The sequence below is a fragment of the Poecile atricapillus genome, chromosome 2 (genome assembly GCF_030490865.1).
Source record: "Poecile atricapillus isolate bPoeAtr1 chromosome 2, bPoeAtr1.hap1, whole genome shotgun sequence".
Lineage (NCBI taxonomy): Eukaryota > Metazoa > Chordata > Aves > Passeriformes > Paridae > Poecile > Poecile atricapillus.
Genome location: NC_081250.1, coordinates 69,673,812 through 69,925,114, shown reverse-complemented (window position 1 = coordinate 69,925,114; position 251,303 = coordinate 69,673,812). Strand labels below are relative to the sequence as shown.

The 251,303-nt window shown below is 41.9% G+C and overlaps 6 protein-coding genes and 1 long non-coding RNA gene across 11 annotated transcripts; 3 read left to right on the top strand and 4 right to left on the bottom strand.

Moving 5' to 3' along the window:
• Positions 1-5,066: 5,066 nt before the first annotated feature.
• LOC131575235 (MARVEL domain-containing protein 3-like) lies at positions 5,067-25,867 on the bottom strand. Its single transcript, XM_058830384.1, has 4 exons — positions 25,754-25,867; positions 24,511-24,666; positions 20,972-21,132; positions 5,067-7,570 (listed from the first exon to the last, which is right to left on the bottom strand). The coding sequence occupies exons 2-4, from the start codon at positions 24,624-24,626 to the stop codon at positions 6,870-6,872; spliced, it is 978 nt and encodes a 325-aa protein (XP_058686367.1). The 5' UTR covers positions 24,627-24,666; positions 25,754-25,867; the 3' UTR covers positions 5,067-6,869.
• Positions 25,868-46,293: 20,426 nt separating this feature from the next.
• Positions 46,294-142,089, bottom strand: BCL2 (BCL2 apoptosis regulator). The gene is made up of 3 exons (XM_058830386.1): positions 141,402-142,089; positions 140,272-141,046; positions 46,294-50,988 (listed from the first exon to the last, which is right to left on the bottom strand). The coding sequence occupies exons 2-3, from the start codon at positions 140,839-140,841 to the stop codon at positions 50,854-50,856; spliced, it is 705 nt and encodes a 234-aa protein (XP_058686369.1). The 5' UTR covers positions 140,842-141,046; positions 141,402-142,089; the 3' UTR covers positions 46,294-50,853.
• Positions 111,072-114,669, top strand: LOC131575237 (uncharacterized). The gene is made up of 2 exons (XR_009276741.1): positions 111,072-111,326; positions 113,228-114,669. It is a non-coding gene; the product is annotated as an uncharacterized LOC131575237 (long non-coding RNA).
• A 10,363-nt stretch (positions 142,090-152,452) lies between the features above and the next one.
• KDSR (3-ketodihydrosphingosine reductase) lies at positions 152,453-174,725 on the bottom strand. The gene is made up of 10 exons (XM_058832751.1): positions 174,477-174,725; positions 167,340-167,429; positions 166,157-166,213; positions 161,508-161,573; positions 161,268-161,363; positions 160,109-160,300; positions 158,328-158,411; positions 155,230-155,313; positions 153,340-153,441; positions 152,453-152,970 (listed from the first exon to the last, which is right to left on the bottom strand). The coding sequence occupies exons 1-10, from the start codon at positions 174,582-174,584 to the stop codon at positions 152,851-152,853; spliced, it is 999 nt and encodes a 332-aa protein (XP_058688734.1). The 5' UTR covers positions 174,585-174,725; the 3' UTR covers positions 152,453-152,850.
• An 11,125-nt stretch (positions 174,726-185,850) lies between these two features.
• On the bottom strand, positions 185,851-205,354 carry VPS4B (vacuolar protein sorting 4 homolog B). Its single transcript, XM_058830213.1, has 11 exons — positions 205,221-205,354; positions 202,355-202,466; positions 200,814-200,964; positions 199,452-199,519; positions 197,654-197,773; positions 197,281-197,437; positions 195,657-195,805; positions 195,399-195,480; positions 193,178-193,397; positions 190,403-190,540; positions 185,851-188,532 (listed from the first exon to the last, which is right to left on the bottom strand). The coding sequence occupies exons 1-11, from the start codon at positions 205,245-205,247 to the stop codon at positions 188,431-188,433; spliced, it is 1,326 nt and encodes a 441-aa protein (XP_058686196.1). The 5' UTR covers positions 205,248-205,354; the 3' UTR covers positions 185,851-188,430.
• On the top strand, positions 205,246-231,876 carry SERPINB5 (serpin family B member 5). Of its 5 annotated transcripts, none has more exons than XM_058830209.1 (8): positions 205,419-205,662; positions 207,446-207,590; positions 222,355-222,529; positions 225,103-225,240; positions 226,180-226,297; positions 227,475-227,617; positions 229,008-229,175; positions 230,366-231,876. In XM_058830209.1, exons 2-8 carry the CDS (start codon positions 207,517-207,519, stop codon positions 230,756-230,758), a joined length of 1,209 nt encoding a protein of 402 aa, XP_058686192.1. In that variant the 5' UTR covers positions 205,419-205,662; positions 207,446-207,516; the 3' UTR covers positions 230,759-231,876. The 5 variants fall into 5 exon arrangements, with proteins under 5 accessions (XP_058686191.1, XP_058686192.1, XP_058686194.1 ...); XM_058830210.1 differs by having other exon boundaries at positions 205,427-205,559; XM_058830208.1 differs by lacking the exon at positions 207,446-207,590 and having other exon boundaries at positions 205,246-205,559.
• A 3,652-nt stretch (positions 231,877-235,528) lies between these two features.
• On the top strand, positions 235,529-245,261 carry SERPINB12 (serpin family B member 12). Its single transcript, XM_058831113.1, has 8 exons — positions 235,529-235,610; positions 240,549-240,729; positions 242,117-242,230; positions 242,582-242,713; positions 243,562-243,679; positions 244,223-244,365; positions 244,566-244,736; positions 244,857-245,261. The coding sequence occupies exons 2-8, from the start codon at positions 240,562-240,564 to the stop codon at positions 245,259-245,261; spliced, it is 1,251 nt and encodes a 416-aa protein (XP_058687096.1). The 5' UTR covers positions 235,529-235,610; positions 240,549-240,561.
• Positions 245,262-251,303: the final 6,042 nt, after the last annotated feature.

Sequence of the window (251,303 nt, the reverse complement as noted above, 5' to 3'; positions counted from 1 at the left end):
CCACTCCCAGGGGTCTGTGGCTTGCACTTGTTTGAACCAGGAACAATGTCCTTGTGAAGATGATCAGAGATAGCTTTCAGGCCTCCTGTTTTTTTTTTTTTCTGATGAGGAACTGAGCATTTCTATGTGGGGTGAGGAAAGGCGTAGTCCTGCTGTGCGTATTGATTGAGAGCTGCAAGGGCTCCCCCTCGTGTTACCTCGGGACAGGACCAGCATTGCTGCATCTTCCTCCTTGGCTGCTACCAGCTGCACCGGCTGCATCCCGCACCCTTGTGCTCCCGCCCCATCGTGCGAGCCATGCAAGAGCACCAGAGGCCCGGGAAAACCTTTCTTCAGATGAGCGAGGAAGGCAGGAAGGCAGCAACACTGACACAGTGGGAGTCTGCTTTGCACAGGCTGAGGGTTCTCAGAAGCCTCCTCCTGGGTGTTTCAAGTATTTGCTCTGAGTCCGAACAAAGGCTGAAGGAGCCAGGGAAGCCACACCTGCTACTGCTCAGGAGAGCACCTGCAGTGCTGCCAGGTAAAACAGGGTCTTAGCAAGATCTCACGTAGTCTTAGCAAACTATGTGCAATGAGATCTTGATCCAAGCATGTTTTTCTTATTTGGACCAATAAACTGCCAAATCATCACTGTCAGAGCTCATTCACAACAGTCTAAAAATCTGAATTCCCTTCAAGTTGCACAAGTGCTGAAGTATGTCCAGAGAAGGGCAGTGGAGCAGCTGAAGGTCTGGAGCACAAGTCTGATGGGGAGCAGTTGAGAGTTGCTTTGTTTTGGTTGTTTAGGAGAAAAGGAGGCTTGGGAGATGTTATCTCTCTTTACAACTGCATAAAAGGAGGGTGTAGCTAGGTGGGGATTGGCCTCTCCTCCTGAGTAACAAAATGAGAGGTAATGGCCTTAGGTTGGACCAAGGCAGGTTTAGAAAAATTTCTTCACGGTAAGGGTGTTCAGGCACTGAAACAGGCTGCCCAGGGAACTGGTGGCATCACTATCCCTGGAAGTGTTCAAAGGATGTGCTGTGGGCACTTGAGGATATGGTTTAGAGAGGAACACAGCAGTGCTGGGTTAACAGCTGGACTTGATGCTCTTAGAAGTCTTTTCCAACCTTAATAACTATGTGATACGGCCATCTTGTTGGGGAATTATTTTTGCCCTCTGAAGCACCCTGTTTGCACCTGTGTGCATCTGTCTCATGAGCCTTTCTACATACTTCTGAAAAACTAATTACCTGTAAGACACATGCAGGCATTTCCCAGACTTGAGCCCTTCAGCACGGCCTGAGAGTTTTGGGGAGCCCAGTAGTAGGTGCAGGTCTGTGTGCAAAAGGCATCCCTGGAAATCAATAGACCGTTTGTAGTAATGAAGGGCATCCTGTGACTTGCCCATTTTGCACTGTCACACGCTCAAACCAATTACATCAAATGCCTTGACAACTGGTGGACCTTGCGAGGGGTCTCATGTTTTATTTATGACGGGTGATGCTAAGCATCTGTGACAGTTTTTATGCTGTGCTGGCATTAAGCTGCTGCAATACACTGAGCACCACCGTTTCTGGGAGATGGATGATTTGAAGAAGAGTAATGACGAATGTCACAGCTGTCATAAACAATGCACTCATGGTGCCCTTCAATAACTCACCTGAGTCTTGAAAAAGAAAAGGAGAGTCCAAGTTCGGCAAATGTGATTGAGGGATCTGAGTTACTGAAGGTCTGATTTGTATCTGTAGCTTTGCTTAACTCGATGGTGAATGTAAGTTGTGGTGGAAAACTACCAGAACAGTAACTTTAATGAAGGCAAGTTGGGAGTAAAATACATGGATTATGAAAGGAAAATTCCATTCAAACTGTTCTTTAGTGCTCTAATCCCTGTATGTATTCTCATCAATTTAAAGCAGTTTCCTATGTAAACTGAGATCCTGACTTTTCTTAACACTAAGCCTTGAATTCAGTTTCTGCGGTTGCACAACTGGTTTGTGTCCCTAGTTGTTTCTGCACATTGGAAACACTCAAACTCTTCTCTGGAGGACTCACAGAGAAAGCTTAAATTGGGATAAAATGTATTATAGTCTGGGAATGTTTTCTTTTAATTTTCTTTTGTCATTAACAAAATAGGAGAGCTTCTTGTTTCTACTTACCTGAAAATTTCCTTTCTGTGGATGGGTACAAAGGTCCTTCCCCCTTACAGCTGCTCTGCAGCAGGATGGCAATGCCCTAATACATGCAGATCTTCCAGAAGCACCAGATTTCAGTTACAGACAGATGAATTATTTGGGAAATGTTAAAAGTTATGTTAAGCTTATTTGGAAGAGTAAACATCCTCTCTCCTCTTTGTTCTCCATCCCCCTAATTTTGCCTTTTACATTGAAACAAGAGACCTGTGTCCTTGGATGTTGATCTGCTCTCTTTTGGACAAGATTTACCCCAGACTGAACTATTTTATCAATTTGTTTGAATAAAAAGAAAAAATATCTAGGGAAAATGGGTGCTCAAAGGTGCCTACCCCAGCATGAGGAAATTTTCATGGCAGTTTACTCAAGTGTTGGGATGCACGATCAGGAGGGAGGATTCCCTTCCCTCCTTCTTCCACTCTACTTTCTTTCTTTTCTTCTATCTTTCTCAGCCAAAATATCTTATGCCCTTTGTTTCCTCCTCAAGATAAGGGTATGGAGACATATTTTTTTTTAAAGACAGATTGTTTTTCTCTGAGAATCTTCTGTGGGGAGAGGATCCCTCTGTGGGTAGCTAATGCTGGGGGGCTCAGCTGGAGGCTTTTCTCACTGGCTGACTAAAGCTGTTTGCTCACACACTGAAGCAGACTGGTGCAAATTGATGGCTTAAATCCAAAGGGGCTGGCCAGGAGTCTCACAGGTAACTGAGATGAATGAGCTACTCAGCCCAGCTCCTTTTACTAGTGACCTGTCATGTGCAGTGGGGCTTTCTTTTCTCCTGTCAGGCAGCTCCAGTTCACCCTGCAACCTGCATCCATTTCCTCACATCTCCAGGGACGGTGGCCATTTTAATCTTCTTTGTGAAGGTTCAGAAAAGGCTTGGTGTGCCAGAAGGCTTCTTGCTGTACCTAAGGCTTTGAGGTTGAGAGATGATGTGCTGTTTACCCACAGGACAGCCTCTTGGAGAAGGGCAGGTTGGCCTTTGCTATCCCTGTTTCCTTCACAGCAGGTGAGGAGCTGTGGTGGTCACAGAGGGCAAGCTGGATACACCCTGAGGATCCCCCTACCAAAGAGCGACTGAGGGTGATGTCTGGATGCAGTCCTTTGGCTTCAGGTGAATTAGGCTGTCAGGGACTGTGTGAGAGAAACAGCTGAGCTTGTTTTCAGTGCTGACCTTGAAGGCTGCACACAGGCAATGCACACACATGTATGCACAGGGCAACCAGCAGAGAAAGGCTGAAAGAAATGCTAATGCTGACAGAAGCCATTTGCCCTGCCTTTGCTTACTGGCCCAAATGTGGATTATTGTCCCATACTAACTGGCAGTCACTGCTCAGAGGTAATGGTCAGGCACAGCCACCTCCAGCAGAAAGTGGGAAGGCTAATCTGCCCTGGAAAAAGGACCACCTGCCATTCAATGGCAGCTGGGGATGATAGCCTGTTGCAGCGTTAGTCACACATGTCTGCCAGGAAATCTCTGCTCTTGTATTACAATTTCCTAGCTCACACAGTCAAGACTTCCATGTCTTCTAGAGGACATCAAGCATGGTGTTGTTACAGCTGGAAAGCAGGGGTGGTTTGGATTGTTCTGATAGTATTTGGCTTGTCCTTCGCCCCAACAGGTAGGAAAGCTGATTCTTTTCCTGACAGTCCTGTGAGAAGTATTTCTGGGATTTTCCCCTCCCGTCTGTGAAGTGAGTGGGGAAAACAACACTGTTCATTACTTTTTCACAATTACTCCCTAATCTTCATGGTGTCAGGGAAGGAAACAAATTCAAGGCACAAAACTTGCAAGAAACTGTCAATCTCTGGGCTGTGGCTTTCTTTGGGGTCCCTCTGCTTGCAGGACCTTGGCATGTTTGTTGATTGACATCAAGATGACAGCTGGAATGCTTGAGGGAAGGGATGCCATCCACAGCCACCTGTCAGGGTCTCCAGGCCTAAGGAGTGGGCTCATGTGAACCTCATGAAGTTCAAACAAGGCCAAGTGCAAGGTCCTGCACGTGGGTTGGGACAATCAGCAGTATCAGTACAGACTGGATGGTGAAGGGATCAAGAGCAGCCCTGTGGAGAATGATGGGGGGATAAAAAATGGTGCCTAAAAAAATTGATTTCAACTGGAAGTGTGTTCTTGCAGCCCAGAAAGCAAATCATATCCTGGGCTGCATCAAAAGCAGCATGGCCAGGAGGGTGAAGGGAGGGGGGATTCTCCCCCTCTGCTCAGACCCCACCCAAAGTGCTGCATCCAGCTCCAGGGTCCCCAGCACAGAAGGGACATTGACCTGTTGGGGTGAGTCCATAGGAGGGTCAGAACAATGGTCAGAAGCCTGGCTATGAAAACATACTGAGAGCTGGGGTTGTTGAGCCTGAAGAAAAGGCTCTGGGAAGACCCTTTTGTTTTCCAATGTATACAAGAGGGCTGATAAATGTGGAGAGAGACTTTTTACTAGAGCCTGTAGTGACAGGACAAGGAGGGAACCATTTTAAATTAAAAGAAAGTAGAATTAATTTTGTTATATGGAATAAACTTGAGGCTGTATAAGTTAGAAATATGTGGGGATGATGAGTGCAGGGAAGCCACTGGGTGAGGAGCTGAGAGAATGTGACTGGGACTGACCTGTATTCAGCACCTACTTTTTGACTCTCCACATAAAACACATAAAATTGCTCCAGCTAACAGGAAAGGTACCCAAAATGGATGGACTTTGAGGGATCCAGGTGTCCAAAGGAGGAACACTACAGCAGCAGTCCACAGTGAAGCTCTGTGCACCGTTTTCTAAAGACTGAATTACCTTGCAGCAAATGAGGCCTTTACCACAGACACAAGGCAAAAAGAGACAAGCAAAAAAAAAAATAAAAAATCCATGCTCCCAAGAAGACTGTTGCTTTTACACAGTGCTGGCAGGCAAGCATCCAAAAATGAATGGGACAGAGTAATAAGCCCCGAGATTAAAATTCATATTGTGCATGTATTTAAGGACCAATTTAAATTTATGCATTCTTACATTCAACATTTTCTAATATTTTGAATTTGTCCCTTCAAGCTGCTGCTTTTTGTTGTTTGTAGAAGTTAATAAGAGTGTGTCATTGTGTACCTAAGCCTGCTTTCAAACTGTGCAAGGTGTAGAAGTAGCGCAGAACAGGAGTGCAGGCAGAGATGCCCAACAAATGGTCAGCTGCAGCTTTAGCTGCATGCCAGACATCCCTGGGACAGACTTTTCAGCTGATTACAGCATACCAGAGAAGGTCTGGGCTTTGGCAAAGAGCTAGAAATCAAAGTCCTAATTTCCTGACCCTATGACGACTGTGAGTCATATCAAATTTGAAAAAACTCTATTCCTGTCTCTCCATAAGCATAACAATGCTATGAAGCTTGCTGGTGTTCAAAGTGTTAAAGAGATATTTCAGGAATTATATAAATTATACTTTTTATGAAGGCTCATGTAATCCTTTCTAATCAGAACCATAATGTTTTCTTGTTTGGCCTCAAACACAATCCTTTGAGATCTCTGTGTGTATGTGTGCGTACATATGTGTATATGTGAAATATGCAGTACATAAGCTGTAGTATAGTTCAAAAATGCCTCATCTGGGCAATGACTGTGAGCCAGACAAAACTGAAAAGAATGAAAATGGCCAGAGCTTTCCCTCCTCTCAAGCTGACAGATCTTATGCACTTCAAGAATAGCCTTTTCTTTTTCTCACTCCCTCATCTTTGAAGACCAGTGATCTATTTCATCTGCCTCAAACAAAGGACTCTTGAAAGATGTTCTCTTAAATTTATTTTCTCAACCCTGGGGCATACAATTACTGCTGTTCACTCATGCTTTGCCTGTTTAGATATTGGAAGGATACATGTACTTTCTGTCATTGTTACAGCATTCCGGGGCAGGCAGCACATTCCTGATTCAGGCTCTGCCCACCACTGGCTGTGGACTCAGCAAGCCAAACCTTGTTTAGGTGCTTGCAGAAACAAACGGTATCTTTACTAAGCTGATACCTGACTAGTGTGATGTCCCCCCGGTTCTGACCTGTGCTCAGTGAGATGGGAAAATGTTGTAGGGAACTGGGTGAGGACCCTGAATGCTGCCTTTGACACTGCAGCTAGTTCCCCCCAGCGGCATTCCTCAGGGAGCACATGATCGGCATGTGTCAGCCCCCGTGACTCAAAAGATAAAACGCTTCACTAGCCCAGGCAAAAAAGGTCACAAGCGTAACTTCGGACACGATTCAGAGAAGTGCTCGGGTGTCCTTTGCTTTGTAAGCACTGTAGGATGAAGGAACAGGATGCACAACAGGCACAGGATCTGTTGAAAGCTGCCCATCCTAGCTGCGTATTCAATTCCCTATGTCACGGGTGTGGAAAAGAAGTGCTTGTTAGCACAAGTTCGGCAGCAACGCAGCTGTAACCTGTTAGAAGGCCACTGCTGTTTGGATTTGCTCTGTGCAGGATGAAAACATTATAATCAAATGCATTTTAAATGCAGGGGTCCAGCCTGAGAGACCGGTGCAAAAATCCTTGTTAAAACAGTCACTCAATGTCGATTTTATTACGTCATGTTGTAGCAGCGTGGTTATAGTTGGTGATTCAATACACGCTTCAGCACCCTGTAGGAAAATATACTGTGGGCTGGCTGCCTGTTTGCGAGCGTCCATCCTTTGCTGAAGCCTCAGTTCTCTGGCACAGTCCCAGAGCTGATTTCACACTAATGTGGCGAGAGCCTGGACGCTGTGGGAGCTTTCAGAGGTCCTGCGCATGGTGTGGTGTTTTCTGACACTTCTGTCTCTAACGCTGCCCTTGGGGCTGTGCTGAGCCTTGGCCGTGTGGCTCTGGAAGGCCCGGACGGTGCGGATGGCAAGGATGCAGACCACAAAGCTGGCGAAGTACAGGCAGGAAGCGATGACCCCAAAGAGGCCGACGGCCGCGTCGCCGCCCTGGACGGCGCAGTTCATGGAGGTGTAGCCACGGCGGGCGTAGAGCCGCTCGCGCCTCCTGCACACCTCGGTGGCGTTCACCTGCCTGACAAAGTGCAGGTAGAGCCCCACGGCCACCAGGTACGCCAGGCCAGCCAGCAGGCTGAAGGCACATTCGCCTACCAGCAGCCTTGTCCGGAGCTGCTGGATGGGTTTTGCCCCCACGACGAGGAAGACGAGGGTGAGCGTGGCCGCTGTTAAGCTGAAGGCCACTCCGCCATACACACAAGGGGCTCTCATCTGGGTGAACTGCATGTCCAGCTCCCTCACCTCCCGCAGCTCCGTGCCCTCGAAGGGGCTGTAGGCCGAATTCAGGTTAAAGGATCCCAAACCTCCAAGGGACGTGAAGCCCGCAACGGAGGCTTGGGAAGCGCCCACGCAAATCAGCACCAGGAGGTTAACCGTGATTTCCACGAACTTCAAAATGCCTGGAAGGAGCAGAAAGATGGGAATGGGTGTCAAAACCACATCTTGTGCAAACTGTGGGGGACAGAAATGCACCAAAACCATAGACAGAGAGTACTAATACTGAGATATTCCTCTTGGCTACAGCTACAGAAAAACACTTGGAAAAAAAAAAGAGAAGCCTGAACTCTTGTGGGTACATTTTGGAGGTTGGGCAAATTACTTTTTTTAATTTGTCAGTGTGCTTGATAGATGGATCTTCCTGCAGTGAAAAAAAATCCATAAAAATTTTACAGTGCTTGTGTTACTGCCAAGGCAAGCGCACAGTGATTATATTTTGGCCTGTAACTACTTGGCATAAACACACTGAGCAAGAAATATCCAGTATGAACAAAATGCTGAGGTTGAAGTTGATGAAAACCTAGAAGCTTCTAACGGCTTGAAAAATTGTGCAAGTTATTTAGGTCCTTCAAAAACTGCTTTAACTTACACCTTTCTTTTTCTGTGAAGGTATTTGTTAATTTAAACTTACTGTCTAACCAGATGCACTTTAACTCCTTCAGAGACAGAAATCCCTCAAACTCTCAAGAAGCAGTTTCTGATTGCACAAAAAAAAAAAAACAAAAAAGGAGGAGAAAGATGCAAAACCCACCTTATATTCAGAAATAAATTAAGTGAATTTGATACTAAGTAATGTGTGCTCTTTTACACCCTGACCTTCAGAAGAAAACCTTACAACTTCTGAGTTGACTCTTCACTTTTTCTTATGTTAACCATACAAAACCCACAAAACTCAGAACCAAAATGGGGAGAAATTACCTATTTTTGTGGTAGCTGCTTCTCAGGAAGCTGCCTCATGTTTGATAAATCTGATTATTCTGTGACAGCTCACTAGGGGTCAGACTAAGATTAGTAAACATGACGGATGTTGAAGTGTAGCACAGCTAGGGTTGCCTGTTGGGGAAATAAAAACCCTTAGCGTGTCAGGCGTGTTGCTCCAAAGTTCTGAAGTTAATTACAGAATTGTAAATCTTATTATTCCATTGCTGTCTGACAGCCAAGAATGTAAGATGCTTGACACAGTGGTCCTATATTTATCTTTAAAGTGGGGCAGGATCTGTAGTTTGCACACAGACTTACTTTATGCTGCTAGCGCTGATCCACATGGCATTTCCCTCTTGAGCAATGGCTCAGTTGTTGTCAAGGCTGTATGGGCTTGAAATGGAAGGGCTGAAGCAGGAACACAAGGGAATTAAACAAATTCCTCTCTTGTGTTGCCAGATGCTTCTAACCAAAGAAAGCCAGTGACAGCCACAATGCAGGATTATTATCAGATATTCCCATTCTGCTCCATCTTACTCCCTTCACAGAAGGCTAAGGTAATGAGTCCTTTCCTGCTGCCACTTGCTCTTCACAGGAAGATAAGTGTTAGAGCAGACAGAATTGTTCCCCTTTTTCAAGAGGAACCAAGTGAGCAGTTCTGTGTATGTGTTCTTTAGAGGTGATGCTGATTTCTGTGTGACAGCGTGCCTTTTCTTTGACCCTTCTGCACAACCGTTTCTGTGAAGCACAACAATAACCATGCTGGTTACCAAATCTCTTCAGGAGGCTTCAAATATGTCAAAGGAGGTATTTGTGGAGCTAAACATAAAGAGAAATTTAATTTTTGGCCCTGGAGTTAGGATTTGGAACTCCTTGTACCAAATTCAAACAATTCAGCCAAAAGACTCATGATTTTTAATAGGTAAAGAGTCATCACTTTACTAGGGCTGTTCATAGCATTTTGAAAGAGTAGTAGCTGTGCACGATATTAATTGGAACTCAATCCGGTGTTTGTTTTTTTTTTGTCTGCTCAGTTGAGTTGTACATTATGCCTTCCAAATACAGGGAGTCAACTTAGATCCTCAGGGCCCTTAGTGTGACAGTTTTGGCTGCAGAAGGACACTTCCCTTTTTAAAGGCTGACTATTGATTTCATAGATGCTCCAGCAGGAAACAGTTCTTACAAGTCTACATGGAGGAAAGACCATTTGATTAAGGGAAACATAAATTTTAAGTATGTTTGGCTACTTGGTAGCTGGGAATTCAGGATCAGTCAGTTGCTGACTTCAGAGTTTCCTCTTCATCTATGTGTACTGGGGCCCTCTGACCTGCTGAGCATCAACTTTTCCTCTACATCACCTTGCTGAGCTCTGGAAAAGGCAATTTTCTGTTCTCAAAGTAGTCACCGCCTGCTGCTAACCTCCCCACATTTATAAATGACCCCAGCCCTCAATGATGCTGCTCCAAAACTTTCTACACATTCATACACATTTTGTATGCCACCCCTTAACTTTGCTGAGCTGACTGATAATGGGATGACAAATGTGATCAGTGCAGGTTTACTGTATTTTTAACCGCAGCAGTAGATGCTTTAAAGGCATGCCTGAAAAATTTCCTTAGACAGGGCATTCAGGTTGGACAGGTTTTGTATGTACCTGCACAGTTGTAACACATGCCTGCTGTAGAATTGATGAGAGTGACTAAACAGTGGAGAGAGGTTCAGCAGCAGCTACTCCACCAGTCACTTGTATAATTTGGATTAACTTGTTTTTTAAAAGAAAGCACAAGAACAAAGCCTCCTGTATTCAAGAAAATTCTAAAATGATAAGCAGTACGTAGAATGAATTACAGGTCTATGATGACAGCCAGCTGGGTTTATGAACAAAGCAGACAATTAGTGGAAATGCCTGAGACCTTGTATAATCATCAGGGCTTTGATGGAAATATTAAGCCAGTATGTTCCAACCCAGGAACCCCAAAAGCCTTGTGCAGCCTTAATCTGTGATAGATACAAGCTGATACCAAATCCTACTAGTATAAACAGGATAGAGGCAGATTTGAGAAGTAAGGAATAAAAGGACAGTTAAGTTTTGAATCTTAACTCTGCCCAGGTATGGTCACACACATCCCAGCGGTGACCTGTGTCAAGCAGTGTGCTGCTGGTGGAACGGATTGAGTTACAAGCCACGCTTCCGAGTCTGCACTGCCACTTCTGCTTTCACAGGCCAGTTAGCCATGTCATCTTGGAGTTATACCTGCCAAAACCAAAGGGTCTTCCTATGGGGAAATTGCTTATCTCTACAGTAATTCCCTAATCCCGTGCAACAATGAATGCATTGCAAGATTTAAGTGTAAAATGACCTGAGGTCTGAACAGCTCTAAATTCTATTGGTTTAGTTATTATTTTCCTTTCTCAGGTTCAACATCTTTGGATTTACCTAGAATGTTACTCATTTGTATTAAAATTAGCACATTTGTATTTGTATTAAAATCAGCACAGTCAACAGCTGGCTTTAGGAACTAACCCTCTCCTTACTGAACAAGTTATAGGATTCCTGTCAGGGCTCCTGGATTGCCATTTCCTTTCCCATGCTTCTTTCCTGCACTGCTTTTCAGCACTGAAGGTGAGGAGAATGGCTGCAATGGTGTTGCCAGAGCTTTCCAGAGAATTGTTTCATTTGTTCCATAAAATCTAAATCTGCAGTGGATAGTAACTTCAATGTATTATACTTGTTAATTTTGCTTGAATGCATTTGTCTTTTGCTGTGAGTATGCTTTTTGCTGTAACCAAAAATATAGCAAATTTATACTATTTATCTACTATTCACTTTTTTTTTTTCCTTTTCCTTGCTGGGCTATTTCCATGGTATCAACACACTGAAAAATGGTTTTATCTTCTGTCAAATGGGGGGCTTGACCATCCAGAAGAGCTGACAGGTGGGTTGGTTAAGGGCACAGACCCACGGGCAGCTGACTCCAACAACTCCCACCCCTGGCTGGGCAGTCACTACTTATCTCCCTTACCTCCACATTAGGCCCTTCTAAAAATTGTTAAAATAAATTGAAACAGCAGGGAACTATCTAACTCTTTCCTTTTGTGCTGCTGGTTTTGTTCTGTAATTTAGCAACCTGAGGTGACTCACAGCGTATCTGATGAGCAGTCATGTTGGCATGAGTTTAGCAGGGCAGTAACAGCCAGGACCAGAGAAGGACAAGAAACTCCCCTCCTCAGATGAGGTGAGCTGTTAGATCTGCGTGCTCTGCCTCATAAAACTACATTGTGGCTGAATGTGTGGTACCCAGTAACTCAGCTGCACACTCAAGTCTTGCATCAGAAGCCATAAAGAGGAATTTCCATCCAGGCACTGGACAGCAGAACAACTCTGATGTTCAGGTGTGGGGGGTCATGGTGTGTGCATACATGTGTACATAAAAGGTTTAATTATTTTTTGTTCCTTTGTTTCTGCAGCTGCCATAAATGAATTTGCAGGACAGACAGGCTCTTTCTGTTGAACTCCCCTGATCCCATGAGGGCCATACTAATGGAAAAGGCCTTCAAAGTGTCTCCCTCCACTGTATCTGGGATGGGAGTCACCTTCTTCTTCTGTTGAATGCACATGGACTCTTTGTCCTGCCTTTTGGTATCATTCCCTCCTCTTCAGTAAACATCACAGTGTATTTCCAGAATATTCTATGTCTACCATTCTCCACTTTGGCTTGCCTTCTCCCTCTGCTTCCTTTGCAGACCACACACCACTGGGACCAGCAGGACCCAGGGGCAGCCCTTGGGGGTGTGTGGCTGCCACTCTTGGACACCTGGACCCCAGTGTCAGGTCTGGTGACACACAGGTCAGTGGTGCCCATGTCACATCCCATTAGGGGTCGCTCCAGGAGAAGGGAAGAGAGGAGTTAGAAGTTATGACACACATGAAAAATCACTCTCCAAACCTTTTTCACTGCAAGTTGTCATTTGGTTCTTTTTTTTTTTCTGAAAAGATTTGGTTCTTCTTTTCCCCCTTTCTAGTTTGTACCAAACTAGAAAGTTTGGGTACCTTTCTGCTTTTCAGAGGTAATCTTTTTATTTACTTTTTTACCCCCCAAAAAGGAGCAGATGAGTATTTTGACTATATATAGTGGCTTACAAAAGCAGCAGTCATTTCTGAAAAGGGTCTCAAATGGAGAACATCTCTTGCCAGTGCAGGTTTGGCATTCCCCAGAGACTGAAGGCACAGCTCAATGCAGCTTTGATCACCTCTCTGCTAAACTGAGTCAGTGGCAGGAGGAAAAAGATAAGGAGAAGGGGAGAAAATGTCAAAGTAAAGCAGGGTTTGGCTTTGCTTTTGGAAGGGGACAAAATGTGACAGAAATGGGAAGAAACCAAAGCAGAGGAGGCGAACTGAACAAGGGGAAAATATTAAGACAGCAGTTGGAAGAGATCAAAAATACAAAATCTGGATGCAAAGATATTTTAATACCTTTCTAACAGTATTATTCCCTTTATGTAGAAAGCAAGATCTTACTGAAACCAGTAACAAGAATTCAACCAGCTTCACTAAAGCAGAATAACGGCAATACACAGCTTTGTAATAAACAAAGAAATGCCCCCCAAGCCCCCACACCACTATTATTTTTGTAGGTCTCTGTGTTCTTCAGCCAGTGGTGGGATTTTGCTTTCACTTAGTCATGCTAAAATCAAAGGCAGAAAAAAAACAACCCAACCCTAAAACACAAGAATTAAGCAATGTAACACCAACAAAATCTTGGCTTTTCAGAGGACCCAAGGGATGCACATACTCAGAGCCAACTGCATTTAAATTGCATGGATGTGCCCAGCACACTTATGCTCATTTGAGATATCCATCTTACTGGAAATCACTGAGAAAATAGTTTAAAACTGGGAAAATGAAATTATTTTTGTGCTCTAGAAAAAAACTTTATTATTACCTTTTAATAAGTTGTCTCTCTTTAGTCAAGATAATGACTCTGTTAGGAAATCTCAAAGGATGACCAGCCTTGGTTTTAATGACTCAGAGAAATCTTGCATTCACAGAGTGCTCAGATCCAAATGTATTATCCTGGGTTTATTTTGTGTATCCTCTTCCCTTAAAGAACAACTATCCCACCTGCTCTATTCATTCTGCTGAATACCCTCCCATCCTCTAAACAGTGCTGTCCAATTTTCACAGGAAAGGGTGGACTTAAATTGTAGAATTACTGCATCATCCTCTATCCCCATATTTTCCCACCACTGTAAGACAGTTTCAGTACAACCCAGCCCTTGCCTGGGAACAACAGCAATGGTTTACTTGTACGTAGTAGTTCTTTAAAGCATCACTTCTAGAATGTTCTTGATTTCTCTCCTGCTAATTGAGCATGAGTCATCTTTCCTAATTTTGGAGAGGGTGGGAAGCAAAAGATCTTGCATTAAACAATAGCATTTGACAGTACTGCTTAAATATAACAACTGTAAAAGGCTGTATTCTATTTGTAGCACTGGTAGGTCTCTGTATGGTCACCTTACATTCTACATTTCAGGAAATGGCCATTTTTCTCCTTTTTTTCTTGATGTACCAATAGTTCTTTCAAGTAGTAAACAAGTGTCTTGGTATTGAAACCAGCTTGCAGGAGTTTTTTTAAAAAGAGTTGAGAAAACAATGAAACGCTCTTGTTCTGTATGCCAACTTTCCATGGCCACTCCCTCTGTTTGAACTGAAACTGGGCCACCTTTAGAAAGTACAAAGATTAGGATGTTATTGCTCTTTAAGTAATCATAGTCTGGCTGAAGGTGGGTCAGGTTGGAGGCACCTGTGAACCCAAGCTTCTCATTCACTTTACCAATTGTGGGTTGTCACACTTGGTGAGCAACATTCCTGTCTGGGTGGACTTTTCTCCTTTAAGAGAGCTAGGATCACCTGCTCAAGAAATAGAGCTACATTCAATAGAGAGTCTGTTTGCTGTATCAATTGGCTTTGAGAGACACTTTTTAAAGAGAAGAGTTTCCCTTTGTTCCCATAATTTGGGTCAGATGTGGGGAAGACAAACCTGGTTCTCTTACAGGAAAGATGGTGTAACTCTTGTAATGGCAGCAAGCAAACCTAAATAAGTTTTGCCAGTATGGGAAACATGGACTGGAGTCTAACACACACCTAACAGCTAATAGCAACTTTGCTATTAGCCAGTATATTCCCCTGCCAACTTTACTGAGTCTTCTCTGTTGCAGTTCTCCCTTCTCTAAAAACAATCATGTGCATGTTAGCACAATGCCAAAAGGTGGATGAAAATAATTTCATTTGAAAACGTGGGCAGAGTGAAGTCCCGTGTGTTGGCAAGGCAACAGTTTGCTAAAGGTAGGATTTGGCATCTCCAAGTAGTGTAGCTCCCCTGCGTGTTTTTATAGAGCCAAATGCTCAAGGCTGTTTGTATTTTTACAGCAACGAGGACTGAGCTCCAAATGAAGTACTTTTAACATCAGAACAGGAAGGAGGGTTACCTGCAGGTCTCCCGCTGTATCTTGTTACTCTGCTACTTTAATTAAGCATTTTGAATAACTGGGATTATTTTAATCTGCACAGCTCCATCCAATTCCCACTACTAATATTGTCTGTCTTCACAATTACAAGATTAAAAAACTTGACGGCAATTTCAGTCTGTTAGTCACACTGTACTTAAAATATACTTTGTAACAGATAGAAGGGGAAGTCATCTAATTACAATGAGACTGTAAGGGACCCTAGTGCTCCCTTCCTAGGCAGAAATACACGGAAATTAACTGCCACAGGCACAGTGTACAGCAGCTTTGGGCACAATTTAAAGGAACTAAGCACAGCACACTGTGGGGGCAAAATGTGAAGATGGTGACTACAGAACACAACAGTTTCTAATCCTGTTGTGTGCCCCCACAGGAATGTAGGTGTCCTGCATTGCCAAAAAGATGCAATGCGCTGCTGAATGTATTTGTCAAATGCTTCTTTTCATACGCACAGTTACCTGCACTAAGCACATTTAATGATCCTTCAGTGTTTTTGAATGTGCATACCTGAAGCTACAGGAGATTTTTTTTACTCTAGTCCAATGCCTCTTGGAGACACTATTCTCCCCCAGCATCTCTGCAGCACTGAGAAGGATATGAGTGCTCTGCAAAATATTCTTCCCCTCCTGTTCCAGTGTCTGACTCCTAGAGGAACAGTATCACAACATAACACAGCAAAGAAACAACAGCAGTATTATAGCTGAGAACAATGGCATAACTCAAAGCTAGTCTCTTAGTGTGAACCCTGTGTCTTGGCTAACTTTTGATCTCAGTATTTTTTCCTAGACTGTAAGTATTTCTCAGCATGCATAGCTATAGGGGGAAAAAAAATTACTGCATTTTGTAAAAACAAAAGCTTATAGATATTTACATTTGAATTAATGCTGGCTTGTAAGTGCATGAATGTATCTTGGAGAAAGTCATTGTTACTCCTTAATTCTATTTCCTCCTCCAAATAAATTCAGTTTGATATTTCCTCCTGGCTATGCTTGAAATTGGAGACTTTTCATGTTGTTACAAACCATAATGCTGTCTTTTTCTGAGAGGAAATTGGTCTGAAGGTTTTAACAATTGTGGATGTTAGAATGTAGGCTAAAGGCATGATTGTTTGGAAGTGTCCACAATATGCTTAAGAAATCTGACACTATTCAAGGCGCAAAGCTGTATTCATAGCAGCAAGGAACAGGGATTCAATTATACTTGCTCCCCCACAAACTGTTTTGTAACCTTTTCAGTGTTGTCTCCCTTAAATGCCAAATGGGTTGAAAAATTAAAAAAAAAAATGTTATTTGATCAGGAATCATGACCATCAAGTACAATTCTATAGAAGGCAAAAAGCACAGGTAATTTTCTGAGTTACGTACTGACCAAAAATGGGAGAAAATCGGTTTACCTTCGCTGTTTAAGCAAAACTACAGGAGGCATTATCCAAGAATTGCATTGCTTCACCTCTTTCACACCAATATACTAATAAAAGGCAAATTAAAAGTTTTTAAGGTCAAGTCCCCAAATAGCTGAGACCAATTTATGATAAGCAATTCACTCTTGAGTTCAACTCAGATTTTCCTCTCGCTGAGGTGAAGGATGGCAGCCAGCCTTTTTCATTCTGTCTGCTAAACAAAAGCACTGAATCTGGTTATATTTTTTAAAAATCTAGGGGGGGGGTTATTTGAAAGGCAAAATGATTACTAATTTAGGTTTTCTACACAGAAGAGAGAACTGCAGAAATTTTGCCTGCACTCTGAAAAGCAAATTGAATGCTTCCGTCTGAATTTCAGCTGTAAGAAATCCCCAGGTCAAAAAGCTCTTGTTGTTTTCAACATGTGCTGCTTTAAATGGCATGTGTAATATATTGTGTGTAAGTGGTAAGAAATGACTATTTCAGTCAGCAGTTCCTTAGTTAATGGAAGGTTTATCTTTATCACAAACAGTTTATTTCAAATTCCCATAAATTTTATAGTGCATCTAGGCAGTTTGACACCAGTCTATAAGCTGTTCCCTAAATCTCCTTCACTACTGTAGAAACAGAAGGTGGCAGACTTGTTTCTACTGCCTTTTGATCTGTAATCTGCAGGTCCACAAGTGCAGCTTTCCTATGGAAAATAACCCAACACAGAGAAACTAGACATAAAGAGAGCGTAGCAGGGAATAGTCAAGAGTTTGTTATAGGGAAGTCACTTAAAAGAATCAGTAGATATATGAAGAAAGGTAGTGCTCTTAAATGACACAAGCTCCTGTGAGATAAACAATCCTCTCACTGGTTACCAGTGCTTAAAGGATAATAAAAAGGAAACAGCTAGATTTCAGGCAAGTGGAGTTAAGGGAGTAATCTCTAGTTTGTGTTGCCTGTCACCAGTATGTCCATGATGGCAGTGCAGTGGGAGGGGGTCTAGCTGCAGAGTCAAACAGGTGGAGCTGAAAACACAAGGGCTACAGGACAGGCATTTTCTGGGCAGAGAGAAGTTTTGGCTCATTTGGCTCATTTTGGCCGTAGTTTGGTCCAAAGGGCAGAATGCCTGCTAGTAGCTACAGCTCACCCTCTCATTTAGTTTTATCCAAAGAAAATATAATTTGTGCTCCCTGGGTCTGCTCTGCAATATAGCCTAAAGAGCTGTAAGTGGAGGTTGCAAACAGGCTCAGTTCAAAACTACATACCAAAATACTGTGGTAGATGCACAGACTAATGAATTGAAAAGATTGAAAAGTGAGATGGTGAAGTCTGCTATATTATTATTATTACTATTATTATTATTATTAATAGTAGTAATAATAATAAATAATTTCTTCATGCTTGCCAACAGTAAAATTGGTAGAGTTCAAGCTCTTGAATGAGAAACAGTGTTTAATAAGCAACCTTCACTTCATAGTTGTACAGAAATACCCACAAACACCAATCCCCCTGTCAACAGAGCACACAGAAGGGCTCTAAGCAAAACATTTCCATTTTAGGTAGCTTTCTTTGAAGACATCAACACAGTGTTCTGATATTGATAGTCAAACACCACAAAAAGGTAGGAAGCATTAGAATAGGATTACAGAACCAGAGCCTATAGCCAGATGTCTGATTCTTTCAGGAATTTATCTGGAATTTTTACTGCATTTCTGGTCAGCCTATCTCAAAAAAGTGTGCTGGATCTGGATAAGGTATAAGACTGGAAAACTGACCAAAACTGGCTATTGTTCAATCTGTGAAGAAGCAATAGGGGCACAGGGAAAAAGGGAAGGCTTCACTCTAAAACCATAAATCTCCTGGAGAAGCTGAATGTATAAGATTATCACTACATATTTAGAATACCATCAGAATAAGAAACACCTTCTTTAAAACATTTTAAGGAACGAAACAGTAGTACTTCATGTGAAACTCTGGAACTCTTTATCTTAAGGTAATGTGAAGGTCAAACACTTAAAAAAAAAGCAGATTCAGCAGAGAATTAAACAAATTTCATAGGTCAGTAAAGAGGTATTAAACACAACAGATGTGAGTGCAGTCTTCCAATTCAGAAATTGCACCAATCCAAAGTCTGGAGTAGATTCCAGAAGACAGCTTACTCTCTACTAGTCCAAACTTTGATGGTACTTCTAAGTTTGTACTTTAGTCCATTGTTTGGGAGGAAGAGTGATGAAGTGCCTCATATGAACCAGCACTGTTATCCATGTGATCTCACCTGAACGGCTTTGAATAGGTATCCCTCATATAATGTTTTAACAGTCTTTTTTTCCCCTTCTGTTTTGAAAATGAATAGATTAAAAAAAGAGCAGAATGTTTTGAAGTTTCTTAGATGGTATCAAATGTTCCTACCAGCAAAAAGGGTCAGTATCAGTTGTTTCTTCCATTATATTTGGGCTGGGTTTATTGTCCTAATGTGGTTTTAGGGGGTAGAAAATGGGGACAGGGAATAGGGAGGGAAGGGGGGAATAAGAGACAGGAGAATGAGGTCCTAAAGTGTCCTAAGGTTAGGACCTCTAAAAAAACCAGCTGCTTATTTCTCAAATTCCTCTAGTTTTTTGGGATATAGGTGGTAAAAAACATGGATGAAGGGGGCACTATTTGGTGAAGGAAATACTTTTCAGAGCTCTAGTTGTACAGAATTCCTCTCTAGTTTGCTAACTGCTCAAAATGTATAAAGAACATAATCTAGGTGTTCCAGGCATAAGGAAAAAAATCCCAAAACTCAACTACTCAATGGACCGTCAGAAACTAAGGTTCACATTTCAGTTGTTGCTTTGGAAAAGATTGTGTCTCATCACTTGATTTCCCAGCCTTGTTTGAGTGTAGTTTATTTTTAAATTATGGTGATTGGGAAGGGGGAATTTCACCAGAGTGCTGATAAATCATTGGCAAAATAAAGAGATGGTTAAGAAGTATTTACAGAAACTTTTCATGCTCTAAAGTGTTGCAGCTCCCATGTACTGATTTCTTAGTAAACAATTCATGTAGTTCATTTACAGCATCTACCATAACTGAAGGGAATACAGAATTCTGCAAAACAGTTCTAGTGAAGTCTGCTAAATCTTGGCACTTCCAAAAATTAAACAGGGGAGTAACATTCTCTTCAATATATTTTCATTTTTTGAAATAAATTTGCTAATAAAAGGGTTTCTTTTCTGCATGATCTCTATTCCCTCCTCCACTGCAAGCTCAGACATTACATTTTTGGAAAACACTGAGCAATACCTGGGGGAGGGGTGGGAGTAAAATCATCATTGTCAACTGATGAGTCCAAAACTAGGACATTTAAAAAAATCTTAATAATGTTTAATGCATTAAAATAATGAAAAGCAAATGCAGGGAAAAAAAAAACCAACCAGAAATTCACATTAAGCTATCCATAGGTCTAAACAACCAGTGAAACTGAAAACTAAAACAAATTTGCCACTTCATTTTTCTAAAGCTCTGATAAAACAGTGCATGGACTTTTCTGCAGCTTTTCAGACAAGTTAAAATAATTCAGTACGGTTGAAGAAGAAACTGATGATGCAGTTTTATCTTGGATAAAGTATCAGTATGCCTCCATGTCATTAAACCTTTACTAATGGTTGCAGTTACAACTGAATATGAAAAACAAACTGCATACTAATTCACAGAATATATTTGTAAGACAAAATAGTTCATCTCACTCTTAAAATTGTTCACATATTCACACACAGAAGTATTAAGAGCAAACTGATTGTGTCACTTAACTTTCTTACATGGACTGAAGAAATAATCTAACATTATGTGATTTAGTTTACTTCCAACAGCTAATCACTTTTCTCTCTACTGGAGGACACTGAAAATCTATTTATAGACATCAGCCAAAGACTTTGCACCTAGCTGCAAGTTCAGCTCAGACTGCAGTGGAGCTTTCCTACAGACAAGGTGATTATTGCCCTGGAAGAGGGAAAACTTTCAAGGGGTAATGAATATTTTAACGACTTCTTTCAGTTTACAGAAATGAGTTTACTACGGCTGATTTCCTCCCACAGTAAGGCTCGTTTCTGTCCTTGTTGCTGTTGCTTTCTACCTACAAAAAACCCAAGTTATTTCTCCAAAACTGTTTTGTTGGATTCATGTCTAGAAAAAAAACTTCGTCTCCCACAATGATGCTTCATAAAGACGTATGAGTGATAACTGGAGTAAGTCCAGAATTGAGAAAAAGTGTGAGAAGAATGATTTGGAAATAAATTAGCATCAAACCTTCAACAGCCGTCTCTAAATTGCTCACAGATGCAAATGTCTTTTTTATTCCTAAATCCCAAGGGTTAACTCTTGTTGCACAGACTGGCTGATTACACACATGACCCACTCTGGTGGTCTGGATGCGTATTTCAGAGATGTATCTTCAAGTATCTAAATATCTAAATAAATATTGCCTTTAGATGTCTAAAATGGAATAACCTCAGTTATGCCATTCATTAACTCGCTCAGTCCTTGTGGGCCTTTTATTTTTAGGTAGTGTTTTTTTCCATTTGTTTTCTTTTGTGTTAATATTCCTCTAGCTTTACTTTGTTGTGTTCCTAAACACAGAAACCAAAACCAAGAGTAGTCCTTGGAAGGAGAGGGGTGGATGCCAGTCAATAAGAGTCTCACATACCTCTTGTTGTGCATACCTTTGAACACTTCATTGAGAAGCTCTCCTTGGGAGGATAAAACTCAGGTGGTGGGCCAAAATATTCTTGTGCTGCTCCTGAGGTTTTAGAGTAAGGGTCTGAACAAACAGTAGAAGTCCTTGGGTGCTGGCCACCTCGGATGTCTCTGCAATGGAGAGCAAACGGCTGATGGTTATTAATTAGGTCATAGTCTCTCCTGAACATTAGAGTATGATAAATTGTCAGATGTTCCTCTTAGTGGAATCAACTAGCTTGCTTCACAGGCATCTGACCTTTTTTCCTTGCCCGTTTTGAAAGCAAATATCCTGAAAACTTGCATAAATCCATGTTCACAAGGATATTTGCATTCAATGGTCCTTATTTTGGAACATGCTGTACTCACTGGGTAGGCTGGATGAACTGTTTAGCTTACTGGCAAAAGGTAGAAGGAAGAAATAACAGCTTTTTCATGAAAACCAAACAATTTAGCCAGTCCCTAGCAGGCCAGATAATAGAAATGAGGAGGATTTTGGCATAATAAATGTGCAAAGTAGCACAACTATTTCATGGGTGTTTTGTCAAGTTTGTACTTCCAACTAGTGTCTCTTACAAAGATACCTTTTAAAATAATACAAGCTATTAAAATAAACAGATAAATATTTTAAATGAGGGGGAAAATAGCCTATTCAATTTTTTTAGTCCTTGGGGATATTTTAAGAAGAATCTAAAATCAACCCTCCTCCCCAAAAAAATCAGTTTCTCCTGTCTCAATTAGTCTCTTCGTTGATACAATGGTCCAGTTTTCTGCAATGACATACAGTTCCATATCTGAAGCCTAATGATTTTTAAGGTTTGTGAGATTTAGGTTATTTTATTTAAAAACAAATAAATTTTCCTTTTAAACTAAGCTAACACTCAAATTAAAAGAAACATTGGCTGCAAATTTTTTTTGTGTTTGGTCTAATTGAAATTTTCTCCCTCATTTGAAGAAGAGTAGGAGCTTGCCTTTTTCAAGGTACAGCTGTATGACTTTGTTATTAAAGGGTATTTTAAGTCTCATTCAGCATTATTATTTTTAAAAGTATTCTTTGTATTCCTTTTTTATCTTCAATTTCTTATCCATAGATCAGCATTTTCAACTGTAGTTGTGTTTTCTAGTATCACTGCATTTCACTAAGGTTTATCTTCATCCAATTCCAGACTCAGTATTATCTTGTTCATCCACATTAAATCATGTTCTTTGTAGTTTTTACATTTTAATTAAGACATTCAATAACAAGACCAATGCTAACATCTCTGTGCTTAGCTGCCAACAGCTCTATTTGGCTGAAACATTTCTGATTTTTCTGACCTCTGTCCTGTGTCTTGTGCAACTACCAAAGCATCCTGTGCAGCTGTGTCACATAAATTAAATAAGCTGTGTGATTTATAAGACTTCCAGTAACTTGAAAGCAATCCCTTTGGTACTTCTGATGCAGCTGCTTCTCTCTATTGTTTCCTGTTACTTGCCAGAAAACAAAACAAGACAAAAAAATCAAACCAAACCCCCCCGAACATTCAGCAACAGAGTATATTTAAGGAAAAAAAAAATTTTTTTTGAGATGCCTTTTTGTCTCACTGTGGCCTGTTCTGGCCACCTTTGCTGCTGTTTTCCTTGAGGATTTTACCATTCTAGGTCATTCTCCTCAGCAGTGGGAGGAAGGTTGCTGTAGGAGTTTCAGACAGAAATGCATTTGGAAAGAGAAATATTCTGGCTAGAATGTCTAGTTCATCGGGGATGAAAGTATTAGGCACCCAAAGTGCAGCTTCCATGAAACTCTTCCCATGTTTTTCATTACAGGATCTGGTGGTCTTCTGATCAATCAGCCAAAATTTTCACCAAAACCCATGAGAACTCCACGAGAACCGAGCAGAGGAAATGCTGTTAGGTTAAGCCAAATGCCTTCAAAACAACTGACAGGAAAGTTTTTAAATTAGTTTTAGTGGGGTCTGATGGCCCCCAGATGCTTGACTTGACTCTAAGAATTATCTTCATGGCTGTAACAGATTTGCAACTGCAGCTTCCCTTCCTCTAATCCCTGGTGGATACAGGGATGTCTGTAAACCCTTACGCTCCATCCATCAATTTTTGATCTACTAGTCCAAACATATAAAACTAACAGCAAAACCCAGAAATCCAGAGCAGTGCTTTATTAAAAAGTGGTGGTTTAATTTATAGCTAGCCTTTCACACATTGGTTATATTATGCTATACATACAAGGAAAAAAAAAAAAAGCCCATATCAAATCTCCAACCCTTTTGTTTTTTTCTTTTTCTCTTCATTGTGCTATTAATGTGTTACTGGCATTAGCTGCTCTCACTTCTAATATGTTTGAGATAATTTAACTATATTGCCTGCCAATCTCTGCTTCTGCTAAGGACAGGCATTCAACCTCTGAGGATGATTCTTAAGCTGGTCTTTGTTCCCATTTCTCTTCAATTTTTCATAATTTAAGAGAGACAGACAAAAAATTCATTAACTATTTTCATGACGCAATAGTTTTACTGCTATTCAAGTGTTTTATACTTAGCCATAAGTATTCCTTGCAGTCCACAAAGGGCTCTTCTCTGCTCCTTTTATTGCCATCCTGTTTTCCTGGCTAAAATGCATATTATCAGGGAGTACTTCAGTATTTCAGCTTTTCAATAATCTTCATTATATTCATCTTCTCTCTCTGTTTGCCTTGATTCTTAAATTCCCCTACAATCATGTCCCCAGAGACTAAATGGCAGAGATGAACACTCCGCTGCCATGGCAAATTTGCCTGTGGTGCTTAGATCTACAGACCTCTCTCCTACAGTGCAGCTATGCACTGGCATGACCTAAAAGGAAAACAGCCTAAGCTCACATCTAGCTTGCTGCAGCCTGGCCAGGTTGGAAGAAGTGTAATATCCTAAGAGTTTATTTGGCACTGCAAACCCATTAGCTGATCTGCTCATTGTGGTGATAGGGGCTGACCCACTCTCAAGTGCTGCCAACAGCCTTAGACACTTCAACAATCACTCATCTACTGACAGTGACTACTGAAAGTAATTTTATTTCAGATTAACAGGAACATGTTCACAGCTGAACTAGAGCAACCTGAGAGCTCACTAAGTCCCTGTGCTGGTCTCAGTAAAGTAACATTCATATTTAAGCAGTGCATATTTGGCAAGCCACAGCTTGACATCACCTGCTAACCAGTGTCTTCAGGAACTGTACTAAGACTCATGGCCACACTTCGCCTATTTGTCACCCAACCTGATTCAGATCATCCCAGAAAATTCACATCTCTGCCTGTGTTACACAGGCTATCTTTCTGTCCTGTCTCAAGCTCAAAACAAAGAAAAAAGGTTAAATTTCTAAGTGCAAAATAGCTCCCTGTTCCAAATGCAGTATGCTCGCGCTTTCAAGGCTGAGTAAAAGCTTTGTTTACTCTAGTAAATTAAGCCTATTTAAAAGCAGAGAGAAGGCAGACATTATAGACCTGCTGTGATCTGTTTCTCTGAGGAGATAAAGACGTACCTTGCATTGTATGGGTATGGTTTTCTTGCTCTTCTGTCTTCCTTGTATCTATCAGATCTATGGTTCTCTTGGTGCCAGTATTGCTTATCTTGGTATCGACTCCCGGCATGAGACATCTTGTTTCTCAGATGTATCCTCTCCTTCTAAAATAACTTCCTGAGCCAGAGAAACAAAATCAGTTCATTTTATTGCTCCACCTAAAGTTATTCATTGACCAGCACTCACTTCCATTCCATGTTGATTCAAAATTAGTACAGACCTCTTTAAGAAGTGAAAGAAGTAAACCCCTTTAAACCACAAGGTAACTTCATTAAAGCTGGAAGTTTTTCTTTACCTTTTCATTTTTATCAAGGTAATCCAATGTTTCTATACTTGACATTTATTTCACTTAGCTTATTTACTAGGTCTGCTCTGATTCTCCTGCCTTTGCTGCCAGGACAAGGGATCGTTACCACCAAGAACTGAATCTTGTTTTCTGCAATGTTGAGTCTCAGGTAAAGCATTATGCCCAGCAAGTGCCAGTGCACTGCATGAGTGTGCACACAGCTGCCACTGGCACAGGGAAGTCTTGGAAGAGCAGGCTGTGACCTTTGTCCTGGGAGTTTCTAACAGAGGGCACCCGTGGGTGTCAACAGAGCCAGTACCAAACGTCGCCTACGACTTGCATAAACTTTAGGTACAGGCAAAGCTGCGCTGGGCTGAAAGTAAGCTGGCAAGAAGCTATACCCTGATATTTCTCTATTAAATACTACCAGGCTGTTATTTGCTGAAAATGTCTTTATCTTTTCAAGTGAGATATAATTAAGGCCAGACCTATAAAACTGGGAAACACAGACTTCAAACACCTGAGCAATCTTTAGACTCATTCGCCTTCATCACGGCCCTTCAACATCCCTGCAGAAGTGCCTGCAGTCACTTTAACTTGGACTGATCAAGGCCTGATAACCTTCGTCCATCTCTTATAAACTAAATAAATATAAACATATAAAAATATAACATAATGGAATACATTATTTTTTGTTTACATCTCAAAGGGAAAGAGACAGCACCTTCCCCTGAGGGCAGGAGAAAGGTTCCTGGTTCCGCCGCTGCGCCACCACGGCCACCCGAGACCCCCGGGGGTGGGCCTGGCGTGGGCGCTGCCCCGGGACAGCCGGGGCACACCGGGCCCTTCCCACCCGGCACCTTCGCTTCCACCCACCGCCAGCTCCCCGGGCCAAGGCCCGCGGCCCCCGGCCCTCACCTGAGGGAGCGCCGAGCTCCGTCCCGCCCGCAGCAGCTCCCGGCGCCGCCGGCACCGCCCTCCCGGCCCCGCCGCCTCCCGCCTGCCCTGCCCGGGGCGGCCCTGCCCGCTCCTGCCTCGGCACGGGGGGAAAGGTGAGCGCAGAGACACACAGTCACAGGGTCGGTTTCGCTGGACATGACCTAAGGATCTCCGAGATCATAAAGTTCAGTCTATGATCCAACACTGCCGTGCCAACTAGACCATGGCACTGAGTGCCGCGTCCAGGCTTTCCTTAAATACGGCCAGGGATGGTGAGTCCGCCTGGGCAATTCATTCAAATGTCTAATCACTCAGTGAAGAAATTATTCCTGATGTCCAACCTGAACCTCACCTGGCACAGCTTGAGGCTCTTGTCCTGGTAACCTGGGAGAAGAGGCCGTCCCCCACCTGGCTACAGCATCCTTCCAGGCAGCTGTAGGGAGTGATAAGGTCACCCCTGAGCCTCCTTTTCTCCAGCTAAACACCCCCAGCTCCCTCAGCCACGCCTCGTGGGATGTGCACTCCAGACCCTTCACCAGCTTCCTTGCCCTTTGCTGGTCAATGAAGAGGAACGAGGGCCGTGGGAATGGGTGTCTGGGAGTGTAGGACAACTCGGGCTTTGTTTAATTTAATAAAATGAGGTCCCTGTGCCCTGCAGTGCTGAGGAAGAATTTGGTAACTGTGAGAGGATATAAAACCTGCAGGTTAATAAAGCTGAAATTCAAGGTCCCCACAGGTTGTCTTATTGTTTTCCTAAAGCCACCTCCATTGATTGTTCAGGGCAGAAAGCCCTGCAAAACAGGGGGGGGGTGAAGGGGAGGAGGTAAAAGATAAATGGGCAAAACTTGTGCCCAGGAGCAGGTGCGTGAGAATAGCCTGTGTTACGCTAGACAGGTTGCACGGGGAGGTAAGCAGGTAAACTCTCTCCTCCGATGCAGAGCCATGTTTTGGATAAACAGACATTTGAATGCATGCAGTCTCCTTTCCTGAGCTCTGCTGAAAGCCCTCACTGTGGTGTATCTGCAGGGGCTTTGTTGCCTTGCTGCCAGCCTGTGATGTTTCTCTTACAGAGGAACAATGTGCTGGTCTCCCCAGGATGCCTTCTGTTGGCATTTATAATCTCTTTTTGGAGAGTCTGGACAGGCTCTTGAACCAGAATTGCAGCAAATGGCTTGTTGGTTGTGCAGTCCTGTACACAAAAGCAGTCTGTGCCTGGGAAACAGGATGATGGTGTTAACATGACACTGTGCCCAGCTAATCTTGGGCTTTGGAAAGCTTCCCTATGCTGTGGCGCTGTCCTGCACAAGAGCTGGGAGTATAAAATCCCTTTCCTTTCCAGGTCTTTCACAGCAGCATGCTTGGGGTACCAGTGCTTTGTAAGTCTGGGCTTAAGAGATGTAGCTGTTTGTGCAGTCCTGTGGCAGAAGTATATCCAAAATCCCCTGTAAGTAACATGCAGGTAACAGAGGAGCTGCTGTCCCCAAAATCAGGCAAAAGCTACAGGAACGGAATGCTCAAAGCACATGTTTTGAAGTGTGATAGGAGTGTGATTCCCTGCTCTGGCTGAGCTATGTTAACAGCTTCTTTTGCTTTTCACCTTTCTCACCTTGCCTAGACCTCTTCTGCTGTCCCTGCCTTCAGCTGTACACTTCGTCTTCTTGCTGTCTTGCACCAACCCCAGTGCTTGCTTGATCACATAATAATCCAGTTCTGCTTGCTTTCCAGCCAAAACCAATTTACTTTCTGCTGTTTTAGTGAGTTGAATTGGCTTTGTGCTGCAATCAAATGTGCACTGGAGCAAGGACTTGGCAGAAGCACATGTCCCACAGGGAAGAAACTGGGGGAGGGATGGGGGAAGAGGGCTACCTCTCTTGGCAGTGGTGAGTGGTGACTGTAACCGAAGCCCTGATGAGAAGTTGCAGTTTGAGACACCACTACCCATCAGTTGCTACGCCTTCTCAGTTTGGGGCTGTCATCTGGCTAGCAAAGGCAGCCTAACAGCAGGAGTGTTTTACTGTTTCGTGGCTTTGTTTGTTTCTAATTCCTACTGTTTCTATTTAAAGGTTGTTTAAGCTAGTTTGGCAGCTTTAACCCCCAAGATTAGGAGGGTGCCTGTATGTACTCCATTCTCCTGTCTAGATAACAAATATTTGGGAAATCAATTCATCATTTGCATCCAGCAGAGGCTATCTGCTCTTGATGGAGAGCATGAGGAATTATATCTCCCTTCTGGTGGGCAGGTTTAATACAGACAGTTGAAAAATCACAAGGAATCATGGCTGGAAACTGACTTTTTTGGAGGGGCTGAAATATAAGAGTATCCTTGACAGCCACTGTTTGCAGTATAACTAGTAGTTTTATTAAAGCATTTCTCTTTCTGGGCTGAAAGGGTTCAGTTGTGGCCATTTTGGTTTGGAAGACTGGGTGGAACTGAAGAGATACTATTATGAACTGGGTAAAACTCACTGAAGCTCGTGGGCAAAGTAAGTATTTAGAAGAGTTTAAAGTCAATATGGAACCAGGTAGTTCCACATATAACAGGAAATAACAGAGTCACAACCAAAGCAGAATTACAAGATGAGATCTACATGAAAAAACTCTTAACTCTATGACATAAGGGGTTTTCCCTGGAAACTTACAAAGAAAATACAAGATAGCTAGTGACTGCTGGAGTTGTCTATGTGTGACATAAGAACCAGTGAAACAAGCCACAGAAAATCATGCTGAGTAGAGAGAAACATCCAAATGTAGGAGTAGAAGTGTGTTTCTAAGGAGAAAATAACGAAGGGTTCAGATATTGTGCTGGCTAAATGTAAGTGACTACCACCAAGGAAAAAGATTGGATCGTTTGTTCTTACATTGCAGCAGGTGAAAGGATGCTGTGTTGTATGTAAGCAGATGGGTTTGTATCAAAGATACACTCAATTCTGTCATCAATTTCTCTTTGTAATAGAAATAACCTTTGTGACTGAATTTTGGCTAGCTGATGAAGTCCAGATGGACTGATGTGCAGAAAATGAAGTGTGAACTGTTTTGATTTTTTTTCCTGGTAATTTACTCGAGTAGGTCACATCTGTGTCTTGGATCTATGTAGTCCTGGATACATGCTCCCACCTAACAAAACAAAACAAACCACAATGAAACAAAACAAAACAAAAACCCTAAAACCTCATCTAGGTACAGGGTACAAGGTGCTATAAATAGATCTCCAGGGACAGATTTCTCCAGCCAGGCAGGCAGGGCACCACTGGAGTCTGTTCAGTCTGACAGGAACACTAAGCTCCTTAGATCAGCAGGACTAAAATTAGCTTTGGAACACTATTTTCTACCCTTGTGCTGCTGCTTTTATATGAAATCTGTTGTTTATTGTTATAAACAACAAGAAAAGAATTTGGATTGAAGGTTTTTTTTTTTTTTCCTCTTCTTCTTTTCCTTTCTTAAGGAGATTTTGAAATCCCTGGTCTTTGGAATGGGAGGTAAATTCAGTTTGGGAAATGAGTAATTGGTTATGTGCGGTCAATTTTTTTCTGTGCTAATGACAAAAAAATCACAACACTAAAAATTTCTTCAGCAAAAGAAATGTAAACAGTCATGACTGACTTAATATTAATATTTTATCCTTGCTGTGTGCTGCTACAAATACATAATTTTTAAAGCAATGGAACCAGTCCTTGGGCTTCTTTTATTTTTGTCTTTGGAAATGTGTGAATTGTTTAGTTGGTAGTTGTTTCTCTTACAAGGCTGAGTCCTTCCCAGCATCTTCTGAGTGATTGTCTAGTTCTGATTTAGAAATCTTACAACATGGCTTTCTGAAGAAAGGGATTTTGTCTCACTGAATCTGGACCCTGACTGAGGAACAGACAGTTTCTGGGACACATCCAAAACAGGCTGAAGGTAGTGAGGATGTTTCTATTGAAGCCTTGAATCCTAAAAGGCTGTTATCTGTGGGCCCCTTCATATTTACATCAGCCTGGAGCACAGAGCTGTAACACCAGCCTCGTTAATGCTCTGCATCACCACAGCTGTCACTTTCATGCTGGCTTTCCTCAAGTTCTACTGTTGCTGGCCACCCAAGATGCATCTGAAACCTTATCATTCATTTTCTTTTTCCCTGTTCCTAAATGGAGCTGTAGTAGGCTAAAGCATTTTTTTCCCTTCTAAAATGGCATGAGCAAAACCAAAATGGCTTTTGAAATCTGAGAAACTGTTAGCATTAAAATTTCTCCCTCATTTCTTAACAAACCATTCTCACAAATTCCATCTGTGTTGTGCTGAACTTGGGGGAACCCTTGTCTGTGTAGATCTTGGAGATTGTCTTCAACCCCATACTTAGTTTTTTGTAATAATTTACTACTTCAATGTGAAAATATTTCAGGACTGAAATTTACTTTTTGAGGACTTTTAGACCTTGTGTAGATCTCTCCAATCTTGACTGCTCTAAAATTCTCACTGGTGGACCTGTGTGCAGTGCTTTCACTGCAACCATCCCATAGGTCTCAGTAGTCCTGGGTTTCTGATTCTGTATGCCAGTTTGCAAATTACACAAAATTGCAGCAAGAGCAGCTATCTGGGAGCTCAGGCCTCTTCCCTGTCTTTTGGCATGAATACATTGCATTCCATTTTATAGTAGTAAAATATTTATGAAGTTTTAGTAACGTGGTAGGGACTCTTGCTCTTTCACAAGAGGTAGCAATTATGAGCAGCCTGCCTTCTCTCTGATTTAATCTACTCTCCCATCTAGTGTTTTTCTTTTCTCATCTGGACACAGATGAAATCCAATAACAGGTTATTTATTTTGTGGATAAAACTATCAGAGTTGGAGTCAACACTTGGGGCAGTCATTGGAAAGACTTCTTGTGCATAGAAAATTTATGAAGGTACAGAAGTGCTGGGTTCAGTAATCGAGCCTTAAAAGGTATTCAAACATTTTGTTCCTGAAGAAAACACATATTCCTGTGCAGCTCTGAGCTATTTACATCTGGATGTTCTGTCTGAAACTCTAAACATTGGCAATTTTATGTGTTAAGAAGGAAAAGAGGTAAGTGTTTAAGTGTCCTGTTCATGCAAACGATTTGTCACTTTCGACCTCCTGAAAAAGAAATGCAACAGTGGCATCCTGTGGCCCGAGCAGTTCATGGCAGGTGGGTTTGGTTTAGGGCAGAATCTGCCACCAAGGTTCTTCCTTCACTGAGCGGGAAAGGGATCGAGTTTCTAAGTTAGTTTACAGAAGATGCCCAGAATATTTCAACACAGTGCACATTTAAAACCTGAAGTAAAAAGCTGCTATATACTTTTCAACCAGGATTTTCCACCACTTTATCTCATTCTGCTTATTTTTCTACCAAACACCTTGATGTTTGGGACAGAGAAGATGATTTCAGTTACTCACCGAGGAAACAGGACTTCTGCATTACTGTCTTTGTGCTGATGAAGATTTCGTTCAAAAATAGGAATAGAGGAGAGACTCCTGTTTCTAATTAACCCACGGTTTAGTGCAGCATACTGGGTCTAAAACTGAATGTTTCAGGGAAATCCAATGAAAAGCAGACAAGTAAGAGTTGTTTTCCCTTGCACCTACATCATACCCAAGTGCTCATTCCCACACACCCTACGTGGGTCACTTGAGTTTTTGGAAGTCCTGGCTTTAACTTGTTTAACTTGGACAGGCTGTGATTTGCTTACCTCCTCACCAGCAGATATTGGCAGCCGTGACCACCAGGCTCTCTCCAAAAGCTTTCAGGCATGCCAGAAGGCACGTTAACAAGGAACATACAGACTCACCTGCAATCATGGGGACATTTGGCCAGCAAGCTGCCGATGGCCTCGCTTTTACTTCTGCTGCCCCTGGTTTTACGGTGGCTTCTCTTCTGTAAGAAAGAAGGTGTTAAGGTGGTTTCTTTTAAAGCCTTTTCCTTCCTACTTCTTACCTTTGCACATAGAAGTGTAAGTGCTGTGAAAGGCTCAGCATCAGGAAGGAGTGGGGGGAAAATGAAACAACTTTCTTTGGTTTAGTTTTTCATTTTCTTGTATCCAGGAGGCTCTGCACATTTTGGGTCATCTGTCTTGAGAACTGGAAAAGCAGAGTAGAGGCAGTTGTTCTCTGCTGCCTGTGCGTGGAAAAACCTGTGGGCATTCAGTTTTCTGTTGTGCAGGAAAGTCACCATGTGATGGCTGAAGCAGGAGGAAAGGGAACGAAACCAGCAGCAGGCAGGGGCTCAATTGTTGCCTTTAATGACTAGTAAGTACTCTGAAGATTTTTGTGGAATTGCCTAACTGAGCTTGCACCACAGTTTCTGGACGGTATTAATCCCCGGGCTGCCTCTTAAAACACGGACATGCATGAAAACAAACAAATGTTGAGACTGGCAGCGGCTCCAGAGATGTTAACCCTGCTCCTTTTCGTCAGTTAAACTGACAAGCCAGATAAGAAGAGCCGGTGTTGGTATCGTCTCTTGCATAACAAACCGCTCTCGACAAAAGAAGCAGCCTCCTGTCAAACGAATTTCCTTTACAACTGCCGAGGGGACTATTTTTAGTTTCATCTGCCATTCTTTACTCCTTAATCATCGGCTTCGCTTTTTCTCCGTTTTTCTCCCTTTTCCCCCTGCACAGCTAGCGCCGGTACCAGGTAGTGCTGGTAATTGGCAGAGGAGGAGGGCCCTGGGCTCCCCGCTGTTCCCTGTTAACGTGTGGCTGTATGGGATGCTACCGACCTTGCCGTGGCGAGCTCAGCTCTGGCCTGTGCTTCCACCTTCAGAGAAAGGCAAACAGGCCACTCTGAATCTCGATGAGGGATGTCAAAGACCAGCAAGTGAATGAGATCGATTCTAGCCGGAAAAGGACTTTTTAGCTAAGGCTATGTTCAGAAAACATGTTTTAAGTGGCAGGAGTAGATCTACAAATGTCCAATGTTGAAATGACATCATAGACACACTGCATCAAGCAGCAAATTCTTCATATACCATTGGTAAAACAAAGCAGAGCCTGGCTTTTCCACTGGAGATAAAATTAAACAGCTTTGGGAATGACGTTGTTTATTTAATTGGTCTTTACTCTGTAGTACTGGCTGCTTTTCCTTTTGGTCTGCTTGAGCCACTGCATGTTTGTAGCCTTTCGAGCAGCAGAATAATTCTTGTCTTCTGGCTGAGTTATATAACAGCAGTCCTGCCTATCTGTAACCCATTAGAGATTTTGTAGCACTATTTGCAAGTTTAAGAGCATCTTAAGGCTTTAGTCATTCAGGAAGCAACACCGCTTTGCTCAGTTGAGCATATTAATTCAGTCAGGTCCATCATTCTCCCGGCATCTTTCTAAAGCCTAATTCAAGTAGGTTTTTATGTATTCTATACCTTCTTCCTCCACAGTATGCAAAAGCTTCAAATAATGAGTGGTTTTATGGTCGTGGTGCTTCTGTAAAGAACAAGTTTTACAGCCATTTTATAGGTGGATTTGAGGAGCACAAAGGCAAAGTGAATAGCCCAAAGTCAAGAGGGAAGTCTCTGGCAGCAGAGGAAATTATGGTTCTGTCACCTGAGGGAACTTAACAGTACTGGAGTTAGTGTACTAGCTAACATTTTCCTGGGATGTGCCACAATTCCCATAAGGAAGGAATCACTAGAAATGGTCAAAAGTTTTTACCACTGCTATTTTCTTAACAAATGTGAGTTTTCAAATGATAAAAGATGTGTTTATTTTGAGAAAATAAAGTAAAATTTATTGGATTTGAACAAAAATTAGTTAGATTTATAAGGTTACAATTGGTATTTTTCCCTAGTGTAAACAACAAACAAACAAACAAACAAAGCTGGGAAGAAAGCAAAAAAGAGACCTGGTTTCTCCAGCTAAATGAGAATGCTAATGTATTGTTTATCCTTTCTCCATTGTCAGTCTTCTCTTTTTGTCTTTTAACTGACTAGTGCAAGTGTGACCAATCTCGTTAACCCTAACAAATATGCACTAGCACTTTGAGCAAAACTTACTAACCAAGGAAAATGAGAGGTAGAGAGGTGGGAAGAGGTCTTATGACACTGATTACAGTGGCTTCTTGTGACTTTGGCTGCTTTACTGTCCAGTAGAACAGGGATCTCCTTAGCAATTTTTGCTGGCTCACCTCCTTCCGTAGCCTGGGTTCTCATTGTGCAGTAGCCCCCAGATTCATGCACCTCTGCTGGGATCCACCTGGCGTGGACAATCACCTAATCCCAGGTGGTTATCCTGTGTATAGCAGAATCATCTGTGGGCTTCTCAAAGGCTGGTTACTCCTGGCTGTGGCATATACCACTGTGCAGTGTGCAGTCTGACGTAAAATTGTTCCTGCTTTTCTTCTGCCAATATACCATTGCTTTTGACAGTGTAACTCTTCAATTTTTCTTTATCAGGACATTTATGAAAATCTATTTCTGATTCTGCTCTTTTCAAATCTCTGAATTCAATTTTGGTTTAGGAGCTAGAAGTAGGGAAAACATTAAAAGCAAGATTAGTTTTGTGTTTTTGAAGCTGCTTGAAAGACTTCCAGACAGCTGTCAAGTTAGTGATGGCTTGTGACATATAAAAGCAGACAAGCAAAGGTTCATAATAATTCAAGATCTGTTGAAAACCATATTAAAATATGGTTAGCAGTGAGGGTTTTTTAAGAAAAAATTTCCATTGTGCAAATTCAGACTCAGAAGTGTATTTCAGCCCTTGCTGTGGGAAAAAAACTTGTGACTTTAGCTTTATGGGCATCCTTTGGATTTTGTCTCTCTTGCTCAGATTTTCAGTGTTTTCATCCCAGTTCTTGCCTGGCTTCCTGGCAGAGATACTGCCCTTAGGTGCCTGCGCAAATGGAGTCCCCATTTCTCTGCCGCCTGGGTACATGGAGCCTTTCTTTCATGCATTTATCCACTTGTTCAGTAGTTCACTTCCCTGCCTCTCTAGGCTTTTGTTGCTCTATGAAAAGGAGCAATTGAAACTTCTCCTGGATTAGTGGTGTGAGAAGAAGCAAGAAACTTCTTGATGAAGAGCCTAGAAAAAAATAATTTAGGTTCTACTGGGTGAAGAGGGCCTGACCTTCAAAATTACCCATGGCATGTTAAGAGGATTTGGGCAAAGATCTCAAGAAAAAATTAATTATTTTTTCATCAGGCCAGGAAATGAGAAAGCCAAAGAAAAAACCAATTTTTTCCTCTCACACTGTGTAAAGGGCTCTCTGCTGAAGAATCACCAGCTGAATGCATATAAGAAGCCGCCAGCAATCATTAAGCTCAATTACCCGTATTCTTGTGCCCATGATAACATCTGTGGATTATTTAAACAAAGTGATGGTAGGCAAGGAGGGGAGGAAAAGAGAAGAAAAGAGGAAAAAAGAGTTTCTGCTGTGAACATTTGTACCACCATCACCCAAGAGATGCTGTAATACAGAAACTGGGTCAGAGACACCCTTCTGCCTCCATGCTGCTGTCAAAGTTATTTGAGTGTCTATTGAAACCCTCACAATAGAAGAGTTTGGCTCCTGCATTTCTAAGCAAAACTGATTTGTATTTCTTCGTTCAGAAAAAAATACTGGGCAATTTTCTGAGCAAGTACAATGTGGTGGTTCAGTAGATCCCTGAAAGCTGGTTTCTTGGTGATTTGTTTTTTGTTTTATATGATACTAGTGCTTCTATTTAGCATTTCAGAATTGACATACTAAATCTGTATTTAGGAGCCTTAAATCTCTCTCCTGCCTCTATTAGTTTTAGGACCAGCGCTGGTAGTCTTCCTTCAAAGTCCGAAAGATTGTGGGAAGTCTCTTGAAAGGTTGTCTTACTGAAGATTTAAAGCTAAGTTAATTTCTCCTATTTGTTTATAGGATAATTGAAATAAAATATATTAGTTTGGAAGTATGGCTTGTCTAGATTTAAACACAGTGCTCTTCTGGACTCTTCCCACTGCCTTTTTTAATTCTGAATTTGAGTCTTTCATGCTTGTTTACATCTGTCCCATTAGCAGTCTCAGCCTTCTGGTGTGCTCTGTCTGCTCTGGGATTTTTCTGTCTTGTTTTTTTAGCTTCTTTCAAGGAGTCCCAGTGGCTCTATCTTGTCCTGAACATAAAATCACACTACATTTCATGCTCATAATGACAGTGTGCACAGATTGCCAGTAAGCACAGAACCTGGGTGTTTGGCTATAAGGAGTGACAGTTCGGCAGTTGTTTTTAGCCCTTATTCCAAAGGAGACTTGAGTGAAGTGAAATACCAGGGTTCAGAGTTTGAACCTGTTTTCTAAGTTAATAAATTCTCTAATTTCACTTCCACTCCCTGGTGCCCTCACCATGTAGGGAGGAGTGAGCACATGCCGTCTCACACATTTTTTTCCTTATATAAAATATAATTTCTTCCCTGAAAAATGTCCATCTTGATGGACAGTCTGGAGCTGGCTGTGGGACTTAATTTGCCATGGAGCCCAAAAAGATGTTTGGGCCATGGCTAATGGGAGTTGCACACCCTAAGTAGTTGTTATATTGTGTTAAGGAGGCATGTGTGGGAGTGACGGAGGAGGAGATGGAACATCATTTCCTTGTTTTCTTTGTACCTCAGTCTGCTCTCTGAACAAGGTATTTAACTGTTATCAAGCAAAAGTGAGAACCTTTGCGCCCATTCATACCTAGCTTATTTCTGATTATTCGTCTTATTGTGTGTTTAAAAGAAAAAGGAAAAATAAGGAAACAATACCCTGAGTTGTGTGTTAGCTTCAACAGATGTGAACATCTCTTGAGCTACCTTTCTTAACAGGCACATAATTTCCTATGTCAGCCTCTCCTCCTTGCATCCTAAGTACTAAGAGGAAGAAACAGGAATTCTTGCCATTCCACCCGATTGCCCAAATTTTGGGAGAAGCTCAAGAAAAGAAACCATTTGTACCCTGAAGTCTGATGGCAAAATGACTTCTCTTTTTATCAAGACTAATCACTTTCCAGCCCTGTCTCTGGCAGATCCTCTGTCTGTAGTAATCAAATCAGTACATATGACATAGTTTTTTTGACAGAACAATATTTCTTAATAATTTAGTAGCATTGTACACACACAAAAACAGAGTTATAATTAGCTCTCATCCCTAAAGTTGGAAGAGCTTTTCAGTTCATTGGAGGCTGCTGGCCAATTCTCTTATCTAATTGGATGAAGTTCCTACTTTCTCCCATTTGTATAATGTCTGCTTTTACACAAACTCATTAAGTGCAGCTGTACTCCAAGTTTCTAACAACAGCCCCAGTAAAGACGAGGCAGAAGTTTAATAGCTGTTCTGTTCTCTCTTTTTCATCTGATCTTAATCCATTTTGGTGGCTTATGTGTGCCCAAACATCTTTCCCTAGCACCTAATTCTACCCCCTCTGGCTTTTTATTATGAATTATATTAATAATTAGAAACCAGACAAATTGCATAAGATTGATCTGTCTGTTTTGAAACTGGAGAGTTTACAGCTTACTTTCAAGGAAGACAGATTTAAAGCAATTATTTGTTTCTGTGAGGCATACAGAAGTGATTTTTCCCCTTCATTTTAAAGCTGGCATTAAGATGAAATCACATAATTACTACACTACTTTTTAAATCTTCAGAGACGTTAAACTGATTATACAGGTACAATAGCAGCATCATAGTTAACGTATTAAGTTTTTCTTTTAGATGGAATTTTTGGAAAAAATAAAATGTTTTAAACCAAACAACATCCCCCCCTGACTTTTATTAGTCTGACTGCTTTTTTCTCATGTTGCTGTGTGTAATTTTGAATTTCTACTTAGCTGAGTATACAGAGCAATAGAAAGTCTTCATTTGCCAGAATTCAAATTTACAAATTACAGTGCTGCCTACATACATTCAAATGACATTTACAAAGAAATGTTTACCACATACTTCCAGCAATACAGATGTATCATTTGTATATCATTAGTATTAGAGTGATTTTATAACTCCTATGGATGTTTTTTTTTCCCACTGGAGAACTATTCCAAGGTTTACTGGGGAACTTCCAGCTGTATAATTTCCTTTCCTTACTGCATTCCATCTTCCCACCTAACAAGGGAGGCTGTAGAAGAGAGGGAAACTCAGGGAAGAAGTTTTCTCACAGCATTGATTGTTTTGTGAGGACAGGTATCCGTGATGGTTAATGCTCTTGCTCAGATAGCTGGTGATGGGGAGACATGGGTGACTATAAGGATGACATCCTTTGGCACTGGGGGACTGAAGTTACAGCTGTGTATGTGCACATGTCTGCAGTGCAAAAGAGGGGAGACAGCAAAGGAGCACAGTGAGACATCAGTGGAGGTATTCAAAGGGACTCCCTCCTAAGCCCAAATTGAACAATAAGGGGAATTTCCCTCTGTTGATGCTCCAGCTCCTAGCATCGATATTCCCTTCTGGCTGTAGTCCTCTCCTGTCTCTGAAGGTCACTAAAGGCTTGACCCTTATAAAGTTCACAACACCCTAAGCTCTGTCTGGCATCTAAAGATGCAAACACCTGGTACAATCCAAAGGCCAGTATGGATAGGAAGGACCTTCTGAACCCTACTTCCTCTACCTTAGAGTCTTCCATCAGTTCAAGTACCTGTAAAGAGGTACCACAGTTGAGCATTTTGTTTCTATTCCTATGAGTGCATGAAAACCGAGCAGTGTTGTAACCAGGTCCTAGTCAGGAGACCTTTATGGCAAAGTTGGCAAAATTCAGGAGTGCAGGTTGAATATCAGTCTTCTCAATAATGACACCAAGAGGTAGTTTAATTCTTTGTTATAAAACTTAATCTTAGCATGTGTCACAAGTAGTATTGACTGATAAATGTCTCTAATCAAAAACTGAAATCTGTGAACATCTCTTGTTTTCAGATAATTGGCTCCATCTGCGGACATGTTCCATCATAGTCTTATTCCCTGTGTAGACAAATACAAAACATGGGGATTCTTCTTGATTAAAATCCCATTTGTTGTCTCCACTGGGCCTGCTGCCCCACACATACATAAAATTAGCTTGTCCAACATTCACAAGTGAGACCATTTAGGTCTTTTCTACCCAATAAAGATAATGTCTTCTAAGTGGGCAAGCTTATTTTTAGAGAAAATATTTATGTATTAAAAGGGCTCTTACAATGCTGGAACATTTGTTTGTCAGCTACAGTCATCATAGGTACATCATTAAATTTACAACAGTAGCTGCTGTCTGCTAATTTTGTAATGTTTTGACAGAACCTAACACATGAATGTATGTTTGTGCTACTAGTCATCGGTGAATCATAGCACTTAATTGGATGGGTCAAGAAGATAAATAGATGTGGTCTTTGGGAAATGAAAATAGCTTCCTTCATTTGTGACTGAGTTTGTTTGTACATTGCTTTTGTTGGAAGTAGCAATTTTTGATGGGGATTATGGAAAAAGAGGTGACTTATTTTCCTAACACTTGAGTGAGTGGTGATAGTTGTTGGAGGATGTGATGACAGAAGTAAAGCGGGTTTTAATTTTGGTTTTGAAGTGGGTGGGGGTGAGCAAGTGGATACTCAAGACACATTAATGAAGTTATGTTGACAACTGTTAAGTGTGAAGTCTGTCATGTATCTCATTGCAATGAATGTGTCTTTATGAGCAAACTGCATTGGAGACATCTGTGCAATTGTCAGCTGTAATTAAAGGATGATTCAGCAGTGGACATACAGTTGAAAATGAAGGACAGAAAGATTTTTTTTAATGTGAATGTACACTTCTGTTTGCCAAAAGTGACATATCTTTTTGACTAGCTAATTCTTTCCAAGTGTCTACTAAAACAAACAAAAAAAATTACTTGACTTAATTCCTTTTATTTTATTTTAAATACAATTTTCACAGTAGGAGAGAACTTGAACATTTTAAGGCAATCAAAAATTGAGACTTTTGGCCATATCCTGTTGGTGGCATTCTGGAGATGTGTAGAGAATTACTTCCAGAAGGACTTGGGAAAGCATAAGGTAAAACATCACTTGTCAAGCATGCAAAATAAGCAAATCAAAGGGTGCTGCTTAGTCCAGGACACATCTCTGCTTGCATGTGCTGTGCTCACTTGTAACTCATGCTGCAGCTGTGTGTCAAGGTCCATTTTCCTAATGCCTTTGTGACTGTACTATGGATTTTGATGTTGCTTTCAAAAGGGCTTGCAAGGGACAGCTGGGGTTTCTCCTCATAAGGGATGAGTAGTATTTGGGATGGCTGGCTGATTTTTTCCCCCGCCACATAACTTCCCATTGCAATCAACCTGAACTTAAGATAAGTAAGGGTATTTAAGGAAGGATCCAGGCTTTTCTCAGGGAGTTGAATAGCCTTGTGTAGCAGTTAAAGCTGTTCTGCAGCTATCAGTGACTCCACTTCCAGTGCAAGTACTAAAATATCTCTTCCTAGCTCCAGTAATTTTGATGTGAGTTTCTCAGTAGATGATGATTGGAGTAGTTCTCAAGTGGGTAGCATACTTTGAAAAGCGTGTGATGTGGAGGTTAAGCTTATCTGAACTTTGGATGCTGTCTCATCTCTTGTTGGAGGTAACTGTATGAATTTTTCTTTTTATACTTCTGGAATATCTTTTATGACTTCTGGACTGCCCTTCTTTCCCCCCTCCATCTTGGCAGAAAGCAAGGAAGCAGCTACAAAGTAACAGCACTGATGCGGAATTCCAGAACTGGAAGCTGTTATTTGGATGTAACTGGAAGCAGTGCTATTTGTCCTTGGTTAAAGATTGATTTTGTGTCCCTAATGAAAACACAGGGATAAGGAATCATGATGATTTAGGTGGTAGGTGGCTGGAGTGAAGGACTTGTTAGATACCTGGTCTGTGAGGTGAAGTGGGGAGGAGCTGAAAATGAGCATCTTTGTTTAAAATACATCTGTTTCTTTTCCATGGTCACTTTTTTTTAAGTGTAAAAGCTATCAGCTTCTTTTAGAGTTGTGAGCTGGAGGAAGCTGTGCCTGCTGCTAGCAGTAAATGAGTTACTTAATGGGAAGGATGTTTGCAAAGCCTGGAGAGAAATAACAGCTGCTTTTTTAAGTTAAAAAAACAACAAAACCAAAAAACCAAAACCCCCAACCCTATAACATTTCAAAACTGATTGGGGATTTTTTTTAAAAGGCCTGGATGAAAGGAAATTAGTAATGTGTAGGGGGTGCTGAGTGGCCCAGGCACCTCACCTGTTTTATTCCTAGCTGTAGAGGGAATTCAAAGTTTGACACCAGATGTAAAGCAAACCCAGAACCACATGAACTACTAGCCAGCTTCCTTCAGCAACATTAATTTACAGTCTCATGAGAGAACACTTTGGTTTGCTGCCAGTTTTGACTTCAAGCAGAATTGTTGGAGGACAGAGCAGCGCAGGCAGTGGTCCCTTTCAGGCCACGGCATCTGGGCACTGGAGCAGACAGCCCAGGCTCCTGGCCGGGCTCCGATGCAAACATTACAGAGCACGTCTGTGCCCCAGCTCCCCGCTGAAAGGCAGCATTAATTACCCTGCAGCTCCGTGGCTCTGCGCCGCCTGCCTGGTGTATTACAGGGTGCTGGCATCTTTACGCTGTGGAAGTGGGCTTGCCAAAACTCGTGTCTGGGGTTGGCTGACGTGTTTGGCATTGCTGGGCCCTGCCAGTGGGTTCCTTGGTCGTTTGCTGGGAGAAGGGCAGTGGAGGTGGTGCAGGGCAGGAAGAGGAGCTGTTTAGCCAAATCTCTTCGGTTTGCCACTGGCAGTGCTGTGGGATGACACAGAAAGAGGTAGGGAGGTGTGATACCTCTCCACTTTTTCCAGCAATCCTGTCTTAAAATAAATGCATTTCCAAAGTGCCTTGATGCCTGTTAGGGTGTTTCATGTGACTCGTGGATTTGCTTTCCAATTTTTTGCTGTTTTCTTTTGCTTTCTTTTTGAACTATCCAGTCATATGTGGATATCCCATCCCTGGAAGAACATCTGAGGCCAGAGTCTATGTGGAATCTCATCTAGTGAATGGTATCCCTGCCCGTGGCAGACTAGATGATCCTTGAAGGTCCCTTCCTACCCAAATCATTCTATGATTCTGTGAAAGGCTGTGCAGTCTGAATGCTCAGGCAACTGGAGGTGTGTGTTGTCACTCTAGTGACCTAGGGAGTTGAACCCAGAAGAGAGCAAGAGGCTTTTTGTTTTCAGGGGTTTTTTTGAGTAAACTTCTAGTAAATCAGAGGTGATTAATTCCACTGCAGCAATAATGTGCACTCTAGTTTTCTTGTCTGTTATTTTTTTTTCTGAACATGTCATTTTCTCCTTTCCAAATTTCTGATGTAGTTGTCCCAACAAAGACAAAGATTAAAAGAATAAGGGTCTGATAATTGGGTCTCAACAAAGACAAAGATTAAGGGTCTATCAAAGTTGTTGCCACACTAGTGTGTGCAAGACTGCATGCCTTGACTTTTTACGTGTTTGCATCAGATATGCTCATCACTTCATAAGACTGATTATTGTGGGCCAGTGGAACAATAATTCCAATGTTGGGATTCATGATAATCGACTGAAAGAGTGTTTTTTGAAAGATTATGAAGTAGTTCTATGGCATGCATTTATATAAATTCATTACACAAAGTGCTTCTCCAGTTTAAGCTCTCCCCTGCTAGGTCAAGTTGACCAAATGTTTTCCCCACTACTGTAAGTAAACATCCTGCAACAGGGCTTTTTGGTGAATGGATATGGTGGATTGACCCTGGCTGGATGCCAGGTTCCCACCAAAGCTGCTCTATCACGTCCCTCTGCTAGGCAGCAGAGAGAAAATGTCATGAAAGGTTCCTGGCTCGAGATTAGGGGCAGGTAGAGATCACTTACTGATTACCATCATGCAAAACAGACCTGACTCAGGGAAATTAGTTTAATTTATCGCCAATCAAATCAGGTTAGGAAAATGAGTAATAAAACCAAACCTTAAAAACATTTTTGCCCCAACCACCCCCTTCTTCCTGGGCTCAACTTCACTCCTGATTTTCTCTACCTTCTTCCCCAAGCAGTGTAGAGGAAATGCTGTTAGGAGTTGTAGTAGTTCATCACATGTTGTCTCTTTCACTTCTTCCTCCACAGGTGAAGGACTCCTCACACTCTTCCCCTGCTCCAGTATGGGGTCTCTCCCACAGGAGACAGTCCTCCACAAACTTCTCAAATGTGGATTCTTCCCAAGGGCAGCAGTTCTTCACAAACTGCTCCAGCATGTGTCCCTTTCACGGGGTGCAGTATTTCAGGCACAGGCTGCTCTAGCATGAGTTCCCCCATGGGGTCACAAGTCTTTCCAGCAAACCTCATGGGCTCCTCTCTCCATGCAGGCTCTGCCAGGACCCTGTCCCAGCATGGCCTTCCCATGGGGTCACAGACTCCTTTGTACATCCATCTGCTCTGATGTGGGGCTCTCCACGGTCTGCAGGTGAATCTCTGCTCCACATGGACCTCCATGGGCTGCAGGGGCACAGCTGCTTCACCATGGTCTGTACCAGGGGCTGCAGGGGAATCTCTGCTCCAGTGCCTGGAGCACCTCCTTCCCTTTCTTCATCGACCTGGGTGTCTGCAGGGCTGTTTATCTCGCATATTCTCACTCCACTCTCCAGCAGCAATTGTGTGGTTTTCTTCCCTTACCTTCTTAAATAAATTATCCCAGAGGTGGTGCCATCGTTGCTGATGGGCTCAGCTTTGGCCAGCAGTGGGTCCATCCTGGAGCAGTGGGCATTGGCTGTAATGGACATGGGGTAAGCTTCTGGCAGCTCTCACAGAAACACCCCTGTAGCCCCACAGCTACCAAAACCTTGCTATGCAAACATGATACAATGGGATAAAGCTGTGCTATTCTAACTGGATGGTGTTGGATGATTCATCCCCCTACAGCCCCTTAGCATGCTCTGTGGCTGCTTTGACAGAAATGTGTCTCTCAATCCTGGTGGTCTACCAATGCAGAGACCTCCATGATGCTCATGCTCACAGTAGGACAGCCTGAAACATGCACTTTGGACATGATTGTTAATAATCCATGAGCAGTGTCATCTACATATATTGCACCTTACCTTCCAAAGGGTCATTCGTGTTACCAGAAAGGTAGGAGGAGTAATAATCTAGAAGTCACAGGTAGGAAAGGGAAAAGTTTACTTATGGGATGTATCAAGGATCAGCAGATTTTTTGGAGTGGGAGAGATTTAAACAGTTACAGAACTCAAGGATATCATTAACTAGGGCATTGGACAGCATCTCTGACCACATGGGCAGAGAAGTGCCTGTAGCTTATCAGGTGGACAAAGAACAGGAAGGAGGCTCTTTTCCCAGCTCACCTCCAAATAAACAGGTTGGCTGACTTTTGTCTCTGTCACCTGTGGTTTTATAAAGGTTTGCATCAGTACTGTCTGCTCCACTGGACACTTCCAGCAATATGACCAGGACATTTTCTGAGTCCAAATTTTCACCACAATCAAGGCATTGCATTTCCACTATTGTGGTTGTGCTTGTAATAAGAGTTCTGGAGGACACATGCAGACGAGGGCAGGCATATCCAAGAGGAAACTCAATACATTTAATACAAGTTTCATAAGTCAGTACCAGAAGAGGTATTCCCACTGGAGAAGAAGAGGCATCTTCGAGGTGAACTAATCCAGAAACACTCTTCAGTATACTGCAGGATAGCAAGGAGACCTTTAGAAGTTTTAAAAAAAAATTAAAAAATTAGATACACATGTTTTAACTGACATGTATTTATCCCCATGAGATTTTAGTGATCCATTCTGAACATTTTCAGTACTTGTGCTCAATTGTAGTGGGGAGCAGTGAACTATAGCCTATGATGGGCTATGTTGAGCTGCTTTGTTGTTTGTCCATCTGTGCAAATCAGTTTCTTGTAATGCACAAATCTTGACTCCACTGTTTTTTGCCCAGAGTAACATGTCCTCAGAGGAAGTTCTGGATAACAAAAAGTTAGTTCCAAGCAGAAGGCTAGCTCCTCCTAGGGTCAGTTACATAAAACTTAAATGCCATGCAGCTGGTACCCAACCATTCATAGTGGAATGAACTTCACTTTCTACCACTTGTAGACTCCCATTAAACAAGTGAGGAGGATAAAAGCAGGAGCTAAAGGTACTGTGGGATGGAGAGCCTGCTACTGCAGAGGAACAACTGGATGCTGCTGCTCATGCAGCTTCAGTGGAGACTTACAGTGCTTGAAACCACTTGGGAATATTTTGAGAAGGAAGCTTTCTGGTTTTGGCTCAGCAAAACTTCTTTTTTTTTAGGGTGCTCCTACCTAATTTTCAGACAGCCAAAACCCACCTTAGTTATCAGGTCTAATGTTATTTTTGTCTTTATCCAGACCTCTTCTGTTCTCCCCATCTGCTCACCATGCTTGGTCCCAGTGGTAAGGTAAGCACTTAATCCCAGGTGCTGATCTGTTAGCTTTTAAGAAAAACTGGAGTTACCTGACTGGGCAGAAAGAGAAGAATCCCTGAACTAATTTACCTGGTTTTGCTGAACTCACATCTTCCTTTGTTAGGTTTTAGCTAGAAAAAATGCAGTTCTGGGACTGCTCTCCTTCAAGTCCTTGTCTTCTTTTTTTCAGAAAATAATGGCAGAGAGAAATGGTAGTACCTGCCATATTACAATATATTTTTTCATTATTACATATTACATTAATTACCATATTACAGTGGTTTACCTTCTACCTTGCAAAGGTTTAATAACCTTGCTCTCTGCTGTACAGTTAAATCCCAGAGGCCAGAGGACTGAGTCCATGCATTGCATTCTGTTGCTTCTTCTTTCTGTTTCAGGCTGACTTCCTTTACCTTCTCTGTCTTCATGGACACAGAGGGATAGATGTTTTGTACATGTGCCTGAATTGTGCTTGAAAAACATTAAACTATGAACTTCAGACACTCATAAAAGTGCATCCATGGCAGCACAGTGCACACATTTCATTGCAAAACCCCCTCAAGAAGCTGGATAAATTCTTAAAGCAGTTAAGAATTACCTCATTACCTGAACACATTTAGCTATGTTCTACCTGAGTTAAAGCCACAGAAGGTAAGAAGCAACCCTTGTGAATCAAGGGCCAGTTAACATGCACCTGTAAGAAGCAAAAAATACCAAAACACTTTTTGGAAATCAGTCATAACCATAGGAAAGCCTTCAGCAGTAACAAAAATACTTCTTTTGCTCCTGTTGAATGTTGCTCATGAGTATTTCCAGCTCCTGTTGGCAAGAATGAAAACCAGTTTTAGCAAATAAATAGAAGAGCCTTGTAGCGCTTTCTGCAAGGCATGAAATGAATGGGAGAGGAGAAAGGGTGACAATGTCCTTGGGTCTCAAAGTGAAGGCTACACCTGGGAGCTGTATTTCACAACAGCAGCAACTACTCAAACCTGGGTCACTGCATCTTCACAAACAAGGCTGGTGAGTACTGGCCACTGCTGAGCAGAACAGGTGAACAGAACTATCAGGAAGGAAACATTATGTGTCATTTGTGGAATTACACTCAGAATGTTTGAGTAGCTTTTTATCGACAAATCCTAAAAATTGCAAATACAAAACAAGTATCTCACAGTGTGCTTTTATTATTTTTTCACAATATAAACTAGACAGACATGGAAAGTTTAATGGCAGCATGTTCTTATAACATTTTAAAGACAAAGAACAACATAATCATATTAAATGATGATAAACTGACAAACTACATTACCATACATACATCATCCAAAGGTACTGGATAAACAATATCTGCTTATGTACATTTATGCTGGTGATAATTAAAATTCAAATATTCAGAAGAAAAAGAAAAAACTATTTAAATTATAAAAATATATAGTTTTTGTGTGGAACTCTTAATGCTGTATTACTTTTTGAAGATAATTTCATTGTGTGATGAAGCTGCATTAACTTAGTATGGAAGTGCGATTTAAACCAAGTACAGATTAAATTAGCTCTTTTGTCTTCCTTGTATTTAGCCTTGTTGGAAAGAGAGATAGGAATGAAAAATAAAGCTGGGCTTTTGCAATGAAAAAGAATTTTCATGCCCATAAATTAAAATATGTATAATTTTTCATATGGTACTGAGCTATAAACTCATAATAGAAATGAATCATTTTGCTAGTTTCTTCAGAGATGGAGAGAGGAAAAAGAAGAAAGGCTTTTAACATGCTACTTCACGATACTTTTAATCAATAGGTTTGTGGGGTGCAGGTGCACAGCTAAGCAGTGTCATGCTTCAGGGTCAAAGCATGCAGTCCAGACTCTCGCTGCCTCAGCTGTGGGGACTGCGAGGACTGGGGGACTGGGACCGTGTTCTTTGAACTGCATCACCTTCGTGTTGCCTTTGCACATCTGGTTTCAGACTTCTTTTTTCATAATTGTTCCTTCTTAGTGCAAAACTACTCAGGCTATATAATCCCCAATCATAACAGCAAACTGATGAACTTTTACAGACTAGATAATTTTATAATAATTTACATGTAATCTTGTAATTGCAAATTTTTACTAATCGTAGCCACGTAGTGCACACACTTGTAGCTGCTTTTAGTCAACAGTTATTTTCAAACCATCTTGGGTGAACTCCTGCAACATGTGAAACTGAAGGTCTTCTTACATACCAATGTCATTCTCCATATCTTCCAGCTCCCTTTCTCATCTGTATATTCTCTGTCACCTTGACAGCCCCATTAGTCCTTTGGTGGATCCAGTGCTTGTTCCTTTAAGAAATGTCCTCTGTATCACCTCTAATTTCAGAATACTTTTGCACATTTTTTTCATCTGTTCCTAAGTTACTGATTTATGACAGATCTCAGGTGATCCTACAGATTTTTTTTTTCAGAGAGAAAATACTTTCCTTCATTATTTTCTTAAAAAACTGAGAAAAGACACCTAAGCTGAATATAGCAAAATCTAGTACTTCTCTTCGACACCTATGCATTTTCTGTTTTTAAAAAGACTGCCTTCAACATTAACCAAGTTCTACAGTGAAAAATAATTGTGGGTCTCTACAAGCTTTTTCTCTGCCCTTGTATCATCTTTTTTCAATGGAAAGGATGAAAGATAAACAAATTCCAGGTAACGCTCATCTTTAACCAGGGAGATGTTTCAGTGATCTCTCTATTTCCCTCCACTTCTTGACCTCTCCCTTGCTTTTTGACTTCTGATTCTCTACACCTAAACACTTCAGAAATGTCCCTCTTTTTAATTCTTTTCTTTCTTTTACAATTTGGATATGGTGGGAGTGGTCAGATGTTGGTGCATACACAGGATGGATTTTCATTGAAGCATAGTCTTTGAGAATGGAAGTCTGTAAGGCATTTTGTGGAGAAAAAAATGTTACATGGAAGTGTAATGAAGAATAGGAAAGACAGGATTTATTGCAAAAGAAATGCAGGAGAAGAGAGGATTTTATTTAAGAAGTTCAAGCTTTTATATACATTCAATGTTTCTAAAATGTTTTCTTAATAAATGTATTATCAACTATCATTATACCTAATGCAGCCACAATACTGTACTATTCTGCAGTCAGGATGGGAAAACTCCATTAGCTCTTTAATAAAATAAAATCATCAACAGTCATCAAGACTCTTCTCTTTGTCTGGCACTAACAAATACACTGGGAAGTCCAGTGAGTAGACACAACAGAACACAAAATCCTCAGTATTCATTTAATTATGTATCATGTGTCGTCTTCATATTATTTCTAAAGCAGCTTTAAAAAACTTTAGCCATTGGAAGGTATTAAAAACCAAAACCCCATTCAAATTATCTTGGTATTATAGCAGCACTGGATTTGATACTTTTTACTACTTTTGACAATGTAAACCTTTAATAAAACAAACAATGTTGAAACAATTTGAGGTCTAATAGTTCATAAACTTTAATGGGCATATGGGCACAAATCGAAACGAAGACTAGATTGTGAAATGAAACATAAGCTCAATAGCAGCCAATTCCAGTTGTGCAATTGGCTGCAAACAAATTCAATTTGTAAGCTGAGATAAAAAACAAAGCCCACACTCAATCCACAATACTCCTCAGTTCCTCTGATTTGAAATATTTTTCACAAAAACCCTACATGACCATGCCCACTTCTTACAGAAACACTCTGAAAGCACTGCAGGTACTATTTGTTTGACGGTGGGATTCTTCCATTTCTTTTAATCAAGCATAGTTCACATTTTTGTGTTCTTAGAAATATTTCCTTTCTACATTTCTATAAAATTAAGTAATTTCAAATCTGAAATGTAAGCTTGCTCCATCTTTGCTCAAACAAAGTGTAGGTGCCACGACTAAATAGCAGTAAAAATGCTGAGATGTACAACTCTTAAAAAAACCAACCAAACATAAAAGCAGCTTTGAAGACACAACATCAACTACAGCCTTAACATTGAACATATTACATTCCCGAGTTACTGGAGATATTTTGCATATAATGCCACAAAGTTATTCAGCTGAAATCTTGAGGTTGGAGCTACAGTTTATTCACTGCGTGTTTTTCACCCTTTGAGCACTTATGTATTGTATGGTACTTTTTATTCAGAGCTTTGCAAACTTTCCTTTTATATCTGGACGTCCATTTACCCACAAATCCCATATTTCAAAAGTTTCATAACAAAAATAGAAGTGCAGGATTTAAAACATTTGAAGCTGGACATTTCCATGACTCAGAGCAGCCCCTGGGACTCGACGCTTCAGAGTCTTCGATTTCCAGGGGACTCCTGGCCCCCGTCGAGCTCATGGAAAGCCCTGCTTTGAACACAGGTCTGCTTATAAAACTGTATTATGTACTCTGCATTAATTTTACTTGTGTTGCATTTTGTAACAGGAGCAGATGACTTCACACCTCCCACTCCCCCTTTTCCTTCACCCTATTTTCACTTGAGATGACAGTAGGCACCTGCACAAGAGAGGTGTCAAAGAGTCTCTGTCCAGAGAGAGGATTTCGAGTTTCATCACCAACTTTTCTTCTGCAGACAGTCTTAGGAGATTATTAGCATGAAAATATTTTGAGGGCAAGGGGCAGGATGATAAATCTCACTTTCCTTTCCTGTTATGAAAATGAACTTGATTTTGGTGTCCAGTTAGATAAACAAGGATAGTCAGAGCTAAACTGTAACTTAGCTGAGGTCTGCTTTTTGCCAAATAAAATTAAGATCTTTTTCAACTTTCAGGGATTTAGAGACCACATCTAATTGGTTTCAAACCCCCAGAGGAACTCTGTAAGTAAGCAGGATTAGTTGCAGATATGAGCCCACTAAAGTGGGACACAGGTCGGGTCTTCAGACTCCAGCTCTGCTCTGTTGAAGCAGGCACTTAAGGTCTCCTGATGTTTCTGTGTCAGTAGCCACAAAAAACATTTTGCTGCTGAGAAAATCATTGGAACAGCAATTTCCTGCGAGCCCCAAAGATTTAACTTCACACTTCTATTAAAAAAAAAGTTGACATGTATTGTGTGGGTATTGTGATTATGATGTGATGGCACAGCTGGTAACTTGAAAACACATGTTTAAAAGGCATAGGCAATCATATTTCCAACTGTTCTCCTGTAGGGATAGCCGAGTGTCCTTCATGAAGTTTCTGTCTTGACTCCACATATGTACCATGTTGAATTGTTTACTACGTCAGTTCTAGCCAGCAGGACAGGGTGAGAACTTTGTTCATGCTGACCTTGTCTTTCAGATCCCTCCTGGAAAAAGCTGGGATATTCAACACAATTTGGCAGTTTTTAGCAGCTCAAGTAACTGCCCTTGTAAATGTAAGCAGGTAGGTCTTTGTCAGTATATTCGCTCTTCAAAGATAAAATAATCCAGCCAGCGGCATTAATTAAAAAAAAAAAAGAGCCTAAAATACTCTGGGGCTCATTAAAGTTAAGAATAACAACATGATGTGATGACAGATACAACTTGCTGAGGTTCTGAAAATAGCAGGTTAAAATGTAAGTATCTTTTAATAAATAATTTTCCGGCAATGTAAAAATAAATGATATTTCCTTTGGCAGTAATAGCTGATTTAATCTTTCGCTGGGAAGTTGCTTTGCTCATAAAATATCATTGTGCTACAGAAAAAAAAATATTATTTTGTTGTTTTGAAAGACTTGTGTAATCCACAATAAGCTGGGAGACTCTACTTATGTCCGAGATAAGCGCCAAGAGTGATGCAAGCTCCCACCAGAACCAGACTCAGGATAGTCTTCAGAGAGATCCAGGAGAAATCGAACAAAGGCCTCATATTGTTGCCATACAACTCCACAAAGGCATCCTAGAAAGGGAAATAATGAGAAAAGGAGTATCAGAATTGCAGTTACTCTTTTTTTGGGAGACGGGGGGAATGGGGAAAAGGAGGCAACTTCTTCACCCTCAGGTGTCACTAACAATCCCAGTGGCACAAGAAGACTGCACAAACCTATGAAAATAGTGATTTGGGAGCTCTGTTCTTCTTGCTTAAAAGAAAGTTCTCCTGCTTATTTCTTTATAAATATTGCTGAAATTACTCATGGTTGTGACTTCTGCTTTAGACATGCCCAGTCTAACAGAAAAGACAGAAGCAGCATTTTAAAATACAAATTACCACTCTTTTGGGTCCTAAATGTTGTCTATACAAACATACACAAAGGAAGTAGATGAACCTTCATTCTCCAAATCTTTAATTTCCACTGGATAAGGAGCATCTATACTGCAGGTCAGCTTTATTGAAAATAAGGCAGTATTTGTTTACTTCTCTTGGGATGGGCTCGGAAGACTTTGCGTAGTAGCCACAGATGTTTCTTCCATATGAACTGAAGGTGTTAGGGCTGTGTTACACCTGTGATAATCTTTCACAGCTGTCACCCAGAAGGGTGAAGCCGTGGTCCAGTGCTCCAGGAAAATCAGGTTGTGCACGTAGGCACTAGATGGAAAGGCTGTTTAAGTAGCAAAGATAAAGTTTTTGTGACTCATAAATACAGTGAGATTTGACCGGGCAAATGATTGTATTGATGATACTCTGCACGTAATGCCTTTCTTTCAGGCTGCAATTCCTAACGAGCATGACGCTTCAGAGCATTCCTGAGAGACAGATAAATCGTACTGTATGGCACAAAAGCAGTAAATAGCCAAGCCGAATGACTTTAAAAATGACAAAACTGATAGCATCGCTTATGGCAACTTTTTTACTGTGCAGCCAACTAAGGTCTGTTCCCAAGCTATAGAAATAAGCCCATGAAGCAGCTATCTAATGTGATGGTTTCTGTCACTACTTTTATTACCCTAGACTTCCCATTTTTGGTAGATGTTAACATTCTCTATTAAAGTTATAGTGCCTTTACCTGTTTAGCAATGTTACTATGCTAGGAGGTAACTTGTCTTACATATATTATGGTTTACAGCAGGAATTGAGGAGAGAAAGATGTCCATTACTGAGGCAAACCTTCCAACAGAGTTAATGATAATCAACTTCTGTAGTTAAATTAGCTTCCCTCATCAGGCATCTCTAGTTATTGTCAAAAGAGGCGCGTTTGTGGTTTTACCACGAGAGGGCGTGTAAGGTTTTTTAATATTTTGACTTTTATTCACTAGATGCTGAGTGAGATTCAAATAAATAATAGATATTTGCTTCCAAAATGTGTTATTGCATTAAGTAATATTGGTGCATGTTGTAGGTCAGAGTGAATGTAACTAGGTAAGACTTGGTAAAAGAACAGCCACGGGCTCTGGCCAAGCGAGTGACGTGAAAACACGTCTGCCTCTTGCTATTTCTCAATGCTTGTTCCTCTAGGCAATCATTTTCCAACTTGTGTTTCCAAAGGTATATTCTTAAGTGAAATAAGCTTAACCTTTCATGGGGAGGATGGAATGTTTTAATGCAAACTCTTCATTTCAGAGAGAAATCGGTTGCCTGTTTTTTTGACATAGACACTTGCAAATTCTGGCCTTAATATGCTGCTGTGCCGTTGCAGAGCTGAAAAAGCACACTCAGTTTGCTGTACAGCTCTTTGGAAAGCTGCTTTTATTTCTCCTTAAGGCTATGAAGTAACACAATATCCTAAAATGTTACAGACTGGGCTAAATCCTGTTGTCGCCAGTACAGACTCACTGACTTCCACGGGAGCCTTGTCTGTATAGGGAGCAAGACTGGGCCTTATAAAAATACAACAAGGGTAAAGTTCAACACTTGATGATATTATTATGGGTGGAAAAGAGAGGAAATGAAAAGAAAAAACCCTCATGGAAACGCAAGTCATGTGAAAACATTTAAATGTTATGGTTTTCATGGTTTCTTTCTGTGGGGAAGGTCTCACTTCTGTATATTCATGACAGTTGATGCATACACAGTATCAGTATCAAAATGAGCCTATTTTGTGCCTCCTTTCTATCCCAGTTCAGGAATATTCCTCCCAGTTTTTCTGTGAGACCACTTCCAATGATTCCATAGAGCTTCTGGTATTGGGTACGGAGATGGACACAGGAGAACAGTAAAACTTGGATACAAGACAAAAATATGGCATAACCTATGGCTCAGAAGAGGAATGTTAACAAAAAATGTGCAGCATGCAGTACTTTTTTGTCTGAGATTATTACAACAATAACATGAACCCAACCTAATGGTGTCTGCACTATATATTACAAGTAGCTCTTTATGATCGTTCCCCCTCCCCTTCTCAAACATCCTGATTAGGCCTATTTCCGAAGCTTGTTTGAACAGCCTGTCACTATTTGTTTAAGTTTCAAACCTGTTTTAAATAAACACATGTCCATTTTATGTACTAAAACAAGGGGGGTGGGAGGAGGGAAGTATGACCCATTGCTGAAAACTATTTTAGCACAAAGAGAACCCTAAACAGAATCTTAACTGTTTCATAAGGTTTTGTCTTCTGTAAACCCATGTATTTGTCACTGGATTTTTGTCACCTAGACTGCTCTGTTTAAAATAAGAGAATCCCAGCTAAAATAAATAAGATTAGGAAAATTGTTTGAAACACTTGAGGTCCTTTGAAAAGGACTCTTTATAATGAAAGCAAGGGTCCCCTTGGCAAATAGACCGAGGCAAGTTCTGGCTTGGTCAACCTTTCTGGAAGTCTTACACAATTGGAAAGAAAATCGTTGCAGACCTTGCTTTTAAGACCTTCAAAATTTAATGGGAAGTTATATCCAGGATGTAAAATTATATCGGGGCTGTTAAAAATTATATGGAAAAGAACTCTTCATTCAGCTCTGTAAGTTTTTAAAAAGCCATTTCTTAAGAAGCTTTTATTAAGTCAAATCAGTCTGTTGCTGGTTTACTGTGCAACTTCATGTTGACCATTTCTGTGAAGCAAGAAAGGTGGTGGTGGAGAAGGCAAAGATGCTCTGCCTGAGTTCCTCTTAGGCACCAAAGCCCCTTAGATGCCTGCTTAACCTTGCCTGCTCTGACTGGAACCCATAAGGATTGCCCCAAGGGCATCCCTTACTGCCTTCCTGCCCACTGGACTATATATGCTCATATAGAGCATGTTCCTGGCCAGAGATCCAGGGATTTGCAGGGAGCCCAAGACAGAAGTGGAGTTTGTGACTCTGGGAGGATTAGGAGGCGTAGTAGTGCACTGAGTCAGGGCAGTCTCAAAACAAAGAGATCACACTATCCCGGTCTTCCGCTGGCCCAAATTCGGTAGCTCTGATCCAAGAAACAAATGTCATCTTTAATTACACGGGCATTCTTTGCTTGTGGAATGAGCCAAGTTTGTTCAGCCTCGGTCCTTTTGCAGCTCAGCTTGCACCCTGGCCCGAGAGGCACAGCTCCTCAGTTGCAGAGAAGGATGTACTGACCACAGGCTGAGCCCAGAGAAGCATTATGGATCTGATGGCTCCTTACCAAAAATGTGGAGGGAGAAGGCAATTTCTGCCTGTCATTTCTGACCAAGGGGGCAGTGGAGAGAGCAAACATGAGGAAGTAAACGCTTCCTTTTTCTACCTGAATCAAACAGCTGGTGAGGAAGTGACTTTATTTCCCTCCTTATCATTGGGTTGGCAGGATATCCTCTTGAGCCACATTGAATTGAATGAAGAGCCAGAGAGACTTCCATTTTACTGTACGGGAATTGCCTCGCTGCTGTTTTACGCTGCCCTCTGTGTGACTCCAAAACAAACAAACAAACAAGCACACACAAGCCCCAGGCTTTTGAAGAAACTCACACGGGTCTGAACAAGGCCACTTTGCCACCCAGTACGGGGCAGGAGCGGGAATGGCATACACTCTGATGCCAAGGTTTGGCAGCTGAATGACTTTTCCCTCACTCCAGCCTCCACACGAATGACATAAATTCTCATAAAAGCTTTTGTTCCCGCATGGTAACTCATTTCAGAAGGAGTTCGGGGAGGGAGAGACGGAGGGGGTGGATAGAGCTGGTTAAATCGTCCCATGTTTTCTATGCAGTGAAACCTCATTAAAATGTCATCTTGCAGCTAACGAGAAAAGTTCTTGGAACACAGAAAGTAGACAAATGTGTAGCTGTTCTTTTCCCAAAGAGTTTATGAGTCTTTTATGCAAGCCTAAGTCGTAAGTACATGCAAATAAGGGCAGCTGAGCCCTTGGCTGTGTTGTGCCAAGGTGTGGCGTTTCACAAGGTCCGTATCTTTAGAGAGGCGGATATCTTTTTACACCTGGGAGTGCCGACATGCTGGTAGTCCTGCCAGGTGCACATTAACAAATTATAATGGGAAGGAAAAGAAGGTGTCACCACACAAGCCCTGCTGATCATGGAAAAAGAACCTGCCTAGAGAATGGCTTTGGCATGTGAACCTCTGAACCAGTTCCCATCTGGGTTTTTTTGATTTCCCCCTTCACCTTTGCTCATGGTAGAAACTGGATCTATTTTGGAGACATGGTTCTGTGGTGAACATGGCAGTGCTAGGTTAATGGTTTGGCTTGATGATGTTAGAGGTCTTGTCCAACCTGCTATGATTCAAATATTCTGTTTTGAATTCTCTGTTTCTGTAAAGCCTGAAAAAGTCTTAGGTCTGCAGCTGATGTGTTAGATGCTGGCTGCATAAACTTTTTAATTTTGTTTCTCCAGTGTGGTCTGAGGTTCCTGACTTTGAACAAAACTGGTTTTCATCACAGTAGTCTTGCCTAACTTCTTTGTTCATTGTCCTTACTATCTATTTCTATAAACTCCTGCATCAGTGTGCCTGTGATTTTGGGGATCTCACTGTAAGGCTGTGTGAACTGGCATTAGTGGAAATACTATCTGCATGACTAACTAAACATGTCACTCAAATGGAGACATCGAAGGAGCAAGGACTGACTGTGGTTAGGCTTGCTCATAAAAAGTGATGCATATGCTTAGAAATATATAAATGTGAGTAGTAATGGTGATGACTAGTCCTCCTGTCTGTGCTCCTAAAGAGTGACCTGCTGGCAGGCAGGTTTCCTCAAGACCCCTGCGAGATGAAGGGTAAATCCAGGCTTTGAGGAATGGTCAAGCCACATCTTTAAACACAGGATTTGTAAGGTGTTGATCACTCAGCTTGGATGGAAATCCATTCAGTGTTCAGACTAGGCAACATTCTTGTCGAACCAAGTCAGCATGAGAACTGTTTCAGTAATTTAGTCTTGGCGTCTCTATTTAATTCATTTAGACGTGGTTCTGCAATATGCAAAAGCCCAGACCTAATGGAGGCTGCCTTGTTCTCTTATTCCTGGAAAGGCCCACACTATAAAATGAGGTATTTCTGGCATCAGGATAGCAGCTGTAATGTCATTGCTGCAGCTAGCTGGTTGTATTTGATGGGTACCACTTCTGAAGGAGCACTATTAGCAATTATGAGAAAAAGAAGGTGAGAAGGCCTTCTGGACAAAATACTGTGCTCAAACAACACAATCAAAGGTACTCTATTAGATTCTTCACGATTTTCAGATCTTCTGTTGGTTGATAGTCCTACTCAAATAATTTTCTGGTTTATTTAATTTTCTGAAGGTATCTTACTTAACCAGAGTACTACAAACTATTCTACCTAGAAAACAAATGTATCCCTACACATGAATCTCAGTTTCTCTAAAACTAAGTCATTATTGGGCCATATTCTTCCCCAAATTATCAAACCTATTCTAAAGACTTTACATTCACATGCAACAGTAAATTTAGTGACACCCATTTGTGGATTTGTGAATCTACTTTGAAGGAGAGAGAAAGTGTCACAGAGCTGCTGGGGAGACTCGTCTCACCCTGTAACATCACACTTATACCTGCATCCTCCGAAAAGAGGCTGGATGCATTAAGATCCCTGTCAAATCTTCAGAATGGCTTTAAAGAAAAGAATGACAAAATGGGCTTGAATATCAACGCAGGCCTGTTTTTCTCTAAATCTTAAATTCTCTGTCTTGCTTGTGACTGGCTTTTAATATGAGTGCCCTTATACTGCAAATAGCCCAGCTAATTTAAAAGCACAGCTCTGAAGATTTGTCTACAGTGGGTGCTGCACTGACAGTAGAGGGAAATGTGAACACATCCCCCATTATATTCCTTGCCTGCTCCAGCTGCCTGGGCTGCTCTTGGGCTGTTGCAGAAGAGTTAAATCGTGTAACTGCCTGGAAAATGGGAAATGAAAGTAGCTTCTTGTAGAAGTGCTCAGAGTTCTGTGGCACAGCATTTGTCCTCCAGGCCACAGAGGCTTTCATTTAACAAGTGCATCCAGCGGTGCTGGGCTCAAGGCACAGGTACAAGCAGAGGCAGAGAGAGGATAGCAAGGTGCTAAAGCTGTCAGCCTGGGGAGGCACCTGGCTCAGGGTGGCCTTGGCCAGAAAAGGCTGAGTGCATGTGTGAACCAGATGGGTGAAATCCAACTGGTCTGAGCAGGTTGTCCCATCGACTGCTCCATGAGGGACCAGTCATGCATTTTTCTGCTGCTTGTTTTAACATCCCTCAGGGATATGGTCCCTCTCATGTTTGTTGTTTCAACACTCAGCTCTGATCAAACCCCTTCGGCCTGACAAACTCGTGCTCAGCATTGTGCAAGAGTAGCACAGACTGGAGTGGTGGCCTGGCTGTTCCATGGTGCTCCGTGGGACACCACGGTGCTCCAGCAGCAAGAGGCCATGCAGAAGTGCCACCCAATCCTCACATGACTTGATGCAGGCACTTGTTTTTTTTCTAAATCTTGTGACAAGCAACAGATTTACAGTGCCAGTGAGACACACAGCTAACATTATGCTAAAGAAACCTCATGATAAATCTGCAGTTTAATGAGTAAGTGCAAAAAAAGGCCATGCTGTAGACTTCAATGGACAGCTACATTTCTACCACCAGCCACCTGGAAAATATGAATTTGCCCTTGTGTTTTCTTTGGCAGCCTAGACCTCATTAGTGGCTCAGACCATTTCTGCTCACCTGGAAAAGCCTTATTTGAGGCAGAGAAGAGGCAGCATTTTTTTTTTTTGTCATTTCTGTCTTTTGCCATTTCCTAAGTCAGCCCTCCCACCAGGAGCTGTGGGAGGCAGACAGGTCCTGGCAATCTGTTGGAACACTGGAAATTCTCCTCCTCCAATGTGGTACACATGAGAATGGGGCCTCTTGGTGTCTTGATCCATGTCCTCATCAATTCACAGCTAAGTGATAATGGGAAATGAAACTAAGGGGAAGTTCCAGGTCTACATTTGCTCAGAATAGATTGTTCTTAATTGGGTGCCTCCTCCCACCCCACTTTTTGCCTTTCTGTCCTGTTCAATCCTTGCACAAAAACCTGAGACCCGTAGTGAAATGGAGGGTGAAGGAGCAGGGAAAGGAAGGAGCAGAGTCTGTGTAGACTGAGGCAAATAGAAATTTGGACAAGATGAACTAAGTGGGACAGGTGAAAACTGCTGTCAAAAAAGCTGAACGTTTAAGCCAAGATAGCTTTATGTGTTGCCTTGCCTTATGGACGGGAGCCCATAGGTTAAGGTGGACTGCTAAATCTTCAATTTTTCGGTTCATCCAGAAAGTCCTTTGGTAAATGTTATCAGGTAAGAGCTAACAGGGGCATGAAAAAAAAGGACCAGTAAGAGTGCAAGAATACAAGTCAAGTCACAGAGTAAGAGACTTTGTTTTGTTATTCAAAACAGCTCAAATTCATTTGCATGCACAGTTGTAATTCATTAACTATGACCATTGGATTTATTTAAATGCCACCCAGCAAAACCAAAATATGAAGACCTTATAAAAGGCAAACCATCTCTGCCTGTCGACCTCCAAAACCAACACCGAAACATATAACAGGCATCCTGCAGGAGAACTGGGATCTTCTCCCATTCAAAGGAAGTACCACCAGGATGCTGGAAAGCAACACACCTCCTATCCATATGTGTACTTTAATTCTTCTGTAACAAGAAATAATGTCTTGATGATATAAGGAAGGGTACAAATTCTGTGTGCTTCCTTTTAGCAGAAAGCTCTAAAACTGAAAAATACTAGACATTGGTAGCAGGAGAAAAAGTGCTGTTCTTTAAGCACTTCAGGGGCTTTGTTGGTGTCACTGTTCTGGCCACATTCCTTGATGGAAACATGGCTTATACCAGCTGCAGGAGTCTGCCAGCATGGTTGAAGTACTTCCCAATGAGTTATACTGGCAAAATGACTCCTCTCTGGTCTAAGTCTACCTAAGTCTACATAGTGGGGAAGGGAATCATGCCAAAATAGTTATCTTTGTAGGCTAGGGATGTGATTTTTTCCCCATGAGATAGTTGTGCTGGCCAGACTTTGTCATGTAGACCCTAGGAATTTTTATTTGCAAAATAAGGCTGTAATTTATTTTAACCAGATGTTCAGCACTGATCTGTGTCTGTGCATTCACAGCACACTCCAAGTAATTTTTACTGTGAAAGACACATACCTTGGACACTGGTAAGATTTTTAAAACATAATACTGAAACTTTAAGACAGTGGCAGGCTTTTCTTTCTTTTTGTTGGTAATGGGTAGCTCCAAATGAAGTAAGCTGGTGTTCTGGGTGTTGAGTTTTGCTCCTATCAATCAGATTCCCCACAGGCCCTGAATGGCCAAACTCTCAGCTCTCCCAGGTATCAGAAATTCACATCAGTTGCTGGAGCAAGTCATGCAGTTCCTTACAACCTAATGGTTGCTGGGAGAATAGAGTGAGAGCTGAAATGACCTAGGATCTCTCTTTTCTCAGTAAAAAGCAGGAGGTACGAGTGCCAGTCCTCTGAATAAACAGACCCCTCTTTGTTTTCTTTCATGCCTGGTGTTCTTGAGGGGAGGCAGGGGCTGGTTCTGCTACAGGACAGTGATCATCAGAGTGGTCACGTAGCTGTCACTGGAGCCTGATGTACCAACCACTATCAACAAGTTACACATCTTTGGGAACAGCTGAAATACAGCTTAGCCTGCATTCCTATGGCCAGTCACTCAAAACAGAAACTAAAGGATTTAGCTAACTGCTGCTTTTTTTTTTTTTTATAAGCCTGCATGTCCTTGCAGATCATTCACAAAGGGCTGCACATTTATATTTCCTGTTGACATCCTTTGAAAGGGAGAATGCCAATGGAAATTTGATATTTTAATCAACAATTTTTGTGGACAGCAGGTCGGATGAAAATTCATGAAGGATTAAATTCTATCACAGTGACCTTGAACTAAGAGCACAAGGAATGCTGTTAACTTAGGCAGGAAAGACTGGTAATTACTTCATGTGTTGGTGTTTCCAAGTCAGTAGAAATTTCATGCAAAATTTCAGATACTCAAAGGAAAGAATATAAAACAAAATCAGGACTGTCAATCAGGGAAACAAAAAGGCTTCTTCAATTTCTAAAATAAATAAGACCCCAAAGATCAGAAACCACAGATCAAAATTGATATAAAGTCATTCATAAATATCATAATTCATTTTTTTAATACTTCTTCTTCTGTGCAGGTGGAAGCACAAAGCAGAGCACAGTTCTGCAGAGGGGAAGAGAGAGCTCACCTCGCACTCATCAAGCCACCTCGGGGTCCGGGATAGGGGTGCAAGCACTGTGGGTATATTAGAATAGTACGCCAGGCAAACTGAATATTCCTGCTGCGAAACTAGCACAACCACTGCTCAGAGGTAGCTCCAGAATCCCTGTGCAGGGCTCCACTCTGCCGTGCAGATGTGCCCTGAAGCACTACTGGAGAAAAAATTATGGATCCTGCTCCTGCTTACGGCATTGCCTTCCCTGTAGAGCACTGTGAGCTGTGAGTCCTGTGCCAGCAGCTGCTGCTGAAAGCCTAGTCTCTCTTGCTCAGTCACTTCAACATAGCCTCAAGAATTTCATTAACACCATTAATCTGCAATTAAAGAGCTGCCCTTGCTTAAGAGCCAGAGGAAGTGATTACAAGGGATGAGGAATTCATGTGTGGTGGAAGGAAAGGGACTAGATCTGGAAGTAGGTACAACCATCGTCTAGAGGATGACCACAAGTAACTCCTGTGTGCAACCACCTCCCCCTTCTGTCCCTCTTCGGGTGATGTCCCACACACATCTTGATGCTCTTTTCCTTGGAGTTCTGCCATTGCTGCCAAAAGGCTTCTTCTCCCCCTGGATTTTCCATCATCAATATCTTCTGCTCCTACCCCAAAGTGGGAAGGCCCAAAGATGCTTTCCATCAGCTTTGCATCAACAGGGGCTTCCTGTCACTGTGGAAACTCTCAGCTGGCACTTTATGGCTGGAATCCAATGTATAAGTGCCATAAACCCACCCAGGAGCTGCCTTCAGAACCTCCTATAATTAACTGTTGCTGCTATAAGTTTAGACAAACCCAGGAAATCACATGCAAAATTCTGTCTGATTTGCTATCTAATCATCTTCTATCTAGGTTCTTATACCACACACATTGCTGTGGTATCTGAGCATCTTGGTGCCTGGATGCAAGTCAGATAAACCCTTTTCAAGCTAGCTAAGCTGCAGTCCTTCTACACTCTTTTGCACCAAACACTTTTGCTACGAGCAAACTGCAGAAAAGCTTCTTCAAAGATTTGCTGAACGTACCAGCCTCTCCTGTCTTCCTTTCCCAGATAATGTAAGGTTGGGAAATTTGCCAAGCATCATGCTAAACTGAAAGAGACATTCAAATTGCAGTGAGTGCATGAGCCAAGGGAACCCAGCCTGTTAGAATGTTATTGTAGTGTTCTCAAGAAGTTCTCAGCATTAAGACTTCATTTCGTTGTGTGCCTGTCTGTCTGGTTAGGAGATGCTCCACTGGAGACCAGAAAGTCATTGCTTCCTCAATATTAAATACAAGTGTCTCAGCCAGCTACAAATCATTTGTTAGCTTCAACCTTTTGAGTCAGTTTTGTTTCTTTTTCTTTTAAGATTGGAGGTGTTTAATCCTGTGGTTACCATCACTTGAAAAAGAACTTCTGCTTTCAAGCAGATTTTAGATATACCCTTTCCTGATGACCATACAATGGAAGCAAGAACACAAACAGGGACCAGCAGTCAAAAAGGTGATGAAAAAAAGGTATATTGTTTCTGCATGAGAAACAATACATATGGGTTTGATTGATTTAAGAACAAGTAAAGGAAAAGTTCAGAACTTATCTACACTTTTAACAGCAAAGAAGTAATCCTCCCCCCAGGAGGAACCATTTACACTGATATCAAAGTGTATTCTGACTCATTAACTGAAATACGTTGTGCTGGTGGGAGACAGTTATATCAGCAAGATTTTGTCTACAGAAGGGTTCGTGCCAGAATAACTTACATCCATAAAAAAAGTCAGATGCATCAGCAACACAGGCGCACAGTAGAGTTCAAACCAGGCATGAAACACTGGACAAATTTGCAGACCAATGTTTTGGGCTGTTTTACATATCTGTGTTGTAAAAGTTCCTGTATGTCTGTAGTGAGAGCAGTTAAAATACAAAGACCCTCAACCTCCATCTAGAGCCACACAAGCTTCAAGAAACTTAAAGAAAATCAAAGCACCTTCCACTTTTAGGCCATTTACTCCCACAGCTTTAGCCATAGAGTTGGGGGGAGGGGAATGAGGGAAAGAAGCTGAACTGAGCTGGTAATCACAGCATTAAGTTGATTTGACCACTAGAAAACTTTAATTTCAAAGTTCCCCATGGGGTTTCTGGTATTTATTTCCTTATTTACTTCTTGAGCCTATTTAATACTTTGACCTGAAGGAAGAAGAATTCAAACAAGCAAGAAGATTAAAGGTTCAAATTAGTTAAAGATGAAACAAATCTATTGATTCATTAAAGGCCAGTGTTCTCAGTGTCAGCAGTGATACTATCATGGATTAAACTGTTATTATGCTTGAAGACAAAAGACATTTTCAAGCACAGGTTATAGATGGCTTTTGATTGGAAAAAAACACACTGCTGCTTTGCATCCTTTTTGCCCGATGTTTTCTGTCCCATCCAAATGGTCCTTCTACACATGTAAGAACCATGAAAGGGTCAGTGAGTCTTTACTCATGCCGACCTGTTTCACCATCTGTGTTCACTCCAAAATTGTACCTCTGAATTTGCACTCCTTTCACATATTGGGGACTTTTTACATGCTTTGTTTGTGTAGTTGCTTTCCTTCTGGTGTGTGTTTCTTCTGCCGTTTCCTGTGTGATTCCTTCTTCCTACAACTGTTCAACCTTCCTTCCTTCATTATTTCTCTTTTTACTGCACACTTTCAGGCATTTAGTGCTGCCTTGCAGAGTTTTCACACAGCATCTGTCCATACACAGGTTATGCCTTTCCTTGATGGTATATTGCTTATTCCTGTCTATGGAGCAAAAGTTAGTGGAGACAAATACATGATTGTCATTGTGCCAGCTAATCATGCTTGAGCCGTGGTCTCAGCAGGTTTTAACTGCAGCTGGCTGCCACAACGCTGAGCGTAGCCTAGGTGGATGTAATTGCCAAGTCACCGCAGGCATTGTGCCAAAGGGACTCTTCAAGGTTGTGCTGTGACACAGCGGTAGCCTGCAGCAAGACTAGCCCTGGCTAGTACTTGACGATAGCTCAAGACCCAGTTTGTGTCTCGAATAAACCCAAGTTGAGGTGGTGCTCCTCTAGAAGCAAGCAGGAGTCAGGTAGGAATGTTTAAAACAAGGCTTAGTCCAACACCAGCTGTGTCAGGTTTGCTGTGAAGCCAACACAAAACCATGCTCAGAAAGCAGGGATACCTGGGTACTTCCTATGTGGAAGGCATGGCACACCTGTATGGTTTATCAAGGAGCTGGTAGCAGCTGAGCCCTATGAGAAGTTCTCTGAAGGCTTTCACACTCCTGGGAGGAGGAGCAGCTCGTAAAGCTGTGTTCATTACTTCAGCTCCGGCCAATTTTTAAGGGTAGATTTTGGAGGAGGAAGATGAAGCCGCTCTTTGTTGAATTTTTACATGTTAAAACACATACTTATGTCACAGAGGTTAAATAAAACAAAAAGAGCATCACCTCAAAGAGGTGAGAGTTAGATCCCTGAACTGCCATGCCAAATTAGGTTTCTGGTACACCTAAGCATTAGTACTCAGTGAGTTAGCTACAATCAGTTTGTGATTAATACCCAAGTTAAGAGGAGCTTCCTTCTTCTGCCTCTCACTTTCCTAAGACAGTGTTGCATGAAGTGTTAAGAAAATGGCTCCTCTAATTTGTGTGTCTCCTGATCTGTTTGACTAGGCTTGGGGGAGTAGCCCAAGTCCTCATTACCACAAATCTGTTAACAATTCTTTTGAGTTCAACAATGCTCATTCTGTTTCCTTTTCTTAAGCTGGATATTAGCAACAAAGACCTGCTAATGTCTTTACTTTTCAAAAGTTGTAAAAATGCTTTGGAATTTCTACTTTAGCATTTATTTATTTGTCTTCAGAGATTCAGTTGCACAGCCCTTCCCACTTACAGTTCAGCTAAATAATGTTCACGTTATCCTTCTATACAGGAGTATTTCCTCTGCCTCTGTGGCCCAGTCTTTCTTTCTTGAACAGTTTGTAGGTAGATAATTATGTTGTTCCACTACATTTCCCTACCACCCATGGCTATTAAAATCATCCTCCATGGCAAAATACCCTGATTGTTCTTTTGCTTTTAAGTTTGTTACATTTGTCTAAATAGTTACTCTACTCAGCTCCTTTTTCTGATATCTTCCCAATTTTCCTGAATTCCCTTTCCTACATTTACCAAAATTACGACTCTCTGATGGTCGTAATTGGCATCGTGTTCTCTGAATTCACAAGATGCTGCCATATATACAGATGTCTTTAATAGACATATCTGACTAATATGTTCCCCAGACACTCATAACTTCTAGCTTATTTGCAGTATCTACTTCTGTTCTGGTCCTCTCCATACCCTAGGCTTTCCTTCACTCAGTTACTGTACACTCTCTCTAACAAACTAAAATACCTTCTTACACAGTCTGTTCTGGCCACACTGGGAACTGGCACAAATCTCACCGCTTCATCAGACTTGCATATGAAACTGGGAACAGCTGAGTCAAAGCCATTTGCCCTGTCTTGGACCAGAGTTTTCTGTCTAACCAAATGATGTTATTTCCCAGACAATTTCTCTTACTTACTGGTAAGAAAAGCTCACCCATTGCCTCATGGTATCTACTGTTTTGGCTGAAATTAAGAAGCTTGCTGGACTCGTGTTCATCATGACCATGTTCCTGGGGACAACTGGGGGTGTTTGCCTCACCAGTCTCATTCTGACTGGTGGCAATAACCAGCTTTAGTTGCAAAGAGTCGCATTGTCAGAGAGGGATAATCTGACCCTGCACTCTGCAGCCATCGGGAAACTGGCTTCTTAAAGCAAAGCCTTGGCCAACTCGTGCCTGAGAGCCACCCTTCCCCTCCCAGATGACTTTTCAGCTTCTGAGCTTCCTCAATTTGTCACAGCCACTTGTGGGACTTGAGAACATTTGAAAGTAAAGAAGCAGAAGCTGTGTCAGATCAAGGGTCCTTAAGGTAAGATATTTTAACCAGTTCCATAATCAAAATAAGAGTTACTGTCTTTTTATCTACTTGCTTGTGTTAATAAAATGTTTGGCTTTTGGCTGGGCAAACAAGTATCAGTACTATATAGCTCATGAGAGTTCCTTCTCGTTGTCGCTGTAATGTATCCCACTCACCTAAATCTTCAGAAAACATGCTTTCAAGTTACTAAGCACATGAATAGACACCCGAGTAGACTGAGCTTTGCAGTGGAGACCTCCTGCCTTGGTGGTCTGAGGTTAGGCAGGTGCCAAGTATTGGAAGTCTTGGGCCAAGAAATACAATACAAAGCTACAGTTTGGATGGGGACAGAGGAAATCAGTTAAATACCTGACCCCATTTCTAAAATGTTAATATTATACATTAATAATAATCGCACATAATAATTTAATTAAAGCTGCTGGGATTTAAGAAATCTTTTCTGAAAATGGCATTTGAATTCTCTGCACTCTTTATTTGACAGGGATCAGAGTAGAGCAGTAAGACCATAAGAACAGAGAAAACCTTTCAATAGGGAGAGCAATCCATTTGGGAATGTAGCCATCTGACTGAAAAAGGAGTCAATGAGGGACAGGGAGAGAGAACGTGCAGACAGAGAGATTCAGCAGTCCTCATCATGCAAGAAATAGAGGGATTTCAATAACATAAGGAAGGACAGGAAATTCAAAGCTGGTAAGACAGCACACTTTTGCATGCCATCCTCAATTAGACCATCTTATTATATTAAGTATTTAAATTAGATAATTGCTACAGAATGCTGAGACTAGATTTTAGTGAGCTTCAAAGAATAAGCAAATATTTCTACAATAAACAAAAGCCATTAACAGTCCAAAATAATAGGAATAGTAGAAGTAATAATAATGGTGGCAATAACAATAATAGTAATAATAGTTGTTATTATTATAATCATTATAATGAAAGGCTTTTGTTTGAAGGATTAAATAAATCTCTGATTTTTGGGATTAGTGTGAAATTTTCAAAAGGACTATACAAGACAGGGGGAAGGGTGGGAAATGACATTATCCTAAATCCACCTCTTGGGGCATTTCTTTGCCTTCATTTAAAGCAGGTGGTGTCCAGCACAGGCACAGACACAGTCTGTGCTAGATTGATCACGATTCCAACAAAGATGGACAATTTTAAATTATTATTTAATATTTAAATAATATTTAAATAATATTTAGCTGAGCAGGGGATCCTTGTGTCCTTCAGTCTTTATAAAGACTTCCTTCTAATTTTTTTCCTGTTCATCTAACAAAAAGACCTTGAGACAAAATCCATGTATTCCTAAATTAAGAATAGTATAGAAATTTGAAAAAATTCTGTACAAGCAACATAGTACCTCTTTAACTTAAGAAAAAAATCCCAGTATGTCTTTTTATCTGCAAAACTAATGGGATTATTTAATATTAAAAAAAATACTGTAAGTTAAATGCAAGGCATAATGAAATATTGAGAAAATAAGTTCAAACCAGATTTTAAGAATGGGCAAGTACTTTAATCTTAAAAGGAACATTTTCATAAACTATTTAATGAAAACTAAAAAGTAAACAGAACAAAAATTAGATTTTGTTTATGTGCTTTATCCAAATGGAAGGAATAATAATTCAACATATAACGACAGTAGCATAAAGGGAAGAGGCTGTATTTAAAAAAAAAAAAAAAAAAAAAGATAGCTCTGTTCCTTACTTAACTGAATATAAAACTAAAAAACCTGGTAACAATATGGAATTTAACCATGTGCCAGGGTATAAAATGCTACTGTTTACCATAGGGCCGCCTTCACTCCTTTGTCCAGCCACAGACACTGTGACGGGTCAGTCATGGGTTTTTAACTAAATTAATCACAGCAGGGGAGGACGCTCTTCCCGGCTGCTCTGAGGACCACCGCTGCATTCCCGCTCTGTTTGCGGCTGGAGTGAATGCTGGAAGAGGCCACAGAAGAATGGCTGGTGGTGCTGGGGCAGAAAAGGATTCACCACACTGTAGATGGGCAACCGGATCCAGTGGCTGGAGCCAGGGGCAGAGGGGCAGGCTGAGCACAGATATCCTCATGGAAGGCCACCCATAGGAGCAGGGACACAGATTGTCTCCCTTCACGTGGTGGTGCTACAGGAAACAGCAAAATCTCATCAGTCTGCAGGACTTTATCAGTCTTTGCTTCTTCTCTACACTCCCTAGAGGACTCCTTAGTTTATTTTTATTTTTCAGCCTTCCTTGAATCTCTTTCATTTCCTCCCCTGCTTAATTATGCAGCACTACATTATATAATTTAGACAGAAGTACGTGAGCATATTTAATGACATCAAGTCTTTTAAAACTGCTTCGCAGAAGAGAATACAGCTTGTACACCTGGAGTGTGCCACGGGGTAACGCAGTAGTGTCTTTCTCACCATCAGCCGTGCTTCCCAAACTCCCCTCCCCCCTGCCCCAAGTACTTTCACTCACCCCTTTTCAGACCACTAAGCAACCACTGCCAATCACCCTTCACGCCCCATCCCACCACTTTCGCTCTCAGTCATTTGCCCACTGCCTGTGAATCTGTCAGGACTTACTTCACCAAACCATTACAGACACCCACCCTTTCTTAATCACCTCCTGAACCCTTTCATGCGGGCAGGGACATTCATCAGTTGCTCAGCTACAGCTCTCGGTACCGTGGCCAATGCAAAAAATTCAGAGAGAGAGAGAGAGAGAGAGAGAAAGAACCAAGTGATATGGGCAGTAGGTGGCAAACTCCTCAGTCAGACGTTTAAGCAGGTATGAGTGTCTCGGGACATTTGGGGAGTGCAGGAAACTCATCTGCTTGAAGCACTTCTGTAATGCATCAACTACACCCAGAGGCAGGTCCCCTTAGGTTCAGTAATTACAATGATTGAGAAAGAAACTCTTCCAGGTGATTCAGAGAAGCAGCCACCTAATGTGGCTATCCCCACACTGCCCTCCGATGAAACCTCTCTTCCCGTCTATTAAGCATACAGGGAAAGTCCTTGCCTACCTAGCTGAATCCCTCATTTAGTCTTTGTATCTCGGTGCATCATCTGTGGGTGGTGGTAACAAAGTGCTCCCCTGGGGCCCATGGAGAAGTGTTCCTGGAAGGTGAGTGCTACAGCAGCTGTGGAGGATCACCCACAGTGGGAAATGACAAGTGCTTCTGCATGCATACAGAGCTGGGAAGTCCCCATAAAGTGGGTGTCCATGCCTGCTGAGACCAGGCACAGACACTCTTCCTCTGTTTCTCTTGTAAAAAGGGTCATGGCATTTCCCTTTGGGAATTGTGAATTGTGGCAAGTCAATTTTTAGCTGTGTTTATCTTAAGTGGTTTTATACTCCTGCATTAGTTTGCTATAGTAAAATAAACTTCCATTTGCATATCTCATCAGTTTTTGAGTGGAAAATGACAAGCAGAAGAAGAAGAAATTTCTCAACAACTCTTCAACCTGAACACTGCTTATCTGAATGAAGTACCATTTTGAGCTAAGGGAGGCACTATTTGACAGAACAAAAGATACCTCTCTATGCCTGTCAAGTTCAAGAATATCTGGAAGGTACAATACTCACATTTACTACTTTACAGAAATATTACGCAGAATCCAAAGATCCTTTTCTCTGTAATCTAATCTAAATCTCTAAATCTAATCTAAATCTAATGCCTAAACACTGGAGATAAACATACACATATATGTATATACATATGCATATTATACATAGGTGTATATATATATAAAATGAATGTGTGTGTATGTATGATGCTGAACAGTCTGAAGAACTAAGTGGAAAATCAAGACCCATGCAAGGAAATCAAATCTAGTATTCTGTTACTGTTTTCCCAGCTAATGACTATCCTCTAAAATAGTCTGGTTCATTAGTAGAGTCCACCACTGAGTGGTTATTGATGCGAAACATCCATCTTACACTTTGTAAAGGCTCAGTGCCAGAGCCTGCACTTCCTGTAAGCACCTGCTTCATCCACAGCCCTGAGGTCAACAGAAAGAGTTCCCATGTTTTCATCTGACTTTGATCAGGTCCTTGACATTCTAAAGTGAACCTTCCCACCGTTCAAAGAACCTCCCAGCTGTGAAAAAGACCCCAGAGCTCAGCTTGTTGTGTTACCAAGGCTGTGGGGGTAGTTTCTGCACGGAGACCGGGCAGACCCTGGAAGAGAACGGTCTGGACTGTGCACTGAGGGTTTCAATTACGAGGTTCATTTAACCCAGAAAGCCTCCTGCTGCAGAAGGCCACAGATGTTTCGTTCCTCTCCCTTGGTTCTTCCTAACTTGACAGACATCACAGAGACACCGTGCATAATAAGGGTTTATTCGAGTTTTCCGCTTGGGACTATGCCCTGACCCCAGACCACTGAAGAGCCGATCTCATCCCAGATAGCAGATGCCTGTGTGAGATCTTAAGAGTTCTTGTCCTTCCCAAACACTTCTTAGTCCCGTCTACTGCCAATTGAATCTCCCTATTGTGATGCAAAGAATGATAGCAGCATTTTCTATGTCCACACACTGCCTAAACTGATAAAACACTCAGTATATGTTAAGAATATAAGTGTGCTCAGTCCATTCACAACACACAATAAGTGCACAATTCAATTAACTAATGCAATTCATATTTCATTAGGACAGAAGCTGTTTGTGACCTCAAACGGACAACAATTTCATGACAGCACTGCAGAATTTTAATTAGATAGGAAAATAACAAAGACAAATGAAACAGAGGGAAAACGCGCTGCCTGGCAGAATTGTTCCGAAGAACTTAAAAACAAAAGATGCAGTTGTTCTGCTAAGTTCTTCTCCTCCTTCCCCTTTACTAATTATGCAGAGAACAAAACATTATCTCCTTTCTCTGCCCTTTATTTGCAGAGAAGGCTGTCTCAGCATTGGTGGTATGAACCTGGTATGGTACCAAAAGGCACAGGGAAGAGAAGTCCAAGGGCCTGGTTTAGCTTTTGTTCATCGGTACCTAAGTGAAGAGCAGCTCCTCTAAGAAGAATAATTTTTGTATCAGTTTTTCAAAAAAGGTATATATATTAGGCCCTAAAATAATTTGTGAAGTAAAGTGGTAAACTAACCAACAACAAATATGATTAATAAAATTGTTAGTAATATTAGGATGAAAAAACACACAAAATCACAGGATTCCAATATTAAGCTGTGATTGCTGTAATATTTCTTTTTGAGATACTCTTAAGAAAATAGAAGAGATTAACAAGGTTAGTTATTACGGTCCTGTAGTAATTTTATCCTTAATCCAAAATATTACCATATATGCTAACCTCTATGTGAGAAAAATGACTCCCTACAGTCTGTAATTCAGTTCCATTATTTTACTATATATTGCCAAAACTGTATCTTGTCTTACAGAAACATAAAAGGATGAGATCCTTCAGTTTTTAGGTACTACATTTAAAGAGATAACAGAAGGATGCAGATCAGAGCTCACAGTCTGCAGAACAAGCTCCCACTGCCCCCTCCTTCCCAGACTATGATTTATGTTTTAAAGCTAAAAACAGTAAATAAATTTTGTACAAAGCTATCCAGATTTTGTGTTAAAGGCAAGATGCTGAATAGGAAGCAGTTGGATGTGTAGGAAGATGTGTCTGTTTAATCAGGATATTTGTTGATCTGGGTCAGTAACAGGATGGCTGTTTTTCCCTGGCCAGTGGGTGGCAATGGCAGCAAATGGCTTATAGCAGACAAAGATTGATTTTGATAAACATGTCCAGATGGGTATGATTTAAACCAGTAAATATATTGCTTTGTATAAAGAGATATTTTCAAATTAATTTTAAACCAATGTTTGCATCTACAAGCCACTAGATCCTACATTTACACTCTTAAAATAATATCTGAACCAGGGGAATAATCAGTAAAGAAGAAGGAAAATAGCTTTGCCTTCTCTGATTGTAACACCTCCGATGCTTTATTTCTTCATGATATATTAGATCAAAGCCCTGTTGTCTGTATATTAGTATTATTTAGTAGTTCTTTTCTCAAACTTACTGTGATCTGAAGCTAATTTTATTGGAAGAGATGAAGTTAGTTTATTGTCAGTCTTGTAAAATAAGTTTTTAATGCAATGAAAGTATCATAACAGCTGCTAAATGAGAAAGACCATAAAAAGGGAATTTCCAGAACTCACTGATATTAGCTGCTCACCCATACATTCCCTTCCTCTCAAGTTTCAAGATGAGATTATTATAAAAAACAGGCTGATTTGTCACAAAAAAAAAAGAAAAAAAAAAAAAAAAAGAAACTGTCTGAACAAATCTGCAAATAAACCAGCTTGGGGGAATTCCCATGTCTGTGTCTGACCTTCATAATCAAAATAAGGCATCCTCAACCCAATAGAAAATTCTGCTATTTTTTAGTACTTAACTCTTCACCTGATGGGGTATCTGAGCATCGCAGCTCATGCTCCAGGAAAGGTGTGCTTTAACTGTGGTGGGCCCAGCCTGTGCCAGACCCCTCAGGCCAGAGGGGTGACTGCTCAGGGATGAGCAGTGCCGTGGGAAGCAGGGTGGTGGCCATCGCTGGTCACGGCAGCAGTGTCTTGCCAAGCCCCTGAGCACTGCACTGAGTTCCCCACACCACGGAGAAGCTGGGCCCAGGCTATTTATCTGTGATAAGTGCAGCCAGTTGTGCAGCCAAATTGCTCTGTACGGCTTCCTTTTTATTTTTTTCCTGTTAAGTTTTTGGCTTGGCTGATGGAGGACGGAGAGGAAATGCATCCCAGCAAAACTGCCTCTCTTGGATTTGCGGGGGCCTTGTTCCAGTCTGCTTGCTGGCCTTGGGCTGACTATGAGCTGTGATTGTTTTATTTTTTTTAGCCTTTTCTACACTTAAATTTACAAATCTGATGCCAGATTCTTTTCTTTCCCTTACAGTACTGCAAAACTGGAATCACCCTGCAGCCATTCTGGGATCTGCTCTGCATGGCCAGAGATGCCACCAACAGCCTTTAGATAGGAGGAAGCTGAGGCTAAAGAGCAGAGAATATTTCTCGCCCTACATTGTTCTTGAAGACTATTTCTGGCACACAGGAAGGTCTCACAAAATTACCATCAAACTTATTTTAGCTAATTCCATACGTGACTTGAAGTACTCCAGAGGTGTGTGTCAAGCCTCGGAGAACTGACAGCAAGTTTCACTCCCTGGTTAGACATAGAAATAAGCATATGACACTCTAGGGGTTGCCTGGAAGTGCTTTTTTTTATAAACAGGGGGGAAAACAGCCTTCAAATGATACAAGAGAATATCAACAGGAGCGGGCCCAAATATCGTACTCTAAAATGAACACTTTGATAATCATAACAATGTGGTTTGAAAGGCATCACTTTAAAAGGTCAGCTATAGCACCCTCTGACTGCACATTGAAAGCATAGCGGATATATTGAGTCATACATATTGTTCATTGTCATTTGCATTTGGTGAAATCCCTGTATTTTACCCAATTTAGTAAGCAAGCACCGCCTCGGACTCCCTTGGCAATACCTCTAAATGCAGTTACTGTTTGTTGGACTAAAACAACATCTTGTCCCATCCTGCACCAGTAAATCACTCTTTGGTCTTTTGATCAATGTTTGCCTTTTCAAGCCTGTGAGTCATTTTGCATTAATGGAAAGAGAGGGAGTGACACACGAGAGCAATGTGGGTATTTTGAGCTGCACCTCTGGGATACTTTTGTGCACGTTGTTCTGAACAAAACGACCATCTGTATCAGTTTGCTGACAGCCACTAGTGCATCAAAAGATCTCACTTCCTATCTTTGTGGATAAAGACTGGCTTAATTCTACAAACACCACGCAGAATTCTCAGGCAACATGTCATGAAAAGGCCTTACTGAAATCAAGCACACTTTTTGCAGCCCACCCTTTTTATAAAAATTGCCCTCAGGATCTGACCTCATGGCCTTTTCCATATTTTTTGCACATCACCTGTCACCAGTTTGGGACTGTTCAACTTCCCAATAGTCATGTCAGTGATGTTTCCAACCAGAATATGGCGGAAGCTGTCCTCACCCTTCCGGGGGCTACACCTGAAGAGTAAGCAAATTTTGTGGGTGTTTAAGCCTCTTTTAATTTTCTATGAGCAATGTAAAAATGACTCATTCCTGCTTTGGCTGGAATATATAATTGGTAAACACTGGTGCGGAGCAATCATATTTCTAAATTTGTAAACATAAACAGTGCATAATGCACCAACTCTTTGGTCTTGTTATTGATGTGTGTTTTTTGTGGGAAAGGCAGGGCAGGGGCTCAGCCTCATGCTAGGCAGGTTTGGTAGCTACAGCCAACAGCAGCTGAGGGGGGAATCAAGAACTGTCCAGCAACAAGAGCCTAGGAGGAGGCGGAGGAAAGGAACAGAGGCACCTTCCCATCACAGCAGGGAAGACAGTCAAAACATATAGCCCTGTGACACACAGACTACTTTAAAACTAGTTGGTTTGCTGACTGAAGGAGAATTTAGACTGATTGTGTAAAAGCAGATATATATCATGCAGAAACTCATCATGAAAGAAGTCATCTTAAAGTACACTTATAAAAACTAACACTTTTATTGTGCCTTCAAAATCATAAAGTTACTAATAATGATTTTTGTTAGTATTCAATATACACTCTCCATCCAAGAAGGTATGCAAGTCATATGCTTTTCCTTGTCCCTGATATGGACAAAAGACCCATGCTCAGAGGGTTTGATTTGGACCCCTAACTCAACCTGTACAAGCAATTCCAACAGAAAATCTGGAATGGGAACCCACTGATTTGTTCCCTCTCTCCATCAACCACCAGAAGGAGCGCACAGGGTGCTGAGGGTCACCTGTGTGGGTCCTCCCATTTTGCTACTCTTGCTGGACTGGGGCCGCTGCACTCTGGTCCCTCCAGTTACTCACTCTCTGACTTCCCAGTCCCAGCTGAGTATTCATCTCACACAGCATCACTCCCCTGCTGCTGGGCCAGAAAGTTTATTTGAGATTCAGCACATCCCTCCAGTGACGCCTGTTCAAAGTTACCCGCAGATGAGTAATAGCATGTAAAAGTAAATTACACTCATATTCATAGAGCTGCTACTTAAAATGTTAACGATGAGGAAACTTGTCCTACAGGAATGAGGATGGGGGCAAACTTTTATTAGCCCCACATGAGCTTTTATCTGTTTTAAATGTTACATTGTCCCAGGGAAAGAAGTGCCATTGTTAACAGCATTGGAGGCAGTCAGCTGCACTCAATTTAAAATTAAAAGGGGAAGAAAAAATAAATGAAAAGAGAAAAAAAACCAAGGGTCTGCCTGACGCTCTGTAGTATGGCAGGCTATGGTAACTTGCCCCAGAAACTTTTTATTGGATCCAGCCTTTCACTACAAAAGAATTCATTAACCGCTTCATGATGCAAAGTCTGCAAAAGACATTATCCTGACTGGCCAGCACGGGGCTGTTCCCATACACTGTGAGCACTGCTTTCACTGATCACTGCTGAGTCCAAGGTCACATCTAAGAGTCACTGTTATCCAGTCCTGGGCACCAATGTGATGTCCATGATTCCAACTCGAGATGGCTCCACATCTCTGCCCACTGTAGCCCCGCTCAAGTCAGGTCTGGAGAGCTCAGCTCAAGAGAAGGCATAGTCTGGGAGCATTAAGTGCAAAGTTGGTGTTTAAATCCCCTGATGTTTAGTCTCTTGTGGGCTGAACTTCCTCCCCTCTCTGCACAAGGACTACCAGTAGTGCACAAAACCCTTCTCCTGCCTTCCCCAGCATATAACCTGTGCCACACATGCATTGCACAAATAGCACAAAAACCACCATGCCAACCACCAGCTCAATTCCGTGTTGCTGGGAACATCCACCCCTGGGCAGTGCAGGATCTACTCGAATAAAATTATCCCAGAGTAAAAACTCCACAAACAACAATGCTACTTGAATGTAGTCTCTGTTACTGGGGGAACCCCACCTTTGAAAGTGTTATTTTTTGGGCCTTAAAAAGGTTGGGGCAAGAGGAGCCAGAGTGACCCCGGGAACTGCTAGAATCTTCACATCAGTTTATGATTTCCATTCACTATCAGCCAGTTTGCACTTCACTGATGCATGTGGTGCTGAAAGTGATGCACTAGTGGATGCTTGTTATATTTATGAACCAGGTGGCCCCTAACTATCCCAATTACACTCACTGCCTTCCATTCATCACGCCGCCTTAATGAACAGAGAGGCTGGTGGATGTCAAACAACCAGGCAGAAGAAACAAAAGAGAAGCCAGGCACAGTGTCACTGAGCTTGAACCAGCCCACCGGTACCTCTCACGTGGCTGTATCCATTCAGCTTCCCTGCAAATCCCAGTGTGAATGAACCACAACCACTGCAGAGCAAACAGATAAGAGTCCGGAGGAAGTGATCAATATGTTTAGATAAGGTGTAACAAGAATACGTAGCAACCTGCCCTCTTTTCCATGCCTGGATAAAGAGGAGAGGAAAATAAAAATCCCTGTATTGGCTGCTTCAGGCTGTGCAATTCTTTGACACTATGGTTAACCGACACCACCGTAACCATGGAGTTAGCCTAAGTTCAGGATAACACGGTGGCTTTATTAAGAAACTCAAGCACAGAAATACAGTTGGAAAGTCCTAGTTCTCCTCGGCAAATTAATCTTTTGAACTCAGCTCAGCCACCTGCACCTTCACGTTCGCTGTTTGTACAGAGTAGATGTTGGAAGTGTAAAAATAATTCAAAATATGTTAGTCGTGCTTGAAATGGTCAAATGAAGATTAGAGAAAAACCCAACAGCATAAGAGAATGTGAAGGGACATTAAAAGGTATGTAAATATTTATCCATAATTTTATAGCAGTATGCTAAATACTGCATTTTTTTTTGCTCACGCACTGATTCCAGTGCTCATTAATTGGAATTTCTTCAATTCTGAAAAGGACCTTTATGGGATTGAGAAAAGAAAAACTAGGACAGCACTGAATACGAACTAGCTTTTGAGACAAGAGCCACTTACGTGACCAAGACTGTACTCAATTGCCTTTGCTGTTTTCTTGCAGAGAAGCAGCTGAGCAGTTTTAAATAATGGAAGAAAAGAGTCTGTTTATAGAATAAGCTGGAAATGAGACTCTACCTGCAGAGGCTGAGCACACAGCCAGTCTTCCTCTGGGTTCGCTTTAGTTTGAGTTTATTACAAAGCTAAGTTTTCAAGCTGAAAATAATGTTTCTCAAGCTGAGAGTTAGTCTTTGCCAACTACAGTATAGTTCAGCAAAGAGGGTATAGTTATCTTTTTCTTCTCTAAATGACATATATATAAGACACATGTAGGGACACAGGATAGAAAGCCTGTCGGTGTAAAATCCCCTCTATCCTTTGCTGAAAAATTTTCTGCTGTGTCAAATTCATAGTACAGTGCAAAACCAAAATCTAAAGTAGAGTATTTTGAGACCTGTTTAGTTTTCAGGGGATTTTTTCCTTATAAATAAAATAAAGACTGTGATCTTACCTGTGTCTTGTATAAGAATCTCCTACTTTTCTGTGACTATATGTCTGTAAGATAAAGTGTTTTGCACTGGAAATCTACCAATTACACAGACTATTCTTAACCAAATTTTACAGAAAAACATATCAAATTCCTTATGGGAAAAAACCCTCATCCCATTAACGTTGTGTGGCATCCATGTTTGTTCAAATGTATTTTTTGTAAGCACACACTGTATTACCCACCAGAGAAAAACCTCAAGCAAGCTGCATCCAAATATTGAAGTGTAAGGTGTGTACATGGGTCTCCTCCTCTGCTCTGTTCCTTTAAAAACAATTTCTCCTCATTTCACCCAGGTACTTTATTTATAGCCTGGCCCAAACGTTCAGCTGTGGTTTTAGCTTCAGTTTTCATCCACTGACTCCAGTAGATTTCAAGTGCTGTTTTGGCCTGTGAGGTGTCCATCCCTTATGCAGATTTACCTCTTGGCAGGTGGCAACAAGGAACCCTTCAATGCCAAGAGCATACAGCAGGCCCACAAAGTGATTCATACCTCAGCTGTCACCTTACCCATGTCAGCCCCAAATTTAGGCAACCCCTCTCCGTCACTGTGAGCATTGATGTAATAATTTTTTAGGTCTCTAGGTGCTGGATGCTGATATGGCTTTGCTCTGGCTTGATCTGGTATGCATCTACAGAGATCACAAGATCAGGCCTTACAAAAAAAAAATACTTCTGTAATCCTTATGCTACTGCTCCCAGAAATCAAGGTCTGTTCTCTCTCTGGACCACTACTGGGAGTATAACATGACCTGCAAGACTACTCTATAAAAGATCATCTGTTTTCAAGTGCATCTCTTCCCTATTGAAGGTCTTCCATTTTGTTTTAAGTATTTAAAATTAGTCCCTGGAAGATGATGAATCCCACATTTTATGTCTGGATCGGCATGAGCCTGCAGAGTCAATTTGCAATGGTGTCTAATACAGTTATTGCAGGCAAAATGAAACAGTATCGAGAGGAGATTACATACATGTGGGTTTACTACATAATTCAGGGCCATGGGAAGATTCCTCAGGGATGGCCACTGCAGCCCTCAACAATTTCTTTGTGAAGACCAGACCAATGCATGTTGCTTATGCTTCCAGACTGCAGGATGCAACATTCACAGTAATTATAACCCTAGCATTTGGATTTATATCAGAAAAAAGCAGCTTGTTGCCAAGTGCAATTGCAAATACCACTCACATTTTTGCAAAACCTAAGCCAACAGATAGATCCCTACAATCCAGAAAATGCTGAGCTACAATGTTCCTGATGTGCCTGCTAGAGCCACGGATGCTGTAATACCATGATGTTAAACTGCAATCACACACTTTCCCCCCCTGAACATTTACTTTAATGAATCCTAAATTATCTGCAGGCATAATAATGATACCAATTGCTTTTCTGATCACCTAAGACAGGCACATTATAACCTGTCTGAGCTAACAGTGCGCACAGTGCTGGGGTTTTTTCCCCAGCTCAAAAATAAAGTCTAGCAGAAAATACTGCAGAATGACCAACAGCTGTGACAGTGTCTAGCTAGCAAAAACTAACTCTCAGCTTGAGAAGCACTATTTTCAGCTTGAGAAGCACTGTTTCCAGTCAGGCGGGGATTTGTGGGGCAATTCCCACACTGAGACACCGGCTCCTTAGAAAGGAAGAAGTAGCATCACACTAGTGAGACATCAGAAGCGTGTGAGAGAGAAGGTCTTGTAGAAAGGACAGTCATCCACTAGCCCTTCTGCCTCCAAGCCACCTGAAACCTGAGAACATTCCCCAGCACCTCTTTCACAGGACAAAGACTTGAGGGGAAAAAAAAAAAAAAAAAAGAAAAGCACAAGGAACAACCTTAGCTGCATCTTGAGAGGGGCAGAGGGGGATGGATATCCTGTGCAGAGACCCTGAGAGCAGCTTGCCTTGTGCAGGTGCAAAGGCCTCTCCCCTGCCCATGCTGGGAGTCATTTCCAGGGGGCTGCCCAGGTGGTTATGTGCCACCACCTGCAGATAAAGAGCCCCATGCTAAAGTGTATCTTAACTGCACAGACCAAACGCTCCACATCTGTTCAGCTTGGATGGGTTCAGTGGCTCAGTTAATGTAAGCTCAGGCTAGTCTGAGCCTGTTAAGTGCTCAATTAAGCCTGATCCACTGCACCTCTTTATTTCTGCGTAGCTGGATTCTTTTTTTTTTTTCCATGACACAAGCATTTCCTTTTGGAAAAGGCATTTAGCTGAAAAGCACGGAGTAGTAGGAAGTTGTTTGCTCTTCGTATGCTGTGACGGAAATAAAGTCAACATGATAGATTAGTACTGAGTGAGTGGAAGTTACTTTTCCCAAGATGTCACACTTGAGTTTCAGAAATGATTGATCTTGAGCATCAAATAAAGCACCAGCAAACCCACCAAAATATACACCATGTACAGCACAACAAATGCCATAAAGAAATGTGCTATAAGCCCAATAAACATTTGCTTGTCAGTGCAGAGCAATGGTTACAGCATGCAGAGGAAATTATGTATCCACCACAAGAAAGTGTGTCGAGACTTAAAACTAGGTGAATGGATCAGGTCTTCATCTAGTGTAAGTCAGAAAAGCTACAGAGATTTCACTCAGGTTTTAGATGATTACTCCTAATGAGCTCATGTTCCATGATGTCTGCAGAGACACTTGGTTTACAAGGCCACGGCTTTGAAAATTCATAATCTTCCTTTTAGGCTTCTCCATCAGGAATTCCTTATACAGATTTGTTGTTTGATCCTCCACAGGAGGAAAAAACCTGAATAACTCCTCTCTCGTTTGATTACTGCTGAGAAATTGACACAGGCACCAAACTTAAAACTCTATTCAATTCAATTTGGGAATGAAAGAAGAACCTCAGGGGTTGGGGACGTGGGGTTAAAAATAAAGCCCACACAGAAGATTGCCTCCAGCAGCTCTCACAGGTCCTACAAGCTCCTGTGACACAGACAAAGTGCATCTCCCGAAGCAGGGATGACGGGGAGTTTCCCTTGAGAGCTGTAGCTGTAGTTTATGAATGTGCAACTTCATTAGCAGCCAGTGACCCCATTAGACAGGGCTCTTAATTTCTTGGCTTGGACAAAACTCTCCAGGGATCATCACAGCTGTACGCCATGAACAGAGATCTCACTGCTGGGGCAAGGAAGATGGCTTTCAAAGTCACCTTGAGAAAAACTCAGCAATTCAAAGATCATCCTGTGGATTCACAGAAAATAAAGCATTTAATTTCAGGTTTTGCCAAATCAAATTGCTGTAACTTGTAGGAAACACACTCGAACTCCCAGGTGAGGAACTGGCACTGAAAATCACATGTAGCCCAACAAAGCTCCTCTTTCTATAATTAGGGAAGAAGGATGAGACTATTTATTTCTAATATTACTTCATACTGTGGGTTTTTTTTGAGAAAGAAATGAAAAACAGAAGGAAGGCTCATAAGCAGCTGATGACCTGCTCCATGTAGAACAGTTACAGAGGAGCAACTGTGCTCCTCACAAAGGACTTTTGATGTAGGCAGCAGGCGGTGATTTAATATGGGCTGGGTTTGTGGGGTGGTGATGGCAGACCCAAACTCTTTTGTCAATTAGCTCAAACCATGACAGATAGATCTCAGAGTCCTGTTCTCTGGGAATGAGGGTGTTTGGGAAGCCCATGGTGATGTCTGGATAGCTGGGGGATGCTGCCGAGACCCAGCGCTGTCTTATTATCCCTTTAAGCAACAGAGGAGAGGGAATAAATGACCCTTCAACTAGAGGTCCTAGTGGGATGGATGGATGGATGGATGGATGGATGGATGGATGGATGGATGGATGGGATGGATGGATGGACCAAACTCAGCATATCAGGTGCTAAGACTAGGATGACAGCAGAGATTCAAGTATCTATTGAGAAGAACGGAGCTGTGAGAACAGTGTGCAGAAGGAAAGGTCATTCTGATGTCATGTTTTTCAGTATTCAAATCTGTCAAATTGTAGAGGCTTTCAAATAGCCTGTAATGCTTTAAAGTTGGACTGTTCTATTAAGAACTGCTTACAGCTTTGACCCGAGTTTAAATTTTGTCTGGAGGCATAAGCAACAGCAGTAGCGTTCAGCAAAAGCCTGCAGTGGTAAGAAGATGTGGTGAATGTTGTACTAACAGAGTCTAAACTGCGTGCTCTGGCCGATCCTGTAAGGTTCTCACATCTATTTTGGAGAGAAAGGGGATATATATGTTGTCATTAGTACATGCCATATCAACTGCTGCTCCTAATGTGTTCGTCTGGCATGATTTTCTATTCCTTTCCTTAAAATCTCCTTTTATGGCTGCCACGCAGTAGATTTGTTATTTTTAAACTACTGCATTTTTTTTCTCTTAATACTCATCTGATTGTTCAAAGCCTGACCATGGACTCTCAAAATACACATCTGCATTTTTCCACAGCTTCATGCTGAGTTCAATCTAGATTTTTATCAGCAGAAGGATTTCAGCCTGGGAGGTTTCGTGGCTACAGCCCCAGTGGCTACAGGTGGGAAGCGTTGATTCATGAGCAAGTTCGAAGGCTGCAAAACAACCTCCTGCCATGGCACCGAGGCTGAGCAATGTACTGGAGTTTCCAGTGAAAGGCATTTTTCAAGATGTATCAGCAGTCTTGAAATGCTGGTATGAGTGAAGGGTATTTTTTTAAACTGCCCTAAACTCTCACTTTGTCCAACTTTTGTGCTTTTTGTGCTTTCTTGTTCTACTTGGGAAATTTCTTTTTGTTGTTGGTTTCTTAATGCCGACGCTTTCGTTTAAGAGAGCTGTTCTTCAAGGCAGCACCGTGGCTGATGCGGAGTGGTTCAGCTCCAGTGGCTTTTCACTGGAGTTGTTCCAGCTTGCACCACCTGAGACAGAGCCCTCCCTGCATTTTCAGACTCAGATCTGCTGTATTTAGAAGCAAAAATCAATTTCAACAGTTTCTTAATCTCATTAGCTCTATAAAATCATGCAGCAGGGCAGGGAATGGCAGCTGGCAGGCATCTGTTACAGAACAAATTTTACCAGTGAATGGAACATCTCCTCAACCATCTGTTTGTAATGTGTAGAGAGAGGAATTACCATCACTGGTGACTTCAGCCTCAGAGATATTTGCTAGAGATCTCATGTGGTCATTCAAAAAATACCTTAGACGGTCATGCACCCAGCACACTTGAGATGAGTACTGACCTCATTCAGACAGACTGAAAGTGAAAAAAAGTTTACAGATTGAAGAATTAGCAGGTGGCTGGGCATAATGATGACCATATTAGGATCAAGTAGAATCAAACATCAACCACGGAAATGTATGAAATAAATTTAAATGCGTCAGTATCCCCCAACATGACGTATTAGCATAACTGAGGGGAAATAAAAATTAGCAACAGAAATAATTGACAAAAAGATGGTTTTGTAAAAATACAGCCACAATTCCACAGTCAAATTCACAAAAAAAAAAGAAAAAAAAAAGGCTAAAACTAGTCTAGATAGAAAGACATTTATACTAAAGAACATACAGAAGCAGTGTTAACACAGGTATAAAACATGGGGGAAAACCAAAAAGACATATCCAGTTAGTAAGGGATTTAGAAACCACCATAGGAACCTGGTGTGAAAAGCTGAATGCCTTTTTCCATAGTCCCAAGCCAGTGAAAGGTACATGAAAGGCTTACCCATGTGGGAGCCATGCATGAGACTGTTGGGGTAGCACAGCATGGTACAATGTTGTGTTTGCCTGTCCTGACTTGCTCTTGTATTTCCAGGCCCATAGGTAGCTCAGAACCTTCATGTCACAGCCTCACAAAGGAATGGAACAGCATGGTTTGGAAAGGTTCCACAGCTCGGAGACACATGGGAAAGCTCAAGAGAGAATGACAAAAATGATCCGGGAGACAAGTCTATCACTATGATCCATCACCTGCACTGATCATCTGGAATATATTTCTGGGCCCATCTGGGGATGCTTCATTTTCCCCTCCCTTTGTGGCTCCAAACACTGCAATATAAAATCTTCCAGGCTTAGCAAATTAATATATGGGTGAAACTTATGTGTGATACAGGCAAGTAGGCCAGGTGAGTTAATAGCTGTGTCCCTCACCTCTGTAGATCTAAGGAGACTCTTTCCCACAGTTCAGACATGAGTTTAACTACCGTCTAGCAAGCTCATTTCCCAGCCAGGTTGCAGGTGGCAATGTAAGACCTGCTCTTCATCTCAAGGCAGAAAGCATGCAAAGCTGCACTGGGCTTGGTCTGGTGGCTGAGGACCTGTGCCAGCCCTAACAAATGCAAGCTGTGAAGTATTTAGATACAACTGCAGGTATCACATCATAAACAGGTAACTTTTACTTGGCTGTTTTGCAAAAACAAAGTCCAGTATTTACAAATCTCTTTGTGAAGGCACATGAGCACTCCAAGGAACTCTGCTGACTCACTGAGCCTTTGCAGTGAAAGGAGACCACAAGTTCTTGAGGAGCAGTGTACACGTGGCAGGAGAGCTCTTGGGTCAGTGGATGAGGGTGTTTATGGCCACCAGAGCATCCGTCATTAGAGCTGAGCCCCTTTCCAAGAGGAAAAAATGAAAAGCAAGAGAGCTCAGCCATAGACCGTCAATAGTGACAGCTATAGGGAGAGCCTGGTGGGTGCTACAGGAGGAAGGGCACTCCCATTGTGCTGCTATAATCTTAGGGTTAGCAAGGGAAAAGAGTCATGTATTTTAGCATCTGAAGGCTGGAAGGTTTTGCAGTGAACTTCAAGGCTCATCAGCTGTAGACAAGGCAAGAGTTGCACTGGGCCTGCAGCTAGTAAAACAAAATCCTGTGTCGTGGAGATCCTAAGAAAGATTTCTTTCAGCTAAGGATATCTTCACATCTCCAAAAAGAGGGTGCAAAGCCACAGGTTTTCTGATCAGCCCCTGGCACTACACATGCCTACCCACCTTGCCTTGGGAGAGCCTTATTCATGACAGCCTAAAGCAGCTGGCTTTTGAGTCTGGACAAACCTATGTGTGGGGCTGGGGTTTCTCTGCTTGGAGCAGAGGGAGTTTTAAACATTTAGGAAAAGACTTAGTGGAAATCAGCTAGCTAAGCGATGAGGTAAACCAGGGAAAATGTGGGAGACAAACCATGCCCTCACCCCAAGGCCAAAGTGTGGGGTTAACTCAGGATTGCAGAGCAATGCCTCTGTCCTCAGGGAGTTCAGACACTGACATTTGGAAGCACTTACTTTCCTTCAAAGAAAAAAATATAACCCAGAGGCCTGTGCTTTCCTCTTCCTTCCAAAACTACTTCTCTGATCTAATCCAGGGGGTCTGGGTGCACCCCACTCTGCAGGGATATGGGAAGACTGGGGATCATTCCTCTCCCAACCCAAAGGGATTGCAGCCCACTATTTCACTTCATTTCAAACTCAGCATTGTGTGTTTGAATATCCTGAGGAGAAAATGCAGCAAACCCTTCCTGCAGTAGTGTTTTCACATCTCACAGCTAGTTTGTTGAGACAGAGGGAGGAACAATTCCTACAATGGAGCAGCAGATGCCCTCGCCCAGGAACCCTCTCATTCATGTGAGATCCAGCATGAATTGCAAAAAAGGATGGCTGCCCAAAAGTGCATCTCTCCCCTGCCACCATCCACTGGGGTAGGAATGTTACAAAGATACCATGGCTGCTTACAAACCCTTCCTGTCCCATTATCCATCACTGGGGTAGCAGCAAACTGCAGATCCCCACACTCCCTGTGTGATACCCTTGCCCACAGAAATGCTGCATTGTCACTGGAGCAGTCCCTTTACAGGTCTGCACACTGTGCTTTCTTTCCTTTGTTCAAAAACCAGCTGGAGCATTTAAAGGAAAATAATTTCTTTATCCTTTGCTTTTGCAAGTAGGACTTACCTTTTGTATCTAAAATGTCCTAGATGTAAAAATGTAGAACAGCAAGAAGGGAATGTAAAATAACTTCTTGTAAAAATTATTAATTTCCATGTGTCTCTGAGAAAGATAATTTTATATGTTTGTTACTTTGTGTAATCACAAATATCTTACAAGCCAGTAGATACAAGCAAGATGCAAGAGGGTTTACTAAATTTAGGGTTGTTTTAAAGAAATTTCCTAGATTTTTCAGGTGTCTTTCTCTATGCCTTTTATCACTTCACTTGGCTTAAAATTGGAACTATTGCTCTTTGACCTAGGACTGATTAGTTTTTCTAGACTTTTGGCCTAGATGTTCTTAATACAACAACCCAGGTTATCCGATATCTAATTAAACACAGGTGGAGCTTGAATTTCTTAGAGGAAGGCAGCAGAATCCATTTTGAGCAGTCTGAAAGGAAAAGGACTGCACTGGCAGGGAAGTGAAGGTAAGATGGTGAGGAAAAGAGATCACCTTGATTAACTTAGTCTGCTACTAGCAAATGTATTCCTAAAAGACCAATCTGTATGTGAAATTTTTTGGGGGTTTTGCTAGTATCTGTTGCATTGATTATTTCATTATGTGTGAACAGGTTTATCTGGTAAAGAATTTCTTCCTCATATCTATCCATCACCCTATGTCCTATCCCTACATACGCTTGTAAAAAGTCTCTCTCCAGTTTTCTTGCAGTCTCCTTTTAGGTAGTGGAAGGCTGCTGTAAGGTCTCCCAAGGGCCTTTGCTTTTCCAGATGGAACAGCTCCAGCTGTCTCAGCCCATCTTCACAGAAAAGGAACTTGTATGTAACAGCCTTAAAGACAATTGATTAAAAATGTGATGCTTTCCCTGACACAAGAGCATGGAGCTGGACACCAAACAGGCAATTCCAGCACCTTGTTGTGAGCCATCCTCCCTGCTTCCTCATCCAAACAGCACTGGGGTGCTGGATTCATACAGAGGTTACCATCACAGGTAATCCAGGCAGGTGAACACCCATGTCTGTGGGCTGCCAGTGGGCAGTGGGTGCCTGAGGCCCCTCAAGTCCCTTGACAGTGTTATATCAATTAAAGGCACACATTTGCTGGTGCTACAAAACTGAAGCCCCTTTGTTCTATCTTTGTTTGGATTGCCTCCTCAGCATTCTCCTTCTGAGTGCAAGGAAACAGCAATGGGAAGAAGGACTGTGGAACCAGATGGGTGAAGGCACTGCTGGTGGTGTGTCTTTAGCCAGCTGATGACTGTGGGGGTGATGTGTGACATGAGCTGGGGATATGGAGCTCACTGCCTCGTTGCCAAGTGTCTTGAGCACAACTGGACTCAGGATACCACCCAGACAATGCCCTCAAGACCAGAGTGATACCAGCCTTCCTATGGTAGCAGAATGCTGGTGTGTGAGCCTTTCTCTGTAGGATCATTGCAATTTGCTATTGCATTGGCAGCACAGAAAACACTGCTGATGACAGTCTGTGTTTCTATAAGGAGTCAGTCATTCAACACCCATGGGCATGGGTATGAACACCAAGTATGGACACAAAGCTTGCCCACGTTACCCTGCCAGTGGCCCCAAGACATGAAGTTCCCATGAAAAAATGTCGCCACAGCTCCAGCCATCAATCCTTTGGGACCTCCCACAAGACAGGGATGCCTGCCTGGCTGCGAGGGCACCAGCAGCACCACCACTGCTCAGGACGCAGAGGCGAGGGTGCACCCCTCCTGCAGCCAGGGGCAAGGTCACCGGCGCTGCAGAGGTTCTTCCTTCCACGATCTCCTCTGTCTGCAGGAAGCCTCTCTGATGCGATGGGGCGATGCGGCGCAGCAGCAGCCCGCGCCTCCCCCACTTCTGAGAACCCCAGCTTTCACCACTACCGGCTTTCCGTGAGGCCGAGTGCCACAGCTGGCACAGCACAGCACTGCACGGCACGCGCCTGCTCTTTTCACTGGAATCCCCTGCCTTTGGCTATTTACATCCTTTTCTTAGAGAGAGACAGGAAGCCAAATGAATCAGAGCCATCTATGGTTACCTCTGCCTCAGCCCTTACCCAGCTCTCGGCGGTCCCTGTGCCTTGATGGAGATACCTCTGTTTGGGTTCATGCTCTGCCCCCTGCTGAGATGGGGCAGGAGGGGACCAGAAGCATCTGTGTCATCCCTCCTGGGGCAGTGGGTAGGGACCAGGAACCACAGTGGCCCTGGGGAAACAGATGTGGGCAGGCAGAGGCATCCCAGGCCTTGCTAGCTCCAACGGCTTTGTCAGCATTTCCCATGGGAGGCAAAAGTGGGGCTCTCCTCACAGGGGCTCCTGCAGAAAGCAGAGACAGGACAGGTCCCAGGACAAGTCTACAGCACTCCTGCTGCTGCAGCCAAAGCCCTAATCCTGGGTCTGCAGGGGTGTACCCCAGAGGAAGAGAGAAAGGATGTAGGTGAAACATTTCATGGTAAAAGTTGGTTCCACATAAAACTAAAAAGCAAGTTGTTCCTCTGAATGAGCACAAAATGTATGAAAAAACAGCCCACCAGAGGAAGTAAAGTATATCCTTTGCTCTTCTCTTGCAATACCTGACTGGCACAGAGGGTTAAACACCAGCGAGCTCTGCTGCGCATCTTCTGCGGAGAGGTTTTCTTCCCTCTGAAACTTCGAACAATAGGCAAAGTGCAAAGCAGCAGTTTAACCAGATGCCTCTGATCAAGGAAACAAACCCCACGGGTGAGGACGGGGCCCTTCCCTCCTGTAAGTGAATTGCAGTTACAATCAGATGTAGGAGGCTATCTCTGAACTCCAGTGATGCATCTGTGCCCTCACTATTGCTCCGTTTTAAATGGCACCTCTTTCTTCAGGGAATCATTTTGGCTGCCAGAAAAAAAACTGCAAGGAGAAAATGAATGTAATATTTGGGCCACCTTTGTCCGATCCTCCCATCTTGGGCCTTCTTAGCTGAGGGTCAGTGCTGCAAAGGAGCTCAACCCCCACTAGCCTGAGCACAGCTGTGCTCAGCTGCTTGGATCCTTCCAGACCTCCTGGGACCCCCCCAGAGTTACCAAGATTTCTGGCTGCAAGGCAGGTTTCCCACCAACTCATGGAGGCAGCTCTCTGCTGCACCAAACTGGCTCGTGACATATGTATGGGGTCTGGGATGCTAAATCAGAGCCAGGCACCTTCCTGACAGCTCGGCAGCACCATGCCTAGTGCTGCAGCATGTGAAGTGAGGCAGGCAGCTCGCTGGATACACATAGGGCACAGCAGAGAAAGCCAGATGCCTGCAAATGGCACTTGCAGAATCTCAAGTGTTTCCTATAGAGCTCTAGCCAATTGCCTAGTGGGCAGCAATGCTGAAGGGAGAGGGGAAGCAATGCTGGGAAGCTCCCCTGCCACCCCAAAAAATTTTTTGTCCTGCAGGCTGCCTGTGCACACTCACTCTGCCAACCACAGCTCCCAGACTTTGTTCTGGCTCACACTACAGGCCCCAGCTCTTGTATGGGAAACCAGAAGTGCTCAGGACTTCTGAGGTCTAGGCCCTTTTTGCCAATATAAAAAATTTACCAGCATGCTGGGAAGGTCAGAACAACGCACCCTTTGTATCTCAGCTGAATGTTGCAAAACAAAGCGTATGTCTTCTCTTTTCCTCTTCTTTTCATTAAGGGAAAAAATTATCCATAAGTTACAGCAACAGGACATCCAAAAAAACCCTCTCCTGCCAAACAAACCCTAAACTTGCAAAGGCAAGTACTCAAAAGTTCAGAGATGCCAGAACTGAGACTGCCTGCTCTACACCAGAAGCTGCAAGAGATTGAAATAAAGGACATACGTCCTCCCTCTCTCACAGAGGGAGGACTGCATTCTCTGGCCACGTCGCACTGCCATAAAGTACCTGGAGAGAACAAATGGAAATATTTTCTTAAGCGGCAGGGAAATGACAGGGAGAGGTGAAGCCAAGCAGCTCAGAGCCAGGGAGCTCCAGCCTGGACACAGTCCCTCCCGCACCCAAGCTCTGTCCCACTGCGCGACCCAGCAGAGACAAAATGAAGTTCTGAGTCTGATTCAATCCCGCCTTGTTCCAGTTTTCCACCAGTTCAACACCCGCTATTTGAAAACAAGCAAGCCCTTAGCTATAAAAGTCAGATTGTTTTTCTTTTTAAGGAAGGCACAGAGGAAATAAAAGAGAATAAAGGACCCTCTACCAATAATCCATTATATGGAAGCATTTTGTGGGAGTTGCATTGCACAAAACCCAGCAACAAAGCAGTGGTTTTGGTCTTTCCTGAACAGATACAGCAGATGATGCTTTTTATCAGCATCATAAATATCAAGTTATACTTTTTGGAACTTGCCCTTGGATATATTTCTACACTGTGGATGTAGTCATATCAGCTTGGGTTGTCAACTATTCAGGTCCTGTACTAATTCTGAAACTAAATATCCATGCTTACAAACAAGCACCACAAAATATTCTGACAGCTCCAAGTCACACAGCTATACAGAGTTCACCCTTTATTTCCCCAATCTAGCCTGCTTCCCAATAGCTGACCACTGAAAAGGCACCTTGTCTTGGAAATTCAGGATCCATATATGTGGGACAGGAAAGGGTTTGTTTCGAAGTTTCATTTGCTCCGTGGTTCCAGTCATTTGGTTTATCAGAGGGTGTGATTTATTAGAAAAATACAAATAGCAAATAGAAATTAAAAATGCAATGACCTTTCACTGCAAGGAACAGCAGTATCACAATGCAATCCTGATTAGAAAAGAACATCAAATTACCCACATGCTGGTAGCTGAGCAACTGCAAAGCTGACTTTTTGCTATCTACAAAATCATGGGATTTTTCAATTTTTTTCTTTAAAAAACATAAACAGTCAGTGTTCGTGTTCCCAAGTGGAAAAAGCGTCTGAGGACCTTATTTACAGACTTGGAAGGACAGGCTAATCCCTTGTCCTTGTAGCCAGTTTTAGGAACTTACAGGTTTTTCTTGGCAAATACTCAAATGCAACACTGCTGTCTTGCTCAGACTAGCTTTAGTCAATATGATTTCTGTTAAACTCACCTGCAGCGTGAATCGGGCAATTGTTTGGCCTTATTGCTACCAAACAGCTATTTTAAAGAGTAATCCTTACAGTTTACAAAATGACAGCAGAGGCCTTGGCTTAGATATGCACCAGGAAGAGAGCATTTTCTTAGAAAAGCATAGTTCTCAGTAAATGATAAACCACAGAGCTACTGCTGTGCACATTAAACCACAGAGCTATATTTATATAGAATTAAGGGGTTTAAATCCCACCTCCGCTCCCTAGCTTCTGCCATCCAAAAGCAAGGATTTTGAGATGGACATCTAGCATTTGGACTCCTAACACAATCTCCTGACCCACCTATAAGGCATACACGTTATAGCCATGGGGAGCACAAACCCTTTTTCCATATGACTGTTTGATTTAAGGCATCTGAAATGTCTCCACTATTTATTATTATTGATCTTCTGGGCTATGGTGATGCCAAGAAGCCTTACCGTGCCAGCTTCTCAGCACACTAAAGAGTCCCTTCCTCACAGAGCTGCAGTCCAAAGAGACCACAGAAGCATGAGGAGTCAGAGGAAACAAGTGCTCTGATCCCAAACACGTACAGGAGGAAATAAATCAGTCTCCAAAACAAGCAAGCATCCCGATTCAGAAACACACTTTGAAAATGCCCACACTTAACCCTTGGCAGGCACCTGTGGGACTAGTGAACTCCACAAGCTACTGCTTGTCTGGGCTTCGTGACATGTCCCAGGCTCAATCAGAGCTACCACCAGCACTGCCAGGTTGGCAGGGGCACTTCAGGCTCACTTCATTTTTCCATTGGAGAAGCATGAATAGCCCTTACAGTGTGCTGGTATCCAAAGCTGGTATCCATAGCTGTGCAGCTACAAAAAAAGTATTTGGTGAAGCAACTTCTGTCCTGAGGGAGAGAAAGGCAAGGCTCATGGAATGGGACAGCAAAACAGACCATGGAGATGTTTTCCTATGCCTGATCACGGAACAGATTCTCCTGGAAACTAGACTGTGGCACATGGAAAATAGGGAGGTGGTTGGTAACAGCCAACGTGGCTTCACAAAGGGAAATCAAGCCTGACAAATTTGGTGACCTTCTGTTACGGGGCTACAGTGTTGGTGGATGGGGCAGAGGAACTGACATTGTCTACCTGGACTTATGAAAAGCATTTGACACTGTCCTGCATGCTGTCCTTGTCTCCATATTGGAGGTGTGGATTTGATGGATGGATCACTTGGGATGAAGAACTGGCTGGATGGCTGCACACAAAGAGTTGTGGTCACTGGCTCATTGTCCACAGGGAGACCAGTGACCAGTGGCGTTCCTCAGGGGTCGAGCCTGGGGCTGATACTGTCCAACATCCTGTTGGGGACATGGACAGTGGGATGGAGGGCACCCTCAGCAAGTTCACTGATGACACCAAGCTGTGTGGGGCAGCTGATGTGCTGGGGGAAGGGATGGCATCCAGAGGGACTGGATGGGCTGGAGAGCAGGGCCTGTGCAACCTCATGAGTTCAACAAAGCCAAGTGCAGGGTCCTGCACATGGGTCAGGGCAATCCCAGGAACACCCACAGGCTGGGCAGAGAAGTGTTTGGGAGCAGCCCTGAGGAGAAGGACCTGGAGGTGATGGCTGGTGAAAAACTCAACATGAGCCAGCAGTGTGCACTCCCAGCCCAGAAAGCCAATGGAATCCTGAGCTCCCAAAGGGACGTGGCCAGCAGGTCAAAGGAGGCAATTTTCTAGCTCTACTCTGCTCTGGTGAGACCCCACTTGGAGTGCTGCATCCAGCTCTGGGGTCCCCAGCTTTAAAGGATATGGAACTGTTGGGAGGGACACAAAGCTGATAAGAGGATTGAAGCACCTTCCCTATGAAGACAGTCTTGAGTTGGGGCTGTTCAGCCTGGAGAAGAAAACGCTGCATGGAGACCTCATAACAGATTTCAAGTATCTGAAGGAAGCTACAGGAAAGCTGGAGAGGGACCCTTCATCATGAACTGTAATGACAAGGAGTAATGGGCACAAATTGAAAGAGGGGAATTTTAGGTTAAATATTAAGAAGAAGTTCTTGTCTGTGAGGGTGGTGAGACACTGGAGCAGGTTCAGACTGGAACAGGTTTCCCGAAAGGTTGTGGATGCCCCAGCCCTGGCAGTGTTAAAAGCCAGGTTGGACAAGGCCTTGAGCAACCTGGTCTGGTGGGGGATGTCCCTGCCCATGGCAGCACTGTTAGGACTAGATGATTTTTAAGGTCCATTCCAACTCCTTAACATTCTATGATTGTATTCTATGTGATAAACTGCCAGCAACATTACTTCTGAGGGATTTTTTTTACAATTTCAGATAGCCAAGAAGAAGTAGGAGTTAACAGTGCTGCACCTGCACAATGCAACCCAAATCTGGGTTCCAGAAACACAGACTGTCCTCAGGAGAGACTTGTGGGGCACATCCTGCATTTCTCCAGGCTTACATGTGTCTAACCCTTTCTAAAAGAATGCAGGGGAAGGAGGCAAAGGGCACATGGGTCTTGTCCCAGCACGGTCTTCTTGAAGGCATCTGCTTGAAGGTGGGAATCAGAAGGTAGAGACACTCAGCTGAGGCTCTGTTAGCACATTCTAACACTTTAAGAGCAACACAGAGCTTTCTAGATGACGCAAAAGGCTTCTATTCAGTCTAGGTTTTATCCTGCTGTCAGGTAGCTGAAGGCAAAGAGCAGCTTCACTGAAGCACTTAGCAGCAGTGCTTCTCAGGAGTCAAGGGGCTCCTGTGTGTTACCATGAACAAGCCCCACTCTCAATCCCAGCTTGCAAGGATTTTGGTCTCCAGCTGACAAAGGGAAGTCGAATAACCCCTATCTGTCAGAAGAAGCTTCAGGTGACCACAGTAAGACAGTTTCTGCCCTCCATTTTTAGGTGAGTGCCAGGATTCAGCAATAAGTCCAGCAGAACTGAAAACTATTTCAATACTTCAAAAGTAATAAGTAATATACTCTTTGCACAGTAAGGTGGCCACTGGCTGTACCAAAGCTTCAGAGCAATTGCAGAGATTTTCCTTGACTTTATTTGCAATTCTGGGCAGTGTTAGCTGTAAAATGACAACTGCCCACATCTCAGCGGTACAGAGTAGTGCAGGGCATGCAAATACCAGGGGGGCAGGGCCTGTGATAAGCAGTGAGTAACAGAAAAATCAGTTTCCCAGCTCCCTGAGCCCTCAAGAGAGTTACCAGAGCTGTGACCACAGGGGACAGAAACTAAAACACAGTTATAGGCAGGACAGGGCTGTGTAAAAGCAGGATGTGTAAGCTCAGCCTGGCAGTGCCTGCCCATGGCTCAGGGGTAAAGCTGGCTCAAGGAATAGCCCTGAGGAGCTATTCAGTAGCTTGTACCATGATCTAAATAGGCTCTGGACACCACTGAACTGCTTAGTTACTAATTACTACCCTCATTGGCTTGAGTTGGGCAAAGATTTCATGCACTCCTCTCTGACCCCATAATGCTGACAGCTCTGGGAAGAAAGTGGAATGACTCCAGCGATGACTTGCAAAAAACCAAAACCATTGGGTGACTCACTTTTCCATATCAAACATGATTATTTTGTATCTATAAAGATATTTAATCCCACAGAGACTCCTACATCAAGTTCACTCACTTCATAAAGTAAATAGTAATTTTCCTCCTCTCAAGCCAGCTGATTTGGAGGGGCACCTGTTATCAACGTACGTAGGAATGAAGGTGCAATTGGCCGTTTGACCTATGCTGACCAAGGCAAAATAGTACATACTGCAATTTTCAGGCTGCTAAGGAATGAGACAAACACGGGTTAAAAGTACTCAACTGGCCCAGTGTGGAAACAGAAGTATAATTCTGGTACCAATGAATTCTGTATTAGCAACGTGTTCACTGGCGGGAGGAGAGGAACATTTCTGTCACATCTCAAAGGCAAGTGGGAAAGCAGCCTTCTGCTGGAAATATAAATAGTGCTTCAATAACCCTTACTATATCTAAAGGGGTTTCTGTTCGGGAATAATTATCTTTCTTTCCCTCCAGGCACTGCCTTAAGTAAGTGCTTTGAGTAACAAGGAAAACAACGACTAAAATAGTCACTGTGCTCTCTGAAAGCTCACAGTGCTCCATAAGCTCCCAATGGGAGACACTTTGGACAAGTTTTATTCCCGGACCCACACCACCTAAAATCAGTGAGTGCTCCGCTTATGCTCCTCCAAGATGAATTTCACCCATAATGTTTAACTGCAATGAGCAAATCCATCTTATTAGATATTGGTGGACTGGAAAAATGCCCTAGGTATTTTTAGACGGCAACCTGGAGGACACTCCAGATCCCAGGGTTTACCGTGGCTAAGCTCTAATTTATGAAGCAAGAGTTTGGCAAGAAGAACAAAAGCATGTGGACACAGCTATTGCACATCTCGTGATCAGTTCTTAAATGGAAAAATGGATGAGTTACCTGAGCTTGGAATAAAATTACTCCAGCCAAAGGAATACACAGACCGAGCGGGTCTTGATAAATTGCAAGGCATTAAGAAAACATGACGATACCAGTCAGAAGCTACGTCACTGTATATTACACAATTATTATCTTAAGAAGGAGTTTACTAAGCAAGGGAATACTTGTTTCTTTTATTCAAAACAAATCAGAGTGGAATAAAAAGCCACCTAACAAATGAGCAGCTAAAGGATGGGGAGAGGACTAACAAAATTTCCTGCTCGTGGACCCAAAATTATGATCTGGATAGAGCACAACACAGAACCAGTTTCAGATGAGGAACCAAACAGTTCATGCTTGCCACTCAGATTAGCCAGCACTTAACATGAAAAGTTTAAATGCTGCATAAAATTAATGGGGGTGGTGGTGTTGGTGGTGTTTTAGTTTATGTCTCTAGACTAACTGATGATATGCTCTTGGCATTTCTATAACCTCAGAAACTTGCAGATATACATTTAAAAGAGTAGCTTAGACCTGTAGAAACTTTAAAATATAAGTGCCTGGGGAAGTGAGGAATCCCTTTTTAAAAGGAACAGGATTACATGGAAGAAATGTGAAGAACTGTAAAAGGGAAAACATCAACGGAAGAGTAGCAAAAGCCTTCCTGATGAGATAAGTTTAGCTATAGAAGGAATAAAAACACTATCACTGGATGCATATAAAATTTTACTAGGCTGTCATAGACGTCTTGCATACTCACTCACAAGCTTTTCTGGTTAGAGCTTCCTTTGTAACAGATGAGTAGGCATGAGGGAGCAAAGTGTTTCCCAAACACTTCTCTTACCAAAAAAGCTAAGGCATAAGACAGCAGAAAAACTTTTCACTCTTGAAAGAAACAAGCTGAACAAAATCCACACGACCACATGACTTTTCAGCAAACCCTACCAATTTTGCACAGACCAGAAGAGGTAACTTTACCTCTTTGTTCAGGTAGTAACAGATGGGAAAGCTGGGAGAAGACAAGCTACCCAGCTGTCTCTGGAAATTTCAGTGGCATCAACAAATTCTTCGTTCGATTTGCCCCCTATCACCAGCTCCAAATAATCCTTCCTTTACCATGGCACTGGAGGATCGAAGAAAATCTCACCTCTGTACAAGTGTGGCAATTGGGAGGACCTTATTTGGATTCCTCCCCCCATCTCCACTTTGCGCTGAGAATACATGGCTTCAAGAGCATTCACGAAGGGATTCTTTTTCTCCTCTGGCTTGAACAGTGAATGGCAGAGCTCCGAGTCTGAATAAACAGTGTGGGTGGTGACTGCTCTGTGAGGCCCATGTAAAGGATGCAATCATTTTCTGACTCTGTTCAGCATTAAATCATGTGAAACTAGCTTGATTACCACACATAACATTGACTCTGTTACAGACTATAACGTACCGTGTATCCTTCCCTAACTTTGCAGGGGAAAAAAATAACAATTAATTCTCCTAGCTTCAAGTGTTTAATTGTGTATAAAGTTCATTGACCTCACTAGTTGCTGTCAGATGATCTTGCTAAGGCCTGTGAAAAACATCCCAGGAATGCAGTGATGTGGGCAGAAACAAAGTGAGTTCATGCCACAAAATGCTTTAAATGGAACAAAATCAGCAACCATCCGGAGAGCCTGCACTGAAAACAGGACTTCGGAATAATCGTTGATTTAACCTCACCTAAGCACAGCTAGTCCTTGAAAAGGGGCTATTATAAATCATAGCCTTTAAAAAAATAAATCCTTTAGGGATCCTGCATGTGACTACATGAAGTAACTTTGTTTACTGGGAAATCTCTGCAGCTGACAGGGAGGCAAAGTTTTGGAATGACTGGAGAAACTGGAGCACGCAGGAGATAAGGTGGGAAGTGGGGAACCTGCTTTTGTGCCCTGTCCAGTTCCCATTAAGGGCAACCGCAGATAAGCCGTTTTGCCTCTGTGCAACTCAATTTCTTCCTCAATAAAAATGGAAATAGGTCTGCTTATCTACATGAAGACACGCTATGCTTTCTTCTGTGCAGGGAAGCCACTGCTAATGGGAGGTATTATCATGTATTTGACATATATGTGAGCATCCCGCATCGTTTTTGACATCTCTCTGAAATGCAGCTTCTGAGCTATGTTTTAAGAAATCTTTCCCTCAATGACCCCAAAGAAGTGTGTTGTGTTACTCATTTCATACATCTTTTCCAAATGAATAATTCAGCACGAATTCTGCTGGTAGTGCCCATTAAAATGTAAACTGCTCCTCTTACCTACTTTTCACAATTGACCTATGCAATTTCAGAGGGATGTCACAGTCCAATTTTCTAGGGAAGTAGTGCAAGAACCACTGATTAGATGGCAGCTTCTGTTAACTCTTAAATCTTAACACAACTTAAAAGCATATCTGCCAAATCTCTGTCCGACTGCAAGGCCTTTGGGATGGAAACCAAAGGTACCTATGGGCATGGATGGCATTTTTACCATTCCCACTTTTATCTCAGGGTGATGCAGCCAGATGAGCCCCATAGCTCACCAGGGCTGTAAACTGAATTCTCCCCTGCTTCTGGTGTTTTCTTGGGAGCCTCCAGCAGAACCTGACTGTTAAGTAACAAGTTCTTTAAATGTGACCAGGCAAGCATCACTGCAGGGCACTGCTTCACTGCATTTATTTCACATCCTCGTACTGCTCTCACCATTCCTTCCTTCCTCCTCTCCAAAGGCTGATGTACACGAGGAGGGAAGAATGGCTCTTAGACCGCAGAAAGGGGGCTGAAAAGCTGGTCTGCAGTAATGATCTAGGACATGCTTTTGCCTTACCCAGTAAGTTGCCAAACAGCAGCTGTCTCTTTGCTGGGGGGCACCATTGGCCAAATCCTCTCCCATATACTTCTGATATTTTCCATGTCTTATGGCAGCTACAGCAGATAAGCTCCTGAACAAATAATTCTGGTAAGACCATTTTGCATTTGGTTATTTGGTTCATTTTGGTGATCATAACAGGCTTGGATTATAACTTCTACCATCTGGAATTTAATCTTCTTCACAGACAGCTAAAACCAGATAATAGCCATATTAAATTGTGGATTATGATTTCTCCTGGTATTAAGTTCTAAAGTCTTTCCCCAGAAGGGTATGGGATTAAAACAACCTCTACTATTAAGTGCACTGGAAAATATGTAGTTCATAATTTCTCATATCTACTTTATCTGCTCATTATCAATGACAATAGTGGCCTTAAAAGATAAGAAAATGCTCCAATATAAATGCTCTGTAACCCAAACAAAGTGTCTGTGGGAGAAGGGGGTTTAATTAAGTTTTTCTTTCCATTGCCCCATTGCAAGTGTTTGGATGGGAAGGGAGGGGGATGGAGAAAGAAGAAAACAGAACATATGATGCAACTTCATGTTTATGGGAAAAATATTTGGAGGACAAGATATCTATGAAATCAATGGGTTCCAGGCCTCAGCCAGCATTTCATGCTTTTCCCAGATGGTGACATATTGGAATGTTTTCCCAAACAGCAAGAAGCCAAACTGGGGGTTTTTGCAGCTGCAAATAGGTAAGAAAACTTTAACCCAGTTCCTCAGAAAGCTACAAAATATCTAACAATTTTAAGGTGCCTGTGAAAGACAACTGTAATACACAGTGACATACCATTCTTCTGGATCGTATTTTTACTAATAGCAGAGCAAACTGCCTAAGTAGTAATAATAAGAAATAGGCTTCTGAGCAACACCCACACATTTAAAAGTAATGCAAAGACTTGGGTTTAGTTCAATCATTTCCAAAGTTCAAGATAAATAATCTGGAACAAAGGACTTAATGTAAGTGCAACCCTATTTTATTACCCAGAAAACTACACCACAATAACCTGAGGAGAAGTCACAGAGTTTTCAGCTTGTCAAAAATTGAGAAGACATTAAACTTGCTTTAGGGGAAATAAACACACACACACACATATATTATACACTGTGCAATGTATGGCCGTTAAGATTTCCTCTTACCTGAAAATGCCATTCTCTCTTGTTAGGAAATGAAAAATACAACACTAGTAATGGAAGAACAGCTGGTGAAAACCAAACAAACCTAGGAAATCATCTGCATATCAATTCAGAAATTTTTGCCGCATCATTCCCTTTCTTGTTTCATTTCAGGAAACCTAACTCATCCTGCAAGCAGGAGTTTTACCTGAGAAAATCAGGTACTTCAGTCATGTTTGGTACTAAATAGCACCTTGAATCCTCTCCTTCTATCTCCTCCCTGCTGTTTAAATCCAAAATGATTTTATCAGCCAAGTAGCTAAAATTTCCTTGGACTAGCCACCCCTGCTTTGCAGATTCTGAAGGCTGAGCTTCTGAACTGTATGAAGAAGGGGGTTGTTATATCTGATAGCTCCTGACACAATCGACAGCAAAAGCATGTTGAAATATGAATTAAGATGACAAGTATTATCTATATATACATGAATAAAGACTTTTATTTATATAAGGTTACTATCCTCATATAGTATGGAGCTAGAACATTGTTTGGATAGTGGTACAACAATATAATCCCAGTGTTCCCGTGGGATACAGTATGTGTTTCTATCCCTGGTGATTTATGAGCTATTGGACCTTAAAACTCTTGCTGCTTCTTTCCTTTAGCAACCTTTCACTGGCAGAGGTCCAGCTCTGAACACAACCAGTCCACAGCCTTTGACTATTAAAAATATTTGGTGCCTGTTCATGTCGAGGTGAGAGTCTGTACAACCCACCCTGCAAGGCCAACTGCTGGACTCACTAATACAACCCCACCACGTTCAGCAGACATCTGATTTACATCCCTTCAGTATCTTATCCACAATCTCACAGCAGTGCATTAAAGAAACACCGAAAAATCTAAGAACAAACAAACAAATCAACCCTGCATTCCCATTAAGATAAAAATGCGAAATGAATATAAAATGAAGGGAGATACTGCTGTCACTTCAAGGAGTGAGGATTAAAGGACTCCAGCCTCATCAGATAAGACTCTGGATTTTCTTGTCTAGCACTCTTGTTTTAATCCATTTTCCAGTTCTATATGAAATGAATTATAGCTAGATCTGCATAGCGTTTAAGGACATAAATCTATCCTACAGTGTATTTGAATTTAAAATACACACAGCCTAATATCTTTCATGCCTGAAAAAAATGGACATGAAATCTCAGGGGGAACAGAGCAATTACCTATTTCAGTCAACGTGTGAAGAATAGTCAAATAAATGGGCTAACAGACCCACCAGCTGGAAAAATTAAACTGAAAGCCTGCTTCTGAATATATGCATTATATCACCCTTAGCCAGAATGGCTTTAATTATTCTTAAATATAGCAGTGGAATGAGAAATAGGAAAATCTTACAGCCCTTTTCTCCCACAATGGGGAAAGAGATGAAAATTGCCATCATAATTTTTGTTGCCATTAGATAAATGGGTAGTCTTCCAGGTCATGGTAATCCTTCTTGGCTTTTTATATTATCTATTTAGCCCGAGGATCCAAAGATATTTTTAAAGTGGTTGTGGATTCTGTCACTCATACGTCATCTACTGGTTATGGAAATAGAATTGGGCCCATTTTTCAGGCAGGGATAAACACAGCTCTCTCAGAGACAAAGCGTGATACTGGCTGAGCCCATGCAGTCAGGTCTCTGCTCGGACCATGAAGCGACTGAGAGAAGTCAAGAAAAGGAGGGTGGGATGTATTTCACTTAGCTTGAGCTGCCTTAAAACTGCAAGTCTAAACAAAGTGTTCATGTAGATTTCCTCCCTGGATGATTCATCTCATTTTGCACCACCTATCTTAGGACCAGATGAATCACCTTTTGAAAGTGTCTGTCTGTTGGATGTCTAACTTTCAGATACCTCAAACCCATCCTATGCAGAAAAGCATCATCATCTCTACTAAATACTTAATGAACTCTACAGTGCATCTCTCTAAGGCTAGTAGCAGAAGAGTTTTATCTAGTATTCTTTGACAGGAATTGCAAAAATACCGAATGCTTAATTTTCATAATCTCAACAGTTTCTCCTGACAGAAAACAAACAAAAGAGCCACTATGTTTCAACAGAAAATGCTTCAAGAAGAAACTACTACTTTGTCAGGCACACCACACAATTGAAATAAAGTCTCTCAGTTGAGATGGTGAGGAAGACAATGCAAACACATAATCAAACTTTGCAGCCAGCAAGCCTTTTTCTGTAGTTCTAGCTTTGTACATATGTTTTAGGGGGGACTGTTACATTTGTGTTTTCTTGCCAGTCATGTGCCAGATGGGTTCCTTAAAATGTGTGCTGTTGTAAGACCCAATCTTGCCTGAAACAACATGGGTCAAACCCACTTTGATGTTACAACTGGACACAAATCTCTACTGCTTCTGTGACTGTTGCTCGCTTTACTTTTAATGTCCAATTCCAAAGAAGATGGTGGAGCTCAGTACAGATCTAGCTGCAGGAATTATCTGCAGAGATGACAGAGAGTTTCCCCTCTCTGGGAGACTCCCCAGTGAATTCCCATGTGACCAAACCCCTTCCAAGCCATCAACTTAAAAATAACACATTGGGTTTTGGAAAAAATGTAATCCCAAGGGGTTTGTGGAGCCTCTGGTTTTGACTCTTTTAGGCTGCACTGGTGTTAAGCTTTCAGAAGACTCCTGCACAGCCGAGAAGCTTCTTGGCAGCCAGCTCCAGAAGCGGAGGTCTCAAGGACGTGGGTCTGGGTGAGACTCAGCCCTTGTAAGGAAGACTTGGCAATGCTGCCAATGTACAGGGCAGCCCAAAAGGCCTCAGAAACCCAAGAGGCCTATCTGAGCAGACCTAAGACAGATAAAAAGCATCTTTGCTCCCACAGTGACAAGTGCCTCAGGCAAGCCAACAGATAGACTGCCTCAAATTCAAACTGGTGAGTTTCTATTTCAGACTGATTTCACTCTTATGGGCAATCCCCAGGGTAAAAAATTCTCCCTGTTTTATGCCAAACTGCTACCAACAGGTTTTAGGGAGGTTCTACACAGCTTGGGGATTTTTGTTCAAGTGTTTTAAAGCCTACATGATGAAAAACACGGTGACTAAAACTGAAAGCCTGGGCATTCTGCACCATATGTTACTGCTTTGCCATAGAAAACTTCAGGGTTTTAGGGGTGGCAACCGGGAAATGATGACCTCCTGCCTGTGAAATTGCAAGTAATTAGTGCACTTGCACAACTGCACCATTCATTCTTTGATTTCATAGGCAGGGGGAACAGAGGTGGTTTTTTTTGTTAAATCTGTTTCTCTAAAAACATATTTTAAAACCTCTGAGCAAAAACAGACTTAGTGGATGTGCAGAGGTCACAGATGACCTCTTCTCCCCTTTGCCCCAAAGTGCAGCTTCCTCGCTTTAAGCAGTCAGGTCTTACATTGTTCAGTTGCAAAGCAAAGCTTCTGGATGTGACCTGCTGTGACACATGCAGCCAGAAAAAGATCAAAGCTCTGGGAACTGCTCCTGTTGAGTTATATGGACAACCTTATTGATAACAGCATCAAATTACTGCACTGCTGATAATGATATTGAAACAACACCCTCGCCAGGTGTACGGGCAGGGCCAGTAGCTATGGGTGAACCTGAATATAGCTATGCATCTTTCCACCAGCTCCTAACCTTATAATACCTTCTCAACATAAACAGATGACAAAAAATACAGAGGCCCTTGAATCTTCCTCTGCCTAAGTTATGAAATCTAGAGAAGTGATTATATTACATTTTACCTTACAATGAATTAACTCCTTCTCAGCATGTCTGTTCCATTGCCAGGTTTGTGAACTATGTCATGACAGAAAAACTGTCACTAAGCATAATTTACTGCTAAGAAAGATATTTCTCTAAAAATGTAGCAAGGAGAGGGTGATAAACCCCAAAACATTGTAACACAAGTTTTACTGAAGGATGTCTATAAGTAAAAAGTGAATAAAGGGTGGTAAAACTGAAGGCACTTTCCCGATTCCGGGTGACAAGAGTATTTAGGATTAACTTCTGTATTGGATGGATGACTCTGAGTACACTGTGGGTAAGAAGGAAATAATACACATTCTTGTGGCTACAAACACTAAACCAAAAAACTAAACTGTCTGGCTTTATATTGTTAAAACACATAGTTGTGGAAACATTGCTAAAGTTTTGTTGGTACAAACCGTGGAACTAATCTCATCTCTTTCTCAGTGTCTTTATCTCGTGCTTTATCTTCCCTTTACTTTCTACTTTCCCTCCCTTTTCCTTTTCTCCCATCCTTCTCTCCCCATCTAGCATTCAGTTTCTTTGTGTCTCAGGTACAGCAAGGTCAGTTAGCAAGGAACTCCTGATGCAATTGTGATGCTTTCCTGTCACCCTTCATTAGTCATTAAGGTTATAAAACCGCAATGAATGATATTGCTATTATTAAATAAATCCTGCACAGATTAGATTTCAATAGCCCAATCTTCCCCTTTTCATTCTTTAAGAAAAAAACATTTCCTTTTTTCAGTACAGTCCACGGAGAGCACAAGAACATCTGCAGATGATCCCTGAACATCCTCCTTTTTTTTTTGTTTTTTTGTTTTTTTTTTTTCTTTTGTTTTTTGTGGTTTTTTGTTTGTTTGTTTGTTTTTTGGGTTTTTTTTGCACTGCTCAGGCTGCAGTGGCAGCAGCCCACTGAGGCCACCTTGGTGGCACAGTGTGTGCTTGGGATACACCTGTGGGGCAGTCCACCCTCCCTCTGACCCACTGGCACTGTCCCCTCTGGTGGGACACTGAGGTGGGCAGCTGCTTCCTGAAGGCTCTTGAGGTAATGGACTGCATCCCTCTGCCTTGCCTGTATCCATAGGGAGAGTGGGAATGACTACTTTGCTGCCATGCTCAACAGGAGGGCAGTGATGCCCCCGCCCCAGGATGCAGAGATGGGGTCATCATGTTCCCCTGAGGTATCTGGCAAATGACCCAGAACTTAGGAGCCATAGGTGGAGAGGATGCTGAAACTCAATCCTAGGCTTGAAAAAGCAGGCCCTAATATCTCCTCCTGGTTTGTCTCCAGTGTAAAGCTGTAACCACACTAAGGCTGGCGAGATAAAAGAAGAGGGACTAACAAACAGCTTTCTACTGCTTCCCCTTTGGCACCCTCCTACCAATTCCACACTCATTTCCATCTGTGCAAAGTGCATGTAAAACAACTTCACCCCTTGCCAGCTAGACATTGAACTGTGGGATTTGAATCCTTCTGGGTTCCTGGGCCTCTTTAGGTACATAAAAGCCGCGTCTGCGCCTTGGGAGGTGGCTGCATCACAGCCTTTGTGTGCTGGGCACAGGGAAAATGGAGCCTGACTGTGGGCATGTGCCAGCCCCTGCCGGGTAAGAGCTGGCATTGTCTACCCACAGAAGCCTCGACGTTTCCACTGACCACACTGAGTAAATTTTCCATGGTAGAATCAGGCTATACATAGTAAGGAATTTTGTCGAAGTGGGAAAGTCTGTGATCAAAACACAAGACAGGAAAACCGGGGTTTCTTAGCCTGGTGCACAGAGCAGAGAGGGCAACATGTATGGAGAATCCTCGGATACTAAGTTTTAGACCCTCAGCTGCAGCAGCCAGTGCCTAAGAAAAAGGTGCAAAGGATGCTCAGCATTGCAGAGCATCACCTATGGGTGCCCAGGGGGAATGTGCCCAGCGGGACAGTTTCAAATAAAGCAGTTCTATGCAAAACAGTCTTTGCTGTGTCCTGTTTCCCCTGGACAGATGCACAGAGTAGTGAGGGGCACCAAGCACTTAACACAGCACCACAGAAGCAGAAGAGCATTATGACACATCAGCAGTTCCAGGTTGCATCTTCCAAAGAAAGAAGAAAGAATAACCTGTAGTGTGCTACACAAAAGAAGTCTTTCAGCAAAGTCTTTCCAGCTACAGCAAGATACGTATAGCTACATATTTACAGTTAAGACACCAGGGAGATAATCTATGTACATATACTTCCAAAGTAGCTTTGGACAAGAACTGGAATTTTCCTCTGCAGATAGCGTAACAACTAAATATTTAAATGGTTAGAAGGCCAAACAATTGCAAACAAGTCAGTAACAGCCGTATTTCTCTCAGTTCTTGACATCACCCACTAAAGACAGCTGTACAACAGGACCTGAGTAAGCCCCAAGTTATTCCTTTAAACTGAACATCCTCCTCCTCCTCCTCCTAATAATAATAGTAATTATTATTGTTATTGTTGTTATTATTATTTTAAACCAACCAACAGCTATATCGAGTAGAAATGTCTACACCTCTCTCAGAAAATCTACAAAAAGCCAGTGCTTCAGAGAGCTCACCATTTTTTCATGTAGTAATCATTAAACACTTCTTTGATAAATTGTTATGCAAACTGATGCTTGATGGATTTTGGACAAACTAAATAGTCTTGTGTCAGACTCATGGAAGAGCCTTATATGGGTACCCAGCATCTCAGTGCCTGCTCCCAGGCCTGCTTGATCAAGTGGTGCCGTGCCCTGCAGACAATCCGTGACCGCTGGCACCCTGTCCAGCCCGCATGTGGCCAGTAGTGGCCGAGCAGGCTAATCAGAAATAGGCAGCGAGTTTCGAGCTGTGGGGCTGCTGCCCTGCCCAGCCAAGGAGGGAGATGGGCGCAGGGGGCATGGGGAACAACATCTCGTGAATGAAGAAGCGAGGCACTACAGATGTCCCGCTGGGACAACGACACAGTGTTCCCGCTACATCCCGAGCGCAAACGTGGTTTGTGTGCATTCAATGAAATTGTTTTTGTATACAAAGAGGATTTCAGCTGCTGTGAGGCAGATGGAAGGCGCTTTTGGCCGCGCTGAAATGTCTGGTAGTGCCTGCGTTCGGAAGCATGCACGGGGCAAGAACAAAATACACTACTGTGCAATGTAAGTTGTCTGGTAAAAAAATTAATTCAGCACAGAGCAATCTGAATTACAGGAAAACAAGGAGGAGTGGATGGCTTACCCTGCTGCTCTGCCCATTCCTTTCTCTTAGAAGAAAGAGAGCTGCTCACGCTGCTGATCATGAGCCCGGGCCGCTCAAAGAAAGGCAAGGGGGCGGCAGGTGTCAGAGGGCAGCAGCAACCACGAATAACTTCATTTAGCCGAGTTTAAACTTGGAGTTAGAGAGCAGAGCAGAGTGAGCAGGGAGCAGCTACAAACAGGGAGCTTTTACCTGTTTGTAAAACACAAACAGCGGGGCACAGCCCCGCTCACCTACCGTAGTTGCTGGCAGCAGCTCTTCTCCCTGGGCTGGGGGGAGGCACCTCCAGCCAGCGACTACAGCTCCCCCTCCCTCTGCTCCCCTTTCCCCCAGGAGCTGAACTGCTTCTGCATGCCTTCCAGGGTGGCACAAAAACAGGTGAGACAAAAGGCAGTCCTGCTTTCAGAAAGTTTGAGAAACTCTTTACTAGACCAGCTAGTTCATCCTACTGGAGTGATTGCATCACTTAAATATCTGGTTTGCTAAACTCTTTTTAATTGGGAAAGTGTTTTTCTATTAAAATTTGCAGGTCTCCATAGATCATTTACCTTCCCGTACCCCATGCCTGTTAAAAATCTTTCTCCCAGCCTGGTTTTGTATGGTGCTAATGTCAATCCACATCAAAGTCCACAGGAATTCTACACATGTGAATCCAAGTTTAAGCAAGGAAAAAAAAAAAGGGGGCTCAGATTTTTATTACGTGAATTTTATTGGAACATTCCCTTCATGTCCCTACATACAGAAGAGCGTCTGGATTGAGTTACAGCTGCATTTACTCCCACACATCTGCTCCCTTATTGTTATAGTTACCTTTTCTCAGGGGATTTAAGAAACTACCCCCCCGAAAAAAAGCCCTTCACCTTTAGGTCCACAATGACAAAGATCAAAAAGCCTCCAGCATTCCTGCACCATGACATGAATTATGCTCTGCAGCAGTTTAAAAATTGCTTTTCTAATTCGAATGCTGCTGCTTGACCGCTGGGTTTCCAGCAGCGGTGTGCAGCAGGGCCGGTGCCCTCGCCCTCCGTGTAGGTGTGCGGCTTTGCTTTATAACCCACAGCACGTCTGTGACTGGCGCTTCACTGGGAGGGGCGTGAGGCAAGGTATAGCAAATCTCCCTAGCAACAAACATAGAAACGGAAAAATAAACTTTGGATGCACAACATTCAATTGATTTCACAAGTTGCTGGGCTGGCTGCATGATGGAAAGCAATCAGAGGACAGCTGAGCCCGCCAAGAGGGGATGCCAGCCAGATTAAAGGTACCCAGCACTTAGAAACATAAGGGCCCAATTGTGTAAAAAATCTTATTTTAATAGAATAATACAGTATGAAGCAAGATACTTCCCTACTTTCCAATGACTCTATTGTGCAGACCCTCAGGAGAGCTTTGAAGACCAGATTTTATCTTGGTCTCACTGCAAAGTCAAATCCCATCCCAGCTGAAGGCAGGAGAAAAGTCCTGGTTTATTTCAGCGCTAACAAGGGTGGGCACTAAATGCATATGTTGATGGACCTCAGTGCAGGAAGGCAGACAAGGATGCCAGGGACATCAGGAATGAAGCCCTGCAGCAGCACACCTAAACATACACCCTGGCCATGGAGGCTTGGGCAAAGGGGGAGAAACCACTGCTTCACTGCAGCAATTACAAATGACAAGGCTATTACCGACATGAACAAAAACGCATAGATTGCTCTCATTAGCTGCTTATGGCCAGCTAGTGCATATTTGGGGCTGGAACCTGAACTCATTCAAAGACAGACACTGACTGCACTTTCAATCCAGTAAAACACAAGCCAGGTCCCAGAAGTCATCATCTTCCAGGGAGACAGCTCAGAATTACTTGGTTTTAAGTATGTATGGATACGATTTTGAAGAACCAAACTGGAAGAAACTTGTGCATGGGAGGGATAAAGGCTAAGACCAGGGGAGGCACAGCTTATCTGAACTATGTCATGATAACCCCACTAGTGAGCTAATGTTACTGGGGGCAGAAACGGCATGGGCAGATGGGGTGCAGGCTGCAGGACTGCCTTTGCCCTGCCCAATGTGATGACTGCCCTGGGAAGATGCTAGTTAGTCTCAACAGCAACATGCACATTATCCTCCCAACCAAACAGTAGCAGTCCTATCTGAGACCTGTGAGTAAGGAGAAACAGCGTATTCCTCAGCTTGTAAATTAATTTAATTCCTGGAGTGCACTTATAGAGTAATGCCTGAGGCTTATGAAGGCAAAATGGAGCTAGAGACAGCACATTAGTCTCTGGAGAGACATACCAGCTGTTTCGTGTCCTGATGGGGGTAGGGTGGAAAACAGTTGTACACAGTCTGCACTGTCCACTTAAAATTGGAATATTTCCCCCTTACTTTCCCATACTATTAAAAATCATATACCTGAATAAATACAGGAAATTAGCAATTCACCAAGACGCGTGAAGTCCAAATCCTGCACCTCTGAGGTGCAATGCTAAAATAGAAATAGCAGCCTTCTCCTCCTACAGAGCATTATCAAGAAATAATGACTCTCTCTAATGAAGAAACAGATTAAGGGGGAAATTAAAGTGCAGATTCAATTTCAATAGTAGCGCACCCAAGTCAGACTGTAAATAAGCCAATTGCACCACCCAAATTAGGCATCAATAGAGAATTAATGCCGACCTTAGGAAAATTTTAAGCCTTAAGAAGAGGAAAGGGTAGATGAGTGCACCCTTTTCAAATATAAATCTATAATCAACCCTCTCAAAACCAGGTAGGAGCTGATGGCAGGCAAATTTAATTTTAGAAGTATGTAAAGAGTTTTCATCTTACTGAAGGGGCAGGGCTGGCCCTAAGGCTGAGATCCTATTGCTCCTAAACTTTGTGGAAGTCTAAATTTATATCCAGACATTATGACTAGCCCATATATCTTTAATAAGCTATAACAAGAGCCTGCATTCACATCCCTTATCAAGTTGAAACACCTCAGATGCAAAGCTTGTCTGTGGATCCCAAGGCTTGATTTCCATAAAAAATCCCCTTCCAAAAGCTTATAGTACATGCTAGGAGGCTCTGTTTCGGTGTCCTCATTTCTGCCTCCCAATGAGTGGTGGTTGGTACAGTACTGAGTCAGAATATGACGTCTCCAGCTCAGCTTGAATCAGCCAGGTAAGGCACAATGCAGCTGATCGCTTAGAGCACATAATTATAGCATCTATGAGCTGCTCAGAGGATGCTGGCACTGACAAAGTAGAAAAGGCTAAAAGCATCATATTAAAATGTCATAAAACATTCATTTTACATGATTAGAGAAACCGGTAATTAGCATTTTTCTTTTAGTGCTTGACTTTTTATTCTAGCTGCTCTAATCCAGCTTCTTTCCACGGCAATTATTGCCAGGAAAGCTGAATTTGGCATTCTTTTCATGTCCACTTTAAAACCTGCTCTGTAATCTGTCAGCTAGGCAGGTCTCACATGCAGAATTTGAAGGTGAGGGGGTTTTTGCCCTATAGTCAAATTATGTTTATAGTAAGCCTTAATTGCTAAACACTGAATTGTAGGAATATGTCCATACTATTAAACAAATCATATCGATATGTTTATTCTCTGTTAGTCTAGATTTATCTTGCCAAGGCTGAGGCTTTGTGTAAAAGGACTGACCCCAGGAGTGCATATGTCAGGCTGAATTAAGGAAGAGAAAAAAAACCAGAGCCGTATCTAAACTTCCTTAGAATAATAGGATGTTGATTAAATTGTTAGAAAGTTAAATAAACAAGCGATTTTTTGTAACTGTCCTTTGAATGCCTCAGACTTCCACTCGCCTGAGCCGTCTCTGAAGGTGAGGAGGAGAAATGGCCCATTGCCGGAGGGCACGTAGATTTCAGGAGGCAGCTGCCCTGCCAAAGCTTTCTGAGTGACGTTGGGTAAGTCGCTGAAGCCTGGGGCATTTTGACATCTCATTTCCATCAAACTAATTGAGTTGTTGTAGGAGTAAAGAGAGAACAGAGCCCGGGACTTCAGCAGCAGAAGGGCAAGCTAAGGTCTGCTTCAATGGGCAGGGCAAGCAGCCACGTTACTCCAGCCAAGAGCCGCGCTGGGGCCGTGGGCTGGTCTCCTGGAAAGCAAGCACCAGCACCACCCTGTCAGGAGCACGGACAGAAAACCTGGGTCAGGAAGCTCTGAGAAACAAGCCATCACACGGCTTTGGCTGTGCACTGTTCCGAGAGGAAAAGACAAAAGCCATCAGGTAATCCCCAAGTCTTCTGACCAAGAAAGGGTCAGGTGCTATTTAGACTGGGGTAACATGGCCATGTCTGGCCACAGACATGGAACCACTGCTGTGAGGGATAGAGAGAGTGTACTTCAGAGGCTTAAGCCATCATCCATCCCTTTTTGGGGTCATCACTACTTGGTCTGGCTTTAAGAGAGCAATCTACATTCATGTTTTGCAAACTGTTTGCCACCTTTCACTTCCCTGAAGAGGCAATACTAAATGCTCAAAGCCCTTAATGTAGTAAGACTTCCTCATCACCTAAGCTAAATTTTGGCTTTTTCAATGTAATTTCTGCCCCTGCTGTGCTCTGACTGTCAGCCCTCATTACATGAGTTGTGCTAACCAAGAGTCAGTGGCTCCAGCCACCCATGGCTGAACTGCCTCCACACCGCTAGAAAGCCATGCAGTCACCTTCGTGTGGCACCATGCTCCAGCCACTCTCTCACTCCTCAGCAAGTGTGTTACCCTGGGGACAGCCCTGCAATCACCCACAGACTTGGATTTTGGCCTGGAATTCTCTTAACCTTCAAGCTGCCCTTAGTGAGGTAACCCTGGTCAAGTGCAGGGTTGTCTGCATCCTCTCACCATGACCCACAGCCACTTAGAAAAACAACAGGCATCTTTCCTCATACATGTCCTTTTCAGCGCTCCCCCACTAACCTGCTTTTGTTCTTTCCTGAGCCTCTGCAGAGCTATCAATCTCCCTGTGACAAAAAGTGTCAATTTTTCCAACTATAGCAAAGTCATACGGAAATGCAATAGCATTTCTTGGCTCATTAATAATTCCAGAGAGATAGCAACATTTTTCCTCTTTTGTATGATTGACAGGCTGGTTTTTCGTTTCCTATTAAACACCATAGGTAGACATTAACTAGCTAAACAAAGACACTCTTATTTCCCTAAAATGATGCTTTAAATATTTCAAGTTCCAATCACCTTTCTGGTGCAACATGAATTCCTAATAAAATCATTAACTAATAAATGCTCCTCTTTGATATGTTAGTAAGAGGCCTCAATATGTCCGTATGTTGCCATAAAGCTCTTTAATACTAGGGAAACTTAGAAAAATGCTTGCATTATTTACTTATAAAAGGATCTCGCCAGTATTTGAGGAAGAAAAACATGGAAATCAATATCAAGGAACATAAACACAAACAAGGAAGATATTAAATTAAGCCACAGTTGAAAAGTTCCTTCTCCAATGAGTACATGGTGTGCAGCCAAAAGCCTATTTTTATACTACAGAAAGTATTTAAGTGAGCACATCTGCAATAGGCTTCTGTGGGAACATATACGGGGGAATCTTGTTCACACAACGCACTCAGGTGGTTTCACGTTTAGACAGCAGACTTGTAGAGCACTGCAGGTGGCTTCTGCCCACCACCCCTGCCCCACGCCGCTACAGAAAACTGCTTCAGCCCGACTTGCCAGCATTTTCAAGATCTCTACACATATGCCTGTGGCTTTTCCTACTGCCTCTCTGGTTTTGCTGAAAGGGACCGTGACTTCCTACACGTCAGCTTTCCCCCACTACTTCCCTGTGGAAAGCAGGCAAAGGTATGTCTTTTTGCCAGATCTTGAGTCTGCTGGATGTATCTGAGGAGAGCGTCTGCCTTGCTCTCCTTTTGGGAGCCCCTGGCCCTCCCACACCCAACGTGGCATTCTGGATCGATAGGAAGGGTCCCCGCGTTACAAGCGGCTTCCCAGCAGCTGAAATTATTCCAGCAGAGCCAACTGCAATGCAATGCCCAGGGGAAACAACAATTCCTGACAGATACCATCTCCTGCCTTCAGATACAATGTCAGCAGTGCTCTTTGCTTATCTTAGTGACTGATAAGAGGAAGTGGCAAGGTAATGTTGGACCTCACAGGAAAAACCTGAAGAGCAAAACTTTCACAGCTGAGCAAAACCAGTCCCTTTTAGTCCCTCTTCTCTTTAGCTTGCAGAAATGGCGAGCTCTGTAAATGTTTTCAATAGGCTGCAATTCCTTTTTGTGCAATTATAAATATTTTAACATATGACATCAGTACAATATGTTTTCATTGTGTTTAGATCTCTTTAATTAGGATGGGGCCTGAGTTCTCCTTGCTGCCTTTGGTACTTGGACTTGGCAACCAAATTTGTTTTGTCTCAACTTACTGTTCTTTCTTTCAGTGCAGAAGGAGCAACACGCACTTTTTTATTTATTGTTCTTGATAATTGGCTTCATTTTCAGTCAGAACTGATCTGATCATCATGGAAAAAGAAATAAAACACATAAAAAAACCATTAAGGGATATTTATCTCCAAGTTAGAAGGGTAGTGAAAATATCCAGAAGGATGAGATAAGTGGTATTTCTAATCTAACGGATAAAATCCCCACTTAAATATCTACAGACGATGATACGGCTTTCAAATGCAACTATTTATGTCCTTTTATTTCTGGACTTTGCACTTAATACGGCGGTTAATTTATAGCAAGCAAAGGCAGAATTTACAGGACTGCAATAAACCAGGAGCCCGTTCCTGACATAAAAGAAGTCAGTGACACGCCGTCCATTCCACCTCCATCACACGGGCCATAGCTGCACGCTGGGTCACACCTGGACAATGTCACCAGCTGCAGCACTGGGCCACCCCAGGTACCCACCACCTCTTCCCCCTTGGGTGATGACCCCACCCAGTTGCTCCAAAAAGGCCCCAATGCCCTCCCAGTGACAAGTCCCACCACCCTGAAGCCATACTGGGAAACTCTGGGATTGTTCATTCTGTAGCTGGAGCCCCTGTGTGCCACTTAGTAATGTGAGAAGTGACAGCAAAGGGGACTTTCCATGGCTTGTTCAATGTTTCCTGGTAATGGCTTAGGTGACAAGCAGGCCCAGAGGCTGGGCAGAGGGGACTGTTTTCACTGGAGTTTACACGAATGTGGGCAGGAAACTTCTGTTTGGGTACGTCTGACTACCAGAATTAGTCTACAACTTTTGCTTGCTTATTTGTGGTCATCGAAATTGAGCTGCTGCACCGCATTATTAGTCAAGGCTGATACTAAAACAACTGAATCTCTAGAACATGGAAGCAAGCTAGTTAGAGTGAAAGATTACAAATTAGTAAAGTACATGGAGTAAGAATGCAACTCCCTTTGCCAGCCAATACAGCAAGGACAACTGTTTTTTTTCGCCCCTGAGCAAGCTGATAAGGAATGCTAAGCAGGGCTCCATTTGCTCTTGAGAGAGAGAGGCTTTTAAAGTAGATTTAAATGTATTAACTAGCATACCAAGATGCTTTATGAAAAATCCTGGCAATAGAATTACTGAGGTTGACAGCACATTCAAAGTGAGAAATTAAATCATAAATGGTGTTCCCTGTCTAATCCCATTCATTTCAATCAGTACAAGAAAAAAACTTGTCATAGAAAGAAAAAGAGCTAAACTATCATGATGCTTGGGGACTTTCTGATTCTTTCCTTGATGTCTCCTAGTGGCATCGAGAGGAAGTTTCATCCTGTGATTCAGCCAACTGGCCAAAGACTGCACGTACCTGGGTCTGATTCTCTGCTCCCTGCCTGACTTCAGGCACATCAACTCGTGGTCTGATCCCGAAACAGCAATTGCAAGTATTTAAGCAAGACATGGGCTCTTCATGTCTCTGTAAGACCCACAGTGAGAACCAAAGACCCCAGCTAGGCATCATATAGCCCTGGAGCTAGGGAACTTGCTGGGTCACCACAACTTCACTTTTCAAAGCAGCCCAACCCAAGGAGGCAGGACCTATGAGCTACGGAACCAAACCCATAGAGCATCCCTACCCATGACCAGCTTCTCCCACCTAACAGCTCCTTCCTTTTCTCTAAGCACAGAGTGGTGGTGGTTTCCAGGCCAGCAGTTAACATTTACCTAGGGACTGGTTTTCTCTGCGTCCAGTCTGATGGAATTCAAGGTTTCCACTACCATGGAAAGCAGCCTAACCATCTGAACCAGGGTGGGGAAAAGAGCTCAAGTTTGGATAAAAGGAGATAGCACATTACAACCACAGATGAACACCGAGAGCTGAACTCAGTACTCTGTACAAAGTGCCTGGGAAATCAAAGCTTACAGCGTGTTCTCCCGGAGAAAGAACAGTGCTGCAAATGTAACAAAAATACATGCTCTGGGTCTCCTTGAATTAAAAGAAAGTATTTCACTATACAGCATTAAATGCAATGCATATGATGTGAAAGTATTGAAGTAGTAACATGAAAGAGATGGATATTTATGTTTTAAAATCTCCAATTGTAACACAACTTACATTATTCTTTTTCTTTAAGGATACAAAATTTGCATACAGAAGAGGGAAAATGTTTGGAGGATAAAAATAAGGAGGAGTAACATGATCCTCAGTTCAGATCTTCCTCGAAGTATTGAAAGAAACCAGAAGGAAAGTACAGGCAAAGCTTCCAACAATACTGTAAGTTACACAGTAAAAGTCTTCAGGAGCACATGTCTTTGAAGTACCACAGGGAAGAGTCAATCCTATTACAGCCCTCCTGAGGAAGTGTTAATCTTCTAGACAAAGAAACCAAGGCTCACTTTTTATGAACCTGTATGTACTTTTGATTGCTTCTGGCTTGGTTTATTTGTTTCTTTAAGGCTCATCAAACCTGATTTTTTTGCTGAACCACTAAACCTACAGTTCAACTCAAAGGCAAATGGAAGCTGCTATGAAAGATCAGACCACTTTCTTTTGGGAAGGGTGAATTTATGGGCCTGTGTTCTACTGTTATTGATGAAATGCCATCATTGTGGAAATCAATAAAACAGCCTATTGACAAAAACAGTGCTAGCACTAGGACTGTATTCTTGATTTAGAAATTGCTGGCCATGTTTAAAAAAAAAGCAGAAAAGAAGACAAAATGCATGTTTTGTGAGTTCATAAAAAAGCAGAGTGCTAGGAGATTAGCTATATTGATAAAATGTAATCCTTTTATGTTGGAATTAAAAAGGATTCAAGGTTTATATTTCTGGTGCTTTAGACTGCACTTGTCATAAATAAACCAAACTTAGTATAACATTGTGGCACTGTCTGTTGGTGAAAATTTATAAATCTTCCCGTTTATTAGGATTACTGTTATTGCTTTACGGGGAGGGCAATCAAATCCAGACTCTGGGCCTTTTTTTATCTTCCAGAGACAGATGAACAGCTTTTGGTTGGGGATTTTTTTTTTTGTATGAAAACCAATTACTGGTCTTGACTGAAGCTGAATTCAATTCTTTTTTTGATGTTCTGCAGTGCACTTCTGAGCAGCTTTTGCAAGCTATGACTAGAGTAGAGCATTTGCAGTCCCTCCAACAAAACAGAAGAAGTATTTGGAAGCTCATTACTACCAGAATAACAGCATGCATACAACTCACACAGTTTGTTCTTGCAGCAATGATGAAGAAAATTCACAGTATGAGCAAGGGGAAAATCACAGTGAACAATTTCTGATTTATACAATCAGGGTTTTTTTTTTTAGTTTAGGTGTGGATTCATTGCATCAGATGTTTTTCATCATCTCCACCTTCTTGCAGAAAGGTTGGCAAGCTGTCAAGGGAAGCATGCATCTTATACAAACCTGTAAACTCTTGCTCAGCAGGCCTTCAAAATGAGTTTCGAGAATTGGAAGAAATTTTGCATTTCCTTCTCCTTTGCAAGGATCAGTGATGCCATCTTCACCCTTGCTCTCAGTGAGCAGGGGATTGGCTGCCTGTGGTTTGCCCGCTGTTCCCCACGAGCCCATCCTTGTTCCCAGGCTGTGCATCATCCTGCCTCCCAACCAACAAGAAATGCTGCATGCAGCCAAACCATGGAGGAGAAGGATTTGTTACTTCTACATGGACTCCACCTGGTATCCAACACCAGGAACAAGACTTAAAGCCCAGCAACTTCATTTGCTGCGGCACTACTGCTGTTCTACATGCACACCGCAAGCTGCTCCAGAGTAACTAGGGAAAAAAATGCACCATGGAATTTAATTATTACATTAATTTGATTTTTCTAAACAGCAAAAGGGAATAAAAAGGACATACGGGAGTAGCTTCAGACACAAACAAGGAGTGTATCCCATTTTGGACTGGCTCACGTGCTGTGTATGGCACAACATGTAGTTTTCTTCTTTTTGTTTGTTGTTTTCAGTTTAGGTTTTATCCAATTATATATCTATTGTGTGACAGGCCTGGCATGAGAGATCCCATTTACAGGAAATATTTCTGAGATCACAGGCCCTGCAGGCTAAATGCAAACACTGGAGCAGATGGTAACTGATCCAGTAGAGCTGTACCTAGGGGTGCTGGAAGGGGGAAAAGACTTGGAAAGTAAAGCCGCTAACAAAATAACCTCGCATTATTAAAAACTACAACCAAATCAGCCCAGCAAGCAGCTAGGGACCTCATTAAGGATGCCTCTGACCACTGCTGCAGACCTGCTCATGGCGAGGGGCCGGGGGTGGGAGGGAGGACAGGCAAAAGAGGGTGCTTGCCTATGGAATAACTTGCTACCTGCCCAAGAGCACAGCAGAGGGGGTGCTCTGCCCATTGAGTAATCACCACTGAGCAGCAGTGAAAGCAGAGAAACGGGAGAGATAAATGTCAATCCACTCTTTAACACAGTCATTCCCAGGCTCTCCTGAAGATGCTGAGACCAGCCCTGTGAGATGAATTCCCTCCCCTTCCTAACAACGCGGTACCCGTGTCCAGCCGGCCCGCTGATGCTCCTTTTCAAGCTGGTGCCCTCTAGACTGCATATCCTCCTGGGTGCACAAAGCTGTGCTGAGGCTGGGTCAGCAGGAGGAAGAGCTGACCAGGTTAACAGCGAACTTCATTGCACAGGTGAGCTCAGGGTGTGCAAACGCCACTTAACCTGGGGAACAGTGCAGATTAAGGAAGGAAGCTTGCATCAATATGCTCCCTTTCTTGCACCAAAAAGCACCCTTTTGATGATAAATCTGCGTTTATACTAGGGTTGTAAAAGTGCTGTGACAAGAAATCACAGCCCTAATGAACTGTACTGTAGCAGGAAAACAATTCAACCACAAACCTGCAAAAGCAGGTAACTCTGTCTCCCCATCTATTTAAGCAGCATCTATCACAGTGCATTTCCAACCTCGATGGCACTCTGACAGTATCTCAGTATAATGACATTAACTTGGTTTTGAACACAAGGGGAAACAGAGAGAGACTGGATGATAAAAGTGAGATTCCAGACCAGTAAATGGGAACAGCTGACCAAAGCCCTTGAGAAACACTGACTCATTCACAATCAGTATTTCAAAGATTGGTAAAAGTTACATCACTTCTTAAGGCAGAGTGCAAAATATCAGCTTAAGTACTTCACCTACTTTATTTTCTGGAGAGGGACTAATTATACCCACTTAAAACACATTAATTGTACTGTTTTATCTTTACTAAGTAGGGTTTCATTAAGCTAGCAGTGATCCCTCAACTATGTGTTTTTTGTCAATTCTGTTCTTGTCCCTTTGCTCTCTGCTTCTCACTCATTTGAGGACTTATCCTTCCATCCTTTAGCCTTCTGCACTTTTTCACAAAGCAAACAGGCAGGTTTGCTCTGATTTTCCTTGCAGATGATGCTCCCCAAGCCACAGGAGAGTCCTCAAGACTCCCTCTCACAGTGGTCAACTCCTTTTTTGTTCGAAGCAGGGCACAGCATCCAGCTGAGACTTCCCCAGCGTGGAGTCGCTGTATAAAGGTTTCTTCACACGTCTTGCATCTCACTCCCCTCATGTGACTTTTTCACCCTTTGGAATGCAAAAATAAGCCTTGATTTACATGAGCAGTCCAATTTTACCAGGATCCTCTAACACAAACCTCCCTGCTGCTGCTGTGTCCTGTTTAAATCAAGAGGCCTTCACATGGGTGAAGATGTCTTAAAGAACGATCGGGATGTAACTCTGTCACAATTATTATGATTTGGTAACATTTAGCAGCTGTGGTTTTTTGCTGCAGACATCAGTTTTATAGCTGAAACTGTTCCTTTAATTTTTTTTGCAAGAGTGTTTCACTATTTTTTTGTCATTGTTGTTTCCTGGACTCCTAAATATAGCCAAGTGGAATAACTAGCACCTCTGTAAACTGTTGGTTAAATGCCACACTGAGTTTCATTTTGCTCTCTAAAAGGCCATTTAAAACACATCAGACTCGTACAGCTTAAAATTTAGGAAATTATTTACATTCTGGGAATAACTCATAACCATTTCCGCAGGCTTTTCTGCCTTTAATACATGTTAATGCTATTCCCACGAAATAAAAGCGTGGCCTGAAATATACCAGGTATAAAATAAATGGTACTTCAAAGTTTAAGAAATGCAATTGAGAAATAAAAAACTGTGAAGGCTGCTCTGCTGTCATGAGGTGTTTTGTCACCTGGATGTTAAACAACAAGTAGTCTGCTTTAGGCTTCATGGGACATTTTGGGCAAACTCACTGGTGGCAAATGAAGTCACTGCTGCTCTTAACCCTACGGAGCTGAGTTCATTTATGTCATCATTTAGTATAAAGATGTACTACTTCAAAACGAAAAACACCGTGGAACTGAGGGCCACATTCCTGCCTGAAGGGGAAGTAAGATGCCCATCCGTCTTGTGTTTACATGCCACAGGGTGTAAGATGGTGAATGACACTGCTGTTGGAGTGGAGGCCAGGAGTTATGGAATCACAGGTTGGAAAAGACCCCCAAGATCATCGAGCCCGACCACCACAAATCCCTCACTCCATCCTGAAACTCAACCACACACACCAGAAAGCTGAGGTATGGGGATCAGTACTGGAAAACACAGTAGGTCCTCAGTGATCCAGATGCCTGTTCTACATCCCTTTACTCCAAAGTCATTTGAAATAATGGAAGCCCTGAAGTCCCTCTGAGAATAAGACTGCCTGACCCACAGAGAGTAGAACTTGCTTATTTACTCAACTTTCTGTCAACATTTAAAAGAATTATCATTCCCATTTTGCAGTAACTAAGCTGTTTGCCTAAGGTCACAGAGAGAATTAACGTTAAACTAGATTACACAGTATCGTAGTTCCCATTCCTGTGGTCAACCAGCTACCATCTGATTAGGTCACCTCAGCACATTTAATTTAAAAAGAATGTTGAATCTAACACTTTGCTGAAGAAGTCCTTGGGTCTTTAATAAAAAGTCATGTGAAAGTGAGAGAGGGAACAATAAACAAGAAAGTTTCCTACGTCTCAGTAACTTGCAAGTCCAAAGAGACAAAGAGTAATTCGAAGTACTGAAATATCGTCATTTGCTGCAGAAAAAGTCACATAAAAACTCTTGGCTTTTGGGGCAGAGCTGCAGCCCACAAGGCCTGATCATTGCTGCAGCTCAGGACCAGGACAAGCAGCTTCGGGGAGGTTGAGTTTTGGGGAGGTTCAGCAGTTACTCTCTCATAGCCCCAGCCCTCCATGCAAAGGCACTGCAGCCTGCCCAGAAGGTTATTATGAAAATTAGGTAGAATGAATACCACTCAAAACGACTTCTTGTATTTTTCAGCTTTAAAACAAGCAAAGGGGCTGCAGGACCTGTCCAGACATTCACACGAAGAGAGCCTCTCAGAAACACCAATCATCCTGTGCTGGAAGGGAGACTGGAAAGGTTTTCAATTATGAGCTGCATTCCTCTTCCAGGTGCTGATGAAACCCATAACACCAAAACAATTAAGATGTTTTCCAAGTTTTTTTTTATATTTTCTGAAAGAGCTGGAGCTTCTCAAAAGAAGAGAAACACATGTTTTTTGCAAGGCACAGCTATTCCTTCTGTTACCACTAGCAAAGCAGCAAAGCTGTCTGCCCAAACAAATTTGCAGCACCTCACAAATGAGCACTTGTCCCCCCACACTTTTAATGTTCTCAAACCATCCTGATCTCTGAATTTGTGCTTTGAAGCAGTAGGAAACATATGATGATTTTGCTGAAAATATCTATTCAACATAATTTGCTGACAATTCCAAGCATCAGCTAGCCTTCTGTACCTGTGGTTATTTAAACAGAGCTTGTTCAGTTTGCCTGCCAAGCTATCTGCTCCTGAAGTCACCGTTCAGACCACTGAACCACTATGTAACACAAACTGTGACGACAGGTCTTCAGCAGGCCCAAAACAAGCCCTGCAGCACATCCACAGAGCCCACTGAAAGAACAGAGCTCAGCTTCATGTGGGATTACTGAAGAGCAGCTATTTATGAATTCTTCCACAAGTTGCCAATCCTTGCTCCGCAATAAGAGTGCTCTGTTCCTCTTCAGCCAAAACCAGTGCTGCAACACCCGTAAGACTGTTGAGGAGCAACGTGGCTTCTTTCAAAAATTAAAAGACTACTGGTTTATGGATTTGTTCTGGAGCAACTGCTCTTCCATACCTGTCTCTGAATAAAACATGAGCAGAGAAATCACAGGACATCTGCATCATCAAAAATGTCAAGCTATAGGCTAGTGAGATATGTTAGTCACATAGTCATGTAGTGCACAGGTCACTACAAATATGAACAGAGGAGGTTAACTAACACTCCTGGATGAGCTGAATAAAGAGTTGATAAGAAATTGTAACAGTCACTACAAAACCTTAAATCAGAGTCTCTACTGGCAGAACCACCACGTGTTTTCCAAAGAAGATCTCTCTGTGGTATCATCTTCCATCTGTGGTGGTGTTTTGCTATATGTATATATGTATGTATGTATGTATATATGTACAGGGTTGCATTTCAATCAAAGAAATTATAGTTATGTACTTAAAGAAGCTTTACTTAATGGACAGGCAGCAATGCAAAATAATGTATTCATCCATCTATGCAATGTGGTCTCTGCCCATGAAAATCAGAGGCTTCACAGTTGCAAGAGGAGGATGTAGGATGCCTTTCCTCTTGTCCACTTCCCCTGGCTCCCGTACTCTAAAAGGTCCTACAGCTCTACAGCTCTGGTGGTAATTTTGCCAAGCAGTTTTATTGAGCCTCTCCTCCAAACTCCCACACAGCAGAAGTATCCAGCTTGCATCCGCATCTTGTGTGCTAGCATGGAAGAGAGCTTGAGAGCTACTGCTACACCCACAGCTGTTTTCCGTGAATCTGAAGAACACAATCAGCTTAAATGTTTCTTTGAAGATAGACCATCCTTTTCCTGTGGCCTAATTTAGACTCAGCATTAAAAGCATATAAAGCTAAAACTGGAAAATCAGTCATAATTAAACTTGTAAAATACAGAATCTATTTTTCATGAAACAATCTCAAATTCTACTTTTTTTCCCCCTCATTCAGACAGTTTCCTACTTCGAATGGAAAACATTATAGCAATGGCCTACTCAGTTATGAACTCCAGCATTTCTGATCTGCAGCAAGTAGAGCACCACCCAGAGTGATAAAACATGGCTTTGAATCTGACTCAAATTGTACCAAGGTCAGGTGAGACCCTGCTGGGACTGGGATGATGCCCACAAGGACTGTAGATCTTCTGAGACAAGAGCATGAGTGCAAAAAAGTGCAGAGGAAATAGCAGGAGGACAATAACCATTGGCCTTTTGATGAAAATGAGGAGCTGTTGGGTGTTAGGGTAAGCTACTAAACAACGCTGTTTACCGCCAGTGAGTAAGCAGTTCCAGGGCATGCTTGGCAGAGGAAGCGTCATAGTGGCAACATGCACAGTTTTAAAACATGCAACATCTTTGATGCAGCAGGAGAAACCAAAGTTGTGACATACTCAATAACCTGTTGGGCTCAGAGCTCAGGGCCCAGGTTGGGCCCAGCTGACGATACCACCTCCACACAAAGGCCAGTGTGCAAGGAGCTCCCAAAATGCCACAGGACAAGAAGTCTTGACAGGTCCTTGTAAAATCTGGGAACTATGCTATCCATTCTTCAGCACCATCTGCTGGTACCGTACCTAGCATCAAACTGCAGGTTATCTGCCTGCAGGCCGCGGCCAGACGCCACTTTCCAATTCCACCAAGGCAGCCACAGACCCCACTAGATCTGGGATCCCTCTGTCACTAACAGCGAGGTGGATACGCCCCAGTGACACTGCTGGAACTTACCAAATGCCTTCCTATGCTGAGACATCTAAAGCTTAGACTTGAACCATCTTATGTGATACCAGGGGCCTGGATAAAGGCTGTTCCGGCTCAAGGAATGAGATGATGCATTCCCGTGACCAAGGTGTTCCTGACCATACATGTGACACTGACCTATAAATATCCTTGGCTCTGCTGACCAGAGTGCTATCTGACAAGTGCTATCTCTTCTTCTTCAAGCCTTTATCACCTTTTGGCCTTCAGTCACATCTAAGTGGCATCATCACACACGAGTGACTTGGATGCCACTGCTCCACCCATTCTAGAGTGGCTTTGGGAGGACAAGAGTCCAAGTGCAAGGCACAGCAGCATCCCCAAGGATGGTGCCCATGCTAATCACATGCAAACAGACTGGACTTGCACAGGGGCAGGGCAGGCCACCCCACCTGAGCCTCTCCCAGCTGGAAAGGTTTGTGTCTCACCATGCAAGCTCTGAGCAGCACTCAGGAAAACAGCCCCCAGCAAATACTGCAAGTGCGGGTCACAGCTGGTTAGGCTGCCTCTGGAAAGCAGAGCAGTTGAAGGAAATATTCCCATTAATAGAAAGAGGCTTTTTCTGGGGCCACGTGGACAGTTCTGGAGACCGGAATCAATACAATGCACAGGCTCTCATCTCTGCTTCAGTGTCCCCATGCTCTGTTGTTTCATTGCTTTAGCTAAAATGTTGGGAAAGTGCTGACAGGGATTTCAAAGGGAAGTTTCTGGTCTAAACACATTGTTGAATCCAGGCCCTTGGTAGTTGTTTTGTTGCACAAGAGAAAGGAGGGAAAACACTGAATAAAAAGCCCACTGCAGGCACTTTCCCAGGGCGCAGACACAATCACCCAAGGGCTGAAGCCCGGCCAGTCCTGTGCCCTGTCACCCCACCCACCAACCCCTTCACACCACCCGCCACTCCTACCCCACCCCTGCCAGCCCAGCACCCAGCTCCTAAGTGGAGACATTTCCCAAGGATGGTTACTGGGTTACTTTGTAGAGCATAGTCTGAAGAGAAGATGAAAACTACCGCTGGCAAAAATAATTCCAACTGGGATTTTTCAGCCTGTTTTGGGAAGACATAGTACATGTAAAGACCAAAAGAAAAAAATCATCTTTCTTATCTTACTGCCTAAGAAAGCACCTTTGAAGAACCAGAACAAACAAAATTTATCCAAAAGGGAAATAAAGGAGGACCCAAATAAAGATGATAACTACTGACATTCTACTTTAAGCCAAATCTTTAGATCTAAACATGGAATTTAAATATGCCATACATAATCCTGGGAGAAGTGAATTTCAACCTCTGTTACCCGTGGGTTTCTTCCTGTTTGGTTCAGTCATTTAAAGGAACAACTTTCCCCTTGAACTCTAATCATTTTTGAATGAATTATTAAACAGCCTGACTTTACAAGCAGATTTCCTTTTATATACAACAGCGCACAAATAAAAGAGGAAACTGATTAAACAGGGAACATGACAGTATTCACTTGACAGCATACTTTGTAAAAACCAAATTGGGCATGTGTGGTGCATGTGTGTACAACTGCTGGCAAGGAGGGGTGGTTTCTTTTTCCAGTCTTCCCTCTCATTTAGAATAACTGTGTGCTGTTCTGGCACTTTTAATTTTAACATATCCAGCTAATTATGATCATTTTTAAAGCTGGCACTGCCTCTTTAAAGAGATAAAATATTTTAGCTTGGCATTATGTTTATTTCTATAGCTTTATTTTGAAGTAATAGAGCTGAAGTTGAATTCCTGAATGGCTTGTATTTCAGCTAAAAAAAATGCTAATAACTACAGAATATATAACTTATTTCTTCTTCTAGCATATATATTATATCCATAATAAAAACCAAGAGATGCTGCCAGCTCTCTTTTAAAAACTCATGGCAGTAGGAAGTCTATGTTCTGCAGCTTCATGTACCTACTCTTGACTGATAAAAGGTTCCTTTGAAGTCAATTATAAGCATGCAGTATCTTAAAGGGACTAAAATGGAATAAAATAGCTAAATATGACTAAATTTTGTGTGAAAGCAACCACTTTTATAACAGCAAGGACATAGCATAAATGGGAAGACTTTTCCCCTGTCTCCACATGTTAAAGCAAAGCTGCTCTCAGAGTGGGTGGGCACATGGGCCCAACCACTGTTTCATGTCTGCTTACACTGGGGCTCACTGATGACCAAAGAGCCACAACCATCCACACCCCTGTACTCTTCATTGTGGCATTTCTCACCTGTGTTACCTTTGCAACAAAGACTTTGCCTTCCAAGAACAATTTAATCTAAAATGTAACAGGCAGAGCTCCCCTTAGCTCTGGGTTTCCTCTGTAACACATTTTATTTTCATATCCTTTCTGTCCATTTCTGCAGAGGGCATGCACATCCAGTAACTTACATGTTTGTCTGTATTAGATACTTTTAGCTTCCCACATGACTTCCATTAAAAAGAAAAAGGTTTTAAAAGAAAGAGATTTATGAGCAGCATGAACATACCAGCCAGCTTTCTTTCAGAAAATTACAAATCTATGCAAGAACATGATGACAAGATGATTTTGAATGAAAGTAACACCAGCATAATCCAAGCCTGGGAAATCATTCCTCTGAAATGATGTTCGCAAAACACTAAGGCTGATTTCTTTGGGTGCAAATTGGACTGTGAATCTCAAACTACATGGTTACTCAGAGCAACCTTGATTATCTCTGTAAAACTCTCCCACATTCAGAGAACCAGCACGAGCCTGCCCGACACCAAGTGCCAGCTGAGGCTCACTGGGAGAAGCGCCACAACGCTGATGCCTTTCCCTGACCCTCGGCACTGGGGTGAGGTGTGCCCAGAGCGAGGAGGGGACCTGCTGCCAAGTGCTACACCCGACACCGAGCAGCCAGATCACATACCCTGTTACCGGCACGCAGCAGAGGACATGGATCCTCTCCGGCGTGCGATCCTGAGACCTCGACTGACGTGGATGTCCAAGGACTGCTTGCCAAGATACTGACTGCTGCACTGGGCCCTGGGGTCATACATCAAATGTTCACATGCACTGACAGATGTTTATGTTGGTCATCCTGATTTAACTCCCATTACATCATTTACCAAGCTACTGATGTTATCATAAACGATTAAACAAGCCGGCAAAGGGGACTCGAATACAAAGCTGATTCCCTCATAGTATGAGGGCATTACCACTCCAGACTGTGTCTTGCTCTTAAATCAAATTGAACAACTGCACAGATTCTCTAACTCATTTGAACTCTGTATGGAGAAGTGCTCTTTTTTTTCCAGATGACTGATTTCATTCATCATTTGACCATTGCAGGATGAATGAAGGTATTAAAAGGTAAAGGAGGGGAGTCAGACTTGGAATCACAAATTATTAGTGTAAAACTAAAAACAGTTTTGTACTTCAATTAAGGACTTGCTCAGGCTGGGATTCATTTAAACTACCTGAATTCTTCAAAGCCTGTTGCATTATTTAGTGCTTCCAGTCACTTCTGGTTTGTGTCTGGACTATTTTAACATACTGAAAATAACTGAAAGTTCTGAGGGAGCAAAATTAATAAGCAGAGGAAGTCCTCAATCTAGTGTGTACATAACATGCTTGCTGCCTGCCACTGAAATACAGTATTATCAAATACAAGGGGTTAAATTTAAACTACATGACCACCTCCCTTGCTTGCTTGGTTGTCATTAGGTGTGGGGAGGGAATAGGAAACACTTCACACATCTTGTTTTCCGCTTCTAATATATTTCTGAGTTTTCTAGTGCAGGCTTTGCTTGGATGTGTAATCACTGTGGAATGGCTACTATACTCTTGCTTCACTGCATAATTCTTTCCTTTCCTCCTTCTGTAGGATTCCTCATGAAAATAGGCACTTTGTGTTTTTGGCCCTAAGGACAGAACATAATGTACTGTCTCTAGGAAAAAATTTTTAAAAAGAAAAAAATCATTAAAACATTTTCCACTACTTAAAAAAACCTCGACACATGAAGTACTACTGTATTTCTGTTACACACATGACCTCATAGATAGACGTGTGCATCCACACACACAAATTCATTCAGTTTTCAATTTAGCTATTTATAGAACTCTATAATTTTTCCTGGCTCAAGTTTTAGTAAGCCTTCCCTGATGGGGTTCAGTTCACACGGTTTTGCAGCCTTTAATTTTGCTTCAAGTTCACATCCATGGAATGCCCCTTCCCGACCCTGCCTCCTCCTAGAACCTCATTTAATGTTTTGCTGATTAAACTGCCCCTTTGCTTTACTGAACTCATCACAAAAAGCAGCAGGTTTTTTCTTTCCTGAGGAGCTGTGTGTGTCTTGACAATTTCTCTTGCAATCTGCTAGCAGCGCTGCTCAGGGATCCAGTTGCTTCGGTCTACAGCCACTCTTTTCTTGCTGATGTAACATGTAATGCACACTTAGGAGGTCTTGGTAGAGAGACACTTAATAGTCTTCCAGCCATACTGTTTCTCCCTTAAGTAGGAACGATGGAGGTTTGGGGAATATTTGAGAAACATGGAGCCTTTGTCCAAGCTGGCAGCAGGGCAGAAGTTCTGGAAGATGGGCATCCGTAGGACGCTGCTCCACTTCGCCTGCTCCACTTTCAGTGGGATGAGCAAAAAACAATGAACTGTTCAGAGACCTCAAGGCAGGGAGAACCTTTTCTTCCCTGTCTTTAGTCCCCTCATACTTCAACAAACCATCCTGTCCCAGGGTAAAGATGCCCCTAGCTGACTGAGGATAGATGGATCTGGTGGTACTTCCATCTCTTCCCATCCTCCATCCTCCTTCCAGCTTGCCGGGGAAGACTGAACTGCACTACAGCCCAGCAGCTGTGTGAATGCCCACTGAGAGCTAAATGCCCATTTAGGTAACTTCCAGCTAAGTTCTGCTTTCTTTTGGTAAGAAAAGCCATCCTGCCATGTCAAGGCGCAGTGCTGGAACGCACAACAGCGACAGGAGGGAATTGCCCCCTCTCTCCACTCTCCAAAGCTCAGCTAACTTGGGCTGGGGGCATACAGTCTTCTTAAAGGACAGAGAGGCAGTGCTCAGAAAATAAAAAGTCATTAAAGTGAAAACCCATGAGGCAGATAACAGCTTGCTGCCAGACTTCTCAAAATTTAAGTGTTGATTGTTCAGAATTTATGTCTAGATTTTTCTTAAGAATGCAATTTCCTGGCACATGGTACAAGTCGCTCTAGACCTGCATGTCAGCACAGCAGGCATCCTGTTGCAAAGGTTATTATGGAACTATTGAATGTTTTCATGCCAAATTTGTCCAAATTAAGCCGAGGGGAATGGAAATACTTTCCCTGGATAGGTGGTGGTTACATTAGGTGGATTTGTTTATAAGGAGAATAAAAGTTACAGCTAAATATAAAAGCAGATATATCATAATATTGTCTGAGAACTTGAATAACATGTCATTCAGCCTGTGTGCTGTGGAAAGAACACGAAGGTCAAGTCTAAAATAAGATCAGTGACTGTTTGACAATAGAAACATGTAGGAGGTAGAGCAGGAGAATTTTCCACATTTTTTCAAATGGCATTTTTCTTTCAAAAATATCCTTCTCTACCTTGCAACGGGTCTGATGCAAAAAACCTGTTGAGCTTTGTGCAAAACATACTGCTGAATTCAGTGTGGTTTTGATCAGCCTCCTGGCAAACCTGTATTAGTAATTTGTGCCAACTGTTTACTTTTTGCATTATGCTTAGTTGGGAAAATGAAAGAAGGCTGCTCTGTTGCATTTGTGTTTTTAAAGAGTTTCACTTTCTGCTTGAGCCCTCTCATTCTGCTTCCCTGGAAGTCAGAGACTTCAGCGAGTCTATTGCTACCTTTTAAAGGTAAACACATCTGAATTCACAGCATTGGGGAGCGCACAGAAACCTTGACGAGGTCAAAAAGAGAGAGAGGGAGAAAAAAAATAAAAAAGCCCAGCCAAACTACTGCTTGGAAGTATTTTATAAAATCTAATTCATTCATTCCTTTTTAATTTTGTTCATCCACCAAAACCTAGGGTGAAGACATGATGCCAAGGTCTTGCCATTTGCCAAAGTGTGACCTTGGTGGGGATTTCAGCCTCTCCCTGCAGCAGGCATAACCATCCCTCAGGAAGTCTTGTATGATAAAAAGAACTTGCAATCCCAGTCTTGACAGAGACATCAATTCTCTCTACTTTTACTTCAGTCAGTGATGTTAGACATACTTATTTTTTATCCCCTACATTCATTTTCAAATATAGTAACAACCACTTCTCTGCAAAATGTGTTACAAAAAGCCTTGCAAATGCCCTAATCCCCCTGCCAACAGTTCCAACAGCAAAATCCCATGACTTTAAAGCAAAGGCAAGAGACAGAACTCAGCCCAAGGCTGAGGCATGAAGGCAGATGCCCTTCATTTCCCTCTGGGCTGTGGTACACAGTCCATGAAGTTTCCAAAGCCAATGTTGAAAGATTCATTGCCAACATGTTCCTCCATGGGAGGACTCTCAGGGTTCCTGGGAGGAAGGGACTGGCAGGGGAAGGAAATGTGGGGGTAGAGCATCCTCTCCTCAGCTGCCCCAACCTCTCCTTGTCCTCTGGAGACTGCACCAAAGCTCAGGCTGGCAAGGTCCCTATGCAGGGGAGGACTTGTCCCCTCTTAGGAACCTTCAGTGAGGCTGCAGGAGAGGTGGTGGAAGGAGCCAGTGCCTTGCAGCACAGCAGCCTTGCCAGGGGGTCAGAAGAAGCCCCAGACACAGGCTAGCCAGAGCCTGCCGTGGGCAGAGGGCTGCTGGGACAGGTCCTGCTTGGATTTGTGCTCAACAGCCCCCTTCTGCTTGACCTCCAAACGCTGGGGCAGACACAGCCAAAATTAATATCACACTGAGCTGGCACACGGTGGCTTTGACCCTAACGATCCCACTGGGAATGCAGTATTGTTCTGGCCCTATTAAGAATAATTTGCATGTTGTCTAATGGCCCTGGGAGGAAAAAAAATAAAAATAAAAAGGGTGGCAGGCCCTGAGGGAAGAGAAGAGGAAATGGGACTGGTGCCATTTTCTTCTGAGAACTGGCAAAATAAGAAGGCTGACTTTCTTAAGGAGCCAAGAGGTAAAACCATTCATTGCAAAATTATTTAATCTCTAACTTAATCATTCAGCTTTCATTGCTTCAAGGCAGGGTTTTGAGAACCCAAACCATTTAACTATTCTGAAGAGCTCCTGTCAAACCAGCCTGATGGGGACCTTGCTCATAGAAGACTGATTTTAGTGGGACTCTGGGTCTCTCCCAAGGCACTGGCGACAGTGACCTTTCAGGATGAGGAGCTGCCCTCAGCAGAAAGGTGTGAAGTACAGAGACAAGGGACATCTGCACACAGCGCCTCCCCATCGAACTCAGAGCCTTACATCTAAAGAGCAGTCAGTAACACTGAGCCACCACAGCTCCAGTCATTATTTCTTTTGTTGAGAGGAGTTTCTTTAGGGATCAAAGTCTCCTGAAAACCAAACAAGCTGCCTGTCCATCCCTTCCAAAAGAACAGGTAGTTTATTCCAGCTGTCAGCAGCTGCAAACCAAACAGCTCCTCTCCCACTGTCAGTTTTTGCTCTAGGCCAGTTATTAAAGTTAAACAGTTGCGTTTGCAAGAATGATGTATTGTGTCTGCAGGGGGGAAGAGAAGGGAGTGGAGAGAGGGGGAAAAAAGAAAAGGCAAGCAAGTTTTCTAAAACAAACCCTAGGCCAGTTTAAACAGCCAAACAGTGTGCCAGTGCTGCCTCTTCCTTCGGTCCATTGAACTCCCACAGAAGTTCCAGCCTGCAGGATGTACTACCATGTCAAAAGCATCCTTCTCACTGTGTTGGGGAAAATAAAATATTTTTTTAAAAAAAGGCAGGAAAAACACAGTTGCTTGTAAAATAAATACACTATTCCCTTGTGAAACAATCCACTTCAATAGGTATGGAAAAAAGTACAGAAGTATGCCTTGGCAGGTTTCCCCACCACCTGTGCCACCCAGAGTGAGAGCAGAGTGGAAAGGCCCCCCTCTCATGCTCCTAGAGCACCGGGGAGGCTCCCCAGCTTTCCCCTGGGGCTGAGGAACAGCTTTAATGGCCAAGCTGAGCAGGATCAGTTTCTGGAAAACTGCTGGGACACTACCACCCCTGTCCCACACAGGTGCTGTCAGAAGGATGTGTGTGGCATCCTGGGCTCTCCTCACAGCAAGGATGCTGGGGGAGGCTGAAAAGCACTCCCAAGGAAAAGCCTGAGGCAGCCTTGCTCCCGTTTTCCGCCACCGCGCAGCCATGCCCAACCATCCACTGTAACCAAGGCTCTGTACAACACTTTACTGCTCCCTTTCTGGGTCTGTCCACATGCTCACTGCTATGTGAGGCTGGACACCACTGGTCCTAGCACCCACACTGAAAAAAAATAGCGATTGACTCCAAACGGGCAAGGATTCCACACATTCAGTGCAGAGCCAAATATGCGGATTTTCTACTGCAGGGATTTTTTGCAGACAGCTGTGAGCTACTGCAGAAGCCTGAACAGACTCCAGGCCGGCTCATTTACTCGCAGCCTTGATTGCCACCTGACATTTCAAGAGACTGGTTTATTTTCTCCCTTGTCAGGGCACCCTGCTGCGGCACTCCGGCCCCGTGAGGAGCAAAGCCTTTCCCTCAGCCAAGCTCCACAGCAGTGCTGCTAATTACTGCAGATCTGGAAAACGGAGAAAGGAACAGGTCAAGCTGGAACCTGGAAATAACACAGGCATTAGAATTCCTTCTCAGTTATATCTGGGACCCTGTGCATCCAGCAGCAGACTGAGGATTAGGTATTTGGAGAGTGTGATTTAATGTGATGTGCCAGATCACTTCAGGAGAGGGGCTTTGGATATGTCTGACTTGAGCAAAAATTTGCAGACGCTTGGAGCACAATGTAGAATTTGCTTCAGTTATGAACGAGGGAGTCGTTACTTCAGTTTTTTTACTGTCTTTTTTTTTACTTAAACTGCGAGTTCATTCTTGGGAATTTCAACAAGTTTTATTTATCTACAGCACTGACCACCTTATTCTGCTAATGGAAATGCCAACTCATTTACTGGTGTATTTATCTTTACTTCTAATTATTTTTTCTCTATTAAAAATAAGAGATTAGAAATAGGATCCTCTACTATGTTTTATAATACAGTCTGAACATGTGAAGAATATTCTTAAGAAAGAAGCTCATTCCTTTAGAGACAAAGCCTGCAATAGTTATTCAATCACAAAAATAGGCTACAGGACTGTCCCATAGATTTCACTGGTCTGATGTCTGTGGTCTTATCCCATCTTTCTAATGACTCATGCAAGTCTCTCCAAGGCACACAACAAGAATTTTGTCTCCTAAGCCTCAGTTCAGCAAGATAGTTGAGAGCAACTTCAAGCTCATGATTAAGCCAAAAGGTTTGATTACTACTCACTTTTTTTAAAAAAAAATGTTTAAAATTGCTTTTGCTGATTGCATCTGAACATTTAATGAAGCTTGTGAATGGGAACACAAGAATACAAGTATAAAGATACTTACTACAGGTATATATGATATACCTATGCTGCTCCTTCCCTGAAGTGCCACAGACAGCTTTTACATACAGCAGGAATAGAAAAGGAAAGACAAATCCCTTCTTTAAACACCCAATGAACTGTGCTGATACTTAAAGGAAAACACAAATACTGTCACTCGCCATTTCTCACTGCTCCCCCTTCCCCTACATAAAAAAATAGAAATCAACACCTGAAACTGATCTTTTTAATCTTCTTCCATCACAAGCATTGCTAAACACATCCAAACAGTAGAGCTGAAAAAGTTTAAGCCTAATTTCCATTTAACTTTTTTTTTCTTTCTTTTATCTCCCCTCTACTCAAATCTCACCCAAGATAGTTTCACAATCTGACTCACTTTGCTCTTTCCCAGGCTAGCAAGCTCCAGCAATGACGAAATGTACTGCTACAGATTTGAGCTTTATTCTAAGATACAAATTACTAAACTGGACATTTTGTTCAAAATTGTACCTTGTATCACTCCTTTTTTTTTTTAATTATAGACCATCATCCCAATTCAGGATAGCATGAAGGGCAACAACAAATTTCCCATACCTTGTGTGCTGCATAGCGTTTATTTGTGTGCATATTTGTATATAATACATATAACATGTATTTCATATATGGGTTAACTGAAAAAGAGAGATATTAGTGATTTGCCCCATTTCCTATCGTGTATTCAGTACTAGAGCTAAGAAGAGGAAGTTAAGTTTTGACTTTTAGTTACTTTCTCAAACAGTTGTGCAATGGTCTCTTTCAGTCACTATGCAGGGTAAAATGAGGCCTTTTCTTTTTGATTGTACCTGGCCCACATTCTTAAATTACTCACTGAAGTACCCTGAAACTCAGTGTGCTGCCTTTTCAACCAACAAAATGGAACCATTCTTTTTATGCTTCCTAAATAAAGTAGCAGTAAAATGATGTATGCACTGAAGGATGCAGACTATTTCCTTCAACTAACTCAAAATCACGGAATCACAGAATCATTTAGGTTGGAAAAGACCTCTAAAATCATCAAGTGAAACCACTAACCCAGCACTTGATTCTTTTCGCAGAACTTCGATGACAAATACAAGGAGGATGGGACTGCAACTTTATATGAGAAGTGGCAATGCATAACAGAGCTCCAGTGAGCACAGGAGTAAATTCTGTGATGTGGGTGCTCTTAGAAACACATCGAGTGCATTTACAATAACCGCAACAAAGCACATGCAGGAGTAGGTTTTCCCTGGATGGACGAGGCCAGCAGCACATCCATCCCAGTATACCCAGTCACCGACCAACACCAGCTGCTCTGGGGGAGAAGCAATGGTGTTGATAATTTTGAAATAGCATTATCTGGAGAAAGTTCTACCCTCAGCACTCGGTGATCTGATTTCAGCAGCTGATGTTAAATTTACCCCAAGGTGTATGACTGCCCTTTCAAGCAATATGACTCAAACAGAAGCACAGATGTTTGCATTACTCTTAAAAATAAATAGCTAAACCTTTCCTGAATGCAACTCAGTACTTCCACTCACAGGTTTCCCATGAAAAAAAACTTCCAAAGGTGAATCACGTGTTGCAGAAAAGGCTGGTTTTCTCTATTAGCTGAAAACCTGTGGCTTTTTCATTTGATCATATTTCTCTTGCCGCATATACAAAGTAAACACAACTACAATCGCGCAATTAAGTGCCTCTTCCTGTTCCTATTGAAGTCAATGCAACACTTTCTAACATCAGATTTGTTTTTTTACTCATTAACTGTAAAGTCCAGAAACTGGCAAGGAACTTTACAGCAAGGGGGAATTTTGCAAATTCTATCAATATACAATAATTATGACAGCAAACTAACATTAAGATAAAATAACAGAAAATAAATTCCAGACTTTTAGATGCATTTGGAAAAGTTATCTGGTTTCATAGTCTTTTGGGAGCCAAAAGGGAAAAAAAAGGCAAAAAAAAAAAAGCTATCAGATTGTTAATGAGACTGAAAGCCAGAGTAAAATAAAAATCCCTCAAATCTGTCATCAGCATTCATGTTTGCCAAGAAGGCCTGGATGTTATCCTGCTGGGGAAGAGAAGATTTATGGCATCACACACCTTCATCCATCCTATTATTATATATGAAATGGAAAATAAAACAGGCCGGTACTGCCCTTAGAAATAATCAGTACTTTGCTGCCACTGAGTAACAAATGTTGTTATTATTATTACTAAATCAGCAGGAGGGCAGCCACGAGGTGCTCATAAATAAATTATTTTTAAAAAACCAACAAACCAAACAGGGCTGGGCTCCACCCTCCCAAGGGTGTGAAGGAAAATAAAACAGGGATGGAGGTGGCCTGGGCAAGGCCAGACCTGGCACACACAATTCGTGATGGCTGGGTGGCATCCTGCCCAGCACCCAGTGCCCAGTGCCAGCAGCAGGGATAGAAGGGGGCAGTCAAGAAGCTGAGAACTGCTGGTCCACCTTGAAGCAGAAAGCAAAAACAGGACCAGAACATCTCACCATAACCCTAATCACCATAAGGGATGGAAACGAATCAAGCAAGAAGTAAAAATCCTCTTTGCTGAAAGGATAGACATTATTCAGCCAGACCTTTCACACTGTTTTTTAGCTCCATGACTGCCCACCAGGCTGCTGATACAGCCAGGGGCTACCCAGACCGGAAGCCAGTGGCCACTGCCTTACCAGAGCCCCGGGGCAGGGTAAGGCTTTGGGCTGGTTTGGCGAGAGGACTGCAGAGCAAGATGGGAGACAAGGACACAGCATGATTGCTGGCATCTGGCCCCAGCAAGCAGAGAGCCACCACTTCAGCCACCCCTGCCCCAAGCCCCAGCCCAGCATCCCTTGGTGGCGATGGCAGAGCACAAGGCTGGCTCTCTCTGCGCCAGGCACAAACCACCACACGAGACCAAAACCACAGCAGAGGTTTCAGAGCGACACCTGAGCGCCACTCCTGTTTCTACATCCACCTCCCTCCACCATGCCAGGTCCAACCTGCTGAGGGATGACCCTCTCATCGAGGACACCTGTATTAAGCACAAGGGCTTAATGTTTGCTGGCGATGCAGTACAAAGTTCCCGTGCTGCCTTAGGAAGCCCAGGCCCTGGGATCTGGCCGCTGGGAAAATGCTTCCGCTCCACATGCAATTTCACACATCATTGCATAGGTCTTGTGATTCTCCTGCTAGAGCCGTGCTTTGCCATCGGAGGAACGCTTGTGCCTCGGCAGAAAAATTCAACTGGATTTTCTTCATGGATTACCGACTCTGAATTTCAAGCTACATACTCAAAAAACTAAGCTCCTTACTGTCCAGCAGAGCTAACACAGCAGCTTGGGAGATGCCTGTGTTAGTGCAGGCACAGAACAAACTTCTTTCTCAATATTGAAAGTAAAGTAAAACTTTTTAATAGGATTGCTGTTTGAACTTTACAGTTCTTTGCAAGATCAAGGCAAATGACATCATCTCCACAAGTGAGACCCCTGGTTCTGAAATTTTAAAGGTCACGGTCAATACATTTTTTTTGGGTTTTTTTTTTGTTTTTTTAGAAAAAAAACAGACTTCTGAGAAAATATGCAGCCTACTCTTTTTGCAAGTTACAGAGAAAGCTATTATAAATGAAAGGGACTAGAGAACCACAATAATTTTCTTTCTGCCCTAGCTCTTCTTGCTTCGACACATAGAATGAATTTCTTGCTCTTCAGCAACAGCAAAAAGAAAAATATTTTGATAATATTTTGAGAATTCGATTATAAACCCACAAAGCCACAAAAACTGGCAAAGGACCTAGAAGGTGCAACACTTGAAACTGCCAATTCACTTATTTAACTGAGTGGATTTCAGACAGTTTCCTTTTACCAGTCAAACAGTGACTTGGGGTTAGCCCCACTGGGGATTGAGTCGTTACAAGGCCGCACGTCGCCGCTAAAGAAACTCAAAGCGCCTCTGCTCCGTGCTCTCCTTGGCAAAGCACATGGCATCCTTCTCCAAGCAAGGTGAAGTCCTGAGCTGAAAGAGCTAGAGGTTTTTGCTTTGGACTTGCACAAGGAGCAGCGTGTTGTGCAGGTGGGTGCCTGGCAGAGCAGCCCAAATCCAGAGCCCAAAAGCGATGGGATTTTGGTCAGTGCCCCACACAGGAGCTCTGGAAGGGCCCTGTGCCCCACTGATCCATGATCTCTAGCTCTGTCCTGAAGGCAGATACATCTGCCATCCCACACCTTCATGACACAGCCACGGACCACTGCAGGGCACAGCGATCCTCCAAGCTTCCTTTCCAAGATATGCCACCAAGAAAAGAAAATTAATGATTTACTGGGCACAAAATAAAAGAGGAAGCTCAGTGATTAGGACAGTCAGCTCAGGAGAAGGGAAACACGGGGTCTCGTTGCTCATCTAAGAAGCATGTATTCATTTGGCTGTGGACAGCCACCTGAGAAAACACATCAGACTGCAGGAATTAGACACTCTAGTTCTTCCTCCTCCACCAAACAAAATCTTACCCCTGCAGAATTGGAATGAGCCCTGTTGCCAGAGGGGAGGACACCTCAGCAGAATCAGCAGCCATCTGGAAGGTGAGACCTCCTGAGATGTTGAAGATGTGATGCCCCACTGCTAGGCTGGAGAAAGTCTCACTGCCAAAGCTCAGGAGAGGCCTAAATTAAGGAGGCACCAAGAAGAATGGGGGCTTCTCCTCAGATGCATTTGCAAGTGAGGATGGCACTATCCTGCCAGCTTCGAGACACAGAGATTCTTGGGAATGGTTTCCCACACAGTCCCAAAGTGCCTCCCTTCTCTCTGGCAGAAGCAGCTCCTGAGTAACTTGGGTGAGGAAGAGTGAGAAGCCAGGGACTTTCGTCACCGCTCTTGCTAGGCAGGCACTCGGAGGATGCAAGCGCTTATGTTCCACCTAAGGTCCACTTCAGACATCTAAATCCTTCCCCGTATGCAGCCTTAACTCTCACGCAGAATATAAAGAACCACAATAAAGGAACGGAATCAAATGAAAACACATGGCCATTGCATTCCTGGTTCGAATGTAAATATAGTAATTTAAAATTAAGTGTTCTTGGCTGAATTTTCTCTCTGCTTCTCTCACCTGGGCTTCTTTGCACACTCTGAATCAAAAATGTACATGTCTATGTAAATAAGACGGTGCTTCTGCCTCCTTCTGTAGTGCTCATGCTCTTGTTTTATTCTTGAACAGCTTGGGGAGAAAGCCATATGTTGGGCTAGAAGTGCCCAGAGCTAAGCATGGCTCCCACGTCTGTTAGGTTGTGTGCCCAAAGAGGGAACCCATCACTGAAAGGCAAACACAGTTGTTTCTCCCACACCGACTGCATCCCTTCAGTGTTCCCCATGTCAATGTTAAAAAAGTTGCCAAGCGCGACAGGCCACTGCCAAGCCAGTCCTTCTGCAGCTCTGGAAATCAAAATGAAGCCATTAAGTTTTTAATCAGAAAGTATACATTATACTAAGTACCACAAAATTACAGAGATGAGCTAGTTCTTCTCTTTTTTCTTTTTTAATACAATTAAGATGTTATCAGGCCAAAGTACAATATTGCGGTATCCTGGCCAAAGTGAAAATGTTTGAAAGCAGCATTTATTTGCTACCAGAACCACAAGTTAATAATGCAGATTATGTGCAGTCCCCATCTGTTGCTTTTTCTAAGTTCTGAACAAACCCATGAGGCTGTGTATTGTAAGGGTATTAACAACCTCAGACACCATTATCAGCAATGTCTACTGCCTAAAATTTATACTCCACCAGCCATATCCCCCTCCCACCCTGCCCTTCGATACGCTTTCCTTCTTTGTTTCTCTTGCAACATAAAGAATTCACATACTGAAAACACACTACCAACTTACAGAATGGACTCAGACCAAACAGACAAATAGGGAAAATACCTCAATGAAATTTCAGACCTGAGTGTAAGACACAGGCCCACACATGAGACATAAGGCCCATGCTGCCCAACTTACCTACTGTGTAAAATATACTCTCATGACTAACTGTGACGCTCTCTTCTCTAGTACTGTGCAGTCTCTAATAAACTTACCACTCCACAAAATACCAGGCAGTCAAAATATAAAGGAGGAGAAGGCTGGAGCAGCCAGGGCTCCTGCCTGTTGTAGCACCCTGCATGACCGGGAGATCTTTCAAGTGACTGCGCTGAAGTCCTACCAAGCATGACCAAATACAAGGCTACTTTGGAAGAGCTATTTATGAGTAAGGTTCATACATGAGGTATAGTCCAAGAGGCAAGTTGAAGCACACATGTCAAAGCATCCTTTTACACTGACAGATCCTGAAATGTAGAAAAAAAAAAAAAGAAAAAAAAAAGAAAAATCCACTGCCCCATGACCTCCTTGATTTCTTCTGCCTGAAGAGAGGATCCCAAAAGCTGTGTTTGCAACTTCTTGTTTGTAACCAGCTAGAAGATTTTGCCTGTGTTTAATAATGCTAGGGCTCAAAGGTACCAGCCATGTACCAGAGATACAGGCAAAAGCCACCTTCAGGTAGTATTTTGCACATCTTCTGTGCGTAGGTCACAAATAACGAGCGACAGTAGACGGTATCACATGCAGCCAGATTCTGGAGCTTTTGTTGATAGGAAACCTCAATAAACAATTAAATGGCTATCAATAAGAAGTATCCTTTCCTTTTAAAGGTAGTCATTGTTTACTGTCTGAGTTTCTTGTACTTCTGTCGAGCAACAGCTCCAGCACTCGCCTCCTCTGGCCAATCATGCCTGGTAACACCTGTCTTTTCACATTCTCAGTTTTATTCATTATTTATGTTTCTCTTTACACAATACACCCACAGGACAATACATCTCCAGCAAGCTTATGATTTGATCCAAAGCTCACTGGAGTCAACAGAATGACTTCACTGGCTCTGGAGTGAACCGAGGGCCCCAGCTCCGCAGACGGGCTTCCAGCCTGAGGAGGGACTTACGCACAAGTTAGGCATCCCAGCCCAGAAGTGCAATCGCAAAATCCCTAACCCTTTAGCTGCTCGTCTCTGAACAAGCCAAGGTCTCCAAAAGCCTGAACCATCTGCAGATTTTTTTTTTCCTCTCCAGTTATCTGTTTTGTGAAAAAAGACCCCCCACAACACTACCAAACTCTTTGTAGTGATCCATGAACTAAGGGGTCAGGGGATAGACCTCCCTCTCCCAAGTGTGGTCCCAACAACCAAGTGCTGGAGTCATTCTGTGTGTATGTGTGTATATACATAAGTGTGTGTCTGTATATGTGTGCCTATTTGTATATAATACATAGACACACACACGCACTCTCACACACACACACATTTTTTGCTCCCCCTTCTGGCCCCATGAATCTTGAATTTTTTTCCTTCTTGATGGAAGCAGAGGAGAGCAGGAGAACAATCCTGCCCCCAGTGTGACTTGTAGCCAGGGATCAGCAGCACTCCTTTGGGAGGTGCACAGTGTGGATTCCTGCTGAGAAAAGGGCCCCAAAGCCTTGCTGCCTCCGTTATAGCAGCAGGAAATGTCCTCTGCATCCCTGGACATGAATCCCATTTCGTCAGGTGGGTTCAGCTGCAGGGAAGGTAACACCTTCATTTTTTCAACAGAGATGATCAATGCAGGCAGCACATTATTTAGCCTAACACTGATCTACCAGAGAGATCCGGTGCTAATAAACACCAGGCTTGAAAAACATGTTAACTAGGAAACATACATGTAATTTATATTTTTTTACACACACCTTTTAAAGGTGTGCTGTGTAATTGAGTCAACTTTCTGTGTTTCACAGGAGACAGAACCTGAAATTGTCAGTGTCCTACCTAGCTGACCTCCATTTCTAGGTGAGTTATGCCAGCTCTCAACCCAGGTTTCTTCTTCAGTATAACTTTTGCCATTTCTCCCTCCAAAACACTAATATCATAAGCTTTACACATACAACAGGTTTGGTTTGTGGGAGAACGGCTGGGACCACATTTTGTTCCAGTGTATCAACTAATAAAGGAAAAAAGGAAAGAAATACCCTTCTAAATCAATGCAGTTACTTATTCTGCAAGGAAAGAGTGGGAGAGAGAAAAAGAAAAGGCTTTTGACTGACTAAAAGTGAAAAAGCTGTCCATTTTCCACAAGTGGAAATCTTCCCTTTCTAGGGAAGATTCAGGCATGCTGAAGCCTGCCCCAGACAGAGGTGATCTCTACCCCAAAAACACAGCCACCCATCAGATAACAACGAATACTCCTTTTCCAGAACAATCCCACAGACACAGCTCCCAGCACCTTTGTTTCATCTCAAGACAGAGACTTTTCACTCTAGGCATATCTTATACCATAAGACCCCATTCTAGTGACAAGCACAGCTGCCAGCACTGTCACTGATGGCCACCTGCTTGCTGGTAACACCAGGATCCCGTGTCTGCTGCACACCAGCCTGGTGCGTCACCCCTCACGGGTAGGGATACGGCGTGCACGCACACAGGTGGTTCCTGCTGTCCCGACACTGCCTGGGACCTGCTGCAACCTCCCTGGCAGCTGGACGGGCATCTCTGCCACCCTCTCCCACCCCACTGCACGACCCTGCCTTGGCTAGGAACCTGCCTTGGTTCTGCCAACAGGCAAGGGTGGACAGAACTGGAGACCACAGGAAAGTGGAGACCACTGATGAAGACAGCACCTCACTCACCCCTTTCGCTCACGAGTTGTAGCTGTTCCCCCCACTTCAAACCACTTCACCGTGCCCAGCATCAAGGTGAAACTTGACAACTGGCAAAAGGCCTGCACTGCTTTGGCACATCCCAGTGCAGACACCCCCTGGGCAAAACATTTGCTCCCACGAGTGCGATCTCTGGGGCGCTGCCCAGCCTGGGGTCCCACCAGCCACGGGCCAGAGCAGGGAGAGGAAGCGAGCAATCGGGGTGACTTACCCAGCCTCCGTTGTCCTGGATCCAGTGGTGGAGGTGCCGGTTCAGGTACTCGGTCATCCAGGCAGCAATGTTGTCCACGAGGGGAGACATCTCCCGGTTGACGCTCTCCACACACATCACACCGCCAAACTCGAAGAAGGCCACAATTCTGCCCCAGTTAACCCCGTCTCGGAAGAGCTCCTCCACCACGGCCACGAAGCGGCTCCTGGCCGTGAAGGGTGTCAGGTGCAGCTGGCCAGACATTTGGGCAAAGTCCCTCTGGTAGCGTCGGGAGAACTCATCCCCCGCCTGGCGCAGGACGAGGTGCACGACCTGGGGTGCGGGGCGCAGCCCCTCGGCCGGGGGCGCGTGGCTAGCAGCAGCCGAGCCGGGGGGCTCGGGGTGCGGAGACACCAGCCCAGTGTGATCAGAGGAAGTCCCAGCAGCAGCAGCAGGAGCAGAGAGACCTGGAGGCAGGGGTGCCCTGTCCTCGCCGGCAGCCCAGTCGTATCCCCTCTGGGAGAGTTTATAGTGGATGTACTTCAGCACTATCTCCCGGTTATCATAGCCTCTTCTCCCCGGATGAGCCATAATTCCCAAGAGGAAGCAGCAAAAGGAAGGGAGAGAGGAAGAAGAGGAGCAGGATGAACCCAAAAAAGTAAAGCAGCCAATAATAATAAAATTAATAACACCAAAAATTATAATCCAGTTATTGTATTGGACACGGTTTCATTCATGCTGGTGTGGGGGAGTTCTTGGGGTCTTGGAGGTACTTTTGTCTTCTCAGTGTTTCCTCCTTTGAGATGCACGGCATAAATAGGGATTAAAATGTTGTAAATACTTTACTTCCAGGTGCACATTTATTACTTATTATAAATTTACTTTAGGACCATTTCCTCCTCGGTGTTGAAATACATCTTAAAAAATATTATACCGACTCAAAATCAGGTGCATTTTCCCCTAGGTGCTGGACTACCATGGACACGAAGGACCGGACGAACACACACTGTAAGAACTGCAATTCAACACGATTTGCTAAGCAGCCTTGGATGGACGTTAATCCAACGCACTTTATGCTAGAAACCTCAACACTAGGTTTTGGGTTTTTTTGTTAAGTTACACAAACTAAATTTCCTCTGTAAAGTACTTACTTGGGCTATAAATATGTTCCTCTGTCAAGTTTCCTCTAAAAGAAAAATAGCAACAATAAAATCCAAACATCACAAGTCTTCAGAAGCGTTAAGTTCTGGTCGCTTTGATGCTTCAAGTCACCAAGGGGATGGGAATGGGGCAAAAGAAAAATATTTCTACGATTTCAAATGTTTTTTCCCAGACTCCTGTTTAACAGACATCTCCAAAGATGTGTCAAAGCTCAGAAAATCCCGCCTCGCAGCCTGGGAAGGCGAACAACCCCAAAGAGACGGAAAATCCTGGAGACCAGATGAACCACATTTGAATCCAAGCTCTCGCAGAAGTGCTCTGTTTTTCCCTCCAGTGCAACGTACAGACATATGCATTTACGTAGTTTCATTCAGATTCAGACACCGATCGCAGGAACCCGGTGCTTCCACACACACGCACGCACACACCAAAAAAATTAAAAATTAAAAAAAAAATCCTATATATTTAGGAAATTCATTCTTTTTCACAAGCAAGAGCGCAAAAAAAAAATTAATTGAAAAACGAAAATAAAAATAAAGAAGGAAAATTGCTTTTGACTGCTGCCATTTCCCGAGCAGCTTTGTATCGGCGGAGGAAGAGCCCCTGGCGCTGCCGAAGAGGGGCGCGGACGGGGCGTGTGTGCGGTGTGACTGGTGCCGATGGGGACCGCGGCCGCGGCGCCGCTGCCCGCCCGCCCGCCCGCCCGCGCAGCCCCGCGCACCCCGCCGGCTCCGGCGGCTCCTCCGGGCGCTCCGCGCTGCTGCTGCCGGCGGCGGCTCCGGACGGCGGCGGCGGCGGCGGCTCCGAGCGGCGGCGGGCGCGGGCGGGGAGCTCTCCCGGCGGCGGCGGCGGCGGCGGTGGGGGGAGCGGAGCGGAGCGGAGCGGAGCGGCGGGGGCGGGGAGAGGCGGGGAGGAGCGGAGCCCGAGGGGGAGGCTCCGGCCCCGCGCGGCGTAGCCGGGCGCGGTGGTTTCCTAGAGCTCCGCCTCACGCTTCATTCAAGAAAAGGGGGAAATGGTGGGGGGAGAGAGGGGGGGGTGATAAAAAAAAAAAAAAAGAAGAAGAAAAAATAGGCGGCGGCGGGGGGAGGCGAGCAGCCCCCCGCGGTCCGGGCCCGCCCTCCATCGCGGCGCGGGCCTGGGGCCGGCGGCGGGGCGGCTCCGGGGGCGCGGAGCGCGGCGGAGCTGCGGGCGCGGAGGGGCGGCTCCGGGGCCGCGGGCGGTGCTGCCGGCCCGAGCCGCCACCGCCGCCCGTGCCGAGAAAGCGGCGGCGGGGCCGGGGGCTGCCGGCCCTCCGCAGAGGAGCGCGTCCCGCTCCGCGCCTCTGCCGCCCCGCGCGGATTCATTTAAATAAATGATTTTTCTTTTTCTTTTCTTTTTTTTAATAAATGAAACAGGGAGGAAAAAAAAAAAAAAAAGAAGTCCGGATACACCTTTTTAAAAAGCAAAGCGGCCCGCTGCAGGCGTGCAGGGCTCCGTGCATTCTTGTTCGGCCCTGCGCGGAGCCGTGCGGAGCCGATCCCGCCGGCCCGGCTCTGCCGGTGCCCCTCTTCCCGCGGCGGCCCCGGCCCTGCGGGCTCCCGCACACCTGCTCCGCGCAGGCCGCCCGCCCGGTCCGTGTTCAGGCGATGGGACACGCGGGGACCCTGCTGGGTTTTAGCACTTCTTGTAGGAACGGAGCTCAGGTTTGTCCCTCCGACCAGCCTGAAGATTTTTTTTTTTTTTTTTTTTTTAACATTGAAGAGGGGCTATTGGAGCTGCTTGAAGATGAGGTCAATCTGGAGTTGACCAAAGAAGCAGAGTTAACCTTTAAAACTGGTTAAACCCACAGAGCTGGGATATAGCGAGGGCTCAGCCCCCCTGCCATCCCGAGCAGAGACACCGGGGGCCAGGGATGTGTGATGCTGGGACTGCCCCGGCTGAAATGGGGCACCGTACCGGGGAAATGCCAAGCCGAACGGGAGAAGGATATTGCCGGCACTGTTCTCTGCTCAGTACAGGAGGGGGAAAGAGACGTTTGATAAATTCTGCCAGTTTTTATCGATATAAGGGTGATTGGGATGATAATCTCATCTATAAACTACCCCGAACCTAAAAGGAATAAAATGCTTAAACAAAGATGTGACCATGAGCTCGCTCGGACAGGGGGCACTGGGAATGGATGCACCCTGCCCTCCAAGTCTGTGTTTAGACATGGTTCCTTCAGGCACGGACCTGTCACGCGTAGTTCACAGGGTGGCTACTCCTCTGAGTAAATGGCACTGGTGCGGGAAGGGTGAGCAGCTTTCCCTCCAACAGAAGAAGGGGAAGCCTTCGCATCCAAACGAGAAGGATTCCCCTAAACGGAGCTCACCTGTGTCCTCGGTGATCCCGGGATTTGTTTCGAGGTCGCACCGAGGAATCGGTTTCTGGCATGTACGAAACAGCGCCTTTCCAGGTGCCCGAGGAGGCGCTCAGAGCGTTTAATCGTTCTGGCGTCTGTTTTTTAGCGGGGCACGGGGAGGCACTCGGCACCGTACCTAGTGCCAGCATCCTCCCCTGTCTCCCTCCCTTCCTGTCTCCTCTCCCTCTCCCTCCTCGCCTCTCCCCTCTCCGGCGGGCGGCTGTTGCCACCCAGCGGCCGCCGCTCGCCCCGGGCTCGGGGCTCGGCCGCGAAAGGCGGGACCCCCCCGGGACCCTGCGGGCGCTCGCTGGTCTCGACCCCGCCAGGGAAACTGAAGGGAGCGAGGCGGTGCCCTCTCATCTGTCTTGTGTGCACTCCCGCCTGCCGATGTGTGAAGCGGCGTTGGCTGTGGATGGTTGAGTCCTCGGGGGTTAAAATGGACAGAGGTTGCAGGACAGCAAGTGAAATGAGTTCTGATAAGATTGATGATGCTCTGTGGAATCGTGGACTAAGGGCTGTACCTCACCAGGGCGAGTGTGTAACTCACAGCAAGGCTTAATGCTGGACCACAAGCTCATCTCATCTCTATCCATATGAAAGTCTCCCAAAAGTAAGGTGCTTGCAATAATTAGCTGAGGATGGCTTCTGATGACAGAAATGCAGACAAGGGATCTGTCAACCAAGTAACATCATCACCTTTCTATTCTTTCACTGAAGGAGAATGAAGAAAAAGAGGTTTCTCGACATCGAAAGTAACTTGACATTTCCATGTAACCATTTCCATGGTTTAAATGGAGCAAGTGATATAGGAAATCAGAATGACCATAACCAACCTGGATGCTCATTCAGTCTGTCACTGTGCTGGTGATTCAATCTAAGGCAATTGGTCCTGCAACTGAAAACATATCAGACAGAGGTGTTGAGTAACACAGAAACCCCGTCTGGGTAAGCAGCATTCTAGCAATATCACTTTTAAAGCCCAAAGAGTAAATCAGTGCGGGAGAGATGCAAAATATGCATATAAAATCAATGGTCTTTTGTAAGGAAGAATTGAAAATATCACTGATTTTGCTTATGGTATTTAAAGGTATTTTGCATGTAGAAATGCAAGTGAGGGCAGCTAAATGAACAGTGTACTGAGGACACAATCAGTAGAGTTTCATAATTCATAACTGATTCCTGATGGAAACAGGTACAGCAAAATTTTATGAGATACTCTTGTTTGAAAGGGATTTAGGGATGATGCTTTTTCCTCACCAACTCTACATTCAGCTTTTTGCTATAGGAATGATAGGTCCCATCTTTTTAAAAAAGTTTAGTAGGAAAATAGTGGTCATGGTTCACCAGGAAGTTTGCTAAAACCAAGCACAGCTGAGACTGTACCAAAAAATATAAAAACACAAGGGAAAATCCTGAGAAGTGTTTGCTTTAAGCAAGGGTATTAGTGTTGAGTCATGGAAAACAAAAGCTGTGCCTTGAAGAATGACAAATTGGGACTCTGTAAAAAAGCTAAACAAAATTATGCACATTTAATGCCTTGGTCTTAACATTAAACGTCAAAAGCATTGCATCTGACCTGTATGGCTCTAATTGAAGGGAGCGGCACCTTAAAAGCAATTATCATGCTACCTGAATGGGTGATAAACATCTATTACAGTGTCAAGCGTTTGCATCACAGTTCTGCTTTTCACCTTGTTTGTTTGTCTGAGCTCAGCAGGATAAAACAACAGTTAAAAAGACATCCAAAACAAATGCAATATAGTTTTGGAGGCAGACGGAAGAAGCAGCAAGAGAAGTTCAGGGTTTATTAAGGAACATGCAATCAGTGCAAAGTCAGCTAAGAAATCATTATGGGGCATTTAGGTAGCAGAATAAGATGCTGACTACTCAAGATCTGATCCTGCAAGTCCTTCCACACACATTTGCCTTTATGTGAGTCAGCCCACCAAAGTTAATCAGACTTATAAGAAGAATTAGCTGTACAAAGAATTGGAGCTTGATTAGGAATACAAGCAGCAGCTCACCTGCAGAGAGCTCTTTTGACACTTAAGAGAGGAGAAATCATTGCCATCAGGCATTGGTCAGCTCTGGTAGCATGAGGGACAGATTCTTTTCTTGAGATGGCTTTCTTATCCATGGTCAGGCAACTGACCAGACAGGATCCTGGGAAAGCCTGCTCTTTCTTCAGTGGATTCCCAGATGCCTGCTGTACAGCAGATGCATTATTAACAAATGAGGTAGAAAAGTTCGTAATGCCTGGGAACTCCAAACTTCCCAACAACCTGAAAGCAGACACCTTTTCCCTGTACTTTTGTGTTAACATCAACAGGCTTTCAGCAGCAATCCTGGTTCCTGGTGACCTGCCCACCCTTTTATTTCCTTGGCTCATGAGCAGGGAAGTTGGAGAGAAGCAAATGATTGTTTAAAGCCCTGCCTGAGCAGGCACGAAACAAGCAGGATGTGTTTGCACTCACAGTGAGCAAGGACACTGCCACTTTTTTTTTCTGAAAATCTGCAGAGGTTTTCTAGTCTAGGAAAAAATCAAAATCATCATCACCACCAACCAAGAAACCCAGCAACAGTAAACTAAATTTGAGTAACCTGAAAGAAGCATTTAGAGCAATATAGGTAAATACAATTATGACATCTGAAGAGGTCCATTGCCTTATGATGTTGGAGCACAGCTTAAATACTGGTTTTACTGAAAGAGGACACTAAGACTGTGCCCACAGGTGGGGAATTTGCATATATGTAAATTAGCAAGCCACTTCTCCCACAGCCAATGGCTCTGTAAATGATTTTTGGTGCCGTGTCCAGTGAGGCATTTGTCTGTGCCACCCACTATGGCCGTGCTTCCCTCAGTTCCAGGCATTAAGTGCTGCTCCCTCCCGTGCCAGCATTCATTTACTCTGCACGCTTTTGTTCCTGCAAGAGCTTTCTAACTCGCCCTGAGTAAAACTAACCACCAACCACATGACCTTTCATGTTTGTTTCTGTCCGTGAGACCACAGTACCCACGGATCTATGGTACCTCTGCCGAGCAGGATGATATGCCTTGAAAGCAATATTCATGTAGAGACTTGCAAGGATGCACATAATTCTCTGCTATCAGGTGCATGCCACTATTTATTGCTCAGTCTCTCATCTGGTTTGCTCAATGTGTGGCTCAACACTGCTGCCTAGGAAACAGCTGTCTGTTGTACAGAATGCTTTTAAAAACAGTTTTCTGCATGTAAAAAGTATAGGAAAGGGTACTACCCATGAAGCCTGGATGCATATTTTCCTCATTCTTAACGAGGATGGTGGCAAGCTAACCTGAACTTCCTCACTTCTTCAGAGTGCATTCCTAAAATGGGAGATCGCCTTTCATCCTGCCAGTGTTGCAAATGCTAGAGGTGTGGAGTGGATCCTTTTTGGCTGGAAGCGCTTACAGAGCAGATAATGCCACTGTAAAACACTTAAAGCACGCCCAACCTGCAATTATGGTTTATTTCATGGGGTTTAATTGCGCTCATCAGGAAAGGCAGCTGGATGAGATACTTGGATAATATCCTTAGGGTCCAACATAGCAAACAGCTCCTGGCTTTCAGATACCTTTTACTGTATTCATCCCTCAACCATCCTCACTTCTTGTCGGGATCCATAGGCCCCCATGGTTTGGATTGGAAAGAGGCAAACAGCTGCATCCAGCCCTGGATTTCTCTTTCTCTGACATTTTTACTTCTCTATGTGGCAATAGGGTCTTGCCTTCACAAGAGCTGAGCTGTCTCGCCACCTTTCGCAAGACACCAACCTGTGCTTGTGACTGAGGCAGTGCCGCCCATGCCCTGTCTTTCTGCTGTGTGGAAAAGGATTGGATACCAACTTCCCAGACTGCAGAGAAGCAAGGCAGGCAGCTTCTGCACGATGGAATAAGAAATCAAAACAGTCTTCTAGACAAACATCCATCTCTGATTCATGAACTTTTATTACACCTGTTAAAATTTCTTAAAGTAAAAAGGGGGAAAGCACTTTTTTGAGTAAATGCTTTGAAATAAAGACCAACAAAATTTTAACAACTTTCTTTGAAGCACCTGTTAGCTTTGAAAAGGCTGTTTCCCTCATCTGAAAGTAACCTATGCCATTAAAAATTTCATTTTGGACTTAATTTTATATACCTTACTTACAGTTGGTATTTTTATAGATTGAATACCTTTTTTTGGTCAAGGGAGTTCATTCTTGGTGCTTGGTAGCATAATTGCTTTAGTCATGTGTGTTTATTTACATTGCTCTAGTAGCACAACTACAGGATCAACATCAGAGTTAGAACTGGAAAGGTTTAAAATTAACATAGGGATTCCCCTCAAAGATGAAAACAAACTTGTTTTCAACTTAAAGAAAGAAAATTTCAGACTGGATCGTCAGTATTCTACCACAGAGGAGACTTAATACTGTATTCATCAAGGTTTCCCCAAACAGCAAACCTTCCCAATCAATTCTATAAAATTAATCTCCCACATGAAATTAGATTTTGCCCCCCTCTCCAAACATTAGATATGCATCTTTTGGGTTAAAAAAAAAAAAAAAAGGTATTTGCACTTTCCATTTCCTTCAGTGCAAGTTTCATCCAAAAGCTTACCAGCATTATTTCCCCCCACTTAGAGCAACTTAGTTTGAAAGTACTAAAGGAGAAGATGAGAAGCATAGCGAGACAGACACCTCATTTGAAGTCTCCCTCAAGTGACAGAGGAAAGAAAATGACTTCATGAGGTTTCTACTACCAGCCTTTGATAGACAATCATGCACACACAGCGTGCCTGGTACTGGCTGGGCGGGAAAAAAAACCCAATTAAATGGAACTACAAGATAATCTTATTTTGCTTACAAGGCTAAATTATGAAAAAGATTGAGGAGAAATCTAGTTTGGCTTGCTACTTGTACTCAAGTGGAAAAAACAGGAGCTCCAGTTGCAAAATGGCCTTCTCCCATTTCGAAACTTAGGATGATGGGGAATTAAAAGATTAACATCAGCAACACATCTTAGACATATGTTTTCCTCAATCCATCTTTGATTTTGTCACTCTGATAATTTAATACAAATGCATTTTTAAAAGATTGAGCATTTGAGATTTTGAATTTACTTTGAGAATAAGTATCTTGGCACTATTTTTCCCTCACTACTATGCTGGGGGCAAGCTGCACACTCAAGCCTTCCCTATCACAGAGCTCCAACATAATAGTGATTTTCTATACAGCTGCGTGCTCAGTGCTGGTACAGAAAGACATCTGCCCTAACTAGTACTTCTATTGTTACACTAGGAAGAATGAGCATTGCTTGGCTCCTCAGGATTCTCAAGCATTTCCAGAGAGCACAAGAACTGGTTACATACTGGCAGTACCTCCAGCAACAAAGACAGGTTTTGTCAATTTAATCTCAGTTTCATTATAGTTTGAAGATACTGGGTCAGCTGACAATACTCAGTCCAATTTTTACATCCTTTTTTACCTCTGCCCTAAGCTGCTAAAATGGAAGGACATGTTGCCTACTCTGCTGTCCTAAAAATTCAGAGACTCCTGCTGAGCTAATCTCAGGCTTAAAAAAAGAAAAACCCAAACCAAAAAACCCCACCACACCAAAGCCCTGCAAATGAATTAATCCATTGCTCTTTATCCTCTCAAAGAAGTTAAAAGTTACAGGCTTTGTTGATTCTCCATTTATTTTGAGAAATATAAAATATGAAAACTAGTTTACAGTTCTGGCACAAAAAATGATGACGCAATAAGCACAAAGTTTCTTTTTACAAATAACGCTATATATCTTTACCATTTAAAAGTGTCTAGAGTTTTTCACAGCAAAAAAACTTTATTCACCTATGTATTTTTTTCCTTATTAAAATATTAAATCTATTTAAATTGCACATGAACACCTTTGTGAAGTAACATGATAATAAATCTGTATACAAAGCAAACACTCATTGGAATGGAAAAGACTATCAAAGCCTAAACTGAATCTTAAAGGCTGACCAAGAAAACAAGAGACAAGACACCAACTGATATGGCACAAGTGATTAAATTATCGACAATTAGACAATAAGTAGAAAGTAAAGCCTATTTGAAGATCTTCAGGGACCTAATACACTGCTAAAACAGTTTGATGCAGAGGTCTTGTAACATTTAAACTGGCGAGAGTTTTTCAACTGCTAAACATTTTTCCACAAGATTACAAGGCATCTCCTTCACTTTATATTGGACCTTAAAATGAGTATATTGGTAGATAAGAGAATGTGCATAAAGAAAACAAAACTTACACCAAAAGTTGCTGTAGTTGACAATTTACAATTTTGACAGTGAAAAAGTTGAGAAGTTAATCTGCTAAAATTAACATCATTAATTAGCAACAGCAGAAACTAGAACAATGAAAAAGATTATCCTAGCTTTAAAAAAACATACCTTGTTCCAATCTCCACTGCCGATGGGTTCAACCTACAGTTTCACTGTCAATACAACCACTTACACAATGCAAAATCAGGTCTGCAACACTGAAGTGTCTGCAGATCAGGGCCATAACTTTCACCTGGTAGTCTTACTTATCCAGACACTTGCACTGAATTCTATCAGTCATTACTGGGAGGTGAGTGGTGATCCAAGATGTCCAGCCTGAAAGCTTTAGAGGCCCAGCTGCCATAGCGTTGCGTGTGCTCTGACCTCCTGGGTCATGTTTCTTAAATGCAAACCCTTTAACATTCCAAGTTGAAGATCCAAAAATTCAAGTATCCAAAGGCTTACTGGTTTTAAGTCCTGACCTTCAAGCTTGTGCTGGTATCAAGTCATTTACATAAGCATTTTTTTTCAAACTACAGCACAACCAATTCACCCATTTTGGTATCTTTTCCAGATGGTCAAAAGAGTATTTGATTTGCACCGAAACAAGAATAACATAGATCACAGGGTCTGAAGAAGTGTTCCAAGGCCAGGCTGAATGGAGCTTTGAGCAACCTGGTCTAATAGAAGGTGTCCCTGCCCATAGCAGGGGGGTTGGAACAAGATGATCTTTAAGGTCTCCTCCAACCCAGACCATTCCATGATTCTATGAATAGCATTGTTATGTTGCTTTAAGAAACACAGCAATGTTGACAATGGATGTATGATAAATGCTCCTTTATGTCATTCACATTAGGCAGCACAGGAAATACAAATGCACACTGGATTTCTTTGCACTGAAGCCAAGCTGTTTAAAAATGCAGTAAATACACTATATTCTCAAAATTAGTATTATATTATAGGCATGCATAACTTCACATATCTAAACAAAATCAAGAGGCAGGACCTAAAACATAGGCTTTGTGAAGAATTCAACAGTGCCTCAACATTTGTAAGCTAATGAATTTTCACCACTTAAAATGAGAGTGCCAATGTGATCCTCTCCAAAAAATATGTTTATAACCAGGTATTAAAGCAAGTTTAGTCTATGTGAAGAAAATTTGAACAGTGATCAACCTAATTCTGAGAGGGAAAAAAACCAGCCTCAATAAATTGTATTCTAAGGTTTTCCAGTTAGCCACCTATATTTTATCTCAGTTTAATTGAATACCTCTTCTTAAATAGATATAGAAAGTATCTTAACAAAAGCAATCAATTTTGCCTATTTTGGTTGTTAAATATTACTTTCAAAGAAGTGAAAGTGCCCAGTTTTACACATAATTTTAGATTCAGAGTACTGAATGAAAATGGAAAGATGACATTGAAAACACAGCAGTGCTAACAAATACAAAATACGCAGCTTTTGAAAAAAAAAGCAGCTCACAAGGCACTTACTATAGTGGTCCATTAAATAAACTGTATACATAGTGCACCCTTAAAACATCATTGTTACGCATCAAGCTTTTTCAGTGTTAAACGAGATTTATTAGAAACAACCACTTGGTTCTGTGTGTTCTGAAGCAGTTATTGAGCAGCCTTGTTTCATATAATGTAAATGAAACAAATTAGAAGTGGGTCATATAAGGAGAGTATTTTATGTAATTTCTTATGTGAAAGCTTTTCCGTGCGGTGATAAAATGCAGTGTGGAAGGCCATTCTGACACACACCTCTCCCCCCTCCTGACCCCTCTGCCCTAAAAAGCTACATTCCTGCTACTGGAAGAGCCCGGCATTTTAATTACAATCGATTCTATCATCAACTACTGGTTTGGCTCATCATTTGCAGCTTTGAAATTAATGTGCATGAAGTAGCATTAAGCCACTTTCCAGAGCAAAAACTGGCAGATTAAGTATCTGTAAAAATTGTACATTGTTTCAATGGCTTAAAATGCTGAGTCATAACTGACACACTTGATACTGGTTTGATTTCTTTAGTTTTTGTTGTTTGTTTTTTTTTGTTCACAACATACTTCAAAGGCCAGAAGAGCTACAGACCCAATCACATCTCCTAGCATTTCTCTGTGGGTACGGGTTCTTCATCTCCCTTTAGAAAGCATGCATATATTAAACCATACTTTTTAATTACTCCCACACTGAGAAAGCTTGGATCATACAAACATATTTGAGATCTTCAGGTTTCCACAGTCGTATGTTGGATAGAATAAGGAAAGCTGACATTGACAGAAGGATCTGTAGATTGGCCAAAGGAAAAGTTAACATTCTAAATCAAAAGCAGTCCCGAAATGTTAGCAAAAGCTACCAACTTGTTCAGGGACTTCAATCTACTACAGCCCAGTCTGTCATGGTACTTATTTCATCCATAAGCACCAAAGTGAGAAAACTTAAGTATTTGTCCAGAATTACCTCCCATAGTCCATTCTCAAATTCTATTCTGCAGATCACTTACAAGCTCTCCAAATTCTTTCCAACTCAAATCACCAAAAAAAAAAAAAGGTATCTAATCCTCATTCATACTTTTGCATAGTTTGGCATTTTCTGGATTTGTACTTTTGTTTTTTCTTTCATAGCTTTTGAAGGGACTCCTCTGTCACACAAGCAAGTACTTCCAGCCTAAATCCTTCAGGAGCAAAACTGAGTCCCACTTAAGCAGCAAGCTGTCCAGGACCGCTTGACATTCTTCTTTCCACTCAAAGTAAAGATTACTCAGTTTTATCTGCACTTTCAGATTTTTCCCTTTGCATCATGCAGCGACGAACTATGCTGTCAAAACTTCCTAGGTAAAATAGGCCAATGATGCGAAAAATGCCCATGCAAACAACCTGGAAACAGAGAGAAACAGCTTTCAATTCATTTTGGATCCTGAATTGCACCGTATTATTGAGTCATAAAATTAAAAAAAATAAAAACCAGTTCTAGGCAGGCTTTTTGTATAATCTTAAGAAAACAAACTTGCCAAACCAAGCTAACTATGTAACAGTTCAGGACTAAGTAGCATGGAATACTCTTAGCTCACTCACCAACTTGCTGCTTCAGCTTGAAAATACTGCTGCCAAGTAGTAGTAAACCCAAGTGCCACAGTATTAGCAGCCATTTGATGAAAAGATAATCCATGTCTGCATAAAATTCTACATCCTGAAATTACTTTAAACTATCAGAAATTATGACAACAGGTACTTCTCAAATCCTACCTGCTGAAGACCTTCAGTAATAGAAGTGACTGGTGACATTCCACTTGTCAATATTGACAGCATGTAACCATCTGATCCAACCGAGCTGTTAAAGTTCCCTTGCTGGATGGAAGGATTAAGAAAAGAAAAGGTAATTTACTCAGTTGTGGCAAATCATGATGTGTTTTATTTCAACAGCTACTCTTGATGGACACAGATAACTGATACCACTAACAACAAATATTTGAATGCAAAAAAATATCTCTGCGATTAAGAAACAAAATACTCAAAAATATTTTGGGCTGTATAGCAACATTCCAAAAGGCATTCACTTAAAAAATGGAAAACTAAGCTAACTTCTCTTTAGAGTGTGCTAAATTACTACAGATTTTTACAAGATATAAAGGCTGTAAATTTCTTCTTGAGGCATGGTTACTTCTATAGAAAATACATGACAGTCTTCACAGCTGTAAGCATATTTCAGAAGCAGAATGATACCCTAACTCTATTAGATCACCAAACACTACTGTATGACAAATACAGCTTGCCTTTTGTTAAAATTAGCTTGCTTATCACATGAGATTTGGCAAGGGGGTGTATTTCAAATGCTAGGTAGCAGGCTCTCCTTCACCTACATCAAGGATTTCTAACTGCAAGACACAGCTTGCTAAGAATTTCAAAAGGGAGAAAAGAGGAGGAAAAACACCAGGAAGAAACCCCAAACAACTTTAATTATTTAACAGTAAAACTGCAGTTCTACAGCTCTGACTCCCAAGGCTTCTCTTATTTGTTTCCATTTGACTTTATGCCAGAAAACTGTCTTTCTGAAACATTGTAGGACTAAATCTGTGGAATGTGGAAGTGAAAGGAAAAGGTGGAGTTCCTGAATCAGGGTTAGGGGTGACTCTATGCAAAGCAGTAGAGGTTATTAGATCTGATTATTTCCCAATACACACACTTGGGAGTACGCAAACACCTTCTCATTTCTATTTGTCTCTCTGCTGATGGCCAGAGTGCATAAAGACCATGTCTGAACTAATAGAGGATCCAAAGTGTAGGAAGTATGGTATAGATATATCAGATGCTTGAGACAAGAGATTAGTTTTCCTTAATACCAGAGGAGAATACTGTGTTGAGGTAGTATTTGCTTTTAAAACAGACCTAATTTTTGTTTATGGGCTCTACTTGTGAAAACACTGTAAAAACTTCAGAATTGAACACCTGCTGTAGATGTAAACCATGTTGAAGATCAAGAGTGATTGGAACTGCAAAGTAATTACAGAGTTTAGGATTCAATGGATGTTCTTTGTGATCATGAAATTTCATGTTTGTTTCTATTCTGAGGTGTTTTATTAAGCATGCAGGCATTCCCTAGCACAAAACACTGAAAAAAAAATCCTCAGAAAGGCAATACAGTAAGAACAGCATTTTATGTATTTTAATCACCCATAAATCACATACTTCAGATATTAAAAGCCAAAAAAGGTCAACTGCCTTCCTTTATTGTAGAATTATTTTTATATGAACTCATTTTCAAGAAAAATAAGAGAATACAAAACAAGCTTTTGAGGTTAGACAAATGGTATTTGATACATAAAAAGTCAGTAATTTAGTGCTTTCAAACCAGTCATAATCCATCTTTCAGACATTGCATCATACCGATGCATCATTTTATTCTGTCTGCATACAGCTTCAGATACCTTTGACTTCCGAGAGACTGTATAAAATCATTTGTGGGCACAGTGGCAAAAGAAGAATAAAGAAAACAGCTCTAGTTCAAACTAACCTAAGAGAACTGTTCTGTTGTAATTGGTTTTGCACTTAGCCATTATCTTACAGTCTCAAGCAAGCATGACATGTGATCCTAGTCTCTTCAACACAGAAGACAGTCAAAAAACACAATTTACTTACTATGGCATCTTTCACTATAACTCTGGCAACTTGTTCTGCTTGGCAAACAGATGAGGTTTCAGAAATCAGCTTCGTCTCTAAGGGCTTTAAGACAAAAACACCAGTTTAAGTTTGACTAACAACACACAGGAGAGAAAAAGACGAATGTCAAATTTTAGGTTTGGGTCTTTTGTCACAAATGACATCACTGCTAGCAAGTGGTATCATATTATCACCTAAAACACCGGTTTAAACAAAGGCATAAGCATGTTCATAAATATCAGTCCCATTTTACAAAGGGAAATGACAACACTTCCTTGGTTAGTACTTTTTTGTATATGGTTTATTACTACTTTCAAAGGGTATTTTTTCCCCAATAATTTTATTTTCAGTAGAAGACATCAAAATGCTTACACTACTCAATATCTATACTGGTTCACTTATGGTTTTTATCAGAAATTAAGTAAAAGATAGGCCTGAAATATTTTAAGATCCTATAAAACAGCTTGCTTTATTTTTTTCAGGCTTAGTCTAATACTAGGATTGTTATTTTTTAAAAAAGCAGTTTTAGGGTAAGGATGAGTAACTTCAGGTTCATCATCATCAATGCCAAATTCTAACGTAATTAAATTTCACAGAAAGGGGCCTACTTGCCAATATCTATAGAATTATGAGTTCTGATTTCATCAACCAAGCTCACTGAATTTTATTTTTTCTTAGTATGTGCATTTTAAGGGTGGCCAGGAGGACATCAGTGTCTTTGCCAGCAGAAACCACATAAAAAAACCTTTTACATGCATTCCTACAGTGATATGGCTCATGTCATCAGATCTCCATTTCACAGCCCCTTATTTACTTCTGACCTTACTGGCCAGTATCAAATAAATCTGAATGAGATATAGGGATATCAACAGTAATTCAAATACTGTAAATCTGGGAAAAAAAAAGTAGCTGTTCAGGATGAACAGCTAAAGTTAATGACATGTTGGGAATAAGGCAGGCAGAAATTAGCCATTAAATGCTTGATCTGGCTACTCAGCTGGCCAAGGCATGGCTGTCATTTTTGAGGCAGCTACCTCAATGGAAAAAAAAAAAGAAGGAAGGGAAAAAAAAGAAGGAAGGGAAAAAAAAAGAAGGGGAAAAAAAAAGAAGGGGAAAAAAAAAGAAGGGGAAAAAAAAGAAGGGGAAAAAAAAGAAGGGGAAAAAAAAAGAAGGGGAAAAAAAAAGAAGGGGGAAAAAAAAAAGAAGGGGAAAAAAAAAAGAAGGGGAAAAAAAAAGAAGGGGAAAAAAAAAGAAGGGGAAAAAAAAAAGAAGGGGAAAAAAAAGAAGGGGAAAAAAAAGAAGGGGAAAAAAAAGAAGGGGAAAAAAAAGAAGGGGAAAAAAAAGAAGGGAAAAAAAAGAAGGGGAAAAAAAAGAAGGGGAAAAAAAAGAAGGGGAAAAAAAAGAAGGGGAAAAAAAAGAAGGGGAAAAAAAAGAAGGGGAAAAAAAAGAAGGGGAAAAAAAAGAAGGGGAAAAAAAAGAAGGGGAAAAAAAGAAGGGGAAAAAAAGAAGGGGAAAAAAAAGAAGGGGAAAAAAAAGAAGGGGAAAAAAAAGAAGGGGAAAAAAAAGAAGGGGAAAAAAAAGAAGGGGAAAAAAAGAAGGGGAAAAAAAAGAAGGGACAAAAAAGAGAAGGGAAAAGAAAGAGAAGGAAAAAAAAATGAAGAAAAAAAAAGAAAAAATGGAAGAAGAAGAAAAAAAAGAGAAAAAATGGAAGAAGAAGAAAAAAAAAGAAGCTGCCTGAAAAAAAAACTTTCCTGATTAAACACAGGAAAGCTGTGATTACAGAGAAAAATGAGATGCAAGATAGAGGCATATGTTCTAAGTACTATTAAATATTAATTCAGTAGTATTAAATAAATTCAACAATAAATGAGTATCTGAAATGTCAGAGCAATGCAATATTGCAGAGATTTAAGGTATACTATCATGCTAGGAGCAGGTAATCTAAAGAGGTCATATAGGCTAAAACAAAGCATAATTCTCTCCTAAAAGTTAAGACTTTTTTGACAAATTTTGATAAATCTCTCTGAATCTCTTTCAATCTCAATCTCTTTACTGTTCTTAGATGAACAGTATATTCTGCTGGTGCCTGCTGGCTCCCTGAAATAGGCTATTATGAAGGAAAAAATCCTAGAGAATATGCAAGCTATACAAGTATCTGCAGATGTCTAATTCTGGCACTTTATGCGGATGTGTGGGAGTATACATTTAATACAGAATATCTGTATCAAGAAATGATGAAGTAAGAATTGTGTTATACAATCCCTACTGATTCCTATTCAAAGGGTGAAAGACAAAATGGAATTTAAACTCAATTTCCAATTATACGTGACAGTGCATGTTGAAAAGATGATAGCCTTAGATACCAGATTTCTAGTTCACAGTATGTAAATCAAAAATAAAGAGAATTTTTTCTCATTACCTGATGCTATAAGTCTGAACAGGGGGCGTGAATGTGATTTTTAGAATTATGCTTCACATATATGGACATGGCAAATGACAAGGTGTAACTAAAGGTCAAACTTTCACTTTTAAGGTAATCCAAATGAAAAAGGCCTCGTCCTGCTGCTGACACATCCTTCTGAAAAGTGATACGGTCATTTCCACTGTGAACACAGTGCCAGAGAATTTCCTGTCTACTGTAATACTAGAAAACAGCCATTACTGAACTCTCTCATTACATGTATCGTGTATTCATACAATATGATTTAGTTGCAGGCTCCACTGAAGGAACTGAGGTTTACTTCCATCTGGCACATCTATCACAACAGCCACACATTATCAAAGATGCAAAATAGGAATATTATTTTTGGCTAATTAAGCTTTAGTATTAAAACAAATAGCGATTTTACAGTTTACCATCCCACACCAATATTCAGATTGCATGCAGGAATATTCTGCAATGTTTCAGATCTTAAAGGCAAGTATTAAAGCATCAGAACAAGAAACTACACAAAATTATCCTACAAACTATATAACTGAGTAGTTAAAAACTGGTAAAATTGAAGTGTTTAAGAGTACTTCTTAAAATCTTAATATGCTTTAAAAATACTGATTTCAAGAACTGAAGGACAATTTACCTTTGTTTTACTTTCTTCTGCAAAGCCAGGAGTATCAGTATCTGGAGGATAGGCCACTGTTATGTAGACATTGTAAGGTTTCACCTGTGTTTTACAAAAGCATTAAGTTTTATCTTAATACTGACAGCCTTTACATTTCCCTTATAATTTCATCAATATCTCTTGTAATTAAGTTCAGCAAGCATGAATTCAAATTGCTTCTAGGGTTAAGTACTCAGCAATTTCAAGACTTGCAGCTTTGTCAACTGAGAAACAAAACAGCAAAGATTTTAAGAAGGTAGTTGTGGTGCTTCTTCTAATAGAAGTCCCTAAAAACTCTACAAATTATTTGATGAACCCTGGTGATTTTCAAGACATTTAGGAAGAATATTAAAATAGTTTAGAACTATAATTTTACCAATTTCAGTTTCTATAAGACTAAACCACTGTCAAATAACAGTACCCAACACTTACAAACACAAGGCCAAAAAGGCTTTCACTGAGAAAAAAAAAAACAACAAAAATGTAAAATTTGAATTTTTTATCTTTAAGATGTATACTCAAGTCTCAAGGCTTTTCAACCCATGGTATAAACTTGCAAGAGGTCAAAGTCTAAGGAGACAAAAAATAATTGGAAAATGTGAGGGAAAATGGAAGGTCTTACATTAAAGATTGTATTTAGTTATTTATTTGTACATGTCATAAAATTATATTGCTTAGTGCAATCCTATTCAAACTGCTACAATGCAAATCTGAACTCCAATACAAATAAAAAAAAAGCTTTTAATGAAAATATTTAGAGGGCTATGATAAAGCTAAATGTTATAAAACACTGAGCATTTATGAAACATTCTGTATTGAAAGCACTTCGTGAAATTCCACACCCATAAACACCCTATTTTCAGTCTTGAATAATTTAGTCTTCACCTAAGTATCTATCACCAGTCTGAAGAAAGACCCTGCACTCACAGTGTTCTACTCAGCAGACCAGAAATTATTAGAGGGAGTTTTACCCCACATTCTTATCCTGGTCAAGGCATACAAAGAGTCTATGCAAGGGTCTGGAACCAAACAAAGGTGTTTTATATATAAACACTTAATTACTCAAATATACGTTCTTGACAAGAAAATGACAAAAGTAATTTTCAAATCAATTTTATCTGTCTGACTGCAAAGTACTTACCTTGTTCCACTGAATAATGAAAATAGTGTTTGTTTGGTTTTGGTCTTAAACATAAGCTTAGATCACTGCAGGATATAAAGCTCATATATTCATCAAAATATAGAAGGGTGAGTTCACTGCAAACTAATTTTTTTTTTTTGTGGCAAGTCCTCTAATTCTAACTTAGGAGTTTTACAGTTTCATAAGGCTCAAATATCACTTACCATGGACTCTTAAACAAACTGGCAATCACTGGCCTGTCTCTCATGTATCCATGTGATATCTTCAGTATCATTTTGCACTTAGAACCTTGAAGAAGGCCTTTTAATCAAATGTCTTAAAAATCTAGTCCTTTAATTAAAATAAAAGATTAAAAAAATGTCTGCACAGGTGGTCATACTCAGTTTTAGGAACAGATTCAATCTATTCCATCTTATGCAACTGAAATCAGGTTAGTTTCTGCAACCCATGCAGAGCAATAGGATTGTAATGCTGACAGATGAGGGCAAATAACACACAGATATTATCAATGCTGCACAATACAAAAAACCCCCAATCTATTTAAATTAAAATGTCCTGTGGTGACAGCTAACACAAAATTGTTTATAATCAAAATTACTTAAAATTATTGCACACATACCTCCATTTGCAGGGCTTCAGCCAACCCTCGAAGAGCAAATTTTGTTGGAGAATATGCTGTATATCCAAACAGGCCTAATTGCCCAGCCTGAGATGATACAAATACAATCCTTCCCATTCTGCGTTCCTTCATGGTAGCGATTACTGCTCGGCTCGGGTAAACACTCCCCAGGTAATTGACTGCCATTAATCTCTGTACAAACAATATCAGTATCTGAGTATTTGAGTCACAGATCCAGAATTCATCAGCTGTTTGGTCTTATTTATCAAAAAACCCTATTTCTAAGTCTGCTTTAACAATCAAGTTCACCAGATCTGTTCTGGCAAAAGAAACAACTGTTTTCTATTCTACAGATTCATAAACTGTTTTATAGCTAAGAATCTCACTCCAAGCCAAAAGAAATCCTGTAAGTCTTAATAGCATCCAGGATACTGATAATACTGTGAACCATATGGCCTTGAAGGAAAAAAGAATAGTATTTCAGGGAAAATCTAACCTGAACAGCCTCCAGGAAGCAATCCATTTATGCATGATGCATGAAAACATACTGAAAGTTTAAAGAGCTTTCTAAAACAGGAAACAGGAAAAATGCTATGTATTTACATATTTCAGAGATTTTATTCTTTGCCAGGATAAAGGGAAGTCTTTAATTTCATTCTCTACAAGACCTAAAACACAATAGCCTATAAAAGCGATAAAACGGGTGATTCAAATTTATTATAAAATGATGCCCATTTAGTTAGTATTTTCAGATGATTCAGCATTATCTGTAGATCAATGGAGGCCTGAGGGCCGCAGGCAAAAAGTAACCAAAACACAGGTGATTTTGGGGTTACTTTTTTGTCTTTTCATCAGAGCAGCAGCTTCTCAAGCTGAAACAATTTGTGCATCTCAGAATTGAAGTCTGATAACAGCTGCATTTTTCTTAAACAGATTAAAAATATTTCTGAAAAATCTTCAACAGAAAAAAATGAAACTGTATGAAATCGTTAGGGGAGAAGTTACGAGGCAACTCTTGCAAATCTGAAGAGATTCTGACAGCTAGCACAAGTCAAGGGTAACACTGTTCAAGTCTGCAGACACAGAAATTCAATCTAATAATAAGAATGTTTAAATAAGAAATTATCATATGATGAAATAAAAAAGTATGCTCACTCACTTCAAAAGAATTCACTTCAATATCCTCAAATTTTCCTGTAACTGATGTTCCTGCACAGTTTACAAGCATGTCAACTGGCCCCAACTTCTCCTGAGCCTGGAAGAGGGGACAGAGGTTAAGATATTCTTTATGAGGAAAAAACCTCCCTCTATCACCACACCAAATATGAAACTATTTCCAACAGAAATACAACACACAGAAGTTTCTTAAGACATGTAGGTGAATCAGTTATTTTCTCACCTGTTTTAGAACATTCTCCACCTGTTCGTAGTCTTTAGACACATCAACGGAAATACAAAGTACAACCTATAAAAGAAAAGTGAAAGAACATTTTCACAACACATTACATCCAGTAATTGTTGACTTAGAGCCTTTCAAAATGAAACAAGCCCAATGTCATGTCTTTTCCACAAAAAAAGTCTTTCTGACAAGATATTCTGCACTTCTTCAACACTGGAGAAGCAATTTCTGCTACCTCAAGCTCCTCCCCCTCACACACAGGTTCTAGTATAATAAAGATTACATTAAGAACAAATAATCACCTCATGATCTTCAAAGTGTCAACTCATGTGCAAAGTACAGTTTCTAATTTGAAACACTATTGACTGAGTTATCTACATGATGTTTAGTAAAAGCTATTTTAACTGGGACAATCAAAATTCCCCAATGATATATTTAACTTTCATCAGCTAAACGTAAGTCAAACCATTTGTATGGCCAAGGCTCATCTTTAAAGAAAAAATGTTTTTTCCCACCTCATAGCAAGGCATGGTTGCAGTGTTACCCTGAAACAGCAGCATCAGCACTGCAAAAAAAAAAAACTGTTCCAAAATTTAGAAAGTGTTAAAAACCTGCTAATTTTAGTACTTGCAATGCACACTACCTCCTTATTTCATGATTTTTTTTTTTAAGAATAGTAGTAAACTTAGTTGCATAATATTTAATTGGGACACCTCAAGGACAAAACAAAAATAAAAATTCTTTGAGAAACTGACTCATTACACAGTGTCATAAATAGCTAAAATAGTGAAGACGTGTACATATTTACTCCTTGTCTGAAAATCAGACATTACGGGGTTTAGTTTCAAAGATGCATAAAAATTAAAATAACCAGGGAAGAAAGAAGCAGAAGGGAGGGGTGGGCAGGCAGAATGAAGGAAAATAGGTGATAATGATATGGTTTTCTTGCAGCTAAAAGTTGGGCCCTGTTTTCCTTGAAAGTTACTGACTACTTTCAGCAATATGGTCTCAGAATCTAGATTTTTCAAGAACCTTCAAATCAACTTCTGGCCAAAGAAAGCACTGCTTCTTTTGGGTTACCACTTCCAAACTGCAAGACTGCTGCAAACATCAGGTACTGACAAATAAGCTACTCTCTCCGCTAAGCCATCAGCAGAGCTCTGGGGCAATTCCTCATCTTGAACAGAAAAGCCACCTCCTACTGCAATAATAGGAGGGATTCCTGTATTCTTGTTCCAACTTCTATCCTTTCTGTTACTTGGGTTAATTAATTTAAAAGTCAGAGATGAAATAAAACAAAGCCATCAGTAGTTTGTAACAAGTATATGCTCATAACCACTTATCATGGAGCGCGTGGGCAAACACACACCAAAAAAACAGGCTCACCACAGTGTAACTAACTGCTCTGGCAGCCAGTGCTTCATCAGTCCTGCCCCTGGTCAGACTGTGACACTTCTTAGCTGCATAAACAGAATCTGCCTGCCATTCCTGTACAGCAGGTTGCCTATTCCTGCCTCCCAGCACTGTGTGTAGTTGGACAGCAGAGTAAACTTGTGGCACAAGTTATTGGCAGGAATCCCCTTAAGACATTTATTACATTTTGGAAACATTAATCTTTCTCATAAGTTTAAGAACAAAACAGCAGCTGAATGCAAACAACATTGAATTATCATCTGTATGTCTTTGCCAAGATCAGTGAGGAGATGGAGTAAATCTCCATAAAAATTGGAGCAATTTGTTAATTTAACAGATTGCATAGATTAGTTACACTGTGAAGAACACACTCAGGAACTACCACAGCTTTATTGACTACTATAACATTTTATAATTCACCTCTTTGCTTCTATTATCACACATTGTTTCTGCTCCATATATTTATTACCTTTACTCCAAAATGTGGATCATAGATCCACATCTAGGACACAGAATATGCTATCAGAAGTAGTCTTATGCCCAGCCCTGCTCATTACATTTTGTTCTAAACATTGTATGGTGTAGGATCATTCATAAAGCTTTCCCCAATAAAAGATCAACCCAACTCCCTGTGAAGTAATTGAGAATATTCTATATTAGAAAAATTATTTTAAAAATATTGGAAAAAGACTTGAAGGGTAACGATTTTGCTCTAGTGCACAATTACATCTATAGAGGCTGCACCATCAGCACTCTTAATCACATGCAGATGTGAAACATAAAGGTACATATAGGCCAGACTCCGGTTGTCAATGCAACTTGGTTTCAAGTTGTTTAGTACCCAAGAACTGAACAGTGACAGCACACGCCCAAGAAAAAAATAATCTTTCCTGAGAATCTCTGCCTTTTAGCTTGACATGGGACCATTCAGTATCTTCAATAATTTAAGAAATGGGTCCTTGGGAATCTCATGAAGTTCAACAAGACCAGGTACAAGGTACTGCACCTGGATTGGGGCAATCCCCCCTGCCACTGATGCAGGCTGGGGCATGAACAGCTCCAGAGCAGCCCTGCCGAGAAGGCCTTGGGGGTGCTGGGGGATGAGAGGCTGGACATCACCCAGCAGTGTGCACTCACAGCCCAGAAAGCCAAATGTGCCCTGGGCTGTGTCAAAGGCAGCGTGGGCAGCAGGGGTGGGAGGGATTCTGTCCCTCTGCTCCGATCAGACCCACCTGGAACCCTGCATCCACCTCTGGGGCCCCAGCACAGGAAGGACATGGAACTGTTGGAGCATGTAATGATAGGACAAGGGGAAATGGCTTTAAACTGAAAGTAGGTTGAGATTAGATATTAGATAGAAATTCTTTACTGGGCAGCACTGGCATAGATTGGCCAGAGAAGCTGTGGATGCCTCATCCCTAGAAGTGTTTAAGACCAGGCTGGATGGGGCTCTGAGCAATTTGGTCTAATGGAAAGTGTCCCTGCCAAGAGCAGGGGAATTGGAACTAGACACTCTTTAGGGTGCCTTCCAGCCCAAGCCATTCCCTGATTCTGTGATCTAATAAAGGTAACAGTCTGTGCATGTTATCTATACCAGACATCATCTTTCCGTAATCTTTTTGTGCAGCTTCTCTGTTCATCTACTGTCACTTTACAGCTTTTGATCTGTTGCTCCAGTGCCAGCTCTGCCCCAGACTCCCTGCCTTCTCCAGTTCTGTTCTTTCCATTCAGATCAGCCATGCTTCCCTGAGAACACGTCCACAACCCAACAACAGCTACAGAGGAGCCAGCCTGCCCATCACCTCCACTGCCAGCAGCTTAACCTGGCTGCAAGCCTGAAACTGCTTCTGCAAAAAAAGTCCTAGTCAGTCCACACTGGAACTTGTTCAGCTTTGAAGGTGCTTTTGGAGATTTTCACTGAAACATGCACTGAATAATAGTCTTTTAAAAAGTCTGCATCTATCAAGCTAGGACAGATTTTAACAAGAACACCCTGACACAGTGTTTGACAAGGGATTAACTGTAATGCTAAGCTTGGGAAACTGCTACAGCAGCTAAAAGAAAATGGTTATCAGGATTTATTTTTTTATTTTTTTTAATGGGCAAAATACACCTTCCCCTCACCTCAAATGGCTTAGATTCTCAAACAAAGTTGATCTGAGTAAGGAAGCATGCACAGAAAAAAAACCCAGCTTGAGCCATTTGACAATAGTATAAGGAAGCAAAGACAGAAACTTCTTATAAATGGAGATATTAAAAAATTTTGTATCGGCCACTATACAAATGCTTTTGCCTGCAAATATTCAGCTTTTTTTCAACAGCATATCTAACTCATCAATTCAAATCCCTAAAGTTCTTGAGAACTTTAAAGTAAGTTACTGAAATTATCAAATCAGCTGGGATTCAGGGACCCCCAAAAATTATGGACAAATAAATTGCTTCTATTTGTGATCAGGAAAGGAATTTAGCTACTAAGTTACTTTCATGAGCAACAAAGTTCTGGAACACAAGAAGGCAAAGCTGTTAATAGTTTCAGTACTTTCTCCCCTCTCCCCTTCATTATTAGTAGTAAGAAAAAATAATTTTAATTTATCACCTCATGTTCACGCATGTCTTGAACACAGCAAGCTTAGCTATTCTAAGCTAGTACTTCTGCAAGCTCTAAACCATTGCCTTCATGCACAACTGCATTATCTATTCAGCAAAGCAGCTTCTATGCTTAGAAGTCTCAGAACTTCACAAATTGTTTAACTGGTATAGTACTGAGTAAGGTAAAGGGACAAAGGTATGACGTAGTGAAATAAACCTGGGAACAAGCAACTAAAATGTCTTTCCCAAGACAGATGCTGTATTTATGAATTGCAAAAAACATGGTATTTGAGGAAAAAAAAATGGTTCTTCTACCTAATTTGAAAGAATAAAATGCTTATCAAGTGACAGTAAATTGCAGCTATCCAAAAAAGCATTCTACACCTACAGATGAAGACATCTTTTTCTAAGAAAAGCAGGCTAATGCACCAGTTAGGCAACATCAAATATAGCAAGATCTCAGAACATCTCATGTAAACAGACTGGCATTCCTGAATCCAAATACTGAGTTCTCACTCAGTTTTGTCAAGCAGCTTTGTTTTATAGACAGGACCAGTGTCTGTAAAGTGACACTGTGACCAGTGAACTGTGTTGTAGTCACTGTCTTAAACAAAACACACAACAGCCCCCCTTGGCAGTGAACTTACCTGCTTGTCATTAACAGAGTACTTTTCTATTTCCTTCTTTGTCTGTAACAGCTTGTTCTGAAATGGACACAAAGACAACTGAAATGTAATTCTGAGAGCAGTATTAGTCCTCAGTACTTCAATAAGGCTTAAAAACATCCCCTAAAGCCCCCCGAAGTTACCCTCAACTAGTTACAGCATTTTACTGTCATTTGGAAGACTTACAAAAAATTAATGAAAACATGAAATTTATCAAGAACTCACTTCTCTGTTTTTCCCTTTGTGCTCTAAAGCCAGTAATGACTTCTATAGATTTAATACTTTTGTTTCATTCTACAGAGAGCACCTAAGACTGTAGGTATTGACTCTTCTCCTTTATTTCACCTCTATTTTATATTTATGTGATATTACCTAAACCCTCCTGCAGAATAATCACTGGCATGAAATCATCAAACCCCAAAAAGCTGGTAAATTCAATGTGCAATAATCCTTTCAAGAAAAATTCTTGTCATTCTGACTACATTCAAGGTTATGTAAAGTAAGTTCTCAAGTGTAAGCAAATCAAATCAGCTGGGACTGAGGGACCCCAAAAAATTAAGTGCTTTTGTTTCCAAAATAATTAGGGTTTTTTTGCAACAAATAAAACATCAGCCTGCTCTGAAAATAGAATAATTCCAACTAAATTCTGCATACCTCTTAGTTAAAAAACAACAAAAACAATTAAACAATAACACAAAAAAACCCCAACAAATCATTACTTTTTCTTCCAAAGCTGTCTTGATGAAGAGTTTTTGCAGTAGTAAAAAATATGATACAATGCTGATTAGACACCAGTAGTGTTTGTGAATTTTAGAGATTATTAAACTCCCACATGTCACTGTAGGCAAATTCTACAGTTCTAACCAATACAGGGGGTTTCCTGATTTTGAGCTCTGGGACACATCTAGACAACAATATAAGAATGATAACAACAAAAGCAATAGCATTGGCAAAGTTTTAAGGCAAACTAATCACAAATTCCATGCTAGGCTATGCTTCCTAAAAAGGCAGCCACCTCTGCTATTCAAATGCATTAATTTGGAATGCTTAGGGTCCCCTTAAAATATACACTGAAGAAGTATGAATAATCATCAATTCCAAAATTATTCCCCACCTATACAGATTTTGTGAACAGTTTGGCCGGTAAAATTTCACACACACTTACCTCATCCCTTGCAATCAGTGTTATGAAAGCACCTTGCTTATAGCATTCAATAGCAATACATTTTCCAATCCCACTGGAGCCTCCAGTTACCTAGAAGTTATTTGAAAATATCAGTGTTAGTCCACTCTTCTCTTCCCTTCTCACATATGTATGAGTCAAATCACATGAAAATTCTAAAAACATACTGAGGTTAAAATATCACCCGGTGAGATAGAAATACAGGAGATGCACTAAAGTTAGCTTACTTACTCTAGGAGTATGAATGAAACATAAGATCTGAATAGATCAATGAGCCTTTGTTTCTACCCTAAAACCAGTTTTACCTCAGTTGTAATTTTTGGCCATTTCTGTTGTCAGTTATACCTAGACCACTCCCACGTGGGTGCCCTCACATGCTCTGGAGGCTACATTTAAAAGTTTTCAAATTACTATTAATGCCATGATAGTGCCATTACATACTGCCCTCTCATACCTGCCCACAGCAGAAATTACTTGTAAAATCAGCATGGCAGATTGCTTTCTGAAGATGTCATTATGTAAACATAAATAGAAAACACCTTCTTTCTTATTAAAAGAAAAAATACCATTAATTCAACAATTGGCCCTTTGTAGTGTATTTTTCAGTCTCCCAGTCAGAACCTTGAACTTCCCCCATTCCATCCTGCTATTTCATTTTAGTGGGGATGCCAGCACCTAAACTTCCATAACCTTTTTTTCTTCCTCCAAGCTGTAACACCTGGATAGTCTTATACACAAACTGGAAGTTAACATTTCATTAAAATTAGACAAATACAGGTTGATGGCTACAGTCCTGCATCATATGCTGCAGGAATGTACCCTGACAAATCATACCAACATACAGGTCACCTTACCACTTCTCTCACTACCTTCAATAAACCTACTTATGAACTGCCTGTGGAACAAGATGGAGATAACAATCCTGACCTCTCTTTTTGTCTGCCTGACATCTTTAGGTGACTTGGAGCAGTCTCAGTCTGCATGTGCCTTTGGTTATAGGACACTGGTATCTTCCTTACATACCCAAGTTATTTGAATTTTCCTTAAACAGCATATTAAAAATCATACTGAGAAAATTTTGGAACAAAATACCTAGAAGCAGTTATTTTAAAGAAAAATACATAGACTAAGTGAGTTCAGAAGAACTGGAAGAAAATGAAATTCAGACTTCTTCAGAAATCATCATCTTTTGCTCTTTATCAAAACATTTCCAAATACTTCAGCAAAAGGTTACCTCCTTCATTTTAAGAAAATAGAAGCCAGTCTATTCTATCTAGTGTAACAGCAAAGATCCCAATCTCTAACTACACATCCTATCAAAAACCTTGTGCTGTCTCCTCATTAGGCAATCTCTCAGTTTTGTTTTCAGAGATGCGTTATCCTCAAAATTCTTTCCACTCCCAGAGGCAGTAAAGTCAGAAGAGTCAGAAGTACATTCCCATGAGTCACTAAACTCTTCTTTCATTTGAGTATTTTACCACTAGCCTTCAAAAACAGCTTAGTGCAAATAAAATAATCCCAGCAAAGATTTACAACACAATCCACAGTTTCTGACTGGCTCATCTTGAGCTGCAAATGGGCCAAGAATGGGTGTAGCACTCACAAAGACTAATTTCGGCTCTTTAGGCTTCCTCTGTTATTAGACAGAACTGCTTCAGATTAACTTCTAACTGACTCTGCAAGATCAGCTTCACACTACCCAAACCTTTAAGGATAACTGCAAGATACGTGTCCTGTTCTAGAAACAAAAAAACCTTGTCTGAAGTATTATGAATCTACGATGACAGCTTTCAGAGTAAGTAAGTCCATAAGAGTGTGAATGTTAACTATTGATTTGTGACTTCAGCACAACCACAAAATTAATTTAATGCTTTATGACGGAAAGGAGTAATAAATACACTGAAATTCTTAAAATAGATTGCAATATTTCAATATGTATCTGAAAAGATTAAAATGGTTTGATACATTCAGGTAGACCTCAGATCCACAGTATGTGTGAGATGTTTCTACAGGTCGGCAGCAGGTACACCAGCACTAATCAATGGGCATGGAAGACTGTTCCAATTCCAATTTTTGGTGAGACTGCTGGTTATTACCAGCACAAACTGGTGACTATCACGAATGGGTCAACTACACCAGTGCTTGAGGAATTCTCTGCAGGTGAAGGTACTGACACCAAGCCTCCAGCTTAGTCAAACAAGACTAACACCCATTTCAGAAAGACAATGTCTGAAGTCATGAAAAAAAACAGAAAAAGGAAGTTTTTATTTACAGTCACACACAAGAACACTGGATAGATCTCGTGTCAGATTGGTCAGTGATAAAGTGCAGTATCAGTTAGCAGGGAACTTTAGCATTTAGGCAGGAGGCTGCTACAAGCATGTTGGAGATTGTTACTAATACATTGCTCAGGAACATTCACCATAAGTGCTAGTGTAATAGCAAAGAAAAAAAATAAAAATCCCTAACACCAGTGAAAAGTTTGCTTTGTGCTATAATGAAGTTAACCTAAGCAAATCTGTGAGGTCTGTTAGGTATGTAAGTTCCTAACACATGCCCAAAACTAACAGAGGAGCACACACCTACTCTGTTAAAGACAACATTATTACAATTGCTTGCCCTTGTGGCCAATGGTTCTACACTGCTACTGCATTTCCATTAATTTCAGACATTTGAATTGCCACCAATCCCATTTTTAAATTTTACTGTAACTCAGAGGAGTTATCAAAAATAAAAATCTGGCCACTGCAACTGAAATCACAGATTAGTATTTTGACAAGAAGGCACAATTAAAACTTAGTATTAATTCAGATGTTCAGAATGCACTACTACCAGTCCTTGAGCAGTGTTACTAAGCTGTTTCCATGCTTAAAAAGAACTAGGTACCAAACTAGGTACGCTAAAAAGTGCCTGGCTCCAACTTCTTGATCTATGATCCTTGATAATAGAGTTCAATTTTAAAGAATCATAGGATTTATTTCCCCCTTGTAAGTGGAAATGGTGGGTTGAGGTATGGAAAATTGATCTATTAGAGCTTTAAATTTGAGATACTGGAAATTCACTTCAATTGATGAGACAGTCCAAATCCAAATTAGCTGAGCTGTCATCAGAAATGATACAAATCAAGACTTGATATGGCCTCTCCAATAGAACTTAATAACTTTCACTTTGAACTGGATGCAAGCTGGCAATGCTTTTAGACACTGCTCTGATAGAGGTTCTACTGAAACAGAACATGACTTTAATGTGCTCTAAGTGGTTAGCACGCCTGACTAGACTCAAAATGACCTCTTGTTGAACAACTCGGATGTGTCCAAACCACAGATCTTATCACCCCCAGCACAGGGGTGACAGTGTCACCAAGACACGGGTGACACCAAGATGGGCCTTCCATAAAGCCAACCACAGCCACCAGGCCGGGCTCTGCACAGAAGTGGGGAAATTACTGGAGTAGAGATGACCCATGTGCAGGAGGGGTTGGCACATGGGCCGTAGTTCATCCTGAACTACGTCCACATGGAAAAGGGCCCTTGTCAAGCTCAATGGGAGACAGTCCCAAGCAGGTAACATCTTTCCATTTCCTGCTATTGCTAATCCAAACTTTAATAAACTGCATTCGTAACACTGAAACCTCAAGGGTTTGGGTTTTCCTCAGAAATTCAACTTGGTTTTAGAAAGATTACGGCTGAAACAAGGGGAGAGGATTAGTATTAATATTTAGGCAAGGAGCTTTTAAACATCACTCAACAACTTTTGTAGAGAAACTTAAGAGAGAGAGAGTATGTAGAGAGCAGGTGTGACATACATGACAAAAGGCAATTAAATGTGGTCCGAGTGAGCTCGATGCAAATGCAGCAGTGGTAACTGCCTTAGCCTATTTTCATACTCCTGTCTACTGTTACAGACAGTTATCAAAACAGTAGCTTATTCTCACAGAATCTGACACGCACTAGTTTGTAGCCTGAGCCCAAAGGAGAGAGATAAAGCCAATGGCAAAATAAGAAATTTATAAAACTGCCCTCTGAATCTCCAAGCGCAGAGAAGTTCAGCACATCTCTACAGCACAAAAATAACTTTTACACCCTTTCTTTGAGAATGTTTTCCTAATCATACCAGAAGCAATAAACTATTAAGCATCTAAGAAGCATCTTGTTTAAAATAAGCTAAACCTAATGCCTGAGCCAATTTAAGAGCAGAGAAAGCCCTTACCATTTAATGGTGCTAGGTGCGGTAAAGAAAATACAGAGCAGATAAGGGAGGAGGGGGGGACAGGAGGAGGGGGGACGGGGGGAGGGAGTGAGGAACCCACAAGATTAGACGATGAGTAATTTGGAACTCTCTAGACTCTCACTCTGAATAGCACTCCTATTATTTTCTAAGAAAAAGAGACTCTTATAATTCTATGATTTCTCCAGAAAGCATGTCTGGCCTAACACAGCAAGGGCTTCCATCATGCAAATGACTGTGGGAGAAGACAAAGGGAAAAAAGAAACCCCAAGTTTTCTGCTTCAAATTCCTATCCCAAATGGCAGCCAGAGTAAGTTATTTAGTTGTAACTTGGGCGTCTCCTAACCATAACTGCTAGAAGTAAAGAGAAATAATTTTTCTGAAGGATTAGAAGTGAAGAGAATGCTGACTTAAGTTGAAAATTCAATAACTGGTATGTAACAGCTTCTGAAATTGCCCAATGACTTTCCTTCAGAAATGTAACAGATACAGTTTCATTATAGTTTCAACAGACCCCTAGAAAGAAATGTTTCTAGGGAAGACTGATTTTTTTTGCTTCAGTAAAGCAACTTATTCAGGTATATTTTGAAAAATTATAGTGTGCAATGACAATCACTTGCCCTCTTGAAAGGGCTCAACCAGCTGCAGACACGATTTACAGGTCATTATTCTTTTATTTATTTCAATAGTGAGTTTAACTGAGGTCGGATACTTGAGCAGATTTTGATATTTTTCTGTGAGGAGACTGCAAATAAGCCCTTACATAATGTTAGGGTCCTTAAATATTTTCATGAAGTCTCTCAGTCATTTCAGTAACAGAAAATGTTTACTTTAATCATATGCTTATGATTAAAGAATTCACTTTACACACACAACATGGAAAGTCTTCTTGAACAGTATTTCTGATTTACATTATTATCATCCAATACTTTTCCTAATGCATGACATTAGGGAATCTGAAACCCACAAGTACAAGTGTCCAGCATTATTAACAGCACCTGCACATCTAAGAACTAGTGACCTCCAAACCAACTGTTCCATATTTCATTAGTTTGCATAAACACTTTAGGAGCATAACTGAAGTGAAAATAAAACAAGCAGTTCTACAAGTGGTGACATCAATAAAAGCATTTGCCTGTAGATTTTCATTTGTATCATCAAGTTGAATATATCTTACAGCCTTTTTCTTCATCAAAATATTCATAAAGTTAGTTTTCTAGTTGAACTCCGAATTTTACAGGACTTGCAGGAATACTGTTTTCCAGACTTCCACTAGTACCAAATTGAGCTTAAACTGCTAATTTGCAGAAATGGTTACAGGGAGGCTTCTCCAACAAGAAGAGTCTCTTCATTTTCAACATGAACTTGTTTAAATGGACCCTTCTGATCAGAAGAGCCAGCACAGTAGCTTTTAAAGAGTTTAATCACTATACAGAATGAACAAAACTGCACGCAATCGCTGCACATATAAATAAATAAAACCAACCAACCAAAATCCATTTAACTTTTTAAGTTTGCTATTCTATTTCTTCATGAAAGTCACAGAAAGCCTGTAAGTCTCCTTCACCTTTGCCCTAATAATCATTACTCCTGCAGGGAAAGAGCCATAACCCAAGAACTTTAATGCAACCTCGAACACACCTCACACACAATATGATGCTGTAAAGCCAGTTACAGCACCCAAGTTAACACCTACTGCATAAAGCAACTTGGGAGCACTGTTGCAACTTGGAAACATCTTAATCATTCTGGGGACAGCTCCATCCTCCAAAGAGGAACTCCAAAAAATAATGATGAAAAAACCAAACCAAAACTACTCACAGCAAATTTCAAAAACAGTAAACTGCAGCTTCTCTGCAGTTTACATCGGAGATAAACTAAGAAAGCTGATTCTAGGACCCAAAATCTTTTGAACCGCTTTACTCATTTGCTGCCATGTGGCCAAATTCACTACTTTGTGATCCCTCTGATAGCACCTGGGCAGTATTTCCCCCTTCTTCCATCCCCCTCTTCCCAAGCCACATACTCATACAACTTCCAGTGATGTACTACTCATGGACTCTTTCAACAGCATGCTCTTCCAAAGACTTCCTTCTACCATCTTGTCAAAATATTGCTCAAAGACATCCATATCTATGTGCTTAAAGATGAAAGGGTGCCCAAGTGTCATCTGACCACTTCCTTTGTATTGGTTTTTCCATTTCCTCATACCTGACTTGGTTTTTTAGACCAAGGAGATCACAGATTTGGCCTTTGGTTTATACGTGTGTACACACACCACTCCACTGCCCTGGGAGATGCTAAAAGAAAAGAAAACTCGAGGTAACCGGTGGCTTGGAGAGCACAAAAGGAATGTCTCAAAAAGCCAGCGCTGAGATTGGAAGATGGTGACTCAGACCATCGCCTTAAGCCAACCGGGACACACAGCGGTTGTCAGAGCCATCGGGACAGGTCATTTCCTTATCATCAGGGACTTGTGGCTGCCGGTGTTTTGGTAGCTCGGGGTGTCACTGCCAGCTTTGCACGATTCCTCTCGGACCCTCGGGCACCCCGGGGGCTGGCGCTGCCCGGCCGCCGGTCCCGCTCCGGGTGCGCCCAAACCTCCCTTCCCCGCCGAGAGCCTTCCCCGCTCTCCCCGCTCCTGCAGCAGCAGTCCCGCGGCTGCCAGCGGGGCACTGCCCAAAGCCTGCGCCCCCACCTCGGAGAAAGCGGCTTCCTTCCCTCCTTCCTTGCCTTTCCCGGTGCAGGGCGGGCGGCTCGGGAGCCACCCCGCCGCCTCCCCCGGCGCCGAGGCCGAGCGGCAGCGCCCGCCCGCTGCCTCCTGCCGCGGCGGAGCGGGACGGCGACCGGGGACCCCCGCCCCGTGCCCTTCCCGAGGGGTGCCGCACTCACCACGACGTGCGCGCCGGGCAGCTTCAGGGACTTGGGGCTGATAAGCGGCGACACCATGTAGAGGAGGAGGACGAAGGCCACGATGAAGGCGGCGGCCAGGAGCAGCATGGCTTGGGCTGCGCCGGCAGAGGAGGGGCAGCGGGCGGGCGGGGGGACCGAGCCCCTCGGGCGGGTGCAGCGGCGCGGGTGTCGCGGGGCCGCCCGTCCGCTGCCCGTGCCGCGGCGGGACCGGCGGGGACGGCGCTGCCGCGGCGGGAGCGGGAGCGAGCGCGGCGCGGAGGAGGCGGACGCGGGAGGAGGGGCCGGGCCCGGCCGCCGCTCCGCCGCCCGATTGGCTGCCGGGGCGGGGCGCGGGCCCGCGCGCCGCCATTGGCCGGCGGCCGGGGGGCGGGCGCGCGCGCGGGTTGGCGGCGCGGCGGGGCCGGGCGCGCGGATTGGAGCGCGCGGCGCCGCCGCCGGGGTCAGGGACGGAGGCAAAGGGCGGCGGGAAGCGGGAGCCGCTCCCGGCGGGGAGGGCGCCCCCTACGGGACAGTGGCGGTGCCTGAGCGGCCGCCCCCCGGGTCCTCGCCCATGGCGGCCTCAACGGAGGGCAACGAGGAGCGGCTCCGGTCAGGAGAACCCGGCCTCGGCGGCGGTAGCGGCGGCAGGGCAGCGTGAGGGCGGGCCCGGCCCGTGGGCTCGCCGCTGCCGCCCGCCCCGAGATAGAGGCGTGGGCTCGGGGTTCGCCCTGAATGCCCCGTCCGTGAGGAGGGAAGTGCCGGCCTGGGGAGGGAAAGAGGAAAAAAAGCCCTGACGCTAGTTAGTCATAAAATCGTAGAATGGTTTGGGTCACAAGGCACCTTAAGGACCACCTCGATACAGCCTCCTGCCGTGGGCAGGAGCACCTCCCACTGGACCAGGTTGCCCAAAGCCCCGTCCAGCCTGAACACTGCCAGTCATGGGTCATGTACAGCTTCTCTGGGCAACCTGTTCCAGTGCCTCATGACCCTCACGGTAACGCAGTTCTTCTGTATATCCAGCCTAAATTTACCCTCCTTCAGTTTGCACCCATTCCCCTTTGTCCTATCACTACAGTCCTTGACAAAGAATCCCTCCCTGCCTTCCCTGTGGGTTTCCTTCAGATACTGGAAGGCTGCTCCGAGATCTTTACATAAACTTCTCGTATATGAAGCACCTGTTTGTACACAAACTTGTTAATACATTGCCCGAGGTTACCAATTGACATGACGAAAATTTTGGAGATGTGTCGGAACGTTTCTGCAATGTGCACTCGGAATGGGACGAGAGCAGAGAGCTCTCCCTTGTACGGGAAATATCGTGTGTCAGTGAGGTAGAAAGCACAAACCCTTTATGCAAGATAATTAACAGACTTTATCACGGCGTGTTTTAGAGCCTATTTTACATCATCGCTCCAGTAAAAACAGATGCAGGTTTGGTGGGACTTGGTTTGCACAGTACTTGAGCTCCACTGGGTTCTGCTGGCTGCAGTGGAAGTTCATGCTGCTCTCTTCTCCTAAATCCAAGATTTTTTTCAGCATGGTGTTCATGCTGTTCACTCACCTGAGTGAAACTACAGGTTTGTCATGTTATTCACATTAAAAGAAGATAAAAGCACAGTGTTCAGCTTTAAGGCAGAATATTAGAACAAATATTAAAACAAACAAAACAAAAAACCCAGAGCAGTTTGATTAAATAATTCTGTATATTTGACTTAGATATTTAGGTATTTATTTAGAATATTTGCATTTAAGTTATAATCATTTGTAATTTAAAAATTCACTCAGATTACTTTTTCTCACTGGTTAAGATGCAGTCATTAACTTGTATAAAATTTTCGCCCCCCCCAAAAAAAAACCACAAAAAAAAATAAAGAAAGAAAAAACTGAAATCCCTTAGGCAAGAAGGTGTGCAGAAGGGCGTTGAAAGTAATATTGTAGAGGAATAGAGATTAGAAGTAGTGAGTAGGTGGAAATGGAAACAGAGTTGTGGGCAGGGATTATGCAGTTTTCGGGGTGAGAACAAAGGACCTGAATTTGATGCAGTAAAAGGATGAGAAAACCAAGGATTAGTCTGGAAATAGGATTGACCTGGAATATGTCTTTGGTGGCATTTTGAGTCTAGTGCTTGAGAGGTGGAGGCACAAGGAATTGAGAGGAAGGTATGGTGCATAATAAAATGCTAACTGCTAGGGTGACATCAATGGAAGTTGATTAGTGATCCATCTAAGAAAAGTATGTCAATTATGTTTTTAGCAGTGCTAAGTCAAAGGATGTGGACAGGAAAAAGCAGCAACCAAATATGTGCATTTCCTCTTTTACATATGGGACAGTATATGTGCTGTCTTTCCACCAACATCAAATTGACACAAAGAAGGAGATTAATCAGATAATAATGATAGACTGCTTCTAGACTTCCAACACAAAAGACGTTGAGGCTTTCAAAACTCAAATGTCAGCAGTATAGAGACAGAGCAAAGCTGACAGAAGTAAATCTTTCATCACATAACTCTCAAGATCAAGGTGAGGTGAGGACGTGAGTGCGAAAAATCATCTGCACTAAGCTCCCAGTAAAATTAAGGTTAAACATTGGTAGGGGGCCCTTTAGAATCCTTGAACTTGTGATACTGACCTGTTCAGTCACAGTTTAATGTCCACACTCTACTAGTCTAATGGGAGTAGTAGCTTTCACGGAAAAAAATTTAACAGATTTCATGGAAAAAAGTAGATTTCATGGAGTAGTAGATTTCTAATCTTGTAGTAGATTTCATGGAAAAATCCATACTGCTTTTTTATTCTGGCTAAGAGGCCCCTTTAGCAACCTTGGGATTGACAGTGCAGTTGTGATAATGTTTGCTCTTGTTTTGCTCTCTGCATTGTAAACTGGCATTGACTTCTGTGTCAGAAAGGCATTCAAAGAGGAAGACCTTATGAACTCCATGCAAGTTACCAATGAGTTCCCCAGCAAACCTTTTTGATTCTTTTAAATAATGCCAATGGAAACTGAAGTCTGCCCTCCCCGAGTTACCTGGTTTGTATTCATCTCACATGACCTCATTCACAGAGGAAATGCATTCCTGGCACAAGGGAATTGTTTACAATAGAACTGTTTTCTCAATGACTGTGGAGCTGGAAATTGAATGCTAACGTAAACATCATAACACCACTCCAAACTGCAGTTATACATAAAGCAATACTTAATTAATCTGACCTCCACAAATAACATCACAAAGTGTATAATTTTCAAGAGTGAGCCGGCCAATGTCTGTATATACCCTGAGGATGGGAGGGAGAAAGAATGGATAAAACATGCTCATTACTTTGCTAATTAATCTGCAGAAGAAGCTTCAATACAACAGTGATGTGTTTAGAAAAGGACAGAGAATACAAGACAAGTAGATGAAAGCAGAGTATAAGAGCTGTTGCAGCTGTGGTTTTCTGCTTCTTCAGATTTGTTAATTTAAATCTTTCAACAGAGTTTTGCAGTTTTATGGGTTGAATTATTCAACAGGAACCAAAGTGTGGCAACTATAGAATCAAAGTTATCATTTAAATGTGGAAGCAAGTTTGTGAATTGGTAATACTGCAGGACAAATGGCTGATATTAGAAATACCCTTTTGATCTTAAAGGATACATGCTCCCAAAGATACATGCTCATCAGCGTGCAAAAGAAACATGTCATATTTCCAGAAGCTTTTGGGAGAAAGGATGAAGTTTTAGAAGAGCAGGTAGCATGGTTGCAGCCTCCAGCCTCTAGAGTCACTTGTGCCTGACTATTCATCTACTGAATTTTCTGGTTGTGTTTTCTGTCTATTGGGAAGGGCAGGGGAAGACCAGGATCCCATAGGCTACACTGTGATAAAGCTGGAGACACCTCAGTGTGATTTCCATCCCAGCTCTCCTACTGCATTTAGAAAAAGAAATAGCAGTGAGAGAGTAACTTCCATGGGAAAACAAAATACCTTTTTTTTTCTTTCCAAAATGACTTGCTTTCTTTTCTAGCCTTCCCCAACATTTTTTTTTTTTTAATTTTTAATTTTTTTTTCCTTGTAGCAAGCATCTAACAGTCCTCTTAAGAAATTAGCATTAATGGTTACAGGAGATAGGAGCCATGTTAGTAATTCTGGGATTCCTGGGAAACTCAGGGTTTTAGAATAATGGCAGTGTAAATAGGTGGTTCCTGCCAACCAGCTTTCATGATACCTTATCTCTTGAAGAAGAATAGTTAATAGGAACACAAGAGCTGCTGTCCTCCATCAGAAAAGGATCTATCTAACATACTGTCTGTCCCATCTAGATACCCTTAATAGAGGGTATTGTCTATGGAGGATACTTGGGAAAGAGGAATGAAACGATGGCCAGTATATGGTGGTGGTAAATGTAGGGTGACTGAAATGTGTATCACACCCAGTTGTCTACTTGGCTGCACTTTCCCAAACAAAAAGCTGGCCCTGCTGTAGCTGTACAACAACTTGTGTGCTGATGGTTGTGCTGGCAGTGATCACAGAATTGTTTTTGTCTTGCAGGGCCACACAGCACCCTCTCTGCTGGAAAAATGTCAGCTTAATCCTGTGGGTCTCCCTGGAAGGAAATTTCCCATGCTGCTGCACTCTGTGTATGTCCCAGGAGGTGCTTGCTTGCAGCAGGGCTGCATCCCAGTGCTCTCACAGCCACCGGCCCTTGCCACAATGAACATGGACAGGGCTGATGGCCCAGGGGCTGCTGCAGAATCACATCCCAGGGTTGTGTGCACACAGGCAGGTGGTGCTTGTAGGCAGCTGGGGCTCAGGTCGAAGTGGGGCTGCCTGCTGGGAGCAGAGGAGGTGTTGGTGCCTGATCGTGTGCTGCAAAAGCAGGTGACACGTTCATATATAGCCCAGCCACCAGCCTGCTTCCCCAGGGCTGCTGCAGCTGCTTTGGGAGGAACACTGTGGAAACAAAAGTGCTCAAAGCGCTGTTTGAATCAGAATTTTATCTTCATACTGTACTTCAAAACTTATTTAACTGCTTAACATGTTTGGCATAGGTGTTAGAAAAAAAAGGAAAACAATATTCAGAATTAACTACTTGTAAATTATGAACCATTATATAATTTTATGCTGAAGAAGTAACTGTACTGATAATTTGCATGTTGAGCACTAGATCTATTGAAATAAAATTAATGACAACCCAGTAGTAAAAGCAAATCTTTACTCTCTAATTTGGGAAGATATAAATTAAACTTGGAACCAGGATGATCTTAAACTTCATTTAGTATGTGTTTCTTTTAGTTTGGTACACCTACTTACACCAGACTTCACACGGGAACAATTTGCTGTTCACACTTGGACATGAGACTCCTTTAGCTTGCTAAATATTCCTAAGGATGCTGTGGATTGTGGGTTGGAAGAGAAGGCTGAGCAGCCTACCTTCTCCTCAGGTGGCATGGAAAAATACTGCTGAAAGCGAGCAGGCACAGGCACAGGAGGGAAGAGGCTGTGGCTGGTCCGGCAGTGAAAGGTTCAGAGCTAAAACATACTTGAGTATCTGCAAGAAGTGAATGCAGGCCTTTTACAAAGGGACATCCGCTTTGTCTTTTGAGATGAGCACCCACTCTCAACTGGTCTTACCACCTCAAAATTATATTTAAGCAGATGATTACAGTGCAAGTTCATGTTACAAGATAGCACAGGTGATATTACAGATAACAGCAGCTGTCTGACTAGATGAAGCTCCAGAGACACCAACTGTGTGTTCACCGGACACTGTAACAATACCCCCAGTGCCTCACTGCCCCTCCCACATTATTGCACTTACCCCTGGGAACACTCTACTGGGCCACAGGAAAGTGCACTATAGGATTAGAACTGATATGCTGGGGAGTTTGAAAATGCAGTTCCACCAAAATCACCTTCCTTTCAGGTGTAGTATGATTTTCTCCACTACTTACTGTACCTTGAGTGCTGGGAAAGGGGATTCTTTTATTCCTAATGAAGAGCAATCATTTTTTCTAATATGCAGGCATGCTGTAGTCTTCATTAGAGAAAGCTTAGTGCTTGTGTTTTGAAGGTCTTCATGATAAAATTGGTCTGTAGAGCCATTCTTACAGTCAACAGTATTTCAAGATGTGACACGTGTCAGCCTTTTCTGGAGTTGCTCTGGTTTTCCACACCTTCCCCGTGCAGCCTTCCATTTGTCAGCACTGCCATGCAGCCTTTCCTCCTTTACCAGCAAAATCAGTTGCAGCTCCTATCCTGCCTCACAGTTCTCCAGCTGGTTGCAGCTGCCCCCTCTCCCCAGTGTCCTAAGGAAGAGCTGAACAGCTGAGTGCATAAACCATGGATCTGCCGACCAGAAGGATCAAAAATAGGCGTTGCCTGGGAATCTGTGCTTTAGGGGGACAGAAGAGGAGAAGATGCCAGTGCTGTGCTTACTATGGGGTGACACACCTCCTGCTGAAAACTGGATAATGAGAGGGAAGAGGTTCACAGGCTTGAGAGCCCCCCTCCGCCTTTGTTGAAGAAACTCAGATAAGAGTAACGTGAGGATTGCCATGGCCTCACCTTCCCTCAGCCCCTACTTACCTAGAAGATCCACAGCTGCTGCAGTTATGGTTTCTAAGCTCCTGTTGTGCTACTTCGACAGAGAGAGCTTCAATACAGAATTTCACCCATGGGGAACTTAGTTCTTTGGTCACTATACTTTTCTAGGTTTTCAGGTTTCAGGAAACTTTAGGCAGACAGCTAAAGGAGGGAGCCTTTTCAGCCTGTTTTCAACTATGTCCCTTAGGAATTACCATCAAAGCTACTGCATTTCTTGCTGAATGTTTGTATCATGTTTTGTATTTCCTCAGTCTTTGCCTATTACTGTCATTACCTTCCTAGATATGTAATTTCATGAATGCTTTCACTTTTTAGCCAGATAGGGAACATTTTTGTAGTTAAACTTGCAGCAACTTCTGCCCTATGTCTACTTAGCAACTTGGTGATTAAGTTGCTCCGCCCAAGCTGCTAATGTGTTCTTCAAAAATAGGAATAATTTTCTGCTTTGTATCATTCCTTTGGAAACACCTCCACATAATCTTTAAAGATTGACAGGTCCTAAACTTTTGTGAGGCTTCTCTGCTTCAAAACTAAGCTACCAGTTATATCACCCCACTTAAGCCACATCTATTACCCTCATGTTGATATGACTTGATCTTGTTACGAAAGGCCAAATTAACGATTTGCAGTCTTGGTAGGCCTCTGGTTTTCTCAAAAACGTACCTTTTGTAGGTGGTCGTAAGTAGTTGCTGTGCTTGTAAACCACCACATTGTTCCCCAGGTCTTCTTTGTGCCTCTCACTGACAGCTCTTGTTTCTAGAGCTGCTTGCCCTACCCCACATTGCTGCGTGGGACAGCATCGTACTTTTCCCACTGCTCTTTGCTTTATGGCTGCACTCTTAAATATACCGGAAGAACTGAAATTACCTCCTCCAGGTTCATGCCAGGTTCTCTGTCAAAGTAATTCAGACAACTTTGTTTGCTCAATCTTTTAACATGAATTAAGTTTGTTTCCAGTTCCAGGTAACACACAGGATATTGACAGCACTGGCAAGAGGCTGGTGTTTATTTCTTGAATGAAATTACGCAACCTCTGCCCTTGCCATCAGTCCCTGCTAATTTATCTTTGGCACACACTGCAGAGAAGCTGCTGCTACGCAATGGAAATTTAGAAGATGTCTTGTACATAGATCTGTTTTCCCCCTCTAACCCAAGAAACTGGTAAAAAACAGGTTGCTGAACAGGAGTAATTCAACCATTCCTCCCCCTTGCACTGCTACCAAGTACATCAGAGTTGCTTGTGCTCCTTCAAGTCCGTCTCCATCCTCTAACAACAGCACAGTTCACTGTCTTCCTGCTGTCAGCCTGGGAAAGGACAACGTGTACAGATGGGCCTGTTGCTTTGAAGGGAAAAACAGAAATCAGAGACACTCTGTCAGCTTCTGCTTTGTTGGCTATAAACTTGCTTTGCTATAAACACTGGAGAAATATTGGAACATAAAAAGCTTTGAAATAGGATTAAAAAAGAAATCTGTGCTTTATCTTCTGTTTGAGAAAAGAAAAAAAATAGTGTGAAGGACAGAGGGTAAGTCATACAAAAAAAGAAAGAAACTGAAATGAAAAAAAAGTGAAAACCCCAGAAAATTAGTCAAACGGAACAGGAAAGAGGCAGGCAAAAATTGCCAATTAACATTCACATCAAAGGAAAATTCTCATCAAAACCTTTTTCTTCTTGTAAGAAGCATCATGCATTTCCAGTATGTACTGCAGTGAAGTGAGCACGCTTTACACAAAAGAAGGCCCAAGAGAATAAGCCAAATAGCCTCAAAGCTTGTGAAAACCATTTTACACAGCTGACAACTAGGACAAAACCCCATAGGAGCCCTGAGTGTCAGCATCACTGCCCTTGTTCACCAGTCAACTTTCAGCCTGTGCCCGCTCCAGGGGATCTGAAGCACAGACCCTACACGTGTTTCTGTGGATTCATTTACCCCATGCAGAGCCTCAGGCTGCCCAGGACAAACAACACTAAGTCCCACTGCCCCACAGAAACCCCATAAAGGCTCAAGTACTCAGCTGGACTGAGGCCATCTAAATCTGGAATGGGCAGGAACCTCGCAGTGCTCCAGGCGCAGCACCTCCCTGGTGTGCATTGGGTGGGTGGTCACACAGGACCCTGCGTGTTTGTGGGGCATTGGTCACCAGCACTACGTACGGGTGTGCACGTGTGCCCTCTGAGTGAGTTTGGGCCATGGCTGTGTCTTTATAGTGGCACCCCTTCTGTCTTGAAGCTGGTGAAGGACTGAAGATGAAGGGTGGAAAGAGGTTTAGGCTCTGTCAGCAGGTCCTGTGGCTCCTGTGGAAACTTCGGCTATGCTGCAGCTAAACCAGCTTTGCTTTCAGGCAGGCACAGTGCCCTGCTTGCTCCCACACTGACAGGGGACACGTGCATCATGGGCATGAGCTTTTTGGGCAAGTAAGAACAACAACAACAATGAAAAAGAAAACATTTACAAATTATAGTGGCAGAGCAAGGCAGGACACAAACATACCAGCCCACAGCAAAACAAGAGCAGGTATAGAGATTAAACCAGTAATGATTTCTTTGCTGTTCAGTTGTCTATGGAGCAACTAATAGCTGTGATTAATTAATTAAAACATCATTAAAACTTAAGTGAGCTCATGCTCAGTCACACAAGAGCATGAGCATTTCAACTGGCAACTTAAATGGGACATTTGAAAACAGTAATCAGCTAATTTTTCCAGATTTTCTAAAACCTTAGATAAAGCAGAAGTCTTAATAGGTCAGAGCCTCTCTGGTACAGCCCATTCTCTAGCCTTCATGGAGGAGAGGAAGAAGAAATGATAATTTGAATTCATATAGTTCTAATTTTTTCTTAACTTTCTACTGGGCAAACGATTCACCTGGCTCTGCCAGGGCCTAAGTCACAGCTGCAAGTAACAGTCCCCATTTGCCACTGTATTTCCTGAAGAAGATGGGTGATATTTATAGCCACTTTCCCAGCCCCTTGCTTAGCTGTCCCACTACTGCTGAGACATGGACAGAGAAGCAGCAGAAGGCAACTACTCCAGCTGAGATTTTTGTAACAAATTACCTGTGGACGGTCATGCGGACAACAACAGAGTGAGTCAGAGGAAATTACTGTTTATAGTTGACAGAATGCATGTGACACTGAGCATGTTTGAAAGCAAAGTCCCTGCCTTGAATAGCTTGGATTTAAATGAGGCAGCAGAGGAGGAGAGAGGGCAAGCAAAAGCAAGTCCTGCCAATTCATGTTACAGTGCCTGATAATAGGTCACCAAGCAGGAAAGAAAACTCTGGCTGCATTATCAACATCAGGCCTGTATCAGGTGTCAGTGACTTATTTCCTGGAGATGTCTCAAAACACAACCAAAGTCTATTTAGAAGGGAACCTAGCTCCTGCTATGATGAAGGTAGTCATGGAATAATACGCAGTAGAATGTCCTAATTGCTGAGAAGTTCAGCTAAATGAGCCCACAAATGTCAAGTATTTCTGCAAAAGACTAGCAGATTGTACACGTGGCAAGCAACATGCACAGCTGGCATGGATGGGTGGAAATTCAGCATCCCTAAACTCGGGATATGACAAAGGAAAGAAGTATCCTTGAGTGTTTATTCATCAAATTGGAGCCTCTCAGGTAGGAAGCCTGCAAAGGTGAGTAAACAGAAAATGTTACAAACCGGCAACCTAATCGAAAAGCTCCCATCAGAAGGGTGTGTGTGCATGTAGAAGTAGGGAGGAGAGGAAGAATTCTAATTAGGTCACAGGGACCAAAAGATAAAAACAGGACAATCTTATCTAATACCTGGGCTGTCACTACACAAATGCCAGGACAGAGGATGAACGACCAATTAAAAGAGTTTTTACACAGCTAATTATGATGACAGAGGGTTTGTGGAATAAAATCTCCAGATTAGTATGTTAATAAAAAGCTAAAGAAAAATTTAAGGGGTAAGCACTGAAGCTACACCACAAGAGCTACAACAAAATCTGCCTGCTCAGGAATAGAAGAAATAATGTTTTGATAAGAATTAATTATCTGCTGGAATAGCAGCACAGTATGAAACAAACAGTCCACTGCGTTCTTGCAATAGTTTACGTAAGTTACAGGAACGGCTTTAAGTCAACCATGATTACTAGGGTGAATCTGGTTAAGACCAAAAACATGTATGGAAGCCAACCTCTAAACAAGCTTGTCATTCTGGAGGAAGGCAAGAGTAAACAGCAAAATTAAGATGCTCCTGCCTATTTCAACAAATTCGTAACTATTAAATAGCTTCCTGTCAAGATAACCCTCAGAAGAACAAAAAAAACGTGGAATATTCTTATTAAGAACACTAAATAAACACCAAAAGTAGATCAAAACACCTGACCAGAGAATCTTCAGCAGCTTCTTTGCTCCAGTTGACAAAAAGTGCAAATTCTGACAGGCAGGAACATGAAAAAAGCAGATTCCAGAATATCTCCCTCAGCTACATTTGTTCTGCTCCGCTAGTTAAACAAAAGCATATGAGTATATTCAAAGACCAGCAGACTTGAAAAAACAAACCAAATGAAAAACTTAAGAGATTTATGGAAAACTGAAAATATTTGTTTGCTTTTGTTATGCTAGACAAGAACAAAAAGGCAACATGTAAATCAAACTACTCTGGAACTTGACATCAGTCAGGGAATACAGGAAAAAATATAAGAAGTTGATTTACTGAACTATTCTAACCCTGTAAGTATGTGCATCACGACATAGACCACAAATGGTAGGAAATCCAAAATTTAATGTCAGAGTGAAGAAACCATCTGCAAAGGACACAAGCACATATAGAAATGATTTAATTGAAAAAATATTTTAAACACAGGAAGGAAAAAGACTTTTTTTTTTTCATATTGCAGTCAGAGTAAGCAGTAACACCAAAAGGTATGAAAAAGATTTGTAAGCTAACCAGCCTAAGATCAGACCTCGTTAAAAATGTACAACTAATTTGTCCAGTATTTACAGAGGTTTTGATTATTCAAAGCAAATACAGCCTTTCATGAATTCTTTGATTTAGAGGATTTTCAATTAACACTGAAAACTAAAAAGTGATTTTGCATGCTCTGTCATTTGGCAATCATCTGCTATAGATAACTTGACTAAGAAGCTCAGTGATATATATATATATATTAATTTATCATAATTTTACAAAGACAGCAAATCAAAAAGTTGCCCTTGTAGCTGCAATTCTAAGCAGCAAAGTTTATTTGGAATCTATTTCTAAAAACAACTTTCAACATCAAATAATAAAGGTTCTGTTACAGATGTCATCGGAGCAAGCAGCAAGATGTAAATTTAAAACATACAGTATATTTTTCTTTTGCATTAAAGATATGAGATTACACAGTTAAGCATATGGAAGCCCCCAGGACAAATCAGCTTACCACAAAAAGGAAAAATAAACCAATAAACAAAATGTTCCTGAGAATTTTAAGATTGCAGGATTGCAGTAAGAACCCGCATTTTTCAAAAGGTCAAGAGACAAACACTTCAGACAGTGGCTTCAAACCTCTGAACAACAGCCACACTAGTATGTGGCTCACTTCTAAAGTGTCCACAAGAGAAAACTACAAATGTGATCTTGTTGCAATGAGGATTAAGTTTACTAACCATAGTTGCCTGCATCTACACTGGAATTCCTGCCCTCACCCACTCCCCCACTCCTGCAATCACCCCCAAAAGCTGACATAGATTTGCTGCCCACTGATTCACATTTACACATTCTGATGTAAGACAAAGGTAAAGCTGTGTAACTGAAGGATTTTGGAAAAAAATGCTTCATCATGTTAGTAAAAAAAAAGCTCAGCACCTTGCAGATCAAAGAATATTTAACTATTTTGTTTGGCTACTAAACACAGAAACAAAAGTCTAAGAAGACAATAAAGCAGTAAAAACTTTAAACATAATATTGAAGAAATAACTCAAATAGCATAGCTGATGTCGTACTACAACATTTTACTTCATTTAAGTACAGAAAATGTCACCCATCCTATGATTTATAAAGTACACAAAATATGTACATAAAAGAAACCAAACCCCATCAAAAGATGATCATATTTGTGCATATGTACATAGAACATACACACCTAAAATGTGCAAATTTCTTTTAATGCAAGTTAAACAAAACATCTTCAGGATAGAGTTCCACAATGATAATGGAAGATAGATTATTCTAGATATCCTAATGGTGTTTCATATCTACAGCCAGTGCAAACTTACAAGGCACAAACTCAATGCTGATGCTGTAGTGTTGTAAGTTACATTCAGGCACATCTCCATTTGCAGTTCTGCAGAAAAAGAGCAATGGAAGTGCTACTTCTAAACTGCCAGCTCGCTCTCCCAGTTTAAGCACTAAATTGATGTAACCTATATGCTACAATTACCAGTGGGGTTCTGGGTTAATTTAAAGGAAAGGCTGTGGCTAAAACATCTGTTCTAATCTCCTTGCATGTGAAAGTATGCTATTTCCCAAAATACCTCCCAGACATTCTCCAAAGACTACACATACCTTGCCAGCCTCAACACGTGGGATCTTAGAGGATAGCAGTAATTCTTTTTTCTAACTTTAGGCAAAACTTCACCAGGAAGAGAATCCAGACTTTAAAAACCAAAACAACAAATAAAATAAATCCAAACAACCCCCCAAGAAGAGCTAGCAAAACACCTGAGTTACTTGCATTTAACAAACTTGTGTTAAATTGCATAGTGACAGTGTGTACCAGCTAATAAAGAGTTAAAATCAAAAGCTTGCCGTTTAAGGCAAAACTTTAAAACAGCATAGCAGAAAAAAGCCAAATAACAGGTCCATCAATATTTAATCAAAGTACTGCCCCATGTAGTCTTATCCTCACAGTGTCTTCTTTCTTACTTTAACAGCAAACCCACACTTGCAGCATGCTTGATTAGAAAATTTTGTTGTTTTTCTAAATGAAATGAGAGCAATTAATATTTATGCTGATTGACTGATACTGAAAACACCTGACAAATACGTTCTCTCCCACCCCTTAAAAAAGTTTTTGACCCTACTGGGAGTTTAAAACTCACTGGTATCCAGGTCTAATATACTGCCTAAAATGGAACTAGTAATTTAAAGCTTTCTAGTATTTATTAGACATTACCACATCAAACTGCTGTCTCACCCTAAAATTGCATTTTTGTATTATTTTTCAATAGAAGACATTTAATAGACATCTGAGGAAAATAATACAATACAAAAGCTTAAGGGTCTTTGCAAAAGTATCTTCTATTCCTTCTGCAAAGTAAGAAAGGGGTGATTTTATTGGCATTTATTTGAAGTGCCATCGATAAAGACACGAGAATACTTTACGAAGAAAAGTTCTAACGCTTCACACATATCTTTGGTTTAGCCTTCCTGACCAAAGTCTTCTGTAAACTTCTTTAACTTCTCCAGGTCCTGTTCATTAACTGTTGGTTTTGTACTAGCAAGTGACCTGAGCATATCGGTCTGTCAGAAAAAAAACAAACATGTTTTCAGAATCAAGTATAGTACCACTGCTAGCAATTTTGCTGCCAGGACAAATATGCATTAAAAAAACATTAAGAAGTTCCTATTAACACAAAACTTTAACTAAGCTTGCACACTTCTGCACAGAGGCAGGCTTTTAACCCTTTGAATACAGAAAATGGTCAGTGAGTTTTCCAGTAACAAAACCACAACCTCAGGCTTAGGTTTATGCCACTCATCCATTCAAGTTTTATTAATCTCTTTTTTTTTTTTTTTTAAAGAACTGAACTTCCTTTGTTTTGGTCAGTTACTATTTTCAACCCATGACTAACTACAGCAGATTAGTGGAAAGTAGTGGGAAATAGTGGAAAATATAGTGGAAGAAGGTAGAAAATAATTGGATGTTCCCATGTACCCTTCACAGTCCAGCAATATAGAACAGCAGTTTGCAATTCATCTCTAGCAAAGTGTTACTGCTCATGACTGGTAATTTCTGTGTCTTCAATTTAATCACTTTCCTAGACAAATATTTAGATGCTAGGAAATGGAGTTTAGAAAAAAATTCATAGGTCTATGAAGTTGAAAGCAGCAGTAAAAATACATTATGAATAAAAGGGTAAAGCAAACCAATCAATTCCCCGTCTAGGGCAACTGAAAAAAGTAGATGCCCAACACATCCTATTACTATAAAAATTACAGGTAAAATCCAAAAATTAATATAATGATTTTCCACACATGATATTTGTCTCATCAGACCAGAGGCACTCTGCTCAAAAAGAATTAAACCCTTATCTTTTAAGGACAAGAACTACCTTTAGACACTGAAACATCTGTCTGTAGTGCATCAGAGTCCAGATACCATTAGGAGTACACAAGGAACTGCTGTCTTTAATTCCAGGAAAGACTGATTAAAAATCCAATTAGACCATGCAGGGAGAGAAGTTTTAGGGCAGGCCTGCACCTGCATCAATCCTCTTCTGCTTCCTCAGTATGCAAATATATACAGGAAATTATTTTCTGAAATACAGTGATGGTTGTATTTACAAAGCAGTGCCTGTGATCCCCATGAAATGCACTGATTTTGTTCATTCCTTACAGGACTGTCTGGACACAGGGAACTACAGCAACACAGATTTGTTTTTAAGTGTTTCCCACAAACTTTGTACTTAAATTCAAAATCTTCTTTTGCTGCTCTTGGGAAAAATGCAGAATGAGTGCCCAGCAATTATTTTTTTCCTTAAAGAGTGAAAAAAAACCAAACCCTCAAAACCTTGAAATAAAATTGAAAACTGTCTTACATATTTTATTCCCTAGGCCAAAGCAAGTATTTTCATATACACAAAGAAAACAGCAGAAGGAGCTGCATCACCTATGATGAATTTTAACCTAAACTAACATTACATCCAAAGTCTTCTTATATTTTGGTTTTTATACTTGTATCTATTTCACAGGCAATATTTACCTACAGCACATCACTCCCCAATTTACAGTGAATTTAATTTTCCACTTGCCAGTATTAATGCCATAGTGATGAGAAGAAAATGCATCATGGTGCAGGAACCGTAAAGGTTTGGAATGAATAAAAGCCAAGTGGAAGAACGGTGCAAGAGCCAGATACTGTCTATGGGTGAAAGGATGGCAGCTGCATGCCAGCAGACAAGAATAAGAAATGCTTATCAGGGATAGACAGCTGTCTTTTTCATGAACATGCCACACTGTAGTGATTTATGTTGAGAATTCAAATGTTATCTGGTGTGCCCAGCATTTCTGAAACAAACATCTCATCCAATTGTCCTGAAAAAGACTCTTTACCTTAAAGCCTTTTCAGAGTTCTGCAAAACAAGAAAGCAATGCTACAAAGAATACCTACCATGGAAACTTTAGGCTCCAGTAATTTATCACTTGGGACCTCCATCCATGTCATTTCTATGGCTTCAGGATCACCTGGAGAGCAAGGGGTGAATAAATCTACCATCGTATTTGGATTAGACACTGATGGTCCTTTTACCTAAAAATAAAAAAACACTCAGTTTATAGGAATTATTATTTTGAAGACAGAAACCAGAAACTGAACAGCACCCCAAGCAAAAACTGTTCCTTGATTTTATGCAGAAGCCCTACCCACTGGGAACACATGTCCTGTGAAAGAGAAATTGTACAACTGTACTGGTATTATTCACCTTGAAAACATGCAGCTGTAGCCAGATACTGAAATTTACATCAGGTCAAATCCCAGAAGCCACAGCCTCTTAAGGCTGAGGATTTCTGTGGAAAACTGACATGCCAGGAAATCTGCTTGGTGAAGACCACCCTTCCTGGTCCCTGGTCACTTTAGGAGTTCATTCATCTCTAGTTAACAGCTCTCTAGAAGCTTCCCAGTGCTTTTCGCTCTGACATCCCGCGTTCCCGAGCCCCCAGCACCTTTCCCGACACCACCCGAGCAGCGCTCCATAGAAAACAGCGCCACCTAGCGGCAGAACAAAACAGCCTTTTTTTTTCACCTCCAAAGACAGACAGACGGACAGACCCAAAAAAGCTGCACCGGGCGTCTGTTCCCTTTCTGCAGTACACTGCTACCTGCACCACCACACACCCACGGGAACTCGGAGCATATGCAGAGGTTGAAGGACAACACACTAACTGGCTACGGGCAGAACTGGATTTGCTATTCCAAACTGTATTTAGAGCAGGATGTTGGAGAGCAGATTGTCATATTCAAAATGAGCTCAGACAAACCTGCATTATCACATTTGCAAGGAAAGGTTTACAGTTAATTACTGACAACTACGGAAAGCTCTGCTGAACTGAGGCGAGCCATCTGTTATATCGCAAATAATAACACTAGGAATTTTGCTTATAAAAGCACCAAAATCACATCCAATTAAAGCATTAACAATACAGGTGGAATCAACATGGCTCATGTCAGAGCATTCTAAGTATTGCAGTTGTGAGTTTTTTCCTTCCTGTATTTTCTTTTCTTCAGCAAAAATAGTTAAGATGCAAGAAGTGCTTTTGAAGTTGTTCCACAAACTGTGACAACTGAGGTTATTTCCTTGCTCCATGGGGCAAGCTGAAACATGCCCCAGATTGTTCCAAATTTGAACAAAACGCTAAAAGCTAACACCCCTTTAGCCAGAAATGCCATTGTCATGTAAAGTTGACAAGAGAGAAGTATTTCAGACATCACTGCTTAAGGGAAGGAAGCATCTAGAAAATCCTTGATATATTAAAGTCACTGTTTATTTATCAACAAATACAGCTTTACATCACATTGTTACTGTGAATTGTCCCCAAAAGTTAAACCTCCCGCCCTCTCATATTCTGCACCATACTGGATTTAAGTGTGTCTTTCTCTTTGAATCTTAAGCTGAATGAGTTAATTGGAAGAAACCACATTGAAAAAAAGGAGCCTATCCTCAAAGTGAGTGTAGCTGTTCAGTTCAGGGCCCCCAACCCTTTTACATCAGGTTGAGTTACTGGTAAAAAAACTGGAATTGTAACTGAGATGACAAAGAACTGCTGCCAACATAACATACGTGGTACTTGACACCTTAGGATCTAAAGTTTTTCCTACCACACCTGCTCTTTTAAGAAGCAACAAATTAAAGCTTCCTTTTACAGCAATTAGCACCTCTGTAGAATATCCTGACCCACCTTCACCCCAGATACATGAATTTCTGTAAAAATCAAACTTTGCACTAAAAATATTAACAAAAAGTACCTTTAGTCTGCGTCTACTTTAAAATATGCTACACAGCAAAATAAAACTTTATTCAACTGGGGCACATTGTATGTAGCTTAACCTCTGTTTAAAACCATTGATATCATCACTCTTTTTTTTTTCCATTTAAGACTGTAATAGTTTACAGGGAACAATTAATTTGTCTGAGCAAGGCCCATCTGTGCAAATTCTCCAAGGGGAAGACTTCCCAGATTTAAAGGATTTAAACTGGTGGTAAAAATTGCCAATTGGTTCTTGTTCAGATAAAGTTTTTAAGATCCAAGTATTGGGAAGAAACATTTCTTAAGTCAATACATTGCATGTAGAGGCAACTGGAAGATAAACCAAACAATACATTTTGAACAGGCTCCTTGGTCTGCACCTATATAAAGGAAACTGATTTTTACATTACAGGGTGTAAATGAAACACAGACCTTGCTCAGTTGTGTTGCATCTTTACCTCTCTAATTGAGTAAATGTTTCTACCAGAACTCTACAAGAACCTTAATTTTTCAGTTTGAAAATTATGCCAAGTACACAGAATGTGCTTAAGTATAATCCATCTGTTCTCAAGTGGATGAGGGATACATTTATTTTTTTTCCAGCATGTTAAGAACCACTTAACTTGAAATAGAAAAAGAGCACTTCTGTAACATTGCCATTTAAGTCAAACTGCAAATTGAATGCTTTTAACACTCTCTAGAGACACTGAGAGTCAAAGCATGAATATTCAGAAATTAGCTCCACCAGACTTCTGGCAGGACTAGGGGGAGGCTAGGGGGAAAGGAAGAGGAGTTCTCCCCAGTCAATAAAAGGGACATTCATGAGCATGCAGTATTACCCAGAACCAAATTCAGTTTATTTGCAAGGAATTTTCAAATTAAGACTGCTCTCAAAGATGTAATAACTTGAATAACTACTTACTTTTTTGAAGTGAGTCGCTGATTGCACTTTTCTAACAGGCTGCATCAGTGCATCACGGACAATGATGCTTATATCTGCACCAGAATAGCCATCAGTTCTCTTCCCAAGGTCTCGATAATCTGCTTCTTTTAGGTCATTTGGAGTTGATCCAAGGTGAAGTTTGAACATTGCAGCCCTGGCATGGTCTTCAGGTAAAGGAATATATATACGCTTCTCAAACCTGGTTTAAAAATGACAAAAACAAAGTGCTCCCAAGATGCCACCTCATGCAGGTGGCACAGGGGAAAGAGCTCATGCAAATGAGTTTTCTCCTAGCAATATTAGAAAGAAACAGTTTTAGTACAACAAACCTTTAAAAAAAAAAATCTGAGGCAAATATTCAGCAACCTGTTCTCATAAATAATACTTTAGTTAGTATAAGCTAACATCCAGAATTTAACAACTGCTTCCTTTACGTTACAAAAACTACCTCTTCAAGACTGACATTCTTCCAACAGAGTTTGAGTCTTAAAAGAAAAAAACCTGAGAGGAAGAAGTCTTTAAGTGCTGAAATGTATTTTAACAGATTTCACACTCAAAGAAAGAACTGCCTGATAACAAGTTTATGCAACAACTTTCTACAGTCTCCAACTAAATTAAGAAAACACCATAGATGGAAGTAAATTTGAAGTTATTCTCAAGAAAACATTGGTAACTGCAGTTCCTCCTTTGAAGCAGCATCTGTTCTCAGAGTGGTGATTACCTCCCACCAACTAAGAGCAACTCCAAATTCTGCTGAACACAACCTGATATACATGACAAAGTGGCCCAAATGCATGAAAAATTTATTTTATTACAGCCATTGTTGTACAAGTTCCTTTAAATCTTGTGGGCAAGAGCTAGGGAATTTATTTTTCATATTGCTGAATGAGAAAATGGTTTGGGTTGAGAGAGACCTTGAAGATCATCTAGTTCCAATCCCCCTGCCACAAGCAGGGACACCTTTCCCTAGACCAGCTTACTCAAAAAACCCATCCAGGCCTTGAACATTTCCAATGATGGGACATCCACAACTTCTCTGGGCAATGTGTGCCGGTCTCTCAACACTGTCATCATAAAAAATTTCTTCCTTATGCCCAGTCGAAACCCATCCTCTTTCAGTTTGAACTGCCTCTTGTCCTGGCATTACAAGCCTGGGAAAAAAACCAAGGAACATCTCTCCACCTTTCTACCAAGTTTCCTTTATGTACTGAAAGGCCACAATAAGGTCTCTGGATCCTCCTTCCCTTCTCCAGGCTGAACAGCCCCCACTCTTATAGCTGGCTTTCAGAGGAAAGGTGTTCTGGTAATTTTTGTGGCCCCCTTCTGAACACATTCTATCAGGTCCATATGTGTCTTTCACTGTGGATCCCAACCAAAGCTGGAATTTCAAGAATGACTTGGAAGTTTCAGCAACACCTTCACTTTTAAATCTGGCTCATACAACAGTAGAGTCCTGCAGATGGGAAGTGACATCTGCAGATGACCTGATCCAACCCCAAATCAAACTGAAGTATGGCCAGCTTGAATTCAGTATATAAATAAAAGCCCATGTCAGTCACAAAAAAAAAATCAGTGATTCTTTAGCCAACAAAAATGGCCATTGTCCAAGCTGTGTCCTCATCACGACAGAATCCTGTTTGTCACATAACTGTATCTGTCCTCTGTTTGCTTTGCAGCTCAGAGAAAGATCCAAATAATCAGGTACAGGCAGTCCTGTATCTGAAAAAGTCCTTTATCTGCAAAACAGCAGCTAAAAATCACAAGTTATGCCAGACCATTAGAAAAACACGGCATTTCTCCGTAAGGTTACACTTCCATAAAAGAACTCAAGCTACTCACCAGTTTGTTAACAGCTGAAAAGGAAAGCTCTACCCCCTCTTGCCCTTCTGAGGTGTGTATTTTCTAACTTGTCCTGTAAGTCCCCCAGGAAACCAAAAAGCAAGCAGAAAACTCCTCTGTTTTTCAAGCATAATCATCTAACCAAGAAATCAGATAAACTACAGGGCCAATACAAGAGTGAATGACCAACCCCTCTCAAAAGGCGCAAGTGACTATCTCCATGGAATCTCCACTCCATGGAATTGAGTTGCAGAACATTAATTGTGTCTGCAAACATGAGCTGGATGAACAACTTAAGCACTCTGGCTGAAGGCTTATACCAGTTGTGAATTGCACACCACGAAAAAAAATGCCATCATACCTTCTCCTGATGGCAGAATCCAAAACCCAGGGTATGTTTGTTGCTCCCAAGACCAAGATTCCTTCATTGTCAACACCAACCCCTACGCCAAGGTAGAAATAATTTCACAGTTTATATGATGAACAGAGACTGTTTTAAAAAGTCATCAAAATTTAATGGGGTGGAACTGCAGGTATTTTTAGGGTTCTAATGCAAGCTACACTTAAAAATACATGTCTTTAGTTTCTCCGTCTGATTTTGAAAAGCAAATAAACTTACCTTGCATCTGGACTAGAAATTCCGTTTTTATCCGTCTAGCAGCTTCGCTTTCATTTTCACTTCTTGACCCACAGAGGGAATCTATCTCATCAATGAAGATGATAGAAGGTTTGTTTTCTCTGGCAAGCTGGAACAAGTTTTTCACTAATCTTAAAGAAGGAAACAGCTTCAGATATATTAATAATTACAACAGCAGAAATAAATAACTTCAGATTGTGATACAGTCATTTCCTTTAGAGAAAGCAAGGAAAAAAAGAAGCAATGACATAAAGCTACTCAAAGATACAAAAGATACAACACTCTTCCACCTTCATGACTCAGAATTATACTGAATGAGAGAGCCCAGCATAATGAAAAAAAAAAAAAAAAAGTTAGAGTGCTCCAGGCATGATTTTTTAAGATAAAGCCCTTTTTCAGTTTACACTTCCACATGACAGCCGGGACACTATACAAAACCACCAATTTAAAAAGACTCAAAAGAAGGCTTTCTCTTAACATTTTTAAGTTAAATTAATTCTAGAGATTTTGTGAGAAATAACATGTATCTTTACTTCATACAACTTTACTTACTAAGTATTTTTTGTATGACAAGAAACACTGGTTTCAAATCAAATCAACAAAACAACCTAAAACAAACCCCCATAAACCCCTAGCTATCTCTCATGAACACATATCACTAGTTTAAAAAAAGAAAAATAAATACGAACATGCTGGGAAATTCTTTATGTTACAGCACTAAATCTCACACAATAGTCTCAAATTAAGTCAAGCATGAAATCTAATGCCAAGCTAGTCTCCAGTTCTGTATTCCTTTTGCAACAGAAGAAAAGCAGCTTAAGGTTTCCAGCTTTCTGGGGAAAAATTTTTTCAGTTCAAACACTTTATCTAATAGCCTTTCTTTCTCATTCTACCAACTTTAAATAGTGTTGCTCAGTTGTCCCATACTTCAACCTATTAAATCATGGGTGTAACAAGTATGCTTATCGTTGTATGAAAATCCTTTCCCTATAAACCCCGAACTTTTTATTAATTCAGCAAATCTCTTTTGGAAGACTACATGGACAAATTCCTGGACTTCTAGACTGCAGCCAACATGTCACTCCTGGTCTTCTGGCTTCCTGGCCTTCTTCATATATCACACAGTAATAAATGAAGAGTTAGCATAGGGAGCCACAAAATCTCCTTTCACAGCTACTCCTCTACTTCAACTTCTCTTTGAAAGTCTCTTATTTTTTTCAGATTTTGTTTGAAATTGGGATGAACAAGAACCGCACCTCTGTATTAACAAAGAAATGCCACACAGCTGCTGGGACAGATGAGTGGGGGAGATGCCAAGAAGTAAAGTAACTCAGCACTTGGACTGATACAGTGAACAATCACAGCTGAATTCAGCAGGGAAATGATGAGCTCTGTGGTGCTCCCAAAATCTTTGAGCATGAAGAGAGTTTCTCAAAATGCAGCACATAATGGTATCTTCACATGGCACTGCAGCATGAAGCATAGAAACACCTATGGTTTGTTTTTAAAAAGACCATTCCCTCAAATTCTTTGCAGCAACTTATCTCACCCTATAATAATTTCTTCTTGACAGTATTTTCCTGGACCTCTGGCAATTCCAACTTACTTTTCACTTTCACCTAACCATTTTGAGACAAGGTCAGATGAAGACACTGAGAAGAAGGTAGAGTTGTTTGCCTCTGTTGCCACAGCTTTTGCTAAATAAGACTTTCCTGTTCCTGGTGGTCCAAATAGGAGAATCCCTCTCCATGGTGTTCTCTTGCCTGCAAGAGAGAAACCAGCAGTTCTCAAAATACTGTCTTCTGATTATGCTCCTCTAGGGTGCTCACAGGTTTTCTGCATCTACCCACGAAACTTCTGTCAGATGATCAAAATCTTTGTTAAGAGATCAGCTTGAGTCTGTGATACATTGGCACAACTTCACAGGCCCCAGTGCCAGTCCTGACTGGCCAATAGTAAATAAATGCTGTAATCCTGACCTGTAAACAGGTGTGGAAATTTAATGGGAAGGATGACTGCTTCTTTAAGTGCCTCTTTAGCACCTTCGAGGCCAGCAACATCACTCCACTTGACATTTGGTCGCTCCATAACAATTGCTCCTGTATGAAAAGATTGTCTAAATTAGTGATCTATGTATCTTTTCACAATTACAATAAATTCCATTTGGTGAAAAAAGAAATCTATGCCCATGCCTATACAGAATAAAAACAAGGCATTTCTAAGATGATAGAAACAATGAATTCCATTAGTCAGATGGATGCTATTTTTACCGAAATTTGTCACATTTTTTTAAAACAATAAACCATGGATAACCAGAATATTTGTGAGTTAGTAGAAGTCCTGGCACCATCTCATCACTAAACCACCACTGCACTTCCCAAAAACTCTGAAATTTCATTTTAAACAATGTAGCTGCACTAACTCGGGATTTTTTAATATTCTCCAGCAGATGAAGTAACTTGTTGGTATCTCCAGACATGCAGCAAACAAACGGATCATCTAATGGAAAAGAGGTTTGAGAGCTAGGGCTGAAAGCATCAGAAAGGTTATATGGATCTTGCTTAGCTGCAGAAGTATTTTCTTAGTCAAGGCATATTCAAAGTTTTGCACCAAGTCTCATTTTCATCAATCAATGAGTTCAGCCAGCTGAGCTGTAATTTAGCCTTCTCTTCAGATTGGTTAATCTGACATGCTGAAAATTTTGTCTCAACTACTTCTAGATGGGAAAATTTAGAACTCAGGTAGTAATAGATTATTAGATCTATAATATAGATCTTGTAATGCTCTCCACTACTTCAGCTATCTGAGGTCAGATTCACGTGAGAAGAAACAAAGTCTGTATCAGGAGAGACAGGATAGGAGTTCAGTGCTAATCAATTTTCTGTCACTTTTAAAAAAGACAGAAAACTGTCCCTTATAACTGTGCATAGGATTAAATAATGTGTGGAGAAGTAGAAAAAGCACAGCACAGTTTCCAATGGTGATACAACAGCCCCTGAAATTACACAAGCACAAGATCTGGTAAATGCATCTGATCTTTGTTACAGTCAAAAACAAGAGAATGAGGATTCTTCAGATCCATAAGCACCTTCTGGTAGGGAAGTTCTGAACAGTTCTTCATTATTAAAGGGAAATAAGTATCAAAAAGCCTCTTTTTTACTGCACAGCAAACTGCTGGTAGCTGCTATATGTTGCTTCACTGACTGTGTTCTGTATTTGAGTTCAAAACCCAAACTATGCTACTGAACCGGGACAGCATCTTCATTGTACATACTAAAATGCTGCCTGTTATTATAAATGGGAAACAATCCATGTTTCTTACTCCTAAACATGAATACCAGTCTTTTTGTGAAAACACCTGCTTACACTAAGTATTTGTATCATCATTTCCTTGGCCTCCTTAGGCAACATGCTAACGCACTTCAGAGTAAAAAATACTAAATCAGTTTATCCAATAGCTACCTGGGATTTTGCAACTTCTGTTGGAAAACACTAGCTTGACACGTGATACAATTTTAATATGAAGCATAGGGTGCAAGAGATACATTTCAATATAGTCACTGTATAACTATACTGTGTGCTTAACACACTGCATGCGTCCATGGCACGCAAGTCCTTTTACTTCCACAGAGACTGTGCTTTTACATGTGAAGATTACATACTACTTGAGCCACTTACAGACATTAAATTAATCCCTAAAATTTGAACGGCTAAAATATAGGAATTTTGACTTGACTGAAGTGATCCCTATTTAAAGAAAAGGATGCTTCAAATTACCTTGAAGTTGATTCTGTAGCTTCTTTTTTTCAGGGTCCTCTGATTCCCCTTCCCCATCACTGTCATTCCTGATTTGGAAACAAAATGTTAAAATACAATAAAAGAGACTGCTGTCTTGGGATAAAAATCAGAATGCAAAAAGCAGAAAACCCTTCAGGCTGAGGAAGGAAAGAAACACAGATGCTTTCAGACCTCTACAGGTTTACATCATTGTAAAAAAACAGAAGTACACTTTTCTATGATTTCTTTCCAATTCACCCTCCTTTGCCATTTCAGCTTTCTCTTATGGGCCTATGTCTTAAGACATAGAAGTGTCTTAACACACTTCTATGTGCTTTGAGCCAACTTTTAGGAAACATAGTCCTTATATCCAGCAACACAGAGGTGCTGGAATGGTTTGTTTGTAGTCATTAACACTTCTTCTCTACCTGGACATGCAACAGGACTTGGCCAATTCCATCTAGTACTACAAAACTCTTGTCTTAGCAGAGCAAAAGAAACTGGAAGTTAAAGAAGGAAAAGAGACTAGATAGTGAACAATTGGAGTGAAAGCCATGAAAATATATGTAGTCTTCGTGGTATTACCATTTCCTTCTATTATAAATAAGCAGAAGACGGTACAGCTTGAAAAATAAGGCTGATGAGATGAGCAGACTGATTGAAAAAGACTGAAAATCAGGTGAAGTTTTAAGAGACAACTGAGCAACTTTAGCTGTCCAGGACTCCTAGAAAGGGCAGTCCCACCAGAAGGTATAATCCTGAATTCTTCCTCTCTCCTATCCCCATAAAGGCAGTAGCAAATGCAAAAGAGGCTGGGGTTGTTTAGGTGGCTCTGTTTGTTCAAGTCTCTGATATGCAAAGTGAGAACCAAGTCTAAGAGAAGAGAAGCAATGTCGAGACCAGGCAGCAGCAACACATTAGAGGGATTCAGTCCCCCTTACAGAACTTTACCCTACATAGGGCTTTTCATCTCTTATCAAGTGCGAGACAGGTCCAACTCATTAGCCACAGTAATCACCAGTCTGAAGTTATTTTCTAGTTACTAAGTATTTAAATGAAGAAAACCTTTAGAGGTCACCAGGCTCCTTGCCATTAAATCCAATAATCATTGTATTCAGCTGTTAGTCTGAAGCAGCTTTCGTTCTTCAGTGCATTTCCTATGCAAATGTTCACATCTAAGTAAACAAGCACAGAAATGCTTGTGATGGTAATTCGAGTTATTTTTATTAGTCCACTGTATTTCAGCATTAGTAGTCATCTGAAGCATTTCAGAAACACAAGTTGAAATTATCTTTGAATAGTTGAAGTTTAAAATAAGCTGAGCTCAGGAAGTATTTTGCTTTACCTTCTCCAAAAACATACCCTTTTCCTTCAGCAGGACCAGACTCTTTAACTGGTTTTGGTGCAGTTTTTTCTCTCTTTTTCAGATACTCTTTCAGCTTTTCTGCTCGGTCCAAGTATTCTGTACATTTTGCTCTAATGCTTCGTTTTGCTTTATCACTCTGTGCTTCATCTAAGAGTATGAAGAGAAACAATTCCTTCTTAACAGCTAAACACATGTGCATCAATCAAAAAACAAGATTAAAAGTCTGTCTAAAAATCTTTATCTCTTATCAGTATACCTCTCTCAGGGCTTACCACATAACCAAATATCTCAACTACTTATTTTTCTACTATACCTTGGAAAGAACTGACCAGAAGGATGACATCATGTAATAGAAATCAAATATTCACCTGAACATTGCCTTGGCTTAAAATTTGACTTTAAAGGATTGAAGACAAGAGCACTGGAAACATTTCTGTCAGCCTTTCAAGCTGCTAGACATTGCCTTAATAATGCTTTTCTAAAATAGCTAATCAAGAAGCTGCTTGTGCTAGGCAATTTTTATTTAGAACCATACTTGATTTTTCCATAGCCTGCTAATTTTAAAAGATAAAGAAAAATTGCATAAAACATCTGAAAGAATTAGGTGTGTTTCAACAGCCACGCTATTCTCATAATCACTATTATAGTATTTCAAACCAACAATCAAAATTTAACATGTCGGGTTTATGAGCTAAGTTTCAAAAGTACATCAGTATTGTTAAAAACACAGAAAGTGATATTCTGAGAAAGTCTGTAAGATTTAAATGGACAGGAAGTGATAAAACACAGATGATCCTAATTATAAAGGACTAGAAAGAAAACTATTTTTTTCAAATGATAAAGATCTGTGACTTTTGTCAGGCAAGCAACCCTAGCCCACTTACATGAGGGCTATACCCACATTAAGAAAGCCCACTCCTTGCATACCAACACTGAATGTGGCACAAAAGGTACACAGAGGTGTGAAAAGGCATAAAGTAACGAGAATATGGAAACTGAAGAAAAATTGCTACATACAAGTCCATCTCATACATTTTCTTGGCCAATATAAACAGCAAGACTATGACATTAAGGAGCAAAAAATGTCAGCAGAGAGGCTTTAGAAGGGCAAGCAGCACGAATTAAAGGAGCAAAAAACACTCTGCAGATACAGCAAAGACTTAATGTGTAAGACGGTTTCCAGCACAACAGAAATACAGGGATCCCTGTACTTATTGTCTTATTTCCTCGTGCAGTGGCCAGCTTGAAACACTGCTACAAAAGTCCAGAGGAGAGACAGCAAACACCTGCCTCCTGTCTTAAAAAAACCTAAAACAAAACACAAGTAAAAAATAATCTGATTTCTTACAAGAATGGAACAAGCTCACAACACAGTAAAGGTAAAAGCTGCAAAATATATGTCCTCAGTCAAACTACAATTAACAAGTATCAACCGTTGATGAGAGCAAAAATTTAAATATTGATGTCAACATAAGAGATTACGCTTGTGCAATCTGACTACTAAACTCTACTTAATCATCCAACACATCACACTTACATTTAACAACATGGAGAAAATACTGCACAGCATGTTGGTACAAGCGGAAGGCTTCCTCATAGTTTCCTGCTTTATCTTCTTGCGCTGCTTTGATAGCAAGGTCTATTGCTTTCTGTAACACAAACAAACAAACAGTTGCTGTACAAGAACATTTTTCCATGATCAGAGACCATTTAAGCTGTTACTGTTCTTTGATGGCCAGTTTTTCTGCTCTTCAACATTGACCCCTTGAAACTGGAGGCAACTGATTGTCTTAGGTGGTGTTTTGTACAAGACACAATATTTCTATTCTTTTATGAACAGCGGGATTTACAAACTGCTGAAATTTATTTAATTCAGTTAAATAAAAAAAAAACCCCAAACTGTAACTACTACTATTTTGTCTATGCAGTCTGTTTTATCACTCTCTTGCATTTACTGTGGAAAGATCTGGAAATCCATTATAAGGCTTGGAGTTTTTTTTATCACAGATGCAAACACATTGAACTATGATACAGACATGCTGTTCAGGGCGTGGTTTAGGGGTGCACTTGACAGTGCTGGGTTAATGGTTGGACTCAGTCTTTTCCAACCTAAACAATTCTATGATTCTATGACTGATGATTTCAGTAAACCCTGTAAACAGCAAAGTCAATAGGGGAAGTACTTGATTACAGTCACTGAAACTAGCACTATCAATCTTCAAACAGTATGCTCAGAGACATCTTCAAAGACCAGTTGCTTGGCTTCCCTAGGAGGATTTAGATTCTTGATATCCTAGTGAGAAATTCTAATTATTCTAATTATCACTCTGGTGGGAGAGGAGAAAAAAAGTCCCAAACCAGACAGAGAACATACCCAAATCTTGAGCATCAAAGAGTTCTATGAGAAGCTGTGAATGGATTTTTACTTTACTCGTTCAGCTAGTTTCAAATAAATCTGACTGTGATCTAAGCCACTGTATTGCACACACTGCCCTGTGGATTTATTGTATCACCACTATTCCGTTGCTCTTAAGTGCTTATTACATTTTATTACACTTTCCTCCTTGGAATGCCCATACCACTTCAAGACAATTAAAACTGTAATTTTGACCACTAGTTCATGTAAGTTGAAAATAAGCAGTCAGCCAGAGTTAACCAACACCAAATAAACATTCTAGAGTTCCTCACTTATTTTTTCCCATGTGGTTCTCTTTCCTAAGCATTGCTAGTATGCTCAGGATGATTTTGTAATGTCAGGGAGCAAAGTTGAGAATTTGAACTGCAGCTAGGAGTTTCCATTAGACATTCCAGTACAGATACTCTTGCCACTATCTACAATCTGCTGTGTTTCAGGCAGAACAAAGCTAGTAAACAACAGCCATGAAATAAAGAGCAAAATATTGTGTTCTACTGCTTTGTGTTGCTGTCTTGGAAGCAAAGATCATCTCAACAGATCTATCTGAAATCAAAGGAATTTAAAAATAATGAACCAATTAAAGACTCTATGGCTCTGTTGTGGCAAGTGCTGGAGCACTGTAAGCATCTGTTTCTTTGGAACAGAACTGAAGTCCTTCCTTTTTGCAGAGGCCAGGAGCTGATGAACAGTTTCCCAGGTATGAATGGACAGCTGCATCCTTGCTGCCCATTTTATGCTGACTCCCTTATGCACCTCTGTGCACCATTCAAATCTAGCAACAGAGCAAAAATTAACCCACCAGAAAGTTATTTTCATATTAAAGTTCTTATCTGTGACTTTAATTACCACGGGACAGCCCAATAATTCCTGGATCCAGTGCAACAAAGACAGTGATACATGCGACATCATTCCAAAGAATAAATGGCAAAGATCAGCTGCTAAAACAGAACTGTGAGAAGCCATGGCACGTCACAGACCTGCTCCTCTGAAATAGGCAAAAGTCTGCATCATCATGTATTGCCTGGTTTTGCTATACTTCCTTTTTGTAAACAGCCAAGACTATTACCTGGCTAGTAGATTCTCAGCTCTAATACTTCATTACATCAGCTGCATCTTAGCCTGTTACTGTAAAGAATACCACTGGTATCAAACAGAAAATCATTATTAGAAAGTTGTATGAACTAGGGCATAGATGACCAGCTCTAACTATGCCTGAGGCACAAGCAATGTTTTATCAGGCCACGGTTTTATATCAGGCCACGGGTTTATAGTTGGATGAACATCACCCAAGGAAAGAATGCCACCTTAAAAGGTGTCATTCTTCTCCTGTTTTTTATAGACCCTATAACATCTCCTCCAGCTTTGCCAATGCAAAATCACACTGCCAGCGTAAACACGGCATACAAAAACCATCACGGTTCAAGCAGCCGAAGAGAAAGAAGGCCTGTTGGGAACGCGCTTATTTCGCTTCGAGGTCTGTTCTGCCGGCCAGCCGCGGAACCGATGACACCCCCTAGCCGAGGGTTAACACAAGCGAACAGCAGAGCAGGCAAGGGCTTCCCACAGCCACCACCAGCAGTCTTACGGCAACACAAGCCGAACCAGGCGTCCAGACCGCCAGGGGCAACAGCGCTTCCCGGGCGGGCATTAGGCCTCGCTGCCCGGGTCCCGCAGGGCCGGTGCCCCAGGGATCCCTTCCCGGGACCCCTTCCCGGGACCCCCTCCCCAGGGTCTCACGGCACGGGGAGATGAGGGCTGACCCCCTGGGCTCCGCCAAGCCGAGTCCACCCCATTTCCCCTTGACTGCGGTGCCCGCGGCCCTCCCGGCGGTGCCTCCAGCCCGCTGAGGGGGTGCATTCACGTTCCCTGTGCCCGGCTCCGCCCGCAGCCCCGACCCGAGACACCCCCGGCCCCCTCATTCCTGGCGCCGCCCCCCGCCCGCCGCCGCTTGCCGGGCCCGCCCCGCGCCGGGCCGGCGTCACTCTACCTGCAGGTTGCCGCTGTTGGCCGCCATGGCGGAGCGGCCAGGGGAGGGAGCGGGAGGAGACTGGAGCGGGGAGCGGGCCCGGCTGCCGGTGGCGCAGCGCCCCTGCCCCGCCGCAGGAACCGAAACCGCGGCCTCCGCCGCAGCTTCCGCGCCGAGCGCCGCTTCCGCCTCCGCTTCCGGGCACGCCCCGAGCGCCCGGCCCGGCCCCGGCCGCGGGTGTGCCCGGGCCCCGCTGCCCCGCTGCGCGCTGGGGCTGGGCCGGGCGCTCTGGAGAGCAGCCAGTCCAACCCCCCGCCAAGGCAGAGTCACCTGGAGCGGGGGACACAGGAGCGCATCCAGGTGGGGTTTGGAATCTCTCCGCAGGAGAGTGCACGGCCTCCCGGGGCAGCCTGTCCCAGCGCTCTGCCACCCTCAGCGAAAAGGAGTTCTTCCTCATGTTGAGGTGGGACTACTTGTGTTTCAGTTTATGGCCGCTGCTCTGTCGCTGGGCACCACCAAAAAGAGTCTGTCATCGTCCTCTCGGCACCTGCCTTGGAGATATTTATATGCATCAAACAAGATCCCTTCTCAGTGCTCTTTTCTCCGGATTAAACAGGCCCAATCCTGTTTAATCAGTCATGACAGAGTCAAGAGCAAGTGTCACTCACCCGTGAGTTAGTAAAGAAGATGAGGTGACGTGCGATGCTTACAGAGTGGCGAGGAGGAAGTGACTCAACACACAACCAATTACAAACCAGTTCTGGATGTAGGGACGTCTGCTAATAAGTGCCAGATCTTCCCGTCTGGTACATTAATTCCTTTGGGGGGAAAAAAATGTATCTGGCAAACTTAAATGTAATAAACCCCATTCTTCAAGTTACCTCCAAGTTACCACAACGCAGATTTAACTTAATAATTCCAGTGTAACGTTTTTGATTTTATTTTGTAATAAAAGTCCGCTGAACCTTTTTGACATGGTCAGTAGGCTGTGTGCTTTAGGCACAAGGGAAAAAGGCATATGCACAGTTCTCCCTGTACCAGGGAAGGTCGTGGTGAATCTCTTCATTAAGTCATCTGGTTGGCAGTTTGTTTTGCTAAGTGTCCTCACGAGTTGAGGATGCTTTGGTTGATTTTTAGACACAGTCAATAACAGCTGCTCTCCTTGGATCTACTGCAAATGTGTAAAGACATGATGCAGGAAAGATTAAGTCATGTAATCAGGCTTTGGGAAATGAGGTGGTAAGGAGAATTTGCCATTAAAGACAACTGAAACTGGCCAATGTGAAAGGAGAAATGATGATTTCTAAAGGAACCTTATAGCTGTGTGGTCATCAGGATTCAAGCATAGCATCAATGTTGGGACTGATGATATTATTGATATTATAACTAGGTTCAATACTGTATATCCATTTCTTTCTTATTCCATCTTCAAAGGACGAGGCAAAACAGTCCCTTTCACTCTTTCATGCTTGATTATGCCATCATGAAGCCTTTGGGCTACTTCTAACCTTCTTTTTATTTAAAACAGGCTATGTCCTTGGGGTATCATTTCCTTTCTGGCTTTACCTTCTCATTCTGATTAGTGTAACAGAGTATTCTCATGTATGTTCCTGATGCTAGTAATTCTGTGTCGTCTGAACCTATGATTTTTAATTCTTTAATGTTATATTTAAGTTTATGACCAAGGTCTAAAACAATAAGTACCTCACAAAAGTGTAAGTATGCCTTTCCAGTCACACTGAACAGGCTTCTGAAACTCCAGAAAAAACAACTGGTTTCTGCATATGTGATTAAAGGAAATAAATCAGAAAAGGCACCTCTGCCATTTACAGATAACAGGCTAAATCTTGCACTCCTTACTTAAGTCTTACTCATATAATATTCCTGCTGTAATTTGACTTTGCAGCTAGTTTTGCCTGAGGAAAGACTAGGTGACTGCTGAGTAATGACATCAAGATTATTTCTTGAGAAGCTAATGAAGTGTCATGTTAAGAGCATTACTTCAATTTGAGGGACAAGTACAGTCACATTATCTAATGCTTCCCAGTGCTCAAGTTCCCGTGTTACCATGTCCTAAGAAGGACTGTGTCCAAACAAGTGTAATGAAAACAAAACATATTAGTGATATTAATATGGGTACCCTCTGGCCTCAGCTAAGTCCATCCCATAACTGCCTGGGGCATTATTGCTCACATTGCTTTGGCATTACGTGGCACAGGCGCTGATGATCTGCTGTGTTTCCTAAGGCTGAGTAAGCTGTTGTGGAGAATGCTTCCTGCTGCCATGCCTTGGTTTGGAGGGAAGGGGCCCACACTGCATGTTGCCTGGACACCTTGGGCCAAGAGGAGGTGGATACATCAGTAAAACAAACCACGCCTACAGCACAGCCAGGTGTCGTATCTATGATTCTCCTCCACCGTGGCAGCTGACGGGTGGCTAGAGATGACTAATGTTACCATCAGAGTGAGATTGGCATCAGCTTAATGACATGAGAGCCATGCAGATAAGGGAAGTCACTGCCTTAGAGACCTTAACAGTACAGACAGACAAGACAGAGAAGGCAGGAAAATACAGCCTCTGTTTTTCCGTATTTCTCTAGATGATGAAATTACGCTGAATCTGCTTAGATCAATCTGACCTAGGTAACAAAGGCTGTCAATAGCAGCGCTAGCAAGTAAAATTGAGGTTGTCCAAATTCCATTGTGGCACCTCGATCCAGTTTGGTGTACACATAATGAGCTCATACACTTGGGACACAACCTACAATGGACTCATGGTACAGCTGTGTCCCTTCTCTGCGTTGGGAAACATGCTGGGCTGAAAAGCAGGAGCGCTTCAAGCCACCAGTTGTCTTTGGGAACCTTTCTGCCTGTTACATAATGCCTGTGGGAGTCCTGCTCCTGTGGTATTGCCAGGTGGATGGCTGCCATACCTAACCACTTTCATTAGCACTGAAACCATAGCAGCCTTATGGAGGGGAGCTGTGTCCCTTATGGACACAGCCTTATGGAAGGAAGCTCCCTCCTTATGGAGGGGAGCACTCTTATTCCTAAAGTGCGTAGTTGCTCTGGGTGCAGAGAGGGTGTTGTGTAGCTATGGAGCCTAGGAGGAAAAGAATTAAAGCTGTATTCAGGACCAGAAAGACTGAAAGCAAAATAAAGCTGTGTTACTTCTATGGCATTAGAGACAAGAATGAGCTTTGGGGTGAGACTTGGAGCAGTGGCTTTTGAGGAGTTTGTGGTCCTTCAACTCTACCCCTTCTCATGGATCTGAGGTGGATGGTGGCAATATTTCCTGCCAGAGTACAGTAATGGGTCTGGTTGTGCCTACCTGGAAAAGAGAACTTAAATTTGTCACTCTTTGAGCTAAACTTTTCATATTTCTTAGTTAATATTCACTCTACATCTGGTTTAGCTTTTAAACTTGGAAATTCAAAATATCTAAATGCTTGAAGGCACACTGATTTAAATTCAGGTGTGCATATATAAAAGATGTGTTGACTTCTGGACTAAGCTAGTTTATTCCAGGCAATGGAATTACTTAGGATGTAGATTCCTATAGTTCATAGTGAGATTAATCCTGTACAACATGAAAATAGCCTAAGAAAATGATTGCAGGACTCCGGGCAAATTTTGAAACTGTTAATTTGATCTTTTGACAGAGCATGGACTAAAAATGGAGCTTATTTTCTTAAGCTGTGAAATATACAGTCCACTGCTACTGCTATGTTTTTGAATGGCATTTGGCATACTGAATTTCAGGACATTTTTTCCTGCTGTTACATGAGTATCAGCAGAAATTGTCATGAACAAAAATGAAATCTGAAACAGTATTTTTCTTAACTTTGCATGTGTTATCTTCAAGGGCAATATTTGCCCTCTACAAGCATAAGTCTCGAGATTTCTGAGGCTTTTCTCATCTTGAACTCAGCAGATGGGGCATTCTCTATAGAGACTGAAGACAAACATTTCACCTAGGACTTTTCTGCACAGTGTTTCATTTGTTAGGTTCTGAAAACTTGTTGAGATTGAATGGAGTAAAATATCTTTGATGATGACTTTTTGTACAGTTGAGCAGATGGGGCCTCAGGGCTGTATTGGTTGACTCATTTTCATTTAAAATACACAGTTTTGCCAGCTGGAAACTGCCAGCCCTTTAACACATATGAGTTCAGGGATTTTGTGCTATGCATTGTTGAGTTTGGTGCAGCAGCATTTCTTCTTGAAACGTTTTCATAGTCACAGGACTTAACAGCCTTATATAGCCCTATTCACCTCAGAGATTTTATTGTTAAAAGTTTAAAAAGTGCTCCCCAGCCAATGTTTCTTTGAGTTTAGAAATGTTCAAGTTTGGACTGTGCACTTTAGATTGCTTCATACTGCCTTCATTTAAAATTTTGATGACCTGTAGAATCATTGGAACAACTCCTAAGGATATTGTAGATCCTCTCATCACCTGGGGGTCTGTTTTAATCACTGCCAGATTTTTCAAAAATACATGCTGTAACCCAAAGAGAAATCATGGGTCTCATAAAATTGGTAGATCAGGTTCTATAACCTGTGTTATGAAAGGGTTCAAGCCAGCTGGTGTCTCAGTGTCTTAAAAAAGACACAAATCTGTGAGTTGACCCAGATTTTCTTTCCGTGAATTTCCTGTGCAATAGAAAGCCTGTAGTGTTTACTGTTGCCAGAGTACCAGAAATCTGAATTGTGTTAGGCAGTGAGAAGCATAAAAGTAGTTCTGCTCCAGTAGGTCCTTTTTAAAGTATTACCAGACTCCTCTAAACAGATGACAGGGGAATGAATAACTTTTGTTGTTCCAATATACAGCAGAATAACTGAATTTGGCTGTTGCAAAACAGAGATTCATCTGCATGAGTAAGTTTTAAAACTGATGGGCTGCCTTAATACTTCCAGACTTTATTATCATGCTAAATTCAAAGTGGCTTTTGCCTATGTGACTGCAGAGAGCAGTGTTTCCAACATAACTGAATGGTTTGTGGTATGAATGATTAAGGTGATAAAGGCAAAGAGAGCTGATCTGGGACTAGACTAGCTGTGAGATACTGTAGTGTAGTCTGCACTAGATTTCTGGGCTAGAATTTCCCTACTGGATGTCTGTTTGCTAATCCCTAAGCCTTTTAATTAGGTCTTGTATGAAAAGGAGAAAAAACTGGATGGAGAGGTCATGTAACTTTCTCTTGATCCAAGCTATTCTTAGCAGAATAATATTCATTTTAAGCAGGAAGCTGTTAGAACCAGGATATTATTCTACCATAACCTGTCTATAGTGCTTCCACATGTATAATGCATTCTCCACACATTTCAATACAATTGTCTCTAGGAAGTCTGTTGCCCTTTCTTACCCAAAACCCACTGAAATCAGTAGCCACATTTGCAGTGGCCTTAGATAGACAAATAGGGAAGTATTTACATTACCACAAGTAATGACATCTTACCTTATTACATTTTTGTGTTATTAAATTTAATGCCCTACTCCTGTTATATAAATGTTGATGTTATTGTGCTAGTAAGTTTATTAGCTTGTAATATACATGCAGTATCCTCTGAAGTTTTTCCACAGAGTTTAATGGGACTATTACATCTCAGAAGGACTGAGGAAAACTAGTTTTCAGTGGACTACCTATTGCCTGGGTAAATGTAAGTGGGAAAGTAAGAAAGAAGAATTCTATTATCAAGTCCTAGAACTTTATTTTGTAAAATATATAACCAAGTCTCACAATTTACAGCATTTTTATGCTTTCCTATCATGGACTAGTATAATATTCTTTTCTACATATTTTGTGATGCAAGTCTTGCAGGCCTAGGTCAGTGGTCATAGGAGCTGAATCAGCTGACTATGGTAATAGCTGCCTCACTTTTATGGGCACTAGGGTTGCATTTTTGTTTAGCTGGAGTTTGGGATCATTATTTGTAAATTTTAAAACCAGGAGTCAAGATAGGTTTGCAAGTATAACTTCTGCAATTTACCGATCACAATGTGCAGCGTGTGTTTCTCCAAGTTTTGTGTAAGAATCCACACGGTGGTTTGGTTGCCTTTTTCCTGGAGAAGCAAGAATTAACATGTTCACCCCTTGTCTTAGCTGCATGCAGGGATAAACAAAGTCCTTCAACCTACCCTGAAAGCACACAAGAGGAGTAAATTCAGCCTGCGAAGTCACGCCTATTGAAATATTCAGCAAATGTTAATTCTAAGCTTCTATTTTCCTTTACGTGCATAAATTCAGGCTGTGAACCTGCTCAAAACAAGCTTGGGAAAATATGTACCTTCACCCAGATTAGTCACACAGAGTTGACTACTTGGATTACAGAAGAAAGTGACTCATCTACAGATGACAATGGATTAAAAAAAGGAGGGAAAGAAAAAAAATCCCTAAGTCTCATTCCCCCTTCCTCTATACTGATAAGGAGGCACTTAAGGGAATAGTACAAAAAACACAGAGCTGGAAGAGAAACTGTTTGTCAGAGTCCAGGTCTGCTACGGTGAGCAATGAAGGTCATGTAATCCCTTCCAGAATCTGCTGAATCTTGAGATAAAACTAGTTTGGTGTCTGAGGGAGGGAGCTGCTTGGGGCCTTTATTTATTTTGGGAAAGATACTTCTGCTAATTAACCTTATGTCAATGGGATCTCCTCCTTCTTTAGAGTTTCCACACTGACAAGAGCAATCTTATCCACATACGGATTTTATTTTGCTATTTGAAGGCAGATAATTCTAAAATTGCTCCTATGCTTAGTTTGGAATTTACTGATAAATTATTATGCTGTTAATAATTCACTAGTGAGGTCTTCCACAAATCTATAATCAAGCACAAGAAATTGTGGATATGTGGGGGAAGCATCCCTAATAACAGTACTGCTGTGGTAAAGTGATTTTGTCTAAACAATATTAGAGAGTGACACTTCAAACATTTGAAAATATCACTAAATTGAAAAAGAAAATACTGCGAAAATATGACAAATGTGAGTGTGTTTGCATTTTTTCTGGGACAAACGTAGGACAAGTGAATTTGGATCATAGTTTCAGCCTGGCGAAGGAAGCTGATGCAGTAACAATGGGTACCAATGACAAAGGAAGACTATTATCTTTGTCCCCAAGAGATGGCACCCTGAACCAGCAGTGCACATGGGGATAGGTTCAAAGTTGGATTTTTTTCATGTAAAGAATGGATCACGGGTGTTTTGGTGAGAAGTTATTAATCCAAAGCATTGTTTTTCTGGTTTTGTTTCACAAAAGTTGATCTTTGTACAGTTTCAGAGTAATGTGTCAGAGTTTTTAGTTTGGTTTACATATATTAATTTTCCCTTGTGTTTCGAATTCCTAGTTATATTGCGAGGCTATTCCAAGTAGTCAGTCACATCTGTGTCTTTATTAAGTTGATTTACATTAAGCATTATGCCTTGTGCTAAGTGTTGGGAGCAACACCTTTAGGAAAAGTAGTCAAGTCTTCAACAACCTTATCTCAGCACAGAGAGTCATTCATTTCCTGTTCACCAAATTAAAGGCTCTGTTCTCACTGAAATCTGTCAGCTGTTTGGTTGCCCATTTCAATTTTTATTTTCACTAATGAAACACATACCTGAGTTCAGAAGAGCCTTGCCAAAAAAAAGCCAAACCAAAAAACCCAGCACAAAAGTGAGAAAAGTGAGCGCATGACAGTATGAGAAATTATTTCCCTGTCTGTTATTAGAAGTAACCACTGGTGAGTAATACTTCTACGTCAGCAGAGATGTCTGAAAAAACCTATTTTGCTACCGTACATGTTGGTTCAGTGTGTTGCTATGTGACACCATTCTTTGCTTGTATTGGTGAAGGTGCCTTGGGAGGGAAAAAAAAAATAGGCTGTTTGTTGCTGTTCAGTTTATGTCTCTTGCAATGGAACCATAGAGTAGTGCTTTGTTATTGTAAGTGTTAATTTCAAATTAACTTGTGGTCAATGTGATCTTTTACTAGCATTACTTTTGAAATGAAAAATACTTTGGCTATGGCTTATTCCTGTTTGTAATATAAGACCCATGCTATGTGAAAACTATGAAAAGCTCTGCTGTGTACACTGGCTTACAGACACTGCAGTCTTTCTTACCCGTTGAATATTTCTAATTGTGCTAAAGCTCTAGGCCACTAAGTAAAAAAAAAAGTGTACAAATATCCTCCTACCGTTGGTTTCCTTGCAAGATCCAAAGCTTATTGTGAAAGCTGTAACTTGATTAGAAGATCTTTCATGACTGAAAGCATAGAAAGAGTGCACCAGTTTTATTCTATTCATTATTCAGTCCCACTTGTAGATGATTTCCTGTGTGGTCTTTTAAATGTGCTGGCATTAATTGCAATCAGACATGCACTAAGAGTTACTGATTAGGGGGAAGGAAAAATAAGGGCTACAGTGGATGTTTTGAGCCTCTGAAATAATTGAAATAGTTCTTCATGCTGTATTGAGCAGCAAGAGTATTCCCTCCCACCAATTAAGCTTGCTTGAAGAGTGGGGAGAAGGCAGCTGGTGTTTTTTTCCTTTCCAGCAGCATGTAGGAACAGCGTTCCTAGGAGGGAGTGGCAGGGAGAGCCAGGGGAATGAGGACTGGGAGCTGGCTGAGTAACAGGAGAGTCACTGGTGGGTTGCATCCCTTCTGCAATGGAGTGTGTCTGGCATGGCAGTTCAGAGACGCAGGAACACAAATGTAACTGCCAGATCCTAGCAGCCAGCAATGTCTTTGGATTTTTCCTTGAGACCTGGAAGAGTGAGGACAGTAGTTCATTTATTACTTTGCCAGTAGACTGTAATTCGTTAAAGGCTTCACACTTTAAAATTCAAAGTGTTCTGTGTCTTGTCCCCATTGTTTCTACCTTACTCTTTTACTGTATTCTTTTTGTCTATTTTTGATAGGAGGTGTCCAATTCACAAGGGGCTTAAAAATAGTTTTTATTTTTTCATAAGGAAAAATCCTGTTATTGGTTCTGGGATTTTTAAATTTTTATTGTGGTGGTAAAAAAACCAGGTCATAATAGGTGTGAGTTGACAAAAATTTGAGATTAAACTGAACAGAATGAATTTAGTGAACAGTAAATGAAGGACATAGGGATGCTCATACAGGTAGCTGTTATTCAGTCAGACTGAGGAAGAGTGTTTGTGGACACAGGGACAACTGTGTCGCTTCTTGTCCTGGGCAAACTTCAACTACCTGAGATTCAGCATCTTACTTTTCAAGTTAGCATCTTCTGCTTTTACACATCTTCCTTGTTGGGCTGTAAGTAACACCCAGTTATATACCAGCAATTCCCATATATCTGAATAAGTAGCTAGCAGGAAGTCACAGTTATTTTAACCCTGTCTCCAAGAGCAAGTGGGCCCAAACTGTCCATTCTCAGGGGAAGCAAAACTGCCTCGTGAGTCGCTCGGTTACCAGAGCCAGTGTACTTCTTCAATTGAAGCACAGCAATTGCAGCAGTAATTACTAGTTTCATGGCACCATGATTAGAATTAATTAATTTCTCAGCACTAACTAGGTCAGACTGAAGGATTCTGTTCTGCTACATAGTGCCAGATCTCAGCCATTGCAGAGCAGTTACCCAGTTAAGTGTAAGTGATGTTTACACACCTCCATCTTGGCAATGAAGAGCCCTTTCCCTTTTCCACTGTTCAGCCATTTGAGACACATACTTATATCTGTATTTCCTGCCTATCAGTAAGAAGGAAATGGATCTGGTGAGTTGTGCTGTCTCCATGAAGGCCGTCTGCCCATTGTCCGTCTCCCTGCAGCTTATTCAGAAGCTCCTGAGCCACTTCACAATGACCATACTTGTTAGACCTGAGTCTGAAAAAAGGTTTGCTTCTGCAGAGATGGCAACAGTTGGCTTTAGATTACCTGCAGACATCTGAGAAGAGTCTGGTAGCCAAAATTATTGTGTATTTTCATAAACATTTCTCTCACAGAAGGCTTAATTAGATACATAACAACGATGTCCCAGATGGCACAGTTTAGCCAGCTGGCCTGTATCTTATTTTAATTGCCTAAACATTTCCACACCCTGTCTTTGTTATGAATTCAGTTATGGAAAAGGATATGAATTTTAAATTTGCTGTCTGGCAGTGATGGAAGGTGAACACCATCTGCATTATAGCAAAAAAAGAAAAAAAAAATCATTTGGGTATTAAGAGCTTAGGAGCCTTTTAGAAGGAGACATGGGTAGGACCTGATTCTGATGCCATGTGGTGTGGCCTGATTTATGCTCAAAGCAACACAGAAACATATCATTCCAGAAGGAGATACCATCTTCCCAATTCCCACTGTCACCAAGGAAGTACCATACTGGTGAAAATGCATCCTTTGGTGTCCTACCCCTTTCATTTGGGTAGCAGGGCACACCAGCACTTCAAACCTGAAAGCAAATTCAATTATCTTGCTTACACTTTTTGTAGTCTAAAAAGTATGCAGGGCCACCTGGGGTTACTGAGGTGTGATCCCGAGCTGTGCCTGTGTTGTGGGGCCATTTCCTCACGGGGACTGAGGGGCATCCATGGCCTCCCAGGGGGACTTGCTGGTGTTGTCCCCTGCAGGCAGCTCGGCTGCCCAGCCAGGGAATTGTGTGGAGCAGGGGTACTTGTTCTTGGTAAGGACTGCATACGTCTTTCAAATTATAGAAAACACACCTGGTGGCGGCACTGGCACCTCTCCCTTTCTTTTCCCACCCTGTCATGTTCATCAGTGCTAACATGGTCTGTTTTACATGAACCCAGTGGTGCCATTCTGGAAGTGAAGGTGGGATTTTCTGTTCCTCTACCACCTTTGGGGACAGCTGGCAGCAGGGAAGGCTGCTCCCCTGCAGAGGTCCTGGCTTCTTATGGGAGGGAGCTTTGCTTTACAGCAACAAGATATTTTCCTTTGAGCATTAACTCCAGTTTGACCTTGGGCTTTTTAGGCAGCCAAACACACACTTATGCCTCGTAGGCAGAGTTAAGATACTGTCTTAATGCATATACAGATGCAAAGTGCCCAGCCACACACTTCTGCATGTTTTGGCTTTCTTCTGGATCACTTTTTCACAATTACAGTTTTTCTGCAAATAGTGGTAATCCCAGTTGGAGTTTCTTGGAGTGCTGGTTTTGCTGAGAAGGTCATTTAATTGCTTATCAAATCCTGCATTCTCTCCTTCGTTCGTTCTTGTCTGGTGCCTTTTGTAATGCGCTTGCTGAAGGCAACACACAGGGCTGCTCTTTCCTGCCAGAGCTTGTTGTTGTCTTCAGTGGCTGGGCAGGCAAAGACAACTCTGGTGTGAATCATTTCGCTCCTCCGATGTAGGAGTTGCCACGAAGAATGATTAAGGGAGGGGAAAAAAAAGCGAGAGTGAGAGGGGAGTTTGTGTGTGCACAAATTGAGTTTGGGAAAGTGGGAGTGGTGTCAATGAGTAGGCAAGTAACAGAGTCTTCTGCTCAGCAAGGTTTTAGCACGGGCAGCTGGTTCTTCGTGCTGTGCTCCCTTCATTGATTCGTTTACCAGGATTATAGCCTTGCAAAGTAAGTGCAGCTTTTTTCTTTCTCTGATACTTTAATTTATGCCCAGCTAATAGTTAACAAATCTTGTCTGTGAAACATAATTGCATGGAGGGAATGGGATAAGGAGATTTGTACAAAAAACGCACACGTGGAATTAAAGAAGCTTTTTTGCCTTCCCAAATGACAGTGTTTTGGTTTACTTTCAACACTGCTGCAACTGCTATGCTAGATTTCTTTCTTTTTCGAAAGATTCATTGGAAGCAGTGAATAAGATCTGGCAGGTGAGACAGCAAGGGCATTAGGAATTATTAAAATACAGTGGTTTATTGCAAATGGCTATTCCCATATCAGAAAAAGCAGGTTGTGTATGATGCCATGAAAATCCTTCATGTGCCAAAGTAGGACTTAGGTTGGTTTGTAAGCCTCTGTTAGAAGGGAATATTAGTCTCATTTTCTGCAGAGGTGTGTACGCTCTGCTCTGTTTGCTCCGAGTTATTAACCAAGTGACTAATCCGCACTTGTTTAAAGTGAAGGACACAGGAACTTAGGCTTGGTAATTACAGATTTATTTTCAGTGTGACCATTTACTTTTGAAGAGTTCATTGAAGTACAACAAAGCATATTGCAGTGGCTTGTTCCTCTTTCCTTCCTGGAGTGACTTTCCCTGCTGTGTTGCTGACAGTGCTTTTTCCTCAACCATATGAGGTGCTCTGGTCCTACATCAGTCTGATGTCTTGCACTCCTCAATGTCTGTTCAGAGGAAATTGTGTCCTTGTTTTTTTATCCAGGTAGAGAGTTGTCGTTTCTGTAGAAGAAGAAAAGACTCACAGAAATCTTTTATTGCCTTTATATCTTCTGTTTGCTGAGTAAGAACTGAAGTGGGGTCATGTTAAACTCTTGATCTAGTTTCAATATTAATGCCTCACTTGTGAAATTTGCATGTGGATTGTTTCATGTAATTCATCCTCTTGGAATTTTGTTTGGACTGCAGAGAGTGCAGCGTGGCACTCATGGCTTCTGAGATATAAACCCAATATACCCCCAGCTCTGGATGGCCAGCATTGTCTGTGCTTTATCTGCCACAGGTGTCTTCTCCTGGAAGGACTGCTTAACCAAGACAAGAATAAAATAAATACTTGGTTCTGCTTTATCGGATTATTCCTACCATACAACTATGACTTATTGGATATTTGCACACAGATGTTGCTATTCTTGTGATTATATTTTTAAATATAAGTTATATTTAGATTTTCCCTTAGTAAGCAGATGGTAAGAAAAGCCTCCCTGTTGGTTTTTTTGGCAGGAGTTTGTTGTAGTTGTTGTTGAGTCCGAGAGTGACTAAGCAAAAATGGTGTCTTACACCAATAAACAAGTTTAAATCAGGATTTTTTGAACTGGTTCAGTAGCCTTTCAGCTCCCTTCTGTATCTGAAATTGTTTCTTTCACACTATGACTGTCACAGTTTTAAATAAAGTTGGGTGGGTGGCAAGCTCCAAGTGCTTAGAAGGTGCCCCAGTGCTGCAGGCCTTTCTGGAAATGCTGACATCCTGCTTTCCTGGGAAAGGAAGGACCCAGTAAGAATCCATGCAACAGGCCTTTTTAAAATTTCATTTTCAGTTTTTTTGACTCCTCCCTGTTTGAGAGTTCCCTGTGATTACTGACTCAGGAGCTAAGTCTGATTTCTGAGACTGTTAATGGGCAGCTAATGGGCTTTCCTCTCACTGGGAGCCTCAACCCTTCTCACTTTTCTGGAACTGGCTTTACTGGACTGGCAAGGCTTGGGGTGCTCAGGGCTTTAAAGAGATTTAAGATTTTTCAATATTTTTATACTGTAAATTCTTTTCAGTAATATGAATGTTGTAAGCAACATAATAAATATAATAAATATAATATAATATAATATAATATAATATAATATAATATAATATAATATAATATAATATAATATAATATAATATAATATAATATAATATAATATAATATAATATAATAGTCATTTATAAATGGAGAATAAAAAACTGACTGACCAGTTGAAAAAGATGGTGCAATAGAGACTATTCTTTGCTATCCAGGCAATCATTCAAGGTTAAGGGTGCAACTGAGCTTTTTTTCCAACTAAATGCCCTGAATGGTCCTTATTTTCAATTGTAGCATTAAAATAAAGAAATTAAAATTGAGATCTTTGCCACTACCAGAAACAGTTTCACTCTCCTCAAAAGAAGCTTTGAGAGTATCAGCAGTTACTGGATGAACAAAGGTACATAAAAGGTTTACCAAGAAATACCTCCTGTTTTTCTCACTGAAAAGAAACATCAAAACTTTACAAAAAACAGTCCAACATGAACAGTATCAGAATTACTAATGAGGTCAGAGGAGCTTTCAACTGGCATAAGGAAGAAGAATTTAATTCAATTATGTAAAATTTCCTAGTTTATTTTCTTTCATTGAATATTTTGCAACCCAAGCAAGTGAAACACAGGTAGTGCATCTACATGTTGAAGTTAATATTAAGCCAGAAAGGAACAAGGGGTATTTTTAATTGTTTATGATTTCATATTGATTTTTAGCCTGCAAGGAAGATCCAGAGGCCTGAACAATACCATGCTAGCTAATACTAAATAATATACTCCATTAACAAATGAAATTTTTCTCAGGTGTACTGCATGACTCATGAGGTTTTTTGTATTATCTGTCTTTTTGAGGGTGGTAGATGTTTACTGAATGACGCATTCTTGGTTCCCTGGGTAATTTTCCACCAGTTTCTCAGTGAGAAATACCTGTGAAGTTCATACTTGCCCCAAATCTTCAGTTTTGGGGGGTGGTGCTGGTGTGGGGTGGGGCAGAGAGATTGACAAGCAGACACAGTATAGGAGCTTATTGTGTGTTCGTGAGAGAATGGCTGAGTTAATGACAAAGATAAGGTAGGTAGCCTATGCAGAGGAATTTTTTAAAGATATGCACAGGCACAAAAGAGCACATTTCTGATGGGAAATTGCAGGGAGGCATTTTAAGGAATGATTCTATGTTTGCTTCTCTGCCCTCTTGTTCCAAGTTACTCCCTCATCAGCAGTCTCAGTCTTTCAAACTTGTTCTGTCTTTTTCCACTGTCCTGCCTAAAGCTGTCCTCGCTTAAGGCGTGTGCTGAGCCCATGGTTGCTGGCAAGCTCAACTTTTCTGGTAATTAGTTGCTTTCATGGCTGAGAAATTGTGTCTGCGTAAACGAGGTGGATGGTTGCAGTGCTAGGCTGGCACTTGGTTCTCTCTTTACACCCATGAGATCTCTGAGATGTTTCCTGAACCTCATTGTGACATCAACTCGATGCCTGCTGATGCTGTAAAATCTGTCATGGAAAATTTCTCTTTACCAAGCAGCTGCCAGAGACTGCCAGAGTGCTGGAAGAGAGACAAGTCCAGCCAAACCCATGCTGAATTCTGAGTCTGACAAAACCTCTGGATGCTGCAAAGCATACTCCTCTGCATTTTCATGTGGGGATAAGTTTCTCCAGTGAAATATGTTCAATGTTTGCCGTCTTCAAGACAAATTATTTTTCTTGTTTTTTTTTTCCCTTCCCCCAGTGGGAGGGGATTTGTTAGCAAACAGTTTGTTGCTAATACCAACAGTCAGAACATCTTGCAAGAGTGCAGGGCTGGTTAGGTGTGCTTTTCAAATGCTGACTTAAAAAGCGTTGGTTTAATGCCAGTATATCTTTTTTTTTTAAGCTTGATTAAATGCAGTGCATTTCTCTAACCTTTTATACTGCATCTTTTAGCCCGAAACAAACAAGTTGTCAAGTAAAACAATTGCCTTACCTAATAGATCCAAGAGCATGTATAAGTTAATTAAAATAAAAATAAAGACATTTATTTTGTAAAAGGCCTTCAGTAGTCAAACAGGTCTTACGGGTAAATCAAAGTGTTTTCTCTACCGTGTTGCAGGCAAATTACATGCCTGTCCTGTTACTCCCACCAAAAAATAGCTATAAAAGTTTATATCTACCACAAATTATTTGGAAGTCATTACTACTGGCAAGTACCACAGCTGCTCTAGAGTGTCTCTGTACAATAGTGTCAGATATTCAGCTACATTTGGGCAGCATATTACATACATGCAAAAATTCCCATTTCCGTTCTGTCTCTGTCAATAGCTGTTTAGCACTAATTTTAACAGTTTCCTTTTTTTTTTTAAGGGATACATCGTATTGGGGGCATAGTAAGTGTCAAATTCACTTTGCCAAAGGGGTCATCTACTGTGTGATTGCTGGTCTAAAGCCAGACTTGTGCTATTGGCTGAAATGTTGGGGTTCAACAAGCCTTCTTGGCTTGAATCTACACAGGTGTGCTTATACTAGAGTGCAGCTCTGGGTATGTGAAAGCAGCCTGGAAGATGGGAATAGTCTCTGGCTTTCCCAGAGCATGGACAGCAACAACTCTGCCTTGCCTTTCCTGACTGCACAGGTCATGTAGCAACCCTGTGGCAACTGCAGCTACTGAGAGTGGCTAGGGAAACCTTTCAGTTAAAACAGTGTAAGTGATGGGTGGGCACACAGCGGTATTTTTTAGAAGACCTCCTTTAAGTTTCTAAAGTAACCTCAACATACAGGACCAGACAGCTTTTTGGAAACTTCTAGCAAGGCCAGGGATAATGGGGAATCAACCCCAAGAGGACAGATATGTACCAAAGCTAAAGGTCTAATGGACAATTAGTCATGAAGCAAAAGATAGAGAAATTATGAGACCATTAAGGACCTGTCTGAGAGCCAGAAGAGCCCAGAGCATAGGTGAATTACCTTCTGAGTTGGCACAATTTAAGAGTATCAATTAAAAACAGATTAAATTAATATGTGATCCAATTTGATTCAGTGTGTGTGGGTCACACTGACCCACGCAGATTTTCTCAAGTGCTTCTGATAATACTGGCTCTACATAACATGTGGCATTGCCTGCTGTCACTTGAAGATGATGGCTATTACTGAACCTCTCCTCTCCTCTCCTCTCCTCTCCTCTCCTCTCCTCTCCTCTCCTCTCCTCTCCTCTCCTCTCCTCTCCTCTCCTCTCCTCTCCTCTCCTCTCCTCTCCTCTCCTCTCCTCTCCTCTCCTCTCCTCTCCTCTCCTCTCCTCTCCTCTCCTCTCCTCTCCGAACCTCTCCGAACCTCTCCGAACCTCTCCGAACCTCTCCTCTCCGAACCTCTCCTCTCCGAACCTCTCCTCTCCTCTCCGAACCTCTCCTCTCCTCTCCTCTCCGAACCTCTCCTCTCCGAACCTCTCCGAACCTCTCCTCTCCGAACCTCTCCTCTCCGAACCTCTCCTCTCCGAACCTCTCCTCTCCGAACCTCTCCTCTCCGAACCTCTCCTCTCCGAACCTCTCCGAACCTCTCCTCTCCGAACCTCTCCTCTCCAAACCTCTCCTCTCCGAACCTCTCCTCTCCGAACCTCTCCGAACCTCTCCTCTCCGAACCTCTCCTCTCCGAACCTCTCCTCTCCGAACCTCTCCGAACCTCTCCGAACCTCTCCTCTCCGAACCTCTCCTCTCTGAACCTCTCTGAACCTCTCCTTGTGCTAGCCTTTTTCAGTGCTCTGACCCATCCCCACCACAGCAGGAACTAGAATTACAACCTGAGTCATCTCTCTTTTCCCTTTTCCATTTCAGGATGACAATGGACGCTCTGCAACTAGCGAACACTACTTTTGCAGTTGATCTGTTCAAAAAGCTATGTGAGAAGGACAAAACAGCCAACATTATTTTTTCCCCACTGTGTACCTCAACGTCTCTGGCTCTGGCATATAAAGCTACGAAAGGTGATACTGCAGACCAGATGAAACAGGTAAGCTGTCAGCAACCTGTTCTGTGGCTGCAAAATTATATGGCAGTTGTAGGTGTCTTTCTTATTAGCACTTGTTAATCTTCTCCTGGATGTCTGGTTCCCTTGTAAGACAGATTTCAAACCATACGTCTGAATTTCTTAAATGGTTCCACACTCCATGGCCCTGCACAACAAAAGGCTGAAACTCTGTCTTGAAGAAAAATCTTTTCAGGCATGTATAAGGTGGAGGTGGACATAGCAGAGTTCTTACAGATGCACTAAAGCCTTGTCTCCTTTTAGCATAGTGTTTGTGGCTACAAGTCACTGTCCAGATCACTGCATTTTTCTAGATAGCTGTTTTCTTCATTATTCAAGAATGCTTAAGCTTTATAGAATTGAAAATGATTTTGCCATTGCCATCAGCAGCAAGAATATGTAGCAGCCCTGTCACTGATTTTTCCCCTTTCTCCCACAATACTGTGAAGAGGAGGTGGATGCAGTAGAAGGGGCACAGTTTCATCCATGTTTCTCCTTACAAGCAGCTCATGATGTTCAAGGGCTTTCCAGCATCATGATCCAGCATGGCAGTCATGGTTCCATCAGTTTATGGACCTTACTCTGTGGTGCAGGGAGTCAGCCCTCCAGCCTTGTCTGCTGCCTCTGTGTAAGCAGAGATTGATCACGGTTTCTGCAGTTACCTAAAGGTGCATGAAATGCAAGTTAAGTATGCATTTGCATGCTGATTATTACCTGGCTCTGAAAGACTTGCTACATATTTGAATGCATTTTCCCTCCTTTGGAAATTCCTCCATGTAGTTTCTCATTCACTGAAAGTACCCCTGAGCACAGCCCTCTGTGCCCCTACTTATGCCACAGATTACAGGGAGTCTTGTGCTGTTCACAGAGCTGCACAGCAATATGTCCATGAAAATCATAGAATTATAGAACGGTTTCTATGGGAAGGGACCTGAAATCCTCTTGCCACAGGCAGAGACATCTTACACTAAACCAGGTTGCTCCAGACCCTACCCAACCTGGCTTTAAAGACTTTAGGAATGGATCTTGTAAGCACTGCACATTTTTCCAAACAGTATTTGAAAAAAATAAATTAAAATTTAAATTTAAATGCTACCCTGAAGCTCCCTCACCATTTCAAAATTCAAGCGTTGTCCTTCTGGTGGGAAAGTTAAAAATATTACCCTGCCCTTATTTTGTTTTCGCTTGTGTCTGCAATTTGCATTGAACCACTCCATAATAACAAGTTAACATGCACATCCACAAGTGGAGCTCTGTTACACAAGCACACTCGTGTTTCATATTTCTCTGGTGGTATTTGAAAAGTGCTGACTACAGATGCTAAGGAGAGCTTGGTATGCTTTTAAGTGTAATATCTCCTATTTTCCATGTCTATTCTAGCTTCTGCCTTCCCCTGTTTGTGCTTGGGTTTTAAATAATAGATACAAAAGGAGACAGATTGGCATCTGTACTCTGGAACATCAGTCAACAGACTTAAACCAAAAATTCTCCCAGGTAGAGAAGCTGCAGTAGCTTTCTCCTCCAGCCTAGTTCCCAGGCACAGAAGCTTTCTGCATTTGGCATGCGAAGATAAAACTGTTGGAGGAGAAGGAAATAAGTTGAGATAGTTGTTTCTAAGGAAATGGAGTTTGGATATGAGAGCCGTGCTGCTGCTGTGTTGGGAGTTTATTGCCTTTTGTTCCCACTTAGCAAGGATCATGGAGGCCATGGAAGGGTGACTAAGGCAGAGCAGCAGTTTTGTCTGTGAAGATGTGATGTGTTCTGGGAGAAAGAGCAGCAGTGATGTACAAAAGGAAAAGTGCCTGCTGTGCCTCATGAGGGAATTTGAGGCAGGTGTGGAGGGTTGGATAGGCTTCTTGTAATGAAACAGCCACCATCAAAGATCCTGTAATAAGCAGGCATTAAAAGTTTAATTTATATTTATAGGGTTATTTTCAATCAAAGGCATAATTACCCCAGTATTTCCTAGAGCTGGACTTGTCATTCCCAGGAGTTGGGAGGTGGCCATAGGTCAGCAGCCCTACACACAGTTATACTGTGTCTACCAAACCAAACAGTTTTCTTTATCTGATCAGTTTTTGCTGAAATGTCATGTGATGTCATGTATTAGTCACAGCAGTCAGAAAACATTTGTCAAGCATTTTTAAAGGTGTATCCCACTTTTAGAAAGGAGATTATCTGGGATCCTGTCTTAAAAGCTTCAGGATTTTGGATGGGAGTTTAAGTTTGGCAAAAAACATGACTCCATACTATGGAGTTTTAATTGACTAAGTCAGATCCCCAGCATGAACAGCTCTATTGGTTTCTTTGGATTGCTCATAGGAAATAAGTGCATTTGGTGAAAGTTCTGGTAGAATCAGGTTTTTAGATTTATGTGAGCATGTCAAATACATAAATGATTTTTGAGTAACAACAGTGGGAGGTTCTGTCATTAGCAAAAATACAAAAAGCAACAGCTATGGTCACAAACTACTTTTTGCTTAACTGTATAGAATGTTTAGACAATAATAATAATAATTGAAAAAGATGCTTAGTGATTTATCCTGTTCATTTAACAGGTGCTCCATTTACAAGATGTTAAAGATGTTTCTTTTGGGTTTCAAACAATAACTTCAGATGTTTCCAAACTCAGCTCTTTCTTTGCACTGAAAATGGTCAAACGGCTCTTTGTAGACAAGTCTCTCAATCCTACCACAGTAAGTATTGCAGGAAAACCCTGGAATTATGAATTGCTAGGCCATCATGTTGATGGATTATGGTGTCAGACTGAAATGTTACTTAAAGTTAATTCTTGTACTTTTGGCTGTTGGTTGACTGGACTCAAATAATAAACAGTATAATATTGTTTGTAGGAGGATGGATGAGTCTGTTGCTTGACCCTGAGCTGCACAACTCTTACAACACTTTGAATTCTTTGATTAATATGCTTTAGGTCAGCAGCAAGTTTGGTTTTGAATGCAGCATAACTTCTATGCCACATCAAAGTGTTTGCATTGCAAGTACAAGTGAAAATGAGTATAAAAAAAATCGGTGGTGCAAGTGTGTGTCCAGTTCACACACCCAAGTAATTGTTGCATAAGCCTCAGTGAAGAAGGTGACGTTTGGCCTTTTAACTTACAAACTTTGCAAAAAACTGAGAAGGATGTTGGATTTTCCCCCCAAAGTTGTCTTTGAGTTGAGTCCCATGATATTAGGATAATATCAGCCTAAAAGAGGTGCTTCAGAAAACTCAACACGCTGCAGTAATGCTGTGATCAGATCACCTGCTGTTCAGCCTCTGCTACTGCAAAGGCTGGGACCCAGGGCAATAAGTGACTTCCCTGGTGAGGACAGACATGTTGGGAGCAGACTGTGGCCTCTATTTAAATATTGCTCAGGCCTGGACTGAAGGTTGTTTTATGCTGTAAACTCTGGCAACATGGTCACTCCTGCAATATCAGAGTTTCTTAACTGCTGATGTAATGCCGCTGGTCTGAAGACCACCTTGGGAGTGAAGTGCTGGATACACGTACAAGGATGTGTATGTCCTTGTTGTCTCCTGCAGTTATTTAATAGCTTTCCTCAAATAATAATGAGCTCCTCAACTACCCAATGGCACTTAACCAAGCATGACTTTGGTTACTTGTGTCTTTCAGGACTTTGTCAACTCCACAAAGAGGCCTTTTCCATCTGAACTGGAATTAGTGGAGTTCAAAGAAAAAACTGAGGAAACCCGAGAAAAGATCAACAAATCCCTTTCAGAGCTGACTGATGGTGGGTACAGCTTAACCTTGGGGATGCTGTTTTCCTCTTTGGAGAAAGATCTTTATCCTTGTGACACCTCTTTAGAAGTAAATACATAGTGAAAGAAGACTAGGCCTACTATTTGGATTCATGAGGATTAGCAGTACTGACTTCACTGCTGCAGCCCTTCTGAAGGTGGAAATGTCAGATTGACCTTGCATTAGCCTTGGGGAAAGCTGCTCACATTTGTCTGCAGCAGGATGGCTTGGGAGAATGACAGGTCCTGGCTGTGGAGCATCACAACATGTAAAACCAAAACATAGAGCCCTCTAATTCCTTTAAAAGCTTAATTGTAATGGGAAGTACTCGCTGGGCTCTGAGTTTCAGGCTGTTAATTAATATCTCAGCTGCTTTTGCCAGCAAGGGTGCCACAAGCAGATGTGGGTCTCTCATTTGCCCTCCTGTGGAAGCCCTGGCAGAGGTGACCCCGATGTTGGCTGCCACCTGTTGCCCTCGTGTGGTGCGAACATGGAAACACCATGCACGAGTCTGGTCCTTCCCAGGCTGGCACAGGTGCCCAGAGGGAAGCACCTCACCCTGCCTGTGTAACCCCAAGACAGGACTTGCTTTCCCAGGGCTCTGAATTCAGAGTCATTCATGGCAGTGCTTGAACAGGTCTAAGAGAGAGTGCGTCATGACATTTTCATCCTCTTTTGAAGTCTGTAGCAGTATTTGGATATTAACTGTATCAGAGCAACATTTTTGTTATCCTGGTTATTTTATTCTCATATATCAGTCTAGAAAGGAGTAGCTTCTAATTTGAAACTTCCCATCAAGTCTTGCTCCCCAAATGACAAAGTGTTTTTTCACTTACACCTGTTGAATTTCACAAAAACTCAGTACCTTAAAGAAGGTACAGAACAAAAGCAGGAGATGTAGTTTAGATTACATACGATATAAACCAACAAAACATGTAATTTGGAAGATCTGCCTTGATCCCAAACCCCACATCAAAAATTAAGCTGCAATTTTAAGTAAGTGCCCCTTTTTGAAATTTTCCACTAGAAAGAAAATCTTTTATCTGTGCATAAAAAAATGCAGGACACAATGGTGTTTAGTTCAGTGAAATGTTACCATATTCACTTAAAGAAATAGATATACTGCTAATGTATTGTTGTATTAACTACCATCTTAAACACATTTACAGGAAAAATGGAGAATGTTTTGAATGAGGACAGTGTAAGTGACCAGACTCAGATCCTGCTAGTTAATGCAGCTTATTTTGTCACAAACTGGATGAAGAAGTTCCCAGAGGCAGAGATCAAAGAATGTCCTTTTAAAGTCAACAAGGTATGTTTGTTCTGGGGAAAAAAAAAAAAAAAAAAAAAAAAGGTACTGTTTCCTCTCAAGAAAAATGCAAACTTTGAGCTAAGGAAGTCCCAAGAAGAGAAAATGAGAAATATTTATTACCATGCACCTTAGACTCTATCTACTCTTACACAGTGTTGCAAGGGTCCCAGACTGTCCTGGGAGAATGTTTAGACAACATGAGCTGAGTACAAGTGGTCAGAAGCAGCCATTGTCTGCAAGGAGATGCAAATTCTCACGGGTAGCTTTTTCCAAGAGGTTGGAAGATTGCAGGTAATAGAGGCTGTGTCCAAAACCCAGCAGAGGTGAAGCACATTGCATTTCTTGAGCTGATGAAATGTGTACAGTCATGTCACCTCCTTGAGTACATCCCTTAGGTTCCTGGCCTTGTGTTTTCCTCCTCAGAGATGTCATCCCATCAGTCTCCCCCTTTCCAGTCAGGCTCAGGACTGCAGCCCTCTGCATGTCAGTCCTGCTTAGCCATGAGGTCCAAGTGAGAGCAGCACCTGTGGCTGCAGCATTCAGGAATCTGTGACCAGTGATGAATATTGTAATCAGACGACTTACAGCCAAGAGACAAAGCTGCACAACATTTGTGAGATAAAGAGATTATATTCCAAATATACATGCACACATACGTATAGAAATGCATAAGCAAAGTCGGAGTTTCATGTTCACTGAAAATATTCAGAAATTACCTCATCAGCCAATAGTTCCAGCTAAAAAAGTCTTTAAAATCACACAATCAACACTAAATTTTTTAAGTGAAACATCTCAAGATTTTTCTTCTTCCCTAAAGTAACATTTTCCTACTGAATTTGAATTTCGAACATTTTCATGTGAACAGAACAGTTTTAAAATCTTCCCTATGAAATCAAGTGTTTTGTTTGTTTTGTTCTGTTTAATGTCATTCAAAGGCAAAAACTTAGAGATTTAGGTAAGGCTGAAATTAGTTCTGATTCTGTTTCAACTCCTGAACCAAAATGTCAATTATTGGTATGAACAGCTTCACCTTCACTGTTGAGCTGTGCTCAGTGCTTGACACTTGCTAGCATTACAATGCCCAGTGTAGTTGGTAGCATTCAGTGAAAAGGCATGAAGGGCCACCAATATTAGATAAATTTAATTTTTAAGGCACATCCCCCATATGTTACCATTGTATTAAGTAGAATTCTGTTCTGCTTTGGAAAGCTGCCTACTATAAAAAGCCAAGAGAGTCTCTCACTGCTGCTTTCATTACCTATGAAAGCCAACAAATTCTCTGGTGGTAACTCAATGTATCCCTTCCATGCAAGCTTACAAACTTTCCTGTGTCACCATCTTATCTGTGCATTAAAAGGAATGAATGATTGTTTCCTCTTATGTTTTGCAGACTGAAACTAAGCCAGTGCAGATGATGAATCTGGAAGCTACTTTTTGCCTGGGCTATGTAAAAGATTTAAATATTGCCATCCTTGAGCTCCCGTGCCTTAACAAACATATAAGCATGCTCATTCTCCTGCCCAAAGAGATTGAGGATGAGACCACTGGCTTGGAGAAGGTGAGAGAGAAAAGGAGAATTGCTATGATACTTCCCTTGGAAACAGCCCATATAATGCCATATGTTTATGGAAGGCTTTTGTTATTTAGAAGCAATGAGGAAATTAAAAGTAACTTGTGAATTTACCATCTCATTCTGCTTCTCTGTTCCTCCTCTCATATTTGTGGCATTGTTTTCACTGTGTCCAGTTGTGAGGTTGTAAATGAGGCTTTGTTCTAGATAGGGAGTGCACAGAAGACAGTGTGAAGTGGAGAAGGTGCCCTTATTTCTGGTATCCTTAGTGTTTTTCAATTGACACGTGTCCATGATTTATTTTACTAAGGTCTTACACTTCTCTGAGTTTTAATTTTGAGCAGAGGTGTCTGCAAATGAGCCGTTTTTTATTACAATTGCACATAAATGTAATAAGGCATTTCCTTAAGATCAACAATTTCATATGTAATTTTTCTATGAAAATTTTACTATATATTTCCACCCCTCTTCAAAGGTTTATTAAGGACTAAGTAATTAATAATATTAATTAATAGTTACTAATTAAAAGTTATTTAAGGATTAAAAGACTGATGATTACTCATGTCTCCTTTGTAATTTGCTGCAACTGGCCACAGATTTTAAAAGCAGGAAGAATCTGTCTTTGCAGCTGTAATATATGTTTATATGTTGGAGTAAATTACAGAACACACCTATCATAAAATGCAAGTGATTTGTTGTTACCCCACATTCTGCCTCCTCCCTTTCCAGTTTTAAAAAAATTGCTTGAACAGCTGCATGTTTGATTGAGATCTGGATTTTGTGTCCCATACACCAGCAATTTCATTACTCTGCAGGGTCAGGAATAAAGACTTTTGGATCTCTGCCAGTTGGCCAGGGGTAACCTGGGTAGGGACTGTCTTCCTCAGGTTCCTTCATATGGCTGTCGAGGTGATTGCTTACCAAAACCTTGCCAGAGCATGCACATGCAGAAGAGTTGCTCCAGAGGCCTGTCTTGTGGATTAAATCATACTTGAATCAATATAACTGAGAGTATGTTAAGCCTGAATGCTATGGTTGTGAATTCAAAAACAAAAATTGTCTTTGGACTTTATTTTTTGGAGTCTTGATAGGAGTGAGATGTTCAGGAATGGTCTTTTCTTCTCCTTTCACTTTCCTTGGACTGCTGACTAATTTCTTCTGTTCATTTTTGTCTTCAGCTGGAAAAGGCACTGACCCCTGAGACATTATTACAGTGGACGAATCCCAGCATGATGGCCAATACCAAAGTGAATGTATTTCTTCCAAAGTTTAGTGTGGAAGGTGACTATGACCTAAAACCACTTCTGGAAAGCCTGGGAATGACAAATATCTTCAACGAAAGTGCATCAGATTTCTCTGAGATGTGTGAGACAAAAGGTGTGGTTGTGTCAAAGGTCATCCACAAGGTCTCCTTGGAAGTAAATGAACAAGGTGGCGACTCCCGAGAGGTACCAGGATATCGGATTCTGCAACACAAAGATGAATTTAAAGCTGACCATCCATTTATCTTTTTGTTTAGACACAACAAAACTCGCAATGTGATTCTTTCAGGCCGATTCTGTTCTCCTTAAGTGAGGCACGTTCATTACAAAAAAAGCACAATTACATTCATGGTGATGCACACTCCTGTAAAGCTTTTCTTCCTATCACCTTTGACAGGAAATATAAGAGGTTCATGTATTAGCTGAGTAATACCATGTACTCTACATATGCAGCAGAACTAGTTTCTCTCCTTTTGTTTCCTCCCCTTTAGCGGAATAATTTCCACTGTGAAGAGCTCACTATATTTTATTGAGAAGTATCCCAGCTTCAGCAACAAGAACATTTTGTTCCTCTGTGACACTTTTTTCCCCAAATGAAGTGAACTGAGAGCCTGATTTAAGATAACCCAGGAACTGGAAAGGGCTCCAGGAGGAAGAGCTGCATTCCTGCTCCCTAGTGAAACCTCTCTCCCTCATGACTCACACTCTCTGGATTCCTAATGCCTAAAAGGGGAAATATGGACATGTGGTATGATAGCTCTCCCCCTGAACCTGGCCACACTCTGGTGGTCCAGGGTGCCCGACCAGACCCTGCCAACATCCAGTGAAGCTGTGCACAAGTTCTACAGCATAGCTACAACAGTTCATGCTGGCATCAGAATTTGCATCTGTGCAGCAGCAGCCGCACTGAGGCCTCTAGACACCAGAGGCAAAAATCATGGGGACAGTATGTGTCCTCAGAAGACTCTTCAGCATGAAGTTCCCAGGAGTTTGAACTCTGCTGTGTGGCCTTTTTTGACTCATTCCCTTCAGACATGGAAGATGGGACAATTTCACTGCAGCTACGAGGAGCCTTGTTGTATATATCCTAAGGAAAAGAACATTATGCAAATCAAGGATAGAACACAGTTGGATTAATACTGGAAGTGCCACACTTTTCATGCCCAGATTATCTCCCATTTCTAGCTCTGGATTCAGCATTAAGGAAATTCCTTACAGTTACTTAATGTCTAAAGCATGAGAAAGAAATAAGGACTTCAACTTGAGTGAAATTAACATTGTAATTACTAGTCTTCAAATTCCACATGAGATTATGGTAATCAGATTTCACTTCTATCTAAAGACTGCCTGCTGCATATGTTCAGTACTCGTTTACCTAATTACTGTTCAGAATAAAGCACTATAAAACCTGTGTCAAATGTACAATACCTCTAGTGTCAGTCTGTGTGTTCATTGAGAGTGTCAGTGTTCATGACTGACTTCCAATAAATTATAGGAATGGAAATAAACAGATTCACTTAGGCCACAAAGTCAAAATAACAAAAAAAGCAACTAAGTGAATGTCTGGATTGCCCTTCTGAGCCATATGATGATAGTTCCCAGTAAGGATTATGTTACTAGGTGGTCAGGTTACATGCAGAATTCAATTATGTATCCTAAAAAGACAGAAGCATTTTACTTGAGAAATCCTCTTGGTGCCTCAGGTCTGAAAGAAACTGGAAAGAGGTCTCTAAATGAGAATATGCAACAACCCCTAATATGCATACTTTCAACATATGAGCACTGGTTATTGTGAATTTAGAGACAGGAGTTCTGTTTTGATTCTTGAACTTAACAACCCATGAGAGGCCTTTAGTCACAATAATTCAGTAGTTCCCTTGGAGGGCCTTTAATGGTTTCTAAAGCATTTTGATGTCAGAGGGTTAACTGGGGTCTTTGGCCCATGTCTTTGAGGGTACCGAAGAGACAAACTTTGAACAAAAACAATGGGAGGTGAGACCCTGCAGATCTCTGGGGGGGCTTTGCTGATAACCATCAGATGTTTTGAGACAAGGATAGTGATCAGAAAAATGAAAAATACAACAATTAATGAGAGCCCATCCTGTCTGAGAAGGACTTAGCTGCAAAGACCTTTACTGGCTGAACTTCAGCGATACCTGAATGACCGGTAATGATTGATACACCCCATCATTGGAGGCTGGGGCCAGATGTATGCAGGGCTGTTGTCACTGTGGCTTCTACTGGTTCTCCTGTGGGAGGTGGGTGAGGACATTGTGCATGGGGTTGATGACTGAGCAGCTGCACAGGCAGCCCATGCTTAGAGAAGAGGCACTGGTTGCCTTTAGTCTGCACACTTTGTGTTTGGGCACTTACTCTTTGTCAGGTGGTTCCAGTTGTCCAGCGGGCCATTTCACGCTTACTGCTACAGCTCTGCTCTGATGAAAACCTCTGGCAGATTGTACCAACCCTTTTTTCCTTCCTGGATGAGATTTCCTAAAGGAGAAAAGCTCAGGCATCACTTTCTGAACTTTTTCAGGTTCTGAAAATATTCCAGTTCAGGAGCCAGTCTTCATTTAATAGTCTGTTTAAATGCTGATCAGAGCATTTGGCATATCCCCACAAATTTATGGTAGCATTCTTCTCCTTGTGATAGCTTGGCTAGGAAGGGTTATCCCATGAAAGCAGAGAGAAACACTGCTTCAGGGTGGGGCCTGTCTTTCTCCACCTCCTGACTAATTCCAAGGTATCCCAGCCTGTGCAAGGCAAGCAGATATTAGAGATACAAAGCTGTCTTGGCCCACATAAAGCAAACTCATTTATTGGTCATTTATGAACAGTGTGGCTTGCCTATGAAAACCTCTGGCCCGTTTCTCACTTCTGCCTCTTCTCTCTGCCAGTCCCAGTGTGAAGTTTTTCCACCTCACAGCACATGAGGGAGAAATATCCACGAGGCTCCTGCTGCTGTGAGAAACCGTGTCACAGTCTACTTCTACCCACTGCTGGCCTCTGGGACAGAAATTGGGCAAGAAATTGCATGGGAGGTCATGGGAAAACGTGTGTGGGAGTTGCTGTGTAGGAGCTCCTGTGTGCTGGAAGGTGCTGCTTACAGTGGAGAGAGTGAGCATAGCTGAGGGCTTGCTCAGATCGACCAGGTGCTCCACCTCACCTTTCAACAGGGCATTACTCCCCAGTGATGGATGATGCCCCTGATGGAAAGCAGCAGGCTGTGGCTGGCTTTGGCAGGCAGTTCAAACTGCAGGGCTGTGTGCCTGCTCACCTCATCGCTTGCTCACCTGCACAGTCACTGCCCCACTCCTTACTCCCAGCATTTGCCTGAGAAGGGACACGTCTTAATGTCTTGTGGTAGCAAAAGTGGTTTGTGGGAAAGTTCTGAAAGTTGAAAAAATGCAACTTAGGGCAAATATGCCCCACTGGAAAAGCAGTACATTTGTGTGAATATACTGTCCTAAGGGCCCAGAGAAGACTGAATTTGCACCTACATTGACATTTCCTGAGGCAAAGCACTTAAGTGGATGTCAGGGAAGCTCTGAGGGAATATATGACAGAGCAAGCAAAATAAATCAGTGGAGGAATGATGCCAATATAGGAGGAAGGGAGAAAGCACACAAATTGGAAGAAGGAAAGTCTTGCAACATACTCAAAAATACTTAGGTTGTCACTGAAAAGGAGCTTGGACTAGAAAAGTATCAGAATATACATGGTAAGGCAACATTCACAAATAAATAAATTTTAAAAGCAGAGAAAGAAAAGAAGAAAGGGGAAGAAAGGAAGAGAGAAAAGGAAAGAAAGAAGGAAGAAAGGAAAAGAAAGAAAGAGAGAGAGAGAAAGAGAGAAAGTGAGAGAGAAAGAAAGAAAAGAAAGAAAGAAAAATGAGGAAGACTAGGGGGCACTACAGGAACATGCAAGAAGAAAAAAAAGAAACAAGAAAGTGATTGGCAAATGGAAGCAAAAAAGGAAAGAAAAGAACAGAGGTTATGAGAATGGCCATTTTATCCTTGTGTCTTGCATTGCTTATGGATTCCTGTTTTCAGATGGGTACTGGAGCACTGGAGCTCGGCCAGCTGGGCTGATTCCCTGGCAGAGGAGTGGAGAGCAGCAAAACTTGGATGGTGCTGTGCCTAAAGAAGAGGATGGTTCAGCTTCAGCAGTAGAAGGAAAGCAAGGGAAGGGAAAGATGGTGCTGGGGGACCTTCTTCCTCTTTCCAGCTTACTATGTTTGATCCCATAAATATCCTATGAATCCAAAGGAAATTTTATGCTTTGTAGGAAATAAGAAGCAAGAAAGAAAATTAATCAAATTTTCAGTGTTGCAAAGCCACATACAACCCTGGTTTAGCTCTCATCTCTGAGTCCAGCTGCCATAACCCAGTGCTGCACCTGAGTTCAGTGGTACTGACTAGAGATCAAACACTGTGCTAGTGCAGCTCAGTGATTCCCATCTCTTTACTTCCTTCTCACTCTGTGCTGGAGACTTAACCTCAGTGATCAACCACTCCTGGCCTTCTTTTAGTCTTAACTCAGAGATTTAAAAGAATACCCCCTGGCTGGGGATTCCTGTTACAGTTCAAGGAAATATTTCTTCCCTTCTCTAATTAAGCTCCTTCCATGCACGTAAAGCCAACTCCTTACCTGAGAGGAAGAGATGGCTGCAGGCAACATAAAACTCATGCATTTCCTATTCATTTTCTCTATCTTTGCAAGCAAGCTCAGCTCCAAACGATCTTGGCATGAACCCTGCACACACCTTTGTCCAGGCCAGACCCCATCAAAATTTGAAAGGGACTAAGCACAGCAGTGCAGTCATGAGTCTTCTTAGGGTTAATGACCGGTGTTCCAGCTGAGAGTGACTTGGCATTGCAATCAGGGGATGTTGCCAGCAGATATTGCCTGCCAGACTTGTTGGGCAGCTTGAGGGAAATGCTAATAGCATATTGCTAGATATAGGTTTCCCATTCTTCTGTGGGGAAACTTCATGGTAATGGCATTTGCATTAAACAGCAAGATGCTGCTATCAGCAATTATTGGTTAGAGGCTGAACTTTCCCACAGGAGAGTGGGAGATTTTTTTAATACAGTATTCACAGGAACGTGTTCCAGAACTCAGCTGTTGTCTTCTTCATTTAACCTCTTCAGGGAAGAAGGTAAAAATTCTATGTTGTTTTGTTGTTTTCTTTTTTTTCCCAAAATAGCTGGGATTTTTTTTTTTTCTGATCCAAAGTACTCTACAGGCTGCTAAAGTAAACATCATTTTTACATATTGGGCAGAGAGAGAGATAACTTTATAGGCTGCAGGCAACAAAACACTGCTAAAATTCAGGTGGCTCAAGAGCTCACACAAAGGGAGCTGGTCTTCAGTGGGACATGAATATGGATTTTAGAGACACATCTAAAGATTCTTGCCTAAATTTCACAGGCTTCAGAACCTGAAATTTCCCCAAAACCTCTCTGTCTATCCATTAAAGTCTAATTGCCACACGACTGATGAGCTGAGGGGCTTGTAAGAGAAAGTAGATGCTTTTTCTGCCTGTATCTCCAGAAGGGCTGAAGGACAGGCTCTTTCCAAGCACCTCTACTCACTCTGGTAGAAACAGACAATACAAAGTGATGGTGCTGGTGACCTGGGCAACCTGACCCACAGCATGAGAAATACAGGTTAATTTTCCTTCTTTACTCACATTTCCAAGGCATAAGAAAAAGACTTGAAATGTTCTCTGGACAAGAGAGAGGGCATGCAGTTCTTTGACTGGGTCCTAAGGCTTTTCCCCTTTACACTGATCCCCACCACCAGGGAAGTTGTTTGTGTTATTAAACAATGATGCTATAAAAGAGAAAGGGTGGAGTGGTATTCAGATTTTGTTTTGTTAGTGGGGGTGCTGGTCTTTGCTATTAAAATACGAGCTCCTGGGTTTGGCAATGCTGTTTAGAAGCTTGCAGAGAAGCCTGTGCAGCTGCACTGAGGCACAGCAAATAACTTGCCACCACACAGCCTGTAACAGGCCAATGCATATCGTGTCTGTTTATGCAGAAATAACTGGCCTAGAAGGACCAGAGGGGCTGATGCAAACTAACAAAAGCAGTCAGGAAAAAGCTTCCTGGCATAAAAGTAGCATCCTGAGAGTCTAGGTTGTTTGGAAAATGAACTTGGCACCATTTCGCTCGAAAAGATGCTTTGTATTGAAATGTATTGTTTTTTAATTTAAAGCATGTGTTGTGCCACTTAGGGATGATCAGAATTGCTGTGTTGTAGGAAATTTAATTTTTCTTATGTGCTGTTTGTCCATTTCACTCCAAATCTGCACAGAAATACTTGGAAACGTATTTTTGTATGAATGGTCATGAAAAATAAGAAAGTCACTTCTACCAGTTTTCATGTGAGGAGACAGCTCTATGTGTCATGTTGTCTATTTCTAGGATAGACCATGTAATTTCTGCCAGTTCTATTCTCCTCTGTGCATGAGAAATTAATGTGTATTAAGGCACCTTAATGGGATGCAGATTGAACAAGTAAAACATGCAATGGGAATTATCATGTGGCATCAGGCAAGACAGGTTCCTTCTTACTTAACTTGTGTGAAATACAGAATTACCTTAACAGCAAGGATACAGGTCTCTTACCTTCTCCACCCTATTTACTGCCTCCTCCTGTTGACTGAATAATATAATGTAATACAACCATTAATTATGACAGCTTTCAGCCCAGGTTTCTTTATTCTTTGATAGTTTTTGTTTTGATTTCATCTAACCTTAGCCAAAAACAAACTATAAAGAGAGAGCAGATCATGAATAGTTATAGAAAAGGAGTGTTCATCATTTCACACAGCCCTGGAGGAAGTTTGAAATTTTTACGAGGTCTGTGGTATGCAGTAGTTTCTTCTGAAGGAAGCTGTTTTCCTGGGTAGCTTCTTGCTCACATACTGCAGTGGCAGTAATTTAATTTGCCAGACTATGTTAAAAGCTGCTGAACCATCATGCAAAGGATCTCCTGTCATCAGAGGCTCTGCACTAATAATAATGCTCAGTGCAGGTGCTTTGGCTAGTGCAGAGCAGCAGCTAGGAACTTCCTGGAACACTTCTTTTAATCCTGTATCATCCCTCCTTACCACCCCAAGATCACTTAAAAGTGACATTACCATTTGCTGTCCATGCAGATGTTCTCCAAACACTGTGGTCCTTGCAGTAGCTCCAAAAGTCTGCTTGAATTATTACACAGAAGGCTTTGTGGTGTGGAATCATTCATATACTTGTTCCCACCCTGCTTTAGATTAAGAAAGTTCACTAAATCTTTCCATTGTGCAGTAAGAAAGTTCCTCCACTAGCCCATATCTGCCCTCCCTTCCTCTGGATTTCTAGGGCAGCTCTCTAAGTAGTTCCCACTCACAAAACCATGGAGCTGGGGATAGTGTTTGCACCTGGGTATCTCCCTAGTGACAGCTTGTTGCTTTTGCTGAGGGAGTGGCCACATCAGCGTGCCAGACACTCACTTTAAAACCTGTTCCCAGATCCTGGGCTCTCCCCCCATTCTTGGCACTCAGCCCTTTCACTGCAGGGTGGGGTGGAGCTGCCTTCTTCCTACTGAGTAAGATTATTAACTCTTTTTTTTTTTCTCCTTGACTCTTTCTGATGTTGAAGGTAGACACACCTACAAAGTGTCTCATGCCCTACATTCACTGATTTCACAGCTCCATTTTAGATCTTTCAAGAGATGTGGAAGTATAGCACTACAAACTTCAGCACGGAAGATGCACAGAGTTTTGTTTTCAGAAGGTTGTGGATAGAAGGATATGAAGGTGGAAGAAAAGAGAAATTATTTAGTGCAATGTCTTGTGGTATGGTGACTGCATTATTAAAAGGAAAATTAAAACTGTATTACATAAAAAGGCACTAATAGCAGAGCTAAAACAGCTGTGTTCAGAATTAATGAGATAAAACTCATCTTTAATTTGTCTATGCTAAGAACCCTTTGGATATTTCTCATCTGTTTTGTCCATTTGCATTAGGTCTTTATGTGAAGTACTTCTGGACTCTAGGGCAAAACAGAAGTCTCAGCATGAAACATCTATGAACTTTTCTTTCAGCATCACAGGTTCTTTCCACAGAGCATCACTCAGAAACAGGATGAAGTATTGATTGTTGCTGTGCTTTTAAAGTTAGTCAAATGGCAATAAATGTCTGCATTTTGCCACATGTTGTACATTCATATATTCAGAAACTTTATTTTTTCATCTCTTCCAAGCCTCTGCAGCAGTTTGTTTTAGGCCCAGTCTGTTTTCCTGTGGGCTGAGGTAATTCCCATTGTCTGGCACTTGCTGCAGGTGAGGATGATTTCACAGACAAATGCTGCATCTTGGCTGAGCCATATCAACTTCCTGGTAACATCTGGCAGCTGAGTCCCAGCTTTCCATGCAAAATCATGCCTGGCTCACGGCTGAGCAGGAGATAGCGTGCATGCTGCATCTTGAGAACACTGCAAGGCATTTTGAGTAGCTCTTTGCATAAAGAAAACTCTGTGAAGGTCAGGATCTCTGTGAAAGGAGGGAGCTGTGGTAGAACTGGGGCCTCACTGGGATGCTGACAGGAGAGTTTTGGCTGGAATGGGTTGCAGGTCTCCAGCACCAGGAAACCCCTTCCCCAGAGGGCTCAAGACAAGTCTCAAAGGAGCACCAACAGCCCAGGTCAGGCTGCACAAGTGCCTTGCTGATAAAAGGTCCTGAAGTTCAGCTTTGTACCAGCTTCTTCCCACCTTTAATCTTTGGTGACACAGACTGGAGCTCCTCATGTAACCTCACTTTGCAGGCTGCAGCTTCAGAGCAGACAGGGCTGAGGAAATGTGCTTGCTGTGCTGTGGCCATCTGTGGGCACTGGGGAGAACCACTTGGCTGTGCACTCACTCCTTTTTCCAAACGAGAACAACTCTGGCAGCTTTCTCTGGACCTGACCCATGCTGGTCCCAGTGCAGGTGGAAAGATAGAGACAGCCAGATCTGTGCCACAGGAGACATTGTCTCCATACTGTGGCTGTGTATTTTCCCCTAAAAAAGTAATCTTTCTGGAACACAGACCAGTGGTATTTGTCCAAAATATTTGCTTGATACTGAAGGTGATGATGTGGAGCGGGTTTTTATTGTTTGTTTGGGGTTTTTTGTTTGTTTTTTGTGTAACGATTCCAGAAAATTTTGTGTGATCCCACTGGTGTGTTCTACACTACACCTTTACAATTCTCCTAAGATTCAGGAAAGTTGTTTCTAATTGCCCGCTTTTCAGATGGCCTCCTCCTTGCAAGGACCAAGCTGAACTTGGTCCTAACTTGTTCTTAGTGGACTGGGTTGAACATAAATGACCTGTGGGAGAGATATCAGACTGTAATGTTTCTAGTACAAAAGTAGGGAGTGACATACCTTGTTATATCACCGAGCAGGAACTCACAGACTTCTTCTCAGGGCTCTTGGGCTATTACTTTGTTTGGAATTTTTAATTGTGCATCCTGCCTCAATCTTTGACTCCTGGAAATCCTTTGAGAAATTCAAAGTGTACTTCAAATTGTTAGTGTTTCCATATGTAGTTCAGTCTCCATAGCTGTTAATGACCCTTTTTCAAGGATGAAGACAATTAATAGTGATTTTATTGTTTGAAACCCCCTTGCCACAGCTCTGGTTACCACAGATAGTTATATGCAGGCTTAGTTTCTGTCACCAAGTCTCTATCTCTAAGGTAAGCTGTTAAGAGGAAGGAATTGATGCAAATGTATGCATCAAATCAGTTTGGAGAAGGAAAATGTTAGTCCATACCTGTCTAATTTTAATACCACAAGTTGAAATAAGACACAGCATGGAATAAGGCAGAAAAAGAGTCCTTTCTGAGAAATGTGCATATGTTGTGAACATGGGTCCCTTTTGCAGACCCTCTGTGTCTTTGCTCCTGCATCATAGACTGATCTGTGCAAGGCTGATTAGAACTTTCAGGTTGTAGGAAATGTTTGTTATGTTCACCAACCAGCTACAGGACTATCTCAGGGCAGACATGCTTCAGTGTGGTCTAGCTAGGACAGCTGCACTTCATTTCTTCTTTTGTGCTCTCACTCAGCAGCCACTTCGTGATGGACTCCATTTCTAGACCAGTTACTGAGTTTTGCCTTGATCTCTACAAAAAGCTCAACAGAAGTGCAGAGGACACAAATATTGTCTTCTCTCCAATGAGCATCTCTGTTGCCCTGGCCCTGATCCATCTTGGTGCGAAAAACAACACTGCTGCTCAGATAGAAAAAGTGAGTATAAATGAACCACGGTGAGCTGCTTCCACATTGCTTGCTGTTCCCTTAATGGAAATGTTGGGCATCCCAGGGTGGGACAGGTGAGAGTGTCTCACAGGAAACCTGCACAGGGGCAGGCACAGGTGCTGTCTTCACAGCTGTGCTTTGATCCCTGCCATCTGCTGGTGCCAGTCTCATCACACCCCCTGCAAGAGCACAGAGCAAGGGCTGACTGAGGGGAGGTGATTCAGCACAGTGGGGCGCTCTGGCTTTCCCCAAGCCTGCTGGCAGAATATCAGGATTTATTTCAGAATTATGGACAGATGTTTCCTCTTGTGGTTGCTGCAAGGATCCTGAGAGTGGGAATCTGGGTGGGCAGTGGGGAGAGCTGCAGACACCTGAAGGGGTTGCCCCTGGGTGGCTGAAAGCATTAGCTCACTTGTCCCTTATGACATTCAAGAGTCAAAATGTCTCACCCCACAGACACCCAGGTGGACAAGGAGGAGGTGAAGAAGGTCACCCCTCCAGTCACTATGCCCTTACTTCCTGCAGTGCAAGTTCTGCTTTCTACAACCTTTCTTCTCTTCTTTTTTTCTTTCTTCTCTTTCCCGTGAATGGTACAAGATCAGTAATCCTAAGGCAGAGCTTCTCACCAGGGTGTGGTGGGTTGATCTTTGCTGTGGCTGCCAGGTGCCCACCCAGACACTCTCTTGGAGTCTGTTCTCTTTGCACAGAGATCACCCCTGCAGCCACCTGGCTTCCATAACCCTGCTACATCAATCCTTTAGACAGGGACTCCTGCTTATTTTAGGAAAGCAATGGGAATTTCTCCATATAGGTATTCTCTATAAAACAAGAGTAAGTCTGTGTATGATGCAACATTATTCTAATAGAAAAGCTGACAAAAATATTTCAGTGATGTATTTGCACAGTAGAGAAAAGGACTGGTTTCCATTAAGAGCACTGTGGTTTTGATCTATTTCTTAAGCTGATGTTAATGTTAAAAATTATTGCAAGAAGCCAGTTTTGATGTTTTAAAAGAAAATGAATTTTTGTCTCTTTGCTTTGGGCAACTTTTTTGTTTTGAAATTTAAGATAACTGTAACAATAAAACCACAAATCAAATATAGCAATGAAAACACAAATCGAATATAAACATTCTAAGGCAGTGAGTGAAGAGTAAAATTTTAAGGGATTAAATGCAAGTTCTTTCTGGTTTGTTAATATAAATAAATGAGTCTGAACATGAATGTATGAACAAGTTCAAGTCTGTCATTTCAGCTGATAATACATATTTTGTGAATCTACACCACTTATCCAGTAGAGCACAGCAAAGCTTTTGAACAAGGAATACAGTTTTATCCGAGTTACAATTGACATAACTTGACATCTTCACCTGCAGGTGCTCCATGTCGGGAAAGCTGGAGGAAGAATGGGTCTTGGATATGATCACGAGAGTGCAGCCCCAGAAATGGAGCCAGAAGGAAGCCTGGAGAGTCAGCCTTCCTTCTCAGAGGTGTGTCCTTGGGTGGGGAGCCCTGCCTTCACCGCGTGCTAGGTTAGTGCTGGTAAAACACTAAGATTTGCCACTGGAGGGAGGCAAGATTGCATGCTCGGAGTCTGCCTAATCCTCTAGGAAATGACTGGTTTTATACAAGGTTTTATTTTATTTGTGGCCAGTAAGTCAACACCAAAGCCTTTAGTGATCTCATCTGAAGGAGGATCAGGCTATAAACCTTGGACTAGCTGGATTTAAAAATCAGTACAGCAGGATTTAGCCTTATAATGTTTTCTAATTAGGATGTAAATTAGCAACCAAAGCTGTTCAGGGGAATAATTTTAATTGTTCTGTTTGTGTTACTCCCAGTGTAACAAGGAGGGAGACCTTAACCATAAAGTGTTCCAGGAGCTGCTTTTACAACTACAAAACCTCGGTGACAAATATGTTTTAACCTTGGCCAACAATCTCTTTATACAGCAAGGATTTGAACTCCAGCAGGTAAGTCACCTGCTAACTGCTGTGGCCATGACCTCAAGCTTCCCTGTAACTGTGAGCCTCACTGTTGCCCCTCTCGTGTGTGTTTTGGAGCACATGATGTGCTACATGGAGCTATAGCTCTTGAGGCTGGTGGGTAAGAGACAAGACTGTCAACTTACCATGCTTTTATTAAAAAAAAAAAAACAAACCACAAACAAACCATTCTGTGGATATCAAAGGCTACAGAGCAAAATTAAAGCAGGGATCTGTTAATTTTTTGCATATGTGTGCACTCAGCCAGAGGAGAACCTATACCAAAAATGGCATATTCAAGCTGTCTGAAACTACCTACTTCAGGTCTTGCAAGTGGGACAGCAGTAAGCTTGGACAGGAAGGTTGTACAGGTTCATGCACAGGACTGCTCTGCTGAACTTCTTGCTCCTTTCCTACAGAATGACTGAGTTGTCTTGAGACTACTTGGTATGGCTAACTTGTTAGTCACATCTTTGCTTTTCTGCCAATTATTTCTCTCAATTATTTCAATGCTTAAACATCAAACAATCATCTTGCAATTTTTCTGGTTTTTTTTTTTTTTATCTGAACCTCAGTTATGCGGTTCTCCATGACAAGACTCCTTCTTCTGGTTTTCTTTTTACTTATTTACATTTTTGACCTATGTATTAGAATAATTTTCTCTTCAAAGATCCTCTGAATAAACTTCAGATAGTTGACATTTCCAAAATGAAATTTTGCCTTATGCATTCAACAGGACCCTCACAATTTCTAAAATACTATTGAGCAATTTCTTTCAAAAGGCAGTAAGTGGTTAATAGATTTGACTAACTCATAATCTTTATTTTGATTTACAGCAATTTCTGATGTGTAGCAAGGAACTGTATGGAGCAATGCTGGAAACAGTGAACTTTCATGGTGCTGTTGAAGCTGCCAGAAGAAAAATTAATGCTTGGGTTGAAAGTGAGACACAAGGTAAAACAAAGCAAAACCATAGCCATTCTATCACTGCCTTCCTACATGGGTTCAACAAATGATATTCCACGGTAGGAAAAGCAAAGACCTGTTCACATTTCTGTGTGTTCACTCTTAGGCTGTTCAAGGGTAGTTTGTCTTCCCATCCACTCTTGAAATATTAGAGTAAGTTACCAGCTAAATTATTTATGAGTTAAAGATGTTTGCTGCAAAATATTTTTTATTCCCATCCCTTATGCCTGGTAATTGCAGTAATACCTATCAGTCTTGACCAGACAAAGTGCTCCTGCAAACAGCCATAAATCCATATTCAGAACACCAGGGGATAATTTGGTGACCCTCAGTTCGCCCATCCTCCCTGGCTGGTAACAGGGCAGGGGAATCTACCATTTGTTTACCTATATTGTTTTTGTCCTTCAAATAAACTGAGAGCTCTGTTTCTAAGTTTTTTCCAAAAGTGAGTTCACAGACCAGTAATAGAATTTCAGTCCAGAGTCTTAATGACAGCTAACAAATACTTCTGTGTTTCAAAATTCCCTTCAGGTAAAATCAAGGAACTCTTTGCACCTGGTGTGATTGATGTACATGCATTGCTGGTGCTTGTGAATGTAATCTACTTCAAAGCATCCTGGGAACACAAGTTTGAAGAAGAAAAAACTGTTCAGAGGGATTTTAAACTGAATCAGGTACATCTGCCTTCTGTAAATCTTAACATTATTCACCTTAGATACTGTGAGCATTGCAGCAAGTAAAACAGTGTCCAGGGCTGGACTGCCCTGTGAGTAAGCTGTGAGTGTGTTGGGAACTTAACTTGCCTCCTCTGTTGGGTAGAGGCGTTGGCAAGAGGTATATTGCCTAACTGACTGTGTCATTTTCCTTTCAATAGGGCAGAAAGAAACCTGTGCAGATGATGTATCAGAAAGGCAAATTTAAACTGGGCTACCTTGAGGAGGTGGGTGCTCAGATCCTTGAACTCCCTTATGCCCAGAAGTCACTGAGCATGATCATCCTGCTGCCAGGTGATGTGGCTGATGGCTCTGTCAGTGGGCTGGAGCAGGTAAGGCAGTACATGTCGCAGACTAGGGTTGGAAGCCAGTTGTCTGAATTAACACTGGTAAAGATCTCAGTTTTTCAAAGCTTCCCACCTGTTTTAATCTCCTTCCCCCCCATTTTATAGATTGAAAACACAATCACCTATGAAAATTTATTGCTGTGGGCCTCCTCAGAGAACATGTTTGAGTCAACAGTGGAGGTTTACCTGCCCCGATTCAAGCTGGAAGGTGCCTTTAACCTCAACGAGGTTTTGCAAGAGATGGGAATGACCGACATCTTCACTGAATCAAAAGTTGACCTGTCTGCAATGACCTCTGCAAAATCTCTGGTGCTGTCAAATGTTGTCCACAAGGCATATGTGGAAGTCAATGAGGAAGGCACCGAGGCGGCAGCTAGCACGGGAGCTTCCATTGTGAGGAGGTCTCTGCCTCTCACAGAGGTGTTCATGGCTAATCACCCTTTCTTATTCTTTATTAGACACAATCCTACCAATACTATCATTTTCTTTGGCAAACTCTGTTCACCTTAAAATCAGGGCCATGTTCTAACACTGTGAGGAACACCTGGATGAAAAGCAGAAATTGTATTTTTCTCCCAAATGGTTTCTTGTTCCTTTGATAGCTAGTTTGTACTTCAAAATAATCACTGCAGACTGTTTTGCTTAGAATCTATGAATTGGATACTCTGCCACTAGGCTTCTTGAATTGTAAATATTGATCTGAATCCAGAATATGAGTAAATTTTACCTTAAGGTCACTGGATATGAATAACATTTTGTTTCCTTAATGTGCGCATGTGCTCATGGTGACGATAGGATTTGAGATGGGGAGGGACCTCTGGAGATCATCTGGTCCACCTCCTCTGCATGAGCAGGGCCGTCTACAGCTGCTTGTCCAAGACCAAATCCAGAGGCCTTTTGGGCATCTCCAAAGATGGAGACTCCACCACCTGTCTGGACAACCTCTCCTAAGTCTGAGAGAGAATTTTGTATGCATGGTGTCTGCAGGAAAAGGATAAAAAAACCATGTAATCCTTAAGATGGTAAATTATTTACACAGTATAGAAGGCTGTCTTTTATATGAGGATAAATCAAATTATTTATCTCAAAGTCTCAAAGAATAGGAAGGAAATGGTCTAAAAGCATCCCAATGAAGTTACCAATGTGGAACGCTGTAGCAATGAACTTCCAAGAAATGTGTTTTCCTTTTCCTGTGTTGCTGTGTGGTGAATTTAAAGTTCTGAGATGCAAATCTGAGAGACAGATCTCTCTCCATGCTTTGACAAATGAGGAAAGGTTTTTTAAAGTGCAGTATAGATCATGGAAATCACAGTTAAACATTACCTGGGAATGTTTGTGGGGAAAAAAAATTAAACTTTCCAGCTGGTAGGGAGATATTACTGGTAGTTTACTGGTTTAACATAAATGATGTCTTCCTCAGAGGAATGAGGTTTAACAAATTAACATTTGTAATGTGCTTTTAAAATATATATATAATGGAGAATAAGTGAATAACATGTTTAATGCACAGAATTATATATGGCTTCAGAAAGGAAAAGACATGCTAAAATAATGATGTGTCTCTCCTAAATATATCATAGGCTGGATTTAAACTTGTACATCCAAAAAGCCTTCTGAAAGAAATTCCCTCATCCAAAATTTGTACGCATTTTGTTTTCTCCTTTTGTAGATTTTCTAGCAGCTAGCATTTTCCTTTGCTTGCTCTGAACTATCTTGATGTGAGCAATTAAATGCTTTGCCCATGTTGAAATTCAAGAGCAAGTAGGATGAGGTCTAAATTCCTGGATAACACCTAGTGAATGGATCCAAAACATTGTGAAAGCTGTTCAAATAGGGCTCCTGAAAAACGCCATTACAATGAGTCTTTTTTTGTTGTTGTTCTGGTTTTTTTCATCCAAAATAGTACTTCTGTAGTGGAGAAATTAATGTGGCTCAGGAGGTGAAGGCCCTGTATCCCATATCCTTGCTGGAATTCAAGCCTGCAGCTCTCAAGAGAATGCACCAAGTGCTCTGAGGCCCTAGGCTTTAGGGCTGCAGGGCAAAACTGCCCACCCTCCTTTTGAAGCCTTGCATGAAGAAGTGCAGCTTAAAGGCACAAGAAGAGAATTCCGGGACCGATAACTTTGCAGTTCAATAACTACATTATAGATGAGTTCTGGTTTCCAGGGTCTGGTGCCATTCCTATTTTAATCCAGTAACAGAGGAAAGAAATATCTGTGTGTGGGCGTCTATCCTAACTAGAATGCTATGGAAGAATTCTTGTCTATATTTTTCTGATAGCATGAATTTTTCTCCACTTTATTAATATCTGCCTAGAAAAGAACACAGTGAATGAAGTAGGTCAGCTGTGAGCTTCTTTTCAGCTCTTCAGAGAGTGCTGCTGTGCAGCTTTTTCATCTGAATCCTTGGGCATGAAATTTGATATTTTAAGTTATGGGATGGCGAGTCACAGCTTTTGTGTAAGAGCACTGCCACCTACACACCTCCAAGATTATTTTGCAATCCTCCCTCACTTGAGTGCCACAGTTTGGAAACAGAGTCCAGCTTTTCCATACACTTACTGACAGTTTTAAACACACTGGAAAAGCACTCCCAAAGGACCTCTCACAAATCTTGATGGATGCCTTATTTTTTTGTGCAATGCCTGGTGCAGGTAGATTTTGGCACAGCCTGAAACCTCACAGCACCAGCTGCTGCTCTGCCTCTGCTCACACCCCAGCAGACCAAGAGACCCCCACTGCAGCTGACTCTGCTGACACTCACTTCACTCCTCTGTAAAATCTATCAGCACAAAGCAGTCCCAGCAATGACCAGTCCTGCCTTTTCCACAGCCCTCAGCTGGCCCCAGCTGGCCAGAGGAATCATCTTGTTAAATTGTAGTGGAACAACCACTCTGGGGAAAGACCTTCTCAAACTAGAGTTTCATAACAGGAGAAGTCCCCTAAATCATATTTTCAGATTCTATTAATGCAATCATTGCATGTTATCTAGTGGCGACTTGGCTGCATTTTGCTCGATGGGGTTCAGCTGCCATGAGAAATGTGGCATTCTGCCCAGAGCAGGGCTGAGCACGGTGCCTGTTGGCCTAAAATCCAGGCATTGCTCAGCCCACAGCCACCCTCCAGACACCAGGAGGAAACACTGTGAAAAAACCTGACTGCTGCTTGTGGTGCAGAGCCACCTCCAGGGCTGCAGGATGAGTGCTTTGGCAGCGTGGAGCCATTTCCTTGCCCATGAATGGTGATGAATGTGGAGGATCCTGGAATACATGCCCGGGGGCCTTTGGTGCATCTCTTGTACCCCAGACTTGAACAACTCCACCCTGCTGCCTTATTTGCTTGTTACTTGGTGCAAACCTTCCAGAGGTGCAGCCTGACAATGACTGTGGAGCTCACCAAAAGCCTCAGGAGGCCCACGTAGATTTCAAGCCATAACCATTGATGCCTCAAGCTCCCCACACTGTTCTGAAACATGTGGGCTATGCCTAGGGTACGTGAAATCAGACCTATAGCTGCAGTATAGCAGCAAATACACAGAACTGACAACCTCAGCTATGCTCCCATGCCAGTGTCTAACTTCCCGTGGTGTTGGAAAAATCCACATCCAGTATTTCAGGGAACCACAGTGTATGAAGCTTGGTCGGTGCTTCTAAACCATGTAGCAGTTCTTGAAAAACACCCAGGATATTGAATACCTGGCTGTGTTTATACAGAATATAGCCTTCTAATAAAAATAATTGAGGAGATGAAAGTGACTGTGGAGCTGGCTGGAGTACACAGGTGAAGAGTTTTATTTGTGGAATTTAATGGAGAAGGAACTGAGGCAGATGCTGCTACAGGAGTGACCAAAATAATGCTTTGCCTCCATAATTCCTTATGAATTCAGAGCTGACCACCTGTTCCACAATCCAAGTAAGAACGTTCTCTACTTTGGCCGATGTTTGTCCCTAAGCATAGAGCAGGTTCTGCTTCTTTCTGCACAAAGCAAGAAAAGAGCACAATACTGTGGTAGAAAGGAGTAAGGCATAAAAAAGATGTTGCTATCAAGTGCCACTGACATTTCCTGGTATCTACATTCTTGGACCCAAGAAAAAACACCACATTGCTTCAGCAAGACAACTGGAAAAATTACAATGGGCCTCTCCTGTTTAGAGCTCTTCTCAAACAAGTGAACACACTTAATGGAGCTTATTTAATTATTTTTTCAGTCTTATTTCACTCTTAGCCATGAAAACTCCCATTGCAGTGAGGTTGTCTAAAGAGTTGGATGTTGTGCTGTATAAATCACAAGTCCAGCATGATGCCTTTCCTCCTCAGCCACACGACAAGGCTGACGGTGGAGCCACACTCTAGGAAGTTTTGCAGGCCTCTGTCCCCAGCCACCATGTCCCAAGCCAGAAACAGCTCAGTGCTGAACCCCCCACTTTCCTCCCATTTGTCTCCAGTAACGCTGACTCCAGTGCCTAAACACCACCACGAGGGAAGGCTCCCGGCTGCCATGAAGGCAGTGAAACCCACAGGTCATATTCATGTCCTGAGCTAGTCCCCATACAGATGCTGGCCATGGAGATCTGCAGAGATTTTTCCCGCACTCCTCAAATACTCTCTCCAGGCCCTCAATTTGGAAGTAGTTAAGTGTGGCAGCAATAACAAAGCATTTAATTTGTATGGCATTTTGAACTCTGATTTGAAGGTTGCCTTAGGCACTCAATGCTTTTGAACATCTGCTACGTCTTGTCTATTGCCTGTTGTATTTCTTCCATGAACTACAAGCACATTAATTTACCACCACCAAGAGCCTGATTGTCTTTCATTTTCATTTCTCTGACCTGTCATTCTGAAAATAATAATGAATGCAAAAGGTAGGATTTTTTCAGTATCACTATGAAACTTTCTAAGAAAATTCTTCTCCAGTGCTCTGGTGTTTGACATGTGCCTGAAAAACTGTGGTCCTTGGAGACCATGAGGTGTTTGGCCTCGGGGGAAGATTGTTCTAAGTCTAAAATTTCTCCCTCTGCCCTCTGCCTGATGAGTGCGAAATAATTTGCTATACAATACAGAGGTGACTGCTGAGGGAAAGTATATCTCAATCCAGAATTCCATAATGGATGAAAGCCCCTTTTAAGTACCATATTATTTTCAGAATATAGTAATGCAATATCTGCACTGGGGTGCACTGAGTGTGACTGAGATGGTGCTGGCTGTGTTCACAGCAGCCTGTATGGTGGTCTTCTGGGATTTCTGGCTGAAACAGTGTTGATATGTTTTGGCTGCTGCTGAACTCAACTGCAAAAGCAAGTATGGTCTAATTCTGGCCTAATTCTGCCTACACAATTTTTTTTTTCTTCAATTACACAAAATGTGTTTATAAGCTATTGAAACTTCAATGAACAGGTATTGGTGGAATTATGATATATTTACACTCATATCTGAGAACAGGATTCAGTCCCAGTTCTCTAGCTGAGCAGGAAGAAAAAAGGGCCATCTTGAGGTCTGAATTTAGAAATTAATACCCAGAGTTTTGTTTCTCCATGTAGCACAAAAGCAAATGGAGACTATATTTATGGGTACGTCCTGTTTCTGGCTTACAAATACAGGAGGAAAAAATGAGCCACGTCTTAAATATACAGTAAACTTCGGCTCTGCGAATGAAGATGTGGGAGGCTTTCTCAAATCTCAAATGAGAAGGCTTGCTAGCAGGGTCAGAGCTTTGAAGTCACCCCACAGGCATTTGATGGTGTTCCAGATCCTGTTTACCTCCTGTGGCTTACTGGTAATGTTTACATTGTACAAAAAAAAGAGATTTAGGGAAAGGGCCAAATGGCACTTTTCCCCAGCAGCAACACTGGCCGTGTGTGCTTCTGTACCAGAGGGTCTCTGTTCCATTGGCACACAGAGAGTTGCAAGGGAAATGTTGTGTCATGATTTCTCACATAGCCTTAGTGTCCCTTCGTCAGCATGTTGTGGTTAGATACCTGCCTCCATCTGGAAAAATGTGGGGCTCTTCTGTGTGTGAATTTCACTTGGGTGTCCCAGGCCAAACACCGAAGCTATTGAACATCATATTCTGTTCTGAAAAGACATTCTTGTTTGCATGCAATGGCTACTCAATAACAGAATAGCAGGGAGTACTTTACATGTTCTGCATGAAGCAGTGGTTCTTGGAAGCACAATGCATTTAAGTCAAGTTTTCTATAATATCTTATTCTGTACAGCTAAAGTACCTTGTTTTACGAAGGATGTTGGTAAGTGGTGCTGGTCACAGATTCCCCATTAAATTATACACCAGTACATAGCCAGTATACAAGTGTCTGGGATTCACAGGGTGATGTGTCTGGGTTACAGGCAGGCCAGAAGAGAAAAGGGCTGTCAAATTTTATCTATATAAAAATATATGAGAGCAAAAACTTTATCAGCAGTAAAAAGCAGTGGAACTGAGGGAAAGCAGAAATATAAAGAGGTATAGAGAACTTATTTTCAGGACAGTTCTGTAGTCCTTGATTAATCCAGGCATGTAGGAATTTGAATTGCAGAATGAAGAAATGATATATTG

Bases quoted from the DNA above. Each gene is read 5' to 3' on its own strand.
- LOC131575235 (XM_058830384.1), bottom strand. From the start codon at position 24,626: ATGTCTCATGCCGGGAGTCGATACCAAGATAAGCAATACTGGCACCAA. The intron at 21,133-24,510 runs GTACGTCTTTAT...TCTCCATTGCAG, and splicing joins CCATACCCATACAATGCAAG to AGACATCCGAGGTGGCCAGC. The intron at 7,571-20,971 runs GTATGTGAGACT...TGCTCCTTCCAG, and splicing joins AAAGGTATGCACAACAAGAG to GCATTTTGAAGTTCGTGGAA.
- BCL2 (XM_058830386.1), bottom strand. From the start codon at position 140,841: ATGGCTCATCCGGGGAGAAGAGGCTATGATAACCGGGAGATAGTGCTG. The intron at 50,989-140,271 runs GTAAGTCACCCC...TTCCCTTTCTAG, and splicing joins TCCAGGACAACGGAGGCTGG to GATGCCTTTGTGGAGTTGTA.
- KDSR (XM_058832751.1), bottom strand. From the start codon at position 174,584: ATGCTGCTCCTGGCCGCCGCCTTCATCGTGGCCTTCGTCCTCCTCCTC. The intron at 167,430-174,476 runs GTGAGTGCGGCA...AATAACTTCTAG, and splicing joins TGCCCGGCGCGCACGTCGTG to GTAACTGGAGGCTCCAGTGG. The intron at 152,971-153,339 runs GTAGGATTTGAG...CTCTGTTTCCAG, and splicing joins TTACTGAAGGTCTTCAGCAG to GTTGTTTGCATGGGCATTTT.
- SERPINB5 (XM_058830208.1), top strand. From the start codon at position 205,246: ATGGCGGAGCGGCCAGGGGAGGGAGCGGGAGGAGACTGGAGCGGGGAG. The intron at 205,560-222,354 runs GTGGGGTTTGGA...TTTCCATTTCAG, and splicing joins GGACACAGGAGCGCATCCAG to GATGACAATGGACGCTCTGC. The intron at 226,298-227,474 runs GTGGGTACAGCT...ACACATTTACAG, and splicing joins CCTTTCAGAGCTGACTGATG to GAAAAATGGAGAATGTTTTG.
- VPS4B (XM_058830213.1), bottom strand. From the start codon at position 205,247: ATGGCGGCCAACAGCGGCAACCTGCAG. The intron at 190,541-193,177 runs GTAAGTAGTTAT...TTTTATTTTTAG, and splicing joins CAGCGACTCACTTCAAAAAA to GTAAAAGGACCATCAGTGTC. The intron at 188,533-190,402 runs GTAGGTATTCTT...TTTTTCTGACAG, and splicing joins TGGAGCCTAAAGTTTCCATG to ACCGATATGCTCAGGTCACT.
- SERPINB12 (XM_058831113.1), top strand. From the start codon at position 240,562: ATGGACTCCATTTCTAGACCAGTTACTGAGTTTTGCCTTGATCTCTAC. The intron at 240,730-242,116 runs GTGAGTATAAAT...CTTCACCTGCAG, and splicing joins CTGCTGCTCAGATAGAAAAA to GTGCTCCATGTCGGGAAAGC. The intron at 242,714-243,561 runs GTAAGTCACCTG...TTTGATTTACAG, and splicing joins AAGGATTTGAACTCCAGCAG to CAATTTCTGATGTGTAGCAA.